General features: G+C 40.7%; 2 protein-coding genes and 1 long non-coding RNA gene across 3 annotated transcripts; 1 reads left to right on the top strand and 2 right to left on the bottom strand.

Moving 5' to 3' along the window:
- Window positions 1–674: 674 nt before the first annotated feature.
- Window positions 675–11,000, bottom strand: LOC128807300 (uncharacterized). Its single transcript, XR_008437110.1, has 3 exons — window positions 10,939–11,000; window positions 1,176–1,309; window positions 675–938 (listed from the first exon to the last, which is right to left on the bottom strand). It is a non-coding gene; the product is annotated as an uncharacterized LOC128807300 (long non-coding RNA).
- Window positions 9,231–147,324, top strand: ANO2 (anoctamin 2). The gene is made up of 24 exons (XM_053977572.1): window positions 9,231–9,312; window positions 10,828–11,235; window positions 32,736–32,834; window positions 36,500–36,651; window positions 37,781–37,835; window positions 38,391–38,439; window positions 41,343–41,398; window positions 41,657–41,698; window positions 44,510–44,574; window positions 59,094–59,228; window positions 62,104–62,264; window positions 65,986–66,068; window positions 77,239–77,322; window positions 109,490–109,555; window positions 115,435–115,636; window positions 119,356–119,467; window positions 120,667–120,724; window positions 121,597–121,697; window positions 129,042–129,190; window positions 136,910–137,062; window positions 137,170–137,222; window positions 139,170–139,351; window positions 144,475–144,580; window positions 146,003–147,324. Exons 1-24 carry the CDS (start codon window positions 9,283–9,285, stop codon window positions 146,282–146,284), a joined length of 2,883 nt encoding a protein of 960 aa, XP_053833547.1. The 5' UTR covers window positions 9,231–9,282; the 3' UTR covers window positions 146,285–147,324.
- A 39,706-nt stretch (window positions 147,325–187,030) lies between these two features.
- Window positions 187,031–233,898, bottom strand: NTF3 (neurotrophin 3). Its single transcript, XM_053978949.1, has 2 exons — window positions 233,692–233,898; window positions 187,031–188,187 (listed from the first exon to the last, which is right to left on the bottom strand). Exons 1-2 carry the CDS (start codon window positions 233,707–233,709, stop codon window positions 187,393–187,395), a joined length of 813 nt encoding a protein of 270 aa, XP_053834924.1. The 5' UTR covers window positions 233,710–233,898; the 3' UTR covers window positions 187,031–187,392.
- Between the last annotated feature and the right edge of the window lie 7,753 nt (window positions 233,899–241,651).

The following is a 241,651-nucleotide window of genomic DNA, read 5'->3' as shown; positions in this document are numbered from 1 at the left end:
TAGGATGCAGGTCCTCAGGGCATGTGTACAGGTTTAAGGACAGCCCTTACTTCAGCTCTTGCCCAGACCAACTCAAGGAGAAACTCAGTGGTTGTCTCACTTATTTCCAGGTGCCTGGACTTCACCTGTGGCATTTGTTCCAAAAGTTGGAATTAATTTAGATGCAGAATTTGCTGTGGTAGGTTTAATTTAGTTACTACTGCCAGGCATATATTTACAAGGATTTAAATTCTACTTTGTCTAGTTGGGCCATGGAACACAAAAGATCTTCCAGAGTGGTGTTGGTCCTGGAGGAGTCTTGTGTCAGTGAAGCAGTTTCACTGGGAAGTATTAATTTCTCAAAAGTATGAGAGAGGGAGGACTGTTATTGCCATGCATGTTTTTGAAAGACAAAAATTATTCAAGCTTCTTGTTTATCTAACAATTTTAAAATAATGAATGGCACTTGGACATGATCAAATGGGTCAAAGCCTCTCCCAGTCTGCAAGGAAAGCTCCCTTTGGGAACAAACAAAAACTCCTGTGCTTTCAACTAACAAGGTAAGTTGTATTCCTTTTTTAGAGGGACCAGGCAGATCCCTGCTGCTTCTCTCTTGCCAGTCATTTGTGGATTTAACACACTCTGAATTGTGAGCCCTTTTTGTTTTTATTATTCTTTCAAGACACCCTTTATTGCTGCACAGTGATAGAAGTGCAGACCTTCCATGCATCTGTGTCTTCTGCTACAGGCCACAGTAACACCAGAGAGAGAAACCCAGTTTTAATTGGCACCAGCCCCACTTGCTGCAGTAGATTTCTCACCAATTTACCTCCACCCACACACCAGTTCCTTCCTGTAGCTGCGTCTAGATATTAAGCTCCCTGACAGATGGATTTGGGTCACCCAGGTAGTCAACAGTTCATCTGAAGCTGAAGATCAGCAATTCCTGGAATAGCAACCTGCAACATCAGAGAGGAGCAGAAAGAAGGGAGTAAAAGGCAAATGTTATTCTCTTCCACTTACCATGGCTGGGATGTCCCTTTGTTTCAACCTGTGCCCTCACCCAGACTGACCCTTCTTAGCTCGTGAAAGCTGATGGGATTGCAGCCTAAGGCTTCGTGGCTGCAGACAGGTCTTCTAATTAGATAATTAATTGTATGAGTCAGTGCAATGCAGCCCATGAGAAGAGCACTTACTGGCTTTACTTTCTGGGGACTTTGGTGTGGTCTAGATGTTGTAACTCAGGCCTGGCTACTACCTGTGTATTCCAAACCCCCGTCATGAGCACGGCCAGAAGGATCTTCCTTGAAAATCCTGTTGTGGAAACAGACTGGCAGGGAAGAAAGAGCAGAAGGGAATGTTATACCATCTTCTTTCATAGGCTGAGGAGGTAAATACATTTCTGACTTTGACTTGCTGGCACGAGAATCAAACTTTTTCAGGGAGTCTGCCCCAAAAGAGCTGTCTGACTTTTGCCTGAGGAGCCAGTGGGCTTGGACCTGCTCTGTGCAGGTTTCATTGCCTTTCACACAGGCAGCTGCAATTCGTGCAATTCCAATACTTTCAGCAGCATTCCTCCCTGGCAGGAGTGAAGAGCACAGTCCTGCCTACGATCAAGTGTGCCAGCACATCACACAGTACTCTACATCCGGCTGCTCCTTTGGCATTCTCCAGCAGAAGCCAGACTTTGAGGAATGTTGTTTCACGAGTCATACATATTGTTTGTGAGCCTTGATGGGTTTGAACTACCTTGGCCTTTACCTTTCCACCAATGATTAGGAGCACATCCCATCACTTCAGAGCACCAGCTGGATTGTTGAGTGTGCCATAGGATAGATTTACAGGAATGCTGAATGGATTTGGGGAGGAGTCTTATATAACTCCTTAATAATTCAAAACATCTAATCTCTCTGCTAAATTTTCAGACTTGCAAGCACCACTTCTCTACAGCAGGTGAAACACGATCAGGTATATTGGGATTATTTGTCACAGCTCTGCATTATCAATTAACACCATACCCAGGTACCTCAGGAAAGACAGTGATGCCCAAGATATGATTTTCTCTGTTGGAAAGTCTTAAAAATAGACTACTTCCATTCTAAGCAGTTGGATGTTGCTTCCTCTCATATTGCTGTGTATATTATTTATTACCTGAGCTAAGTGTATTACCTGTAACACACCCATCCTTATGGCTTATGGAAGCTGGTAATTGGAACCTGCACAGGCAGAGCTGTAAGTCCACAGGGATCCCAGCAGGACCTGGCTCTACATTCCTATACTATTCCAGAATTTGCCAGGATTTGCCTTCCTGGTTTTGAGCTTAGTTGGAGCAGCACAGATTGTGGATGGAAAACAGCAAAACTTTCAGAAAATTTTCATTTCCCTCTCCCTGTGATAGGTGTAGAAAGCAGGAGATTTGTTCCCTGTCTAGGAAACAGAATAATTGTTTTTAAAACTTCTGAAAGAAGTTCTGAAAGTAACAAAAGATATTAGCAGGGTAAAAAGGACAAGGTATTTGATACCTGTTGATATATTGGTTAGAAGATAAGAAATGCCATTTCAAAGTAGGGACCAAGAAGACTGGGGGGATTTAATGAATTTAAAACCCCATATAAATTTCTTAGTCTTGCTGGGAAAATTTTACATCAACCTGCCCAAATTTTGGGAAACAACAGCTGCATTGCTCCCTTGATGTACTCAGCAGGTTTGATAGCACAACCAGGGTGCATCAGCACATCTCTCTGTGATAGAGACAACTTCTACCCTTGCCAGCCATGACACAGTGCACGATCCTGATTCACAAGCTCATAGACCCACTGGACCTTATTCAGGTATTGAATAAATCCATTTGTCCCTGTTACACTAGAGAAACCATCATAGTGTCATAAACAGGCTTAAAGAAAAAAAGATTTGGACTTGAATTAGTTACATCTCTCTCCAGTTATCAATAGCAAATAAGAGTCCTTTCTCAGATAGCATTGGTCGTCAACAACTTTTCTTCCCTAAACGTTGCTTAAATTGCAAGGTTGAAGGCTAAGCAGGATCCATCACCTGTTCTGATTAGACAGTTGATTACAAGATAATCCCCTGAATATTTCATGCAGAAATGACAGTGCATCCAGGCACTGAAGTAACTTGAGTACTTGAAACAGAGCCTTATAAAAAGCTTTCTGCACTTACCTCCTACCTGGAAGCACTGTGAAGCTCTGTAGATATAAAGACACTCTTCCCCACAGAAACCACTTCCGAGACAATCTGATCCTCGAATGCTGATTCTTTGGACAGAGCTGGCTCTGCTGTAGAGCCCTGGTTCTGCATTAGCCTTTTTCCTTCTCCACTGCCTTCAGGACAAAATATGCCTGTTGATACCTTGTTTCTTGAGGCGTTATGGAGCAAGAAGACAAGGTGCTGAAGTTCTAGCAGAAAATTGCCACGGCCTCTCAGGTCATGGGAGTTTGGTCTTTCTCCTTCTCTTCCCTCCATGATGGTAATCACCAAACCAGAAGGTCTCGCTAATTAGCTTCAGTTTGTGGTTTGCTTAAAGCAGGATCAAGGCAGGATGGAAATAGCCGCTGGTGCTGCTCCCTCCTTAAGCCAGTGCAGAAGCAGATTGTGCACGGCATAGCCACATCCTATTTTAGCACTGACGCAATTTCCAGCCAAACCTCCAGGCAGCATGGAAACACACATGCCTGGTAAGTTTATTCTCTGTTTCATTCTTATTGCTGCCTATGAAGAATGATAGGCCAAGATGGGGTGGAGAACAAAGAAATGAGTACTTTGGAAGGACTTCTCTGTCTTTTTTTAGGGAAAAAAAAAAAAAAAGAGAAATCTGCAGCCCAGTTACAGAGAGCTCAGAGATAAAACACACAGAGTTCACTTCTCCTGAAGCCTCAGAAGTGCAGCTGTGGGTCAGCGTTGTGATCCATATGGAAAAGATGATCACTAGGCAAATGCCTTGTGCTGGTCTTCTGTTTCTCCCTGCATTTGCCTTATTGCAGTGCAACTGTGGGGAGTGAGCAATATCCTTTTCTAAGAGAAAATGGGCAGCCCTGAGCTCTCAATTCCCATACAAAAGGAGCAAATCTGCTCAGTGCATAAAACCTTCATTCTGGAGTTCCCAGTGTACGAGTTTAGAATAACTTTCAGCGCTGATGTTGAGTCACTGTTCTTTTGCTGTCACAGTCAAAAGCTCTGTGGTTATTTCCATGTTATCTCATTGTTTCTGGGGCTGTATCTCTGCTGTGACCTTCAAACTCCTTATTTGAATAATAGGATAGAATCTGACCTTTAAATTTTAGCTATCTGGTATTTCTCTCTTTGGAATGGTTCAAGAACTATTTACGTATTTAGTCCCCTGCTGCTTAACTGCTTCTATTAATATCAGTCCCGTAACTAAACTCAGAATCGGATGGTTCTCTTTATAAAGAGTATTTCTTCTCTAATCATATTTGGAGGTGGGAAGGCAAAAGATGTCTGTGATATGTACAGCCAAATGTAGAGAAATACAACTGAGATACTGAGTCCTACCCAAGACATTCTTCTGCTGGGTGTCCTGGAGGCTCAGGATATTTCAAACTGAGTGTTGGCATGGGGTTCAGACGGGCAGATGCACCCAGGCTGTCTGGATTAGTTCAGCATTAGTCAAGGTTTGTTTTTTTGCCCTTTTCACCTGCAGTCCAAGAGGTACTGTGTGAGCCCTGAACACACAGGCTGCAAATTAGATGGCATTAGAGACAACCCAAATAGCCTTGTCTGTCTAATTCCTATATATTCTTAAAAGGCACTGAAATGGTGCTTTTGAAGACACAGTGGAGGAAATCATGCTTTGCTATAGTTGAGTTTGGTGGAAATGTGCACAAGAAGTAATTTTGGCACGAGCTGAGCTTCTTCATCTACATTCAGAGCTGAAAAGTCATTATTTACTGAGAACCTAAAGAGCACATGTACAACCATGCTACATCTTTCCATATCTATATGTCCTTTGAAAAAGATGTTTGAGTAAAGCTACAAGGAAACAGTAAGTTCAAGTAGGTTTTTTTCATCCCTACTTGGGGGTTGGAGTTTACCAAACAATGCTCCTAAATTGCAGACGTTTTGAACAGCATTGCAGAGGAGCATTCTTCTAACTGTGGTGTCTTTCAGAAATGCAGATCCTTTCTGATACTTATCTGAAAAGAGAGGAAGATAAATGAAAACAGTTCCCTGTCTGTGCCCTGGATGACCAAACCACTTGCAGCATATTCTGCAAGTAGCTGTGCTGTGATAATCTGATCATCTGGACCACTCAGCTCAGTTAATTGGCTGTTTAATACAGAGCTCCTAATTAGGCAGACTCCTTTACTGCCTCTTTCACAAGCAGTGGTCCTTCAACACTCCCTCTCAGTCCTTCCACTTTTGGCAGTCTGTGCAATTTCTTCATGGTGGCACTTTGGACAAGGACCTCGGAACAGAAATAGTGGATGAATTGCTGCACATGTGGTCAACCCTTAAGTTTGTAAAAAGGTGAGGCAAAGGAGTGTAGAGAGGCTGAGTGAGCAGGTGGTGACTGCTGTGAATTGGAACTGGAGCTGGTCACTGATCTCTGTCCTGGGGGTGCCTTGTTCTTGGAAGCTGTTTACAACCTGATGGGGTTTGACTGGAGGGATGGCTCCCCAGCCGTTTTTGTAGAATAAGTGTAGTTCCTGAACATTTGCTTTCCAAGTTGAAGTCAAGATTCCCTGTACTGCTGTTCTGTGAAGATACATATAAATATATGTAAATATACACTAAAGCTACTCATGTGTGCATATTTAAAATTTTTATATATATTCACATACATACACACACGCACACAGCTTGTTTCTATTGATACTAATTCCTCCAGAATATTTACAGAATGAGAACATGTAAGGCCAGATGTCATAAAGGCTTACAGGGTGGAATGAGGTCAGGCTGCATCTGAAGCAGAAGCCCCTGAGGCACTACTGTACCAGGCAGGAACTGTCAAATGTGGAATGCATGCAAAACAAAACATTTTGGTTCAATCGGTCTAAATTGGGAAGTTGAAAAGCTTTTGGGAGAACAAAAGTCCTCCAGATACAGATATGGCAATTGCATTTCCATCAAAAAACTTGTTCTGACTGGGAGTCCCTGACTACCTCACCAGTTTACCAGTGTTAATCTCAGGTTCGTGACAGTTTCTGGAGGTTGGGAAGCATAATGGAGATGAAATCATGTTATAAATGAACTGCAGCTTTTTCCCTAGGCCTAGTTAAAAGGACTGGAAAGAAAAAGAGGTCTTTAATTGACTGTGTAAAGGTCTTGTGAGATATCCCAGACTCGGTCTGAAAATACTGGAGAAACATTGTGTGTGGTCTTTGGGAATGAAACCTTCCCTTATTAATTATTTTTCTTGGAGTTTCCCTCATGGCATCATTATGTGCTTCATTAAAGTGAACCAAGCATGAGTATGTTCAGGAGATCAGACAGGGAAGACTGGTGAGTCAATCTGCTGGACTGTTCAAGTGCTGCTGGACCCTAATCTGGTATTGACAGGAAATATAAGAATAATTATAACATTTAGGGTTCAGACCCCCTCCTTCTTTAGCATTCTACTGTCTCCTCTCTGAGAACGTGGTGGTGGGGAGGCAGTTTCAGTCTGAATATAGGGGATAGAAGAGTCTCAGCTAAATGAGGGGGAAATACAAGCTCCAGACTTTAGCAGTAGACAATGGATGTGGTGTCTCCCTGGACAGATGGGAGCTGTTATTTCTTCTACCTGGAGAAAAGTCCTGACTTGACAGAGGTAGTGGTGCATTTTCTCTGTAGTGGTGATGGTGCTGACCATGTGGGCAGATGTGTACAGGATGTCTTCTCCTGAGTATAAAACACTAATGCTGGAAGGACCAAGACATGGTTTTTCCCTCTAAGAGCTTCTCCAAGAGAATGAGAGTATGGTCAGTCAACCCTGTTTCAGCTGTGGCACCACTAGAGGGGGAAAGAGTATGAAACATTTGTGTGTCGAAACAGTTTCTGTATCCACTGGTTTTTATCAGCATTTTTCACCGTGCTACTGCCTGTATGGAATTGACCTGTTGGAGCGAGGAGGCCTCCAAGAGGATCAGAGGGATGGAGCAGCTCTGCTGTGAAGAAAGACTGAGATAATTGGGATTGTTCAGCCTGGAAAAGAAAAGGCTGACCTCATTGTGGCCTTGCAGTGCCTGAAGGGAGCCCACAGGAAAGATGGAAAGAGACTCTTGACAAGGGCCTGGAGTGACAGGACAAGGGGGAATGGCTTCACACTGACAGACAGCAGGTTTAGATTGGATATTGGGAAGAAATTCTTCCCTGTGAGGGTGGAGAAGCCCTGGCATAGGTTGCCCAGAGAAGCTGGGGCTGCCTCATCCCTGGCAGTGTCCAAGGCCAGGTTGGATGTGGCTCTGAGCAGCCTGGGCTAGTGGAAGGTGTTCCTGCCTATGGCAGTGGGAATAGAAATGAGATTATCTTTCAGGTCTCTTCCAACCCAGGGCAGTTTGTGATTCTGTGATGATTTCCATCCCCTCCAGACCCTCCATTATTCTGCACTGTGACTATGTAATTTGTCAAACACAAGAGATAGGAAGCATGTCTAAAAATTCCAGACATTACCCCCTAAGACCAGAGCATGTAGGTATAATCTTAGATACACTTGATGAGCATTTCATGTGTAAAGCTTTCTTTATGGAGAATGACCATGATCCACAAGCTTGTACCTCTGCCTGATGCCACTGGATCTGTTCACACCAGTAGAAATGAATAGTGTCTACTGACTGCAGTCTTCCCCATTCCATTAGGGAACCACCTGTACAAAACCTGCTTTATGTATTTATCTCTCCTTCTCAGACTTTGCTCTACCCTCCTCACACCCAACTCTCAATGGACGGAAGACAGCAAAATCAGCAAGGGACTCTTTTTCAGCCTACAACAGCAAGTACCTCACTGTTCCTCAGAACCGGACTTCCTGGCACAGAAGTGGGACCAATGGAGCTCTTGAGGCATCAGTGGTGTCCTACAGAAGTTCTGTAAGTAGGGTTTCATGTTCATTAACCTAGCTCAAGTGCATTTAAGATTATGAAGAGGCTTGAAGCAGAGTGAGAAGAGCAGGGTGCACTCTCCTGTGTGTTGGTTAAATCAGAACAGGGAGAAGAATCTTTATGAGGAAAGTGATACCACAGCCTCAGGTGGTTCAGTTGTCTCTGTGTACAGCAATAATTAATTTCTGCAGTAGTAATCTCACCAAAATTTCTGGATTGTTTACTTTAGCTAAAATCCTTCAGAGCAGGAATGGAGGGAGTTGCTATTAACCCCAGTGGCAGAAAAAATCTGCAGGTTGATCACTAAATTGGGTGTGCCTGTGTCAACCCTAAGCCAGCTGTGACAAGGTGTTAGTGGGATTGGATTGATTCCCAGTGGAAGTGTGGTGTGGCTGTAGTGTTCAGAGGAGAGCTGTCATTAGAGGACGCACATTTGGGATGTATTTGTAGTGATATATTTGCTATCAGACCACTAGAACAAAATCATTGTGAAATGCTGATCCTACCTTCCCATTTTCTTATTCCTTGGTGTGATGGTTTCTTGCCTTGGAAACATCAAGAAGCAGTGAAAGCAGGACCTAAGCTGGTAATTTACATCACTGTTTCTGACTTTTACAGTGGCTGTGAGAGAGGAGGAAAGATCTTGATAGTTCCTTCAGAGGCATTTTTGAAATTGTGACTTTTTGTGTTCTTCCCTAAAAAGTCTTCTTGTGCCAGAATGTCACATGGTAAGGCAAGCAGTGCAAATTTAGGGGCAGGAAATATCTTTAGTGAAATCTGTGGGAATTTTGATTAGTTTTCTGTGAATTGGACACTCATAATTATGGGGATGGCACCTCGCTGCCAAGAGTGAGGAAAAGAGTCCACGGAGAGGGAGTCACTGTTGACTCTCCTCATCTCCTGTGTAACTCCAGCAACCCCAAGTGTTGCTATGGTGCCCTCTCAGGTGGCTGGGACGTGGCAGGTGGCTCCACACAGTAACAAACAGGAAAACCTTGGAGTGAATTTCACATTCTACGACCTCCTCGTTCCCTCTCCTGCTTCTTGTTTGTGCTTCTATTTTCTGCCCCACACTCTCCAGTAAGGGAGGAGAGGATGCTCAGAGCTCATCTTCTCTAGAGCCAGCAAATGCATTTCCTTGTGCCAGTGACCTGCTGTGGTGACATCATTCCTTCTGGGCTGTATAGCCTGAAACTCTCTAGGAGGGACACTAGAAATCTGCCACAGGTTTTCCCTTGCTGGGGCAGAGATGGATCTGGAGAGTTTGCATGGGCTGCCTGTGAGTAATACATGAAAATGTATCTAATTGGGTAATGGGGAATTGCAATAAAATGATGTCTCAAAAGCAGTTTTATATTCTGCCAGGATGTAGTGCTGAGTGTAATTTTGGATGTGCCTAAAGGGACTGTATATATGCTTTAGACTTGAAGAGTGTGCTAAGTGTGATGTGCAGAACAGATTACTCAGTGGTAATTTTGTGAAAGGATGAAGGATGTAGCATACATATAAACCCAAGATTTATTTAGTGACATGACGACTGAAAGCTACTTTGTGGGAGAGTAAGTGAAGCAAAACAATGAAAAAGAAGAATCTGGTGGTGTTGATGAATATAATAGTAAGCACATTCATAAATTTGTGTTGTTTTAACAAACAAGATAATTGTCATACAGCAAGTGGTTAACTTTGCATTCAGCACTACCAGCACATGTAAGGAAGGGGAGAAAAAGAGAGAAACCTTTGACTGGTACCTGTCAAGATTTTACTTGTACAGTCACCTATGGGAACCATAAATATTTGGAATTAGGTTATAGGATGATTTCTTTGGATCAGGTTGACCCTTGCTTTTATATTTCCCCCCATCACTGGAGGGCTGGTGTCACTCCAGTGAATAACACTCTAGAGATTTCTCTAAAGGGTTTTACACTGCAGCATTGTGCTGGAAATGGTGGCTGCAAACAGTTTGGAAAAGTCATGGGCTGCCTTTAATGAGTGCGAAGTACAATTGAATGCCTCAGTGTCAGGCTTCCACATGAATGCTACAGAATTCCCATCCAGGCTGGGGAGTGATGGCAGGATTACTGCTGGAGCTGCATCCCAGAAGGGTTGTGAGAGGGTGATGATGAAGCACGGATGGTCTGAGGGGCTGACTGGATGCAACATGGATGGTTTGAAGGATTTTAGCCATGGATTCCCTTTTGCAGTGTTACTGGTTAGTCACACAATCTTTTCATATGTTAAAACAAAAGCTAGCATGGCTAGCCATTCATGGGACATATCCTTTCTAATCCCTGGTATTTTCGAAAGTGTTTCTGTCCAGACTAGCCCTTCTGGACCTTGAGCCACATTAAAGATATTTCTCTTATTCTGGCTAAGATTGATTTCTTCCCTTCCAACACTGTTTTTGCTTCCCTTCCCTGCCTGCTTTGCTCCACAGCACATGGCACATGGCCTGTAATGTGGTGGTCCTTATTCTGACTTCTCTGTCCCCTTTCAAAAGAGGGGTGTCCTCTCCCCTTGGTGTGTGCACGTGCACAACAGGGCGACAGAGCTGGGGTGTGCCTCGGTACCTGCTCTTCCGCAGGAATCCCACGTGCTGAGATAAACTAAATTAATCTATGTTTAGTTTATGGTCAGAGGAGGAATGAAGTGAGGCTGGTGTGCAAAATTAGTATTTGTAGGTCATACCTGGGTTCTTAGTGGCTTCATGTGCTCGTGTGCAGCTAGACCCCCCCCCCACACCTACTTGGGCTTTTTGGCTTTCTTGTCTGTGTGACCCCCCATGTTTCTCTCCCAGATTATCAACAACTACGTGGAAGGGACCCAGGCAGGGGTGAGGGACAAGGCCTCCCTGAGTGGCCTGCACTTCAGGGACAGCAAGAGGAAGGTCGACTACGTCTTGGCCTACCACTACCGCAGACGCCTGGCCCAGCACGTGCCCGGTGCAGCCTCCCCGGAGCCGAGGTGCAGATCCGCCTCCGTGGCCCTGGTTTCAAATGGAGACACCGGGAAGGGCCGTGCTGAGCCCCAGCAGCAGCAGCAGGACGATGGCCAGCGTGCCCTGCAGGAGTGGCCGGGGCTGCCCGGCCTGGAGGTGGTGGAGCTCAGCCCGCTGGACACCCTGGAGGAGGAGAGGCGGCTGCAGCGGGAGGAGTACGAACACAACCTGCTGGAAGCGGGGCTGGAGATCGAGAAAGACCCTGAGGTAAGAGGGGGAGACTTGCACCTCATACATGGCATCAGGTGTCCCGATGGATAATGGGCACTTTGGATGCCCAAAATACGGTGTGAAGCTAAGAAGGTGGCCAGGGGGTGTTTGTGTTGCTTGGTTCTTTCTGCCTGAGAAAGACATGGTGGTTGCTGTTTAACGTAGTGTTGAGTAGCAATTTCAATCTTACTTCAGGTGAAAACGTATTTCTTTATCAAAATGTTCTTATGGCATACAGCAGACACTTTTCTTACCAAAAAAACCCTCAACAACTTAAACATTGATAAAACTAAGAAAGTATCTCTTAAGTAATTTGCTGGAACACTGCTAAGGCATTTCGTATTTCCTCACAATATTTTCAGTGTGACTCGCAGCTTTCTTCTCAGCCATATGTAAGTTTTGTGTCCATTCCACCCCCAAAATGAGTAGCTCCTATGCTTTGACAGGAGAAGGTCCCAGCCTATGATGTTTTTATTCTCCCATGTGTGTGATGCTATGCTCACATCAGCTGGGAGCTGTGGTTATTTTACTTGGCTGTTGCCAGTCAGTCATGAGCACAGGTATTCTAAATCTCATGTTGCTGCACTGAGATCTGTGCTATCCCTCTGTGCCCCTTTGAAAGCACATTATATATGTATATATATTTATATACAATAAAGGAAAATCCCTGCTGGGTTCTGGTTTTAGGTACTCTGTTGTTCTTGACACCAAATTTGAGAGATTTAGAGCACCTTTTTGTATGTGCTGAGAACTCAGAGCTCGTGCTGCTTCCAGTGCAACCAGTCAACACTTTCAAAACATGGAGCAAATCACAGACTGAATCAGAAATTTTGAGACTGACTGGCTTGGCATAGTGTATGCATATTAAATCATCAGCAGGAGTGGAAAGAAATAGAAAAGTCTTTTGACTCTTAACATTTTCCTTGCTTAATTTTCTGAGTTGCAGGTGGCTCTGGGTTGTATTTCACTGCACAACCTGGCTGAGTCATCCTTGCACTGAGCAGAAAAAAGCGATCTCAGATCCTGATTCTTTTATGCTGTGCACTGGGGTTATGGTTCAGTACATGACCATCTTACTGCTATGATTTTTATAACCAAATTGCATAAATCCCAGGAGAACAGCTGTTTTTGGAGACCCCTTTCAGTTCTGAATTTCATCAGAACCCAAAAAGTCAAGGAGGAGATTTGGATTTGATTATTTGACTCATTATTTACCCTAAGTCCAGCTGGATAAAAATTCTGTTTTGGCCTCCTTCCAAGTGATGACACATGCTCTTAAATAATATACAAAGTGATAAATGATGCCATAAAGTGTTGATCAAAAAACACCTTTTTGTCACAGTCTTCACTATGAAGAGAAAAATGTTTTTGTAAATGAATTGGGACGTTCACAGGAAATTGTTCATCAGTTCTTTTATGGAAAAAATGAATTGATTTTGAAAATTACAAAAAAAGCTATTCCATCACTTCTCTAACTGTGCATGTATGGAGTTACTCCTGTCCCCCACCCCTCCTCCTGTCCTTCCCCAACACACAACCTGTCTAGTCAAAAGAGGAAAGAGTTTTCCCTTTCAGAATCTCCTGGGAAACTGGAAGAGGCTGGAAGGACTACGCCTTATCTTTTTCTTCCCTGCCCATGACCTGTGACTTTTACTTCCTTTTCCTCACTTAACTGATTTTTTTCTTCTGTTAGTTAACTCCTGCAGGAACATGCTGAAGGTTCTGTCATTTTTCCTGCTGTGGATTTCCTAGAAAATGCTGAGTAGGCACATGTGAAAAGCACAGCTGTCCTTATATGTGGATTATATGTGTCCTTATATGTGTGTTGAGCTGATATGGCAAAAACTTCTGCTTTTAGTCCTGGGAAAAAATATATGTCTATAAATTCATTAAACTGAGAACAGCCTTCAAGCAGCATTTGTATTTTTGTATATCACAGTGGACTTTCAACTGCTACATTTCCAGTGGATTATGCTGAACTGAATGTTTGTTTGGTGGAGGTTTTTTCGTTTGTTGTTGATTGTTTCAGTGCTAATATAAGAAACGGATTTTTTTAATATAATACTATTGCAAGTTGAGATATATTCTCTAATATTACTCTGGACCAGGTTTTGAGATAAGTCTGATCTGGCTGCAAAGGTAAATATTAGAGGGATTCCACTTTTGGACCCTTGGTTTAGAGCATGCCTGGTTTCTCTGTGTTACATCATCTTCCTATGGTTTTGCAAGAAAATCCACCAATTTAAGAAAGATGGGATGTCCTGAATCAAAGAATTGTGGAATGGTTTGAGTCTACCAACCTCACATGGGAGTAGGGACATGAGAGTTCTTCCAGAAGCTGGTTTTGTTGGCTGAAACCTTTTAAACATCAGGAAGTTCATCTCTAGGAACGCAAGACAGAGTTGCAACAATTTAAAAATCTTTATTCCTGCAGCTATCTTTTTTTGGAAAAGTGGGAATTTCCCTGATGTTAATATGTTTGCTAACATATGGCATGATTGTGATTGTTAAATATTTGATAACTAGGGATAAATACCTTTCTCACTTATATTGTCAAATGTGTAAAAGAGGAGGACAAGAAAAACATGAAGATGTATAATAGAGAGAGGCATATTGCTGTTTTTGAATTTGTGGAAAATAGGCAAGACTATGGACTATCTCAATTCACCCAGTTATTATTTGTGAATTAAGGAATTTTGGACTACATTTTCAACTTCCAAATAACTTTCTATAATTTTTTATTGCTGTCTTCCAGAGAAGACATTTCTCTTAATACAATCTTCCTGGTTTGTTTTCTTTTTTCTTTTTTTAAAATTTCCCTTTACCTTGATTGTTGCTTTGTTTTTCTTTGTTTTGTTTTGTTTCTGTTTGTTTGTTATTTGTTCCTGGGGAAACTGATAATTGTGTTTCACCTAATGTGAAACCAGTCATTCCCTTAAATTTGAATTTTACTGTTGCTTTAATGACTGCAAATGCAACACACACCATTTTCAATTAGTATTCTGTATGGTAAGGCATAATAGGTATGGAATAAGAAGACATTGGAAATGTGCCTTGGCATTCTGACAAAGCTGGTTCATTTTTGAGCACATTGGAAGTGAAATGTACTTTGCTAAGTAGCAGTTGGGAGAGGAAATATTATTTCAAGGGGAAGATGGTGACAATTCTAAAACAAAGTGTAAATTATCCTCCAAGAAGCTCATCTGACCTCAATTTTTGAGCTAGTATTGTTTCCAAAATGTCTCACTAAACTCCCTTGATTACATTACACTTGAGGGGAAAGGAAGTCCTTAAGGTCCTCAATGCTGATATTAATATTACTAATGATGGAGGCTGTGATTGGATTTTTCTGCTTGATATTGCAAGGCATATTTTTGAATTTTTGTGAAGAAAAATCCACGTAAACTTAAAAACCCAACCAGCCAAACAAACCTCCCAACACCTCCTCAGCCCGAGTCAAATAAAAGCTTATAATGCTGCCATAGATTTTATTCATAGGGTTAAAATGCACTGTTTTGTTGCACTCAGGTGCTTCCTATTTGTCAGTGGGAGAAGGCCTCTCTCCTGTCCGCTGCTAATGTCAAAGCATAGCCAAAATGATGTCATGTATATTGCTCAGTTCATTAGCATTTAAAAGCAAGAAAAAAGAAAAAAAATATGTTTTTTTTCCCCAAAATCTATCAATGTGCTCTGTGGATACTCCCAGGAAAACATCTCATGCCCTTAGTACATGTGAAACACCTTGCAGGCGCTCAGTAGGGACATTTAATTGCCTCAAAATATTCATTTATCCAAAGTGCATAGGAAAGCCTAATAGTAGCTAACATTAATTTTAAAAGGATATGGAAATTTAATATGAGTCCTAGACCTTTATCCTGTTAATGAATTTTATGTTAATGAATGCCTCCTGAAGCCAAGGAGGATAGAGAGTAATGGAGCATTGGAAAAAGACTGGGGTCTTTTGTGCTCTAGGTCTTTGGACTTTGTATTTCAGTCTCTCAGCACTCAGAACGAGGCATTACTTCTTTAGGGAGCCAATTATATAAATATTTGATGCATATTTTTCAGCGACTCTGGTTACAGAAGCATTAATTAGCTAAAACATGTTCTGCTCCTGTATGTTACTTATATGGGGCTGAAATGTAATACACAGCTCTTATAAAATTAGAGTTGAACAGGCAAGGCAAGGTTTGCAGTGGTAGTGAAGTGAACATAATGAAAATATTGACAAGTTGATTAACTATTTAAGAGGAAATTATGTCTCTGTTTTAGACAGGGTTTTGAAGTAACCCCATAGGATTTAGGTGTGATTAAATCAGCAGTAAAATAATGATCTGTAATAAAAGGTGGCTAAGTAGAATGGCTGTGCTGTCAAAGCTCAAAATCCATATTATGAATCCTGGGTTTTTTTTAATGACTGTGTTGTGGCGTGAATAAATGAATGGGCAGACAGACTCTGTGTATTTTAATTACCATCCAGATTCTTGGTGCTCAGCTACGAGGTACCTTAGTCAAAAAGGCTTCCAAGAGATGTAGAGAAAATTGAAAAGGTGTACAAAAATCATCTATGTTTTCTCAATAACATTTATAAAGCTCTTGGGTAAGCAGTGGTAAATGTAAAATGGTAAATTGTCTGCAGATTGGGAAATGGAGTCATCCATATCCTGAATTTTAGATGAAGATAGAATAGGGCTGTATATGTTGGTGATATTTACAATGGATTTGGGCCAATAGCCTCATGAATTTCTGTTTTCTTTTCTCTGTGTCCTGTGCCGAGTTCTGTCACCTTCTGGGAGAACTACTTCAATTCCTACAAACTGCCTGGCAGATGTGAAGCCCACAGGGAATGGCTCATACATCTCTGCTGGGGGATGGACACTTGCAGGATAGGGCATGCATAGTAACAAAATCAGCTGCTTGACCTGTTCACAGACGAGTCCCTGAAAACATATTTTAATTATCAGCGCTCTCGTTTGCAGCAGAAGTTTTAATGTGTAAATTAAATCCCTGGGGAGGGTTTGAAGGGTGACACATAAAGCCCTGAGGGATGTGATGCTGCCACGGTGCCTGCAGAGGAGACTTGGAGGCTGCATAGTGATAATTTCTCCAAGGCATTTAGGCCAGTGCAGCTTGAATAGAAGCTTCATGAAAATGAAGTAGTAAAATATGAGACAGTTTGGGGAATTTGGCCCTGGGATTTGTTGCTTTTCTGAGCTATTAAATGACAGTGGTCATGCTGCTGTTATTGGGGTGAGGTGCTGGGTGAGGACTGCCCCACCTGCAATGCCTAATGCACCCTGACCTATTCTTTGTCACAGCAAAACAAAAATCCTGAATTTCAGGGTTTCTTTTGTAAGGAAAATAGGACTTTCTTTGCTTTTCTGTCCCCAGGCCACTGCTTACTTTGTCTCTAGCAGCAAGCAGTCCTGCAGGTATCTCCGGTGCCAAAGGAGTGTTCACTACTGAATTTCTGCTGGTAATTGTTCTGTGATATCACTATTTTTTTTAGAGGCATTGCTGGTTAGCCATGAATTCACACCTCATGAAAAATCATTTGCCTAAATCAGAGCCACTGAGAATAATTCTGCTTTGGAGCAGATGTAGCACTGTAGATAAGTGTTCCCTGTTTTCAATATGTTGCTTTTATACATATATATATTCATTTATGTACTGGTTTATGTTGTAGATATAAAGGATCTGAGCTGAGACAGTGCCCCTCTTTCTCTTCTTTTCTTTTCTCTCTTTTTTTTTTTTTCCTTCTGCAATGAGACAAATGAAAAGGCATTCCATAAGGTGTCATTCTGCCTTCTCAGATTCAGAAATGGATTCTAGCAGGGAATATCTGCAGGCTGGGGGATATCTGACAGTGGAAATTAGTCCTTGCAGGACGGGACTATCTTATGGGAAAATAAAACCTCAACTGTTTGTATGTGTGGGGAGTGAGGGGGTGGAATTTGCTATCTTTTGGCACATCCAGGGAAAGGTAATGCAAATAATGACTCAGGGTTGTGGGATTCTTGTACATTTTGAGCTCATCTTGCTTTACTGGTTACTCTAATGGCTGTGTGTGTCATTCTGCCCAAATCTGAGTTGCTATAATGTCATGTTTATCATGACATTATGCTCAGACAGGCAAGTAATATTCTTCCAGGAAGTGAGACACTGTAGGAAAGGAATGATCCCATGTAAGGAAGAAATGTCCCAAGACATTTTACATTGTGTACACTTTCAAATGTTATATTGCACTTGACAGGGAGGCATTTTGGAGTGCAAACTGGATTCAAGATTTTCAACATGAACAGTGGAGGGCTTTTTTCAAGAAAAAACAAAGTAATTTCCCCTTAGTAATCAGAACACCCTCTTCAGCTCAAACTGTTTCTTAAATCCTTTGCAAACCTAAGTTCTAGGTGGTAGGAGCAGAGTTCCAACAACTTAGTGCTAGTTCCTGTGGATGAGCACAGATTTAGTGGGGGGAAGCTGTCACAGAGGGAAAGATACATTAACTTGGCTACATCCTGAAAAAAAAAGAGGGAATTGTGATGTACAAACCACCAGTTGTTATCAGATTGTATTCAAAGTGTCTTTCCTAGTCATTGCAAGGTCTACTAAGTCATAGGACAAGGCAAATCAGTCAAAACTGTATCACAGAGTTGCTTCTGTCATTCAGTGGTTCCAGGTCAGCCATTATTTCGTCCTAAATTGAACTACAAGGAAAAAAAAAAATAGCAGAGTGGCATTGGGCTGCATGGCTCTCATTAGCATTAATGAGAGTTTGGTGGCTAAATCCCCATGCACAGCATGGAAAATTTACCCTTCTGGGTGGGTTTTCTCCTTGGTACACAGTGCTGATAAATGTGTGCCCTCTATTCAACCTCTTTTGTGTACAGGTATGTGCTCACAGTAACAGGCCAAAGAAAAAGTCATGTTAGATCTTGGTTTATGTAATACTGTGCTGCATTCTGTAATATTCTGCAATTTCTGTCTGGTTATTCCAAGTCAGCATTAATGTAATGATTTCATCCCTGAAACCAAATGTTTGGACAAAATTATTTCTTTTGAACAGGTGCATGGATTTTTATTTGTTGTTTCTTTGGGGGGCTTTTTCTGTTTGTTTGTATATGTTGATAATGGATATGTTTTCTTTAAGCTCTGCCATCTAGGAATTAACTAATTGGTTCTCTGCTGGCTTCTCCCTTCAATTCCTGGATTCTGTAATAATTTTAAAGCATTATAAAATCACTAAAAGGATTGACACCCATACACTGTACTTTTAAGGAAATCCTAGAGGTGGAGTTTGGTAGATGATCTTGGAGTTTCATAAGATGTCTCCTGGTAAAATAAATACACAAAATATATTTGGGAGAGAATGAGTTACTTGTAGCTAGAGTGGGAAAATTACTGAACAGCTATGTGGACTAATTTTTTTTTTTTTTTTTGGTGGCAACAGCAACCTTTTCAGGAAAAAAAAAAAAAAAATAAAAGCACCATTAGGAGCATTTTCCCGGAAATGTAGAGGTGGTGATTGCTTTCCACAGGCTGGAGCTAACGCAGTACTCTGGAAAAATACCAGCATCCTTCTCTTCCAGAGGAGCCCACTTGCACTTGCCTTAGTCATGTCCCAGTTGGGAGATGGAGAATTTCTTTCCAGCCTTTGTCTACATGTTCACTAAGCTCAGTAATACAATAAAAAATTAACGTTTCAGAGATATATAATATATATATTTAAGATCTTGCAAATACTTAAGTGGAACTCCATGCTGGCACCTCCAAAGTGTTAGTTCAAACTACTGTAATTTTTCCTTAATCACTTCAAAATGGGGAAGGATATCGCTGCCCATCCTCTACTTAGGACTTTTTCCTCAAGTCACTCAAAGTCCTGAATGTGTTCCTGTTGAAACTGGTTACAGAGTGTGAAAGATGACTTGGGTTTCCTAATGCTTTGAAAGTTTCAACTCCATGCATGTCCTCTAAGTCACGGGGTTTTCAAGTTTTAATTTTTCTGGATTTAATGTCATTGTTTCTATCCGTTGCTTGCCTCATTCCCATTATCCTCACTCATTTGTAAGTTTGCCCGTCTTAGAAACCACTGGTGTTCCTGTACTTTTTCCAACTCTCATATTCCATACTTCATTTTGCAGGCTTTGACTGATCATTCTTTGCTTGTCTCTGAAGATGTGCAGATGTTCAGCCGCCACTGAGCCCTGTTAGGTCATCAAGACAAAAGTAATGTCCTAAAGATTATGTCTCTAAGGAAGGTCACTGGAAGGCTCTTCCACCCTTTCAATATACACATTTTGGTTAGTGGGATCTAGGAAATTTCATACCATGCTTTTTTGTTAAATTAGGGGTACTTTCAGGCTCTTACAGTGCAGCCAACCCACTGTGGTTCCTCACAGCCCTGGCAAGCCTCCCTGCTTGTCGCAGGTCCCTGTGAGTTCACTGGATCATGTTTACTCTCTGCCTGCAGTGGCACTGCTCAGCTTTCACAGGTCAATGAGTGGTACCTGCTTCACCTCACCAGTGCTTGACCTGCTCACCTGCCTCTGGCTTCTGCATATTTCCCTCTGTCCCTTCACTCCAGTCTCCTGCAGGGCTGCTTGCCTGGCCACCACAGGCTGCTCCATTTCTGTCCACGAAGCTCTTTCTCCTTATCCTGTATGCTGTGACCTGTTCTGATTACTAAGGGGAAATTACTTTGTGTTTTCTTGAAAAGACCCCTCCACTATTCACGTTCAAAATCTTGGAAATCCTGCCACTTCTTGGTGCCACTGTGTCTTTCTTTGGTTGGTGTGAAGTCAGCCCTTCACCCTTCCCTGCTGCTCATCAGCTGCCATCGTTTGCAGGTCCACATGAAGTCACAACATCCAAGACATTTTGATGACTCCTGTAAGTCCCTTTCAACTTAGATTATTCCCATGGTCTGTGATCTTCTCAACTGAGAAAATCCACACCTGGGACAGCTGGACATGCAGATTTCATACTTCACAACTACTTCTCTCTCAACAACTTCTGTGCAAAATTTCCTTCCTCTCCTATTCTCTCCTTTATTTCAAAGCTGTCCTTAGGAAACTGCTCACCCAAAGCTGGCCAAGTTCAGCTTCAGTGAGGCACCAAAGTTTGCTCATTAAGTTTGCTCATTGCTTTACTTTTCAGCTGATGTGTTGCAGGAGGCACCTGAGAGCACCACAATGACGACCTAAGACACAGCTTGCACCACAAGGGACCCCGGGTTGTTTCACCTGGGAGCCACAGTTCACAAGTGACTCTCCTGGAAAGTATTTGTTGGTTTAGGGATGTTTTGTCACATCTGGCAACCAGCTGGCAAGTCTCTTCACACAAAAGTCAGCACAAACAATACTTTTACCAAGATCCAGCAGTAAATTCTTCTTAATTTCCATCTCTTCATAATGCTCAGACTCTCTATCAGAACAAACCCCCCATATCAGGTGACTTGCTAGATGATGTTACTAAAGACAGCTCCTTTTAGTATTTAAAAGTAGCTGTAGTTTTATTATATAGTGATTGGTAACCCTCCTGATACCAGTATAGCAATTCTGTAGTCATGTACTGTGGTTCTAGCAATTCTCCCTTCCATTATTTTATAAAAATATTCAAAAATCACCAGAATGTAAAACAAATTCTGTTAATGTTGTAGAACTTTAAGTACCATGAAAGACTAATAGGTAGCTCTAAAATGTATTCCTTCACTTGTACATGTCAGTGCTAATTATCAAAGATAATAATTGGCATATAATTACAGAACACTCCAGTGTAATTAAAACCACAATAAAAAGCGTAGCCACGGGATTATACATCAAAAGCTGTAAGCTGAATCCAGGAATTGAGGCAGTGGGCATCCTCCTGCTACCTGGACCCCTGAAACCAGATGGGAAAGTGGAAGAAATGAAAGAGGCAGAATCAGAATCCCAGGATGGCTCAGGCTGGGAGGGACCACAGTGGGTCACCAGTCCCATCTCCCTGCTCCAGCAGGGCCATCCCAGAGCACAGGAGACGGGATTGTGTCCAGAGGGGTCTGGGATATCCCCAGTGAGGAGACTCCACACCCTCTCTGGACAATCTGTTCAGTGCCTGGTCACTGCCCAGGGAAGAAGTTCTGCCTCCTGCCCAGGTGGAACCTCCTGGGATCAGTCCCTGCCCGTTCCTCTGGTGCCATTGCTGGGCCCCCGGAGCAGAGCCTGGGCCCTGCTCGGAGCCCTCCCTGCACACAGGGACACCCAGGCCTGAGGGCCCCTCTCAGCTGGGGCTCCTCTCGAGGCTGGACAGCCCCAGCTCCCTCAGCCTTTCCCTGCCAGAGATGCTCCAGGCCCTAAATCATCTCCGCAGCCTCCGCTGGCCCCGCTCCAGGAGCTCCATGGCCCTGCTGTGCTGAGGAGCCCAGAGCTGGACACAGCTCTGCAGATGTGCCCAGGGCTGGGCAGAGGGGCAGGATCACCCCTGACCTGCTGGCATTCTCTTAGTACAGACCTAAGGGCTCTTTCAAGTTCTAGCAGGACAAGGTAAACACCTATTGCCTGATACTCTCCATATCCAGGTGCCTGTATTCAGATATGTTTTTGTATAATCAGTATAAAGGGGTAGGTGCCTTTGAAGAGCAAATTTCATCCTGACTCTCAGCTGCCTGTTCAAAGGAATGACAGGAGCTTGAGGAGCTGCTGTTACCTCCTGCAGTTCCTGGAGTGAAGTCTGACCTGACTCATACCTGTGTCTTTCTCCGTGTCAATGCCAAAACTGCTGTGAAATGCCTTTTAGAAGGAGTAACTGTTTATAAATTTAGAATAATGTTAAATAGATGAGGGCAGAGACAGGAATCAAGCTTAACTAGCCAAAAACTATCATGAGACTGAAGGTATTTTTGGGCACAGGACACAGTTCCTGTGTTCCCTGGCATCCTATCTGGGTTTCTTTCACTTCTGTTTTCCTGTTTTCATCTCCTTTGTTGTTGAACAGAACAGAGCTGAAAAGTAGAGGTGACAACTCTGTGAATGCTAAGTTGTTTCACTGGAAAATGGGTTTTCAAATCCTACAATCCCAGGATGGTTTGGGTTGGAAGGGACCTTCAATACCACCTCATTCAACCCCCCCTGCCATGGGCAGGGACACCTTTCACTATCCCAGGTCGCTCAGAGCCCCATCCAACCTGGCTTGGAAAACTTCCAGGGATGGCACAGCCACAGCTGCTGTGGACAACAAATGTGTGAAAGTGTTTGTCTGAAGGGGAATGAGAATGAAAAATTGAAAGTTTTCCCTTGGCAGAATGTCTGGCACAGCTTCTGTTCTAAAAATGTTTTTCTTTTACCTGCACACAGTTGAAGTAAATCTTCAGCTTTCCTTCCTTCCAAGAAATTTGTGTCGTTATTCTGCCACTTGCCCGTAACATTGACAGCTGTATTTATTATAGATCACTTTTTTAGAAAGTATAAAACTTTTAATTACATATAAATGCCTATTAAATGATGTAGAATTTCTTAGTTATTAAATATTGCTTAACAACCTGTTTTGTTCAGTCGGTGGCAAGAGGTGCATTACCACCATGAATTTGGTATTATTTTTCTCCAGAAGCCTGGGTTGGACAAATGAATCATGATTAGATGTTGATATATTGATATATTAATTCCAGGCAGGCAAAGAGTGCTGGAGTGGAAATGGAAATGTAAAAAGCCCAAATTGTGTTTATTCTTTGGTGGGGGCAGGAGGAGAAGCTTTGAACACCAGAGCAGTTTCCCTGGAAGGGCAATGTTCAAGCAGGGGTTTCTAATTTGATTATAAATAATTGTGTGTATATAGATATAGATAGCTATATAGATAGCTATATATCTATATAGATATATATATAGATATATATATATATATAGCTATCTATATCTATACTAACATGTGGATTTAAGACATTTTTTAGACTTCCAGAGTTATACAAACCTGTGTGTGTTTGTGCTTTTAGTCCAGAAGGAACATTGCAAATAGCTGCATTTTTTTTTGTAAACCATCGCTATAAATATTTGAAAAGAGCTAACACATGTTGCAAATATTTAGTTAACAGTCTTTGTTAAAGCAAAATTTGAGGAAGCTCTAAAATCATAATATCAGTTTTAAAGGTCATTTTGTATATGTGTGAATGTCCGAGTTGAAGCCTGCTTCAGTCAAAACATCTGTTCAGTTATCTGCGACTGATGTGTGAATTTCTTGGCAAAAGCCCCACTCAATATTTTTAATAGTGAATGCTAAATTTAAAGTTATATTTTTAATGTTTTCCCATCACGTGCACAAGTTATATAACCAGATCTGGATCTGTGTGGTTACTGCTATTTATACAACTGTTGGGGTGTACAACAGATGAGGATCCAGCTCAGTTATTCAGTGATCCAGTTATTCAGTTCTGAATAAACACAGGGAAAAAAAAAAAACTGATTCTGTATTACCAAAATTTTAATTTGTTTATAAGAAAATAGAACAGAGTAGCCAAGATAAATTGAAGTAGGAATATAAGGTGATATGTGCTGTCCTCTCAAACTTGTGCAAATGAGACTTTGATCTGACTGAAGAACTTTATGGTCAGGGTATCACAATACATTTAAATGATCCTTGACCCCAAGTGCAATATTTGTGTAATAGAAGTGCCAGGATGGATATGTAGTAATGAAAGGCAAAGGCACTATTTTCTGTATTGTTTCTTTAGCGAGCTAAAATATGCATCTAACTTTTCATGCCTTAGTCTCCTCCTCTCTTTTTGTTTGCCAGTTACTGCTTAAATCTGCTAATTCTTGCTTGTTTTTCTTGCTCCCAGTTTTGCAGATTGAATCTCCCGTCTCTGAATACTCTCCTTACTGCATGCCAAGAACCAAAAGCACTTTTTGATCAGTATTAAACTGATACTGATAGACAGAGTTGGTCATGCCCTCTGCAAATGGAGCCAAGTTTTGCTTGAGACATCTTTGTTTACTGATGACTGACAAAACAAGTGTGGGGGGGAAATAAAAAGGCAAACCCCTCCCACTTTTTCCTTTTGGTCTCAGTCCTGATATGTCCTTTGTTGTAAACTTAATGATGTCACTTGAAGTGTGATCACACTGAATGGCTCATGTAGGCAACAGTTCTCAGGCTAGAGACAGTGAATGCTGTGGCAGTCTGTTACGAGAACATGTCCTGAGGTTCTTTCTCAAGCAAAGAGTCTCTTAAGTCCTCAGAAGAACACCCTCCTGAGGCACTCCTGAGCCTGCAAACACCCAGCAGAGCTCCTCAGCTCCACATTTCAGCTGGAGCAGGCTTGTGCCTCGCTGGCTGGGAGCTGCTTCTCCAGGTATTGGCAATACTACCATGAAATGATCCTGTGGTGGGAGAGATTCCCTCAGTGCAGTGCGGGGTCTCCAACAGCTGCAGTGGTTAAAATGTTTAGGAAACAGCAGGAATGGTGCAAATTTTTGTGATGCTTTTACTCTGATTTTCTGCTGGTGACAGCTATGTCCAACTCAGCTGCTTTCCCCCATGAGATGTTGTTTGCCCACCTAGGAACCTTCTGGGAATCTCTATCCCAAAGTCTGGCACAGTTTCTTCTTAAAATGCTATTCAGTTTTTGCACCTACAAGGCAGAGGTACTTCCCTGCTGCATTAGTGTTTATGTCCTTTTGTTGATTTTTAATTTGGCTTTGTCTGAGGCCCTGTAGTGCTTGCTCTGAAAGAGACTCCAGGCAGTCCATCCACACCCCATCTCCTTATCATGCAGGATTTTATAGACTTCCACAATAACTTCCTCAAGTTTCTAGAACAAAAGGTCTCAGTCTTTTCAGTGATTCCTATGTAGATACCATAACAAGGCTTTTGTGGGTCCTCTGAACCCATTTTTGGTCTAACTTATCTCTTTGGAGGTGAGGAGGCAGAGAGTGCACACTGAGTTCAAGATGTGGATACTATTATGTTTGAATGGGTTTTTTTCCTTAGTCTTTGTACCTTTCCTAATAAAATGTAAGCTTTACTTTACTTCTTGGCTCTTAGAAAATACTGAGCTACTATTTTTCAAAGGATTTTCTCGAGTGTCATTACTGACCAGTATAGGTGAAATCAGAGCCCAGCATCTTATTGTGTGAATCTAGATTTAACCCACAGGTATTGCTTTATATTTATTTTCACTGAGAGCTCTTTGCCATTGTTCAGGCTTTTACAGAGATTTTCTACAATTTTTCAGAGTCTTCCCTTATCCTTGCTTCCCTGAAAAACTTCATCTGTTTTATCTTTCTCCAGGCCACTTAAGCTGATGTTGGGTACTACTAACACTGCAAAATCTCCTTAGTGACTTCTTATTTTTTTCCAGCAGTGCAGGTTCTCCTCCTACCCAGTTTCTTGTTGTTTCACTGATTATTTCTCCGCCCCAGGACCTGTTGCCTTATCCAAAATGAGTCATGTGATGATTCTCTATGACTGCCCCTGACTCTCCCCCATCTCTCCCTGTCTGCAGTGAGGCTGTGGCTGTCCAGGGAGGTTTTGGATTTCCTGCCAGCAAAAAAGCCAGCCCAGATACTTTGATTATTTTCATCTTAATCCTCTCCCAGTCAAGCCCCTGCAAATACAGCCAACCTTCCTTTTACTGCTACTGATCTTTGGAGAGGGAGACCTCGAAGGGCCACACCATCCTGGAAAAGCTTGTAGCCTCCGATTAGGAGAGCCCTCTTATTAAACTGAGTGCATTTGTACCATCTGTTAACACTTTCCAATTACAGAACACCCCTAAAGTATATTTGCTAGGAACAAATTGAACTTTAAAATCTTTCAACACAAAATTGAATCGTCCCTTCATATGATTGTTGATCAACCATGGAGTGATGAAGCAATATTTTAAGGTACCTTCCCTCTGTTTTTTCAGGCTGGTGTCCTAAGTATTTTGATTTTTTTCGTTTTTCTCCAAATACCTTTTTTTGCTTAAAATTGAGTTTGCTAGAATGAGGGTTCAGTCTCTGTTTCATTAATCCCCTCACTGAGTACATGCCTGTTATCTGGTCTAAAGATTGACTGCCATAATCTTGCTGCTTCATCTGGAAAATTGTTTAGGCCATAAATCTCTGTGCAGATTAGTGAGTCTCGTTCCCTCAAGAGGAATTACATAATGCCCTTTTTTAACTCTTTGGCCTCAAGAAGGTTGTTGATTTTATTATTGATGATAAAGTTTGATATGATGTATTCCACAGAATATTGTCTTAATTTTTAGCTAATTTGGCACTGAGGGTAGCCAGGCCAGCTGATTACATGATTTTCAGTTGACACTGCCAAAATACAGGAGGTGGTAGAGAAGACACAGTCCTCCCTTCCTCTGTGAGGCAGTTTGATTTGGGTGAGGAGGCTCTCAATTTTAAATTTTATTATTATTATTTACAGTATTCAATCTCAGAATATGTGTTGAAATTGTGCCAGACTTTCATAGCAAGAAATTTGTGTCATTGACACAGGAAAATTTTGCTGATAAAGTTATTCTAAATAATTAGAGATGATTTTGCTTTATGTTTGAAAGTCATACTTTTCATGCTGTAGTGACTAGAGGACAAAGATAAACATTTGGAAAATATTGATGCAAGTGCAGTAATTTTTAATCCAAAATGCGTATTTACAAAGAATTAAAATGAATGACAATCCTTGCATATTTGTTGCTCACTTGCATATGGATCCTGCTTTGAACACTGCAATAATGCACAGGTCTGTGCTCTAGTTTTTTCTTTTGTTTTATTTGGCAGATTTATCAATCTATTCTACATTTGTGCTTGAGTTTCTGGCAGCTCATTTTCATTCTGTTCCTTGCCATTACAAATTTCCATTTTCTTTGGTGAAGCACACCTGTGTTTTTAGGCTTCCTGTATCATCTTCCATTCAGAGACACTTCCTGTCTGTACATGAGTGGGAAGATTTTGGTTGGAGAGGTTGCAATGCCATGAGGAAACATTGCAAAGGATGAGCAAAGCCAACTGTTTCATTCCACAGTGCTTTACCTAAGAACTTGAGATTTTATAGGGTTCTTTTAGGTGTTTTGGCCAGATCTTTCATGACCAGGTGTTCTGTTCTATGCTCATACACACTATTATATTTTATTATATACTTTAACTGTTTATGTTCACAGGCGGGAGTAAGAGCACAAAATAAACAGGATATTGACATCATCACTGTTGGTAGAAATTAAGAAAGAGAAAAGTAAGCTGTCAAAATGTGTACATTATTGCAGCTTTACTTAAGGTCTTGAGCATGTCTGTGTTCCCATGCACTGAGGTGAATCTACACCCTGGAAAAGTAATCGAAATAGAAAAGGGAAACTTTGGCAAGGGTAAAAGGGTTACGTGAAGGAAAATATAAAAACTATAAGATTCATGTTGCCCTGTTCTTTTAAAAGTTTTAAAGTTCTTTTAAAAGTTTTCTATGCCTTCTGATGTTTACATATTTCTACTGGAGTTTCTCAGGCAGTGTCATGTAAATAATGATTGTTCTGCATTCTTCTTTGTGGGAGGAGAGAATTGATGGACTGTTGGTTTGACCAGTGTGGTTGGAGAGGTGACAATTTCATCCTCCAATCCACTGCCACTTTTGGAATTCTATATATTACGAGGTCAGAAATAAAGTTTGCTCCTTTTGCTTCCTTTTGCTCTTTCGATCTTAGTGTGTGTGCATGAGTTATTTTGTGTCATAGTGTGACAGATGCATAATATATAGCCATACTGTCTTATTAGTTTATTGCCTTATTTGAGCACTTCTCAATCTGGAACATATTTATCTTCACATAAGTCTTTTGATAGAGGTAAGTTCCATTGTCTTCATAGACTAAGAGGCAGAATTAAATTACCAGCCTACAATTATAGGATACAGCCTCTACTATAAGCTAGCATGAGCAGGGAGTTGCTCTGGACTGAGATGTCCATGTCAGGGCATTCTGGATGTTGTCTCACCTGGACCAGTGCCCTGCACTTCCTTTTCCTAGTGGAACTGGCCCACACTATCATTGGTGATGGACTGATTTTGTATCTTGGACACAAAGCTCTAGGGACAGAAACACACTGTTTCACAGATAGAAATTCAATCTCTTTGGCAGAAAACAGCCACTTTTACAGTCTCTGCCTGAATCTGGCTGTGCTGTGTCATGCAATCCAGCGCTACCTGTGCTGGGGGCCAACAGCTCAGCACTTGGCTCTGCTCTTGTGAAATGAAGGTGACCACAGTTCTGGGATAATAACAAGGAATTGCTTTTTATTTGCACTATCACATCACTCTGGTATTTGCCTCGATTTCCAGGGCTGGTATCAGGAGAGCAGACATTAATTTTGAACAATTGCCTTTGCAGACATGATGGATCCATTTGGTGATGGAATTAATGGGAAGATGATTACTTTTACTGAGCTAATAGGACCTGTCTTTTCTTTTCCTCATTGCAAACTGTTTCATTGTTGCTTTCCCAGTGTTGTCTCATTATATTAACTGGAGCCATTAAAATATTGCTCCCACGTATTTTTCTGTCCATTTCATAATCACTGAAGGATAAAATGTTTAAAGTTCAGTTATTTGTTTTTTTTTTTTCCTAAGAAGTTTACATGCTTCAGGTTTTATGCCTTCTCCATTTCCTATGCACATTTTTAAAAAAATCATTAGAAAGATTGGCAGTTCCCTGGACTCCCTTAGACATTAGTTAATAACTTATTTTCAGCTTCTTTCTACCCTTTGGTGTTACTTTTTCCTCCTGTTAAGATACACAGCAGATTTTTTTTTCTTTGGAGTAGTATTTAAAAATAACTATTTATTTAATATGTAAGTTATTTATAAACTGTATTCCTTAAATATGGAGTGATTAGTGATTTCATGATGAGGAAATGATGATAAATACTAAGCTGTAGCATTCAGCAATGAATTCTGTATTTGCAAAGTTCCTAGGAACAGTGTGCTCACCATAAAAAAAAATTAGCCTGGGGCTCTTCCAAAATAAAATCATTTGTTTTGCCCTTTCTTGGCTTGATAGTGACTGACAAACCTGATGCCTTTAGTACCGTATGATTTAGCTCATGTTAGAGGTGCCTAAACAAATTTAGTTTTGCTTAGTTATGCTTGTCTAGTCATGTTTCAGAACGTTCAGCTTCCAATAAAAAGAATAATCCCTTTATATATATGAGAATACCTGTAGTTATCATACATTTTTTTCTGCTGTGGCCTTGATGGTGATACGTTTGCAATAAATCTTAGACTTGCAGCTGATTCAGGTACTCATGTGTTTTACTGTTAAGGCAGGACAGGTAGAAAAAGCCTCCTTTGGAGAAACTTGAATTTTATTCAGCCTATATGTTTCCAGTCCAAGACTGAAAAAATGCAATATAGGCTGCTGTTAAAGCCCTGCTATAGACTGCTAAGAATCATGATAAACTGAAAGAAATACCCAATACTTTTTTTTTTTTTCAAGTGCTGATTGAAAAGCAAAGCAGACCTTCCAGATTTTCTTCCATTTGACTTTAATGGTGAGCTTTCCGATTGGAATGGGAAAACCAAATTCAACTCCAGAAAACAGAGAAGCAGCCAAGATATAAATATATCTTGAATAATTCTGAATGAATTTATTGAAAAACTTCCACTCTTGAAACTTACTGGAAGAAGTTTGTAATATGGAATATAGATTTGACAGGGAAAAAAAGGCATCATGAAAGCAACAAATCTGTTTGTCATCTGCCTAGGAATCCTTCGTAATTTAAATAATATAATCAGGGAGTGCAGTGATAGAGACATGGAACAATGCAGGGCCAAGGATAAAATCCTGTGGGACATCAGCTGCAAGTGAAAAAGGACTCGATTAAGGATGGCTGTATTAAATAACAAGTGAACAGTCTAACAAAACCAGTGTTTGCCAACACTACTTGTTGGCTTTAGTGACACATCCAGAGTACAATGAATCAGCAGGAGTGATTTCTGAGCATTCAAAATAGAAGACTGACAGCATTTCATTAGATCAAAATGATGAGCATGTGCACAATTATCATTTCAGGTGATTAACAGCAGTTAGGGGGTGTCTCCAGTATGCAGTTATAAATCCACTCTGGCAAGGAGAAAAGCAAGTTCTAACTTTTGGAGATGTTTGCAATACAGGAAGCCCTCTGGGAAGAAGCTAATTGAGCAGATCCTTGCCAGACGTCATAAGGAAAAAAGGGCATTTAAAGACACCTGGAACTGCTGCAGGTGAAGCCTGGAAAAGTGGGGAAAGGAATCTTACCAAAGGAGTAGTCCTATAGGTTTTCATTTTGGTGAGCCCATAGAAAATGAGCTAGATGGCTCATCTCTTGAGCTATGATATTAAATTGATGGTTTCAAATTTATTTTAAAATTCTTTCATTAATTTGTATATTAGGAAGATGTAGGAGATGTGGTTCTAGGAATCCCAAGGTGAACATCCAGCAGCCCATTGTTCATCTTCTGACTATCATTCAGCAGGAGCCACCTAGTCCCGTTTTCCCTGCTTTATTTACTTTGCATTAGTGTTTGTTAAAATTACCTTAATTTCCCATCATGGGGTGATTTTTAAGCTTTTTAAAGATTTTTAATGGTCTGATTCCTCATCATCTGATATCACTTCATGAACAGCACAACATTCCAATTTATTTTTATTCAAATATACAAGGGTCACATTCTTCATCTGGTCTTTTCAATCAAATTATTTGCCTAATTTTATTTGCAATCTGTGTAGTCATATGAGCCTGAGGTGGAAGCAACCAATTAGATCACACTGGCCTTCCTCTTGCCAGCATGGAATATAATCCCCCAGACAGGGACACGTGCTTGATTTTAGCCAAAAACTCAGAAGAAACTCCTGATCTTCACCCACTGAAATTTAACCTCTCATCTGTTATTAATCTATTTTCAGCACATGATTACCAGAACATCTGCTCATGCCCAGTAAATTTTTCCTTCCATCTCTTAAAGCTGACTTCCCCAGTGGACTGATGGAAGAGAGATTCTGCAGCTCATTCTGCTCTTTAAAATAGCATTGGTCCACTGAAGAAGTGTTAGCTGAAGGTGAGGGAGTGATTTTTATCATTCATGTTGCACCTGTAGGGGAAAAAAAGAGCAAAATGACTGCACTAATAGTAGGATTTCCATCTAACTTTTTATTTTTGATTTTTAATCAGGAAGCATATGAAAGACACATTCAGCAAACACATGTTTGGGGTTTACATAAAGATGGAAGCAGCCACACAAAGATCATTAATCTTGGCCTTAATGAAGCCTTTGAATAACAGGATCACGGAGGTTGGATAAGACCTCCCAAGATCTTTGAGTCCAACCTTTGACCAGTTACCATTTTGTCATCCAGCCCAGAGCACTGCCACATCCAGTCATTCCTTGGACACCTCCCTGGGCAGCCCCTTCCAATGCCTGACCACCCTTTCAGTGAAGAAATTCCTCCTGAAAGTCTTCTTGTGTCCACTTCCATGTCTTTCCCTAAAGGATATCATCTGACAGTCTGTGTTCAGGAGGGTGATGGCAGAGGAGAGTTTTCAGGAGGGCTTTGAAATCTGAGAAGGCAGGAGCTGTTTGGATTTTTGTCAAGGAAATCCCCTCCAAGAGGAGGTGCAGTATGGGAGATGGTGTGACAGCTGGTCATTGCCTTGATTTCTCTGATGTTCACCTTCTAATCTCCCTCCCAACTTTTCTTCCCTACATTTCCACAGCAAACATTTACCCCTGTGATTTACTGGTACAATTTCTTTGTGTGCCTTGAGGAAAACACTGTCTTCATTTAATTTTCATGTTCTTCTCAGGGGTGCTGCTTTCTGCTCTCAGGATTCCTTTCTGTAGCTCAGATGTGCTACCAGGACATCTTTTGCAAGGCTTGCAAAAAACTGGCTGTGCCAAAGCTCTTTTGGGTATTTTATGCTTCTGACCAGCATAACCAATCATTTACATAAACATGAGGTTCATATCTCTGTTCAGAAGTTAAATTTTTATGTTTTCCTTAGGTTTGCTATTCCAACTGCACATATTTAGGGCAACAAATGTTGGGCCAGATTCCCTGTAAGGAACCACTAATCTGATGAAGTGTCTGGAAAATAGTTGGACAAAACTGAAAATGAGAACTAAAGTAAAGCCCAACGAGAGCAGGAGAATTTTTTTTTTTAATCTTGTTGGTTCAGGTGGACACAAAGGCCCACTAAAGAAATCAGATCCCTTCTAAAATATCAATGTACAAAAAAAAGCAGATCTTGGGTGTTTCTCATTCACATAATTCCAAAGTCTGGACCTCTAGCTTTCTGTCATCCTGGTGCACACACAGCTACACTGCAGGCAGTAGCTTAATGGATTTTAGAGCATAAAAGATTCAGCTTTTAAGGAAAATATCACTTTGTTGTAGCAGAAGTTGTTTATTCCCTGTGTTTGCTGCCTACTGATGAATGATTTAGTTGGAGCTGACAGCTTGAGATATTAGCACTACATTGTGTTCAAGAATATTTAAATACATTGTTTCCTCTTTTTTTGTGTTTCAGAACAAGAGCCAAGGACTGAGTTTTGTCCGTATACACGCGCCTTGGCAAGTCCTCAGTCGAGAAGCAGAACTCCTTAAAATAAAAATGCCCACTAAAAAGGTAAATATCTCTCATTTTCTATCAATATGTTTTATGATTGAAGAAGCAGGGATCAGGATCATCATTAAATGTATAGAAGCCCATGGAGTTACTTTGTTTCAAAAATCAGAGAAAATGAACTGTCAGACTTATTTTTCACATTTCCAAATCTTTTGAGATGATTTACTGTTCAGAGCTATATTTAAGATGGGATTTCCAAAGGGGTTTCTAAAGGCCACAGAGGCAGCTGGCTGATGGACTGCATGCAGGAGGGTGATGACAGAGGTGAGTGTTAAGGAGGGCTTTGAAAGCTGAGAAGGCAGGAGCTGTCTGGATTTTTGTCAAGGAGATTCTCTCAAAGGTGAGGGGTAATGTGAAAGATAGTATGAAACTGGTCACTGTCTTAAGACTTCTCCAAAGAGAGAGAAGCTCTCCCCAGAGAATCTGTTTTGATGGTATCAATGACTTAGTGAATTCAGACCTGCCTGTTGTCACTAAAACTTCAGCTCACTCCCTTCTTTTCTGTCTGTTTTCAGCAGAGTTGCTGGCAAACCTTGTAAATTCTGAGTAGCAAATTCCCCAGTCTGTGTTCCTGAAATTATTTAGTCCATTGGTTAACAACTCCACTGGAGTCAGGGGAACTGCCTGGTGCTTTTAGTTAGTGATACTCATCAACTGCACTAAAGAACAATTATTTCTTTGCATTGGCATTAGAAATAAAGGAAAAATTGATTTTGTTTTCTCCGACTGCGTTGTTTGATCTTTGTTTGAGTTTTTCATCTTGTTTTCACCCACCAAAATCTTCATTCTGGTTCACATTTCATGCTGTTACAACCTGTCATTATCAGAAGACTGGCCAAATCAATCTTGCATACTCTCAATGTGTTTGCATCCCAGGGAAAAAAAAAAAAAAGGATATTTCTAATCTATCTTTGAAAATGAGTAGGTTTTAGACAGCTACAGTACCCCTAGAAACTTTCTACATATTCAACTCCTCTCTTTGATCTCTTCCAAAATTAATTCCTTTTATGCATTTTTAGTGCCTGTTTATTTCTCCCTCCTTCTGCTCTCATGGGAATTTTCTCCTCCAAGTTTTTTGCAGATGCACCAAAGTAAATTTTACACTATTTTAATTGATGAGTATTGCCATCATTTTGGCCTGGGTTAAGGTCTGTCCAGGAGCTGATAATCTCTGATGGCACCCTCCTCATTCACAACAGTTCTGCATCCTCCCTCTCTCCTCTGATTTGGAGAAAAAAATTTTCTCTTATCTCTAGCTGTAGAAAGGGCAACATTACCAGAAACAAGCTTGATTCATATCCTAGAGTTTAGGTGTTTTTTTGAAATTAAAAACAGTTGAAAGAGGAATTTCCTTTGAAAGGAAAAAAAAAATCCACTTTGACAAAACTGAAATCTTGCATTTTGGGGATTTGGCAATATAAAATAAAAAATTCATCCAGTAACCACTAAAAGGAAAATTCCGATTTTATTCAACGATACAAAATATTGCTCTCAAGACACCTTAGGTATTTTCTGTGATGCTATTTTTATTTATTCAAGGATCATATTAAACCATTAAAAAAAAGGCATTTTCAGGGGAAAGTATTAATCCACCTCTAAACACAAATTGGTTACAAATCTCAAACATTCAGTTTTAAATAATCTTTCAGAATATAAGACATGCTGGGAAAAGATACCCTCTGGGCCCTTTTAACTATGTACAAACTTCTGGATACGATGACAGAGCTATTTTGGTGAGTGAGACTGTGCCAGGCTCAACCATGAGTATGGGAAACAAACAGGAACAACTGGGAGGGCTGCTCTGTGGCCAGAGCTGTGATGTCTCTGGCTTTAGTGAGTTTTGGGGGATTGAATCCTGTGACTGGAGTGCTAGGATAGGGAAGTAAAGGCTGTTCAGGAGGGACAGGCAGAGATGGAGAGGTGGAGGAGTTGTCCTGTATGGAAGGGCAGTATTCCTATATGGAATAGCTGCATTTAAGGGATTATAAGGCTGACATCTTCTGAGTGAGGGTTAGGGGGATGCAAAACAAGGCAGATGTCATTGAGTGTTTTGTAGGACTCATGAATCATTCCATAGGCAAGCAGGAGAAATTTTTTGTGCTTGTGGGAAATGGCCACTTCCCAAACATTAATTGGGAATGCTGCACTGCTGTGACAAGCAAGTCTGAGAAATTCCTGAAGGGTGTTGCAGATAATACTTTGCCACAAGGATTCAGTGAGCCAGTTAGGGAAGATGCCCTTCCAGACTGGATATTTTTGAAGAGAGAAGGGCGTGTGGGATATGTGATAGTAGAAGGCTACAGCAACCACAACCACAACCACCTTAGCTGCAGCAACCACAAAACGGCTGAATTTAAAATATTCAGTCTAATGAGAACAAAAAAGGTCAGCAGAATTGTTGCTCTAGGTTTCAAGAGAGTAAACTCTAAACCACTCAGGGAGCTACTCAGCACTGCTCCCTGGGAATCTGCTTTTGAGTGCTCCATGAGTGCTTGGTTGAACAGGGAATTCCTCGTGGAGCTTGAGACGAAAAAACAATTTTCTATCTCTAGCAGCAAGACCAGGCCTCACAGGAAGTTTACAAAGCTGTGGTTCGCATATTCAGGGAGAAAACACAAAAGGCCAAAACTCATCTAGAGCTCAAACTGGCCAGTGTTGTGCCACACAACTAAAAGACTTCTAAAATGATGTTAATAACAAGAAAAGGTGTGAGGAAAATACCGGACCAATCCTTGTTGGAAATGGTCACCTGACAAACAGGGATGATGGAAAAATAAGGTCTTCAATGCTTTTTTTTTTTGTCTCAGCCTTTAATATTAATTATTTTGGACTGCCTGGTCCTGAGGCAGAAGACTGCAGCTGTGGGAACAGTTTGTGACTTTCCATTTGTGGCCACTGAATTTTTAAGGGAGCATCAGTATCCACTAAATGTCCAGAAGTCCACAGGGCCCTGTGAATTGATCCCAAAGTACTGAAGGAATTAGCAGGACCCATTCAATCCGCTCCCAAAGGACTTGGTACTTGCTGAATGGGAGCTACTCGGTGTTATTACAACTTACAAGAGGGAAGAGCCAGGAAATGACATCCCTAATATTCCAACCTCAGGACTTGGAATAATTATGGAGAAAATCATATCATCTGCAGCAGAAAGGCATTTAAAGGACAAAGCATTCCTCAGGCACAGACAATAAGGTTTCACAAAGGATAAGTCCTGGCTAACTAATTATATATCCTTCTACTCTAAGGTTCCCTGCCTAGTGGATGAGAGGCAGGTAGTAGATGTAGCTGTTTTTTCCCTGGATTTTAGTAAAGTTTTTAATATTATTATATTTTAATAGTATCCTTCTGGACAGGTGGTTTAACTGTGAGATGACCAGGTACCTGGAGTTCCAGGTGAAGAACTGGTTTTCTTTTTTCTTGTAATAATAATTCTGCACTGAGGTTTTGTCGGTTTTTTTCTGGAATTAGCCTGTGAGGGACAAGAACTTTTTGGAACTGCAACCCATATGGATTCAGCTGCTTACAGTTATATGGGAATATGTCTTCAGAGAAGACACTTATTTTAATTACAGGTTTAAACATATGTGTACAGAAAATTATTTCTTTTCCTTTATTTTAGTGTAATTTTGAAAGGGACATACTAATGTACAGTTTTATTTCCTCAGATGTATGAAATCACAGAAGAAAAGGGAATACTCAAAACGTTAAATGAAATATGGTGTAAATTGACTGAACCTCTGCAACCCCAGGTGCCACAGCAAGAAGATACCAAGATGAAAACCTTGTCCTACCCATTTTCCAGAGAGAAAATATATTTGTGAGTACTTTAAAATGTGATGGACAGTGAAGAAAGCTGGAATGCATTGTTTTAGAGTTGTAATTTCTTTTTCCCACATTTCAGTCAAAATTCAGAAGTTCATCAAGCATATCTGGAAATTCTGAGGGAACATCCAAAATTGTCCTTTTTTCAGTGGATTAAGAGAAATACAAGCTGCAGAGACTTTCTTCTGGTGTTCCTCTTCTGTAGGATAAGGCCCTGGAAGCAGTGCATCAAATCAATTTTAGTATATTTAGCTTGAAATGTAGAAATCCTCCCACCAAACTCCTATTATTTGGTTAAGGATATTACTGCCTGTTTAGAAAAAAGCAAGAGCTAGTAGAAATACAGTGGTATTTTCCATCTTGATAGATTTATTGTAGCAATTAAAACTCAGCTAATAATATGCAGATAAGGAATTCTTGACACCTGCTCTTTCACTCAGAATAATATTTCTGGGCCCAGTTTGACACGAAACAGTCTTTTTTCCTCCTGGGTGTCTCCTTGTATTTATGTCCAATAAATAAAATTCAGTAATAAATACAGTGACCCACCATTTCATTTATTGCCCTCTGACAATTTTAATTAATTCTGAATATGAGTCAAATTGATGGAGGAGAATAAACTGGGAAGCTAATTTCACATATGATGATTTTGAGCTTTAAGGGAAGGCATAATTCTGGTGGAATGGTTATTTGAAATCAAGTGAATTGCTGACTGTTGAGTGGCCAGGAAAAGAGTAATGAACATCTGCATTGGGCTGGTTGAAATCTACTAACACAATCTCAGCATGTTATTATGTTGAGGGGATGCTATAAGAAAAATATTAAAAGGTCATCTTCTGTAAAAAATAGAGAGGTTCTTCTTGCCAAAAGGCATTTTATATTAACTAATAATTTTGCATTTTTATGCCCACCATCAGTGCAATCCTGGTGGAGCTCTGAATGACTGGGTCTTACACAGCACATTCTGTTATGCTGTACTATGTCATCTATATTCCCTTTAAACATCTGCTTTTCTGATTAGCTGTGGTTTCTGAGTGACTTCTAAATAGAATTTTATATGTTGTCTTACGTGTTGCTTCCACGTCTTAAAACAGAGCTGATTTTCTTTTTCCTCAATGTTTTAGGTATAACATCAAAGACAAAGACACCTTTTTTGACAATGCAACCCGCAGCCGAATAGTAAGTTAATAAAAATAATATATCCTTGTCTTTTTCTGCTGAGTGGAATTTGCTAGTGGGGTTTAGAATGGGATTTGCAGGGAGTGTTTTAGTTTCAACTTTGCTGATTTCATTAATTTATGCATTTGTGTGTTCTTGCAGAACATGAATTCCTGACATATATGTATGTAAGGAATTCGTTTTGGGAGCTGCACGGTGGTTCAGGAGTGGGAAATGCCCTGCAGGGAAGCTATTGACTCCTCTTCAGTGTTCAAAGCTCTTTTCAGCTCTGCTCCTAATCTTTAACTAGATTTCCTGCATATAGTTCTTATACTTCAAATAAGGACATAACTTCTATAAGGACATATATATCTATAAGGACACAACACAGCAGGCTTTAGCCCACAAATGTTAGGGCAGATAATCCATTAATAAAACCTGCTAAATGATTGAAATATTTATGCAAACAAACACTGCAGAAGCCACCTGTTTTAGAACTTTGTTTTATTGCTAATTCCATGATGAAATTCATGCTAAAAGAGGATCTGTGTGTTATCCCACTGTTCTTTTTTGCAGGTGAGGGAAATTTTGAAGCGCACATCTACAAAGGCCAGAAACAGCATGGGTAAGGTGGAAGAAAGAGAATTAGAGGTGTTCTTTTGAAAGGAATTTTTTAGGTATCTCGCAGAATATTGATTTTTCTGACAGGACACAAAATATGCTGGCACATCTTCCCAAAAGAAAAAAAAAAAAATAGAGATTGAACTAAATGTTTTTTTTCTGAGGCATAAAATCATAATTTCTAGTCCATGGTTTAGATGGTAATGGGAGCTGGCTTTTCATTTCTACAGGTGCAGTATCTGGCACATAACTCACATTTCATGAATTGTTATAAAATTGGATTTGATTACTGTATGATCTGCTTTGGAAAATTCAGATGTCAACTGCAATATGTTGTATTATTTCTTGCGGGACTATATTTTTCTTGCCATTTCAATTGAATAATTCACCATTCCAGATTATTTTTATTGCTTCAGCTTTAAAAATTACCTCCCTGAGCTGTCTAGTGAAATATATGATTTAAATATGACTGTTTTGAAGGTACTTTTGGGATAATGCTGAAATACTTGGAGCTTGAGGTTCAGAATTTATTTAATTTTCTTGAGGTTCAGAATTTATGCAGGTGTACATATTCTCTTTTCTCTACTCTTTTCTATATACTCTTTTTTCTACTCTTTTTCTTTCACCATGTGAGATCATGTCACATATGGAAAAAAAGTGTTGGATGGTGTTCCCTAACATATTTTGTGGAAATCTTTCTGTAAGCTCAACCACCTATGGACAGATCACAGTGTCCAAGGGTAACATTCCTGGCAAATAATGTGCTGCAGCGAGATTCTGCACAGTCCTGGTGTGATATTGGGCAGTGAAGCTCCAATAACATGTGTTTTTGGTACAGGAAAATAGATTAATTTAGGTTTTCTTGGACAGGAGATAGATTTTTTTTTTTTTTAAATTACATGAAAAGCATCGTGAAATGAAAGCCAAACCAAATGCTTTTTCTTTTTCAACCAAAACCGCTTGCCTTTTTCCAGTATAAACTTTCAAATTTATGACTGCCACACTGTTTCCTTTAAAAAAAATGAAAATATGGTTTTAGAAATGTCAGGCATTCTCAATTTCTAAAACATTGTTTGGCAGTTGCTGCTTTTTAAACTGTTTACTTGGTGTTGTTCTATGTTTTGATCTGCTCAAAAGTCTCCAGTGGGGCAATAGAGGGGAATGCTGCCTTATTTTTCTGGAGTGCTGGGAACTCTCCTGGAGACTTTGGAATTTGCTGTGGAGAAAACTGGAAAGAAGCTCAAGGACAGAGTAGGAAGGTACAGAGCACTTTGCCAATGGAGATACTTGCCTCTTACTTAAGGTTTTCTTTACTTTAATAGCTTATTCTGGTCTATAGTGGAATAAAAGCCATCATTAGAGATCAAAGGACTAGTAATAACTTCTCAGGAATTTTTTAACTCCAGCATGAAAATACAGCCTGATGCACTTCAAGCTCAGGTCAGCTCAAGAACTCATTTGACATGGAATAACTATTTTAGCATTTCTGTCCTTTCCATCTTTCTGGTCTGTAGCCAGAACAGGATTGTGCATCATGTTTGACCTAAATTCACTTATTCCTTTGATCATCTGAGATCTTCCCCCCAAAAGACCTCTGTTTCATATGTCACCAAGGCTTTCCCATCTCACTGGTCTTAAGCTTAAAACCACTCATCAGGAGAGGTTTAAAAGATTTTTTAAATTTTTTTCTTTTGTTATTAGAGTTCATTGTTCATTTTGCACACGAGGCAGGACAGTGATGATGGAAGTGCTTATAGCAGTCTTTGGTTTTATAGACCTGTTTTATGAAAATAACAACACTTCAAACGCATTTGCTTATGGATTTTTTTTACATCTTTTTAAGGCTGAACCTGGTTCCGCTCCTACGATATTATACAAGGAAGTCTTATTTTCTTCTAGCATAACTCTGAGCCACTGTAAACTTCCAAACACTGAATGTTTTCAGGAGCAGGCATGACAGTATCCAAGAATAATTTCCTGATTCTGTGAATGCATGTAGTTGTACTTGTCCTATCAGAGAAGACATTTATTGGTACTGCCTGCCTAGCATCTCTGACTAGAAGGTTTCTCCCAAATATTTCAGGACAGTGTGTAATTTGACTATGGAATGTTTTTCATAACTAAAGACATGATAGCTGGTTATTGTTTTTCTGGGCATTGAAAGCAGAGAGGCCTGGAATAAATTTATACATCTATCTTTATTTATTTATATAACTAATAATTAGAAATTACTCATCTTTGGTTGCCTTTTTATGGAACAATTGTTTTCACCTCTAGAGACTGAAGATGGAATTGCTGTAAGGGTTGCAGGTCTTGAAAGCCAGTAGGGATCTTATGTCTATCTACAGGTGCTGCAGTCACTGCTGGGAATTCCCGTGCAAAACTAAACTCCCAGGAAATGCCCAAGGCCAGGTTGGATGGGGCTTTAAGCAACCTGGGATAAAGGAAGGTGTGCCTAGAGGGTAGGGACTGGCTGATCTTTAGGGTCCTGCCAACCCAATCCATTCTATGATTTCATAACCACAAACTCCTGTGGAAGTTTCTGTGGGGGTTGTTTTTAATTGTTGGCCAGTGGGATCTGTAGTTCTGACCATTGTAAAGATTCAAGAAAGACTTCTGGATGCTTTGCTCCTCAGTCACGTGGCTCTTTGCTATTAGGGTGAGTAAATGGTCAGAAGAGTCTTTGCACTGTGCTGTTCACCGAAGAAAAGGCACTTTATGGAAGTGAGTTTCTCTGAAAAAAAAACATTTTCCACAGCCAGGAACACCTATGTGGCTCGATTCTCATTCTGAATATTGTCAGTTACACAGCTCTGTCCCCTCTGGAATGTCATGAAATGAAATCTGCAATAATGTTTTCTGTTCAATTGTGCCTGTTGACCACCTGAATTTTTCTTTTTCTTTTAGGCATTGGCACATTAATAGCAAACAATGTTTATGATGCAGCCTACCCACTTCACGATGTACGTATGCACTATGAAAAAATCCAGTTCTCTGCTGGTGTCACTCAGGATACATCCATTCACAGACATTCTTATTTGCTGGCTGTGATATTGAAAATCTCTTCTAAGTGTGATTCTAGTATGAAAACTCTTATATAAGAGTTTGTTGTGTTGTTGTGACCTAAAAGTAAAATTAACAATGTAGGAACAGGTAACCAAACTTTTCTTTAGTTTTTTTTCTGCTTTTATGTCAGTTATTAAATTATTTTCTTTCTCCAGGGTGAATATGAAGGCCAAAATGATGACATGAATGAAAGAAAGGTAAAATGCAAAATTTATTTCATGTTATATTTAATGTAATAAATAATGTTCTAAATCTCATTGTAAAGCCTTAGCCATTGTACAAACAAGTAGATGTTTTAACAAATGCATATGCTTTTTTAATTACAAATTTTACTCTATTTCTGCATTTAAAAATGTTTCTCCAAGATTTTTATAATGTCTTCTTACAAAGCATGTCAGTTAATTTAATTTGAAATTTACATCTTGAAATGCTTCCAGATTCCCTCTGCATGCATATACAAGATTTTCAACGTGTCAGGAAGCTAAAATTATTAAATAACTCATATAATATTTTTATTTTCCTAACCAAATGCTCCTAGAGAGCTGTGGTTACTAAAATAAAATATAGTTGTACTTTTCATTTGATTGTGCATTCAACTAAATTGCATGCAATTTCTAAAAATCTGCTTCTAATTATTTTGTAAATAAAGTTTTTAGCTATCAAAAGACATTCAAAAATAGATCAATCCTCAAGAGAAAATGTGAATTCAAACTGTGTTTAATATATATGCTTACTTTTAGAAATGGGAAAAAGACATTTAATTACTATTAAATAATCAATTTAGTTTTATAGATTACTAATAAGTAATCTATTAAAATCCTTTCCATATCATTCTCTAATGTTTGTTCATTTTATTTTCCTTGATATGCAAACATGGGATAGGAAATGCAGAGGGAAAATAATAGGGAGAGAAAGGGGAAGAGGGCAGAATCAAGAAAAAGGGAATGTTTGGAAACCTCCAGTATTTACTATACTATGAACACTGATTTCATACAAATAAATCTGATTTCTTCAATGCTGAATTAGTAAAATTTGAAAACATAATCTTTGTAGTTTTTGGTAAATAATGTTGCCATTCAGCCACTAGATGTCTTCATGTGCCGTATACAATTTAATTTAATGTATGAACCTTGGTAAGCAAAACAAAGTTAGAAAACAAACTATAAAAGAAGCTCTTTTATTTGTGTCTGTTACTTTGAACTTTTTGTTCATGAAGGCATTGTCTCCTCTGGACTTGCAGAATTTTCTCTGAGAGGCAGCTCCACAGATTACTGACTTGGAAAACAAATATTTTAGACAAAAAAAACTGAATTAACATTAGTCAATGGAGGAAAATTGGGTACTATGGAATGGGGGAGAAGAGGGCCTAGAAGGACCAGTGTCTGGAAAAATATTCCCCCTACTAGTTGCATCTTGTGCTGCCCTCTTTTTATTCTGCTTATTAGGCTCAGTTATGAAGTGTTAAGTATTAAAAACATAAAAGCTTCTTTCCAGAAATACTTCATTGATTATTCACATATGTCCCTGCTGCCTAGGCCTTGAATCTTCTGTAGTATTCCTATGCATAACATCATCTGTTTTCTATCTGAATCTAATAGTCTCAGTGTTTAATTTCCTGAAGAACCCTGATCAGGTTTAGAAGAAAGGGGGGCATTTTTAAGCTTTTTTTTTTTTTTTTTCTTCTGCCCCCTTTTATTTTGCCCATTTTAATGTCTCTGTATCTTTGAATTCAGTTTTCTCTTGTAAAAACCCCAAATATGAACTCAGTCCTTATGGGGTACTTAAACCAATAGGGCAGCACAAGTAATTAAGGTTTATGTACCAGTTTATAACATAAAAAGTTAATCCTTATGAGCCTTCTTCAGGATTTCCTTGGAGAAAATGCACAGTGATGCAACACTTTTGTCCCATCCTACAAAAATTAGAAATATGCAATGAAAACCTGAGACTGATGGGGTTTCGGTTTTTCCTAAGACTAAAGGGATTTCCCAGTTTCAGTGTGATTTCTGCTTTAAAAAAAAAAAAAAAAAAAAGAAAAGAAAATATTTTTAAGAAAGGTATTGAGCAGCAGAATGGTGATAACTCACCATGAGTATAAACACTGGTTTAGTCTTTAGGTTTCTGGCCCACTGGTAACTTGAAACCCTTCATTGCTATCTCTATGTTTGACATTAAAAAATGCATGAGGGTTTTGTAACCCATCTGGGAAATCCACTGTTATCATATACTAGAACAGCATCCCTATTATTAGAAGCAGATTAGAAAATTCCTATAAACTTACAGAAAGTACCTGTTCCTAAATGGAATGCTATTTTAGACAGAACTTTCTTTTTGCTCTTCAAATTCCATTCTGTAGCTGTGTTCAAAGCAGCCTTTGGGGAGTTTTAGGAACGTAATAGTTTTAACTTTCTTCTTCTGTATATGTTAGTGAATGCATTTATTAGTAGTATTATTTATGGAAATAAATAAAATTTTGTAGGTAATGCTTGGGGAGTAATGGCAAGGGGTGATTTTGAATAGGCAAGAACAAGTATTCATATGAAAATATCTTTATGGCAGCCAGGACAATCCTCTTCAGTGAGGTTGTGTCACATAAATCATGGGAATGAAAGAGGGAATAAGCAAGACTATCCCAAATTCTTTGCCTCTTGCAGTTGAGTATGTCATGGTCAACCTACCCCAGCCCCTTCAAGGTTTCCTTTTATCCCTGCTCCTGTTCCAGTTGGATTCCTCCCACTGCAAGAAGCTTCCATAGAATCTGGTCTTTCCTTTGAGCTCTCTGTAAGCTGTGGGGGAATCTGCATTTCCAACACCAGATGTGGCCTTGTGTGATGTCCCCAGCATGGGGACACAAGTGGCTTTTCTATGGGTGCTGGTGGGTTTAGCAGCCCCAAGAGTGCAGCAAGTATTTTTAACTCTTAGAAGATGTTTGTGAAAACATAAGGGATAACTTGTTTCAAGTTAATTTTCAGGTTTTTGTTTTAGTGGTTTTTTTTTTCTTTCTTTAGTTGCTCTATCAAGAATGGGCAAGATATGGAGCGTTTTACAAGTTTCAGCCTATCGACCTCATAAGGTAATGTGCACTTGTAAAAAACACCAAGGGACCTTGTTCTGAGGTGATGCAGATTAATTCATTTTCACTTACTTCAGCAAATGAAATCTTGGATTGATCAGAACATTGAAAATAATGTCCTCTCTGCTTTTTTTTTGTGGCTCTGATAATAATTTACTATAACAAAAATCCATTCAACCATTGTTACATATACTTTTGGATAATGCTTATTTCTGGAAGAATGTCATACTTGTTTTTGGGGTCTTTCAGGTATTGATTTGTTCAAAGGAGAGGAATTGCCATTTACATTGGTGAATTTTTATTGGAGGGTATGATCACAAAATCTGGCAAATAATCAGAAGCTGGTGTTCACATCATGAATCAGTGTGAAAGTATTTGACAGTTTTTAGATGGATTTGATTTTTTTACTCCTGGTTTTACAAGTTTTATTTGTCTGAACACATCCATATGTGTTCCCAGTAGGGTTTTTTTTTGTATATTTATAAACTTTTTCTTTACAAACATGGAAGAAGTTGGCTCTAAAATAAGACAAAACAAACCAGTCATAATTTTTAAGGATTTCCCACAATAACTAAAAGAAGCCAAAACAAAACAATTTTTGTTTTATCGTATTTTGTTTCTACTATAAATACCGAGTGAAGAAAAAAAAATTGAGTAAACAGCTGACTAGAAATATTCTTTTATAAGATGTCTACCTAGAAAGAAATGAACTAAGATATTAAGAAATAGAAAAAAAAATCATCAAATATCTGTTTTTAAATCATTTGTATATGCAAAAAAGATGACAATTGTTACCATTTGTCTTTTGAATAACCAAACCCCAACCATTTTTTATTATATGATCTGCCCCTATGTGATTGCCTGCAAAAGCTGCTGTTGGTAATATGGATAACCAATAAGCTTTGTAAAATATTTTGTTATATTTGGAGCTAAAGCTGAAGTACTCCATGTAGTTTTTCAGAGAGTTAAGCACTAACTTTTAATGTGAAAGGAATTGCTCCTTACTGGGAGCAAGATGTTGCAAACTGGCAAATGGAACTGAGAGCATCAAACCCTACTAAGGTTCTGTGAGGCTTGGAAATTTCCACCTTGTTTTGTTTCAAAGATTTGGTGCAAAATTTATGTACCTTTTGTATGGCAGTTACTGTGGGACAAGCTCCTGTACGGAACAGGTAAACTCAGAATGAGATTACAGCACCTGCTGTGTTGTTAGTAAATATTACCAGTGTTAAATGGAACTGTGACTGGCTAGAGGAACTCTCAAGTTTTAGCAGACCTGACAGCTCAGCTGAGTTAAAAATAGAGGTACATATGCTTGCACTCCATCTTCATTTGTATTTTGCTGTCTCCATTATAATGTTTCACTGTGCTGATATGATTTCATAGAAATCCTGTGGTTTAAACTTCTGTGAGAAACAAAAAGAAGACCAGACATGTGCAATTGATTGTCTGTTCTCAGAGATGACTTTTCTTGCTTTTATCTTCCATATTTTGCTTGACTGCAAGTTTGACTGTTACCACTAAAATAAATGTGGTTTTTATTTCCTGGGTAATGTTAGAGCTTTAGTGTAGATGTACCTGGAGAATGGCCACCCCTTTCTTCCTGCTGGTATACTTTTGTGCCATGGGGGTATCTGAGCTCAGCCTTGATGTGGATACTTATTCCCTTGGCAGACATCAGTCACACTTTGTGCTTTTCAGTAATTTACTGTGACCCTCCTTTCTTAGACTGCTTAGATTATACTCAGCTTTTTTTCTGAATTTTTTTTTTTTCTGGTGTAACTTAAGTTTAAATTCAGGCTTTGATGGACAGATGAAGCAGCATTTATCTTCCTTTTTACTCAAAGCGTTTTCTGCCTCCTGTTTTCAAATGCATTAACTCTGTTGAATTTTCAAATCCAGCTTGCAACATATATTTAACTATTACTGTTTCACTCTTATTCAAACTGAAAGTCATTCTTTAACTCAAGTGTCTATGCTGGAAGATTAGATGTGGCACTGTAGAATTTTTCTGGTGCTTCTGACCATACAGTTGTGCCAGTTCCCAGTTGATTGTACACCAAAGACAGGAACCATATTTTTGTTATGCTCACTCTCGGTACAGCCTGGGGATTCTCTTCTAATGTCTGTAATCCTCAGGGAATTTAACTACACAGTCAGGCTTGGAAAATTTTAAAGTTCTTAATAACAAAAGGAAATAAAGGACCATTATAATATTCACCAACAATTCCATTCAATCCTGTCTCTTAATCGGTAAAAATATCCTTTTCTGGCTTTGTGGACTGCTTTGGGCTATAAGAAAGAGCAAATTTTTTTTGTCAAGGAAATGCAGCTGCGAATAAGGAAGGTTTCACCAAATAAGAACACAGTGCGTGTTACATATTTCTATTCTACAGCAGAACAATTTCAGTTAAAGACTTCAAGGAAATATATAGTGCATATTGTGCAAGTAATAGTGTGAATTGAAGTTTGATTTGTAAGATGTTACAACACCTCATCTCTCAGTGCACATCCAGATATAAAAACACATTGAAACACAGTCTACCTAATGCAGTGCTTTATTTTCAAAAGTGTATGAAAGTCCAAGAATGAATTTCAATTTTTTTTTTTGTTTGAGTCTTTTGAACTCAAATGAAGAGGATTATAAACAGTTATTTGAGAGAGAAATCATGAATTATTTGCTAGCAGATATCTTATGCTAAAAGTACTGAAAATGATGAATGAAAAGTACTGGACCTTAGTCATCTCAGGAAGGCCTGAGGGATATATTAAAAAGTAGAAAATGAGAGCTGCAATTTTAGAATGTGCAGCGCTCTGGAGGTCTGTCTGTTTTAAGGCACCTTTTCTGACATCCTAATTTAAGTATTGATTTTCACTAGAGAGGAGTTTCTCTTGTGTGACTTTTTTATAGGAATGCACTTATCAACAGTAATTCCTCTCAATCCTTGCACTGTAATATAAAAAATGCTATAAAAACATCTGTGGCTCAGTGATTTTCTTCTATTTTTGATGATTTTCTTTTCTCAGATGAAGATGAGTTCAAACTCAGTTTTTAGCAAGTTCTGAAGTGATGCTACTGTTGATCCAGAGACAGGGAAGATGCTTTATGACCTTGCATAAAGAAAACAGGTTTTGTATTTTTACATACTATTGAATATTAATCAAAGTTTTAACAACATGATTTTAGAATTAATAGGTTGTCCTTAGACCTCCTCTCTGCACAAAGCAGGGCTGGCTTGAAAGCCAGATCAAATTGCTCATGCATTTTGAATTCTCCTGGGATGGCGATCACACAGCTCCGCCTCTTCCAACACTGCACCACTTTCAGGAATTTTTCCTCCCTCTTTGGACCAAGTATTCCTTGATCTTATTTGCAGTCATTGTTTTTGTCTTTTAGCAGTACACCTCTGATGACTTTTATCAAGTCAAGAAAATACACAGAAGTGCAAGAAGTGCAGTAGAAATTTATGAATAAATTTTATTTGTGCTTGTAATGCAACATTTATCACTTTGGAGCTCTAAATGACAGACAAAGGGAGTAATCTAAGGTTACGAGGTCACAAAGATGTGGTTTTCCTTCCGAGACAAAACCTTAACTCATGGAAAACTGGCACATCTTCCTCTTAATGAGCATCTTGAAGCACCTGCAGCTGGAAAGCCAAGTAGGAACTGAAATTCTAGGAGCAGACCATCCTTATAGAGCGGATGTCACCTTTTAATCTCTTGATCTATTAATATAAGATTACGTTACCCCAGGAAAATGAAGCAGAGTTGGCTCATTTCTAATCGAGGTGGAGCTTATTTTAATATCACTGCTTCTACAGGCCCCAGCTCATTTTCTAATGGTTTTCCATATTTTAATTTCTATTTCCCATTTCTAGAACTTCACCAAATTTTTTAGTAGCTAACCAGCTACATAATCTATAACAAGATTACTTTCAAAGCTCCAAATGCCTCTTGCTGTAAAGCCTGAAACTGGGAAGACATGTGAAATTGAGACTACGTATACAATAACTCTTTTTGCAGGAGCAGGTAGGGAAAGCGTGTTAACTAAAATATTATTTATAGTGCACAGAACATAAGTCAAAACTCTGGAGTTTCTGTTGGTCAAACTGTCTAGCTAATATATTCCCTCTTTCCTATCTTTAACTCTGTTTTCCTTTGGTATGGAAAATTGTTTCACCTCGGTGTGTAATGAATTCTGGCCTTTCATTGTGGTGTACCCATGTTGAACCTGCTCTTGACTGAGCATCCTCAGTTCCCCCGCTGTTCCTGCCATGAATGCTGTGTTTCTAAAGGAGCTTGCTTCTCCTGGCAGTTTTTAAAGCTGTGACAGACCTGTGATCCAAAGTTTGACCATCTCAGCTCTGGAAACTGTTGCCTTCTCTTTGAGTGCCTTGGGGCCTGCATAGGACAGCACTCAATGTAAGCAATCAGGCACCCAAATTGTCAGTGCTGGTTTGCCTTCTGACCTTTTGCTTCTTTCATTATCTTCACCATAAAAACCCCAAACCTGGAGGTATCTGCTTACCCTACTTAGGGTAGTTTTAAAATAGAGATTAAATAAGAATAGGGGACTTCTGCTAAAATGTTGTTTTTATTGTCTTTAAAGATTGGTGTTTCTTCCTTTGCAAAAATGTGGTTAAGATCAATTTGTTGTGCAGCTTGCCCCAACTGAGCCCTTCTATGCTGCCTAATGCCTGAACAAATTACTTCTTTGTTCACCACCATGATTTGCAGTCACATCTTCAAGTCTTTTTTGCTCCACATAATGTCTAGAATTCTCAGGACTTGAAAATAAAGTCTGGGATGCCCAGTCCCAGAGGAAATGTTATTCAGTCACTACTTATTATAACTATGGGGTTATTGATCCTCAAAGTAGCGATTCTTTTGTATGCTTTTTTTTTCCAGCTCAGCTTCTCTGTCCCTCCTCTGTTATTATGGTGAACTAATCTCACCAAATATTCCTTTTTTTTTTTTTTTTTTTTTTTTTTTTTTTTTTTTTTTTGTGAAATGGAGCCACTTTGGCAGAAACACCCCTGTAGCATCTGGTTATCTCTCAGGGGCTGAAAAACTCTCTCTAATGCACTGTGTGCCTGCAACTCTTTCCTGACTGTCTTCAGCAGGCAAATCTTCAACGTTCACGGAGATACTGAGGCTGCCTGCAAGGAATTGTGTGTTAGGAAAAAGAAAGAACAGCTTTAAGCCTGGAAAAGTGCAGAAATCGAGCAAACACAGCACTAAGTAGGAAAATGCCCATGAGCTCTACCAGTATCTTTGGCACTTGTCCATCCAGCTCCTTTCCAATGCTCTGCCAAGCACAGGCCTGAGCCAATAATCTGAGCATATCTTCTGCTGTAACCCTACTGCACTTTGAGGCCAACATCTTTTTATAGTTCCAAGAATCTCTACAGTAAAGATTCCTACCCAGTCAGATCCGTTCAGCTTGCAGTTCATCATCATTAAAGCTCTAGGTGCAGGGGAAGTGCTGTGCCAGCATCCACTCATCCTTGATGTCCCTCCTGCCAGAAGCAGAGAGCTTCCTGGAGGGGGCCAGAAGCATCTGGGACTCTGGAGCAGAGTCTGAGCTGATGAAAAATCAACATTTTCCCCATAATTATATCTCTTTTCCTTTTGCATGATCTCATTACAGCCCACAACCCCAGTTTATTTATGAATGGCCTTTATTATCATGCCATACATCCATGGTCTCCATTTTAGGAGTTTGATGCTAGGGCAGCACTTTTCAGCTGAGTTGTAGAGACTTTTCCCTCCCCTCACTGGGACTTCTCATCACAGGCCTTACCCAAGTGCTCCAGCCATTGTTTATTGCAAAGCAGAGGGGTTTTGCTTGTGGTGCATAAATCACCAAGGAATTTGTGTTGAATTATTCTGCTGGATGCAGGCCTGTGACTGGAGTGAGATGATTTACTTACAGCTCTGCATTTCACAGACTTTGCCAGTCCTGTAGGAAGTGCTTCTCTCTGTCTCTCTTGGCAAGGGCTTGGTCTTATTTATCGTTGCTTGTATGAGAGATGGAATTTTAAACCAGTAGGGTTGGATTGTAGTGGTGAGAAAAAACAGATCCCTGCTTTCTGATAAACATAATTCCCAGGCTTCAGACCACTGTCCGAGCACTAGGATCCTCATTACCACCCAGATTCCTCCTGCAGTGGGATTTTCAAAAGCTAGATCCAGCAGAAGATGTGTATATCTACATCAGGACTGCAAAGTCAAGTCTCTGATGATTGAGGGTGCTGCACAACTTCCTAGGGTGTCCCGCTTTGACTGTGGAGTTTTGTAGGCAGTTAGAATTCAGTTTTCTTTGTGTTAAGAGCTGTCTCAGGCTAAGTTCAATAGTGCCTGAATGTTACCTAAATTTCACAGCCAAAACTTATATTTTTGAATGGACATGACTGACAGGTCCCACCCAAAAGAGGTGATGTCTTTGGAGGTGACATGAGTGTATTTTGATAGGAAATGGAAATTTGTTCTTTCAAACTGGAGGGAAAAAAAAGACAGAGGTGAGAGGCCACATGTGGAAACAGAAGTTGTGCACATTTAACTATTTACCTGCATATGAATATTTGTAGGAATCTACAGGTGTGTGTGGCTGGGAACTGCAGGGAGTAGAAAACAGCTGGTGTATTTGGTGGCTACAGGTCTGCTTATCTTTCTTGTAGAGCTGCTTTTAATGTCTTAGTCTCTGTAGAAGGTTCTGACTGTGGCTTACTGGGTTGAGAGAAAGTTCTTTTCTGGCTCCTGAGTGCTGACCAGGGGTCAGGACCAACCCATTTATGGTTATTCCCCCATGCTAAGATCTTTTGTATGAGGATCCTCTCTGTCCATAAGTTATATTAGGACAGGCCATGGCTTTGTCTGATCCAGTAACTTGTCTCTAGCGTTGGACAAAACCAGGTTCACAAGGGAAGAGATTAAGAACTGGGCACCACATAAAAATTATGCCCAGAAAAAACAAGCTTAAGGAAAGCTTTCAATATGGCAAATCTGTGAACTTCCACAGTCAGTACAGAGAGCAGAAAAATTAAGATTTTGATGCTGTATTGAGCAGGGGGTAAGAAAAGGATGGAACCAGGCTCTTCTCAGCTGTGTCCTGTGACAAGAGGTGATGGGCACAAATGAGAGTGAGGTAGATTAGCCTGTAGTTCCATAGGTCCTTCTTCTTGCCCTTCCTGAAAATGGGGGTCACATTTGTTTTCCTCCAGCTTTTGGGCACTTCTCCCAGTTGCCACCATCAATCAAAGTTTACCAAGAGCTGCCTTGCAATGACATCTGCCAGCTCCCTCAGCCCTCGTTGGTGCATCCCATCAGGACCTGTGGACATATGGATGTCCAGTTTGCTTCAGTATTCCCTGACCCAATCCCCTTCCACCAAGGTGACTGAAAGATAATTTTTTATACTTGTTTTTAATTGGAAATGATACATCTGTTTATTAGCCACCAGATGGTATCTATCTGACAGCAGTAACACTGTGCAAGCACTAACAAGGACCTACTTATTAAAATAAAAACATGAAATGAATTTAGGCTCTGCAGTATGGGTTAGCTATATTAACTTGAAAAGCAAAAAAACTCTCATGAAATATTAGTTATTATAAATGAAAGATATTTAGGAAAAGATGCCAGTATTTGAGGTTCAAACTCTTGTTAAATGAGATGAATAAAATCATGCAAATTATCTTGTGGAAACTGGAGATTAGGGAAATGATGAGATGCAATGACCTCACATTTGTTCAAGTACAAAAAGGCAGAAAAACAAGTTGCAATAGGTACTAAAAAAATAGGAAATAAAAGACTAAGTAACCTCCTTTCCTAAAAGAAAGTCCAAAAGAAAGGCTGATTCATATGATATAGGTTACTCCTTATTTGTATTTGTTTCTTATAGAGAAAATATTGTCTGTATAACTGAATGAATTGCTTCTTATATAGAGTGTCACTTGGTGCCCTGAGTTGTTTATAAAATGAAACTTCCTTCTTCACAGGTAAGCTCTGATCGACTTTCATTAGCTTTGAATTAGCCTCAGGTAGCCATGGATTTTTAATTTTCCAGGTTGGGAAGGTTGCTGACTTTTTTAAAAAATGCTAAATAAAGAGAACAAACTAAAGAAAGGTGAGGAGAGGCAGAGTGTCCATGGGTTGTCTTATGCATGAATTCTTGGATGTGACAGGCAAAGCACTGCATTGCTCCTGTTGAAAATGCCTTCCCTGAGCAAGGTGTGCCATAGCTTCTGCAGCTCAGGGACATTTAGAACTTTTTTACACTAAGCACATGACAGGAAACATCAACAGAATAATGTAATCAGGCACTTAATCCTTTCAAAGCTGTTCTGACGTTTTGTATTGTCCCAGAACAGAGAGGAGAATGCAATTACAGTGCCTCTGACTCCAGCATTGTGATGTTTGCTTATCCATTTGGCAGTTGTCAGCCTTAATTTCTGTCTCAGTCACATTACATGTCTACTTATTATGCTTCTATTGTTCTTTCTCCTACAGTCAGTAAACAAAGGCTTTTTTTTCAGTTTATAATCCATCACCACCATGTCTGCACTTTCAGCTGTATTCTGACAATTTCTTGGAATGGAAGCCTAAGGTTCGTGAATCTGTGAGGCTTAGAGAGTGGTTTGTTCTAGTTTTATTTCTTTTCAAGATAAAATTTGGCCTTTTGCTATTTTAAATTGCATTTAATACACAAATCCTGACTATTATTATTAATTATTATCATAAATTATTAATATTATTATTAATAATAATATTTCCCCAGGGTTTTTGAATACACTAGAATTTGAAAATTTTAATATCCCCTTCCTCTACAACATCAGATTCTCCCTGTTCCTCTGCTGAAGAGTAATTTTTCTTAAGAGCCAAAAATACTGGGGAAAAACACAGTTTTACCTCTAAATAAAATTCGCAATATCTTTTCTTCATGGAGTTGCAATATTTTGATAGTGGACTTTTTTTTCTCCTATAAGGAATCACAATTAAAATTCCACAGTGCCTTGAAAGAAATATATCTGTAATTTAGGTAGGTTTGACTCCAAACTTTTGTACCATTGGAGGACACAGCAAATATTTGTTAGGTAATGTTTTCAAACAAGAACTTTAATGACAGGGGCTTGATTAAATGGCTGTGGTGGCACATTTCTTCATTCTGTTTTCAGGGGAAAAGGGTCAGGTTCTAAACTCCATTCAAAACCACATTTTTAATCACTCTCTACTGGACATGCTTGATTTTTATGCCCAGTATAGGGGGAAAAAAAGTGCTTTTACCTTGGACAAAGTCTCCTTTCTTTGTTTTCTGTATGCAGAACCAGCTGGCCTTTCTAAAGGACATTTTCTTTCCTACCTCAAACTCGGATGCATTGCAATTTATCTGAGCTTCTGTAGTTGTTATTTTTTCCCCCTCTTAAAATTTTAATAAAAAAAGCTTTTCAGTCCCTTGGCACGTTGTTCCAAGTGGGATTGTCTTCTGCCAGGATCTTTTCTTGGCTTCCATATTGCTCCATTTGGTGCACTCTCTGTGTATCTGGATTTAGCAATGATATGTTCCTTCCTGAGACTGCCTGGATGGAATATGTGCTGTCAGGCACAACCCTGGTGGAAATCTCCAAGATCTCTGGATGCACAGCAGCCTCAATGCTGCTGCTGAGCAGTAATTCCACCCAGGTGTCCCAGATGGTTGTAATAAATGCTTGAATCTTGCCCTGAGAAAATTTTCAAGCAAAGAAAGAATGGCAAATCCAGAAAAGTTTGGACATAGGCAGCTCTACTTGGGGTGAAATCTTGGGGTGTTCAGTAATGTTCCTGATCATCTTGTAGTGACTGGGGCTTTCTCTATACTCCAGCACTCTTTCTGAAAGAAGTCTGCAGTTTTGAGATGGAAACTTTCTATGGTGGGAACTATTATCTCAGAATCAAAGGAAATATCTGTGTTCTGAACTTACCATGTGCTAGAATTTTCTTCTCACTTTCTAAGGGTAGTCACAGTTCTACCTGCAGTGTAATGGTAGATTTTCTTCTGGTTGCAGAAGCTCTGAAAGAATAAATTGTGTTCTGGGGGCTGTTGCTGAGTGTCAGAGAGGGAATGTGCACCTGGACAGGGAAAGAAAACTTTTAAACTAGCCTTGGCAGTAAAGATGTTCTGATATGAAACTAAACTGCTTGTCCTTCTCCCCAACAGCTGAAACACCAGAATTTCACCTCCAAACCATGCAAATAAGTTTATTTTGAAGGCATCAGTAATATGTGTGACTTGGTTGACCATTTGCACAGGGGAAACCTACCCTAGAGGCAGCTGTAAATCAGTTTCATTTTGCATAGAGACTATTGAATCTGAACGACTCCTCCACCAAAGGGATGGTGGAATGAAATGGAGACATGAAGTGACAGCTGGCCTAGAGTGGGCTATGGAAATTTAAAAACTGAAGGATTCTTCACAGATTTCCCAGTTAGGTGACTCAGTGTCCACAGCGCCTTTTTCTCGCTTTTTTAGCTTTGTTCCTGAACATCTCCAGAGTTCTTTCCAGTGTGTGTCACGCACCACATGCTTTATTCACATTCCAGGTACCCGCACTTGTTTTCACAGAGTCAAAACTGAAGGGTTTTTTCCTTTTCTCTTTCTCCCTCCTTCTCCAAACCTTAGTCTATTTATAAATTGCACAACTTGGCATGGCAGCACTGTGACCAACGTGCGAGCAGAGGGTTTAATAATCAGTTATTCTGTTTGATGTTGGTTTTGCAACCCGACAGACCAAAGTACATTGCAGATGTCTGGTTGAAGTGTTATATGGGCGAAGGAGAGGGAACTGAGCCAACATTTCTGCTGTGGCCTTCTCAACACTTCTAATTCTGGGAGGGAATACACTTTCTACAGGTGGTTGTTGTTGGTGCTGCTGTTGGGAGTTTTTTTAATGCTGTTTCTGATAATCTGCTGGAAGAGCAGCACTTGTTCAGCTTGTTCAGGAGTTATGGGTAATTTGACCAAATCTTTCCTTAAAGACGTGATTCTTGTTCAGGAGAACTCAGTACTTGGTAGGTGGCCATTTAATCAGGCTTTACAAAGTCCTCTAAAATGAAAGACACAAAATTTCACCGTATAATGTATCAACACACAGAACAAAAGCCTTGGGTGCTGCTCCTGATAGGAGCAGTACACCTTCTTTATCAAAACCATTTGCCCTTTAGTTTGGGAATAAACCCTGCCTCCATGGAATGTGTATATATAAAGGGGCATTTCCCTAATGCAGAAATAAAGCTCACACAATGCCGGGGCACACTTTTTTTGTGACATTCTGCAGTATCCATGAGCACACTTTGGAAAGGATTAGTCCTTAGCTTTGCCTGGGTATATGTGAGGCAGATGTGGATTAGCTACTGAGGTAGGTCAAGACTCTGGTCTCAATTCTCCTCTTCTGCCATGCCAGCATAAATCATGGATAATTCCTATAGGATAATAAAATCAGACTGGTTTTACCCCAAAGTAAATGAGAGAACATGCCAAGTTCTTGTTGAAAAAATATAAAAATGTGTAAAAATACATTTTCTTGACTTATGTCTTCCTCTACCCTTGAAGCATACATTTTTTTCCCCTCTGTTCATTTACTACTAAATCCAGCAGCAGCGGCAGTAGATGTTGGTACAGGGGGTCACAGGTGTCTGCAGAGCCTTGACTGCTATTCAGAGGAACCAGAGAAGAGTTCTTGGGGTGTGTCAAAGAAAGGACATGGCTATGTCCTGTGTTCTTCTGACTTGATTAACTCATGTCTAAATTGTTCATTATGTTTCCAAGCTCTGTCATTGCTTCTCCTTAGATTATTTCACTTTCTGGGACATCGGTGGACTGAGCTTGGGCACAGCATGTTAATTGTTTTCGTTTTTCAAAATAGTTAAGACACAAAACACAGTGCAGTTTTCTTCCTGACAACTGCATTTTTTCCATACTGCCAGGACATTGTTGAGCTCTTCTCACTTTCTTTTGGCATGGGTACAAATAGCAACCCTTCCCTTTATAGGTTACAGGTCACATTTATCACTAGAAGGCTTAAAAATTTGAGGGGAAGCCTCTTGAGCCATAAACTTCCCTGACCTTGATCAGCTACTCTTTAGTGCTGCTAGCATTTGAACTCTTTCTGTGCGAATCTGTGGTCCTTTGTCAAAAGAGCAGAGAGTTTTGATCAGCTTAGATTGTGGACAGTTTTTTTTGTGCCTGCTCTGACCTATTTGAAACACTTTACTAGCTGTGCCCATTGCCCACCTCTACAAACAAGGGAGCAGAAAGAAAATATTAGCAGGATAATCTCTGGTTCTCCTTTTCCTGCTTTAGTATCAAATTTAAGGTTGTCACTCCCCAGTCAGAAGGAAACTTGAGAGCAAATGGATTTTCCCTCTATCCTCTGCTGTTCAGCACCATTTCTGCTGTTTGTTGACTCACACAAAAGGCTTGAAGAAAAGCTTTAGGCCTTCTGGTTAGTTCTGTATTTCAATCAAGTATTCCTTCTTTCACTTCATGTTTTAAAAAGTGCATTAAAGTGTGTGTATTAAACAAATTATACTAAAAACATAGTATATTAACAAACAGGTATATTAAAAATATATCTTTATTTTCAAATGTGAAAATAAAGGAAAACTTCTTCTTATAATTATCACCAAAATTACCTGGCATGTGCCAGGTCAGAGGGCAGTCCCACAGTATATGGCTTGTATTTGCAACACAAATATTTATATTTATCATTTCATAAAATATGCTATATCAAATAATGCCATATTGCCTTGTATTTTCTGCAAATCCATTATCCCAAGGTACTTCAAATCTTAACTTATTGCCATTCAAGCCACGCTGTGATGATTTCACTTGTGCTGTTTGGTAACTCATACAGTTTGTGGCTCCGCGTACCTTGCAGCATCAGGTGTAGGGGCTGTACTCTTTTCCTTGAAGATTCCTGAAATTTCCCAGCTTCTGGGTGCCATTCCCTCATACTGAAGATAACGTTGTCTGTGTATCTCCTCTAAATGCTTCTGTTCTGCTTTTCCCTTTAGGATTGCATGCATCCTTTCTAAAGCATAAGCAAATTTGGTTAGACATGAGAAAATAGAAGCACTCATGGAAGGCAAAACTAAAATAGGCAGGATTGCACTGCCAGTTTTCCATGGGAGAGCCTGGAAGTGCGGAGTTAGCTGCAGCTGTGATGGTGTGAGAACAACAGCAGGATCTGTGGTAATAAAAATCCCTCACTGTTGCTTCCCTTATCCACTTCATCTGAGCTGGAAGTGACTGTGGAGGCTTGTCTTGCTATCCCTTGGTTCTTTGCCATGGTTGCACTCCTGCCCTGTCTCTCCTGTGGTATGTCTGGCCCCTAGACCCAGCTTCTGGAGTAGAAAATTTCAGTTTGGGCCTCCAAAAGTCTCGTTTAAGCATTTTCAGTAGGAATGATATAAATCTGGGGTGCTGAACTTGGATAAAACTTTCCTAAGGTAAATGGGATCAGAATAAATCTCAAACTGGGATTGTGCTCAACCTTTATGAGGACATTGTCTTTCTTTTATTAGACGTGACATCATGCATTTATTTTAATTTTTGCTGCTATCAAATTTTTGCTGCTGACTCACACTCCATGTCATGCCCCGAGTGCTCTCTTTGTAGCTGCTTTCTGTCCAACACTGCTCCATCTTCTTTGGCTTGTGAAATGTTTTTAACCTTGTTGGTTTTTATCTAAATTTTGGTGAATTCTTGAGTTCTCTGAAGCTCTTTGGGTTTTGCAATATTTGTAATCACTCCTAACTGTCCTTTGGAATGATCAGTGAGGTTCATCCATGCTTAGTTTACTTCTTGCAGTGTGATTCATGAAGATGCTGGGCTGAGTTCTACCACTTATTTATCAACATCTGCAGTGGGCTGTTCCTCAGAGCAGACACTGTTTTTTCTAACCAGCTGTCCAGGGGCTGTTAACCTGACAAAATTATTCTTTCTGAAAAGACGGTGCTAAGTGTGCAAGTAAACTTTGCTCCTTTAGCAGCAGTTCCAGATTAGTCATCTTTTAAGATACTAGAGGATGTTGTCAGTATGGTCCCATAGATGTTATTTCTATGACTCTCACTAACTGAATCCAGGAGTACAGCAGAGGCAAAAATTAATGTGCTCCTCTGAGGCGCCAAGTATTTTCCAATGTTCCCTCCTATTTCACTGACTTCTTTTAAGAGATGCAAAGACCACAGTTTTCTCTGAAAAGATATTATGTATTGCAATGATACCTGCTTATTTCAGCTCAGGAGAATGATCCAGGACTGTCTTTAACTTCGCAGAACAGAGAAGCCCAAACTGACAAATGCCTAAATCATCCCCTTCATTTGTTCCTATTGTCTTCAAGATCCTCAGGGTTTTCATTCATGTCTTTCACAATTTGAATTTTAACTTTCTGGTACTCTTTAGTAGCTGTAAAACACATTTTAAGCTTATATCCTTGACATGTGGCTTTTCTTTTTTTTTTTTTTTTCCTCTTTTTCAGGAAGTATTTTGGAGAAAAGATAGGACTTTATTTTGCATGGCTGGGTTTATACACAGAATTCCTCATTCCATCTTCAGTAGTTGGGATTATTGTATTTCTATATGGATGTATAACCATTGAAAGTGACATTCCTAGGTAAGCTTATCTGTGATCCATGGTTTGTTGTTTGAAAATTATGAGACTGTGCTTTTTCTTATTAATCTGTGTGAGAATAACCGTTTTAGCTTGTCTGAAGAGCAGTGATGTATAATTACCAACCCTGTGATCATTACAAACACAGAGGTATTGAAGAGGTATTTGAAGGGCACACATTTATTTGACTGGTTAGTGTCTCACTTCCTGAAACAGAAATGTGAAGTGAGTCCAGAGTATTGAGTTTGTTTTCTGAGATATTAATTTGCTTTTTATGATTGCACATGGCTCACTGCTCAATCAGAAAGTCATTACGTAAACTTCACTGAAATTAATGCAAACACTGTCCACAACTCTTGGAACACTTGATTCCCATTAAAATTAGGCCATTTGTACAAGTAAGATGAACAATAGTTACAAGACTTAGCAAATGTCAGCAGATCAAGGGATGGGATTCTGCCCCTCTGCCCTGCTCTGCTCAGCCCCCCCTGCAGGGCTGCCTCCAGCCCTGGGATCCCAGCACAGGAAGGACAGGGAGCTGCTGGAGCCAGGCCAGAGCAGGGACACCAATGGGATCAGAGGGATGGAGCAGCTCTGCTGGGAGGAAAGGCTAAGGGACCTGGGATTGTTCAGCCTGGAGAAGAGAAGGCTTTGGGGTGACCTCATTGTGGCCTTGCAGTGCCTGAAGGGAGTCCACAGGAAAGATAGAGAGAGACTCTGGACAAGGGCCTGGAGTGACAGGACAAGGGGGAATGGCTTCACACTGACAGAGAGCAGGTTTAGAATGGATGTCAGGAAGGAATTCTTCCCTGTGAGGGTGCTGAGGCCCTGGCACAGGTTTTCCAGGGAAGCTGTGGCTGCCCTATCCCTGGCAGTGTCCAAGGCCAGGCTGGATGTGGCTCTGAGCAACCTGGGATAGTGGCAGGTGTCCCTGCCCATGGTGGGAGATGGAACTGGATGATCTTTAAGGTCCCTTCCAACGCAACCCATTCTATGATTCTATATTTAGTCTTCACAGTGTTCCCCTTCTAGACAAAAATAATGTTGAGTTTTGTGTATCCTGAGGGGAATATGCTACACAAAAACTGCCAAAGTGACATTGTGGTGTTAATGTCTACTTCCCAGTGGGGGAAAAAAAAAAAATCATTCCTGTGAGTTGTCTGTGTCTGATTTCTGCTGGATACTGCAGTACTCGTATGCTGATCACACTCATGCCAGTCCCTGAACTGACAGCTTTTAAAATCACTGCAGTAGGACAAGGTTACTGATAAGTAAATGATGAACAGCACCACATCTGAGGCAGGGTCTGTTTTCTTAGCTTGATCTGAATAAATCTTGGTGCTTGTCGGGGTGAAAGCTTGTGCTAACATTTAAACTCTAGTGAGATTTATGGATGATATGTATCTGCAGCACCCTCTGCTGCCTTTTGAAATAGAGAATTACTGTAACAACGTGAGAGCTGGAAACAGCTGCATGCTTTTCAAACCATATAATATAAACATATTCATAATACAGCTTGATTTGTCCTTTTTTTTTTTCATTTGAAGTCGTAAGGAAAAACCTATTTCAGGATGGTCCATATAGGAGCAATCATAATCACCATATGCCAGCTATCATTGAAATAATGTGGCAACTCAGCTCATGATCCTGGCAAGGACATTTGAGATTTACACTACTCAGTTCACCTAAGTGAGACTGTGCAGGTACAAAAGGCTTTCACATCCAAACCTCATGGAAAATACTGAAAGCATTCTCAGCCCTGACAAGAAGTGTTTGGCCTGTTAAAGTGATACTGATAATGTTTTTTTTCAAAGATTTTTAGAATCTGAATACATACATAGCAAATAAAACTGAGAATCAAAATAACAACCTTACAGTAAAGATCTTAAAATCTGTAAAATATCTTTTTTCTCATATTTTTGTAACACCATATTAAAAATGTGTATTTTGACAACAGTGCTGAATTTCCTCTGAGACCATTTCAGTCTTTTTTTTTCAGTGATTTAAATCTGATCTGTATCAAATCATGTAACTGACTGCAGAGATGCAAACTCCACTTTTGTGTTTGAATTTTGTTTTTTTAGTGTGGTTAACCTCAATCTTCAGTGATGTTGTCTTCTTTAACTCCCTAATACAATGCAGTGATCAGTATGGTTGAGTGTTGCATCATTTTCCTGTTGGCAAGGTGGCTATAAGGGTTTCAAAAATTACTATCCATGAATAGGCAAAATTACTATCCATGAAAAGGCAATGAACCTTGAGGTATTCTGGTTTGAAAACAAAACCAGTGAGAGACTCCAAGTCAGAAATACAATTTTTTAGGAAAAGTGAAAAAGAAAACAAAATACATGCAATAATGCAAAAGAAAAACCACTGACAGAGTCAGAATACAACCTGACACCCTTTTTGGTCAGGGTGTTGGTAGCAGTCCAGATTGGAATGGCTGCAGTCCTCCTGGAAATCCAGCAAAAAAGCCTGAGGCTGGTGTCCCAAATACCCAGATTATATCCAGGTAGGTATGCTTGGCTCCTCCCTCTGGGCGGAGCATCTAACAATGAGATGTTACTGTTTTTATCAGTGACATTCAATGGCCCATTATCAGCTGATGTCTCTTGGGAGGGAGAATTGGTTGTGAAAGAGATAAGAAACAACTGCCCACTTAACAGGAGACAACTGCCATACAGATGGCAAATGGAATACATCTTGCCTTTCAATCTGGGACATGAGAAAACACACAGCTCCTGCTCTCTGCAAGTACAGGCCACAGATATTGCAGACAGCTTGTAATAGCTGTGATGTGCTGCTCAATATCAGTACTGCAGATCCACAGTTTTTGAGCTGGGATACTCAGACGACCCTGTGCCCTTGTCTGTCACAGCAAAGAGATGTGTGACCAGCGCAATGCCTTCACCATGTGCCCCCTGTGTGACAAGTTCTGTGATTACTGGAACCTCAGCTCTGCCTGTGCCACCGCTCGAGCAAGTCACTTGTTTGACAACCCTGCCACGGTTTTCTTCTCCATCTTTATGGCTCTCTGGGGTGAGTATTGCTTTGCAAGCTAACAGTGCCGTTTGATGTTTGGACTCTTCACAGCATAGCAAAGTGCTGTTTGATTGAATGTGATCCCTATGGCTTTTGGAAGCTGGCAATCATTAGAAGGCCAGGGAGAACTGTTTGTGTTGAGACTGGGGAAAGCAATATCACTGTCAACAGCAAGCTCTGGAATAAATGGAGTTGTGTAGTTCAGGGAAGAAAAAAATGTTTTTTCTTCCTCTACTGCTGTGTTTAGAATCACAGAGTTGTCAAGTCTGGAAAAGATCTACAAGATCATCGAGTCCAGCCTTTGACTGATCTCCACTTGTCAACTAAACCAGAGCACTGAGTGCCATGTTCAGGTGTTTATTAAACATCTCCAATGATGGTGACTCCACCACCTCCCAATACCAATGGGAAGAAATTCTTCCTGATGTCTAACTTGAACCTCCCCTGGCACATCTTGAGGCCATTTTCTCCACAGAGGAAATTATGCCATTAAAGGCACTTCTAAACTTTGCCATGTTTTTGCTAATTTATCTTTATTTTCCATCAACATGTCACACCCTTTTAACACCTTCTGCATTTGGAGCCAGAATGTATTTGAGAATTGGTACAGAGCAGACAACTGAAAGGGTCTAATTTAAGCATAGTCCCACTACCTTGTGGGACAATTCAGTCACATAATTTTATCAAAACTTTATGGGATTCCAAGAGCAATGGGACTATTTTAATTTTAATTATAATATATTTTAGAATATCCCATTTAAACAAGCTTGCTTTTCTTTAATGGTAAATATCCCTGTCTCCATGAGGATATCAAACCACTTCATAAACATAAATTAATGCATTGCAGTATTACTCTTATTGTTTCTGGCCTCACCTCTGCTCTGTGTGTGTACTGTGCCTGCATGAATTATTGCTGGTATTATGCTCTCCTTTACTCTAGAGCTTGTTTATTGTGAAAGTTAAATGTGTTATTGCTACTGTAAAATGATTTTTTTATTTCCCTATTCATTGTTCCCAAAATGAAATTATCATTCTTAATATGAAACTGAGCAAATATGTTATTCCATTATAGCCATCCCTCAGCAACCAGTGTGTTATTCTTTGCAAGCCTATTAAGATTTTACAGCTTGTTTTAGAAAGGACTGATTGGTGGCTTGGCATTGGGTGAGGACAGCAGAAAGTTTTTAAGGAACTTGCAGACAGAACAGATAATGGAAGCAAGAAGCATTTATTTACCAGTTCCTGGAAGCCCTAGAGCAAACGTTAGAGATAATTATGACTGAGAAATAGAAAAAAGAGGATTAATTTATAGACTATCAGAAGAATTCATTTTACCACTTCAGATTACAGGGTAGACTGGCAGATTGTCACCTGCTGCTGTGAAGCTTAAGATAAATAAAATACCATTTTCCTGACAAAGAAACTCTACTGTAAACTGGCATCTATGCAAATGAGAATTGCCACTGAACCTCATCCAGAACAATTGTATTTTAGTATCAGCAATGCAACGTGCAAAAGAAAATGTTGATATATCCTTGCACTAAGACAAATTAGTAGAATCTGTTATGGAACAGAACAGGACAAAAAGTTCCATATGCACTGCTTTTAAAAAAAGGCATGTAAGAATAACAAAATTCTTTCAGATCTGTAGCCCTCCTCCAAAAAAATGTTTCCCACAGATTAGAAAAGTCTGTTCTTGGGACCATGATAACTGAGCTTGTCAGTTCAAGAAAATGCAGCCGGCACACACAAAGAGCAGCAAAGCGAAATAATGGAGCCTTTACTAACTCTGCCCAGCTTTCCTATTAAGTATTAGATTACACCAGATTTTGCTGCCCTACTACTAGAGGCTGTGCTGGTTATATCTAGAGCTCAGTCTGTTGAATGGCAGAGCTCACACACGCACACACCTATTCCAGGTGTATATTTAAAAGAGCAAACTAAGGTGATCTGGGCCAGCTTCATTTCATGAGGGTGTTGTGCACAGAAACTATTTTGTCTTGCTTATCTTCTCCCATTCTTCAGAAAGCAGAAGGCTTTCTATGGTAAATATCTCCAAAGGAATCATGCTTTTAGTAGCTGATCCTGATTCCTCATGAAGTGTCTTTGTGATTCCAGCAGTCCTGCTGCAAGTGTCCATATTCACAGTAATGCCTGGCTGACTGGGCTTGGTGTTCTGGTGATACTGGTGTTCTGGTGATGAATTTCAGTGTCAGATGCCTTTATTAGAAGTTTTACAGAATCACAGAATGATTTAGGTTGGAAGGGATCTTAAAGCTCATTCAGTTCCAATTGTCCTGTCATTGGCAGGGACACCTGCCACTATCCCAGGTTGCTCAGAGCCACATCCAACCTGGCCTTGGACATTTCCAGGGATGGGGCAGCCACAGCTTCTCTGAAAAATCTGTGCTAGGGCCTCACCACCCTCACGAAGAAGAATTTCTCCCTAATATCCAATCCAAACCTCCTCTCTGTCAGTTTAGTTTTTCTGCTGGTGTAAGTCAGTGCAGACGTGCTGATTTCAGAGCAGCTGCTGCATCAAGCCAAGTAGGTTCTCTTAGAGCTAAATGTGGAACTGAGTTTTTTTATAACAGGAAAGAATGGAATGAGTAATAGCACCCTATAAAATAACCAAATGTTTTTGTATTTAGGATATCTAAAAACCCTTGAATTTTCAAACCATGCTAAATATAGCTTTTATATGTCCTCTCTTCTATAAGGGAGGAACACAGATACCAACCTTGTTGCTAATATCTGGATTTGCTTTCAGTGTGCTGCCAGTCCTATCTTTAACTTATATTTATTTCTTATATGAGGAGATTATACCTGTGAAGAAAATATTTGCAGCTAACTGTTGGGATAGATTATGATTTGTAAGAGGCAGGTTATTTTCACAGAGTTCCCACTTTTCTCAGTGTTATCTGACAGTTTAGATGCAGTCAAGGGAAGCTGATCTGATTCTCCACTGCTATCTGTCTTGTGGGGCTATGCGCAAGATGTTCAAAGTGATCGAACAGTATTTTTCACCCACTGAAAAAGTGAGGTGAAGCATAAGAAAATGGAAAACAGTGCCCCCAGTTGTTTATAGGTATAGCTTTTAATTATGAGCAACTAGGGAAAGGGCTATACTGAGGAAACAGTAATTATGAGAGGACAGCCAGGAGACTGTAAATATGGGACAACAGTAAAATATCTGTTCCTTCTTATTAGTAAAAAAGGAGAGGCAGGAGGCTGAACAAGGGACCAGTCCTTTAGGGCAAAATCACCATGTCTATAAGGGTAAAAAGCATTTAACTACACCATTGTAATATATTTCAAAATATCTTTTTCTACATCTTGCTGTGGATCCTAGTTATCTCAGTAGCTGGCTAAACCTACCTCAGAATGCTTCATGGTGAATTAAGAAAGATGATGTCTTCCATGGATACCCGCAGTTATGGATTCAGTTCCATTCCACAAGAACTTAACATTGGCTCTGGACAACCCATGTTCCATCTTTCTGTATTTTATTTTTAAAAGACAGTGATTATTGTCCCAGTGTTTTGCTTGCATTCTTTCTTTAAAACAGGGCCTGAGGCTGTTTTTTAGTTCTTAATTTTAAAGGGTCAAGCATGATGGGATTCAAATATCAATTGAAGCTTACAAGTAACACGAACATTTGCTACAATGATTTGGACTCATTTTTTAAATTTTTAAATTTGTTTAATTCCTTTTAAAGCGACCATGTTCCTTGAACAATGGAAGCGTTTGCAGATGAGATTGAGTTACTTCTGGGATCTAACTGGACTGGAAGAAGAAGAGGTAAGTCTCCTTTCCCTGGGCTAATTTACTGTGTTAATTGTTCTATATATGCAGATCATATAAGCACTGATGTATAGATGTCTCACTAGCGTTCTCCAGCCCAATGCAGTTTGTGGCTGTGTTTAGATAAAGGACTATAACTGATACAGTCTTGAATATCAATGTTTATTTAGGAAATCCTCACCTATATCATACTGTTCAGCTGTTAATAATGTTAACTTATTAACTTCAGTTAATAATGTTAAATTATAAACTCCAGTTCTGAAGTTAATAACGAATGTTGAAAAGGATTATAAGGTAAGAGAAGATCATGTTTTGCTGAGAATGCCTGTATGCCATCGTACAGTGTGCAATAACACAATGACAATGAATAAATACTTTGTCATGTTACTTCATTATGTATAACAAGAATTCTTTGTGATGATGACAGCCACAGGTCACAGTACCATCAGCAATTTTTGCATCGAGGTCTGGGTCACATCTATGATGCCTTAGGTACTCCATCCTGACCTCAAGGTGCTCACCAACAGAGCTGTTTCAAAACAATAAATGGTGTGTGTTTCTACAAAAAGAGCTTTCCAATGAGCCATGGGGTCTCCAGCCATAACCTGAAGTAACTGAAAATGAGGCATACTTTTTTATTGGTATTTATAATGCCCCTAATTTTGTTCTTAGTTCCATCCTTTGGTTTGCTCTAATGACTCTCTCATCCAAGGATTCATTTCTAACCCTGACTAAAGAGAGTGCAGTTACTAAAATTATAAATAAATATCATACGAAGAACAGGTAGACTTTGGACTTTCTCCTGGCATTAGATGCTGAGATGTCTGTAGAACAGGGTCATATTCTGTAATTCAGAACCGTCTTGGTTTGCCGGGAGGATTTGAATCCATTTCTTCTCTTCATGTTCCAGCATTGTTCCTTAAACAACAGGCCACCTACAAGTCTTTAGCCCTGCTATGTGAGCTCAATTCAAACAGGAGATTTATAATAGGAGCAAATACCATAGGGGAAAAACAAGCTGACATATGGACTTCATGATAGGATGGTAGTGATGTTATTCCTCTATTTCCTATTTCCCAGATCAAAATATTTGGATAAAACAAAAAGATAACCCTGAGAACAGAGAGCACGGTCCAGTATTCCTTTTCTTCCATCACTATCCCGTAATGCAGAAAAATTCCTTCACTGCTGATTTGGCAACAACCTCCTCTCTTTTGTATCTGTTCCTCAGCTTTTTCATGACTCTCTCTCCTGTTATGATGTGGATGATGCTCACAGACCAACCTGCTCTCCTTTTATGACCAGTGACCCATCTGGTGGATGCAGGAAAAGCTGTGGATGTGTCTATTTGAACTCCAGCAAGGCCTTTGACACTGTCACCCACATCACACTCCTGGAAAGGCTGCAGCCCACGGCTGGGACAGGAGCACTCTCTGCTGGGTTAGGAACTGGCTGGATGGCTGGCCCAGAGAGTTGTGGTGAACGGTGCTGTATCCAGCTGGGGACAGTCACCAGTGGTGTCCCTCAGGGGTCTGTACTGGGACCAGTTCTGTTTAATATCTTTATTGACAACATGGATGAAGGGATTGCGTCTTTCATTAGTGAGTTTGTGGACGACACTTAAGCTAGGATTGTGTGTCAATCTGTTGGAGGGTAGGAGGGCTCTGCAGGGAGACTTGGAATGGTTGAATGGATGGGCTGAGTCTAACAGGATGAAGTTTATTAAGTCCAAGTGCCGAGTCCTGCATTTTGGCCACAATAACCCCCTGCATCGCCACAGGCTGGGGATGGTGTGGCTGGCAGTGCCCAGGCAGAAAGGGACCTGGGGGTGCTGGTTGACAGCCAGCTGAACATGAGCCAGCAGTGTGCCCTGGTGGCCAAGAAAGCCAATGGCTCCTGGCCTGGATCAGGAATGGTGTGGCCAGCAGGAGCAGGGAGGTCATTCTCCCCCTGTACTCAGCACTGGTGAGGCCACACCTGGAGTGCTGTGTCCAGTTCTGGCCCCTCGGTTTGGGAAGGACATCGAGACACTTGAGCACGTCCAGAGGAGGCAACGAGGCTGGTGAGGGGCTGGGAACACAAACCCTGTGAGGAATGGCTGAGGGAGCTGGGGCTGTTTAGCCTGGAGAAAAGGAGACTCAGAAGTGACCTTATTACCCTCTACAACTTCCTGAAAGGTGGCTGTGGTCAGGTGAGGGTTGGTCTCTTTCTCCAGGCAGCAACTGACAGAACAAGAGGACACAGTCTTAAGCTACGCCAGGGGAAATATAGGTTGGATATTAGGAAAAAAAATATTTTTTACAAAAAGAGTGATAAAGTACTGGAATGGTCTGCCCGGGGAGGTGGTGGAGTCACCATCCCTGGATGTGTTTTAAAAAAGACTGGATATGGCACTCAGTGCCATGGTCTAGGTGTCAGGGCATGGGCTGAACTTCATGATCTTGGCAGTCTCTTCCAACTTAGTGATTCTGTGATTTTTGTAATTCAAGTTCATCACTCACAGTACAAAATCCTCATGTTTAGCTTAATATTTGCAAAGTGCTGTGAAAGAATCTATAGGTTTGTGAGGTCCTGTGATGAAGAGGCCTGAAGTGGTAGAAGTCTGTGGACAGGAACTATGGGATCAGCAAGAATCCTTTGTTTATGACAAGTGAAGGAGTGCCAGATAAATCTCAGCACAAGCTGAAGAATTAGGAATTCGGAATCATAAAATAAGACTGGAATGGACCTTGAGAGGCCATCCCTTGTGCCTTGAAGGATCAACTCTACTTAAATCATTAAGAAGAGATATTTGTCTAATTTGTTCTTAAATAAATCCAGCAGTGGAGATTTAAATTCCTACCTAGGTAATCTACTCTAATACTTCTTTATCTGTACTGCTAACAAGCTTTTCCTACCGGTTTTCAAATCTCCTTGCTACATGGTAATTTTTTTCTCTCTTTTTTTTTTTTTTCTCATTTTATCTTTCAAAGATCAAGAGAAGGATTACTTCTGTCCTCTTTTCAGCATAATTCAACATAATATCATCTTTCTGTCACCCTTGTTTGTTTAAGATGAACAAGCATCTGCTCTTTCAGTCTTAGTTCCTAAATATTTCCAGAGACTCATAGAACCACAGAATGCTTTGCATTAGAAAGGACTTTAAATATCATCTTGTTCCAACCTCCTGCCATGGGCAGGGACACCTTCCACTATCCCAGGTTGCTCAGAGCCCCATCCAGCCTGGCCTTAGACACTTTCAGGGATGGGGCAGCCACAGCTTCTCTGGAAAACCTCTGGAAACCCTGCCAGAGCCACACCACCCTCACAGGAAAGAATTTCTTCTTAATACCCAATCTAAACCTGTTCTCTGTCAGTGTGAAGCCATTCCCCCTTGTCCTGTCACTCCAGGCCCTTGTCCAGAGTCTCTTTCTCCATCTTTCTTGTGGGGTCCCTTCTGGTACTGGAAGGATTTTCTATGTATCTCTTTATTCTTGTTCCTTTCCAGCCATTTTCTGGTATATCCAGAAATAGAATAATGGACAAGAATAATGGACAAGTCTCATGACATGACATGCAGAAAATCACACACTGTGTTATCTCGTGTCACTTGGTGCTTCAACCAAACCCCAAAAGTCAGATCAGGTTTTGTTCACATTTATCCATAAGATTCATAAAGATGAAGATGAATTTGTCTGTAGAAAGTTACTGGCATCAGGTTTCAGTGACAGTGAAGTCTTTACAAGTGTTGAAAGTTATGTTGGAAAAGGGAGAATTGTGTCTGATCAGGTTAGGCCAGAAAGAACCAGAAGTGGGATCACTTAAAAGAGCAAGAAAGGGGCAAGGAAGAAGCTCAGGAGGTTTACGAGTTTTAAGACTAGATGGAGTTAAGCTATTGATTGTCAATTTCTTTAGGAAGGGAAGTTACAGAACCAAAGCAGGGAGAAAAACAACCATAAATTTGAAGAGCTGGCAAGTACTTTGTGAGAATTATATTGAAATAAATGCCTTCAGTGTAATTTTTGTGGACATTGACTATAAACCTTTCAGTAAATTGCTTTCTTTAAACACACTAAGCCAAATCTCTTGCTTCAAAAGAGTCACACGAGATATTAATTTAGTTCTATTTATTTGTAAATGTCTTGGTAATGGCAGTCTGAGAAAGCAGACTGCCAAAGGCTTCTATGCATCTTTGCAGCTAGCAACTGTAGAGACTTAGAGAATTTGTGTTTGGACACCCGAAATCCACAGAAAGAATGGCAAGCATTGGATACCAAGTGGAAAACAGATAACTGTGTTGAAAAACAATAGAGCATCCAATAAACAGATGGGAGAGGGAAAGAAAAGAAACAAACTGACCAGAACCATGAGAGCAGACAAATCCTTGGGAACACTGTGCATAAACACACAGAGAACCACAGAATCATTTAGGTTGGAAAGGACCTCCAAGGTCATCCAGTCCAGCCTTTGACCAATCCTCACCTTGTCACCTAGACCAGAGCACTGAGTGCCATGTCCAGTCATTCCTTGGACATGTTCTGGGGTGGTGACTCTGCACCTCCCTGAGCAGTTCATTCCAGTGCTTTAAAAACCCTTCCAGGGAAGAAATTCTTCCTGAAATTCCTCCACTCAATGTGCCTTGCCACACAGGTGTGACTGTGTAACCCAATGAAAGAGGTCGTGCATATCATTCTTGTTCAGAGTGTGTAATAAGGAACATCACCATCAATAAACCAGGAATAGAGGAGAATCCATACCCTCTTCTGCTTGGTGAAGAAGTACAGATGGACTCCAGTTAATGATGTGGGCAGTAGAAGCTCTTGCCTTCCCATAAATCTTCAGAAATTGTATTTTCAGGATGTTTCTGCTTTCATTTTTTTGGGTGGAAGAAATTTTCCCACATTTTGCCAATGATCCCGTGCAAACTGAAATAGAAATACAATTAGAAAAGATGAAATTTTTAGTATTTGGGCAAGAACTTGGAAGTCAAATGGACAGAGAGTCTGCATTAACTGAAATGCCAAGGAGTCTCCACTCATGGGTCTTGGTATTGTTCAAATAGTCCAGCTGTTATAGTGTTTTGTTAAAACAGGGAGGAACTTGGATGTCTCTCTTCCTTAGGAACATTTAATTTCAACTTAAAATCCTGTGCTCTGTAAAATGTTTGCCAACCACTTTAGTTTATTTGAGATCTAATTCCCCAAGTCTGGTTCTTCCTTTTGCTATTTGATGAGTTTAAAAAAACCCCATAATTATTGAACCCTTAAGGGAAGTCTTTGAGGTCACTGTGGATTACTGCTGAGTTAAGACAAATTAATAAGGAAGGTAGATTGAGTAAAAGAGAATGAAACAAAATTAAAAAGCAAGCTGACTTGGTGACATTAAATATGTTTACAGGTACATTCCATTCTCACCTAACTTGATCTTGATTTATTTTCTCTACCATGGTTTCAAAATTAATTTTGATCCGATCAATTTGATGGCTTCACTTTGTCTTCCACCTTGCAAATGATAGGAGCAGACTCCTTTTTCTGAAGTTTTAACAGTATCTACTAAGTCACAAAGCAAAAGATAGCTTTGTTTGATAAAATCCTCAAAGAGGAGGCTCCAATAAAATAACTTGGGAAAAAGTGTCCAGTATTGGTAAAAGGGGAATTTGTAGCTACACTATTTTGTCTTGTTTCAAATCTCTCCTTTCTGCATCCTCAAGTTTCTTGTGCCAATGAGATCTTTAGTTTGGATTGTTTTCTCTAGATGCATTATCTTACATTTTCCCCATAACTATTCTAATTTTCCTGTTGGGTCCATGTTTCCAAATATTTTTAAAATTCTTTGCATGCTTTTTTATTAACCTTTTTGGGGTTTCATTACTCTTTCCTGTGAATCTTCCCTGGCCTTCATGAAATTCTTACTAACACTAATTAGTTAATGATCCTTGGTTAACCCTTTTCTTCTAAACAAATCCTTTCAATGTTATATTTAAGTCCTGTGTTTAAGGAGGATGAGAGTTTCATTAGGATAGTCGGGGAAGGAATGCTGAAGAATGAATGTTATCCCTCAGCTCTTTGGGGAAACTGTTTAGTACCAGTTATTCCTCCACTAAATGATTACACATGAAGGCACACTTTAAACATGCTTAAAGTTGTAAACTGTAAGGACAAAGTCAGATGAAAATTCCTTTGCTTTCCAAGAAGTTGGTAAAGGTGTGTGGTTACATTTTTTCACTCTCAGTGATGTGTGTGATCCAGTGATGTGCCAGAATATCCTGGGCCTTCAGTACATTTTCCTCTTTTATTTCTCTTCAGCCAGACATATCAACCTGCTCTCATTTACTTTCATTGATTCCTTTTCTGTTGTAATGGCCTACTCTGTCCTTTCTAGAACTGAATTTTCTCCAAGACTCATAACTGTTTGATTTTTTTAATTGGTAACTTGATTCCTTGGGGTGTTGGGATGGGGCCACTCAAAGGCTGAGTCACTTGGGGTGGCACAAGTTCTTCCCTCCCCTGGGTTCAGGGAGGTTAAATCTGGCTTTATCCAGCACTACTCCACTAGGAACAGGGACCACCTCGAGGTCTTTCTTTGTTCCTCTCCTCCTTTCAAGTGACACAGGAGATCCAGGTAGGTAAGCAGGGTTCCCCAGGGATGTGCTCCTTGGAGAACACACAAGATATGGAATCAGGTGCTGTTTACAGGGGCCTGGAGTGACAGGACAAGGGGGAATGGCTTCACGCTGACAGAGAGCAGGTTAAGATTGGATAACAGAAGAAATTCCTCCCTGTGAGGGTGCTGAGGCCCTGGCACAGGTTTTCCAGAGAAGCTGTGGCTGCCCCTTCCCTGGAAAGTCAGGTTGGATGGGGCAGCCTAGTCCAGTAGAAAGTGTCCCTGCCTGTGGCAAGGGGTTGGAATGGGATGATCTTAAAGGTTGTTTCCAATCGAGATCATTCTGTGATTCTACAATTTACACAAATCCACTCATCAGTATAGGAGTATTTAAATGGGTTGGATTTGAATTGTGTAATGCGCAAGCATAAATGATGCTATATTCTGCTACAGTTACCCACCAAATATGTTATTTGCCATTGAAATGGAGCATTTGGTTGTTTGGTCCTAGGTTAAGGGAGCTTCAAAATATGAGGCCAAATTTCAAAATTTAGTTTTACAGGTATTTACCCAAAGCATTACCACTGTTCTTGCTCAGTGAAAGCAAACAAAGGCATAAAATCTCTCTCTCTATCTGGCAAATACAATCCCATAATAGAACCTTCTCATTTTTCTTGATGAATTCTGTTTTATGTTGCTCTAGAATATCTTTAATAAGTGAGTTTCTGTATACTTGCTCAGTAGTTTTTAACACCCCTAAACTTGTGTTCATGCTACATGACTTATTCAAACTTTTGCTTTAATTTTTCATTTATCAGAGTTATTTTGAAAGTGATCTGGACTAAAAAGATTGTGATCGTCTACCAGTGTCCTGTCATATGAAACTATTTTTCCTTGACAAACATCCCATTAATAGGGAAGTCTAAACAGATCCTTGGTATGAAAGACAATCTCTTCCCTAGACTTCTCATCCCTGCATCTTATGTCACCATCATAAGAAATGGAGGGTTTAAGTCCTTGATTTTTAATAATTAACTCTTTTGCAGCAGAGAGCAGCTGGGCTCTCTGTTCTGCTCATTCCACATTTCCATCTTGCTTTGGGGCAGCAGCTGGGTCATTCCAATTTTTATTTGTGGAAACCTTACTTCCCATCAGTGTGAACTGCTTAGCTGCTCTGCTTGTGTTCAGGATGTTAGCATAAGGATGTTCAAGGAATTTGCAGTGGGTCTTTGCCTTTACTTAGAGTATATAGCTTATTTTTTTTGATAACTCCTTTGATCTGTCAAATCTGGGATAGTTGCTACGGTTCTAATTTTTTGTTAAAATACATTCCATGTGTTTGTCATGCATGTTTGTAAAATTTAATTATCACGTTCTTTCTAAATCAAAGGGAAATGAAGGAGAGATGGGTTCACATTATTTATTCTTATCAAACTGGATCATTATCTACAGAGGCTTAATTTGATGGATAGTGGATACACATGTGTATGTTTGAGGCAAACCCTGGAGACTACTCTCAGGGAAAATTCCCACTGTCAATATGAGTTTTGCCTGAGTAGAAATTTCATGTTTTGGCTCCTTGTTTTCAGAATGGGAATTATCGTTTTCTACTCAGAACACTCATTTGGCCTCGCAGTACCTTGGCTCACACGGTTTTCAATAAGTGTCTGGCAGCTGTACTGGCAAACTTCCAGCATCCTGGGATTCAGATCTATCCCTACATGGACATTTGGCCTTTGTGAAGTCATCACAACTATTTCTAGCTTGTTGTCCTAAGTGTAGAACTCTTCCCATTTCAGACAAAGAATTGATTCTGAACCACACTCTTTTTACAGCCGAGTGAAATTGTCCCTTCACATGGGTCAAATATCCCTAAGTCTGGACTGTAAAGAAATATTTTGTGCAAAATACTCATAAAAAGAATATATACAAAATGCATTCCAGGAGCTCTGTGGTCTGTTCAGGCAAGGGTAAGATGACTTGCAAATTCAACAAAGACAGATCAACTACTATTCCAGTCCAGGTGTAGGTGTATGAAAGGCAGTTTAAAGGATACTGGAATGTCTTACTAGGGAAGTTAAAGATAACTTGGCCAAATTTGAACAGAATATGCACTCAGAGCAAAATTGTCAATAGCAAAAATTAATTTAGCATCCAATGTTTTGCTTGGCATTTATTTTCTTTATTTCACCTAGTTCTCATTCAAATCACTTTTCAAAAGTTGCTCTGACCTCTGGAGACTGCCCCTCATGTCCCAGAATGCTTTGCTTAGCAGAAAGTAAGAGTAAAAAAGGAAGAGAACGAATTCAGGTCTGCAGTAGCATAGTTTATCTAGATCTCCTCAGTTTCTTACAACTTCATTTATCTCCTTTCCCTGCTTTGATCAAGCTGTCTCCTCTCATGTAGCCATCCATGCCAGATATCTTCATTCTTTCTTCATTTAAGTCTAAAGATATTTGTCACATCCAGTCTCTGAATCTTTATGTAAGGAAGAATGGTAGCAAATAATGCAAATCAACAGAAGCCAGTAAAAATTTAAGAAGCATCAGGACACAGGTGTTGACTCCAGCAACTTTAAATGCTTATTGTTGTATTTTTCTCTGTCCTTTTCTCATCCTGCTTACCACCATTTTTGCTACTGATCAGCTTTATTAATGTTAGAGTTTACCTGTGCCTCACTATTTCTTAGAGTTCCACATGTTGTCCAGAGGAGGGACACAAAGATGATCAGAGGGATGGAGAACCTCTCTTACAAGAAAAGGCTGGGAAGAATTGGGATTGTTCAGCCTGGAGAAGAGAAGGCTTTGGGGTGACCTCATTGTGGCTTTGCAGTGCTTGAAGAGAGCCCACAGGAAAGATGGAGAGAGACTCTGGACAAGGGCCTGGAGTGACAGGACAAGGGGGAATGGCTTCACACTGACAGAGAGCAGGGTTAGATTGGATATTGGGAAGACATCCTGTGAGGGTGGAGAGGCCCTGGCACAGGATTTCCAGAGCAGCTGTGGTTGCCCCATCCCTGAAAATGTTCCAGGCCAGGTTGGATGTGGCTCTGAGCAACCTTGTGTAGTACCCGGAAGGGAAGTGTCTACTGAGTGTGTCTCAAACACTGATACTGGAATAGCCATGGAGCCAACCAAGAATTGTTGGTAGACACAGGCAAGGGTTGTTGGTACCAGCATGCCAGGAGGAAGAACAAAACGTGACTGGTGAAGGGGCACATGTGGAGGTAGTGCAGCACTTTTCTGGGGCAAACATCTTGGTCAAGTCCACAGAGGCACAACAAAAAAAGTGTGGGAACGAGGCCAAGAAGTGGGCATGGACTGTAGAGGGGATCAAGACCATCCAAGACCCGTGAAAGCTCCTGGCCCATTTCCAGAAAGGTCTGAAAGGATGGAGGGTTCAAGATACCTATTTGTGTGCAAAACAAGAAACTTATCTTCAGGGGAGAAACCCATCCCTGAAAGGGAAACCCCCAGCACGCCTAGGTGGCACCCCTCAGGATCCTGAACATCCCATCACCCCATCAGGGATCCACACTGGAATTAGGGCTGCTCATCTCTTTCTCTCTCTTATTAATCTCCTTTCCTCTCTTCCCTTTCATCTCATTCTTTTATCCAAAGCCCACTGCCATGTTCTTTTATAGTAGGTTAGAGACTACACACCAATTTCCATGCCAAGTGTGCAATTAATAATTAAATCTCTCCGATTGTTTGCAAGACCCTGTGACTTTTGCCATTCCTTACAACCAAAAACATTTACATATCACAGTGGAAGGTGTCCCTGCCCATGGCAGGGGGGTTGGAACAAGGTGTAAGGACCCTTCCAACCCAAACTATTCCAAGAATCCATGATTTAAATAATACTTTATCACATACCTTTTGAATGTGTTAGGAAAACCTCACTATCAGGATAAAAAAATAGTTTGGAGGTCTCACTGCATTTATATTCTCACATGCAACAGAGAATGGTGAGGTTTGTGTCTGCTGTGGTGAAAATGTCACAGGTACAGAAAATGAATATCACCTGTATCTCTCAAGGAATTCTGGTGAAGTTCCCATTCTATTGCTGACGTGTATTAATTTAAAATAGTTTTTTGTTCTTTTAATGACTATCAGATTAATTAAAAAATGTTAATAACCCATTATTTTGGATGGGGCTGATATGCAAAGGTTCTAATTATAGCAAAGAGAGATTATATGATCAATGCTGTAGGAATAGGCTTTTTTTTGTGGGAGATGTCAATCCAAATTCCAGCTCTGAATGAATTCAGAACTTGGTGGGAATGAGGAGATGCATGATATTTTTCTCTTTTGTGAACTGTTCACTTGAAAAGCCTGGTAAATTTTTGTCACCTAGTTTAATTTATGCTCTGATTTGGGAAAGAAAAATATATTTTGCAAGGGCACATGGAAAAGTTATTGATTAGGGGAGCTCGGCCAGATCTGACAGCCTAGTCCAAAAGATGTGTGGAGTGGAATAATTTTGATGGCTTTGTTTGTGAATGTGGCCAAAAATTTTGGGGATTTTCTCTTAATCATAATCACATTTGTTTGTTTGTTTGTTTGTTTGTTTTTGTCTTTTTCAGGAGCATCCCAGGCCAGAGTATGAAACCAAACTGCTGCAGAAAAAGCTGAAAAATAAGAACATCACAACAGAAAGTACAGACAAGGTGAGATGCAGCTTCCTCTTTTCATTTATGTGGGATTTGTGTTTTGTTATGTTGTGATTATATTTTTGTCTGTGTCTCAGCGGTTGCAAAAGGCATGTTTTGGTGTTCTAAATTAGTCTTTTGAGCTGGTCGGTGGTAGTGTGGTGAAATGCAGGCCTGCAGTGCCATTGCAGGGCTTTGAAGACATGTCTTTCAAAGTAAAGCAATTTGCATAGAAATGGGGTTGACAGGTGGTTCAGGATCTAATCTGTAGAGTAGTGCCTGATTCCCCAGATAATCATCACAGAATTCTTATAGCAATCCCTCATCCCTCAGAATGACAGTACTTTCTGCATAATGAAGAAAGCAGCTTTTATTATGGTGATTTCATTTCCAAAGGTAGCCTTGGTGTCTTTAGTGCTGCTGCAGTTACACAATTGTGAAGTTTTAATGGCATTTCCAGGAAAATGGAAAAATAGTCAGTAGATCATTTTCAGACTGAAACGGGTTCAGGATTTTTATGGCTATTTCAAACTTTTTTGAACAAAGCCTTTTTTATCAATCTCCTCTTGTAAATTGTTGACTGAGGTCTCTTTTCTAAACATTCACAAATTATGTAGTCCTGGTCCATTAGGCTTGGTTAACAATTGCTCATTCCCTGCATTCCACGTGTGCCAGCAAAGTCAACGCATTCCAATACCATATTCAGCTTCCAGGGAGAAAAAAAACAGTTTAATTTGCTTACAGGTTGAGAATCAGTATCCAAAGGAGAGAATTTTCAAGTTTTCAGGTTTGGTCCAAGAAATTTAGCTTGTGGAAGAACTTTATTATCCCTTTCTTCTGCTGACCACTGCTGTAAAGTGTTTCCAGGGAATCTTCCATTTCAATGAGTGTGCCTGTTACCTGTTGTGCCCAACCAAACTCCACAGAAGATCATGGAAAGATTCTCAATTATTTTAGTGTGCTCTTGATCTTGCCCAATAAGCAGAGACTCACAGAGCACTGTGGAGTCTTACACATTGTACAGCTCTCTTGGCCTTCCAAGTGAGGAATCAAGGACTGTAAAAGTCCAATAATATAGTTGCTCTTCAGCTTTTTTTTTTGGCTTAAAGTAGATGGGAACTGGAAACAAGTCAGCCATTGATGCTGTAGAATAGTATGATTATCTTGCTTATCTGAGATACAGAATTAATTATAAATTAGACATTAATTTAAGGTAAAACAAAAAAGAAATAGAAAAAAGTCCCAAACAAAAATCCCCCAAAACACCAACCAAATGAGAAAACCCCACACCAAAACCCCAAAAATAACCCAAGAAGAAATGTTCAGTGAATAGGTGGAAAACAAGGAACAATGTAAAGATCCTGCACTACAAAAGTAGGAAAAGCTCCTTTCAGACATCAAGAATGAAATGGCTAACATGGAATATTTTTTGTCAAATTGCTTTATGTGCCAATGTGGATGGAAAAATTACTGAATTTCTTAATTAGTGTTCCCCAAATTACTGAAATATATTCCAAGCAACTGAGCAATTTTCCATTAGTGAACATTCTGGCTTACTAATTTTGTCCAGCAAATGGCACATTAGTCTGGGTTTGGAAGATGTGATGCTCACGCCTTTGTACATCAGTGTCTTATGAAATGATGAGATCAATAGATGTTGATGTGAGAACTGCAGAAGAGGAAAAAACCTAAACATAACCGTTCGATTAAACTGTCCTAATTGTGGAAATGCACTATCACAGGTTGCTTTGGAAGACCCTTAGAAGTTAGACATTGAAAGTGATGAGTATTTAAGATTGTAATAATTATTTAACCTTATTTTTAGAGATTTCAACCTTTTCTTTTTGCAAGACCATAAGCTCAGGAGATTTTGTGTGGCAGGTTAATATTAGGGCACAGGTTTCTGTGAGGTCTCCGGCTCAGTATTTGTCTTATTGGGTGGAAGCCAGGGTGCAGAACTTTGTCATATTATTAGGGGAGATCTAGTGGCTGGACAGGCATCAAAGCAGAGATGTCTCTGTAGTTAAAGATTCAATCCTCCTAATTTCTTGGTTTTGTGTGAATACACAGATGTCTGTGAGGTCTCTATCTCTTCATGTTTTGGTTGACGGTCTAATGTCATGGCAGAAGTCTCTGTGAAGTTTTCTCCTGAATATTTTTAGCTAACTAGTGCAAATTAAAGGCATATCTTTTTTGGTGTGGCTGGTCAACAACTGTAGTGTGCTGCATTAATATCAAAGGACTGGCTCTGGTGCTGCTGCCTAAAATTTCTCATTACTTATTTAACATGAAGTCAGAAGTCTTCAATTCAGCAGCTGTGGCTTGTTGGGATAGAAATGATGCCAAAGGGTGGCTATTGTGAGAATACTGGTCTGGAGCTTACTTAAAGGCATATATTTCTATAAAATTACTGGCTTGTTGCCAGTATGTTAATTCCTCTGTTCCAGTGAGGAAGTGACTGGTTTTATGGCAAGAAGTGGCTTTTATGTGCAAAGCTCTGTGTACAGTGCATTTTTTTTCCCTTGCCTTACTCCAACAAGGAGTTCTTGTGAAGCTAATTGGGTTATTTTTGCAATGAAGGGACAGGGGTTTGTTTAGGGGCTGCTTTTGTGATTGTACAAGAAAGGTGACACCACTTACATCCTCTCTTAAATGATAACTTGGGAATACAAATTCAGAGGAAACCAGCACACAGTTTTCCCTCTCTGCTGTTCAAGTCATTAACTTTAATGAGTGTGGAAGATGCCCAGCACCTGTCAGGGCCAGTAAACATATGAGTCACTCTACCCAGGCAGCAAATTCCAAATCAGCCTGATGAGCCTGGCAAGACAAAGTATGACACATCTAGTGTATTACTTGCCCAGTGGGGTTTGTGTTCTAGAATACAGCTCTCATACAAAACACCACTTGGGTGTGTTTCCACGACTCAAATAAGCAAAGAACAAAATTTCACCCTCCACCACCCTGTTCAGGCTGCTCAAATAAATATTTTATTGGTTATTTGGAAAGTGAGGAAGAAACTGTGAGGACCTAGAGAGCTTCACAAAAGATTGGTGAACAATAACACCCCAAGGTTCTATTATTTCAGGAGAGAATTCATTTACAGCTAAAGGAGTTGAAACATTTGTGCGAAATGCCTGAGGTTAAGTAGCATAAGATAAACAGACAGTCCTTATGAATTACAACATTAATTTTAGAAAATGACAAGTTCTAAGGGAGTGATTTGGGAAATCTGGAATGACCTGTCTTGTAGTACTGACTACTATTTAATTCTTTATGGTCACATGCTATTTGCAAGGGTGTGCAGTGATAGCACAAGGGGGAATGACTTACACCTGACAGAGACCAGGTTTAAATTAAATATTAGGATGAAATTCTTCCCTGTGAGGGTGGTGAGGCCCTGGCACAGATTGCCCAGAGAAGCTGTGGCTGCCTCATCCCTGGAAGTGTCCAGGGCCAGGTTGGATGGGGCTCTGAGCAACCTGGGCTAGTGGAAGGTGTCCCTGCCCATGGCAGGGGTTTGGAACTGACTGATCTTCAAGGTCCCTTCCATTCTATGATTCTCTGATATAAAAGCTTGCCATGTATAGCTCCATTCATATACATCAAAAGCCATTTTTGTCCTTGCAGCAGAGATGAAGGATTACACACATGTGTATGAATGCATGTGTCTGATAACACATTCATGCAAACACAGCAGATGCAAGCTTTGTAATGAAGCAATTAATGGTATATTTTGCTTTTCTTAAATGAACTATAACACAGAAGATGAGGATAGAAATATTTAATGTTTACTGTATGTGCAGAATGTTAACTGAAAATGTGGTGGATATTTGCAATCTTCTGAGAAGTTCTTCTCTCTCTGCAGTAGTGGAATCCTCAATGGAATTACACAGAGGTCAGGAAATGAAAATTGGTCTTGTGCCTGAAAACATGCAGATGGGGCTAGATCCAACTCTCACTGGAGCTGATGGAAAGCCTTCCAGTCATTTCTGTGAGAGATGGATCAGGCCGTGACTCTTTTTCATTAAATGTTCAGCTGATCTGGCACACATGATTCAATATGATATGTAGATGTGTGTGTATATATATATATATATATATATATATATATAAGTGTGTGTTTGTTCTTATCTTTCGTATTTGGCAGGAAGGTGAATAACTCATTCTACATATTTCTCAAGGAAAATTTTCTTTATAGAAAAAAAAGGGCTTGTCTCTTGGCTTGTGTCCTGACTGGGAGCAAACCCTAGCAGTAATAGATTCCAGCATTCTGTCTTTCCTTTAATTCATTTTAAATATGATATTGGCAGAATCAATTATTCAAACAGTTAATTCAGCTGGTAATTGAAACAAAAAAGAAATATTTCTTTCTGAACCATCATTTCAGTTAACAACTGAATTAAAGCAAGCTGGTTTGAAGAGGAGAGTCTCTGGTGTAAAGGATGATGCAGATAAATATGAAGTAGAATTGTACACTGCTAATACTTTGCATATATTTTTTTTAAAATTTCAGCATTGCAAAACATGAAATAAAAACTCTTGCTAGAATTTGATTTCTTACCAGTCTTCCATAAGAAAATCTCCCTAAGATTTGCTTATGGAAGGACTAAAAACCATTTCAGATACTGGAGCCCATCTCTTCATTAAGCAAGTCCTTGATAAGATTAACTAAAGAAAAAAAAAACCTCTTATTGTATATATTAGCTGAAACTGTGTAGAAGAAACCAAGATAATTGGTCATAAATACCAGTTTGAACAATCAGAATTATAAAATAACTTTAAATATAATCAGAGTTCTTTAACCGCTAATATTTTAGCATTTATTGAACCATATTATTAGTATGATAAACCCATCAATTTGATACAATATTTCTTAAACTGGCCAATGTCTTCCTGGCCTCTTTCATGTCTTTACTTTGAGAAATCTTTGTAAGCATATGCGATACTATGATGAATATATAATGAATTAATTTTTTTCCTTTTCAACTTATTTCTTGCATCATTAACTTTTGAGAATAAAAAATGACTGAATGAAAATAAAAGAACAGCTGAAGATGAATGAGGACACATGATTATAATCTTACACAGAGATTTCATCCTCTTTTTTGTACCTGTATTTGTTATAATTCTGCTTCTTTTAATGTTTATTTGAATTCTAGGTTATGGAAGTTTCATACCAGAGTATTCACAATCAGAATTTATGAAGGCTTTCAGGATTTTATGTAGTCCAAATAACTACTCCTGTTGAAAGGTGTGATCTCAAACCATGTTACTCAGGGTAGTACCCAGTCAGGTTATGGAAATCTCCAAGGATGGAGATGGCAACGTCTTTCTGGACATGCTGACTGTCCTCATTGTGTGAAAGCTTCTCATTATATCCAGCCTGAACCTCTCTGCTTTCAGTTTTAGCCCATTGTCTCTTATACTTCCAGCATGAAACATGGTGAAGAGCCTGGCCCTGTTTTTTGATGGGCTCCTTAATTGTGCTGAGCAAGCCTTGTTCCTCAGTTTCTCTTCCTTGGACACATTCTCTGCCCTTGACTTACATAAGTAGTGCCATTAATGTTTTCTACTGGAAGGCCCAAAACAATATTTTAGTTACAGGCGAATGAGTGCTGAAAAACTGAGGTAATCACTTCCCTGGACCCATTCATTGGCACAGCCCAGTTGCTGTTGGACTTCGCTGCCAGGGCACACTCCTGGCTCTTGTTCATCTTGTTTTCTGCAGACACCAAAGGGTTTTTTCACTAGAGTCAGTTCTCCTCCAAGGAGTTTTCTGTTTCAAAAGCATTTGCTCTTGATGAAGTTCAGGAGGTTATTAGAGACCTGTTCCTTCAGTCAGTCCAGTTCTCTCTGGATGGCAGCTGCATGCTTAAGAAAACTGACCATCTCTTGATCCCACCCCAGCTTGAAGTCATCGTGCAGGAACAAGCATTCTATCACCTTCTCCTGGTCCCTTCTGTAAAGCAGGGTGGTTTTAGAATGACCACAGCAGTACTCCAGCTGTTGCAGGTTTCCAGGAACACTTATTGACTAACACCCTCTGAGCAAACCATGGAACTCACCTTTTGCTGAAGTCAAGGCAAATGGCATGGACAAGTCTCCTCTTGCCCACAGGTCCAGTCATTTTCCTCACAGAAAGCAGCCAGGTTGGTGCAAGAAATGATTCACCCTTGGTAAATCCAGAATGACTCTTCACAAATACCAACTTCTCTTTATGTGTTTAGAGTGAGTTTCTTCACTTTTCAAGATACCAAAGTGAGACTTATTATGATTCCTTAACTATTCCTATGTCCTTTCTGTGAGGATGGATACAAGATTGTTCTTTCTCCTGTTGTCAAGGCCCTTCCCTCATCTTGGTGTCCTTACAGAGATGACAGAAATCAACTTGCAATGACATCAGCCTGTTCACCTATCTTCCATTCTTTTTCTTCAAAGTTATAAGTAAATTAAATCACTGCTTGTCTTTCCCAAAGGAATAATTGTGTTTTTTTTTTTTTTTTTTTTTTTTTTTTTTTTTTTTTTTTTTTTTTGCCTAGGCAGCTAAAAGATGTCAAATTAGGAATACTGGATACTTTTTCATTCAGCTGTTGGAGGCTGAACAGTGCAGATGCGAGCAAGGATTTTAAGAAAATGGCTAAAAAATAATTATAAACAAAAGTAGTGGTCTTTGTTGGAAGAGTATTTTGAACCTAGAAACAAGAGGAGGCAGGGCTGGCATTTACTGCTCTTATTTGTGTAACTTGTTAAGATTTTGGCTGAAGGAAGCATTCTCTCTCAATGCTATAGCTTGCATTGTTTAATCATGGAACTCCAACCCAAACATATGATTAAAGTTAAGCACAGGCTTCAGCATCTTGGATGTGGATACAATTAAGTGCTTTTTCTGAATCGTGGCCTAAGCTACTTATTGACAGCATTCAAGATGATGCAGGTCACTTTCCTATTAAACAGGATGGAAAGACTAATTTCTACGGGTTGTATTCATCAGTACTTGAAATTAAGGGGAGTTCTGCCTGAGTAAGTGATAAAGTCCTTAAGTCTGCACTTACTGACTTGCATTGTACCCTGTCAAAGACTGTCATAACAGGTTAAAGGGCCACAGCAAATTTTCAGGCTGAAAAATAAATCTCCAGAAGTCTGCTGGGTTTTGATTTAATGTACTAGAAAAACTAGTAAGAAAAAAACTACAGTATTCTCCCTCTTCTGTGAGCTGGTGACAAACCCCTGTATCTTGGAGTATATTTTTTACCTTCTGTTGAGCACATTTATAGGGTAAATTTCATGCTATTTATCTCCTACAGAAGCCCAGATTTGGGACAAAATTTACAGAAATTGGCTGTGGAAACAACAGTCAGTTGAGTTAGTTGCCAAGAATTTTTTATTTGATGCATACTGAAATCCTGTCTGCAATTTTACAGAAATAAACTGCATTTACATTCAGTTCCTTTGGGCGTCCATCCCACAAAGATTGAAATTCCACAAACTCCAAGCTTAAAGAGCTAAGGAACTCAATTTGAACTGCTCAGTTTTTGATTGAGAAACACTTGCCTGCTGATCTGCTGATTTTTGTGTTTCACTTGATTTAGGGATATGATGGCATTGTTTTTAAAAGTGCTTAGACACTGTGATATTTCATGTAGTAAATAAACTTGACACCAAGGGGATCAGAGGGATGGAGCAGCTCTGTTGTGAGGAAAGGCTGGGAGAGCAGAAATTGTTCAGCCTGGAGAAGAGAAGGCTTTGAGGCCACCCCAAAGAGAGAGACCCTGGACAAGGGCCTGGAGTGACAGGACAAGGGGGAATGGCTTCACACTGACAGAGAGCAGGGTTAGATTGGATATTGGGAAGGAATTTTTCTCTGTGAGGGTGGAGAGGCCTGACACAGGACTTCCAGAGAAGCTGTGGCTGCCCCGTCCCTGGCAGTGTTCCAGGCCAGGTTGGATGGGGCTCTGAGCAACCTGGGCTAGTGGAAGGTGTCCCTACCCATGGCAGGGGTTTGGAATGAGACTGAGATTTAAGGACCCTTCCAACTCAAACCATTCTATGATTGTAATTTGTGATTAATCCTGTGATTGTAATTTGCCCCGATATTTTGTGGAATCTCCAGAGGCCTGAGAAACCTGCTCTCAGTGACCCTGCTCTAAGCAGGAGAGTGAAATAAGATGGTCTCCAGAGGTCCTTTCAACTCCACTTGTGCAATTCTGTGAAATGCAGGAAAGAAATGATTCAAACAAGTGCAGACAAATTGGTTTGACCACAATAGGCATATTTTGAAAGAAAATATAATTTGAGCCTTACTAGAAGTACTTGAGCAACGGGATGAAATGTAACTTGGGTTTACTAAAGGCAGATTAATAACCATGCCATCTTAAACTTGTGTGTTTGATTAATGATATAATAGATTCCCTATGGAAGGGAAATGTAGTGTACTTCAGTAAACCACTTCTTAAACTTGGCTTGATTCGAATGTGTGAAAGTAGTGTTAGTTCTTACACCAAATTTATTTATATTGTTTATGTAAATGGTATTATTTGTTTTATCTAGAAATGCCAGCAATATTTTGTTATGTTTTTCTTATGTCTGGAACGAAGTTAATTTTGTGAAAGGTAATACTGGACTTTAAACTAGGCTTTAGGGTTTTTACTAGCTAACACAGTCTCTTAAGGCACTTAAAATATATTTCTACTTACTTAAAACTCAGACTAAAACTTACACTTTTATTTCATGTCTGTGTGGCTTAATATATTTTAATTTTTCTGAAGGTTCTAATTCAATCCCTGTATTCTTTTCTCTCTCTGAGGGACTCAGAGAAGTTTCTATTTTATGTATTCCAATATCAGCTTAAGAGGTGGTACGTTCCTCCTGCAGTCTCAGAGGGTCTGTGTTTGGCCTGCTTTTAGGGTGGAATGTTGCTTGCTGATTCACAGGCTTGAGGTACAACACCAATTACAGGTGTCAGGAATGCAGACTGGGGCATAAATTGAATTAAATTCATTTTAATTTTATATATGGCTAAGCTTTTGAAAGAACTTAAGCATCTTTGCAAAACGTGAACAAAGAGCTGAGGCTTATGTATGCCTTCATAAGTACAGACAGGATCAGGAAAGAGATAGTCTAATGCTTTGAAAAAGACACAGAAACAATGTCATATCAGGCACCTATTGCACACTGGTTTCTTTGTCACAACACGACAATATTACATAAAGCTGATTAAGTGGGAAAAGTATTGTATCAACCACTTACTGTCTGTAATAAACCAGTAGCTAGTAATCCTCATTTTCATTTAAAATTATTCAAGTTGCAGCATTTTACATTTTTATTTAACTTAGCTTTATTTATTGGATCGTTGCTATTGCTCACCTGGTTAACTTTCTTCTGCTTATCTGTTAAGGCAAAAGTACCTCTAGTTCTTTTGTGTCCCTCTGTCTCTGAGCCTCAAACAGGAACCTCATACACTGAAGTGTCTGTCCACAGTTGACAATAAGATAATTCTAATTGTCTATGTCAGTTGTAGGAAATCTTTTAAAAATCCTTTAAAGCAACAAGTTGATAAAGTCATAGAGATGAGAGTTGTTTCAAATAAAATTATATTGAATAGTAGGCTAAAGTTCCTTCAGGCTATAGCTGAAGTTTTTAATTTTAGTAACAATACTGAGAACTTAAGGCAAGTTATTTTCAAAATGAACAAATCTGATCGGGGTCTAAATGCAGGCAAGGCTTCAGTTCTCTTGAACTTCTGCTTATAAAAAAACACTGAAAGTGCTCATATTGAAGGATTTAATATGAATTAACGAATTAGATCACTGAGCTCATGTAGTGATAATTTCCTTTAAGGAGGATTTTAAAAGCAATCAAAATACTAAAATGCAGTGGATAAAAAAAAAAATGTTCAGCAAAGAAAACTATACCTTGGGAGAAAGAATGAGAGCAGGAGTAAGCAATAAAAGTTAAAAGTCCAGTCTGAATTAAATTTTGCAAAGGAAATTTTTTAAAACGTGAAAAAAATAATGAACAAAAGCCAAACCAAAGAATCCCAAAGAAATTGTAGATGCACGTATACAGAGAAGCAAAAAGGAATGGAGAAGTGTGGGCACTGTTCAGTAAAACTGCTTTTAAAGGTAATCCAGTTACAGTATTAAAATTAATCAAAGCTGTAGGATGATATAGATTAGGCAGGATCTCTTGAAACCTTCCAGTCCACTCCCCTGATCAAAGCAAGGCCAACTTTGGAACAGTTGGCTTAAGGCCTTGTTCACTCACATTTTCACAGTTCCCAAGGATGGAGATTCCCAGCCTTTCTGTGGAACATGCTGCAATGTTGGACTGACCTCATTGTGAGGAGTTTCTCTGATCTCTGGAACCTGACTGGAATTTTCCCTGTTGCAACTTGTGTCTGCTGCTTCTCAACTCATCACTCTGCACTTCCAAGAGGGTTCTGGCTCTGTCTTCCCTACACCCTCCTCCTAGGCAGTTTTCTACAGCAATTGCATCTTCAGCCTCTGCTTTTTTAAGGCTGAACAAGTTCATTTCTTTAAGCCTTTCCTTCTAGGTAGAGCTATAGCCCCATAACTAACCATCCTGGGGACTTTATGCTTAACTTGTCCTTGGATATAAATGTCTTTCTTCTACTTTTAAAGGTCTTTAGATGCAGTCTCAGAAGAGCTCAATTCAGTCCCCCAAACCAGGCTGTTAATTAATGTTTTCAAATGTATTTTTCTGAGTATCAGCCTTTGGAAGACAACAAGCTGTCATCCCAAGCAGGGATGTTGTGCTCTGAAATGTGCTGTATACATCTATGCTGGTAATGTTTAATGCATAGTTCTGTGGTTGACACAATTAAAACGTCTTGCATTGAAAGAAGCAATTGAAACAAAGATCAGCAAGAAAAAAAATAGTTGACTCTATAACAACACAAAATGCAAGATGACAAGGAAGCATAGTATGTGTTTTTACTCTTTAGTATCATAGAGGAAAATTTCCAAACAGGCAGAAATACATTTACCACTTGAGGGAAGTACTGTACCAGCAAATGTGATAAGAAAGATTCTACTTTTAGAAACTGGAGTATCACAATATCACCATGGTTTTCACAACCTGACTACTAACATGATTGAAAGCTGCTTAAAAGTTCTTAAGCCAATTAGCATTATCTTTTCATTATTAAATCAGCCACAGCTTGTACATTTAATTGCCCCATTTTCATTTCTAGGGCTTGTACTTCATACTGACAGACGGCAATGCATGCACTAAGTTTTATGTGGTGAGGAGGAAAGTGTTTTATAGGGAATGTAAAAAGCTCTTATGGAACGGAGAGGTATTCCTTAACTGGGTTGTATATCATCAGGGTTTTAATAAATTTGATTAAGGACCTGATTATGCAATTCCTTTCTTCAGAGCCCTAACTGAAATCAAAGGGAGAGCTACAAATGGAAAGCTTGCAAGACAAAGTCCTGGCATGAGAGAGCATTAAGGAAAGTTTTATCCTGGAAAGCAGACTCATAGCATCTTTATTTATCACAGCATTAAAAGTAGATAATTATAAAGAGTTCTCAACATCTCAAACCCATCATTATCCATATATTAGAAGTTACTGGCTTTGCCTTAATTATTTGATGGAAATTACTTTGTGGCCAAAGTCCACCAAAGTGAAGGGTTGTTGGTTTATTTCACCTGATTTAGAGACAGGCTATTAGAGATGGTGATTGTGCAGCTGGTAGAACCTTTGGAGGTTTTGATAAAAAAAAGATAATGAACAAAGGATGTTAAAACATGAAGTTTTTCATAAGCTTTTGCATGTACATGATTTTACCACCAGTACTAATCTTGCTAACTGGGGCCAGTCACAGCAGTAAAATTGACAGGATATGGAAGGAATAAGATCTGTGAGTCATAAGGATTGTGTCAAGCTTTGAGAGCTTTGTGTAATTTACTGAGACAGTTTATTTTTGACGAGGAAACTGGCACAATCAATATGCATTTGATTTCAAGTATATTGATTCCAGATTTTCCTTTAAAAGTTAGTTAAGTAGGCTTTTTATTCAATAGCCTTCCTTTATAGTACTGTTTATGAGAATGTGGAGCTTCTCAGAAGAAGAGGGGTAGAAATAGTTCTCCTTATTAATATTGTATGTCTATATTTTAAAAGATTTTATGTGAAAAGTAAATTGGCAGTGAATTATCTTGAAGTGCATAATTAGTTTTTTCTGTGCCTGGACATTAATGAACGAGTTGTGAGGATCATCCTCTATTTAGATCACAGTAGTGAGCACTAAAAGAAGACAAGGAATGTCTGATATCATGAGCCTTGTTTTCCATTTGTTTTGAAATCTCCTTTAGGTGATTGTACACTTGGAAAGGTTAGGCAGTGTTAATACAAGGGTTTGTAGCATTGATGTTTTCTCACTGAATTACTGCACATTCCAGGCTTAAAAACTCTGTCAGGGATTCAGAAATTTAAAGTAATCTTGATTTACACTGCATTCTAAGTCTGACTATTTAAACTTGCATTTAGTATTCAGTAAAGCTGAATATACAGCTTTGCAGCATAGAAAAATATTACTGATGGGTATTTATTATTTTCTGAAACATCCAGTGAATCTTCTTTGTATCTCAATGCAGAATAAATGCCATATCTTTATGGGCTCCTAGGAATCTGGTTTGCACATTTGTATGCTGCAAAAGTCTATGTTGTCTCATAATAACCGCACAAGTAAAAATTGGAATGTTTTCTTCTTAACTGTGCTCTTCCAGTACCTGAAGGGTACCCACAAGAATGATAGAGAGAACAAGGGCCTAGAGTGACATGAAAAGGGGGAATAGCTTCACTCTGACAGAGAGCAGGTTTAGACTGGATATTGGGAAGAAATTCTTCACTGTGAGGGTGGTGAGGCCCTGGAATAGGTTTCCCAGAGAAGTTGTGGCATGTGTAGGTTGCAGTTGGGGCTGCTGTATTTGAAATCTTCGCAGATGAACCTATCTTATAAAAAACCCCTTTATTTTCCCATGTACCCTGCTGGCTTCCATTATCAATATTAATGATACCTGGGGGGATTTAAGCAGTGCTGATCTTCCCCTTGTTATTGGAGGCAGAGGAGAAGGGCTCATGTCCTTCTACATACATGTAATTCTTCTTAGGGCTGAAGAAACTTGTTCATCTTGTTGAGTCTGAAGTTCTGCATGAGCTTGTAGTTTGTGATGGTGACCTGCAAGAGTTGCTCCATGACTCTGCTGCTAAGATTTGGCCAGCACACCCCTCCTTAGTCAGATTTTCTTTACGAAGAGGTAATTACTTTTTCTTCATTACTCTGCAGCCAGTAATGATTGGTAAATAGAGATAAATCTCTTTTTCTTGTATGTAACTGTAGGGAAATCTTGTGCAGCACAAGTGATCAGTCTCTACTTTTGGGAAGGTCATAAGACCCTTATAAAGTTTTATAAAGAACTGTTATTGTGTTGTGGGCTGGAAGAGAAGGGCAAACTTGTGGACAAATTTGGGGTGTTGGGGCTGAAACTATCCAAGGTGCTACCAAAAAGTCAGGGATCTGTAGGATATAGCACAGTGCTGCTTGATTATGGGGAACTGCAGAGACGTTCCCAGGTTCTGCATGAGCGGTGAACGCAGGAATTCCATTGAGCAACACCACTGGAGAGCCTTTGCTTGGTAGATTTGTACCAGTTCATATGTCCCTGTCTGTTTGGAGAGATGTCTGATAATGACTTTTTGGATTTGTTTATAATTTAAAGAAGATGGACTTGAGGAGGTTATAGCCATGGGAATCATTAAACTTAGAATGAGAAGTGGAGATTTATGTAATAACTGTAGCAGAAGCAAAGACAAGAAGAATTTGGCTTAGAGGTAGGAGTGATGAAAAGAAGATTGAAAGACAAGGTATAAATGAGCCAAAACATGACAAATCTGTAGTCAGGTGCAACTTCAAGATGTTTTGTTTTCAGAAACAACAGTGTGCTTTCATACAACTCTTAATTTCCTGGTGTTATTGTGAATTTAACAGCAGAAAAAATATGATGTAAATAGGAGGAATTTCACCCATGACTTAATCTGCCTCTTGCTTTCTGTAAGTAAGAAGTTTTTATTTAATATTGGGGGAAACACTTCCTTTAATCTCCTTTAAGTCTATGGATGATTTCAGTGTGAACTGAGCTTCAGGTGAAACGTATTCAAGACTGTTTTGCACAACCTCATGCCTGGTAGTAGAGTAAACTTATTTATTTTAGAAGGGATACAGAGAGATCCTGTTTTTAGCTACTAATTTGTTTCCCTGAGGTTGAGACCATTCCTGCTGTTGTATCAGACCTACATGTGCTGGTCTGAATGTTGATGTTGCCTCCAGATCACTGCTTCTGGCAAATGGAGTTTATATTTTACACATACTCCAACACATACTTCGTACATTTCTGCTTAAGCATTTTGTCTTTAGCCTCACTCTGCTTGTCAAAACCATGATCACTTCACACAGAGCTCTGTGCTCCGTTAGGAATGAAGATTGGAATTATGTGAGGAATACAGTGGCTTTACTGAACTTACTCCTATCACCATAGACAACTTAAGTGCACCCAATCTGGAATTGTCCCAATATTTCTAATGGTCCCAGCCTGTTCCTGATTTATGTGAGCCACCACTTCTGAACAAGACCTTGATTTCCACAGTGTAAATCTGGAGTAATTCACAAGGTCTAACTGAGGCTGAACAAAGCCAAGTGTTGGGTCCTGCCCTTGGGTGACAACAACCCCCTGCAGCAGTTTTCTCTATTAAAAAAGTCTAAACAAAATTTAAAGCCCAGTCCAGTGATTCTGGATTTAAAATTTAAAACCCAGTGATTCTGAATTTCCAGAGGTTTTTTTATGCATGTTAGAGAGAAGACTTTGAATTTTGATTTCTCACTAGTAGAATATTATAATAGCTTGTATTAAACATTTTTGTTTGTTTCTTAATTAAACTACTACTGCCCATATTAATCCTTTCACTGATAAAAGTCCAGTCAAGCAAGTCTTTCAGTCCCCAGTCCAAAGCTCCACAAAAGATGTTCCTGGTCCACATGGTGCATTTTAATGATGCATTTTATATTTGTGTCCAACTAGCAGGCATTTTCCAAATAGAGAGACATCAGTAATTCTCTATTCAGGGACAAGACTATTATACATAATCCTGGAAAGTTAGAAAACAACATCACTTTAATAATTGTTCCTAAATGCATTTAGGTAGAATGAGGGGTCTACAAAATTTAAATATTTGATTTGAACCTGTACTAATGTATCCTTTAGTGCATTTTTTTCTAGCTAATTTCTGTACTTATTTTGTATGTGGGTTGTTCTTTTCTTATAAAGTGAGCAAATATGTTAGGTTACTGGTACTTAGACTGAGACCTGTGGTCTCACTATCTGATTATGTGGTAACCCCTTGTGGTTTTTTGTACCAGGACCTGTTTCTTAGTAAATGTGGCTTTTGATCTATTCAGTCACATTAACTGCAGACAATACATACTTCAACAGATATTAGCATATGCCAACATTTCCAGAATATATTGAATCAGTCTCACAAAATATGATCAGTGACTGGCAGGTTTTTCTTATATTCACCAACAGTGACCATATCTATTATGAAATTGTGTCCTTTATTGCAAGGGAGGATCCAGTGTTTTATGAGGAACTTTATTTCTGCTGATCTTACGTGCATAGGAAAGTTTCACATTTCTGCTGTTTTTCTCCTGCTAATTGCTTTATGTGACTGCAGCATCAGATGGGATACTTAGATCTCCATAGGGGACCTGTACCTGGATCTGTACTCTGGGACCAGGAGGTTACCATTAAACAGCTCCTTGTGGTGACTGCTGCACTGAGATGTTTCTATTTTAGGTAACTGTTTTGATGGCCCATGCCTGTTATCCTAGAGGGTCTTGCCCTCCTTTTTCCACATGGCAACATTCTTGGGAGAGAATCATTGTTTCTTTCTCCTGATTTATAATCAATGGAATGGAGATTCAAGGGTCAGAGTGAGGTTTTGCCTTTAGAAGGAAATTGAGAAACACCATATCTGTCAGCATAAAAATATACATACTCGAGGTCTAGAGATTTATTTTTCCCAAGCAGGATAAAACAGTCTTAAACAAAAGCCAAGAACCTTCTTCCATTCTAATTATAATTATATATTTTCACTTTCACTACTGCTTTCAAACACTCAAGGAGAAATACAGACCAACTCTAACTCCATATTCCTCAACATTCAGCTGCAGTTTCAGCTCTTAGCCAAACCAAATTTATGATGAATTGGAACAACTGAAATTTCCTCCCAAAACCTGATGCATTTGAAATTCTTAAATCACATATTTTGGCATGGGAATGCCACAAAAAAACACCAAATACTTTTCTATTCTCTTTTGCTATATATTAACAAAGAAAATGTAAACCATCAGTAGGTGCTTTCCTTAGAATTGTTGGCTCCTGCAGTAACAAAGATAAGGATTTTGAAAGCACCTTTTGGCAAAATGGAAGAAAGATTTGGAGAACAGAGAATGGATGGCCCAGGTTTTTTTCAGCCTGAAAAAAATGTTAGAAAATAATTTGAATTTCTTGTATGCTACTTCCCTTTATTAAAGTAGAAAGGGTAAACATATTTAGAACAAATTCAGGTGTATTTAGAAGCATGGTATTGACTTTTGGCTTACATGTGGAAAAGTGTCAGAAGTCTTTTCCCACTGCGTGTAATTCAGAGGAGTATGTGGTTATGGGAGTATTGAAATTCAAGTCTAAGGAGCAGAAGTTCCATTGGTCTGTGAGCTGACTTCTGCTTTGTCCAAGTTTGTGAATGCAGGCTGACAGAAAGAAACTGGAATGAAAATTTTCCTGCTCTGCAACACTGATTTGAGGTGACAGCTGTATTTCCTTCACCTGTATTCCTAAAGCTCGAGGGACCTCCGTGTCTCCCAGCAGTTGATCTCATTGGGGGCCACCTCCTTAGGTCAGGCTGTCTTTTCTCAAAAAGCCCTTTAGAAGTATCATCTGAAACACACTCACACAAATCAAGTTGAAATGTAGAGCCTAGTAACACCAGTACAGCAATGAAACACGCTCACAAAGTGAGCTTTTTGTTCCAGACTTTGGGTTGAAGAGAAGAACTCCAGTGACCTGGCTCCATTCCCAGGATGCTGTAAGAGTCATAGCCGAGGTTCAGGTCTTGGAGGAAGAGAGGTGTGTATTGGGCATGACAGCACTAAGTCACCTGTACCATTCCTGTGACCCACACACTGTTAAAGATGGTGTGCTGGGTCAGCACCAACACTAGACCCAAAGCCTATTCTAAACTTTCCATGAACATTCAACATCTTCAAAATCCACCCATAAATTCCCAGTTTTATGACCCTTGAAGTTTTATTGTGGACCTCAGACAATCTAATACTTTTAAAAAACCCTATTTCTTGAGTTGTGTGAATAGATAAGAAACATCATGTTATTTCGTTAAATCATTGCTTTTAGATAACATGGAATCATAGAATGACCTGTGCTGGAAGGGACCTTAAAGATCAGCCAGTTCCAACCCCCCTGACAAGGGCAGGGACACCTTGTACCAGACCAGGTTGCTCAGAGCCCCATCCAGCCTGGCCTTGGACACTTCCAGGGATGTGGCAGCTGCATCTTCTCTGGGCAGCTGCCTTGGACTGGATGATCTCCCGAGGTCCCCTCCAACCCTAAGGATGTTGTGAGTCTGTGATCTCAAAGATGGCTGCCTGGCACTAGCTTCATTCTACTTATATTTCCTTGCTGTGCTCATGTTTTTATGAGGCCACACACCTCTTATCCCTGTCTATCCCTTCTCAGTTTTTCCTCAGGATGTGGTGTTGCTGTGGGTACTGTGCCTGAGCACTCTGTGTGTTTCTTTGCCTAAAGCAAACACTTCTGTGTTGGTGTTACCCAGCGCAAGGCTCTGGCTCGTGCCCTAGAGCTCAGCTTTTACACAGTTCTGTGTGGAAGAAGCAGAAACAAATGTATTACAGTTGAGAAGTGGAACGATTAGGCAGATTCATGTGCAACTACCTGATACTCTAAAAATTATTATTACTATTAAAATTAACATTTTGCTGACTCTACACCTTTCCTATGTCAAGCACTAGACACAGGGTACATTTCTTTATTAATACAAGTGTTATCAAACTATGAAGCATGGCCTAAAGCTTTGCTTCAGTTGAGGTATGACTTCATAGTTCACAGCACTCTTTTCCAAAGGTTAGGAAATGGATCAATTATTGTGATGCATAGGAGATCTGCAGCAGAGGTTCTTCAGAGGGTTAATTGTTACTTTAGGCTGCAGATTTTGCGAACTCTGAAAACATAAAAAATAAAAATTAAGGCCCTGTTTTCAGATGAGTAATATTATTCCATGGCTATCTGTCCATATAGTGGTGAGCCTCCTGTGTGGGGGAAACCCAGTAGGAGTTCAAAGCTCACAGGCAGTAGCAGAACAGGCTCTGATACCAAGGATCCAAGAAATCAAAAGAACCAGGCAGAGGAGTTGCTATGTCTTTGTGCTTTTCTGGATTGTAACACATGGGGAGGAATATGACAGCAACACAACAGAGTTTCCTGCAAATCCGCTTATGGAATAGCATGATGTATCCCTGCAGGTAAAGCATTAGTCCCAGTGGACCCATTTTGAGCTGAAACTGAAAATATCTTTATCTTAGGTGGGCTGCTGAATGTTCAGGACTCTCTTAGCTCTATTAGAGCTTGCATTAACATCTTGACTGTGAAATTATTAAATTGTGCATGAAGCAGCGATAAATTTAAAACAACTGGAGTTCAACACAGGAGCTGTCTCAAAACAGGGATATGGCTTGGAATTTAACTCTAATGACAGGCCACATCCCTGGAAGTGTCCAAGGCCAGGCTGGATGGTGCCAGAGCAACCTGGGATAGTGGAAAGTGTCCCTGCCTGTAGCAGGGGATTGGAACTGGCTGATCTTTAAGGTCCCTTCCAACCCCAACCATTCTGTGATTCCACAGCCCCTCTGTTCAAAAGGATAATGAATTTCAGCCATAGTGGAGTCTTTGCAGTAATATTTATAATAAAATATAGAATTTTGAGTCCACAGAACTTAAAGATCAGCTTTGTCACTGTATGTTTCCTCTCACTGTAATTACAAGCATATGACAAGATGTTTCTTAATACAGTTATGATAGAACCATAATTCTTAGTATTTTATTACTACTGCATGTAGTAGACTTTCTGCTGTTTTTCTCCCAAGCTTCTTTATACAAATATGGACAATACATTGTGGTGGTACAGAGACTAATTTTCTAGTCTGATAAAACTTAAAAAAAAAAATTTTGATGAAATATGTCTCTATTTGCAAATGCTGAATTTTTCTCAGTATTTTGCCCCCGTACATTCAAACTCTCCCCCACTAACATACTGTTTGATGCAGCTATTTTTTTTAGTAAAACATGTTTTGATTTTAATAAAATATCTAAGTTCAACTTTTATAGAGTGAGGAGTTTCCAACTGTTGTTTTTAAATTACTTCTTATTTCAAAATGGAATTTGTGTTGGAGAGGTTTTAAAAATAGAAGAAATGAAAACAAAATATTATAAGTTGTTGACGTAAAACATTTGGTTCACAGTAATTAAAAACTTTTTTTGAAAACAAGCACTTTAGCTTTCCATCCTAATTTGAGACATATCTCCTTTTCTTTTCTTTTCTTTTCTTTTCTTTTCTTTTCTTTTCTTTTCTTTTCTTTTCTTTTCTTTTCTTTTCTTTTCTTTTCTTTTCTTTTCTTTTCTTTTCTTTTCTCTTCTCTTCTCTTCTCTTCTCTTCTCTTCTCTTCTCTTCTCCTTTTTTTCATGGAATGCAGTGAAATTTTCATTGAAGAGAAAAAAAAAATCATTTATTGCCCTTCTTATCTTGCTTAAATGCCTATGAAGCCTAACTTTTTATTGCCACCTTTCGTAACAGACCTATTGACTCTTTTTTTAGAATGAGAAGGACTCTTTGGTCCATTTTCTTCATTTTACTTACACTTATGATCTCTCAGGTTATAAAAGGATAAAAGGAACAGATTTGCTACCAACAGTAAGAGTCACTCTAAGGGCATTTTGAAAATAAACAGAATATTTTACAGAACTTTATGCCAAAATACCATCTCCATCTGTGAGAGATTCCAGTCTGAGATGAAAGTTTGAACAGGGAGCACGTGAACAAAATAAACACATGAAGAGAAGCACTGAGACCAAAATAGGAGCAGAATGCCTCTGTATTGTAGTGGAACCAATGATTCTTGGTTATATGGGTAGAATTTGAAGACTGGGCAAAAGAAGGAGTAAAGACAGAGACCTTTGCCAAGAGAAACAGTGGCCAATGTCTTCAAAGCAAATAGGGTTTGATATGATTTAGTTCTGTGCTGGAGACTCTTTAAGGTAAAACCACATACTGTGTATGAAGAAATCATAGAATCTTTAAGATCTTAAGATCTTAAAGATCAACTTGTTCTAGCCCCCTGCAGGGACACCTTCCACTAGCCCAGCTTGCTCCAAGCCCTGTTCAAGCTGGCCAGCTGCTCTGGGAAACCTGTGCCAGGGCCTCACCACCTTCACAGGCAACAATTTCTTCCCAATATCCAATCTAACCCTGCTCTCTGTCAGTGTGAAGCCGTTCCCCCTTGTCCAGAGTCTCTCTCCATCTTTCCTGTGGGCTCCCTTCAGGCACTGCAGGCCACAATGAGGTCACCCCAAAGCCTTCTCTTCTCCAGGCTGAACAATCCCAATTCCCTCAGCCTTTCCTCCCAGCAGAGCTGCTCCATCCCTCTGATCCCCTGGGTGTCCCTGCTCTGGACACCCTTGAACAGGTCCATGTGGGACTCTAGAGGAGAAATGCTAAGAAAGGAATGATGTTGACAATATAATCCATAGATCTTCTGTGAGGCACCAATGGACAGATGCCTGTTCCTCACTCCAGAGAGGATTTCTGGTGGGAGGCAGCACAAAGGAAATATCTGTCTTGCAGAAGAATAAGGCAAGAACGGAAAAATGTGCACTCCAGAAGTTCTGTGACAAAGGGGCCTTATGATGTCTGGGTTATTTCTAGAGCAGAATAAATCCACAGGGCTAGAAATTGTGACAGAGCTTCTTTTGTGGTGGCTGGGGAAACATCCCACCCACTCCTTGTCCCTGAGGGCATTCTGGTTTCAAAGGCTGGCAATCCATATAAAATAGCATCTCTGAACAGCTTGTTTTCATGAAGAAAAGCCACCTGTCATCCCTGGGAGTACTGGCAATGGGATAATTCAGGAAAAGAGAAACAGGTGGATGTGGGTGGTATTTGTGTAATTTCTCTGAAGAGCATCTCCCCCAGATGTGCCAAGTTCCATATTATGGCTAGTAGTAAAGAAAATGGGAATTGCAATTCCTTGCTGGGACTTTGAAGGCCCCAAAGTGCAATGTTGGAGATTTGGACTTGGGAGTTTGAAGTGTTTGAGTGCACTGAGCTGGCAAGTCTCATTTGAACCTGCCAGTGTCGTATCACTTCCAGACCTTTGTAAACCAGATCTCAGGGTTCCCTTGACCAACCACACACCATGCCTGGCAGGACTGTCACAGTGTTAGTTTTCGCCTCCTTTAAAATACTGAGCAAATAGTTAATTTCTTGAGCAAATAAGCAAACTGTTTTCTTTTGGCTGTTCCTCCTGCTGCCTGAAGAAGCTCATCTGTGGGGAAATAAGTGTTAGACATAAATCCCAACAGAAAAAACACACATCTCTTCTTAATAACATTGCACATTTAGTGAAATTATTTCAAAGTTTCCAGATGCTTAATCTGTTGCTAATATGTTCAGTCTTATTTGGACATGAAATTGCTTTGTTTCTGATGGAATGATTCCATATTATTCCCATGAGTAGATAATCATAGTTCTGTTAAAAGCCAATAGGTTGTTGGGCACTTCTACAGACATGAAAATTGATGCATTTTAGGCAACGGGTGATGCAGGAGCTGATGTCTGAGACATCAGATATTTCCTTTATTCCCTCACCCATTGCCTGGTAACAACATTTTGTGAGCTGCTGATTTGGATGGGCTGTTGGGCCAACATCAGTAAGCCTGATCCTCTGGGTATTCAGGATTGTGTTTAGACCATGGAGCTCTGAGAGATCTGAGCAATCCTTTTGTAGGCTGCAAGACTTTGTAGGGTTAGCACCAATTTTGGCCCCCATACCAAGTGACATGGTGTCTTTGGTCACTGATTTAGGATTTTGGCTTATTGGAAGGCACATTTGCTTGTCTGCAAGGTCTGCAAGTCATCTCTTCTTGTTTTTTCTTTTTGTGGCAAGGATGACAGGTCTGTTGACTCAGGGTGTCACACTTCCCAGCTGCAGGTCAAGGATACAGGCCTCTGTTGGGTGTGCTGCTTTTGTCATGGGAAGACAGAATATTCCGACGGCAACGCAAGGCAGCTCTGTTGGATTGCCTTGCTTTGGACAAGTGAAAAATACCCTTGTAAGCTGTTGGCTCTTTAACTCCTTGACTTTGTGCCAAGGTGTTGGCTGCCATGAAGCCACTGGTCTGTCACATCCAAATTTCCTGGTTATATTCTGGGGAATGGATTTCTGTGAGGTGGCCAATGTATATTAAAATGCCTCTTTCATCTAATAAGGAACATGGTTTCAGTGGCCTCTGAAGCTCATCCCTTGCTAGAGGTGAATGCAGAGATTTTGGAATTTTGAATGTGTTAGAAGGCGATTTTGTGCATACTACTCTCCAATTCACTCCATACCATACACATAGACTTTACACCCATGCAGGCTGTGAATGTTTTAAAATATTCATCTCCTCACTACCTCTGAGGATGATTCAAGTATAAATTACAACCTTTTCTATCCTCTCCAGATCTGATTTTCTCACAGTAACTCACTGCTCTCCAAGAATATTTGATATTACTTTTTACTTTGCTGAGCATTATTGCTGTTTCAAATTATGCTCCTTGTTGGATCAGTCTTAATTTGTCCTCCTTGAGTCTCATTCTATTTCACACTTGTATTCTGCTTTCTCAGCAGCCTGGTGTTTAATCTCTGCTCCCTTCACTATTCACAACCTTTCCTAATTTAGTGTTCTTTGCAAACCAAATTGACATGGCCTGGAGAGTTGTTGCCATGTTAAATACAGAATAAACTGTGATCCCTGACTAGATACCACCCCACAGTTTCATGTACATGTTTCCACTACTTTCACCACTTATTTGGTTTGGGGTTACAGACATTTGTTTTTGTTTTGTTGATAGATCTACTCCATCTTTTTTTTTTTTTGTTAATCATAGGAAAAACACAGAGAAACATTTTCAAGAAAATTCAATGTGAAACTACTGTTTCCAATTTTGCTAACTTGCTTTATAATAAATTCAAATGAGGCTTTTCAAAGCATCTTTCAATAGATCTGCATTTTACTGCCAACTTCCAACACAACTGCTTCTTCAGAAATAAAGAAAAAGTGGTAAATAATCAGGGATGCTGGTAGGAAGTAGCCCCCTGGAGAGCTGTGTGTTTCCTACACAGTTTTAGCACATACGTGCAATTGAAATGAATATTACCTAACTCAGCCCAGTGTATGAGTAGGTATCATTTCTCTGTTTGGAAATTGGAAAGGACTTGCAATTAGATTGCTAAGGACCAGGGGAAGTTCAGGTTGGACATCAGGTTGGAAGAATTTCTTCACATAGAGGGTGATTAGACATTTGAAGGGGCTGCCCAGAGAGGCAGTGCAATCCCCATCCCTGGAGGTGTTTAAGGAAAGACGGGATGTGGCACTCATTGCTCTAGTTGACAAGATGGTCCAAGCTTGGACTTACTGATCTCAGGGTTCTTTTCCAACCTGATTGGTTCTGGAATTCATGAGGAAGTCACTTCCAATTCGATACCATCAGGAATGTATATATATATATATATATATATTTGTATATATGTCTAAAGATAATGCTCATAATACGAAAATGTATGTATTTCATTACTCTTCCAACTCCATTAATAGTTTGCCTCCTTGTCTTTGCCTGTCCTTGTTTTATTGACAGCTCTTAATTACTATTCCATACTCCCCCACTCTTGTTGGGTTTTGTGGGGAGGCTGGGTGTGTGTGAAGGTGCAGGGGTGCTCATTATGGACTTCTACTTGCTGTAGACTTTCTCTATGATTAGCCAAACAAAATATTTTCCCTGGCCATGGCATCAGAGCAAGGGGCAATGCCAATGACAATGACACAGAAAGCAGGGACAGGACTCTTCTAGCTCCAAAATATGTCTTTTTTGGAGCAAAACAGAGAGAGCTAGAGGCCTCTTGCTCTTGTATCCTTTCCCATCCTTCCAGTCTTCCATTTGCTGTTTATCCAGAGCTCTTTTCTGCACGTCATCTCTCTGCTATTGGCAAAAGTTTGCCTCTGTAGATTGTGTTCTGCAACTATGTTTCAAATTTTACAGCAAATTCAAATGTTAGAATACAAACTTAATTAATACTTTACAGCTGGTAATAAATGTTCTGGAGCCAGTGAAAGAATTTTGCATAGCCACATCCCCCTTTTAATCCTTTCTCTGCTCCTCAAGCTTTTCATTACCAGCCTAAAAAGGTTGCTAAAATTTACACCACTGTGCTCTCCTCTGGTGCTGGTGTGATCATTCACAGTTTGTGTAAGCTAAATTTGAAATTGCAACCCAAGGAAGCCGATAATGTGTTGCATGTCTTTGTCTCACGCTTTGTGTGGGGATAAGTGGCTTCACATGGCGTATGACAATGGAGAATCATGTTCTAAGTGTGCAATGCCAAAGCCTTACAGTGAGATTTTGCTTCACTAGGAGTTCTGTGATGATTTCACAGCAGCAAGATGTTCAGTCCAGATTCTTCCAGCTAGGACACCGACAAGGAATTAGGCCAGAAAAGCTTCAAGGGAACATGGAAAGGACATCTTTCCTCAGAGTCTAGCACTAAATGCATCTCTTCCAGAACTGAAATCATAAGCTCAGTTAAATTTAATTCAGAGAATTGTAATTTGTGCTTTGCAAATTGCAAACTGCATTGCCAACAGCATTACTTCCACTGCGCCCAAATTCCTAATATAAAAATGTATAATGAGATTAAACAAGTGATTTTAAAGATAAAGTTCAGATAAATTGTTATCTACCTGTAACAAATAAACTTGAAGTTACAAAAGATAACATAATTCTGCACATTTTTTTATTTTAAGAAGAGATACTGCAAGTAGTTGGGAATTGTGTAACCAATGGACTCACATAGGACTCACATAGAGTCTTATGCTTAAAAATTTACAGAGAGAAACTCTTAAATTGAATCCCTGACAGTAATTTAAATGGTGCTGAATTATGGGAACTACTAAAAGGTAATATTTTTTTTTTAATTTATACTTGATAAACTATTTTAAAATGGGTTGTGTTTATTTCTCCATTAGATGTTCGCATGTTATATGGCAAAGTGTGAAACCAGATTGACTATTACAATAGTGGTGCTCTGGATCTCAGGGTACAAAGTGGAGGTTGGAGATCCAGTGAACTCCAGGACAGTGAAATCAATTTTTTTTTTTCTAAAATCAGTCTTTGAAACTCATTTTGTTTTCCCTGATAGTTCCATGTCCAGTCAATATCAATGCATATTAAATTGATTTAATAATGCAAAGTAAAGTAGGCACATGTCTGGCTCAAAATCTGTCTTCCTCATGCTTGACTGTGTTTATTTAAGAGTATTTTAAAGTCACATGTGGTATTTCATTACATTCTTTGAGACTTTTCAGGAGATGCACTAGAAAACAAAAGCTGAGCAGATGACAGGCTATCCCTTTCATGTCGTGAGCTGAATTTGTGACATTCCAGTACCACCTTGTCTACTATGGCAGGCCTGGGTACCACTGTCAGTCAGGGGCTTTGGAAATCCCACCAGATGTATTTGTACAGCTGGCCCTTTGCCTTCTCAGGATCAGCCTCATTATGATTTATTAACCATCTACAAAGAGCATTGACAAACAATGAATATTTATGACTACAGATGTAACCCTATTGTTTGTGCAAATTACAGTGTTTTCCTGGTAATATTCTGAATGGCTTCAAGTTGACATAAATAATTCATGCTTGTAAAGCCATATGTTAAACTGTCATTGTAAAAGACTAAGTGCTGCCAGTTTTCACTTGAACCATATGTAAATATCAAGCACTTGATATTAAACAGTGATATAAAGTCTAAGCACCTTAATGCCACTTACACAATAAAGATTGCAATATGCCACAGTGCATTGAGTGCCAGTGTCAAAAGAAGTTTAACTGCAGCAAAGGAACCATTTTTATTCCTGAGTAAATTACAGCATATTAATTTAGCCAAGTCTGGCTTTACAGATTTAAATTTCAGTGAGAGCAGACCTCCAGCCTTTGTTATTATTATTGTGTGAAGGAAATAGCTTGAAATATTTCCACAAATGTACAGCAAGTCATTAGTTTTTATCAAGGTACTTGTTGCATGCATGTGACATATATTTACATACATTTAATGTGTATATATATATATGTGTGTGTGTGTTAAATGCTGTGCAAATGTCATAGAATCATGGAATAGCTTGGGTTGGAAGGCACCTTAAAAACCACCCAGTTCCAAGCACCTGCCATGGGCAAGGACACTTTCCACCATCCCAGGTTCTCCAAGCCCCATCCAAATTGGCTTTGGGCACTTCCAGGGATGGGGCAGCCACAGCTGCTCCGGGACTTTTTATTTTTCATTAGGAATTTCAGAATGTAGTGTTAAGACTCATAAGGAGTAGAAAGCTCTTGGATTCGTGGATTCTGCCCTCCATTCTGCAAGCATCTCCCCTGACAGAGATGAGGCTGGTATCCTCTTTCCTGCCAGGCTCCATGGCTGGAAGCACAACCCTCACCCATCACATGAGGTATTTCTGGTCCTGCGGGAGGGCTGAGTCTCCTGAGGCACAGAGACTTGGCTACTCACACACACTTCCATGAGCCCTGTTATGTGGAGGGTCAAGTCAGTTGCCCATGTCAGGGCTGTAGCCTGTGGGAGATTTACTTCCAACCCCATTACAGGGAGAAGAAATACAGCTGTGGGCTTGGCTGATGGTTCCCATTCTGAGGGAATGGTCTCAGCCAGCTTAAAAGCCAAGAGGTGGCATGATCATAGTTCAGAAGAACCCACAGCCAAACCCCAGAAGTCTGTCAGTAGATGCTCTTAACTGACAAATTTGCAGCTAAATGCCAAGGCTGAAGGATGCAGATAGGCAAATTCAGCTTGGAAATAAACCATACATTTTCAACAGCTAAGGTAATTAGCAATTGGAATGATCTAATAAGGCTTGTAACTGACTGTTCATCACAGAAATGCTCAAGCTGTAATTAGAGGTTTAAAAAAAAAAATAGTTAAATCACATTTATTATCCTTATAGCAAAAATCATCTCAAGGAAGTTGTGTGGTTACAAAGGAGACTAAGACAGGGTGGTTAAAAATAACATTGCTTAGCCTTAAAATCCATTAATTTCCATGATCCCAGTGTGTGCCTTGCACACACTTCTCAAAGCTCTCTATTCTGCATTGCTTCCACAGTTTAGATTTAGAGTGTGTCCACTAAGCTCCACTGAAAGCTAATGGCGTGTCTGTGCTACTCTGCATGTTTCAAGGACAGGAAAAAATTTTAATTAAAGGTTTTGCAGTTCTTCATCTGTCTCCAAATGAACCTTGGCAGTTTGTTTTCCATGTGCAGTCCTGAGACAGAACGTTGCTCACAAAACACAACCACATTTACAGTTAAAATGCCATTGCTGCTTGAGTGAGAAGAATAGAAATGAAGTTCTCTTTTAATGGGTTTTAAATCAAAAGTGCTTTCTTTTGCTTCAGTGGGAGACTGAAAATAGAACTTCTAGATTCAGACAGGGATAGACACAGGCATTGCAGATGCTCAGCATGGCAGCAGTTTTTTCTTTCCTCACAGAAGTCTGAGGGCTAATACAAGCCCTCAAAACATTTGAGTCCCAAATACAGGCTGAAAGAATCCCATGAACTTGGCTGAATTTTCTTAATTGTAATGACCACTGTGGCCACTGCATGATCCCAGAAATACTGATGGTCCTTGATTGTGCCTCTTTTTGTGTCATCACCCTGGAACTGATTGTTTTTCACAGCTGCCCATTCTGCAGGCCTTTTCTGGCTCATAGTTTCCAAATGGCTCTGAAGGATCCTTTACTCCTTTTGTTAAACTAATTTCAAGGCCAAAGTAAAACTATAGGGACCCCTTATTCCAGAAGCAGCTAGTTTCATGCCTTGTCTTGAGCCTGCAGTACACAGACAGTGCTTTAGGTGTCACACAAATACAAAAGAGCTGTATTTGATACCACAATTCATATTTCTAGATGCTCATTTGGACACTGCAGCTTTTACACAAATTAAAGCCTTTTATTGAAATAGAAATTAAAGCAGAAATCTACTAAGATATGTGCAGTTATAAAAATGCCAATTACTTATTTGGAGCTTCCCAGAGATGAATTTCTGGATTTTGTGACTGGAAATATAATTTTGTAGCTTATTTTTGTTGCTAGTAGTTTAAGACCTGAGAGAGGAGTCCTAGATTTTGTTCTTCTCTGAGCATCTTTTACTAAATTCCAGTCAATTATTACAGCTCTGTGCAAGTCCAGTGAAATCATTGGGATTGCCCAGGTGCAACCACAATGAAGACCCTGAATTTCAGCACTGGAGCTGCAAAGCAGGATGGAGAAGAAAGAAAATCTCTGGTTGTACTCCCCAAGTGCAGGTTGAGCTGGCACTGCTGATGGTTAGAAGCACCTGCTTGGAGGAGGTGTTGTCTTGAGGGAAAATATCAACTAATAACTGAAATACTTGTGATCTGAGCAAAGTGGCTGTGGTTTAATTCACAGAGATGCATAGAACTGTTTTCAAAAGCTGCCTGGTACTGTCCAAGTTCAGGATACTTCCAGGTTTCTACAGCCCAGAGGCCCATGCACCTGAAGATGCAGAGCTGGATCTTTGCCATGTTAGGTAACTCATATGGAAATAAACCGTCCAGAAAAATATAGAAGGGGTTTAATTTTATCTTTTTTAAATTTTTTTTTTATTTCATTTTTTATTTTTTTGATAGGAAAAGAGCTGTATCTCTTCAAGGAATACATTCCACACATGATTAAACATTAAAACAGGAACACATCACTGCACACAGACCAAAATCTGCTTTTTCCTCCACTAGAATTGCAAATCCATCATTGCATTGAAGGAAAACGAAAGTAAGATTTTTAAAGTAAATCTTTTCGTTTGCCTCTGGCACAAAACCAAACAATTTTTATCGTGAGGTTTTCTGTCTGCATATAAATATTCCCCTGCAACACAGTTTATCTTGGGGAATGTTCCTCAGTGTAACATATCTGTCACTGAGATTGTTCTGCAGATGATCCATTTTGTCTTGTTGTGTCAATAAATACTTACACTTTTGGGCTGCTCCAGATAGAGGATCATCCAGCCCAGCTCCTGGCCCTGCACAGGACCCCCCAACAATCCCACCCTGTGCGGGGCAGTGTTGTCCAAATGATCCTGGAGCTCTGGCAGCCTTGGGGCTGTGACAATTCCCTGGGGAAATGGGCATTGCCTGTTCAGTGCCCAACCACCCTCTGGGGGAAAAGCCTTTTCCTGCTATCCACCCTAAACCTCCCCCGACTCAGCTTCATCCCATTTCCAGGGTCCAGAGACCCTGTCTCTGGTCACAAGAACAGAAGGTAGCTTTCCACTGCCTGGATGGACTGGGAGTTCTGGGATGGACTAGGATGAACTTGGAAAAGCTGAGATGGACTAGGAGCTCTGGTAGGGACTAGGAGGAGCTGAAACTTCTGGGATGGACTGGGATAGACTAGGATGGACTGGGAGATCTGGGATATTGAGTTAAATTTCCAAATTTATTTTTGGCAGTGTATGCTAAGTAGCTCAGTTTCTTCATCCAACATTGCCTTTATTTTCACGTTGGCTTAGCAACTCCTCACGTTGTTCAGAGCTCCCTTTGGCTGAGTGCTACAGTCCATGGCAAACTCATGGGAAAATAAGGTTCAAGGAAGCACATACATGGAAGAGCGAGCTGAGAAGACGGCCTGCTGACCATCCTGGTGTAACCTCAGCCAGCAACCACTCATTCCCCAACAGCAGGATCAGGGAGAGAATGGGAAGGGTAAAAGGGGGAAAATCCCTGGTTGGGATAAAGGCAGCTTTATAGCAGAACAAAACAAAGAATTAATACCCTGCTTGCCATGTTTGGCAGGTGTTCAACCATCCCCAGGAGAGCAGAGCTCCATCACATGCAACAGACAGACAGACAGACATCATTACTCCAAACATCCCTCCCTTCCTCCTTCTTCTCCCCTCTTTATACACTGATCATGATGCCATAAGGTTTGGAATGTGCCTTTGGTCAGTTGGGGTCACCTGTCCTGGCTGTGTCTCCTCTTAAATTCTTTCAGCAGTGTAGCAGAGGAAAAGCAGGAAAGGCTTGGTTCAGTGTAAGCTCTGCTCCACAATAACAAACCCACCTCTGTATTATCAGCCCTCTGTTCAGCACAAGTACAAAGCACAGCCCCACACCAGCCACAGCCCCATACAGCCCCTAGTGAAACTAAAATGTGGCGTCCTTCAGGACTTCTGGGAATATAATCCCTCAGAACTTCTTATGTCCTGTAGAATTGCTGAGTGGTAACAGCCAAAATGCAATTAAATGCATGTGTGCATTCACAGGAATGGTTTTTCAAGTAGCCTTCCAGCTACGTGCTGGACTCTGTGTATGAACTGTAAAGAGTATTTTTGTGCTGTGTACACTGGACCAAATTATTGGTGCTTCTGGCTGGGTCTGCTGTGCCCCAGTGCTGCCAGGACTGTCCTGAAAAAGATGAGGTCACAAGAGGGGCTGCTGAGTAATGCTCCCTCCCACAGTCTCTGAGGCACCACCACCATGGCAGTGGATGTGTAGGCAGGGTTGTGTCCTAGGTCTAATTCCACATCCCGGCTAGAAAATCCACAGCTGCATTTCTGCACTTAAATGCTGCATTCCTAATGCTACTTTGGGAAAGCTTCTTACAAAGGCACAATGCTCCCAGATTTTTATGTTTATCCGTGGGCAATTGTGCCTTAGAAATGGTTTATAGGAAACCTTTGACCTGAGTTCTAATCTGATTTAAATTAATTTAAATTTGGAATCACTCTGGGCTAACTCCAGTGTAAGGGTAGTACTGGTCCATGGGGCAGCAGAGGTGCTTCACAGAAATACCAACAGCAGCTGGCTTTGTGTCCTGAGTTAATTTGATTATATAGTTTTAGTTTAACTTAAACAAAGAAGCGACCTTATTATTATTTTAAGAAACCTATTTTAAGATGAGGGAATCGTATTTCTCACATAAATCCATCTTCAAATGTCTTCTTTAGATGTACATGAAGCTGGGGCTGGAGCTGAGTTTGTGTGGGGAGGGGAAAAGCGTACTGGATTTCACTGATCACAGTTGCTTTAAATTATGCAGGGAAGAGGGAGATGCTGTTTATGCATGAAAAAAACAAGGTTGGCAGCAGGGATCAGAGGGGCCTTGCTTTTCTAGTTTCCCTCTGCTATAAAACAAGTACCAGGGGAAGGATTGGGGTGTCTTGCCAAGAATTATCTGAGGGGTCACATTTGGTGCTTGTGACCATCAGAAAAAAAAAAAAAAAATCTGGGTTCAGTGGTAGTCAGCCTTCTTAACATGGTTTCTGTCTCAAGCACTATTCTTCTGTAGTTTTACAAGAAGTAATTCAAAATAAATGCTTGAATCTTGCTTTGCCTAAATGTGAATTGAGGTCAATCTCAGGGATTTCTCCTGATATGAACTTTAGTGAGACTTGAATACATGTTTTCAAATACTTAAATCATAGTTGCATAGGATATTTTCTGAATTTTGCAGACATTTTCTACATGTCTTATTGACTCTTCCCCTCCTTTATCTCAAATTAAAATCTACTTTAAAATATCAGTGTTCTAAATCGCATAATATACTTCAAAATCACAGCAGGGGAATTGAGAATGGCTCTCAACAATAAATTCTATTAATTCTAATATTTCCTATTGTACAGTTCTGTTACATCTGTTATTTTGTTTATGTGTTTTGCTATAGAATGAAAAGGAGAAGCTGACATGGAGTGACCGCATGCCTGGATATGCAGCAAACTTTGGATTGATTCTATTTATGGTAACATCATTTGCATTTCTGCTCGTTTATTAGGGGTGAGAAACTTTGCCATGAGCATCTAGAAGGAAACCCTTGAATTGCTGTTCTCAAATATGTTAAAAATTTGTAAAGTAAGGTCAGTTTTGGAGAAATACTAGGATGGTTCATGGAGCTCAATGCCTGCCTCCAGCTTTATTCTCTTTTTCCAAAGGCTACTTGTGGAAGGTCTGATTTGCTGTAATGCCAGCAGTTCATTACACAAATTCTGCCTCTCCCCCAAGGTTTCTGCTCCATCTCTGTTATCCAATGAAGGGATAACATTGATATTTAGCTGTGAGCACAGTATTGCATATGCTGGTCACAGTGACGTTCAGAAAGGTTGAGCCTCTGAACAGGCGACATCCAGGTGAAATAAATCAGTTGCTGAGAAATATTTATCCAAGACACATTCAGGGATGGATTGTACAGTAGATCATGGTGTACAGTAGATCATGGTATACAGTAAGATCATGGCACACAGTCCTCCCTTGGGAACAAGAATCAGGTGTGCAGGGCAGCCTGTAAAGTGGGGACACCATTGTCCTAGTCAAAAGACAAATTTCCAGGAAAAAACCCGCATCATGAAGCTGCTGGACTTTGTAAACAGCAACAGGAAGGCCTGGCTAACAAACCCTAAATTACATGGTAAAGGATCCCATTATCCCTCTGGTTACAGTAATTACTGACTGAAAGCTTCTGTTCATATCTACAGCCACTATAAAATGGCAATGAAATGGCCTGTTTACACCATTGCAGCATGTAACTAGGGAAACTCACCTGGGGCCTAAATTATTTTAAGATACCTAAGTGTATTTCTAATTTACTCAAATTTGCATATACTGCACCAGATGTCCTGAGAAGATTTCATTTCTTTTTCTGACAATCAAATGCTCACATTGAAGTTAATATCTACACCCTTATAGATATGCTTATATATTTATGAAGATGTATGCATTGCATATTCAGAATATTTTCTGCACATTTTAGATGTGTCATAGATGCATGCACTTGTAGCATTTTGAGGGAGTTTACCATCCTGAGGCCATACTCACTATTTGCTTTTTAGACAGAGCCTCTCAAGTGGCGTGAGTCATGACTTAGAGCAGGCCACACTGAGTCTGACTAAGCACACAGCCCTGACTGAGCTTTTACAAGTCATTCTTTTGCAAACAAGGTGCTTACATGTGCTCTTGACTTTCACCACATGTTTAAATTTCCCCTAAGCATGAGCTTAAAGTGCTTTCCTGACTCATAGCCTAGGTATTACCCTCCCTGCTTACTGTAACATCTCAGAAAGATTTATAAAGGGTTATTACCTACAGTTTGTGAGATGTAAAATGCAGAACTCCATTTCTTCAACTTCTGTTTGTGACTAGTGGAACTAGACTGACTTGCACCATCTGGCAAAGTGGACACAATGATCTTGTTTTTGCAATATTTTGAGCATTATTTATATGTAAGTACCTTCAGGAGACAACTTGCAATCCATGCATGAAATTCAAGCCAACTCTTGATGAGGGAGAGCATGCTCTGCTATCCTACATGTATATTGCAATCTGCTCTTTACTCTATGGGATGTTTCCCTTTTTCCTGCTAGATTAGTTAAAGAGGAATTGGAAAGATCAGACTGAAGTTTTGTTGTCAGTCTGAGAAATAGAATTGTACTGAGAAACATAATTGGTCTTGTTAACCTCTATATTATTATTCACACAAATTAATTATTTTAACTGTAAGGCCTATGTACAAAATAAATAATAAAATCTTGAGTTTACATGTGTGTGCAGGGGTACAAGAGTCAGACACAGACCTGCACACAAGTGCATAGCAATTCCTAGTGCTGCAGAATTGATTGTTGAATTTTAATGCTACCTTTTCCAGGCCAAAAGGGTCTGGTGTTCCAAATCTATAGGTGTTTTCCATGAAGATTTCTATGTTGTTATAGAGTGATACTGTTTTGTTCTGTCCCTCCTTCCCCGAGCTTTACATCCCACACTTTCCATGGGGATTCTTGAACCTGGTAATGGTTTTCTTAGTGTAAAATCTTTCCTCTTTGCTTTTTTTTCCCCTTTATTTCCATACTTCTGTTGTGTACTTCACTTTTGTGAATCCTCTTTCAAGAATTTGTCGTGGTCTTTTCTTTCTGGCTTTTTCTCTGTCTGTATTAAGCTAGGCATGCTGTTTGTTTTTTTCAAAATGCAGGTTAAAAAAAAACCATTGTGTTTGCTGCTCTTGTCTAATCTTACATCACCAAACAATTCCAAGGATTAATTCACACATGTGTGGATGCTTTAAAATCTGATCACAGTTCTTTTGTTGTACACAAAGTCTCAATGGACTGCAGAGGGGGCAGAAGATCCAAATCTGATTTAAGCTATGCGTTTTGCAGGGATTGTAGGACAGAAGTTCACAAGTCTTATTTTTGCAGACTGAGATCAATGGTAGAAGGAGATCAGGGCTCAGCTGGGCATCTAAAAGTTTTTCTTGAGTGTGATTAACAATAACATGTCACAATTTATAAACCCCATATTTAGAAGGCACATATTGTGGCAGAGATTTCTGAGTTGGTGATACAAGTGCCAGTAGTGTTGGAAGAGAGCAGGGTGGCATGGAGCAATGCATCACTGGGGCTTTTCTTTGTTTGGCTCAGCCAGAGGAAGGAAGAAAATCAATTTGTGTCATGGCAGAAGTGTTCAGCCGCTTCCACCCTATTCTCACTCACATGGTGTAATAATTGACTCTAGAATAGCCCTACTGGGGAGCCAGAGAACTATCTGGACATTAAATTGTTATCCTACTTGGATGGAGGTAGCAGCCTAGCCCATGGGGTTTTATAACTTCCTTCTCAGATCTAGTTTGCTTTCCTGTTTGTCTTCATTCATACCAGGCTCAGTAGGTGACCTTTTCTGCAGCCAATTTTCACATCTGTTTCTAAGCATTTCAGTCCTGGATGGACTAGTTCAGCTATTCAGGGAAGAAACTGCCATAATGGGGGGGAAGGATGGCCAGAGGGAATGTTGGCAGTGACAACAAACCCCAAAGTGGGCACCTGAACAAATGGTGGCCTGCCTGATCAGGAATTTGGGCAGAAGAGGTATTTTCAGGAATGAGACAAATCCTGTGAAGATACAGGAACCATTCCCCCTCAGCGACTGTCTGGGGAGTGAGAACTGTGCTCACAGTAACTGTGCAGTCCTACAGGCCCTCCTCAATTTTCTCTTTTTTGCTGGATGTACAGATAATGAAGACTCCTAAAGGAGTGTTTTTCCATCTGTGTCTAAGCAGATGTTTAAAAACAGCTGAGCAACTGAGAGTTTCTGAAGCCCTGGTGCTTTTGCAAAGCAAATATTTTTGTTCTTTAAACAAATAAAACATTTTTTTTTCAGTAACTTTGTACACCTTGCTATGGCACTGCATGGATTGAAAAGGTTGCTACTCTCATCCTCCAGTAACATTCCTCAGGGCAAGGGATCCCTAAAATCCTTTGGTCAGGTTCAAGAGTTTCCTATTGAACTTTCATGATCTGAAATTTCCTCTTTTTCTGTTTAGTGTGGACTGTTCTCAACTCTTCTTCCTGTACTGTTAAGGTACCATTCCTAAGTGGGAATTCGTGATGGAGAGAGGTGTGTGTGGAAGGATCTCATCTGCTCCAGAATGAGGCATTCAATTGCTGATTTTCCTTGTCCACCACCATAGTGAAAAAATTGCAAAGAAATCCACAGGGAAAAGAAACAGGAAGAGAGTATCAGGAAGTTGATTAAGAAGGAGGATTCTGTGACTCAGATTAAGAAAAAGAAAGGAGCTTAAGGTGTCTGTAGAGGTGGAAGGTGAAGTAAATTAATACCAGGTGTTGCTGTTTTGTTTTCTTCCTTTGTTGGGGATTTTACTCTCTACTCTAGTGATTATAATGGGGAAGCAAGGAAAAGTTATGTGTTCCTGCATCCCTTCTGTCACAGCAAGGTAGTTCATCATGAATGTGATTTTTTTGTCTGTTCATTTGGTAGGTAAGTCAAAAGAAAAATAGATATAAAAACCAGAAATATTTCCTTGACACAATGAAAACCACAAAACCAAAGGAAATAATATTTAATATCATTTGAAAAGTTCTCATTTAAACTGTTTCAGGTTCAGGCTTTTATCATTCACCAACATTTCATTTAAAATTAATGAAACAGTTCTTTAAAAAGTAAAATTAGATGTTTTACTAGGTCTAACTATTACTATTTGCTGACAAAACATATTTGACAATTTCATCTGAAATGTCCAGGAGTTTCTCCAAATAATTAATTCTTAGTATGTTTACTAGTTCTTCATAAAAACAAAATGTGCCCAGTTTTCACCTTCAACCTTTAATAATTTAACTCTGATTCTTGTTGTGGTTCTTTTGCAATAGTTCCTTTTAATGCAACAACCTTCCTCTGCATACAGGAATTCAATAAACTATTGCTGGATCATTAAAATGAACTGTTAAATTTCCTTAACCCATGTTTTGAATCTGGGCCCCTAGGCCCATTTTAATAATTGCAGTCATCTAATCTTTCACATTGAGGTAGTCTCTTTCATCTGAGGATCTCAAGATGTTTTACCTAAAATAATGAATGTACACTGGAATTCTTGCTAAAGGCAAAAATGAAGGGGAAAAATGTACCTTCTCCCCCTTTTGTGCTGCGATGATGAAAACTTGCTATTTTTTATTATTGTTTTAATGATTTCTTTTTCATTGTGGATTGGTTTAGATTTTTTTTTTTTTTTTTAACAGAATACCACAACCCAACGAAATTCAAATTCTTCTTGTGGGAACTTGACCTTAAGTAGCGGGGCCAACTTTCCTCATCTCATGGGTGAAAGCCAGCCCACAAAGGATGCCAGGGATACCAAGTGATTTCTGGGACACAAATGTAAAGTAATGCCCTAATAACCCTGCTTAGGTCAGCCTTAAAGGAATAATAACAGGGGAAGCTTTTTATTTTTAAATTTGTAAGTTTACACTTCTGCTGTGCACAGGTGAAGCTGTTTGAGCCAGTAAAGCCCATTTACCTGTCTGCACCATAAATATAGGCCCTTCAGCTCAAGCCATCTGAATCTATTGCCAGATAAAAGACCTTGCTTAATTCCTGCTTTTGAACCCAAAATGCCCAAATTTCCCTGCATGAATGATGTGTGTAGCTTTAATCAGAATGGACGTGCCCATCTGCAGGAATCCATGGAATTGATATAAAAGAATCACAGATTGGTTTGGGTTGAAAGGAACCTTAAAGGTTATCTAATTCTAATTCCCTGCCAGGGGCAGGGACGCCACTCACTGGATCAGGACACTCAGGCCCTGTCCAGCCTGGCCTTGGTCTCTTCCAGAGATGGGGCAGCCACAGTTTCTCTGGGCAACCTGTGCCAGGGCCTTACTACCCTCACAGAGAAGAATTTTTTCCTAATATCTAACAAAAAATGTCCTCTTTTGGTTTAAAACCATCCTCCCTTTTCCTACCGCTACCTGCCCATGTGAAAAGTCACTTTCTCTCTTTTTTGTAAGCCTCCCTTAGATACTGAAAGGTGGTATAAGATCTTCCTGGAGCCTTCTCTTTTCCAGGCTGGACAATCCCAACTTTCCCAGGCTGTTTTCACAGGAGAGGTGCTGTGAAGCATCTTGTGTCAGTTGAATTGTTGTGCCAGTTTGGAGCCGTGCATCCACTTCCTTATTTCTTATTTACATCCCTGTTTGTTGGAGAACCTTTTAATTCGATCACCTGCATGCTGTCACCACGCACTAAGAAACAACCCTGCGATGCCAATTCATAGAACACACCCAACCTCCCAGCCACAGCTTCTGTTTCCAGGCTGAACTAATCTGTGTGCTCATTTGTTTGCAGATCATGCTGGCATTTTCAGCAGTGTTTGGTGTCATCGTGTACCGAATCACCACAGCAGCAGCCTTGTCCTTCAGTGCAAACGAGACAACCAGGTCCAACGTTCGAGTGACCGTGACTGCCACTGCTGTCATCATTAACCTCGTGGTGGTCCTCATCCTCGATGAAATTTATGGAGCTGTGGCCAAATGGCTGACAGAAATTGGTAAAACTGCCTCACCACATTCCTCATTAATCCATGTATTGACACCAGGGGGTGCAAGGAGGGTCCAGGAGGAGAATTTCCTCCCGGACAGGGCCAGTGAAAACATTCAGGCCTGTGAAGGTTCCTCTTTAAGCTAAGAGCTGCAGAAAGTCAGTGGGTTGTTTAAAAAATGTTGATGGCTCTGACGAAGTTACACTGATGTTGTTTCCCTGATGGAAGTTTTAACCATTTCCTTACTGCTCAAACGATTTTTTGTTCCATTTTAGGGGCATGTCTGGGCTGGACTGTTTATTAATGATTTGTACTGCAGTTAGTGGTTGGACTTTCAAAATTTATCTTAAACATCAAAATATTGTTGCAAGCCTGGCTATTTATTTCTTTTGAAGGGAAGTCATTCCTTTGACTCCTATAGAGGTTTAGGCCTAAAGTATTGATTTGTTATATACATTAGGCTAAAGATGTTTACTAATAGGGGTATAGGCTGGGGCTTTGTTTTATTATATAAATTAGACCAAGAATGTTGACTGATAGTGCCTTTACATGAGATTACTTTTAGGACTTCTGTTTCTTCTCAATTTCTCAAAACACTTTTAACATCACAAATGAAAACATCTCTTTCAGTCCTATTTTTGGAAGAACATTACAAACTACAGTTTTGCAGTTGTTAGAGGTCCAATCCTAAATTTTGGAAGTATGGTCCTGTTATTTTAAATTAAATACCTAAAGTATTTGAAAGAAATGAAGACAAAGCAATTAATTTTCATAAATTGCCACTTTAGGGGGTTCATTTGTTTGTTTATTTCTGTTTTGCACCAGGCTTTGGGCAGGTTATAGCAGGGTTACACAAATGCCACTCTGTTCTAGTGGCATAAATGAGCTCAGGCTCACTGTTCAGACCAAAATTGTACCCGGATTTTCAGCTTTCATGTAAGTGACAGGCTGCTAACTGTGTGTGACCTGATCAATTCTGTTCACTGTGCCTGCCCAGGTAAGAAAGAGCACAAATGTTAAGGAACCACACAGCTGTGTGGAAAGAGTAGGAAAAGATGAAGAGACTTCTCTGGGAGCTGGGAAGTGCCAGGTCCTGCCACGGCCTCTGTTTGGGAAGTACAGGAGGAAAATCTCTCCCTTTGAAATGTGCACCAGGCTGAACTGTGAAAAAAAAAGCAATTTCTTACTTGCTGATTATTGCCCTCCTGTCACTTTGCATCTAATTCCAATCCTATATTTATTAGGGCAGCATTCCTAATCAACCATCAGATGTTTTGTTTATGAAGGATCCAGTCAGAATAATCTCTAATGCTACAAATTACATGAGTTAGAAAGTTCACTCAGGCAGCTTTCTCCTGCGCTAGGCTCAGATGCCAAATGCAATCAAAATGTTTAAAAAAATTACAATTCATGCATGCTGATAAATGTTGCTTAACTTGTGAACTCTCATTTTGCTGGGAGGAGAAAAACATTCTCAATTCTCATTTCACTCTGCACTTAACCCACAAGCTGAAGAACACACTTGTTGGGCTGAAGGAGTAGCTCTTGACAGCATAAGTTTGTATTCCTGCCCCAAGTACACTTGAATCTCTGCTCAGGTGAAAAATTACATCTGTAAGCACAAGAATAGCAGTGATAGCAATTGTGTTAATCATGGGATCAGAGTCATGCATATACCTCAATACCTCAGTCAGGAGGAACAGAGTAGGAGTTTTGTTGTTATCAATACAGAGAGCTCGTACAGGATGGAGCAGGACCCCTGTGGGCCCAGTAGAGTGAGGCACTGATGCCCTTCATCACAGATGAGACCAGCCAAAGTGCAGATGGTATCCTGCTATTCCCAGGGAGAATAGATCATCTTCAGTAATCAGGTGGTGCCAGACAAGATTTACAGCTCACCTGTAACTCAGAGTCACAGAATGGTTTGGGTTGGGAGGGACCTTAAAGCTCACCTCATTCCAAGCCCCTGCCATGGGCAGGGAACACCTTCCACTATCCCAGGTTCTCTGAGTTGCTCCCCAGCCAACCTGGCTTTCCAGGGATGGAGCAGCCACAGCTGCTCTTGGAAACCTGTGCAAGGGCTTCCTCACCCTCAACCCTTCCTTGAGGCCAAGGGAGAACCAGTGAAATGGGGGCAAAATCAAAATTACTCGTGTTTGTCCCTTGCAAAGGCAGCAGCTCCTTCAGAGAGCTAAGGCCCATTCCACCCATAGCTCAACTCATCCTCCACCTGCAAAGTTCCAGCTGCCTAATTTTGGCATAACAACCCACCACTGAGTGTTTCATTTTTTGGGGATGAGGGAGTTTTCTCTGTTACTAACACACCTATTCTGGCTGAACACATTTCTCATGCAACACACCCGAGGGGCTGGAGGACAAATTCTATACATGCCATTAAAGCTATGGTATAGGATGTCTGAGGGAGCCTCTGGGACCATATATGGTGTGCAATTGTTCATCCAGAGGCTGAGCTCATCCATGGGGGGATTCTCTGTAAGGCAGAGTTTAGGATTTTTCTCTCTGAAATGAAAAGTTACCCTGCTGTTATTTGATATTCCTGCTGCCCTGAGCTTTTCTCTTGCAGATCTATTCAGGGTGTGGGATCACCTACAAATTGTTTGAATGTTTAATTAAGCTTTTTTTATACTTATAGGTGGGTTATGCATTAAGGCTCATCAGGTTGTGCACTGATCTTTTACGAAAATGTGGTTGAAAGTATCACAAAGAAAGTCAGGCAGTGAGGGTTTATTAGGCTTTTCTATTCCTTTAATGCTAAAATAATCATGCAGCTTTTTTAAGAAAAAACACCCCAAAACAACAGCAAAGCAAACAGAACACACAAACTGTGCCTGAAACAAAACTGTACAAGTACAACAGTATTTTTAATGCAGTCCTTAAGCCAGAGCTCTGGATCTCCTTATTATTCCACACTTTCTTTGTGCCTCAGAAGTTCAGCCAAGAATGATAAATTTAATCATAAATTGATCTTCTCTTACATTAGATACAGCTCAGGATGAGCAGAGAAACACAAGGGTTTCACCCATATAAAATCTTTAAAAAAGGATCCTACCATGAGTTTGAAAAGCCTCTGTCTTATACCTTGCTTTCTGCTGCCATAAAATTTCCACAGAAACTGAAAATAAATCTGGGAACAGAGTAATGAATACTGAAAATATTTAAACCAAGAAATCTTGAAAAACAGAACACATATAGTGAATTGTTAACAAAAATCTGCCTTTATTTTGCACTTAATTTATTTAATACCTTATTCAGAAATGTATTTAGTCTTGTATTTAGCATCAAACATATCAACAATCTCACCACAGAAAAGAAGGCTTGTGGACTACAAGTTAAGGATGCTTTTAAGGTGTTTTTTTGTTTTGTTTTTTTTTTCTGGTTGAAAGTCTTTGTACTTTGCTTTCAGCATTCCTCAATTGAGAATATGAATGTTTTGTTATTTTAGTTGTGTAACAGATATAGTCGTGTATGTTAATATCCATATATTCAGCAGAGTAATTTATACTGCTTTTGCTTTGTGGAATGGAATATCTCTGGAAATTAGGACTCAGTGACAGACCTAGTGGCTTTGGTACAAATTAAAGGTACAAAAGAAAAATTAATATAAGCCCAAAGTTTGAAGTCTGGGGGGTTTTTGTACGTGTTTGGCGATTCAGGGATTTGTATATTACTTACCGATTCAGTTCTCTGATTTGTTTTTTTTCTTCCAGAAATACCAAAAACAGAGAAAATTTTTGAGGAAAGACTGATTTTGAAGGCATTCCTACTGAAGTTTGTGAATTCTTATGCATCAATTTTTTATGTTGCCTTTTTTAAAGGAAGGTAGGATAAATATCCTTTACATATATATATTTCTGCATATGCATTTTTATATGTGTGTCTTCATTAGTGGATCTGTGTATAAAAATGGGCACAAAGGCCTGAGACTGGTCATCTTTGCCAGCTCTTAAAAAATATCTTTGACAGGGTTATCTAAAGTTAATAATTCATTTTGCTTTTTTAAAAAAGTGTTGTTTTTATAATGAATGGTGGTGATTACAGGCTTTAACTTTCCACAGTTTAGCAAATTTTCCTTGAAGCATCATTTAGCAAAGAAAGCTCTTCCTGCTTCATTTAAAATCATGAAGCTCTTTTTTCTATTACTTTCACATTATTTTGCATTATTCTTGTGTATCAAATTAAGAAATAGCTACAGTCAACTGGCAAATGAAGTGATTGACCAAAAAGCTAATTCAGCTGTCCTGCTAAATAAGTGTGACTTCCTATGGGCTCAGAATCCTTTTCTTTTGGGACACAGTCATCCACATGCTTTTGAATGGGAAGCTTAAAATTATTCTTTGCTAAAACTTTGGCCAAAAAAAATGTTTAAAACATCCTCTGGATTCTATTTCCTACCATTTTACTCTTCCTTTTGGGGTCTGTGAAGTTTGTTAATCTCTGCTCTTCACTAATCCTATCCGGTACCTTTCATTTGAGGGTTAATGATGCATTTTGCCAGCAGTTGCAAATATTGTAAGACACCAATGAAAAAAAGTCACCAAATTCTCTCTTCTTTTGACCATCTTTTTGTGTTGTATGGTTCGAATATAGTCAATATCATTGTTTCTCCTGGTGTAGCCAGAAGAGTCTTGGTTGCATATAGATGTGTAAATAATTCCATTCAGGGCATTATTCACATGTAAGAGAATGAGAACTAGGATATGTGTCCCCAGGTTTATTTGCCATTCTAATCAAGTGAGGGGTTTTAGCACTGAAAAATATTTTATTGAAATTATTTTATCCAGATATAGTAGAAAAACAGTTGTACAGGTCTATTTCTTTGGAATAATTGAAGCTGAATAGATGCTGAGCCCTTGAAAATTCATGTTTAAGAAGGAACTTCTGAAATATTTTTACTAATACAAATGAACAGTCTTGATTTCAAAGTTAACTTATTTTTATGTTTTTATATTAAATCATGGTGTCAAAATTAGCTTATTTTTCTGTTTTTATGCTAGTTTATGTATTATTATTGCTTTCAGGTTTGTTGGCCGTCCTGGTCGTTATGTGTATGTGTTTGAAGGTTATAGGATGGAAGAGGTAAGTACATTTGAAATTCAAATTACAAATAAAATCCTTTACACAAAGAAATATGTGTACAGTGTTCAGTGGACTAAAGACAACAGAGGAAAAATAGAAAACACATAGAAAACAAGATGTTAAATCTTCAACTTGAACAGGAAAAACTCAGGGTTTCCATCTAAGGCAACTTTATATTCTTTCTTTCTGCAGTTTTGACTATTCCATGGTCTTTCTTAGGTGAAGCTTCACCATCTCTGGGCTTTACAGCTGGGTACTAAGGCACAAACATTCCATGATTTGGTTGAGGCCCTCGGGAAGTATGAACCTGGCTTCCCATTCTGCAGATTGCTGGAAGCTGGCAATTTTAATAGCTTAAAGACCTGGAGCCATTTTGTGCTAAACCTATAAACTTTTTTTTTTTTTTTTTTTTTTTTTTTTTTTTTTTTTAATCCTCTCACGAAGGGGATTGCTGTGGGTATTCCCTTGAAAGCTGAGAGATGTACTCAAGGTTTGACAATAAAGCTGACAAAAAAGTCTTTGCAAGATTGAATGTTTTCTTTCCCCCATGGGAGAGATCAGCTTGGAAGAGTATTGGTGATCCTGCATTATGTTTATTACATTGATTATATAGTAAATATTTTTAAAGGAAATATAGGAACCCCAGGGCACCATGAGTTGTTTCAGAGCTCTGCATATTTTCCATAATGCAGTTTTATGAGTGGAGATGAAATACCTTGTCAAACGCAGATTTGAAGTAATCTACGAGCTCCATGATCCCACAAAAATTGGTGGCAGGGACAGTGGGCTCCCGGTGGGGAGCTTTCCCAAGTGGGTATTTTTAAATTAATTCTCTTAATCCCTTCACACTCTCTGGTTTTGTTTAATTGCAGTGTGCTCCAGGAGGGTGTCTGATGGAACTCTGCATTCAGCTGAGCATCATCATGCTTGGAAAGCAACTGATTCAAAACAATCTCTTTGAAATTGGAATCCCGTATGTATTCTGGCCTTTTCCATTATGTGCTATTCCTATGGCACAGTAAATCAAAGCCTTGATCCTTATTCAGCTAAATGGGACTTTTGCCACTGCCTTCAGTAGGTTCTAATTGAATGTGATGATAAATCACATTTTCTGTTGTGGTGAAATGATCTGGTTGTATTTTATGTTGAATAATTGGCTATATCTTCACTAAATGGCTTAAAGAAAATGATGGAATATATGAAATAATTGATTCAAATTAATTTTAGAAACCAGGGAAAACAGGCAAGGTATGATAGATCTCCTGGGAAGTTTCAGAGAAGCTTTCAGGACAGCAGCATTGAATACAGATTAGCACAAATTGGAGGGGAGATAGCATGGGGGAAAGCAATAGCCCATAAAAGATGTTAAAATCTATTACTAGATCTATGACTATTTTATGGGTTTGGGGATGAAATCCACACGTTTCCAAGGTGCCTTTATGTCATTCTGGGATGATGCAGGAGCAAGCAGAGACATTGACAGCTCAGTGCCTTTCTGCATGGACTGCTTCACTGCTCAGTTCCCTGCTCCAAATACAGCAGGAAAAATCTCCCTGTCTCTCACCAGTGCCAAGGGGATCTTCAGGTGCTGGGAATCCACTGAGAAAGTCCTGCTCCTGCCTCTTGGGAGGTTTGCTTCGTGGTGGCAGTGGCCTGTGAAATGTTGGAGATGAAGAGTGAGGTTTAGACAACTCAGCTCTGCTGAAATGAGGCAGAATCTTCCAACTGTGGTGTCAGCAGCTTTTAGGTCACATCCATAAGGCCGTGGTGATAGTAACTAGAAATCAAGAGGAGTGATTCTTAAAAGATATGAAATATATTTCAAATGAGCCCTTTTCCTCCCTTTTCTCAGCAAGAACTTTTTTTTTTTTTTTTCTTGCAAGGAATTTAAATAGAGAGAGAAAAAATTCCCAAACAAATCAAATGTAGATTATGGATGGTTTCATTATTCTTGTGTCAAAGTTCAATAGGGAGGCCTGTTTTCTGTCTGCATCTCATTGAATTTACATTTTATTTTGAGAAAAGGGTGGTAAATCATTCCCAAAATATCTGACATGTTGAAGGCTTAAAGCTTTCTCAATGTAAACCTGCTGTAATTTGTTTCTCGTCTTCCAAAAACTTACTGCTACTGGACTTTTTTAATGGGAATTTTATAATACAAATACTGTATTTATTATTTTTGACTCATGAAAGCATGGGCTGATCCAGTCCAAACAGAAAGTCATGTCCAATTATTTTTCATTTCCCTCCCTTCGGTGCAAGAATGCAATAATTTAATCTCATTTTCCCCTCTCAGATCTGCTCCCCCACTCTTCATTTAACAAACTGTGGTGGCCTCAATTTTTAAAACTGTTTAAAAACAATCATCCTTTCATCCTCCCCTTCCAAATAAATACCTCATTTCAGTCACAATGCTATCTTGTCATCTTGGAGTAAACATATCTGCTTTTCCTTTGCTTGTCTGCATTCCCAAGAAAATTGTGTGTGTGTCTGTAGGGCTGGGCCCTTCCCCCTGGACCTGTTTGCACCAGAAGAATCACTGAGCACTTAATTAAATCAGAATTAGCCTCCTATTCCTGCATGGACCACTGTACTGGTTTGGGCTGGTTCCTCAAGGGTACCAGCAGCTGCATTTTTCATCCCCCCTTGCCTTGTGCCTCTTTGGAGGGGACTGAGAGTCGGGGTGGATACACAGATTCTTCCATTGGCTCCCCATATTTTCACTGTGGGCAGAGTCCAGGTGCTACCACCAACCTTCTCCATGTGGAGAGACAGAAGGGGATATCATAAATGGTGATTTGGTCCTCAGAATCTGGTGCTGTCCCCCACACATCTGTAACATGGAAGCACCTCTCTGCTGAGGTATCTGATGGCACTCATCAAAAACATTTTTTCCCTCACTGAAATCAAGGTTGTTTTTTTTTTTTTTGTTTTTAGGAAATCTTTCAATTTCATTCACCAGAAAACCCAAGATGTTTTAGTTGATGTGCAGAAATCACAAACCCCATTTTCTTCTCTTTCTCCTCAAAAAATACTGCTGAGTAGATGATAGAGTAAGTTTGCAAGCAACAGTCATCCTTTTTGTTCCTAGAACCCCAAACTGGAAAGAACTGGAAAGCATCTTTCCATGTCTTCATTCTGCTTTATCCATGGTTAGTACTGGGTGAGGAGAGAAACTTCAGGTGGCAGCCCTGCATTTTTGGGGGACACATCCTTGCTTTTCCTTCAACGTTCCTGTAGAAACTGCTGCCACAGCTATGATGTAATTGCTGGTCTCCTAAACCTTGCGTGATTTCTTTTTTTTTAATTTCTGCATCCAGCAATAGCAAACCAGCTAGGTAAATTCAACAATATTTGAATTATAAAATTATAGAAAACTAAGCCCTCTTGAACTGAAATGTGTGTTCTGTGAGTCTGGAATTCACAAGTTTAACAGATGTAAATATGCCAAAGTTCACTCAGATGTGTCACATACCATCATTCTTTTACTGTTGCCACAGGAATTGACCCTAAAATGCTGCAGGGCTTGAAAGCCTTAACCCAGACTTCTTTTAAGACCCTTTTTATTCAGTCCTGTTTTTTTCTGAACTTATTGAAAAAAAAAAACATCCATGTGGTTATTTTATTACTCTCTGTCTTTGACCTTGGTGCTAAACCCTTAGGGTGAAATCCTGGCCCTATTGAAGCAAACAGCAAAACTATTGAATTTAGTGAGGCCATGGTTGTGGCCCTTCTATTCAGCATCAATTTCCATCACTTCCTTCAAAATATACTTAAATATGCAGGATGAAAATACCAAGAGTTAATAAAATCCATTTAAAGATGCCCCTTCATAGCTGTTATCTCTTATGTTGTTTTTCACCTTTACTAAATTATTCTTAATTAAAGGTTTGGGTGGGGTTTTTTTGCCTTTTTATTCTTTTTCTGTTTTTTATTGTTGTTTTCCTCTGATTGAGAAACCAATAAACCCCAAACACAACTGAAACTCTTGTAGAATCCAGGATATCTGAATGTGCCAAGGAAGCATGGCTGTACCAAAAATTTGTGGGAGAACAAGAAATTTACTTTTGTTCTTCCCCTGCCTCCGTCCTGTGCCTGTGAATGTGAGAAGGTGTTTCTTTATGTGAACAGATTGTAGGAATATGACTGAAGGAAGGCCTGGATCTTCAGTGTTCCTTCCCAAAAGCAGGAAAAAAAAATTACAGGCAAGGACACAAGAGTCTGGGTCACTGCTCTTCCTTTTGTCCAGACACAAGCTACTCAACCTAAGAATCTTTTCTGTTTAGCTTTCTCTCTGCACCTTTTTCCATTATCCTACAGATCAAAAAGCATAAACTGGAAGGAGAGCCTTAAAATTCCACCTGTTATACATAATCATTTGTTCCTGGCAGCTGGATTCTAGGGGCTTTCTGTCTTTTCATGTAAAACCTCCACATGCATCTCTGTTCTAGCAAGTATTCATAGAATCATGGAATCACAGAATGGTTTGGTCTAGAAGGAACCTTAAAGACCTCCCAGTTCCAAGCCATGGGCAGGGACATCTTCCACTATCCCAGGCTGCTCAGAGCCCCATCCAGCCTGGCCTTGGGGCAGCCACAGCTGCTCTGGGCACCCTGTGCCAGGGCCTCTCCACCCTCACAGAAAGGAATTTCTTCCCAATATCCCATGTAAGCCTGCTCTCTGTCAGTGTGAAGCCATTCCCTCTTTGCCTGCACTCCATCCCTTGTCAAGAGTCTCTCTCCATCTTTCCCATAGGTTCCCTTCAGGCATTGCAAGGCTCAATTAAGTCCCCTTGGAGCCTTCTTTATTCCAGGCTGAACAATCCCAATTGTACAACCACTGAAGACACAAACACTTGTGCCAACAAAGTGATTTTCCTGCATCTGTTCTCTTTCAACCTGCCCTCCAGATGCCCCACCTCTATCTATTCCACTCTCACTCACTCCACAAATTTCTCGTTTTTCCCAAGTCATCACCATTCTTTCCCCTAGATCCCCCAAATCCAGCTGCTCCTTCTTACTGTATCAATAGAGAAACTATTGAATCATCTCTCTGATTTTTGAAAAGGAGCCTTCATCTAATCACCATGAGCTTACAGCCCAGCCAGGATCACTTGGAGCTTGATTTCTCTCTTTTCATCATTTTTTTTCTCAAAATCTCGAGGGTTATTGACAGGTGGGGCTGTAGTGATTTTATGCTCACTTCAGATGCTTGTTAACGTGCATAATGCAGTGCTTATTGGTTATACTGGGAATTACAATCAGCATAATTCAACCATGTTCCCACCTCTTACCTAATACAATAATTTGGTGCCAATCCCCTGTGAGAAGCTGCAGTGTCGTTTTTATCTGCTCTAGATACAGCCTGACAAAAACCTGGTAATTTTCTTCCCTCCTCATCCTGCATTCATTCCTCTCACATGCTGTTCAGGATGTCTCCTTAAGGATGCACCTTGCTTTTTGACATTCCCTGGCAAAAGGACCAGAAATAATGGCTATTCTACAGCTCTACAGTTTTCCCTCTTTGCCCAGACCTGTGTGGAATCATGAATCTTTGATGCATGAGCCTCTTCAGCACAAAGCTTCTGGGACACCCATCCTGAATGGGCAAACCTACCTCTTCCTCACTGTGGGGGCTGCCTGGCAGGAACAAATCAGAAGCTAAAAGAACTCATTTTCTGTCAATTTTCTTTAAAAATGTTGATCTGGGTAATTAAGGAACAGACTTCAAACAAAGGCATTTAAAAAGCATACTCAATTTTAGCTCCACAATCATAACTACAGATAAAGGGTTCTGCAAAACTCATTTTGATTGCCCTATTGCTGTGTAGCTGGAGAATAACACCCTACAAATCCCTCTTCTCTGTTCCTTTATCTTTCTGACACATTTCTGCTTGGTCTCAAACTTCACATGCTTGGATATGACACAAAGGTACTTTTTGGTTTTTGTGGAAAATTTGAAATAATTGGTTTGGCTTGCTTTCAGACAGTTGATCTTTCAAAAAAAAAAAATGCATAAAAAGAAGCATACAGACACTCTTCAAAGCTGAACTCCAAATGGTTAAAGGTGCTGTTCATCATGCCTGGCTTAGAGATAACCAGATGAAAAATTAAAAATTATTCTGAGCAACTGAGCCCTGGATTTGGTGTATTCCCAAATAAACATTAAAAACAACAACAATTGCTTTAGTTACTGGATTCTCGTGGGAGGTGTGTGTATGCATTAAACAGCACAGAACTCGATTCTGTGCTGCTGTAGCTGAAGGATTAGGTCACACGTGCACAGCTTTCACATCTAAACACACCCAAATTTTATCTCAGCTGCTGCTGTGCCATGACAACGAGATCATCTTCACTCTCATCTGCCCATAGAAGTGTGAGGGACATTTATAGCTTGTATTATTTCATTGGAACAGAAATTAGTATTGTCTTGGACCTAGTGTTCACCATCCTCTGAGAGTCCCTCACATTAGGAAATTAATTGGGATATGTTGGAAAAGCATCCTGGGAATTCTTTGTTTTAAATCCTGCCCCAGCCTCCTACTCTCTGAATGCTACATCACCTCTGTTGCAGGCAAGTTCCCTTGGCTGCCAAAAAGGCAGAGGGGGAGAAAGGGAATTTAGTGTCTTGAAATGGCTGAGTTTGCATGATGTAGGAGGTAAATGTCTTTGAAAGGATTCATCTAATTCTGTCTCGTGAAGCATTTTAAATTTACCCCCACCCTTTCATTGGAACTGTGCAGTCTGAGTGTCCTGGTTATCAGCAATGCAAAAGCACTGATGAAGTTACCATCAGACTTGGGAGTTACATCTTCCTTCCACCTCAAACAAAAGCAGTTGTTGTCCTGTTGATTTCTGAAAGTTTATGATCCAGGATCTGAGAGGGCTTGATGCAATCCAGACCTGTTTAAAGAGTGTCTTCCAATCCCAAATTCCTCCATACTGGTGATGAAATGGAATGGGTCCTTTAAACACTGGTAGGTGCAGAAATTTCTCAGTCACTGTGGGAACACAGTGATCCCATGGCTCAGTGTAAATTTGGGAATGAAGCAATAAACCCACACAGCAAAGCCTTTATTGTGTTTGCCAACTTTTGCTCCTCAGCCTTGCCCTGCTACTGCAGCCAGGGTCCGGGAAAGTGGTTCTGCTTCCTTGGAGGTCCAAAGGAAAACCCCTTCTCCCAAATATTCCTGTATCCAGGCCACACACCTACAGTTCAAAGGGTTTATCACAAGCTGTGGGGAAAGATTTTGTGGGAGAGCCCTGCTTACACTATTGGCAAAACATCATTGGAATTAGTCTGGATTTCCACTCATGGCACATATTTGAAGAACTAAATAGTGCCGTATGTTTCTGTGGAAGATAAATATCATCTGCAAAAGAAAGATATTCAATAAGTATAAATCTGGCTATTTTATACTAATTTGACTGTATTTTGCTGCCTTGATTATGAAGAAATACCTCATTCTACTGTGGTTTTCCATGGCAATTTCTCAGTATGTAAAATAGCATGAAGTTGCTGATGCATATGAATTTAAAGTATCATTGGAGGCAGAGGGACATTGGGAAAACTTTATTCTTCATTTAGAAATTATTCATTTTACTCTAATTTATTTGTCACTGTCATTAAACTTGTATCCCCATTTCAGTGGGACAGTGTTTGATATTGCTTTTTCTGCTGTCAGTACATTCTTCCACCCTCTTTGTTTGGAAATATCCCATAATCACAGAATGGCCTGGGCTGGAAGGGACTTTGAAGCTTATCCAGTTCCAACCCCCTGCCATGGACAGGGACACCTTCCACTAGCCCAGGTTGCTCAGAGCCCCATCCAACCTGGCACTGAACACTTCCAGGGATGGGGCAGCTGCAGCTTTTCTGGGTAACCCATGAACATCTGGTAATTTTTTTGCACTAAAATTTTATTATACTGGAAGTTCCCAATTTTTATATTGAGATAAAAGTGTGCCTGTAGTAAAAATGTGGAATGAAACCATTACATTTTGTATTTTGTTAAAAGAGAGGTACTCACTATGTTGTTCTTGAGAGTACTAATTACTAATATTATTTAGGTTCCAGGATCTTCAGGAAGATCCCCTTTGAATATGCATCTAGAGAGAAATAATATTATAAAGTACTGGGTTCAACTCCAGTAGCTTGTCAATAAACAACATCTGAACTTTCCCAGGGTGATGTAAACTCCCCCTGTGATGCACCAAAGTAACACAGGATTAATTTTGTGTTGCTGTGCAAAAACTTGGGCCAAATTTTTTAGGGGAAAAAAAAAAAACTTGGTTCAATCTGAACTTTTGTTCCTCAGGAAGCTTAAGAAGCTCTTTAGGAAGCTGAAGGATGAAAGAACTGAGGTAAAGGAAATGGACACCAACCAATCCAAGGACCCTCAGCAGTGGGATCTCGACTACATCTTGGAGCCTTTCACTGGGCTGACTCCGGAATACATGGAAATGAGTAAGTTTTCAGAATTTCCTTTCCCTTTCTGCAATAACCATGACTTTACATAGGACTGCTTGTCAGAAGTGGTCATGAGAGAGAGGGAAAAATACCCCAGCACTTGTAGTTTGCAGAAATTGAGCCAGCAGGGCTATGAGACTACCACAGTGCCAATAGAGGAATAATGAATCCCAGTATCTGTTAATACTTCTGCTGCCATATTCCAGTGTTCCCAGCTGAGGGAAGTGAATCGAAACCATTTGGCCACAGAAACAACAGCTATGGTGAGGAGGGAATCTGGAGATCAGCTGGTCCAACCTCCTGCTCAAGGCAGGGTCAGCTCTGTTGCTCAGAGACTTGTCCAGCTGGGTTTTGACTATCTCCAGGGATGGAGACTCAACAACTTTTCCTGTATTTGATCACCCTTACACCATGGACTTTTTAATGTTTAAGTTGCACTCCCTACATTTCCATTGGTGCCCTGTGCCTCTTGTCCTTTCACTGGGTGCCCTTGAAAAGGTTTTTGCTCTGTGTCCTCCAACTGGCCACATGGGTAAGATCCCCGAGCCTTTTTTTCCTGTGGTACAGCAATCCCAGTGCTCTCAGCTTCTCCTTGTTCATCAGGTCCTCTCATCCCTTAATCATCTTAATGGCTCTCCAGTGGATTCACTGCAGTGTATCCATGTTTTTCTTCTACTGGGGAGCATGGCCCTATACCTGCCCCATGAGTAGACCCTGCAGAGGCAGGGAAGGAGAAAGCAGGAGTGCTGTGAGTAGGAGAGTAGAAAGGAGAGAAATAATCCAAGCAAACCCAAGCTTTAGGTCACACAAGAATTCAGGGAGAAGCACAATGGGCATCTGGAAAACCAGACATCTGTTAAATATTGAATGTGGCAACTCCTGTTTTAACACAAGTCACTATTGTGAAAATATATAAAGGGGAACATATTTTATGGCAAAAATATTAAATACCACATATGGTTTATCTCTCTGTACAGAATCAATCTTGGTTTGTAGATATAATTTATAATTGAATTAAATATGAATACATTAAAATTTATAGAATGGTGGATTTATGTAAATCTATAAATGTCTAAGTGTATATGAGGTATTTTGTGTGATGACAGATTTGGGGATGTCCTATTAATGTGTTTAGGATCCCAGCCTTGCCCTCTGTAGTGCCATCAAGAATCCCTCACCTCTCATTATCTCCCTCTCAATTGTTCCAACTCACCTTAGGATCTTGTCTGTGTTGTCACTTCTTACCTTATCCCCTCCTGCACATAATCATACTTTGTTGAAAAGTTATCCTTTAGGACAGATTTTTTTCCATGAGTTACTTCAGCCCAAGATGATTTTTGTTCTTGTAAACTTTAAACAAGCCTCTTGGCAATTTTTGAAGTTGAACAATGGTATAAAACTCCACAGACATTATTCCTGTAAATTATTTTTTTTTTTTTTTTTTTTTTTTAGGCTCAGGAATAACTCAGAAATATTTATTTTTAACAACCCAAATTTCTTGGTTAGCTAGATCTAAGGACAAGGAGGACTAAAGTCTAAGGACTTTAGCTACCAGTAACAAATATATGCTGGTGTGGTGTTTGTCAGCATTGCTAGGTTTTGCTGTCAGTGGCCTTGATTCTGCTGTGTGAAAAGTGATGCTCCAATGCTGTGAGTTTCCAAATATAATACATAATTTCCAAAATGCCAGATTTGTTTTAAGGGTTCATTTAAGGCCACCTACTCAGAAAGGAAGCAGGTCAGTAGTCTGTCCTTCAGTGAAAAAAGTGGAATTTTCCTTATCTGTGTTTTGACTTCAAAGTACATCTTGGAGCTCCCATGTTTAGCCATTTGTTATGCTGTCCCTTAGGGAACTATTTGGGTTTTTTTAATTTTAGGAGCAAGTTCTAGAAATTGTCAAGATGAGTCAAATCATGGCCACTGAAATAAGTAGGTTAATGTGGTTTTTTTTTTTTTTTTTTTTTTTTAAAGAAAGAAATGCAGAAGTACCACCACAGTATGTTGTGGTCTGGGGGTTCCTGTTCCAGGGAAGTGGCCCCAGCCCCAAGCCTGCCAGAACTTGGACAATGCTCTCAGGAATATGGTGGGATTCTTGGGCTGTCCTGTGCAGAGCCAGGAGCTGGACTTTGATGGTTCCCTTCCAACTTGGGATATTTGATGGTTCCCTTTGATGGTTCCCTTCCAACTCAGGATATTCTGTGATTCTATTCCATGGCTCTGACTTGTAGTATCAAGGTTTAGGCTACTGATGTTATAAATCACTAAGACTGTCATTTAGAGGAGTCCCTTGTGCCGGGTTCATAAACCGTGGTGAGCTCCTCAGCCTGCAGCCACTCAGGGATGATTCAGGGAAAATGAACAGATGTATTATTGATCTAAACATTTGTTTACAACAGGAGGATGAGCTTCCCAAGTGGAGAAGCCTCACAGTCTGCCAAGCTGTGCCCTGCCTGTGGGATTTGCAGACAAGTGTGCAGCAGATGAAAGCCAAGCTGCACCTCCCCAGCCCCGGTTGCTGCCCTGGGTCCATGTCCCTGCTCTCAGCTGTCAGATCCACTGCTCAGACCACCCACGCTGGCAGGAAGCACTTGGTGCAGCTCAGCACTGAACCTGTCAGCTGGGAATGTTGTCAAGGGCATCACGCTGCAAGAGGCAGCTCAGCAGATTATTTATCTATTTCTCTAATTTTGAGCTGGGGACAGTGGGAAGAGAAGCAATGCAGAAGGCCAGAGGAAGATTTTTTTTTTTCTCCTGAATTGCTTAAAAAGGCAGGGTTACTGGAATGCAAGAAGAGGTATGATATTAAGGAAAAGAGAGAAATCTGGCTGCTGTTTCAGAACTTCTTTCTTAGTTTTCACACTGATTTACTCAGGCAACCTCCCTCAGGCATCAGTGGCAATCTGGAATGAAGCAGCTGAAGGAGGAATTGCAGATGGGGCTTGCTGCAGCCTTTGGGGTTTCCCCATGCAGATGGTGATGGGGTTTCATGCAGGAGCAGGAAGATTATGTATGCAAGTGTGAGTAGTCACTACATTCAGGTTTGTCCTGCCAGGATGCTCCCACTTTTAAGGACGGGTGACATCCTTAGCTAAGACTCTTGCCTCCAAGTCTATCATTCACTAGGCTGTACCCTAATCACAGGCAGTTCTTGCCTTTTTTATCCATGTATCCAATCTCTTTTACTGATTTCTGTCAAAACCTGGAATCTGGCCCACTGCCCACATGGCAAATCACACATTCTCTTTGCACTTTGTTATGAAGAAAATTATTCCCATTAAGGCAGCATTTCTGTGAGGGACAGTGCTTGGAGCAGTCTCAGGATGTGTTTTGCAGCATGATGTGCCACAGGTAAAGGAGTTTTTGATGATAACTACCCCACTTAAATTTTGGGATGCCCATTTCCAATCGGCTTTCATTTTTGTTCTTATTTCTTTTTCTAACAATCCTGCAGCCTTAGAGAGACTTCTACTTTCTCACTCTTCTACCCCTCCCCTCATTTAAATCATGGCAGGTTCATAGAAATAGCAAGATTTACTGGTTATTTTTTAACCTCCTCTATTTTCCCATTTGGGAAAGGTGACTGTTCACTGAAATTGGTTTCTGCAAAATATCAGTCATTCAAGTCCATGCCAACAAATTATATTAGCTCTAAGAAAGATTTTTTTTTACAATGAGAATGGTAAAACACTGGCCTAGGTTGCCCAGAGAGGTGGTGCATGCTCCATCTCTGGAAACATTCCAGGTCAGGTTGGATGAAGCTCTGAGCAACAGGATCTAGTTGAAAATCCCTGCTCATTGCACGGGTTTGGACTAGATGACATTTAAATGTCCCTTCCAGCCCAAATAATTCTATGGATAACAAGATTAATTGTTTAGGGTGAAAGTCTTTGATTTCACCAGCAGACTCTGCTGAGCTATTTTGTTCTGCAGGCTTGACTGTCAATAGCACATCTGCACAAAGATTTGACATGCACCAGTGACATTTCTGATGACTGTTTTGATATTATTAACTGACAGATTCCTGCATTTCTTAGTGGAGACACTCATAAAATGCTTGAGCGATCAGAAAATTTTGCTCAGTAATCCTGAAGCATAAATTGTCACTGTCAACATGTGTCAAATTTGTCCTTAGCATTTCCTGCTTCCAAAACTGTGGAAAGACTTTTGACCCAGGCCAATATACCATACCATGTGCATTCCCAAAGTAGGTAGCATGTACAGTAATTTTCTCTTCCACATGGCAGCAAGTTTGCAACGTGTGCAACTGGCCTGCAATGATAGAAGTTGGCAAGAAATCGATGTTTAGAGTAGCAATAAATATTGCTAATGAAAGAAATTTTATTAAATTGGTTCCAAGAGCAAAATTATGCACATGAATGTCTGAAATTTATACCACTCATGTTTCCTTGAGAAGAAACTGAAATCAGCAATGATTTTCAGATTCCTGTTACATTTGGTCTTCCCTTCTCTAGCCTAACCCCTCTAGGAGTCCAAGCTTCATGTGGCAATTGATTAAAAACATTTTTCCTCAAGAAGTAATAATAAAAGGTTTCATCATCCAACTTTGTTCAAAAACAATGGCACAAGGAGAAAATTACCAGATCCATGTCTGTAGCTACTGACTACTATAAGGATCAATCTGAGAGGTTTGGAAGGATTTCCCCTAAAGCAGGAAAAGCCATCAAAAAGGCAATGTGTGAGGCAGAAAAAGAAAAAAAAAATCACTGAAGAGAAACCTGCATTTTTCTATAATCTCTATAATGAGGATGGTTTTGAAAATACCATTGGTGGTTGTGTGTAGGCTTGTTGCATACATTTATTACAGAAGAGTTATAAACTACACCTTTTCCTTAGTTTTTCAGCCTGGCTGTATATTGAAAATTTTCTTCCTAGGATTTGGAAAGCTGCTTAGCACAGAAGTGATTTTTCCACTGTTTACTTCCAGTAACACATGATCGTATGACAGATATTTTTGATAAAGAAGAGAGGGAAAAAAAAAAAAGCAACAGAATTGTAAATAAATAAATACCTTGTTTTAGGTGAGGCTTTGAGGTAAAAGATACTTGGGTTACTCACACTATTGAGTGTGCAAATCTTGTAGAACAAGTGATCCACACCACAGAAGGTTTTGTGCTGGGGACTGATTCTGCATCTCTTACACAAGAACAGCAGCCACCACCCTCCAGATCCATAATTTAAAAGCTTTGATTTGAGCTCTTAGTCATAACTTAGAGGCCAGACTTGGAGGAACAGGGTGCTGGGGTTCTGCTCAGACCCTGCACAGCTTCTGTGAAGAGTGGACTTCTGAGAAGGGCTGTGACCTGAAACATTTCTTTGGATGCTGTTTGTCCTTCAGAGTTTTTGTCTCAGGCCCGAGGCTGGATGAGGTGCTGCAGATGTGGCATCAGGTGTTATGAAACTCAAGGGCTGGCTCTGAGCCCTTGGCCTCTTGCCTGCTCAACTCAGACAGTAAAGGCACCACCAGTGTGTGCTTTGAGCTTTTTCCCTCATCAGAAGGATGAAGGCTCTGTGTCAGTGACAGCACATCCAGGGTCCTGCTTGGATACCCCAGGAGAAGCTGTTTCCCATGTTCCTGACTTTCCACTATACCCAGCCTTCAACTGTTTAATTTCCCAGCTCGTGCCATGAGCCTGTGCAATGTTCATCTCTCACGTCTCCAGGCTGGCCTACCAGGGGTAGGAAAACAATGAAACAGGATGGATGGCCAGAAGTCCAGCTCCTGGCACAGGTCTCTTTAGCCTTTTCCCTGTACATGGACATGTAAAGAGCTTTGTATGGAGAGCTTGTGGCATAAATGTGAACATAAAAAGGGTATTTAAGGGTTACTATCGAGTTTTTCAGGCAAAAAAAGGACATCTTGGTGTCAACTGTCCTTGATGGAAGAGTGTGTCCTAAAAGTATTGTATTTCCAGTGTGACCAGACAGACATCCACAGAACTCCAGGATGCTGAGATGAGATTCCTTCTGGGATCTGGACAGAGATTCTTCTCTTTGTAATCTGTTCAGGTTTGATTCTAGAAACACTGATCACACTCAACAAATACCTGTGAATTGCTTAGGCTGTTCAAAGACTCCCCCATTTAATGATTGTTTGCTAGTTTGTTGCACAAGGCCATCTAAATTCTGGGCTTGGCTTTGGGATTGCTTTTCTTGCCTGCTTTTTGCATCATTTACACTTGCATAAGAAGGAGTTGAGAAGGTTGAAGAGATTTCAAGATGGCCACACAAACACTTCTGAGGCAGAGTTTTCTATGAAGAGATATTTACACAATTATCCAGAAGTCCTTTGCATACCTTGAACATTTTTTCATGAACTTGAAAAAAAATTAAACTGCATTTTCCCAGACAATGAATGAAGGGGCTACAAACAACATCAAAGCAAATGCGTGTGTGGTTTATTCTTAAAGCATTGCAAATCCTTCTTTTTTTTTTTTCCTTTTAATTTTATCTTTTTACAGTATCCTCCCAGCTGTGTTCCTGCTAAATTCACTTAGAACCAAATAAGGCATATTTTGGGTATATGTATTTTTCTAAGCATTTCACAGTTTTTGGGGACATTACTTTAACATCTGGTTTTATTTCCTTGTTAATTCCTTTTCCTGACTCTGAATATAAAATAGTCAGGAAAGTATGATTTCAAGGGTAGGATGTTTGTAAGCTTTGAAAAAGCTCCATCTTAGTGTATACACTTAATCTCAGAACAAAACAATGAGAATGAAACTTTAAAGGCCATATAATTGATATACAGAGATTTTACTTTTGTGTGCAAACATATTGTTCCTGACATTAGAAAGGGGAAATATCTGAGGACTTGTATTCAAAAAAAAGGTGTATGTGAGAGAAGGTCCTAGGGGAATCTGTTTCAAGAGTTAATTGTAGGTTGTGACAACAATGCTGAAGGAAACTATTTTAAAGTATAATATTGTGCTATGTGCACAGAATATTGGGCTATTTTCTCAGAAAAGTGCAACTCCTCCCTCAATGGAGAGAGAACTTATACAGGGATTTGCCAAAAAAGAAGCCACAGTAAATAGGGCATTGAAATGCACCAATACTTTTTCTATGCTAATATTTTTTTAACTCTGAGATGTAGATCACAGTCAGATTTATTAGTTTAATATATTTTTGATATATATTTATATAAAATTCACCTTTGTTTAGGTTTAAAGAGGAGTATTTCTGAACTTGGAGGATATCAGTGACAAAAAGAGGGATGAAAGTGCTGCACAACACCACTGGCTCCTGCATCCACAGAGACACTTCTGTTCTTGCTTTTCACAGGCTGCCACCAAGTTTTTCAAAGGAAGCTGGGAAGAAATAGTGGCACCTTGTAGATTTCCTCCTTTTACTTGATTGTGTATCATTTTCCTTACAGGAAAAAGGACAGGAAAGAAACAGCATGGACTAATCTGTTAATTTGTATAAATGCAGAAAATAGACTCTGAACCCTTTGTCCTTTATTAAATTTATTGTTTCCTTTGGTTTATGCTTGTGCTAGCAGCTTGAAGCTTTATTGGAAACGTTCATAAAGCATAGTGACAAACTTTTGTCTCTTCATAGCCCTGCTCTGGGATATTTATTCCTGGGACCAAGCTGGGAAGTAGAATTTTATGGGGTTGTTAATGCACAAAGCTCCTCAACAATTTGCTGCTCCCTTCAGAAGCTATCAAAAAACATTATTTTTTTTTCCCCCAGTTATCCAGTTTGGGTTTGTCACACTCTTTGTTGCCTCCTTCCCTCTGGCCCCTGTCTTTGCGCTTCTGAACAACGTCATCGAGGTTCGTCTTGATGCAAAAAAATTTGTTACTGAGCTGAGGAGGCCAGACACAGTGAGAGAAAAAGATATAGGTGAGTAATGAAAGAGCACTGCAGTGAAGATAAGACCAAAAATACAATTAAACAAAGAATAAAATTTATAATGAACCCATTAATAAGTTTTTTTCTTTCACTTACAGGTATTTGGTATAACATCTTGAGTGGTATTGGAAAGCTTTCAGTGATTATTAATGTAAGTGTTTGATTACACTAGTTTCTAACCATGATCTTGGGACCTTCTGCTGTTTCTTCAATGTAATTTAAAATTCTTTATAATTTATTGTTTATAATTGTTCATATTTCATAGTCCCTTCAACATAATTTAAAAGTGGCATCTAATTTTCTCAATTGCTCCAATACAACAGAATACAGATCTATAATGTTTATTGTGCTGGATGTACTCTCTAAGTAAAATTTTCCTCTATATGCTTTAAGATAAAAAAAATCTCATGCCCTAGGACTTTAATCCTAATAGTGGGTTTTTAGCCTACAGATCAGAATCTCATTGAATCATTTACGTTGGAAAATATCTTTAAGGTCATGCAATAATACCAGAGATATTAAAAGTATCAAAGCCATTTAGAAAGGGAGGTGATTTTCACTACTGAAGGGAGAACTTGTGGAGAGGTGTTATGTAATTTCTTTAATAAAATAGCTCCCAGCACAACAGCACAGCCTAATGTCTCCACACTCTAATGCCTCCAGAGGGGCAGTGTTGTTTCACTTGTGGCTCAGTGTTGGTTCACTCATGGCTCTCCAGTTTCCAGGAATTAAGGTCGGAATTCTGTGGAACTCTGCACATCCCCATAATCTCACTGTCAGGCACAGACTTCAGCTGTCCAGCACTGAACTGTGCTAGAGGAGAAAAACTCTGCAGCCTCTTGTTTTTCTCTGAATACACTTTGCAGATTTATGATCCTTGATTGTTTGCTACTCTGGAAATGTTTATTTCCTGGGGATTCCAGTAAAGTATGATTAGATACCCTTTCTTGAAAGAAATGTAAATATGTGCATACCTGTTTCAGAAAAAAGTACTGAATGCCCAATTCTGCTTCTCCAACTGGATAATATTGACACAAGAAATTATTATGTAGCAAAATATAGTTTTCAATCATCATAGTAGAATGGTTAGGGTTGGATGGGACATTAAAGATCCACTCATTCCAAGGCCCCTGCCATGGGCAGGGACACCTTCCACTATCCCAGGTTGCTCCCAGCCCCATCCAGCCTGGCCTGGAACACTTCCAGGGATGGGGCAGCCACAGCTTCTCTGGGCAACCTGTGCCAGGAACTCAGCACCCTCACAGGGAAGAATTCCTTCCCGATATCCAATCTAACCCTGCTCTCTGTCACTGTGAAGCCATTCCCCCTTGTCCTGTCACTCCAGGCCCCTGTCAAAAGTCCCCTCTCCAGGTCTCTTAGAGTCTCTTCATGCATTGGAAGGGGCTCTTAAATCTCCTCCCAAATCCTTCTCTTTTCCAGGATGAACAATCCCAATTCTCTTGGCCTGTCTCCATAGCACAGGGGCTTTAGCCCTCTGACCATCTTCATGGCCTCCTCTGGACCTGCTCCAAGAGGAGAATTCAGAGCAGAAACCAAGGAGATTGTTATTGATATGATCTAGAGATTTCTGTGACTGATTGCCCCCACAATCACACCAGTTTTATGGGATACCAGTCTCACGAGGTTTAATACCAGCATGAGATCCCCCTGTGTGAATCCTGATGCTGAGGGGAAAATGGACATTTACACTCAACAGGTTTGGTGTAACTACACCAAAATACAGCCCAAATTATACCAACTGGCTATTAGGTCTTGTTGTAGGTTTTTTTTTTTTTTTTTTAACTAGTGATAAACCTCCTAATGGCTCCAGAGATCAAAACAATTGGAGCAATGTACAGTCATTAATTTGTTTTGCTACTTCCCTAGCTGAGTCTTCCCTTGGAGGGACAGAGCAGGTTACTGTGCAAATATTCTGTACCAATTCTGACCATATAACTCTCCCTTCACCACCACTCTAAATTTACCCGAAAATTGAATTTTCCCCCTGAATTACTTAACCTGGCAACACAGATTCACAATGCTGTTGTTTGCTTGTTTGGGTTTTTTTTTGTTGTTTGCTTGTTTTTCCATCTCTCAGGCTTTTGTCATTGCTGTCACCTCCGATTTCATCCCACGCCTTATGTATCAATATGCATACAGCCAGAATGGAACCATGCATGGCTTCATCAATCACACCCTCTCATACTTCAATGTCAGCCAGCTCAAGGCTGGGACACAGCCAGAAAACTCCCTGTTTGCACAGGAGGTTTCATTCTGCAGGTAAAGTACTTGTAAGGGCAGTTTGCACAGTTGAGGGAATTTCCTTGGCTCTTATGTCATTTTTCAAAGTGGGAATTGATAAAATTCACTTATTTGGCCACATATTCAGCAATATTCATGTGCCTTTGAAAATGTGGTTTTGCAAGGGGTTTTTTCAGGGCATTAAAAGGCAAAATAAAAAATTTAGACTGACTTAATCCACAGAAAAAAAGCAAACACTTTCTTTGCTGAAAGATACAGCTTTAATTAAAAATAATGATTTTTTAAACTGGACACCCAGTAATTAGAACCAGGCTTTCTCTGTCTTTACTAAATTCAGTCCTTACTTGCTGAGATATTATACCCATCTTTAGAACCTGCACCAGTCGCCATGTACTTGTCTTCTATTTCAGATACATCTTTTCTGATTGGGGAAACAAGGCTCAGCTTCATTTAAAATATGTTCCAAATACCAGATACCTATAGAGTAGTTCCAGTTTCCATGAGAAATCATTAATGTGGCTCTAGTTTTCAAAGTAACTTGGTATTTTTATAATAATATGCAGAAATTCAAAGAGCTGCTTTAAGGCATTACAACCCCCAGCTGTTCAAAACTGAGTTGCTTTGGGTCAGTGTTATACTCAACAGCCTGTCTCCCCTTCCTTCTTGACTCCCTTGAAATCCCCCTGTGCTTGGTCTCTGCAATGGCACAAAATAATTATAAAAGATCCTCTTCCGTTTATTTAAGGATAGCCTGAATATAGAGTGGTTTTCCCTTGCTTTGATTTACAATATATTTCATACTGATTTCAAGTGGGGTATATATCTTGCCCAACTATAACCCACAAAATGACACCCCCCAGTTTCTTCACTGGAAGCAGGGTAAAGAGGGAGAGAAATCTGTCCCTGTCACTCTGGCAGTGCTGTTGGGATTGCCTTTGGGGGGAACCTACCTTCTCACCTTGACTACAGCACAGGATAGATTGATGCACTCCTAACTTTTGAGCAACTTATAATAAGCATGTGAGCTCTGCAATTCCCCATTTCTGCTGCTGGGACTTGTTTGTTAGCAAAGTATTCCCTGTTAGAGTATGCAGCATCTCTGGACTTTCAGATTTGTAAGTCTGTGAAATGCTTTTCCACTCTCACTCTAGCACATTTTAATTTTTCATCCCTAAATTCACATGTGTTTTCCTTCAACAAGCATCTTGATCCACTTCACTGTGATTTTGCTACTTTCACTATGCTGCTTTTTACCTTGTTCCATCCAGTGGCCTCTGTTTATAGATGTTTAAGTGCTGGTGTGTTTGGAAAATGTGCATTAACAACAGGGTAAAACTCACATTAGTTTGGTCATACACAGCCAAATACTCAACAGAGGCCAAATACAGGGAGGAGGGAATCATCTACACTGCGTTCAAAAGTGGTCCCTTCCTGATGACACCTCTAAGAGACTGAGAAGAAGAAAAAAATTAATGTTTGCCCATGTGTTAGTCTGAGTGAGACAGAACTATGGGAATATTTCTCTTATCAGGAAACAATTGGGAAAATATGTCAGCATCCACAAACACTGTTTCTCATTATCATCTGCCTCATTTGAATCTTATCAAAATCTCAGCTTTGGACAGAACTCTCACTGTGATAAAGTACGGGGTCTCTAACTTGCGTCCCAAGAGACAGGCAACCACACACTGCCCCTCGAGCTGGAAATAAAATCTGTATTTCTGTTTCTGGCAAATGCATTGGGAACAAGCTGACCTCTCTTATTCTTAGATTTCTGTGACCTCTGGAGATAAATGTGGTTGTAATGAGGCTGCATTTTTCTCCTTACGGGCATTGCCAGAGATTAAGGTATCTTAAAAATAACCGTAACAAGCCAGAAACAACTCTGAACATACAGAATACATTCTTCAAATATTTAGAGCAGCATTTTCTGCAGTGCTGTGAACTCTTTGGCACTGCTTCTAAATAAAGGTTGCAGTAAAGCTGTTCTGATGCACAGTATTAGTTGTAATTTTACTTTTTTTTTCTTTCAGGGAAAAATGGCATTTGAATAGCTGAAGGCAAATTAGAAGCAAATCTTGCTAAGATATAGGATATTTTTATTGGTTTTTCCCTTTTAATCCTTGTAGCCTTGTATGATGATGGAGTACACACAAACCTACTGGTCACACTGAAAAAAGGAAGCAGCAGATATGGAGTCATTCAAGGGACTTTTCCTTTAGCATAGGTCTGCTCCAACATTCAGCAATTTTATAAAGTGTCTTTGAATTTATTTTCTTAATGTCATGGGATTCATCTCATCTATTCCTAATGATCAGTAGTGGATGCTAACATTTTTCCCTGACTAATTTTTTTGTACTCCTGCACTGCTGCTTCTGTGATTATGGATGTTTTCTCCAATTTCTTCTCAAGGCCAGCTTATTGAACTTATTTGGACTGATTTAAAATTCCACCTATATACAAAGTTAGAATTTTTTTTTTACCAGTCTTTTTTTTCCCCACATGATAAACTTCTGAAATACATTAACATCTTTGTCTTAACTCTGGCTTCAATTCTCTCCACCCAGCTTCCCTCTACTTTCAGTACACATTTTTCTATTCTTCCTTATAACTTTTTTGTGCTCTATTCTTCAACCATGTTAACCACTTCATATTCCTGTCCTTTTTCACTGTAATTACAGTTGCTTGCTATTTTTGGAAACACAATAGTCTTTGCAGCACTGGTTGATTGCTGTTCCTACCATGCCTGCTGAATCAAATATTTTACGAGTGAAGCATTGAAGAGGTGAGGGAATCAGAGAGTCATAGAATATCTTGAGATGGAAGGTCATCAAATCCTGACCCTGTACAGAAGATCCCAAAAATCACACCTGAGGATATTGTCCAAATGCTTCTTTAGCTGAAAAGATGGTCTTTGTAAAAAAGTCCTAAGTGTAGAATCTAGGGGTTAGAAAAGGCCATTTGGAGTCCCATGTGCCAGAGAATAATTTAAAAAAGGAGGTGGAGAGGAGGCCCAGCTCCCTCATCTATAGCTCTGGCAACATTTTCCTTCACCATAAATCATTTACTAGTGTTCTGTTGAGTGTATGTTCAGGCATCACAAGCAGTGTGATTCCCAGCTGAGCCAGGTGAAATTTCCAAGGGGTCTGATGTCCTGCAACGCTTACATAGTTTGTGAAGCTCAGAATGCATTAAATGGAATACCCACCACAGTTGGTGACCCTTCCAGGTGAACCTGGGCTCCATTTCAAGACTGAGATTGATTTATAGTGGTCAGCAAAGTCCACAAGAAACTCAATGGCTTTCTTTGGCTTTGATGTTCAAGCAGATTAAGTTCAAGGGAACTGACTTTGGCCCTTGATGCAGCACTCGTACAGATTTGAGCAACATGTGGGAGTCCACAAGGTCCAGAAAAGTACCAGAGGGGGATCTGGCAGTGCAGGAACAGCGCAGGAATCCTAAGATGGGACCTGTGCATGCACTGCTGAGCAAAACCATCCAGGGGCTAACACAGCCCAGGGAGTTCTTCCCTAAATTAACACAGCCTCCAGTTTAAAGCAGTTTTCTCCTCCCTGTGGGCTGTACATCTTGTCCTTTGTGTCCAGAAGCTGCAGCACAGAATGACATCCAGCATTCCAGACTCAGTTTCTTGGGGGTAGGGAGCGGCAGGATGTAGGGGATGCGTGGACTGCAAATGTGTAGTTTAACATGCAAAACCATGTGGGTAGAACCTGAAGGTAATTTTGGCAAGAGCACCTGCAAACTGAAGCTGACAGATTTTATATATGAACCTTCTCCATTATCCCCCAATGGAGGCTTTTGCACAATCTAATGAATCTTACTGTCAGGACGGGTTTTGTGGTATTCAAAACAGATTTCCCCTTTCTTAATTTCATCCCATTACTCCTAGTCAAACACTGGGAACAGCACTAAATTATCCTTTGCAGTCCTAAGGGCACAATTTGCACATGGTTATCATGTCCAACTGTGGCTGTTACTTACCAAAGTGGAGCAATACATGTGCTGCTCTTTAATCTTCCCGATAAGTCAATCTCCTCAGCCCTTGTACTGTTCTTCTGAACTACCTTCAATTTGTCACTATCTTTTTCTTTGGTTTCCTTTTTTTTTTTTTTTCTTTTTTTTTTTTTTTCCCTTCCCCCCTCTCTGGAATCTGTGCAGCTGAATGGCTGAATGCAACGATCCAGGTGTGGATTTAGCTGGGCTGTTCAGAGGAAGGCTAATTTCCCACCCCAGCACCATTGTGACTTTTACTGATACACCCACAAGTCATACACTGTCCTACTGCAATATTTAAACTTGTGCTAACGTGCTAGCCTCTGCAAGCTCCAGGCTATTTCCACTTTCAAACGCCATCCCTTCAAAGATGCTTCAAGTGTTTTATTTTTAATTATTTTCCATTTCCCCATATTATTCTCATTGTGTTTCCTGTCTCCATTTCTTTTTGCTTTCTGTGTTTCCTGCTATTTGCAAAACTTTCCAATTTAGGAGCATCTGTGATTTTTATTAGCCTGTTGTTTATTTCCAAATGATTGATGATAATACTAAAAGCAACAGTCTTTACACCAAAGCACTAAGGCTCTGTTTTATCCTGTCCAAGGCTAGACAGTTAATTTAGGAAGTGCCTTCCCCATGGCTCCCTCTTTCGTTAATGCAAAGACAGGAATCACCAAAGCATGAGTCACATTTTATGTGGGCTGAATTATTCCCTAAATTAATTAAGTTTTAGGTAAAATGGATGCAGGTTTATCTCCTTCAGTCTGAAAATGCCTTGGACTAACTTTCTGCTTTCATTTCAGCATTTTATTCCCTGTACGTTGATGTCAATTTACATTAAAAAATAAAGGGGACTTCTGTCAATCCTCTAAAATCTGGACATTTCCAACATTAAAACAAATGTTCTGATTTTGGTTACAACTGTGAAAACCAGACTAAGTGTGTTAAATTCAGTGGAGGTAGTCCAGCTCTAATTCTGAAGATGTATTTCATAATAAGGGTTGAAGTAAGAACATCTGGAGGATTTGATTCTTTGGGTTTTGTGATTGGAAAATCACATTAAGCACAGCAATTGATGCTGGAGGAAATTACTGGAACTGTGATAACTGAGCTGTCTCCATCTCCAGGTTCAAAGACTACAGAGAACCACCTTGGTCCCCACACCAGTACGAGTTTTCTAAGCAGTACTGGGCGGTCTTGTCTGCTCGCTTGGCTTTTGTGATTCTATTTCAGGTAAGTCTGCTGACACTTTCAGACACAGAAATATCATCATACATGGATCCAAATGTGTGTTCCAAAGCAGCCCATGTCCAATAGACATGGAAAGCAAGACCCACAGCTTCTTTTAGCCCTTGGCGTTAGCACTGATCCCCAAAATACCCCAGGCTTTTGAATGTTTAAGTGGACTTTGCCTACTTTTATACTCTCAGTGGCACCACTTGTAAAAAGCACATAAATGCTATGTAAGCTTGTTAACTGCTGTTCTTTACCCAAAGCAAGAAATAAACAAGTAATAAATACTCCAAGGTTTTTTGCTACTTTCTTGAATGGACAACAGTAAATTGTCCCCAGTGTGAGGATTTCATTAGCAAGGGATTTGCTATCATGGCTTGCCTTTCCAATGGCTTCCTTTTGCCCTCCTCCATGATCTGGGATCCTTCCACAACCAAATTGGGCCTATTCCTCTTTTTCAAATCTGCCTTTATTTTGTCCCCACCTGCCAATTGTTCCCAAGAGTTTCCGTGAATCTTGCCTGGTTTGTATTGCCCTCTTTTGATTCTTTGCCATGCCTTCAGTAATTTTCCACCACTGGCTGCAAAGCACTTGAAAGCAACTGGCTCTGCTGGGCTTCAAACCCTCTGCCTGCTCTGCCAGAGAACATTCCCTGGTTAATTAGCTCCATTGTCTTGGATGGGGACAGAGAGTTCATGCTAGCAGCCCTGTCAGCAAACTGCTCTCACACATTTCCAGGCATTACACAACACAACAGTCTCAAAGCATTATTGTGGCAATACAAACCCCCAAAGCATTGATTATCTATAGATTTCACAAGCAAGAAAAACTTTTTGCCCAGTCTGCTTCCTGCTTGATGTTATGAGCAGCACCTGTAATCACCTTGACACTTGAGGTTTGGGGTTTTGTCTTGCACATTGTGGTAGTGTAAAAAACAATCCTGCTTGTCAACAGACAGAAGGATTTGAGGACAGAATGGCCATGAAAGTTCTCTGCTGTGTGTTCAGGCCACACTGGAAACACACAGGTATCTTTGCTTTGTGTTTCAGTATTGGAGGATGTCCTTATATTAATGGATTCTGAACCCAGCATCAAGGAATTGGATATTGAGAACTGGGCACCTTTGGATGCCTGTAAAGAATAATGCTGAATTATCTACTAAGGCTGTGGATTATTTGATGATTCCATGTCCTTTCCTATTTCAAACCTAACTGTTTAATTCAGCCTCTACACTGAGGGGTAGTTGTGCACAAACCTGAGCTCTTTCTTGAAATAAAGCCTTAATCAACTGCTTACTACTACATACCACCAGCAAAATGTGTTTGACATCTGTCTCATAGCTGTAACAAGGGTTTGGTTTTGCTCCAGTGTGAGTATTTTGGATTTTTCATGCTTGCTTCACGTCTGTTGCTGTGCTTGCAGAACCTGGTGATGTTCCTCAGTGTTCTGGTTGACTGGATGATTCCTGACATTCCCAAGGACATCAGTGAACAGATCAAAAAGGAGAAGACCGTGCTTGTTGACTTCTTCCTGAAGGAAGAGCATGAGAAGCTGAAGCTGCTCGAAAGCTTTATGGCCCGCGACAAGCAGAAACGCAGGAGCGGGAGCAAAAGCAGAAGGAGCAGGGCTGCCAGCTTCTCCCAGTGTCACCGCAGCCCCAAGGGCAGCTTCACCTCCTTCAGCTCCCAGCACACCGTGGTGTGACTCCTGAGGGAAGGGGACAGCCTGTGCTTGCCTCTGCTTACCGTGTGATGTGATTCTGAGCCTGGAGCAAGGGAGGGAGAGAAGGGACAGGGAGAAAAGGAGGCTCTTTGCTTCCTTAGGGTCTCCAGATGTGAGAGGCTCTGTTACAATTTAAATGCCCTCTGGGCTGCAGCATTTCCAGATTTCATCAGCGCGAGATAAGGGCTATACTGGGGCTGTAGCTGGCTCCTGTGGTGACAGTGCATGCAAGCTGGGGAGGCATGCAGGAATTCTCCTGGCAGGAATTCTCCTGGCAGCCATCCCTCCTCCTGCAGATGCCCAGTGAGGCATGGGGCACTCCTGCTTTAGTCTCTATCCTTGGGCAGGTTGGACTGACTGTGGAGAAGGACTGACCATGGAGAAGTGCACACACCTCATGGTCTCATTGGCTGTAGCTGCCAGTGGAGGGTTTGCAAACATGTGGAGTCTCAAGGAGTCTTTGTGCCTTCCTAACCTATTCTGCCACAGGGTGCCACCTCTGGAGGGCATGCAGGGCTCCGGGAGATGTGGGAACAGAAGGAATTTAAATCACTGGGCACTTGCATTTATGGATATATTGTGCTTTGCTTAGCAGGAGCTGGAAGGCATGTGCTGGTGAGCAGGGAGGCCATCAGAATGGCTGAAGCTGCCAGAACCAGGGAAGCTCCTTGGCACCCATTGTCCTGAACAAAAAGCTAAAACCAAACCTTGCATGTTTGATTCTTCTCTCACTTAGTCTTGGAATTCAGCCAGTGTCAAGAAGAATCATAACACTGAACCACCAGTGCAAAGCTGAGGAGTGAGAATGGAATCAAGCCCTGGAAATCATGTGGCATCTCCATGTACACAGCATGTAAAGTAACAAAAATCGCTGCTGTTGTGATTTACTGTAAAGTAAAATATTTTGCAGAACTGCATTTCACTGGAAGATATACATATTCACTAACCAAGCTTTCACCTACAAGCATTTAAGGAATAACTTTACTCGGTCATGAATGAAAATTAAACTTTCTTAAAAAATCTGTTTCTTTTCCTATTGATTTTGTCTCTAACTCAGCTTGAAATTCAGACTCTGGACAAAAGGTTTTCTTCTCATTTTGTCTTCTCAACAATACTTTCAAAACCAGAAAAAATACAAACCAAAAGAAATACTTCAGCTTCAGCCATTCTACAAAAGAAATACTTCAGCTTCAGCTATTCTATTCAGGATTGCTCTTTAACATAATAATCTTATTTATATATTTCTGAAGCCTAAGATTTTACTAGTCTTAGATGAAAAGATTTTTCTCTGTGGCAACTTTTGGTACATAATGGGAAGTGCAAAAATAATTTCTTCTTTCATTCAGTGCCCAAACTAAGGCACATCAAAATGGGAGAACTGTTTCAGGATGGCTGAAATGGAAAAAAAAAAATTTTCTTCGATTTTCATTTTAAAAATTTACTTTTGGGTTATTTATTCCTTCAACATAGAAATGGAATTTGAAACTATAATGTCGTCTGGAATAAAATTGCAAATGTTTAACTTTGTTGAAAAAAAAGTCCTCTCCAAATATTTTCCTCTTTTTTCCTGTCAAAACTCCTTGTTTTATTTTGTTTTAATTTTGTTAGGTGATTGAATGATTTTTTTTTGTTTGTTTGTTTGTTTGTTTTTTAAGTCTTTGGCTCCCTCATGGAAACCTGTGACACGGCTGAGACATAACTTTTGATTTCCCCCTCTAAGATCAACATTTAAATGAGGGAACAGTATCTCCTCCAAAACAAATTGTCTCATTTTACTTTCAAAAGGCCAACAAAGCCCTGTTGGGGATTCCATGGTCTAATGTATTAAGATAGTCAATATTAATAATATCTATTCCCTCTTTAACACTAAGGGGATGCTCTGCTGGTGGACCTGGGGATTTGAAACTGTTGGGGCTTTGGAATTATCTGTGTTTGTTTTTTGCAACCCTAGTTTTTTGAAATTCAATCAATTCTCTTCACTCCAAAAAGCCTCTGTTTCTAAACAGTAGAAATATCAGTCTTGTTTGTCATAATTCTTCCTTTCCTTTTTCCAGGAATTTGGGAGGGTGTGCAGAAATGGATTTAGAAAGGGGCTGCACACAGGTTGCACGGCGATGAAGGATATTCAGAATTAAGGGTTTCCTTAAAATAGCACCATTTTGTACATTTTGTACACCCTCCCTCCACCCAGGAAATACCTTTTTAAAAGCTGTGAGTCACTCCAAAGCAGTCAGAAAAATGTTATCCCAAAGTCAAGTGCATTAGGCTGTTGTTACACAGGATTTCCATAACAAGCAACCAAAATGCTTGCTGTGGTCCAAAAATGATAAAGTTTTTCTAGATTTCCTGGCACAAGGAACCAGAGAAGCCAGCAGATGTACACTGATGCTCTGCAAGTTCTCATGAGGTCACCCAAACAAGGCTGGGAAAGAGGCATGGCAGCAATCCCGGCTGATGTCCAGATGGGATCTCCCCTGATATCACAAACAGGACCGGCAGCTCAATTATCTTTATCTCTGATACGCTCGCTGTTTAAACTTGAGAGTTTCATTCACTGAGGATTCCTGCACGTTTGGTACCTGACTCAGGTGCACTCCCTGAGGACTGCACCCTTTGTTGCATTTCTATGGCAACCTCTGGATTCTCCTGACACCGCTTCCCATCAGCTGCTGTAATTGTAGATCACTGATCAGGTATTCGGTCATTCTCAGGTTCCAGCTTATCTTTTTTGGACAAAGCCAGACTTTATCTGCCCCTTCTTTATCAGCAGGATAATTGTAAGTCTACCCACAGAGCTCCCCCTTGCCATAAGTTGTGCTTCAGAAGCAGAGAATGGCTGTTCCAAGACATGTGCATGGGGAGCTCTCCATGGGGACCAAGGGGATAGGGATGCAAGTAGAAGCACAAAGGTAACAAAACCTGTGGGCTATTGTCACTCCTTGCTTTAGCAATGTAAACCAGCTAAAATCTCTGCAGGGAAAAGGGGAAAAAATAAGTGGAGAAGGAATTGCATACAAATTCAGTGCAAAATTTCATACCCATTTTGGACCACTCCAGATATTAAGTGGAAACCCCAATTAAACAGGCAAATAAATGAAAAGCAGTATGTCTGTGTATGTGAGTAGCTAACACCACACTGGGTGCTACAGCTAGTTCCAAACCTCCAGCTCCACACTCTAGTATGCATGGAGCCTCATCAATAGGAACATTTGAACCTGCACATCTAATTAGAGCAGTGCAAATAGGAAGCAACAAAAAGGAGGAATGGAATGGTTTGTATAAAGCTTTACCAGCTCCAGCTGGATGTGACCCTGTCAGGCAATGTGAGGTGTGTTTACCTGCCCAGCAGAAACTCCAGAGTTTGCTGCTCCGTTTACCACAACTTCTCCCTGGGACTGCTGGTGCAGGGTAGTTTCAAACAGCTTTCAGGAGTTATTCAGGAGAAGAAATGGATCCAGATGAAAGGAGCTCCCTGCTCCAGAGTCACTCCTTACTCAAATGCCATCGGTTAGAGCATCTGTCTGATCCACACAGCCACGTGAACCCTCTCACTGTGCTTATCTTTAGTTTTAAAGGGGGTTTTCAGGAACTGAGTGAAGCTGTGGGAATGTTGGCCTTTTCTGTCATGTCTTCTTCATGCAGACCTGCCCACTTTTTTAATCATCAGCCTTAGATACCTTTTTTTTTTGTGATGGGTATCACTGGCTTTTCAGTCCTCATCTCAGGATATAAAAAACTTTGCTATCTACACCATTCCTACAACTCCAACATTCATGACACACAAACCTTTCCTTTTTCCAAGAAGAAAAGGGTGACCTCTCTGGAAGTCTGCCTGTTAAATAATTGCTTGGAAATACCCAGTCCACCATGCACAATATTCACCACTGTTGGCAATAAACTCCTCTGACTACAGCAATATAACATCTGTTGCTGCTCTGCAGTCTCGCCCTTTAATTAACCACAGGTGGTCTCTCTGTTCCCCGTCTGGTCTAATTATTTTGCTTTTGAAAAGAAAATATAAGCCAGTTTTTTTTTTTTGTTTTTTTTTTTTGTGACCTGTTCTTTGTAGGTAAATTCCTGCACACCTTGTACTGGATAAGATGTCCTGTGTGTCCAGGAACACAAAATTTCAGATACAACAGTAGAATTGCATTTAAAGGTAGGAGAGGAGGAGAATTTACACCTGAACTCCCAATTCTTACCTTGCAAGGGCCACCACTCCATGATTCACCTGAAAGGCCTGCAGACAATGGAGCTGAAGAGTATTTTTAGCAAAAAAATGAGTACAGAGTCTGTATGCACCACATGCATCTTTTTCAAGGAAAGGTCTGCCTGAGTTTTTTACTAAATGTGTTTTAATCTGTCCTAAATCCCCCAGTACTACCAAAACTCTGAATGTTCCCTGCAGTTCCCATCCTTTACCCATCATCTGCAAATGTATTCAATTATTAATTGTGTATTCAATTATTAATGGCTGCATTAATTAACAGGATGCCTTGCTGCCTCTTTCCCACCCCCAGAAGAATTGTTAAAATCAACCAGATTCCATAAGAGCTGCCGAGAGAGACTCATAATTCTCTTTATTTGTGCATAATGATCTAATGAAATATTTTTATTTTTGTGCATTTTCAGTTGCTTGTTGACACAATCCTGCAGCTTTATTTTTCTGGATTCTTAGGACTCTCACTAAAAACAAGTCCTCTATTGACAGTGTTTCCAAGCCACTCCTGGTTCCACAGATATAGCTTCAATGAGCAAAGTGATCACTATCAAAGGATTATATGTGTCTCTAATGCAGCCACCTGAGGCAAGGCAGAATCAAACCTCACTGGAATCAGTGAAAGTCTTTCTTTTGGCTTCAGTATCCCCTTGAGCTGAGGGTTTTTTTTTCTCTATTCAATTCTGTGTGCAGCTTTTAACCAGATAGGTAGAGAAATTGGGATAGCAGTGGAAAAATGTGCATCCCCAGCAAACTTCCATTGCTGTGGCCTTCAGTGAGTCCCACTGTGGAAAATGTGCACTGCCAGCAGTTTGGGATTTGACCCTGCATTTTCCAGAGATGGGATCACCCTCCAAAACTGGCTGGCCAATTTCATCTGCATTCATCCTGATGTTAGGGCTGGCTTTAGTGAACTTGATTTTCAGAACTGTGCTTCCATGTGGGAAGGGCTTAAGGCAGACACAACTGTGAGTCACTTTTGAAAGCTTATCATCTTTGAATTTAAATATATAAGGAATGTTGATCCACCATCTGGTTAAATCTGTGCAGTTTATGTCACAGATATCAATCCTTATATCAGGCTCCCTGTTATCTGACATTGTAGTGTCTGATTTCAGTAACTTCAGGGATGCAATTAAGAGGGAAGCAATGTGATCCATCAGGTTGGAAAGGCTACTGCAGCCCTCCAACTGAGCCATGCATTTTTGGGAAAGACAGTGGAAGTTGTGCCTTTAGGACCAGAAGGAAACTAGGTAGGAAGGTGGAAATGGGCAAGGAGAGGAGATCCCTGAAGCTGTGGGGATAATGAGGGGCTCTGCACAATTTTTGCTGGTATGTCAGAGCCTCCCAGTGTCTTATTCCAGTCCACAGCCTCATTCTTTGCTGGAGGAAGCTGTTCTCTGCTTAAAGGGAAATCACAGGAAGAAATCACAGCCCTACAGCAATCTGCCCCACAAGGTAAAGTCCATTTCTGGAGTGACTCTTGACTTTCCTGATGCAAAAGGCAGCAGAAATTCAAGCAAAAACCTTGCACAAATATACAGAGGTCTTCTGACATTTTCTGCCCAGCATTTAAACAGAGAGTCCTCTCCTAATGAGTTAATTCTTAAGAGGATTATTTTCCCAGGGCTTTCCCAGTAGCCACTTTAAATAAGGGACAAACAAACATGCCAATAGTCTTATATTCAATCTTACAGGTGTGGTTTAAGCTTTCCTCTGGCATCTAGTTTTTAGTTTTTCTCCCATCTATTACAAAGCTTTTTTCAAATTATTATTATTTTAACACGACAGCTATATATGACTTGTACAACTCAAATCTCAACTAAATTCAACAAAACATCCTCTGTTGATGCTAGGAAAGAGTTTTGACTTGTTTTTGTTGTTGTTTTGCTACATCTAATCTTTTGAGATACAACAACATATTTTCATAAGAGTTTGGAAACACAGAAGGTCAGTAAGAACCCTGTGAGGATATTTAGATCTAGAATTGTATTCTTACTGCCAGGACTGATTAAGAACCTGAAAAAGGGGAAGATTTAGTTTACAAAATGTGGACTTAGCTATAAAACCAAAATAAATCAACAGTAAAGACTGGATTAAGGAGTTGTGGTTTTTTTTTTGTCTTTTTTTTTTTTTTCTTTGTCTTTTTTTTTGTTTTCTGACAAGAATAAATAAATATGCCCCTGACATACTTTGTTTATTCCAATGACATGTAGACCTGGTTCCAGTAGATGGAGCAAGAAAGCAGAAGGAAAGCAATGCCACACACCCAGGGCACTCAATCAGAGGAGATAGATATGGAGCCACAGCATCGTTTAGGGTGGAAAGGACCTTTAAAATCATCACATCCAACGTGTTCATGGGGCAGGACATGAACTGCACACAGGTTCACAGAACAAGCTACAAAGAATCAGAGGAGAAAGCACTCTGAAAGCTACTCCATGGCTTCAAGTTCAGTCAGGAACATTCTTCACCTAACTGACTCTGACAGGAGTTTTTCCTTGGAATTGGCTTAGTAGCTGAAGAAAAATAACTTGGGATTTTCTCCAAAGCCAAGAAAATAGATTAATTATAACTGGCTTGTTATTCTCTTGGCTTTAGTGGAGATTACAGCAGCTTAATCCTTCAGCAAAAGCTAATGCTGTGAAGAAGTATTAAAAGAGACAAGCTTTACATCTCCCATATGATCTCCAGCCTCTCATTTCTCACTGCCTTTCTCCTCTGACTCTGCGTGCGCTGAATGTTTTATTGTTTATTATCAGTTTGTGTGTCATGACAGGGATCACGTGCCCTGCACAGGCACAAACCAGCTGAGCCCCAGCTCCTGGGGGACACCACAGCATTTCAGGAGCCAAAATAAGGCCAAGCTCTTCATTTGGGATGAAACAACTTTTTTATTATTGTTACTATAATTTTTTATTTTCTCTTCTGCCCAAGTTAATATCTTCTAAAGAAGTTAACATCTTCTAAAAAACCAAATAAAACCCACCACCAAAACAAGCCCCCCCTTGTTTTGGTGGAAATGAATGAGAAGAGGTCACGCTGAAATCAGTGATTTTTTTTTTTTTTCACTGGACCTATTTATCACAGAAACCTCCGGCAGACAAGCAGCAACATCCGCGAGGTCTGCGTCCTGTCATCGTCTCAGGAAATCTGTGACACCCAGCTGAAGGGAAAAGGGAACATCTGGGAGCACTGCTCCTTCCTTGCTCACACTTCCAGGTTCAGGGGAAGTCAGATATTTTTCTTCTTGCTCCTTCCCTAACTCCCAAAGCTGAGACTCAACCCTGTGGGACCATCTCCAAGCCCTGTGTGGTCACCCCCACTGGCAGGTATTTTACAGGCAATTTGCACAGGAGTTTTTTGACAGCAATGATCTGCTTGGCTTCACTTCCCAACTTCATCTCTCTGTGATTTCCTGAGTCCCCTTGCCAAAACTGGGCTGACCAAGTTGTACTGAAAATATGTGGTCAATTTCCTTTAAAAATCATATAGAAAAAAACCACCCAAGTCCCAAGAAAACTGTAGCAAAGATGCTAAATTCCTTTAAAAGTGCCTGCTTTCTGAAAGGCATTTTTGACAGAGACTCTGTGTCTGTGTTTCCCATGTGTAGGACCTGGCTGGGATGAGATGCTGGTGCTGGCACCTGCCTGCCAGGCTGCCTTCAAACTGTGGCTGGGCAGACTCGGATGGGGCACACACATCATGGAATCATGGAATCATGGAATGGTTTGGGTTGCAGGGGACCTTAAAGATAATCTCAACCCAACCCCTGCTGTGGTGTAACTGAGGCCTTCCAGTGCCTGAAGGGAGCCCACAGGAAAGATGGAGAAAGACTCTGGACATGGGCCTGGAGTGACAGGACAAGGGGGAATGGCTTCACACTGACAGAGAGCAGGGTTAGATTGGATATTGGGAAGAAATTCTTCCCTGTGAGGGTGCTGAGGCCCTGGCACAGGTTGCCCAGAGAAGCTGTGGCTGCCCCATCCCTGGCAGTGTCCAAGGCCAGGCTGGATGGGGCTCTGAGCAGCCTGGGCTAGTGGAAGGTATAGGTGGTTCCTGTGCTGAGGTTCCCATCCCAGGGCCAGCAGCAAATCCATGTTGGTGCCGTGGTCGTTCTTTTATTCCCCTCCTTTCTGTGACATGTTTCTGGGGCTGCTTCAGCTTCAGAGTGCCCAACTGTGGTTCGTAATGTCACGTCAGCCTTGCAGCAGCATGGGAGCATCTGTGCCTGTAGTGCATTATAGACTGCAGTGGTTCTTCCTGCTGCAGGTAACCTCAGCAGGTTTGTATGGTTCCCTAGTTTCTCTCTCTTTTGATTAAAAAAAATCAAACAAAAAACCAAGACAAATAAAAATCTGCCAGTTTTTCTACCAATTAATTCTCCCTTATCAGGTTCAAAAGCAATGACACTCGTGTCCAACAAAAGAAGCCTTTTCTCAGATGTTCCCTGGAGGTCTGCTGTTCCCTGGTGGTCCTGCAGCAGGTCAGCCAGGAGCAGAGAGGGAGCTGAGGCGTGTCTGGAGCAGGGGGTACAGGGCAGCCAAGGGAAAGGACAGGGATGCTCCCCCCTCACTGCAGGTGTGTGCTCAGGCACACACCACTCATACGCTGCAGGGGCAAGAGGAGGAGGAGGGTGGGCACCTGACGGGAAGAGGTAAACCCAGCTCTCCTCTCCACTTTCTCTCCCTCCAGTAAGAGGACAAGAGATGAGAGTGAAGAGAGCTGGAGGCAGGGAAGGAAGGGAGCCAGGGAGAAGGAGGCTGTGCTCACACAGCATTTCACAGCTGTCCCCTGCCACTGCTCGGACAAACAACTGCACGGACAAACAACCACACAGAGCCCTTCCCAAGCTGCACAGGACCAGGCCCTCTGCCCGGGCCTGGGGAAGCACAACAGTGAGGGAACTTAGTGCAGAGAGATATCTGGCACTGTTAATTAGTCGATATTTGCAGAGAATCTCTGTCTGGACATAAACATTTTCCATTCCAAGCTGTCACAGAGTTGCCCATATCAGCCACTCAGGCATCACTGCCCCACATGGCACATCCTTGCAGAGATGGTGCACCTCAAAGAAGCACAAGGGCAAAGAATTCTGCTCTGAATGTCTGTAAATAATTTTTAATTAACACCAACTTGGGGAAAAAAAAAAAGAAGTGTTTTGCTTGTAGATGCTTTATGATGGGAAAGGATGAGATTTGTTAAATAAATAATTCCTTTTGAATTAGTCACCATGTCCAATTAAGTGATACCAAAGGGACAAGGAATCAGAAGAGCAAGTTCGTAGGAATATCTAGCTGAAACATAAGATAAAATAGTATTTGAAAATATCAAAATAAACAGCGTGTGCGAATGTTTTTCTTGGGATGAGCCAAGGGAAATATTTTCCTGGGGTTTGGCCCATACAATATGCAACAGATGAAACCAATCTGGTTGTTCTTTTGAATGAATTGCACAATTAGTGGATAAAGGGAGATCTAGTGGATGCTCAAGCAAAGCCTGTGTGTCATTTGAGCAGCATTACCCTCTAAATCCTGATGTTTGGGTCCTGCCTTATCCTACAATTGACTTTCTTTGTTGGTGGTGTGACTCCTTTGACTCCAAGGGACCGATTTCACCTGTTGGAAAGAGGAAACATCTCTTTGATTCCTGGCGAAAATTTTAGATTTTTCAGCTCTACTGGCAAGAAGTCCACACTTGCTGGGGGATTTTTCTGCTCCTTTTAAACAGAGATACAATTAACATCTCTAACGTGATGCCGGGAAAATCTATTAGTCACAGCCAAACCATCCAGGCAGCCCAGGGGATCCTCTGCCCTTGCAGTGCTGCTGCCAAGGGTTTCCTAAAGCCTGCTGGGTTTTCATTCCAGCAGCTACATGTGGCTTCTCAGCACAGCCGTGGATGTGGAGACCAGACATCCCCCTTGGAGTGGCCACCTGCTCTGCCCTCTCACACTCTGGCACCAATCACCAAAGCAGAGGTGAGATCCTTTAAGATCCAGTAAGAAATTCCAGATGCTGTGCTGTCACTGCTGAGGCACACTCCCCATCTGCTCCTGCTCCCTTCCTGTGTAAGACCCAGGGGAACTTCAGGGAGCTCTGACGGACAACTCCAGCTCTGGAAATGAGACAAGACAACACACAAAAGGTGAGATTTAAATGCCTGTTGTGGCACATGGTGAGCATTAAATGCAGAAGAGGCTCTGACATGACACTGTGCACAAATTTCTATTAAAACACAAAATTTGTCTCTATCCACAGTACAATTTGCTAGTAACAGTAAACCCGAATTTCCCAGCAGTATTCAGGAAGGATGTTTTTTTTTAGTGTATGCTTGTGTGTATCCCTGGTTTGTGAGATTTCCAGACTCAAAGCTATGTGAAGCTGGGAGGAGCTTTGGGAGCTTGTATCAGCAAGACGTGAACAAAAGTGGTCATAAACCTACTGTAACAATCAAAAAAAAAAAAAAAAAAAAAAGAAGAAGATGAAACCCAAATAATAAACCAGCAATAAAATACTACTTACACAAGAGCTTTGTTTCTGCCTCTGCCAAGGGACAAAAAGCTCAAAGGATAATTTGTGTCCAGCTGAGGCACAAACAGAGCTATCCTGCATTACTGAGATGAAGGAAGTGCAAAAAGGCACACAAGGATTTTTTTACTTCCCCTTTGCACATCTGCCTTGTATTATTCCTGGAATCCTGATGTGAGTGCATCTGAGGGAAGGATTTGGAGAGTGTTACCTGCTCAGCAGAACTGGGTGTTTGCAGGTGGACTGGCAGGGCTGTTGGAGGTGGCTCTGGGGAACAGCTCAATTTGTTGAATTCTTCCATCTCCAACACTAAATAGAGATTATCAGAGAGAAATATTAAAGGTTGATTGTTTCCTTCTCTGCCTTAGAAGTGTTGGTATGCGTTGGGTATCCCCTACCAAAATTGATTCAGAAATGGTGCTGAGCATTGTAGTGAGGGAAGGAAGTGTTATTCAAGCTAGTCCTTGTGCTGGCCTGGGATCACCTTTCAATAATAATGCATCTTGTTGCAGAAATTGGGACAAACTCTCCCTTTGCCATGGGAGATTTTACTCAAATGAGTGAAAAATGAATCTACATTAATCTCAGCTTTCAGGAGTAGGCCTTTTAATAATGACTAAATGCATGGCAGATATGTGATAGAACATGGTAAGAAGTCAGAGAAAAATGGGGTACCTCTAAAGGGATGGGATAAGTTATTTATTTGTTTATTTATTTAATTTGTTTTTTACATACCACGGTTACCAGATTCATTCAAAACTTTTTATGTTCTTTTTACATTTCCCATCCCTATTCCCTTCAGAATGGTTCTCCCAGGATTTTAACTAAATAGATAAGAGAAAGAGGTTAAGCTTTTGCACTGGTGGTATAAACCCTTCTTCACCTGCTAATTGCTCCAGGGACATTATTTATGGCCATAATTGATATTATTGAAATTAAATAGCAGGAGACCTTGTGTCTGGCTGCTGGAGTATGACAGGTAGCTCACTTTCCACCTTTTCATTTTAAAAACAGGCTCTCCTTGGCCCACATGTCTGTCCCACAGAAATATGGCAGTGCTGAATTCCCAGATGTAAGTGTGCTGCCTCCATCCTGTCCCTGCTGACATCCAGCACTGGTTATCCAAGCTTTCATCCCTTCGTCTTTAAAACACTGCCATCTGTTGTTTCCAGACGGTTCAGTCTTCTGTTTATCCAAAACCTTGTTCCAGGCCATATGGAAAAAATATCTATTTTCAATTAACCATCACATTTTCTTAAAATATACTACAGCAATGAGAAAAAAATAGGCCTTGCTTACGCAGAGCTGCTCGGGAAGGGGGTGACATTTTATTACGCACTGGAGCTTCAAGAGTTTGACCATGTGGCCATTCAGAACATTCAGATACCACAGAAGCCGCCAATTTTGCAATAACACAAACATGCTTAAAGCATTTGAAAGCTGTTATCATATATATATATATATATATATATTTTGCTGATATTAACACATTTATCAAGTGATTTCCATAGAACACTTTTCTAAATAGGCCATTTTCAGCATTTTCCTTCTGCAGTCAGAAACTCCTCATAGAATCATTAAATGGGTTGGGTTGGAGGGGACCTTGAAGATCATCTCGTTCCAAACCCCTGCCATGGGAAGGGATACCTTTCACATTTCGGGTTGCTCAGGATTCCATCCTGGCTCTTCCAGGTTAGTTTCCTCCCAAAATTCTCCTGTACTTATGCTGTGAAACCCCATCTTCACCACGAACCAGAGGGCAGTGAAAAAAAGAGACAATGAGGACATTGCCTTCAATTCAGAGCAGAAATGAAGGAGGTAAAAAAATGTCAGTAGAGGTATTCATCCAGCAATTCATCTCGATGAGATTGATTCCATCTTTTCTTTCCCGAACCTGAGTTTCTGATAAAAGAATTTTCAATGCTAAAAAGCGAAGGAGATACCAGGCTCGGGTAGAAATAAATTTCTTCAGGACTAAAAAAGAAATAAATATAAAAGGATGTTATTTTTAGGAACAGACTATGCTTGTCATTCCTCAGTTCAAAGGAATATTTAGAATGAGAAGTTGAGTTTCCATTCAAAGCCATCCTCTTTGAAGCAGGATAAAGGCCTGGCCTTCCATCCTTCAAACAACTGCAAGGTTTTGCCCTCCTGAGTTACAGTCTTGTCCTCCCAGCCACCCACAAGCAGCAGCCTCCCCCAGATACAGGCAGATTATTGCTCTGTAAAGTGACCCAAGTTGAAACTAAGGAGGGAAACAGGTGCCAGGTGGCCAGCAGAGACTGGTACAAAACTGCCTGGGTCTCTCGAGCTGTTCCTCACCTCTTATTTACCAGCTCTCAGCGTAGCCAGGGACAAAAAGGAAACAAAAGGCAATGGTGCAGATGTGGGAAATCCTGCAGGCAAGATCAAAATCTACCTGCATGCTAAGTGGACAGACAATATTAATGTGTGTTACATTTAATTAATCAGAGAATTAGCTAGTCCTAGCTAAACACTGGTTCCTTTCTGGTGGATAATTACAGGCTGCTTCTCAGCTTGAAAAAGAGCCAGATATATTTTTTTGCCCATTACTTGTAGTGCTTCATCCAATTTTCATCCACTTGAGAGTGCTTAACTGCAGATCCACCAGAGTTCCGGAAAGGAAAATTGTGTGAGTGCTCTGCAAAATGTGCTTTCTTAGATGTAAGGCATGGACAATGCAGTATCTTTTGCTGCTATTTTATATTATTTTATCTTTTTTGAATGATCAAAAGAATACCTGGCCAGGTGGACAGTTAGAATGATCTTAGATTTTGGATTTTCCAGAAGCTGGTAAACTTAATACTCTTCTATAAAACTCATCTCTGTGGGACATTGTGCTTTTTATCAGCCCATTGTACCTGTCAGGAGCTCATTCAGCCTTTCCCAAAACTACTTGTTTTAAAAGTCTTCAGTATTTATATCTTAGTGCCAGTGAAGTGGAGGTCCCCAAGTGATACTCCCACTTTTGGATAAATTTTTCACTTTTTCTCTGGCAGCAGTGATCTTTATCTAGGAGTGTGTTGTGCTCATGAGCAAAGAAGGTCCTTGCATGAATTTACAACCAAGAAGCTTTTGGGATTACTGAAAAAGAAAATAGGATTGTGTTTTTTCCCCCATAGGAAATTGTAGGTACAATAATACATTGCAGTCCTGGGTGCAAGAATCCCAGCCAGCTCTGAATGGAAGCACACAGATATTGGGAACAACAAATGATTTCAGCTCAGTGTTGATTTGGAAACACCAGAAGGATAGAGGCAGAGGCACACACTATGTTAGGAAAGCAGTCCTCTAGTGTCAGTCCTATTTTGCACTGGAGCACAAGCAGTGTGCTTCTTTAATGCAATAAGAATATATTTCCCCTAGCTCCAGTGACTAGAAAGAAGCATGACAGAATCAGCCTGTGATCTGACTTCCCTGTTTTCCCTCTGGTAAAGTGAAAAATGGCATATTGTGCTTGGGCTGCTCTGTGATTTTTGGATGGTCTCCCTCTGGAGGGGAGAATTATTCTCCAAAATGATCATAGAGCCCCAGAGTGATCACTGCCCATTGAGGGGTCTGTGGATGGATACGTTTTCCTCATGGCTCTGAGATGACAGAGAACATCCAGCTCCCTGAAGACACTCCTGCTGTTCTTGAGCATCAGCACTGATGTCATTGATGTCCCAGGTGCCTCTAGATGGGTAGTGGGGGTCTCCAGAGGTTTCACAGGTAGGAAAGTTGAAAACACGGGAGGCTGAAACCCTGTCAGGGTGCATGCTCACATTCAGGGAAGCCTTGTAAGAGAGATTCTAGCTGTGTCTGCAGCTGAGCAGGGCTGCCATCAGGCAGAACTTCTGATTCTGAAAACGTGTTGCCCTGGAGGCCAGGAAACACAGTGAGGACTGTGTCACCTTCAGTCCTCTGGAGACTTACTGCATTAAATATTTGCCAGTCTCTTGCTACAGACAGCTCATGAACACATGCAGGACTGCTGAAAGAGCTGCACTGCCCCTGGGTTCTGTTCCTATTCCAATACATAAATTATTAATTCCCCCTTTGTCCTCACATACTCTTTCATGTACTTTCATGACACAGCTTTGGTGACTACTACCAATTTTTACGTTGGCCCATCCCTGTTGGTGGTTGAGTCACTAAATTTCCATTATCTGTGTGACACAAATAAACAAAGAATCTCTTCTAAAGGACTCTTTCTCCAGGGCTCCTCTTGTGCTCTGTGGTTTATATCTGAGACATTGGCATGGCAAGCACAGGCTCACACCTTGCTGTTATGAGAAGTGAGGAGAATCACCTGAGGATCATTTCACTCATCCCCATACAAACAAGTCCTGCTGCCCAGAGATGTTCTGGGCTGTTGGAAAGATCCTCATGGGTCTGTCTGATTTGTCAAAAGTCCTGTGGGAGACCTGTGCCTTTCTGTGGGGGACAGCTGGCAGTGAGCTCAGCTCTGCTTGGCGAGCACAAATGGACCAAGATAAGTACATAAGGCAACAGAATTGAGTTGTTGATCTCTCCTTTTTGCCCAACAGTGCTTTAAATGACATTTTCCAGTTTGAGTCAGCTGAGAGCTTCTTGGCAATGCTGCCCCAAGCTGAATTTTACTACCTTGCAGGCTAGAAGTTACAGAATGCTTCTGCCACAGGAAGAGAGAGAAAGGAAGATGAGGGAGGTGGGAGAAAGCAAAATGGAGAAAAGCCCTGGAAGATTGGGGATTTGAGACCTAACACAACAGGGGATGTAAAATATATGGGAATGGTGAGCACTGTTTCTCTGTGAGGCTGATTCTCTTGCAGCAAATCTGGCTTCACAGCAGAGATGGAAGGAGAAATTTTAATGATTGCTCAAAAATCTCCTTAGAAATCAGCCTAGGTATCTAAATATTTTTATACACTTATCAGTCATTATGTCTAGGTGCTACTGTGGTCACAAAGTGACTGGACAAATATGACATCTATTTGCTCCACAGATGCTTTAACCCAAGAGGTAAAAACTGAGCTTTGGCAGACCCAAAGTAACAGAGTCTCAGTGTCTTCATGGCTGTGGGAGGCCACATGGGCAAAGGAAAGAAAAAAAAAAAGTTGAGATTTGGGGAAATTTGAGAACCTGGCAATGAGAACTGGCACTTCTGAAGATGGAACTGGTCCTGATCTTCTGCCTGTCTTGAGAGAAGTATCAAAGCTGAGGTGTTGAAATGTCAATCCCATTCTGCTACTGGCAACATAAAAATCATTCCTGGACATGTTTTAGACCTTTGTTGCTGTTAATTGTGTGCTGAAACACTGGTGAGTAAAGTCCCTTCACATGAAGTACTTAATGTCCTGTACTAATTTAATATACCCTTTTTCCTATTTGAATGTGTATGACAAGTGGAATTCATTGATCAAGGATGTTGCTGAGGGAAAAAAAATGTTAGGGGAAGACAGAGAAGCACCACATTGAACTGAATGAGGTTTTTTCTGATTGGTGCATCTTTGGTAGAATTTTTAGCTTAGCTGTAGGACAAACCATAACCATTTTTCATGGCAGTTTGAATGATGCTGCATCAGACATTGCAAAAAGCCAGTGTGAGGAGAAAAGTCAGCAAACATGAAAGTCTGTTCTTTCCTTTCAAGGTAAAACTCATCCAAGTATCTCAGATGCCAAAATTTGAATAGGTTTATGTTTCATAATCTGAAATGTAACAAGGGAAAACCAAGGGAAAACCAAGGGAAAAACAAGGGTCATGGTAATATCCATGTCCTCTCTCAGCTGCCACCTCAACATGGTTAGTTATATTTTACCTAACTATATGAATTTGTGCTGAGGGTGATAAGCTGTTTGGAAATAAAATCCACAAGCAGGGCTGGAAGTTAGGTAGAACCTACTTTTTTACTGTAAATGCAATACATATCTGTGTGTGAGACAGAGGGATTGGCTGGGACTCAGAGACAGGCAGTGATCTCAGAATACAGGAGCACTATTCAGCAGAATGAGCCATTCCTCTGAAGCCTTTTTCTGTGTCCTGTGACAAAAGGGTGCATTTGGGCATGGTCACTTCACAATGCTACCCCCAAAGAGGCAGAACCTTGTCTGCAGCAGGATCAGCCCAGTGCTAGCAGGAGACACGGGCAGCCTTGTTCATCACCACTCTGCTGAGTAACCTTGTGGCCTCATCCTCATCACCCCGTGTCATTCCCCTACCCTGCCTTGTGCTTTATCCCCTGGCCCTTTGTTCTGGCTGCAATTAGGGTGTCAGCCTCTCAGGGCACTGACCACATCCCCTTAGCTCTGTGGAGGCTTTTGTAACCTTAGCAGAGATGAATGGGAGACAATGACCTCTCTCATATCATGGCTTTGGGTGATTTTGGTGATGGCTCCCTGCTCATCTAGAGCACGTTTAATCATGTAATGCATAGACTTCCATCTGGTTTGCATATCCTGACAAAGCTGCTGAAATGGAATGGTTTTATACTCAGCTGCATTCCATGCAAAGGTTTTGCAAACTTTGGTAAACTGATTAAACTGGGTTTTGCAAACTTTGGTAAACTGATTAAACTGGATCTCTCCCCTCTCCCTGCCTCCATTATGGTGAGATCCAGTGGAATTTGCCTTGATTGAAACCACAAAACTTCAACACTGGCTTCTTTATACTAAAGAAAAGTTGAGTCCAGCAGAGAGGTGTGGGAGGTGAAGGTTTTATTCCTGGTCTGATCTCCTCTGTGACCTTGAGGAAGTTGCCTCACTGCAGCAGCTCCCATCCTATCTACACGTTTTGTATCCTGGCTGTTGAGGCTGGGTTTCTGGGGGAAGGATTGTTTCTGCATGCCTATGAAGTGGCTCACCAGCCATCATCCTGATGGACATCTTAAAGCTCTTCTGTGACATCCCTAAAACAAGATTTCCTGACAGGAGGTACAGCTTCTACTGACAAGAGAAGTAAGGTCTGTTATCGTTGTGGAAGTGAAGGAAGAAGCAGAAAAGCAGCAAAGCTGAGAGGCAGAACCTACTGGTTGCCATAAGTGGTCATTTGGCAAAAGTTATACAAGTTTCACCGTCTCTGCACAAGCAATTCAATTCAGCCTGTAATTAGACTGCATCAAAACCAAAAAAATCCCTAAACACACACACAAAACCTCAAACCAAAATGCCCTCTTTTTTTGGTAAACATCTTCCTTTTACTCTTTTACTGCACTGGTGGAATGAATGTATTGGTCAATGCCACTAAGAAATCAAACTAAATATTGGCAAATTTTATTTTTTCAGACATTTGTGTCACACACAGCAGCTATAGCTGGGATGGAGGAGGTGAAAATTCTCAGAAGACTGCATTAATTGATCAGATTTCTCAGGGTGTTTTTAATGCCTGTATTTTGCAAATGATACAAAGGCATATCCTCGCATATGATTGCAAAGGCAAAAATTAGTAGGGATCTGCACTCCTAAGAGGTTCTGCATTAGTTGCAAGCCTGGGGCCTCAGGGCAGAGCCATCAGCCAAGCCTGCTTAAACAGAGGTGGAGATCCCACTGCCTAACAGCCATGCAGCCAGAAAACATCTGTATTTTCAACTGAGCATTGAAAGCTGGTTGCCTGCCTTTTCAGAAACAGCCCCTAATCCTATTTATGACCCTGTGACTGACAGGCATATGCATTCCAGACAAAGTACAGAAGAGTTCTCAATTACAGGAAATATGTAGAAAGTTGCAGCAGGTTATTTGCTCATTAGACTTCCCCCTCAGTGACTGTGGGAGTGCAAGGCATGTTGGTAAACCCTCCTGCTGCCCATCATTTGTCTGTCATAATGTGATCATCCATTAATTCCTAATGAAAAGCTAATGCCTCGAGAGAATCCAAAGGTTGGAGTTCAGAGTGGCTTCTTAGGAAGATAAAAGGGGCAGAGCTAATTCTGAACGGATGTCATTTGTGTTTCCATGTGGCTGTTCCTGCTTTCATCTTTTTTTTTTTAAACCTGTTCAGAGCTGCAGCCCTTCTCAGTGTTAAAGGATTTTTATTGTCACTGAATTGCCTGATAAAGGGAAGCAGAAGTTTCTCATCTCTCTTGATATCTTCTTCTGGAAAGGGTGAGAATTGGCTTCCAAAGGATCAGCTGATGCTTGTCCCAGGCCCTGTCCTCAGCAGCCACGTAGCCATGGCCAGATCTACCACAGCTCTTCTCAATTGTACATCATCCTCTTCCCACATCATTCCTTCCCACTCCCTCTTCATGGGTGGGAAACTGAGCTAGGAGGTAAAACATGACTGGGAAAAGTTCATCCGTCTTGTCACTGCTCTATCAGAAATTCACTCCCACTTTGCTGCTCCCATTACTGCTGCTTTTCACCTGCTGAAGGCATGAGCTAAAAGTAGTAATCTGGGGAGTTTTCACTACCATTTCTAGGGGTAAAATAATGACATTTATTTCCCTGTGCTGGGAAGAATGAGGCAGGCATGTCCCCCTTGCCTCAATGCACTGCCTTGGCCAGGATTTCAAGAGGATTCATTATTGTCTCTTCCAGGTGGTCAGAGATTCATATTCAGCCTTTACAAGAAATTGCAGTTTGATTGCCTTTACTTTTTCTATGCCACACCAGCTCATGCCAGGGACAATTCTGTGATCCTGGTGATTGTCCCAGGGTTCCACTGAGGTGACCATTATTATATTTAAAGTGTGCTGTTCTGGAAGTTCGATGTAGATGGATCTGTGTGCATCCTCAGGCAGGAGTCTGCTCTGACTGCTTGATGCTGCAGCAAAAATACAGCACATTTCTAATCCCTAGACAAATCCAGGAGGTTGGATAGTTCACATGTGGGAGCAATGGATAGTTCCCAAGAACAACCTGCAAGATGCAGAGAATTCAGGACAAATTGGAGAACATCCCAGCCAATGGTGGGATCCTCCATATTTACACATGGTTGACAGCTCAGTGATGTTTTCAGCCCAAGTTATTTGCCCACCCCAAAGCCTCATGTCCAAAGGATCTGCATTAATTCCAGGAAAATGTGTGCCCATTTCAGACATGAAAGACTGAAGGGAAGCATGACAGAGAGGAGCTGTGTGAGTGCACGTGCAAATAATAAGTGTCCCTTTCTCTGCCCCCCTCCCAGCACCCACTGCTCTGGAAGACTCTGGGCACCTTGACAAAATTTAACTCAAACAATCTTTTCTAACTTGTCAGCATGTCCTTAAGTAAACCTTAAAACCACCACAGAGTTAGGCAAGAGAGGAAATGGCAAATCCTGACATCTCCTACACATGCAATGCCCGGAGCAACACTCGGAGGAGAATTAGGAAGAAACGAAAATATCTTGAATTTCTCTTCAAAAGTGTTTGCCACTCTTGGGCCTTGGCATGTGATAGAGGAAGTTATCAGCATCACAGGTCACTGTAGATGAAACTATTGCTTCATTGGCTAACTGAATATCGTTGACCTTAGCAAACAATACAATAATAATACAATTAACTTTTAATAGAAGTCTCCAAATGATGCAATTCCATAATCCCTGAAATTCCAGCAGATTCAGATGCAGACCACCAAACTCAACATCAGAAAGTCTCAAAAAAACTTGTCTTGAAAAGCAGGACAGGTAAAGGATGAGAGGAAAAATTCAAAAGCATTTTGCTGTTGGGAAGCTGCCATGGTGTGTTTAGCACCTGGGGCATTTGACTTAAAAAAAATCTTAAGATTCTCTGCTTCAGGAGATATTCCCCACCTGTATCCCTCAGGTGTCCTGTGCAGGGCCAAGACTTGAGATTCAAGGATCCTTGTTAGTCCCTTCCAACACAGTGCATTCTATGATGCTGTGAAAAATGTAGTCGCTCTCTGTGGCTCACTACATTGTTTTATTAATTACTGTTTAATAAATAATTGTTCTTCTGAATATTTATAGAGAATTAAGAAGAGTAACACCATTTTCCCTTCACTGCCTCCTCTCCTCATTGCTCTGACCCTATTGCATGTGGCCCTTACAGTGGGATACTTTTGGTGTGGGAAGAGGAGTAAGGAACAGGAGAGGAGTGAGGAACCTCTATTTTCACATCCTGGTTGAAACCTGTATGTAGGTTCATGAGTTACTGAATGGAAACAAAAGCCCCCATGAATAGTTTTATTATCTGAATACATTCGATTTTTGCCTCAGTGATGTCTTACACAATGAGTTTCATAATTCAATAAAATGGTGTGGAAATGTTTAATTACTTTGCTGCCATCTTGAGTCTTTTCTATTTAATAAATCAAAGTTTTATGTTTGTGGAGTGCCTCATACCCTGGGCTTTAGTTTGGACTCTGAGGTTTAAGGTGCTAGTACTGGACAGAAGAGAAGCATTGTGTACTCCAAGAGTTTACAGCCTGTCTGGCTGTCCCTGTGATGCCTTTCCTAACAGAGAATCAACAACTTATGAGGCTGTACCCAGCTCATTTGAGATGTGGAATTGCAAAGGTTTTCCCTCAGAGTGCCTGGGGCTATTTGATGACAAATGATGTGACCATGGCAAATCAGATGTGCCCAAAAGTACTCTAGGGACACACATATTAAAATGACTCACGGAGTACAACTGCTTCTCCATGGTCAGTTAAAACAGCTCAATGTGGCATGAAACCTAAGGAAAATTAAATTACTTCTTGTCTCTTGACCTGAACATATCAGAGCTTCAGATAACTATATATAGGTGATGGAAAAAATTCATTGCCTATAACAAACATTGTTTACAAAATTCTCTAAATAGGGCTATTTTCCATTGCCAAATATAGACTCCTAAATGAAGCAGGAAAGCCAAAAGCCCTGCAGAACTGCCTGTACCATCTCTGAAGGCAGGAATTGTCATGGCAGTCCTTTGTGCTCTTCCTTGGCTTGCAGCTTCACCTCTACCTTACCAAAGCCAGGGGGAGTTTTTCCATTGCCTTCCAAGCTGTCTGGAGCTGTCCTGGTCATCAAAGATTTGCACACTCATTTTTTGCTTCTCAGCCCAAAATATTTGTTTTGACTCCCCAAAGGCAGAAAGCAAAGGATATTAAGCAGAATTCTGATTGAAAGCTTTGACAGAGTAACTTCACCTTAAAACTGAAGCATCTATGGATGCTTAGGCCCTCTGTTATTTTTGGAACAGTTTTGGCAGTTCTGAGCACGATCAGAAGGAGCTGAACATTCACTCTCTGTGCTGAACAAATAAACCTGTCCACAATTATGTTACAGGGAGTCAGTCCAATTCCACTGTTAATATTCACCAAAACCATGTCATGCCTTGGAAACAGAGGTATCCAAAAGCAAAGGTCATGTGTGATTATGGTCATGGTTGTTTTATAAATCCCCTGGGGAATGGGGAAAAAGATTCAAACCAGAGTGCTGGGAGTTGGAATAGGCAAAGTGGGAATGCATCTTCTGTTCTGATCAGTGTGCACATGGTAGGGAGGCAGAAAAGTGGCCTTTCTGAGGGGTGGGGATCCTGAGCTGGTTCACTGGCCTGTCTGACAGGGAAACCACCAGCCCTTGCTCATGAAATGCCAGGCATATCTAAATTTATAGAAATAAATAAATTCCAGGTGAACTCCTAAACCCCCCCCCCCTTACAATAAATATCAAGCTTCCATGGATTTCCATCCTTAAAGAAAGAATAAATCCTTTTGTCTCATATTTGAAAAAAATTAAATCCTTATCATACAGATGAACAAGACAAAGACAAAAGAGGGGAAATAAAAGAGACACTAAATGATAACTTACAAAAAAGTAGAACTAACACATCTCCATTTCATAGAAAGGTATAATACTTGTGAAAATAAAGAAATTGCTATTTATTTGCCATCTTTTATGAGAAAACTTCTTGCACTCATTATGGGGCTGTAGGATTCCTCCCAAAGTTATGTAATTTTGGAGAGGGACTATTGACAAAGGCCTGGAGTGACAGAACACAGGGGAATGGTTTCAAACTGACAAATAGTGGGGTGGAATTATATAATAGCAAGAAAATATTCCCTGTGAGGGTGGTGAGACCCTGGAACAGATTGCCAGAGCAGCTGTGGCTGCTCCATCCCTGGCAGTGTCCAAGGCCAGGGTGGATGGGGCTCTGAGCAACCTGGGCTAGTGGAAGGAGTCCCTGCCCATGGCAGGAGGTGGAACAAGATGATCTTTAAGGTCCCATCCAATCCAAACCGTTCTGTGACTCTATGATGATTCTGTATGATTTTTATGGGTCAACATGTGAAGCCCTTTTTCAGAAATTCCATTTCAAGTAAAAAATGAGGGCTTGTACTCTACCAGATCTCCAGATATCATTTCAAACCCATGAACAGTGTTGTCACACATTGGTTTTGCACTGTGAGAAGCTAAACACTTGCCTAAGTCTTCCTATAAGCACAGCCTTAGAATTTTAGTTCAAATGACTCTTGTTTTTTTCCACCTCTGTTCTTGAAATCATACCTTAGGGTTGGATTAAATAGAATACGTGACTCTGACCCCAGTCCATTTAGGAAATGAAACTATTCTGGTATATTTTTTGTTCTTGTTGCACGTGCCTTTCCTAATTTATTTAAAACATATGAGAGATAAAATGTTTGAGTCACTCCAAAACTGGGACTATTTGTCAACTAAGACCTGACAGCAGGGAGGCTGGTGCCAAATTGGCAAACCCATGTCCAGGCCTCAACTGGACTTGAATTTTCCTAATTGCATGTGTGGCTGGCAGCTGACAAACAAGAACAGATCCAGCAGTGTATAAGCTCTGTGCAGTTCATTAATTTACTCTCATGAGCCAGTGTGTGCCCCCAGAGACTTCTCCCTTCTATCAGATCATTGTAAGGGATGGATTTAAAATGCAGCTATCTGGGAACTTTGATGTATGCCCTTGAAGGAAAACTCTTTCTTGTGGAATGAAACTCTAGATACTGATGTTTTCTTGTTCCTCAGCCTCTTCCCTCTTCCCACCAAACATCAGGTGCAGCATGCACGTGGGCAAACTGCTTGTGGGGAACTGCTGCTTCTTCACCTGGTGCTTTCTTCCTTTTTCCCAGCATTCGTAGACGTGGGGCTCTGAGGTCAGCCCTGCAGATCTGAGAGCAGGACTTTCCCTTTGGGCTCTGCAGCTGAGCTGAGCTCTTGCTAAACCACTTGGGCTGTGGGTAAGCAGCCAATCCATGATGCCCTGCCGTGCAGGAGGCAGCCAGGAGTTTCTCCTGCGCAGAGCTTGGAATGACCAAGTTTGTCAGAACAAGTGGCCGGGCCGGAATGGACGCTGCCTTATCTAACTGATTGCACTTGGAATGGCTTCATGCCTCACAGTGCTTTACAGATGCTTTTTTGAGGGAGGTTAAGCAAAAGACAGCTACCAGAGGATAAGCTGTTTCTGAAGACATTTGGCTCTTGCAGCAAATTCACTTGCCAAAGAAAACTCTGTGTCCCATTTCTATGAGAACCCCTGGAAACATTTCTCCTGCTGTTGTCTGCTCGTCTCTGCTTTCTCAAGCAAGTGACTGTTGTCTTCACTAGACAGGAAATCTCTTTTTCCTCCATCAGGGATGCTTCTTTTGCTTCCTTGCTTTTTCTTTCACAAATACTACAGGTTTCTGCTGCCAGCTACTTTATCTCCTTCCTTATCTTTCTGCTTTTCAGCCAACGGCCTTTACAGAAACCTATTTACCTCTGTAAATCAGTGAAGAGGCAATTTCACATATCTAAACTAGACAACTGTATGCTAAAGTGCACTTCTATTGTGTGCAAAGCCTTGCTGTACACATCTCTGGCTGCAGGAAGTTGCACAGCAGGGATCATTGTTGTGTGGGGGGTACATCACCTAATGTGGCATATAACAGCATTCGATACAGAAAAAAGATGAATTTTTAAGCTCCAATACAGTAAAAAATCCAAATTGTCTACACATATTGAAGGGAGCAAAAATCCAGATTTTACACAATTAAGCCAAATTTTAAAGCAGGTTATAAAGGGATTTGTTCTATCAAAGCATGGAATAATCTTAATCTGCCCTCATGTCCAGGGACACACACACACTGTGAGTTGATTCATGTTAAAGCAATGAAGAAAACTATTTTAAAACCTTTTCCCTTTCCAACCAATAAATCTTTTGGTACCTAATTTTTTAAGGAGTATGTCTGTGGAAGGGGCAGACTGGCTCAGAAAGCAAAAGGTTTCAAACTCTCAGAAGTTCCATAGCCCTGTTTATCTGCTACCTCACCCAGAGATATTTAAAACAATCATTGGAACATTTCCTGTCTGGTTTTCTTATCCCCGTATGGTAATTTCTTCCCACCTGCACTAAGGAACATTTGTTTTAATGGCAGGATATAAAGAAGTCCTCTTAAGTGATTGCCTTCGAATTTCTATTATTAAGTCTTGAGATGATAAACTTAGCCCCATTATTGATTGAACAATCCATGAATGCTTTCCCTCTTAGTAAAGTTTGAAATACATAATATTAAATGCAAAATTTGGGTTCCAGCTGCCATATGTTCAACATCCATCACTCCACTTGATTTTCCTCATGGTTGTTCTTGGTTGTAGTATTCAGCCCATAGATCCCTTCTAATCTCACTCAGACGTTGCTGCTGCTCCAGTGTGAACATGGTATAAGAAAAATCAGATTCAGGCCCAGATATTCATTAAGAATCCAATGTTAAGTTGCTCCTGGCAAGCTTCCATGGCATGTCAATAGCATGTAATCAGTCATGATTACATTAACATATACATAATTACATATTAACACTGTAAAAATATACATATACAATAAAAATATAAAATATACATACACATAATTACACATTAACACTGTTATAAAGCTACAACCCACACAAAACATAGAGTGAGAACTACTTCAACTAAGCAAGGGGAACTGAGGTCTGATGTCACCCTCACTGAGATGACTGGCACAGAACAAATTAGTGCTTACAGCAGGAGCAGAATGAGTCTCATGACATTTTCAGGACACTTCAATTAGTGGGAAAAAAAAACAAAACAAAACACCATGTTTCCTGAAACATCCTGCAGCAGTTGAAACCTGCAGGGCAATTCCTCTGGTGCTAAGATGTTTGAGAGGGTCACAGCCTCCTGTGTCTGGAGGCAATCAAAGATGAGTGGTTTATGGGTTGTGTTCAAGTCTGAGTTATTGCATACACAGGGGTTTATTTGGTGATATGAATTTAATGAAGTTTTACAAAGTAGAATATCTCCAATATTGACCCTAATGTTGATTTCATATTTGTGGAAACACGATCAGGGCATAGAGTAAACTCAGTGTCAGGAGAAAAATGATGGCATTGTTAGAACAGCTAAGATTAGTTTCTAATCACAGGGGAAAATATGAAAAAAAAACCCAGGGTTTCAATTCTTTCAGCATTTAACTAGTTATATGATCCAATATGAACAAATAAATCCCATCAACAACACCATGTCTTTATTTTTTTCCAGGAAGGTTGGAACAAGATGATCTTTAAGGTCCCTTCCAACCCAAACCACTCCATGATTTATGATTCTATGGGTCTATGACTCCGTGATTCTATGGTTCTATGATGCAGAAGATGCAGAAGAGCTGCTTCAGACCAAGCCTGAGCCCAAATGTGTTGCCTATTCATATCCCATAACTGCAGAAATCCCCTCCTGACTGTCCCAAAGTCACGATGCCACCTCCATCATGAAAAAGGTTCATCATATGTGTTGTTTTGGGGACCATTGTGGTGTGCAAAGGTCTGGGGACACCATGGAGGATCCAGTTGTCCTGTGCAGCCATGCTGTGACAATCTTGGGCAGCAAAGCTAAGGGGAAACTCTCTTTTGAATCCTGCTGATATTGATTTGGTGTCTTCACAATCTCCTGTGCCCTGTCATTGGGGTGTTTCTGCTCTCACTGTAAAATATTTGACACAGCAATTCAGCCATAGAGAAGAGGGGAGCTGTAAATTCGTAATTGGGATTATTTTCACTTGTTTTGAGCAGTTCAAAGTGCTTTGGAAATGTTTCAATTCGATGGGCAGCTATTGTGTGTATCATGCTGAAAAAACAAACTAGAAATATCAGGGTGAATACATGAGCAACGTTTGTTGCAATGACTTGAGATTTTTTTAGGGCACATTTTGATTATTTTATTTTCTTTCCTTTCTGGACTTCTGGAATGTGTCTTAGCACTCTTCAGAGTAACTCAGCAGTGATGGCACCTCACTCCTTCTGTGACAGAGCTGTAACAAGCACTCTGCTGGAGCATCCCCTCCCTGGGTAACTTTGTGCACATCAGTAAATCGAGTCCTGCAGGCTCGTGCAGGGCTGCACAGACTGAAGTCCACAGCCGTTCTCACGTGCTTAAAGACATGCTTCAATATTTCCAGGACAGGGGCCTGCCTTCCCCCAGTGGGGAATTGTGCTCTTCCAGAGGCTTTTGCCCCAGTGTGCTTGTGGAAATCTGTCCCTTTAAGTCTTGCAGAGCTGAACTGCTCCAGTCTTCCCGTAGCCATTTTGCAAGTGCTGACTGCTGGGTGCATGTTCTGGTTAGTCCCTGTCCTGCTTTTCCACATGCCTCTCCTTCCACCTCTGCAGCTCACACATGTGATGATCCAAAAAGCCTCACCCAGAGGTAAGTCTGGCTTTTCTTTTGTGTTTGATGACGGTGAAAATGCTGTAACACATTGTTTGTGGTATGAATGTCCATAGCTTTGAAAAATTGTCTCTGTTCTCTACTACTGAAGAGCAGGGTCCGTTCCAGGAATGTAATCTTTGCCAGATTACACTGATTAAGCAAACTTCTGAAGGCGCTTTCTTTTGCAATCTGAAGGGATATTTTTGTTTTTCTCTGTAGCCCAGGCAGCTTCACTGTCAGTGGTAAATGCTTAAAACAGGTTCCAGACAGGTGCTCTGTTTATTGCATAAATAAAGTTCATTTTGCAGTAGTCTTGGATTTGAAAATACAAGGCAGAGGCTGCAGCTGAAGGTAGCAAGAGGCACGGTAGCTGAAGGAAATGTGATGTGTCAAATGTCAATTCTCAGACCACTGTCATGCACTGAGTTGCTAAACAGCAGCACTGAATGTTGCCACCTTTGATGCATCCCATATTATATCAGTTAAAAATCTGGATGCCACTGAATGGTTTAAAACTAGCTCCTGAAGAGTAATATGTAATGATACTGTGATAATGAGTGTACTGGAATAATAACTTTGAAATAATAAAGAGTAGTATTTGCAAGAAAAGGAAGTGAATTTGGAAGCCTGTTTTCCAACAGAAAACAAAAGTTTTAATTGAAAGAGCTGACAGGCTTGCCTACAAAATAATATAACAGCAGGGGATCTACAGAGTCTTTTTCTATCAATGTGGTTAGCCTGCAGGAAATTCATAAGTAAGCTCAGGAATCTACCCTTTTCTTCTGGAATGCCAACAGCTTATCCCAGAGAAAAATGTGAGTAGTGGCTATTACATCATAAAGCAACCAGTTACACTGCAAGATGACAGTAATTTTCTGCTTTGTGCCTCTTCAAGCTTTGCAGGGGATTAGGAAGAGCTGTTAAGACTGTAAGACAGAAAACTGCAGAAGCTGTCCCTGTTCTTCATTTGTCATGCACCACAGTCTTAAAAAAAAAACAAAAAAAAACAAAAAAAAACCAAAAAACTAAAAGGTGCCTTTCTGCCGACCTGGCAGAAAGGAGAGTGCAGGGATGCAGACAGAATCAGTTGCCTGTGTCCTATGCTGCTACAAAATGTGATGCTTGGGAGGTGCTGAGAGTGTTTTCAGCTCTTGAGCCTGGATCTTCTGACCTGTGATTCTTCTGTGGTGGTTTGAGTGTTTGCAGAGCTCACTCTCAAGCAGAGGTGCTGCTGAGAGATGTGTATTTAACCCCTTGCAACAGCCGTGGCTACATCATGCCTGCCTTGTGTAGGTTGTTCTTCTGAACTGACATGGAGGAGAGCTCTGCAATCCTGAATTGTTGCACACTTCAGTCTGTGCTCCGCCTTGGGCCAGCCACTACCCACACAGAATCTCAGAATCCCAGGATGGCTCAGGCTGGAAGGGACCACAGTGGGTCACCAGTCCCACCTCCCTGCTCCAGCTGGGCCATCCCAGAACACAGGGCACAGGAGTGTGTCCAGAGAGGTCTGGGATATCCCCAGTGAGGAGACTCCACACCCACTCTGGACAATCTGTTCAGTGCTCGGGCACTGCCCAGGGAAGAAGTTCTGCCTCCTGCCCAGGTGGAACCTCCTGGGATCAGTCCCTGCCCGTTCCTCTGGTGCCACTGCTGGGCCCCCGGAGCAGAGCCTGGGCCCTGCTCGGAGCCCTCCCTGCACACAGGGACACCCAGGCCTGAGGGCCCCTCTCAGCTGGGGCTCCTCTCGAGGCTGGACAGCCCCAGCTCCCTCAGCCTTTCCCTGCCAGAGATGCTCCAGCCCCTAAATCATCTCCGCAGCCTCCGCTGGCCCCGCTCCAGGAGCTCCATGGCCCTGCTGTGCTGAGGAGTCCAGAGCTGGACACAGCTCTGCAGATGTGCCCAGGGCTGGGCAGAGGGGCAGGATCACCCCTGACCTGCTGGCACTGCTCTTCCCAATGCACCCCAGGACACCACCGACCTTCTTGGCCCCAGGGCACTGCTGGCTCATGGACAGTCACAGCAATCCTAAATGCTGGGGCCAGGTTTTGTCCTTGGAGCCGTGGAAATGGTTCAGCTGGACACTGGGGCAGAATGGGAGTGCTCATCCTTGCAGGATCTGCCATGCCCGTGGGTTTTGTGAATCACTTCAAACACCATCAGCAATGAAGGCTACTTTCTCAGCCGCATGCTTTTGGTGCAGGTGCCATAGGAAGGTTTTTCCATGTACTTGCAACCCAAATGTTGCCTTTACAGGCAGTAGAAAGCATTGTTTGGTGCAGAAGAGATGCCTGTTCCCAAGTGCGTGCAAACGTGTTTTGATGTGCTGCCTTCCTACTCCTTGGCTTGTGTTATGGGAACAACATCAATTTAGTGGGAAATCCTTTTAAAGCATCTAATATTTCATTGTTACTTTGAAGACTGCTGCTCTGGCATGTGGGAAAGGTGCTGTGCTGCCATCTCAGAGGCCCTGCCTTTCTCCACACGTAGCCATCCTGGCTGAAGGCCTGTTCTGATCAAGCCGACGGAGCCTTTCCATTCATCCACCTTTCACTCAAGCACCGAGGAGAACTTTGTTCTGCCTTTCTGTCCAGCTGTTATTTTACAGCTCTGTGTTCCCAGATTAAGGAACTGGTTATATTTTTAACTCCCAAAATGTCTTTCCCATTAGTGCTTTCCCACTTGATCTGCGTGGGTGGCCTGCAGCTCCTTGGCCCCAGCTAACACTTAACCTTGGTCAGTCTTCCAGAGCTGGTTGATCCTGTCACCTGCCCAGCCCAGCAATGGCTCCTTGTCTTGCACCCAATTCATCATCTCTGTTGTAAACTGCACATTTGAGGATTGGCATTTTGTCCCCACTGCCAAAAGTCCAAAGGAGTTGTCTCTTCCCCCCTCCTTGCTCTCTCCCCTCCCTCATTTGAAGCCATTTGTCCTGGGATTTCCATGTCTGTCCTATGAACCCTTTGATTTTTGGTCAGTGTTGACAGCTTTAACTTCATTTTCAGAGCTCACACTTGTGCTGAAAGCACTTGGGACTTCCTCTTGACAGAATATCTTAATTTGAAATGCTGGGATTTGTAGGTAACCCATACTAAGGACAAGTCTTCCAGCCCACTGGAGGCTTCTGGAATTACAGAGTAGGTCCATTAAAAAAAAAAATTAAAACTCACATGGGGTAAAAGGGAATCAATAACTATGTAAATGTACATTTACCTGTGAAGAGAAATTATATTTTTTATTATTTTAAGGGAAAACTAATTCCATTAAGCACTGGATTAATGTTTTCTGGGCACTTCACTCCATCAGTCCCAAAAATCCCTCTCAGTCAGCCCAGCCTCCTTTCTCCTCATCAGTAGTTCCTGCTTTTAGCCTGTCAGTGCATGTTGGACCAGGAGAAAAACAAAGTGGTCTGCAAATAAGGTTGTGATCCTGCCAGAAAATGAGTCTATATCCTTATTTTGCCCTTCTTTTTAAGTCTTTGATGGAATCCACCACTCCCTAAGACAGGGGTGCCCATCTTTCAGCATACATGCTGTTTCCAGCTGGCCAAAAAATTCATCTCACAGTCTGGTTTTGGCCACCTTTCTGTAGAGTGCCCCACATTTGAGTGACAAACTAATAAATTCATCTGGAGAACTAACTAATAAGGATAGAACAAGAAGTTAGCTGGGAGGGAAGAGAGATGTGAAGGCAAGTGTTAGTGCTGTCCTGACAGCAGTTTGCCAGCTGCAGTGACAGATGTTGGTCCTTTTCTTTTAATACCTCTGGACCTCCACAGTGAAGGATCTCACCTACCATGACATCGAGGATGACATTAAACAGCATTTAAGTCTGTGTGTTTGCTCTAAATCTTCCATAAATTTTTGGAGCTGTCTAGCAAGGACTTGGAAAAGCGTAGGACTTTATTGTAGCAACTTGCCTAAGTCTTGGATGGAGTATATGGATGGTAGGAGGGATAAATTCAGAGAAATACTTTCTTTGGGCATGCCACTAGAATATTCACCTGCAGTTGTAGCAGCCTTCAAGCAGGTATTGGAATAATAAGGCAAGGAGAAAGTAATATCTCATCATTACCTAAAAGGTTTTCTGTTTCCTCAGCACCTTTTAGAAAGTGCTGCTGTCCAGCCCCTCATTTGAATGGAAGTATCCCATTTGCCTTCAGACATTGAAGTGAGCACCTCAGTCACTGAGGTGGCCTCAATAACTTCACCCCAGGTCTGAAGCTATTCCCACAGTTATCCACAGAGTGACCTTTCCCCCTGGCATTCCCAGTTATCTCTGCGTGCAACTGCCTTCCCTTTCCCCAGCACCCCATGCAGGCAATTGCATTCACATCTAAGTCCATTTGAATGACCTTTTCAAGGAAGAATTTGTGAAGTGCTGCCAAACACTTTACTGCTAATTTTGTGCTTTGATTTCTAAAAGCAATGTATGATCAGTTTTATTTGGTGTGTTCTTTTCATTGCCCTATAAATCCATGGTGTTTTATTGACCATGGTTCAATTATCAAGCACATAACTCAGGACCCACTAGAAATTTTTTGAAGCTTTTTGCAAACTTCCATGGTTTTTGGATCAAGACTTAAATGCTTACAGATTATCTTTTGTACTTCTTTTACCCTAGGAGTTTAAAGCAAAATTTGTAGGATGGGAACTAAAAGGCTTGATCATATTATTGTTCCATTTGGGGTTTTCTTAGTGAACAACTATAAGTTCCAGGAATAAAAACACTAATGAACCTTATTATTACCCTGATCCCTAAAAACATTTGAGAATGTGCTCAGCTTTAAGGACAGGGTTAATCTTACCAGCTTCTTGACAGCTCTTTTTCCTTTAAAACTGAACATGAACTTAAGGGTTATTTTGGATCAAAACTTATGCAAGCAGTTAGAGTGAATTAAATCCACTTTAATGCAGACCAAGCTATGGAACTGGCTCTCAGCAAATCCTGATTGTGGTTATGGTTTTTTATTTTGTTTGTTTGTTCGTTTTTTTGGGTTTTGTTTTTTTTTTTTGAGAATGAATCTATAAACCACTCCTACAGACATATTAGCAGAGACCCACTAAATGCTTTAAGCACGAAAATCTCCCTGACAGCAGAATTTCAGCTCAAGCTATTATATTTTATTTTGTTGGGAAATGAATGGATTTTGCAAGGCAGAGGGGGATGAACCATCTGGGGGGAAAAAAATCCCAATTACTATAATTGCTATTATCAAAGGTCAGCTTATTTTTTTCCCTAAGTTTGCAAACTTCTGGATTTTGTTTTTCCTCATTTTCTGCTTTTCTCTGCTAAAGTTGTTTTTTGGTTTGTTTTTTTTTTTTTTTTTGTTTTTTTAAGCTCCAGTTCTGGCTTTTCAGTGAATTCCTTGATATCAGCTTTTGTGTTATTATCTGAATTCACACCTCCTGAACTGTAGCTATTCACTCATGGAGCCTGCACTGTTCCCACTGAGCAAACCATTGCTTGTGGCAGTGGAATATTTAGTAAACACTTCATGGGAGAATGGATGACCTCAGAGCTGACAGAAGTGGACACTTCAGATTATGCTTAGGCACTGTAAAATCTCTGGTATTTATGAAGATTTTATGGAAAAGCAGATGAAGAGAAAAATCTCAAGGAAATTTTCTTAGCCACAAAATCAAGCTGTATTTGCAAACTGAGCCATTATCTGATGCTTAACCATGATCAATCATTTCAGTTTATTTCATGTTGTATTTCTGGAATGTTTCTAATGTAGTAAAAGTTATCATGCTGATTATGCTCAATAATACCTACTGAAAAATGCCTGGGAAAGCCAAAAACATTAAGTCTCTGGTGAACTAAAAAGAAACACACTTGGGCACCACTGTTCAGCAGGACTGGGATCTTTGTCTTTGCTCCAAATAAACTGCTGTTGCCTAAAACAGTTTTGTTTCTCAACAAGAGCATCTTCACTGAGCCTGCAGAGTGCACATGCTACCTTCCTCTCCCAGTTTTCTTGTGCTGGCAGTAGTTATGGATTTCAGAATTTAATTCTGAATGCCAGTACCTGCACATCTAACTTTGATTTCTCATCATTTCTTCCAACAAAAACAAGCCACTGAAGTTCCATCTGAAGCAAGAATCAGAGTTGATGCTGAATTCTCTGCATTGTGGTTCTCAGGGAAGATTGCTTAGCTGATGGCATGGAAAACCCCCAGGATTTGCCTGGGGAGCTGCATTGAATCAGTCTGAGAGCTGTCAACAATATCCCTCCGAGCAGGGCAGAGGTAATTTAAAGCATGGAAGTGTAGGTCCCTATAATCTATCCCATTAAATAATTCCATCGGCATCCATCACGGAGCTTCACGGGGCAGCAGTGACATGCCACACAGAAACTGAGAGTCTGCGCTCGCACGGAGCCCACCACCTGCTTTCAAATGTCACAGATGTAATTCCAAGCTTTATTGTATCAGTAAAAACTGGGACTAATCCCACTGAAGTCAGACATTAAACCTGCGTGAGATCAGAATAAAGCTGAGTATTTATTAGTTCTATATGTGACTTAGACACTTTCTACTATTCACATAATTTTTTCCTGTACATTCTGGATTCAAATAAACTGTTCAACAGCAAATACTGCTAAAAAATCCTACCAGATTTTGCCTTTCATTTTGTGTGGACCAGGTCCAGACCATTGCAGCATTGCCTTGATATTTCTTAAAGCTGGTTTATGAAATGGCATTACGGATCCTTCTCTTTGAGATCCTGTGGATGGAGATGAAGGGCATGCCCTGGATCAGCCTCTGCAATGATGGAGTTGTCCTTGTGCTGCCTTTGCCTGACTGTTGTGAATGGAGAAGTCTGTTCTGGAGCCGTTCTGTCACTGATCTCCCCTTTTGTGCCACTGTCACTCTCGAATCTCCCTGGGAATTCAGGAAAAGAGAGGAAGGAGCCATAGGGATTTCTGAGCTCCTCTCCTCAATCCAGTCTCGGTACTGAGGTGCTTTTCATTGTCAATCACATGCAAATTCTGCCTGCATCAGGGTCTCTGTCAGGAAACTTCACCACATAATTTTGTAGTGAAGGGAAAATAGATCACTGAAAAACTCTGTTTAATGAGAATTTTCCTCTTTCTGCCTAAGTTCTATTCTCCAGCGCCCTCATATCCCTCTGAGAAAACTACAGGCAGCAGGCCCTTTCTCAGAAACCCATATCTTCCATTTCTGCAGAGAAAAAAAAAATAAAAAGCCATGGGAGTTTGGGACAAAACTGTTCCCATGAGAACTCCCTCTTGCATAATTGCTGTTATCTGATTATGGTGGGAGAAGGGTTTTTTTTCACCTTTACCCCCGCCTAGGACAAGTACCATGTCCCGACGCCAAGTCTCAGGAATCCAAGATTATTGACCTAGGGAATAAATGCCTCTGAGTCAGATCCTGAGATCAGGAGGATCCTGAGGGCTGCATTTTATGTCTTTGAGGGATCTAGTTTTCAAGGAGACTTTGTAATGATTATTGCCCCATCCATCTCCCACTTCTTTTTCCCATCAACTCTTCAGCTGACCAGATTCTTTCTCCTAAAGTCTTAAAACATGTGATAGCATGGCATAGGCACTGTGAGTGTGGCAGCTGAGCTCTCACTCTCTGCAGAAAAAAAAAAATCCTTCCTGGTAGTTTTATCCTTAGGACATAACTGAGGGATCATGCTCTGACCTGAGATTTGGCTCATCCATTGGGGTTATTCTGAATGCTCTGTCAGCAGTGTGGAAATGAGCAAATTTCTGTTTTCTGAACTTAATGGGAATCACATTGAGTAGATTTGTGCAATAACAAAGATTACAAAAATTATGCTCCATGTGAGCAGTGGGCTGTGTCACATACAAATCTGACTCCAGATATTTGTAATAACTTGAAAAAAGCTGTCATTCGATATTTTAAAACATATTTAATCTCTGAGCCTGAGAAACCGATTCTGTCCTTTTCACACATTTGTTTTCACTCTCTACTGTACAAGTGTGGGACTTGCAACTCTTACATCGCTCAGCAGCTTTAAGCCATGTTTCTGCTTCATTATCCACAAAGATTGCCCACCACAAACCTCTACAAGCAGTAAGCTGAGGTGGTTATTTGACAAAATATGGTGCATAAAACAAAACCAAGATTTGTATTAAAATTCCTCTCTGAGACACTGAGAACATAAATAAAAATCAACAGAGGTTATTTGCAGTGCTAGACACAGTATTTTGCAGCATACTTCCATATACAGGGTTCTTTTCTTTTGTAAATTGCTGCTAAATAATGTGTACTGGTCATACCAGGCAGTTCAAAACTTATTTTAAAACCTAAATCCCTGGAACTAGACAAAGTAATGAGAAATTTTTATGAACTTAGGTTAAGAACTTGTCCTGTTTTGTGTGGTGGATAATTCCAACGTGGGCTCCCCCTCCTGCCTTCAATGCATATTTAGTACTTTCTCAGCCAAATTTTGCCCTCACTTAGCAGCTTCGTAGTCCTGAGTGCTGAAAACAGGGGCTGCACAGGGTAACTGAGAGCAAGGCTTCATCATTTGTGCTCAGCAAGCGTGGTTAACTCCTCATCAACACAGGGGGATTAACCCCAATTAATAGAGGTTCATTTTGCTTTTGAATTACTGCTACAGATGATCTGGTGGTATTTATTTAACCCTTATCATAGCAGGAAAGAGCCTTTCATCTGATGTTACAGTTGAACAGCTGAATTCTCCCTCGCTTTCCGAAATCTCTGCAAGATGTTTGCCACCCAACAGCTCCAACTCCCTGCGTGTTTCAGCACTTCCTTTGCTTTCCTCACACTCTCCATGGGAATATTTTTGTTTAGAGGAAAGGACCATGCTACCTGCCTCCTTATCAGCCTGTCCTGGATGAATTAGCTGGTCTGTCAATGACTCTGTCTGCTGCCTGTGACACAGGTGAAGAGTGACAATGTGCTGTGCTTTGGAGAGGGCCAATGCTGCAACCTTTTACAGAAGATATACCCAGATTCTCACAAGGCATGTTTATGTGAACTGAGAAATTGTTCTCCTGCCAAAAATCACCCCTGGAAGTGCTCAAGGACAGGTTGGATGTGGCTCTGAGAAAACTGGTCTAGTGGAAGGTGGGGTGTTGGAATGAGATCATCTTTAAGGTCATTCCCAAATCCAACCATTACAGGATATTCTGGGCATCTGAACCCTTGGACATGCAAAAAGCAAACCTTGATCACCAGCCCTTGATCATGCAACTCAACACTGAAATCAGAGCAGGAGATGTGTGAAGGTGGATGCAAAGATGGCACAGGGATGCCTCACTCTCTCTTTGCTCCTTGGTTGTTGTGTACACAGCACTTCTCAATCAGCCTGGTCATGATCTCACCTATTGTGTGGGTAAGAGCTCCAAAATAGGACCCTGTGATCAAAATGTCCGGAAACATGAGGTCATGACATCAAAAGGCCAGTTCTGTGATGACAGTATGGCTTTCAGGTGCCGCTGGCTTCAAAGCTCAGCCCTAAAACAAAGGAGAAATCTATATTTGGGGACATTCATGCAAAGCATTATCGCTTGTTGTTTATCAGAGGTGCTAAAGCAGCTAGAGATTACCAAAAACAAACAAACAAACAAACAAACTCAAAGGGACAAGAAGAAAAAGGAAAAGAAAGAAAGTTATCCAGGTCATGAATGTAACGTGCTGCAAGAAAAAAAAGTACTTTTTTTTTTTTCTTGTTTTCCATAGAGATTAGCTAAATCTTTAAACTAGGGATGTCATTGCTGAACTCTGTGATCACCTGCCCAGAACTGCAGGGACTCACAGTGGTAGTGAGTGGCCAACTTTCCCGGGAAAGTTTTTTGTCATCCTCATATTGCTTGGTTTTTTTACACCACATCTGTGCTTGCTTCGTCATTCTGCCATCTGCTGTAACAAAATACAGACAAAGCCTTTCAGAGAACAACCCCTCCACACTTTAAAATGCTCCAAGCCAGAGCACAGCCTTTTACTTCTCACAAGCTGTAGTGCTTATTATCTGATCCTGCTCCTCCTCCTCTTCCTCCCCCTCCTGCCCCACATCCATGGTGAACTACACTCGCTTAGCAAGCATGGAGAGCACAGAATCCCATTGCTTTTGCCACAATGTTTCTATTAAATGAAACAAATGTTCCTGCGCTTGACTTCACTGCGCAAATGCATTCGCTGAGAGGTCAGAGATAGCAGGTCGTTATAATGCAATTTTTAATTTTGAAACTCCTGATCAGGCTCGTTTCCTGTTTGGTATTGTCTGCAGATACACAATGCAAAAGCCTTGGGTTACTAAAGAATTGAAATAACAGAGTATGAGCAGAGTGGTTTTGAGCACACACTCTGTAAAGTCCAGTCAAAGTTTCTTCCTGGTGCAGCCGCACAAATCTCTTGGTAGCAGTAAACTCCCTGCACAGACTTCATTCCTGAACACATGTTCAAAGGTGATAAAATAAATGCAGATGGTTTTCCAAAACCTCAATGGAGCATTTTTTGCTGTTACTAAATGGACTGGAAAAAAACTAGGGGGAAAAATGGAGAAAATACAGTTTGACACAGACAGGCAATTTCAGAATAGCATTTGGTCATTTGGGAGAAAATCTAAATAAAATGTGTGTTTATAATGATCTATTGGCAAAACAATATTGACAGAGCATCTGAGCTGCCTAATGGAAGTGATTTTTAGAATGCTTAAACTGGCGTTGAGAGCTGAATATTTTGTTTAATTACTTAACACGAACAAAAAAAAGAGTTGGATAGGAATTTTGAATTCATTGTGCCATGACCAAAGTTGACAATAAAACCATCCCTGGCTACAGTGAAAAGAGAATTAGACCTTAACAAATTTATTACAGGCTTTGTTTACAAACTCGTTACAAAATAATACAGCATCTTATGCGTACACAGGATTTACAGGAACGTGTTACTGATGTGTGAGATTGCTTTGCTCTCTGGTCAAGATCTGCAGGTTTTTCTTCACTTGGGGCCTGATCCAACTTCCACCAGAGAAGGTGAGATTTTATTTTGTTTCCCCCATTGACTTTAGTGGAAGCTGGATCAGATCCAGGGGGTAACACTTCCGCTCATTGTTTTCCTGGGGTGGGAAAGAGGCAGCCGGTCTAATAACCGTACACACCACGCTCCGTTCTCATCTCATGTGTTTCAGATGACAGGCATATTTACTCTGAGACATTTTTGCTGGCTGCTTGTAAAATAATTGTTAAAGTCAAAAGTCAAAGACCAGTTCCTGTTACTGGATTTACAGTGGAAAATGACAAATGGCTTTCTTTGAACCTTTAAAAAATTAACCTCCCTTGATTTTCAGTGAGCAGAAATAAAGGCATTAGAATCAACTCCAATGTTGCCTACATTGTTACAAAGCTACATTTTATTCCATCTTCAACAGATTTTCTCTGGATTTACAGTGACAAAATCCGGAGAAATGGATTTATGTAAACAAAAGTGACATCCACACTGCAGGAACAAGGTAGTTTCTAATTAATGGGATTCCACCAACCTAATTTGGTCTTCTTACCTCCTCTTCTCACATGGAGATAGACCTATGTGGCACAGTGAAACAAAGAGATCTCTAAAGTTAGTGATCCATAACTATATCAGCTCTCAGTTGCTCCCAGCATCTGCAAATGATCTTTATTTGGGAACTCAGGGTGTAAAATCAAGCTTTTAATTTACAAAACAATCCAGTGTGGCAGAACTCTCAAAAATATGCTTATTCTCCCAAGCCAAAACGATTAGTTAAAACTTAAACTTTCCTACTAGGAAAAGTAGCAAAAGCTCTGTGGGGTTGGGATTTTTTCCTTTTTAAAATTTTTTGCCAAGAAATGAGAAATATTCTAATCAGATCTATCAGATATTGAGTTCCTTGTTATATTACATCCTCTCATTTTAATGACTGCCTTGGTATTGAACCTCTGAAGCTGTTATTGCTTGAAGCAAAGCTAGAATTTAGTGCTGAAGGTGATGATATTTCCTGTGAGGTAAATACCCTGGCCTTATGCTGAAAATTGAGATAGTTCTCAAAAGCTTTGGTTCTGGCCTTCCCTGAAGAAAATACCACGTGCTCCAACCTGGCTTTCCAAGACAGGACTGTTCCAGTGCTTGGCCTCAAGGCAACTTGTCCAGCTCCCTGGTGGTTTTATGGTGTGCAGCACTCTCTGTAAGGGATTAGGGAAGACCCCACAGTTTGCTGCTTTTCATGGCCTGTCGCATATTTGAAGCTGGTTTTTCAGGAGTGAAAGCTGTATGAGCAAAGGCATCCTGCAACCTCGTGTTTGAGGGCTCTGATCTCATTTCCATTTGTGATGCTGAACATGCTACGGCAGCAAAAGCTGTAGCTGTAAAACCCTCAGAAAAAAACATGAGGGCAAAACTTTCTGAATAACTGGTATTTCCCAGCCCTGGTTGTGGGTTGGATCTATCAGGACACGATAACGTGCAGCCCAATCTGAATTCTGTTCCTAGACATGAGCTTTCATTTGCTTCCTGGGACTGGGATGCCATCCAGGGCATTGTACAGCTAATGTGTAATGGGACATCTCTTCAAGTAGTGTCATTATTCCTGTCCCCAGTGGAGCTACATGGCAATCCACAGAAGAGTCTGAGGTAAATACATACTAGCACATTTGTCTCTCCTAAGCAATAACTCATATGTTTAATTGGGGAACTTCAGTATAACTACAGACTTCATGGATTTTAACCACCATCCATTTCATGTTCCTGTGAAAGGTACCAGGCTTCTCGAGCAGTTCAACACATTTTTCCCCCTGTGAAAGATGGAGAATGGATTGCTGAGGAGAAGGAAACCTTCGTATGGGCGTGTGGCTTTGCTATCCACATCAGGATATCAAAGCTTTCTTTACTGCGATTTGCAAGCCAAGGGCTCTTTTAAGGTTAAGACACCACCAGCTTTGTTTCTAATTTAAAAACTCAGACAGAGAGGAATGATCCAACAATGCAAGCAGAAGATAATTGATTCATGTGAGGAGGAAGAGGCTGATCACAACAAACCATCTTTCATGTATTATATTAATGATCCATTTAGATCAGTTCTTGGCTTCAGCAAGTTTCAGCTACAAATATTTCAGATTTTCTTCATATTTTTTCAATGATGCACTGGCAGCATTAGAAACAGTTGCAAAACAAATGTGCTTCCAAAACACAAATGGATGCTCCTGGATTACTAACAGCCATTCTGAATTGCTAACAGAGGGAAAATGGTCATTTCACTGGCAAAACTGGCGTAATACACAGAAACTTTATTTTAGGGCTACCTGATGCCTGAAAATTTGACATCATCTGCAGGCTACAACACATACTTTGGTCCTATTTTTTTTTTTTTTTTTTTTTGGTGGTGAGGAGTCAACACTGCAGATCCAATTAAATACGAATGTATAGAGCAGGGAATATAAATATGTACACAACTCTTGGCATTGATCTGATTTTTAACAAGTTTACTAAATGACAGTCACTGGTTTGACAATACTGAATGAAAAATACTGATTTTACAGATTTTACAGGAAGGTTATGGTATGCTGCTGACAAGCAGTGTCACAAACATAGTCTAAAAAAACCCCGGAGTTGGCCACGGCAGAGGCACACACCCTTTGCTCTTGTTTATTGAGAGAGAAAGCTTATATACTGTAGATTTGCTGAAGTTTAATAAATAAGGTCAACTTATAATATATATAAAACAATATAAACATTTATATGCTACATGCATATCATATAATTTAAAGTAATAATTTATATAGCAAAGAGATGCAGATCTATGTTCTTCCTATTTTCCTGGACAAGGCGCACACGCAGGAGGTGTCTATCCTTATCCACCTCCAGCCCACCAGTTTGTTGTTTTCTGAAGTCAGTGCTCTGACATAAGTTTGGGATGTCTTGCATTGGGAGTTCCAGTGCTTGTCATCAATGCCGCGGCAGCCGTTTTTTACAGGCTTGGCCTCTTTACACCTTGTTTCGTAAAAGTATTGCTTAACCGGAGAGTTGCCCGTTTTAATTTCTCCCAGAACAGTCACCTGGTGTCCCCTGATGTCGATGGCAGAGGATTTGTCCGTGACCCACAAACTTTCACTGTCGCAAACGGAGTATTCCCCCCGGTGGCCCCTGTGCTCCGCGTACCTTTTCCGCCGGGAGGTTCTGTTCACCACCACAGAATTCCCAATGTAATCCTCCATGAGGTACAGTGGTGGCGGCTCCAGCGGCGTGTTGTCACTCAGGAGGACTCGGGGTGAGTTGTAGCGTCTCTGCTGCCTCAAGAGATCTGTATCCACTGAGATAACTGGCTGGAAGTCTGATTTCACATTTTCCTCTCCGTCCATGTCTTGCTGAGTGTCTGTTTTCTGCACCGTGTTTTGATAGTTTTCCTTAATGTCTACCATCTGCTTAGAAAGCTTGTTTTTTAAAATGTCTGCCTGAATGAGTTTAATAATAAGAGAATTTATCGAATCTTCTGGCAAACTCCTTTGATCCATGTTGGAAGACTGGATGCCACGAAGGTAAGCAAGAAATATCACATAAAACAAGATGGACATCACCTTGTTCACCTGTAAGATCTGCAAAGAAACAGAGAGTCAGTGATAAAACAGTCCAAGAGGGAGGTTTGCTGGAGGCTGTAAAAGATGAAAATTGGGATTTTTTTTTAGTAACATCTATGTCTTTAAAGATACATAGATAGAGGCATACAAACAGGCTGTGTGATTCTTTGAAGATGCTATTTGTTATACTTTATAATGAGTGCAACTCTCTTCTGAATTTTTTTTTTCAATATTTCATCTATATTTTAGGCCTTGCTTTTCCCCTTTCCATTCATAGTGGCATATATATCAGTTAAGCCCTTTCTCTGCAGAGGTAGGTGGTTCTTGGGATAGCATGGCCAGGGCTTGGCAGCAGAGAGAGACCAAGTTACTTCCACAGAGTTTATTCCACAGAGAAATTTAGTTTCAAAATTGGAGGATCATGCAGAGTAGAAAGCTGTCTCACTGTGTAAAATGAAAAAGTTCTGACTTTGCTAACTGTTGTCAGGTTTTGTGTGCTGAGATCTCTCAGAGCCATCTAATTCATATTTATCAAGTGGCTTCTGTTTAATGTTACCATAAGAAAGAAATAAATCCTGTGTTTCAATAGTGCTTTCATTCTCTTTCTCTCTCTTGTAAGGGAAAGTGTTCTTGAAGGAAAATGATGCAGCCAAATCAGAAAGTGGTTATTAGGCCTCTATAATACAAGTGTGGAATTCAGATGGACTCACTGACCATTTTGTGGGTGTAGTTTCCAGGATTGGGGATGTCTTTTTGATGATTTTTAAAGAAGTTGCTTCATTACATTTATATAAGGTGAAACAAAATTGACATCAATTATTCAAGGACAGATTGAAGACATCCCTCTCCCTACCATCTCCTAAAATGCAAAAATCTTGTTCAAAGATTCAGTATTTTGAAAACCATTCCTATAAGTGTGCTGCTTCTTAGTACTTTGCCATGCACTCCTCTACATGGTTTCCTGTGGTCCCCTTCTAATTCTACCTTCTGTCCATATTCTAGAAGCTCATTTGTCAATTCTTTTTAAGCCTTTTTGTCATCTTGATTGTGTAGTTGAGAGCCAGGAGCTCTCAGCTCCTGGGAGGTAGTTTTTCTCCTTGTATATTTGGACACCTGTATATTTGGTATTTGCATTAATATTTTAAACTAAATCAATTTTTAACATAAAATCCTAAGTCACGGATGTGAACCATTCACTTCAGAGCACACCTGTTTATAAATTTGCTGCACAAGTAGTGAATTTAAGGAGAAAATACAAAACCCATCTTAGACCACCCTCACAGTCTGTGATAAACCCTGACTGTAGTACTGCTTCAAGTGACTCAGGAAAGCCTTGAATTTGATTTTCCTGCTCTTCAAACACATCCACCATGTGTCAGAGACCTCTGGCACTCTGGGATGAAGGCACAGAGTCACAGACTGTGACTCTGGGAGGATCCTCAAGACATCATCCTGGCCAATCTCACTGCTCACAGGAGTATCAGCTGGAGCAGCTTGCAGAGTGCTGTACCTACTGAGGTTTAGAATATCTCCATGGATGGAGACTCCACAACCCTCTAGATAGCCCTTTCCAGTGTTTCACCACCCTTAAACTTAAAAAAAAATACATTTCATGGGTCAGCAGTGTTTCCTATACCTCAATTTTTTCCCATTGTCTCCTGTCCTTTCATGGACACACCTGAGTAGAGCCTGGCTCCATCTTTATTAATACCTCCCGTGAGGTATTTCTACACTTCAGTAAAATCCCCCCAGGACTTCTCTTCTGCAGCATGAACAGCCCTAGCTCTCTCAGCCTCTCCTCTTGGTACAGTTGTCCTAATCCTTAATAATTTTCGGATTTGCTTCTGTACTAAGGAGCCCAGAACTGGACACAGCACTCCAGGTGTGCCTCTCCAGCGCTGAGATACGGGAAGGATTCCCTCCCTCCTGAACAGAAAATTTTCCACTTAAAAAAAAATTCACCATTTTCTGCTTAAGACAATGAGCCATCTTCTGTTTCAGAAGGCAAAGGGAAAAAAATAAAGAAGAAAAAACCTTTAACTGAAGAACCTTCTATCCACTCTAAACAAAACTCCTTTTTGCAAGATTGAGTCCCCACTGCACAGTTTGGAACAGCAGCAAAATCAGAGCTACCCTCTGTGGATGTGTGAGCTGTCCTTTTATGGACAAGAAATGTGTTTTCTCCATTCTTAGTTTGTCACAGTATGAGTTCACCTAAATCTAGACTGTTGCTTGCAGCAATGTTTTGCTTTTGGGGGTGGGGGGAAATCGAAGATGTTCAGTTACCATACAATTACTGTCATACTTGAATAAATACTAACTTAATGTAGATGGATCTCAGAGCTCAGACCTTTCTGGATACAAAATTGCTGTGCAATTTCACCTTCCCTCAGCATAGGATTTGCTTTTAAAAACAGTAAAAATATTATTAAACAGATGTCATTGGGCAGATTTCTCGTGGCACCCGGAATCCACACATGGGGCAACACATGAGCCCACAGGATGGTGAGCAAAGCTCTGACAAGACTCAGCTCAAAAGCCAGAAATATTATTCATGCCAACATGCAGCTGCATGCAATCCCTGCTCTGCTCAATCTCAAAACTAAGTGGCACTAGCAAAACACACAAGTTGGAGCAGGTGATGAGGGGGGAAAAGTAAGGCTGGAGTTCCTGCAGGCTCTTTAATGTCATGCTGCTCACAGAAAGGAAGGGCTGGGGACCTGAGAGCTGGAGAAGCTAAAATGAGCTGGTTTTCTTCTCCGTGGAAGAGCCCCACTAATGAGAAAAATATTGAAATGTATTTTCCTGAACTTCATGTGAAATGTCATATGGATTTGGTGGGAAAGATGTTAACTTTGAAATTCAGCCTACAGTTTGATTTATGCTTCGCAGATTATTTGCTGCAAATGTAAAAAGGTTTCAGAACAAATCTTTGTATTTTTCTGGGTGCAAAACTTTGACAGAAAACATAAAGATTGGTGAGATTACAGTTTTCAGAGAATCCCTCCAACCTAGGAGGTTCAAAGTGCTGTTCAAAAGTTCCAGTCCATGACTAAAAATTATCAGGCTGTCCATGAAGTCCAGCACCTCGGAGTATGTCTAAAGCACTATTCTAGATAGGAGAAATGGGTGTGCTTGGAAAACTGCAGCTGGTTTATGGCCTTGGCTGTGATATGGTTATAAGACACATTAAAAGTATGTTTGTTTGCAGGTCTGGGGAGTATTGCATTTGATGAATGGCTCTTTGCCCAAAATGGAACGTTGTGCCTGTCTGAACTGCAGATAATTTGAGATTTATTTGGCATGGGTGTTGTTAAACCCGTAAAAAGGAGAGGAAAATGTAAAACATTAAAATGTTTATCTTTTCATATTTTCAAAGCAAGTAATTCTGGTGTTTCTGGCCCTGCCTCCAGAAGTTCCACAATGCAATTCACAAAGCAGAACAAGTGCTTACTCAGTGCAGCCCAGTGAGTAAATTATCTATAGGGGGGACTTAGATTGGAGGCATGATTTCAGCATATGTGTCCTGTCTGAGAGAATACTGACTCAAATTCCAGGTTCCTGGGGGGCACAGGATTCTGTGGACCTCAGCAGAAGCTACTTCAGCATAAGCAGCTCTTTCTTTGGCCTTTGGGAGAATGATATAAAAATCTCCCAAGAATTCAATCCTTCACATGACTTTTTCTGATCTTTTGTTGGGTTGGGGTTTCTTTTTTGTTGTTGGGGTTTGTTTGTTTGTTTGTTTGTTTGTTTTAATTCAAATTATTCATTTCAAGTGGAAAGATTTTGCCCAAGCTAAATTATTTTCCTTGGTTAGGTGATGCTAGTGAAATATTTTTGTTGTTCACGGTTCTTAGAATTTTCCACATGTAAATTCCTGACAAAAGTTCATTTTGGCTGTGTTTGTGGCTGGTTTGGACTAAGCAAATTTGACTTGGAGATTGCTGACATTTGTGGCTCAGAGGGGAAAAGCAAAGAGCACAGGAAAAAAAAAAGCTTATGCATTGCAAATCTGATTGATCTCCCAACTGTGGCTTAGCTTTACTCTATTTTAATGGTTTGTATTTCTGCCTATCACTGCAGTTTTAGCAGGGTATTAATTCTGTCTGAGCTAGGTGGCTCAGGGAGGCTCTACATTTAGGAGAAGTAAATAAGCTTATCTCTTCCTTCCATTGATAAATTTAATCCCTAATAAACTCTGGCAAACCATTTGCTGCTCTTTTCAGACTCGCCGCTTTATGTAGTAGTGAAAAAATTTAGTTTAGTTTTGTTTGTGGCGATTTAAAAAATATGTGTATAGCTTTATTTTAGTCAGTTTTTGAACATTCCACACAGGGAAAGAACGAAACATCATTTAAAATGTTCTGCAGAAAGCATGAAATCCTAGCACTGTGAGAGACTGCCCAAGTATTTACTTGTAAGTCATTGCTAAGAGGAACTGGAATAGAAGGAAAAGTGACTGGTGAGTTTTACATTCAGCATTGTAATACCCCACATGATTTATGTACGCCAGCTTGAACTGTTTGGCACTTTCTAAAAAAAATTAGGAGCAGCTTCTGTTCTTCAGACCAAGCAACTAATGATCCTTTGTGGTGGCTGACAGCTTTTCCAGGCTTTTACCAAAGAGGAAAGTGTAATTATTGTCACTGTTTGCTGAACACTGCTTCCACAACCTCCCAAGTCATGGATTGCCCTGTTGATTCCCTCTTCCTAGTAACTATGTTGGGAAGAAATGCAGCCCTCTTCCTCTGTGCTTTGGGGGACACAGGGAAGGCACAGAACAAGAAAAGAATTCTGAATGTTCAAAAAGGTGGGAATGTGACATAACTGTGTCTGAAAATCTGTAGTGTTCCAGAATAGTGACCAACTGTTTGTACAAGATGGATTTATGAAGGTAGGTTGCTGCAGAGCGCTGAATGTCCCTGCAGACGCTCTCCTGAATGCTTCCACTTCTCAGGATACAGAAATTCCAACACAGACAGATTGAAGCTAAAGCTTTCACAAGAGCCAGGCCCTCTGAGGAGCTGAAGAATTCAGAGACGAAATTAAGTGATGGCAGCCTGAAGTGTTAACCCTCCCATCCTGAGGGGCAACCAAACTGGAAGTTAGAGTGAGGGGATTTGAAACAAATCCATTCCTGTGGCACACGGGCAGGGGAGTGCAGCTACACATCTGAGGAGGAACCCACCAAGGTTTCTTCATCTCTGCAGCAACTCAGAGGTGTATTCATTAATTTACTCAAGGCCATTTATAAAAGAGATGACACATCTGAGCACTGAACCCCAGTAGCCTCCAGTGAAAGGTGTATACCTAATTTCTTATGGAAATGGAGTTCAGCCCTCAGAGTCACTGACATTTCCTCTTCAAATAACTGGTTGAGCAAAACACAGCAGGATAGTTGCTCACCTGAGCATGTAAAACTCCTTTGCACTTGGAACCAACCCACAACATTGTGGGGGTGACCACGACCCTACTGGTCACTGGGGAAAGCTTTCCCAACCCAATCATCCTGAGGGCCAGTTTGTGATAACACCTCTGCTGCAAGGAGCAGTCTGTGCTCTGAACTTTCAAATGAGCTGTGTGGAGTCACACAGGTGATTGCAATGGCAGGTCTGTGTCTACATTTGATCCTTCCACAGAAATATCTGTATTTTTTTGGAGTTGAAGAAGAGGCTGCTGGACACATACCTGCCTGATTCCAAGAGAAAGGTCAGGAGCAGTTCCTCTGTGCTTACCCCACTCTTTGGAACAGCTGCTGCTTCTCACACCTTGTGCACAGTTAATTCTCCTCAGGTTTTAGCCCTGAACCTCCCTTCCCCACCACCAACACCAGGGCACTTGAGAGCTCCCTGGAGGCATCTGGCAGTCCCCAGTACCCTCTCACAATCTCACCGGGGCACTGCACTGTTAATAATGTCCTGTACGATATCACCAGTCCCAGCTGCATCCCCAGGTCTATGATCAGCTGTAGGAGTGGGCAGCCTTTTCTCAGTCACAACGAGGTCCTTTTCCATTCCAGTTCCATCCCTCACTGACACGTCTGTGACATATTTACATTTTTACATGTTTACATATTTACATGTTTACACCTGTCTGTCTATGATCCACTGCCATGGTTTCATTCTGCATTAAGCAGCTGACTGATTAATCTGTGTACTGAGGAGGTCAGAATGAGGGGCTTGAAGGCTGGGATCCCAATTTGCCTGGTGTGTTGGAAGAGTTTTGTCAAGTCTAAATGTCTGTTTGTTACTTTTTATATCTGCAAAGGAAGGAGCTCTATTGAATGATTGTGGTGTTTTATTACTCTAGGTATATACCCTGACATCCTTTGCGTTCTCCCTCAAAGAGCTGGCTGATTTTCCCCTACTGAGAGGGCAAAGGCTGGGAGAATTGGGATTGTTCATCCTGGAAAAGAACACGTTTTGAGGCGACCTCATTGTGGCCTTCCAGTGCCTGTACAGGAAAGATGGAGAGAGACTCTGGACAAGGGCCTGGAGTGACAGGACAAGGGGGAATGGCTTCACATTGACAGAAAGCAGGGTTAGATTGGATATTAGGAAGAAATTCTTCCCTGTGAGGGTGCTGAGGCCCTGGCACAGGTTGCCCAGAGAAGTTGTGGCTGTCCCATCCCTGGAAATGTCCAAGGCCAGGTTGGATGGGGCTTGGAGCAACCTGGGCTAGTGGAAGGTGTCCCTGCCCATGGCAGGGGGTGGGACAAAGTGACCTTTAAGGTCTCTTCCAACCTAGGCCATTCTGTGATTCTCACATCACTGATATTGGAGCAATCTCTAAGTGTTTCTCTTGGTTATTACTGACAAAGTAGGAGTACTGCCATTGTTCCCTTTTTAAAAGAGCAGAAACAGGAATACACAGAAATCAGCTGATATTTGCAAGGTCAGACAGGTTGGTGTTTTTGTGTTGCACTGGCTGGATCAGGGAAGGCCACCTGTAATGTTGTTTCAGAGTTTTATCTATCAATGAAAAGCATGAATTACGGGGAAATAATACCTTCATAGAGATAAAGCTGTAGTGGGGTAAATAATTTCCGCAAAAGCTGAAGTATTTCTTCATATTATTCACTGTGTAACTCTGAAAACTGCCCAAAGTACAAAGAAATCTAAAGGTCATGTCCGTAGCTGAATAAATAGTTTGTCTTGACTGGACCTGTGCTTAATTCTACAAAAAGCAGAATATTTGCCCAGATCTTTGCACTTGCATATTTTTTTTTCCTCAGAAGCAATTTGCAAACAGAAGAATAGGAAACTCCAGAAGTAAAACATCGTGGATAGTTTAAACTGATAAACTGTGAGTTAGTTCATCTTTTCATTACTGTTTGTTAATAGCAGTAGGGCTAAGCAGCAAACAAATTAAATTTGCAACTGAATTTGGAGGGGATGCAAACAGCAGTGAGCAAAGAGAAATACAATCTCTGCTGGGGAGATGGAGAAATAAAACATTGGCAGAAAATTACAAAATGAAACCTGAAGTAGGAATTAAAAGCTCATGTGATGGGGAAATATTTAATGTTAAGCAGTGACATACAGAGGCAAAAAGAAACTTAGAAAGGAGCAATACGTGATCAGACCCAGGAATGATCTAAAACTTTGAAAAATCACAGAATTTAATAAATACAAATACCAGGGCATTTCATTGCAGAGCTGGAAGGGAATTTCTGTTTCTTGTGTCACAGCAGTAAAATTGGGAAAGCTGCTTGAAAGATGGAAGGTATTGTCATACAAAAAGAAAATCAGGAAGGAGAAGCAAAAATTACTGAAAGCGTTGTAAAACTGACCTTTGAGGAAGCTGCCTTGAAGGTGCAAGAATTTGCCTTGAGCTGGCAGAAAGGGCATGACAAAAAACCCAGGACAGAAAACGCAAGATCTGGAAAGTGTAAGCATTGGGGAAAGGGAACATTTGCTTTAGGGAGGGGCAAAGGAGTGCAATCAGGAAAAATGGGATTAAGCTGAGGAAAGGGAAGTTAGGCCCATCATCAAACACAGTTTTCAAGCTCTGCAAGATGTTTGTAACAAACCCAAAGCCACACCAAAGAGGCCTGGGTTTCGTGTTTCCTCACAGCACTGAAACTCCATTTAAGTCTTTTCTTGAAACAGTTTGAAGATCCATTAACCTTTCAAGTCAACCTGGACCTACTTTGGCTCAACCAGGGCTGATTAATTCTTTTGTATTAAAGTCAGGCAATAGTTGCAATTCCTCTTATTTTTGTCAGAGAGATGCTTTGAGGGCTTAAGTTGTCCATAATTAAAGCTAAGAACAGCCTTCCAGATGAAGCTCCTTTCACCTCCCCACAATTCTGGGGGCTTCAAGCCTGGTCTTGTAACAGATTGTCCTGATTGTTCTATTTAAAAATGCGAGAGGTGGATTTTTTTTTAACTTGGTAACAGGAGGAGAAAGGGAAGCACCTCTCGGATTATCTGGATTTTGTCCCTCTCCTGCTAGGCTATGAAAAAGCAGCCTCCTGGAGACCCTGTGATGCTGGATGGTCTGACATGTTTTTGCATTTACATTGCCACAGGACAACCCATTTTTTAGGAAAAAAAAAAAAAAAAAACAAAACAAAAAAAGCAGAAAAACCTCTATTTGTTTGTTTTTCTGCTATTAGGAAACTCAAAGGGAAAACTGTTTTCAGCTTTGACTTTCAATATATCATTATTTTGCAGGATTTTACATTGAAAGCAAAAGAGTTTCTGGGTTTTTTGTTTCAGAAGCTAGAAACAACTTCTGTTATTTTTAACATCTTCTGATTTCCTTTTTCTTTTGTGAAGTAAGGAAAACAGTGAAATGAAGCAAACAAACAGAATAAAGCGAGGGCTGCAAATTCAGAAGTGTAGAGTCTCATTATGAAAAGTCTTGGATTCCTAAGCCTGATTCATGAGTACAGACAGGGCTTGCACCCACAAGGAAAAAGAAACTCAGGGAATAGAGAATGCTAGTTAGAAATGAAGTGAGCTTTTGTTTGGTTAGAATTAAAATAGATCCTGAAGTTAATCTGAGATATTTCTGTCATTAAAATTTAAAATAAGGGCATTTGATTTTCTGAGAGCTCTGCTGTGACCCTTGAACACAGATGTTTGCACTGAGGGTATAGAATCACTGAATCACAAAATCATTAAGGTTGGAAAAGACCTTTAAGAGCATCGGGTCCAACTGGTGACTGTCAACCAGTTTGTCACCCAGCCCAGAGCACCGAGTGCCACACCCAGTCATTCCTTGGACACCTCCAGGAATGGGGACTCCAAACCTCCCTGGGTAGCCCCTTCCAGTGTTAAGATGGTTTAGAAGGGACAACGTTGCTGCTCTGGAGTTTGTCCCAAGCACTGAGACTTGCTGGGGAAGAGCTGCTCCATTTCCCCCAGAATCGCACCAGTGTTTGCTTTTCCAAAGGCCGTGACTCTGTGTTTCCCTGAATCCACGCACAAATAAATCCATGGCCACGCTGTGAATCAAAGGCTGCTCTCTGAATTGCCTCTCCCTATTCCTCAAAGGTTCACAACCCCCCAGATATAAAAAGTCTTGTTAGGCTTGCAGGTGCAATGTATCTGATGCAGCGTTCTTAGGAAAAGGATCCCAGACCTGATCCAATTATTTTAAAACCACCACAGGAACTCAGTGAGGTCAGCATTAATTGGACAAAGCTTTTGTACAATAAGAGAGGCAGGGGATGACAATGTAACTAAATACAGCTGATGTTTGAACTTCATTTTAACATACAGCATGCAACTGAATTGCTTCCATCAGAACTGTGGTGTGAAATTAGCATTACTGTGTATGGTTAACATCTTTTCCATGCCCTTTGCACAGGTGTAGTAACTCACTCACAACCAGATAAAATGACGTTTTTAAATTCATTCTCAGAGAAAAAGGAGTCTTGTATTTCTGATAAAGCAGAAGTGTTATGGTGGGGGGAAAGGTTAGAAGTTTGCTTCTTTGCAAAAGATGTCAGACTTTAAAAAGAGCTTTGTACAGAAAGAACTTGTTTGTTCTGACCAGTTAAATAAGATGGTTAATAGGAGACATCACCTGTACCAACAACTTCTCTCAGTGAAATAATGAGGGCTCTCCTGGAGCTGCTCCCAGATGCAGAGTGAAGCCCTTGAGCCCCTCTTATGGAGAAGAGCTCACAAATTCAATGTGTGCCCATGACAGGCTTGTGTTTTTTTCCCACTGCATCTGAATCTTTCAAAAACCCATTTCCCATTCAGAGCAAAAAAGTCATCCTGCTAATTTGCCTTAGTTTATAGCAAATAGTTTATACATAGGCCTGTCCTGAGGGTAAGGACTGTTCTGGCAAATCCAGCTTCTCTGCATTTTTTTCCTGGTAGAAATCTGATTGAAAAGGAATTTTGCTTGGGAGTCCCCCAGTTCATCAATGTGCATGTGGACAAAATTTCCTGTATGCAATTCTCCTTGAGATGGGGAAGTGTTCCAGTTTCAGCTCTCAGGTCACACTTTGTCATGAGTTTGACTATATTTGGGATTTAATGCTCAAGGGTGACAAGAGTATTCTGGTCCCAGTCTAGTAGAATATCTGATTTTTGAGTTGCTCCGCTACAGTGCAGACTGCTCACACATTCAGCTCATGGTTGAATGCTCTTCTAATTTCCATCCAAAATGTCCAATAATTTGCAAATCAGGATCTCTAGAAGCCTTTCCAAAGTCAAAGCATGATTTCTGTGTTCTCCCACTGTACTAATGCTAGCTCTGCACCTCTGCCAGGTCCAAAACTCATCTGAAAACAGCCTTGGGTTTTGGAAACCATGGAGGTTTTTCTTATCTTTCAATCCAGATGCCATTTTGCTGTTGATACACAATGCATTCCCTGCTCCCTCTTGCCAAAAATCCTTGAAAGGGGAATTTTAGAGCTGGGAGTACTTTAACACATGTTGTCTCTCACCCAGCATACGATCTCCAGATCTTTGACAGAAAAGCAAAGTCTTAAACTGGGCATGTGAAGGAGGCAAATGAGATGTACCACAGCTGGTGTTACCTCTCCTTACACAGTCAGTAACTTATATGGCTTTTTAGAAAATCCCTTCTTACTGAAGAAATTCTGGTTGTGAAAAAAATTATAGAAGGGCAGGATTGAAGTAATTTTCAGGGTATGAGAACCAGGAATGGAAAGAACAATTTTTTAGCAGACTTCTGGTCACCTCTTTTCAGATGCACACTTTATACATTTCACAAAAGGATCCTACTCCCATCTAACCACCCTAAAATTCACAGAATCACAGAGTCATGGAATGGTTTGGGTTGGAAGGGACCTCAGGGATCATCTAGTTCCAACTCCCCTGCTAACAGAAGGTAAGAGAGGGCTGCTGTTGTTTTACAGTTTGGAAAGTGAAACACAGGTCGGTTGTACGACTTTTCCTAAGTTATGCAAGCTAAAGCTTACATGGGAAGAAAATGGGAGAGTGGGCCTTCAGACCTTCCTCTCATGAGGTCTGGGCTGGTTAGGTTAGTTCTACACAGTGGATTGGCCTTTTCCTTCAGCTTCTTCTCCACACTCTGCTGGCCTTAACCAGAGCTGGCCAAAATCCGAAATAATTCCATGGCATAGTTCTTCTACTGAAGTGGTAGTAAAGGGAAACAGTCCTTACTCAAGTGAAGTCAGAAGCAACTGGGAAGCAAGCAGAGGGAAGGAAAAAGATGTGGAAAGCATTGCCAAAGGTGTCTGTGGCTGGCTCATGCACAACATCTCAGGTGCCTTGAGGAATTAAGAATAACTTTGAATGAGCTTTAAAAAAGGATCAGGCCAATGTAAATCGGCTGTAACAGTTCAGTAGTTTTCCCCAGGAACTGACAAAACAATCAAGTGAAGAATTTTTAATTCTGCACATAGGAAAAGCCTGGTCCTAGACTTCAATTTGCACAGTAGAAATCCCTGATTAAAAAGGAGCCAAACACTGTTGTGCTTCAGGAAGTGGGAGAATTAGGGATGCTTACTTTGGACGATGGTGTAACTTTACAGCCTATACGAGGGGAGATGCACAGCTGCATCTCCCCAGGAGCGGGGAACTGAATATATTGTGAGTCAGTCACAGTTCCTCCCTATCTTCCCTCCACCACCACTTGCACTCCCTTTGCTCTGCTACAAAAGTCAATTACTTCATCCTCATTTTTTTCCTTTCCTTTCCTTTTTTTTTTTTTTTTTTTCATGGAGCAGTTTACTCTCCCATGCTCCCAGCCAGCTCTTTTGGCGAGCGAGGAAGCAGAGTGGGGTGAAGCTTGGGCTCTCTGCACTTCTGTCATCTCAGCATCCCCTCTCCACCCACTTCCTCTCAGCAGGGAGTATTGGGTGAGCAGTCCCTGCTCCTCTGGCTGCAGGAAGAGCTGTTCTGAGCAAGCTGAGCTTGAACAGCCATGGGAGCAAAGCTGGGGAAGAAGGGGGGACAATCCTCCCTTCCTTTTATATTCCTGACTAGGTACGAGCTCTGGCAAAGTGTGGTGAGTAGCAAGAGCATCCTGTTCAAATTCTGAGGTAAAGGCCTGTGTTCAAATGAGATGGGATATTATAATGCTGGAAAAGTGGGGAGCATACTCCCTGAGTCCTCTGAAGGACCTTCCTAACCTGCTTGCAGTCTGTTACCAGAAAATATGGAAAGGAGCCCACTGCAAAAACAAAACAAAGCAATCACATCCTTAGGAACTTCAGGGAGGCAAACATATGGGGGAACTTTTACAAAAGGTGAGAGGTCAGTCAATATCTTGGGATAACTGCATGTAAAGGGGATAAAAAGTTCTCAGGCCTTTTTGACAGTGAGAACACATTGCTGAGCTGCATGCAGGAGTAATGGGCTTTTTCAATGGAAAGCAGCTTTTCCTATGGCTGGAGCTGATGGGAAGCCTACACATATTCAGGAGATATCTCCTGTGCCCTCCTAGGAAAAGAGAAAACCACACACATGCCTCTTTTCTGTCCTGTGCTCCCATCATCTCACCTGAAACCAAAATCTCTGGGCTGAGAATACCTCAAGCCTCAGAGATGTCTTCCTTGACAGTGCCATGAAGGCCTCTTTCTTGTCTGCATTTATCTGAAGGCACAGTTTGGGATGTCAAACCTCCAGTAGGGCTTTGAGTGAGATATAGGTGAGTGGAAAACAGAAGAGAACCTGGCAGGTCAAGCCTGGGGGTTTCAGACTGTCTGGACCATTGAACTCAAGGGCATGGGCAGGAGTTACAAGAAAATACTTTGCTAGAGTTATCCAGCAAAGATAAGGCACATCTTTTTAGACTGCTAGAAATTAGGGAAAATTAAAAAGGATATTTATTCTCATTTTAAATTATTAAATGGTATTATGCTTGGAGACAGTTGTGTATATACAACTCTTAAAAATTAAAGCTTGAGGCCAAACTCTGCTTTTGGTCACGCAGAAAGCAGGCGACTGTGGACTGAGTTGCATAAAACTGAGGTCATAATCTGGCATAAAGTCTGAGCTGGCTTGGTTTTCTCTTCAACTAATGTCAGTACTGGTAAGCTGTTATGAGGAAACCCAATAGGGAATGGGTCAGGTGTTAATGCTCACAATCAGCATGATTCCAAATAAACTGGAGGAACTTAAGAAACAATGATATGTCTTCTGCTTAAAAATTGCTTGCACAGACTTAAAATACTTTTTAGACTTAAAATATCTCTGCAGACTTGTGTGGTACTGCTTCTGATTCACCTGGATGAAGAAAGTGTGACTGTTTTTGGAAGATCTTTCAGTGGCAGATCTCTAACAATATTGAAAAATGGAATATACAAATATCTGAACAACCAGCTGGTAAAACAAAATAATCTTCTTGTCAACTTTTCTGTGCTCTGTCACCAAGTTGAAACTAAGATGAGCAGTTCACCAAATTATTTCCTTTTCCTTAAATTTGGGAATAATACTGAGCTTAGACTGAGGCTGGTTGTGCTGGTCTACAGCTATGTGGAAGAAAAAACCAGCATTACTGCAAGAAAGGAGACTAGTTCATCTACATTCTAACAGAAGAAATGCCTTTAATGCAGGTATCACTCCACAAAAATGAATTGTAACTTCATTGCCTTCCTCCTAACCTGCAATTTTTGCCAGTGAAAATGAGAGTTTTATACACCATGTAAAGACAATGAATGATCTCTCCGTTTTCTTTAATTTGTTTCTATCTGAAGAGGAATTTTCAGACTACAATAAGGTTTCAGGTTCAAGATTTGAAACTAAAGTCCTGGATTAGTGTTCAATATTTTCCTTCAGGTGATATAATCTGAAATACCTAGCAGGGAGGCTGAGGAACAACTTGTTCAAGGACTGTTTTGTACTGAAGTCTTCACTTATAAAACTCCCTATGAAAGCAGAACAGAATACAAAAAAAGAAGGCTTTTAAGCCATTACTATTGAACCTAAAGAACATAGCCCTTAAAATGTTAGTAGCTCTTGTCCTTTGTGTTCTGGGAAGGCAAAATTGCCCAATGAAAATGGAACAAACCAAACCCCACAAACACCATCGTTAGGAAGGTGGAAAGAAGAATAAAAGATGCTTATCCTTTGGAGCACAGGCAGTGTTTGACTCCCCTAAACAAATACACAAATAAATAGGAATTGTATTCCTTTTGAAGCTTCCATGGTTGTAAATTTCCTTATGGAGTGCCCTGTCATTTTCTTTCCTGAAAACATTCATGCTCCCTGCTTGAGCTGTAACGTGTTCCATATGCTACATTGCCTTTGTATGAAACAGTTCAGACTCAGCTCTCCTTTCATCCCCCTGACCTAATTTTAAGGTCTTACTGCTGTGGAGGACTAATCTGGATCAGTTTGATCAGACCCTTCTATTTTATAAATGCCATTTAACACACCACAACTTTTTTCCCCCTTTTCCATAACAATAACCAAGTTGTTCTTTGTTAAGTGTTGCTCTTATAAACTCCCTTAAATTCAACATCTAATTGAACAGTGCTCTCTGTCTCAGTTCATTATTGTACTGCTTGCTTTCATTCAAGTGAATTTTTAAAGTAATGCAAAACAGAAGCTTAATTATCCCCTTGTTTTCCTGGAGTGAATGCCAAGGAGAATTTGTTTTTGCTAAATTTTTTTTTGTTTGTTTTTTTTCTTTTTTTTTTTTCTTTGCATACAACATAATTTTTTTCCTGCTCAAACACTTCTTTTGATCTTATTTCTTGGAATAAATTGCATTTAGCATCTTCACAAACATTTTTTTTATTTATGCCTTCCCATCATTCTTCTGTGTATGAAATGTATGTGCTTAAATATGGTCCAGATTGTTCAGTTTACTACTTAAAAAATTCTCACTCTTGGTGTTCCCTGTGCCTCACCTCTTTCTCTAACACTGGTTTAGACTGGGAGAAACTCCACTGCAGCTGATAAAATGAAACTTGTGCAAACTAAGCACAAGTGACAAAAGAAGGGCCACCTCTCTTTCTGATTTGGTTCTATCAATATTCACATTCTTCAAATATTCCAAACCATAACCCTGACACAATGTCTTTTCAGTGGGTTAATCTGCTTGATATCAGTTCTGTTTGTTCTCCTGCTGGGGAAAAAAAAAAAAAAATCAAACCATTTTAAAAAGGATCACCAGCTCAACCATGAAATTCTAACCGAGCCTGTATCAAAGAGGCACTGGTGTAAAGCAGAATCAGTCGGGGACTGCAGTATTAGGAAAAAAATCTCCACAAAAAGGGTTGTAAAGCATTGGAACAGATTACCCAGCACCATCCCCAGAAGTGTCCAAAATACATGTGGATATGACATTTGAGGACACAGTTCAGTGGTGGCCATGGAGGTGCTGGGTTACCAAATGGATTTGGTGACCTCAGAGGCCTTTTCCAACTTTATCAACTCTACGATTCTGTGATTCCCTGCTTCCCCTTGCCTCTGACACAGCCACATGGGCAGAAGACTCTCTGAATCTGTCTGTCAGGGCTGGATCTTCACTCTCAGTGTCTCTGCTTATGGAAGGCAGCTCTTTCTACGTGGACCTACCTGATTGTGCCTCTGGTTGTTTTCAGGGGGATTCAACCAGGCAAACACGCTGTAGGCCCAGGCTAGATCTATACTAGTGTTTTTAATTTTGTTTTTTAATCCAAAATCTCTGTCAGACGGAGGTTTACCTGTACACCATGGACACAGATGTACTGCTGCAAAGTCCTTGTGTTGTACAGCTTTTTTTTTTTTTTTTTTTTTTTTTTTTTTTTTTTTTTTCTTTTTTTTTTTTCTTTTTTTTGGCATGTCCTGTCATCCCATTAGAACGTTTTAGGCAGTGGCTAAATGAATTGTGAATTGTGGCTCTAGACAAGCCCTTTTGTTCTCCTCAGTTTCAGGAAACTTGTGATTTGGTATTTTTAGAGTATTTACTGTCATGGTATTCCCACCAGGCTGAGTGGTGCTCCAGTGATTCCTGTTTTGTAGGTGAAAATCCTTCTGCCAAAGAGAGGAGCTGACCTGCCTGAGGTACACAGGAGGCCCGTGGTGTGACAGGGATGGACTGGAAGAACTCAGTGCCAGCAGAGGCCAGAGAAGTTTCTGGATTTGGACCTGCTGGTTCCTGCAGCAGCACACTTCATTGTGTAGTACCAAAAATGAATTTTGTTTTGTGTTGTGATCTGCGGTTAGGTTCTTTGGTTTCCTAAAAAATCAAACTGCAGCCAAAACTTCTGCAGCAGTTTGGATGTTCTTAAATTTTTCTGCTGTGTGGATTACCTGATACCGATGGCTCCAAGATTCTCTCCCTTGGCTGGACTTCCCTCAGGGAGAATAGCACTTCCATCCTTTCTCTCTGGCCATCTGATGAAAGTTAAACGCCTTGAGATCCTCTCTCAACAGTGGCCAAGTTAAAAGTTAGTTAGGAGGGACTTGGAGAACGATACACGGGCTGCATCACCACATCAGACTCATGTATTACAGAAATTCCTGGGAACTGGGTGAGATGGGCTATGGACAATGGAGAAACACTCCTGGATTTTGCCCCATTAACTCTGTTGGAGCCTTTTGGTCTGTGCAGCCCACAACAGTTGTTTCATTCCCTCTGCCACAGCCCCAGTTTCCCCTGGTGTCTCCTACAACAAGAGCAGCTATACAGAAATGTTCCTTCCTCTCTGCCATCTCTGCAGAACAGCTGACAGAAGAAAGAAGAGCTGAAAGAGCCCCTTCATGTGTTGTTTAGCAGGTACTTTCTTACTCCAGAGAAGTCCCTGAACACTTTAGCTCAGGGAAAAGTGGGCAAAGCAGGACAGGCTTTGAATGCAGAACATTGAGCCAACTTATCAGAGAGCAATTGAGGTTTACATCTCTACTACAAATTTTTCACTTAGAGCCCTGCAAAGTTGAGGTGGTGTTATTTGAAATGCACAGAACAAATTGGTGTTACTTGTACTAGAAATTTTTAAAAATGCTTTAAATCACTAGAGCTTGTCTCAGGAACCAAGAACCTAACTGGGGTTTGAACCACTATTTAAAATTGAGAAGAGGCACTCAGAAGCCAAGGGAGTCTCAAAGAGATAAAAGTCATGAATCTGGCAAGAAAAAGCATGAGCCAATGTCAAAACGTTTGCAAGTTGACCATCTGAAAATACTTTGGGTTCAGTTCAACAGATCAAAACAGCTTATTTGATTTGAACTTTAAAACAAATAAACAAACAAAAATATGTTTAGAAGCACAAATTGTTTAATTGTTTGAAGTGAACAGGCCTTCCTTCCACATGGTTTAAATTTAATTGATTTGATTTTTCTGATTCAAAACCTTTTCAGGAATTTGAGAAGACTGGGATATACGGTGTGTTTATTACAAAGTGAGAATTTCATATGATTTGTCTAGGAAGTCTATGACTTGAAGGATAATATCATTACAGTGGAATTGTAAGATCTAACAATATTAACTACAGGATCTGAGGAAAAGGATTTAAAGGCCTTGAAAGTCTATTTTCTCTGATGATCCAGGCCTCTGAATTTTGTCTAGAAGGCCACATCTTCTGTAGTTTAGCAGCACTGAGTCATCCCACTGGTTTGTATCACCGTGAGGCTCTGGCCCTAACCTGAAAATACTCCAATGCTTTGTGAAATGATCTCATTCAGTGAAAAAACAACCAACCTTGACTGTCAGCATGTGTCATTCAGGAGCTGACTTTTGGTTTGATGCCAGTACGCTTTTTCACCAGTTCTGAAATTGGCAACTTTATTTCTTCACGAGAAATTAAAAGAAAAAGTCTCTCTTCTCCTCCCTCCTACCCATCTTTGCTCTTCTCCCAGCTGTCATCACTATTTACAGTTTGAGAAAGTGAAAATATATATTTACAAGTACAGCTTACTGCTGTGTTTGCTGGTATAGACTGCCCCAGGGCATTTCTGGGAATCGAGCTCCCATCTCCATCCAGAAATACTCCCCCTCCTCTCCTCAGCCTTGCCCCTCCCCAGCCCTGTCTTCTTAAGCTGGGTGTTCAGTCTTTTCTCTTGGATTGTGATCTTTTTGGGAGGGAGGCTGGTGCCTTCCTTCGTGCCGGGACGCGGGCGCTGTCGGATGTCGAGCACTAAGTGACGCTCCCATCTCTCCCTGTCAGGCAAGGCCAGCTCTCCTGCCCTTATCCAGCACCTCCTGCTTGGAGAACCTGCAGGCTGGAGGAACTGAGGCCATGGAGCAGGAGAAGCATCATGTGCCTGCCCTGCAGCTGGCTGGCTTCACCTCACGGGGCCGTGTGTGAAAGCAGACGTGGGAGAAGGTTTTGTTTTTAGCCCTTCTCCCGGCTGGACACGCGCCCATCGGACAATCCCACCCCATCCTGCTTGCCTGCCAGCCCCAGATGCCAGAAGCACGTCCCCATTTCCTCTCCCCTTACACGAGGAATTCTGCGGGGTCTCGTTCACTGCAACGCAGAAAAGTTGCATCTCACACAGTTTAGGGGCAGCGAGGCCAGGTCCTGACTGAGGCCTCCAGATGTTATTGCAATAGTAATTAAAAATATACCATAACTAAGTGAATGAGGTACAATGCATTTAAAATTGTGCTTTTCAAATGCACTTATAAAAATGCTGCCGATACCCATGGTCTTATCATAACTAGGCTTCAGCATCGTGCAGATTGTGTTTGTGGCATTCCAAGTGCTCAAGGACTTCGAGTCCTGCTGAGACCAAGGAAAAGCTGATGGTTCTTGGAAATTTTGCAGGATACCTCCTCAGAGGTCAGCTAGTCAGAAAGGAGTGTCTGGTGGTTAAGTCTCTGACCTGTGTTCAGCTCCTCACTCCCCTGGGAATTGCCTTTATAAGTTTGGGAAAGACATTAAGGACTTGTTTATGCTGCTAAAATTAGCTTAATTTTTTTTTTTTTTTTTTTTTTTTTGTCCTACAGCATTGCTGATGAACATGTAGCTGCTACTTGTTGCACCAGTAAAGACAAAACATGTTCGTTTTAGTCTGAGGTGTGTTTGCTGAAGTTGATTCAGTAGCACAGGTGAAAGATTTGTTTATTTTGTAACTAGAATGCATTTAGTGGTTCTGAGGTAAAAGAAGAATGCAGCTTTTTAAAGCTACTTTTCTTACCTGTGAAATGGGAATGAAAGTAATTAATCCCAATGATACTATTGAGATACTGTAAATACTGTAGAAAGTGAGAGGTTATATTTGTGGTGGGAGCTGCTGTGGGAGATGAAGATAGCTCTGTATCCACGGTTCCCTAGATATATTCAAGTATGGGCAAAAATATATTTAGATATTTGTGTCAACTGCACATTTCACTCATCTGTGTCACAACAACTAAAAATAAAAACTAGAGAAAACTAGGTTTTTGCTGGCCATTATTTCCCTAGCTGCAGAATATCTGTAATAAAGGTTTGCATGACCATAGCTGCAAGTGGTGCTATGAGACACAGACCAGGGGGAGTCATGATTGATGCAGACAGTGATCAGTGGTCTGTGGGTAGCATGAACAGTACTAGAGAAAGGTGTGCACCCACTCAGCCCTCACCTCCAGGAGGATGAGGATATTAACAGTGGGTTTTGCTGATGTTTTAGTAGATCATAAGATCACAGAACCAGAGAACTGTCTGGGTTGGAAGGCACCTCAAAGATCCTCTCATTCCAACCCCCTGCCATGGGCAGGGACATCTTCCACCATCCCAGGTTTCTCAGAGCTATATCTAACCTGGCTTTCACATATTTTGGTTTGTCTATGAAAACCATAATACTAATTTTGCTAATAAAATTTATCCAGACACTAATTTTTGATCCCAACTCCTTATTTGTTTTTACATAAGGCCACGCAGAAGCAATTTCAGTTAAAAAAAAAAAAAAAAAAAGTGACCCTTTTAACACCCTGGAAGTGTTTACATGGCCATGTGTAACCATAGAAACCTTGTGTGCTGACTCCCTTTGTTATCAGTGTGAAAACAGTTCGGGATGATCACAGTAATGAAGTTTTCTTGTGGATCTGCCCCTCCTACATGTAAAACCTCACAGTGATGGCTCAGACCAGATCTTAGGTCAAGAAAGAACATAAATATGTTCAGTTCCTTTCAGTGAATCATCCCCTCCAGAAAAAAAGGGGGAAACATTATGATGGGAAGGATTTCTGAACTCTGATAGAAGTGCTCACCCCCTCAGTTGACAAAGATGTTTTTCTGCCTTTGCAGCTTTCAGGATGAATAACCAAAGAACTCTATAACACTCTGGGAAGTGACAATGACTTTAAAGCCCCCGTCCTTTGATGGCTTTAGAAAATGGTTCAACATTTTTAGACAGGACAGGTATTTGGGGAGAATTAATGGGATGAGTGCATCTACCAGCTGGAAAAGTCCTGCTCCTACGTAGTCTGTCAAAGACGCAGCTTCCCTGGAATGTGGAATTGATAAATAAGAGAATCTGGCTTTTTATTCCCTACAGAGATAAATTGGAACACTAAAGGGTTTAGCACATGCAGTCTATGTAGAATTACCTTTTGCTGATAATTTTGTTCTGCAAAAAAAAAATATGTCCCTTGGTTAGGGATGGAATCACTGCAATGTTTCAGCAAGTGCTCTCCTCCCACTTTCACAAAAACTCACACAGGAAAGCATGAGTTAGTTTAGTTCCTAAAGTTTGTCAGTGAAAAAAAAAAAAAAATTATCACCCTAAAAATGGACATACAGAAGTAAATTATAAGTATGAATAGTGTTAAGTAGTCATAGTTTCACAGATCCCAAAAGCAGACTGTCCTTGTTTTCTTGTCACACAGGTTACATGAAATAATCAGAGCTTGTGATCCTGTGTTTTTCTCAATCTTTTATGACTTTCTATTCATCATTGGTTTGTAATATGACAGCCAGAAACATGAACCATCAAATGAATACTACTCAAACAAAAGTAATTCCAATTAATGAGTCTCCATGCACTTTCTCAATATGATTTTAGCTATTTTCATGCTTCTAAGCCAACAGCTGTCTATCCTACATGAAACACATTTAAGGACCTGTCCAGCTCCACAAGAAGTTAGTGGGAGTCTGTCTGTCTGTCTCCTTTTGGAGAGATGGAATTGGACTGATAAAGCTGTGAGATACACTGGGGAAGCCTTTGGGAATGCTTACTCAGAGTTACTTAATGAGTCAGGATGAAAATACACAATCACTCTGGTATTCCCTAATCCTTCATGTTTTCAGTAATACCAAATGTTAAGATACTGGAGACTGGAATTTATCCCCCAAACCCACCAAACCCACAGCGAGACCAAGCAGGAGGGGCTCTCATTCATCTCAACGCCGTGTCAAGGACACCTAAATTCTGGGAGGTGAGGAGTGAGATTACTTGTGCCTCCTCCACCTTTTGCTCCCCAATACTCCCAGGCGTGGCACCCAAGGTGGCACAGATCACCAGTTTATGAACCTGAACTGTCCAGTGTGAATGGTCTTCTGCACCCTCCGGCTAAACTCTAACTTCTGGTACTTTCAAATACGCAACCTCAAGTCATTCCTGCTTTGAAAGCCTGGGAATGAGTATGAATCCAAAATCTTGACAGTCTATAGATATATGAACACACTTTCAACATTTTTTCCTTTCCTCTTTAAATCACCTCTTTTTTTTTCCTCCAGGGTTAATGTACTCGGATCGTAATTTTTAATTTTTTTTTTTTTAACCAGAATTCTCCCATGAAAATGGCAACTTTATGACTGTCTGTCACTCCTATTGGAGCTTGACTGTCTGCTGCAGTGTCTGACTGGTGGCTGACCCACTTGGCACCCTTAAATTGTGCAGCAGGGACTTCTGAAATAACAGATCAGGGTCCCATTTGCTTGACAGCCCTCGGTTTTGACTGAACCATCACAGTGTGGCACGGCAAGAAAAATGCTACTTTATATTTGAACCATCTGGAAGCAAGGACTCCAACAGACATGAATTAAAGTTTTCTTTAAAAGGAAACACGTGAGTTGCTCCACACAGTTGATCTTTCAAAATACTGCCCTGAGTAGGAAATCACAACCACTATGCTTTGCAAAGCTCAAAGAAAGTAAGAAGAGCTAAGAAAAAATGAAGTTAATTCAGGATGAGTAATGAAGGAACCCAATAAAAATATGTATGTAATTCTGCCTTTATTGTTAAATATGAGTATTATACATAGGTAATTCTAATTATCTATGTATAATATTTATATTTAACAATAAAGGACATTCATCCATGTGCAAGCAGTCATAAAAACTAGTAACATTTTCATTAAAACCAGACTAAGCTTGTCTTCATATCAAGCCCATTACACTGCATAAGTGTAATTAAATTAATTTCAGCAACTTTATACCTCCTAATATTTTCTTTGGTCTGGGACTGTTTAGTAAACCAGCATCATTGCAACTGTTTCTTGTTCTTATAAACACAAAGCCAAATCCCTAGAGCAGAAACTCTTAATTAAAAACAATTTTCCAGTATTAATTTTTACCTGAAAATTCAGTTTTCCAGGATTTACTCTGTGTGGAGGGGTGAGTGGGCTCCTTTTTGTTGTTGCTGTTATACAGTGCACGGAAGAAGAGACACGGAGCTTCAAACTTATGCTACACTCAGAAAGAAGAGAGGTGGAACAGATTTAATTGCCTGGATGCTATGTTTTCAAAGGGTCCCTCGTATTTCTAAAGATTTGCATTATCAACAATGATTATCAATCTTTTATTTTATTTCCTGCTAGAAGTGCTTGCAGGAGGCTGGGTGAAATAAACCAAGGATCCTGTTCCCACATCCCAGCTCTGGGATCAAACGGGTATTTCACCTTCTAAAGTGATGCCACCTTGCAGTTGGAAGCTGAACTGTCTGGGAAGACCACAGGCCATGGTGTGGTCTGTAGAAGTTTCTCTCTACGTTGGCAAATCTTCAGGTTTCCCATTCAGTTTTGGGAAACTTTGTTATTGTTTTTTTCACCTTGCCTTCATTTGACTCCAGCTGGCACACCAATAAATTGGAGGCATCCCGTTTCGCCTCACAAGCCCTAATAGCCATAAGGACTGTATTTAATGGAGTGACTCCCACCTCAGCAGAACGAGACTGCTTTGACTACATTACCATGATAAACAACAATTAAGTTGTCATTTGCCAGCCATAACCACAGATGTCTTCTTTGAAGTGTGGGAGAAACAGCACTAATGTCAAATACCACACTGTGGGAACACTTGGCATGCAAGACCAGCACAAGGAAATGAAGCACTTGGCCATGCTCCTGGAAGATACTGTGATGGAAGTGACATAAATATATAATTAGGAGAATCCATCCATACATCAACAAGCTCTGTATTAATCAGCAGAGATAAATCTGCTGATTAATGCATAATCCATACATCAACAAGATCTGCACCTGCTTTGCTGTAAAGGTGTTGGGGAAATCACAAGCACTTTTCGTTGTTCTTCAGCTCTTCTGCTGTGGAGGTATCTGAGACAAACATATCCCTGACTCTGATTTTAAGAAGGCTGCTGAAAGGCCCTGCTTTGACTTTGATCTCTACATGTACAATAAGCAGAGCTGCCCCAGCAATGCCTTTGAGCAAAGAACCACCTTTAAATCACAGTCCAGTAGTAGCGCTCATATTTGGCTTGTGCACATCTTGCTCAGTTCCAGTACAGTAAGTTCAGTAGGCCTGGAGCTGAACTGCAGCACAGCCATTAATCAAAAACCCTATAAAATTGAGTTCCAGGAATTTATAAATACATAATACAAATATGAGCTGTGGGATTTTTTTCTGTAAACACTCCATCTCAGTGATGTTTCTTGTCTCCCCAAGCACTAGCCAGCATAGCTTGTTCTTGATTCCTATCTGCCTCAACATTTTACCTTGCTTTGAGCCTGCCTGCCAGTTAACAGGCCTTGGAAAGGGGAGAGAGCAAGAAAAGTGTCAGCATCTCAAAAGCCTAGCTATTTTTTTTGACATGACCTGTTTTTTTGACCCCTAGGTCTGTGATCAACTGTTTGCCTAATTTCTGGAATAAGACGGACAGGACCTGATCCCTCCAACCCACATGCCAGCAGCCTGTCCATGAAACATCAGAAGTTCAGTATAACCCCAAGATCCACCAAAATACTTGGGAATCTCTTCACTAACTTCATCTGAATTGATCTATAGATTTCTGGTGTCTTTGCTTTCAGAGTGGTCAGAAAAGAAATAGTACTTTTTGCTTTCTCTGAAGGCAGGTTCTCTCTGTTTGTGCTTTCCTTTTGTACAAAAACTCTCCACTCCTCTCCTTCAGTCTTATCATGTGTTAAATCACCAGTTTGAGCTGTCACAGATGAAAGTCTCACACTGGAAAGTTCTTCCATTGGTTCCACCTCCTTCTGAGACCACTTGACCTTCTGAAATGCTGCTGGGTGATTATTTTGGAGAAGGCTGAACATGGAGATCACTTACTTTGCCTTCCAGGAGTGACCTGCAAAGGACTTTCCTAGTGAATTAATTGGTTTTCATGTACTTTGCAATGTGTGCCTTCATTTTTTCTGTCGTGCTTTATCCAGACTGTGATGGCATAAGCACATGTTGGTCTGTGACTCAAAAAGTCTTGTCAAGTGGAGAGAGGAGTTTTCTTGTAGGTCTTTGCTGGTTTTTTTTTTTTTTTAGTTTGCTTTTAGTTTGGCACATAAGCACACCTCAGTAATTCATAAAGCTCTGAAGATATTCATTGTAGCCCAAGTAAATGGAGCCGATGTTTAATTTTTCATTTTTTAAGTGCTGATGCAGAGCACAATACTGCACATGCAGCTTACAAGGCTCCCACCACTAGCATTTGGACTCCATTTTAAGCCTATAAATCACATGCTAAGTATAGTGCTTGTTTGGGTCTGTTAAATATTTCCTTCTCGTTTGTTCTTATCAACATCCAGTAATGATATATACATATGTCATGCAAGACAGTAAATATGCAGACATTTCAAGGAAAGGTTCAGTGCCATATCTCTGCTGATTAATGCATAAATGTTTGAAACTAGCATAAAAGCTAGGGCAGTGATAACCTTTAGCAGAGCCCAGAGGAAAGAACACAGCAGATAAATGTGCTCCTATGAAAAGCAGCAAAACTCATGTGACACCCAGCCTCCATTTCAAGGACTCCAGACAATTATGTTCCCTAGTCCTGTTCACTCCCAGGTGTATTTCACTCAGTCTGAGAGGCAGGAAATTGCATTTTCATCTTTATTCTTCCGCCAGCTGTAAGCTAAACCCATACTTGAAGGCTATAGCAACAAATGCATTAAGTACAGGAATCTCCTGCCACTTTGCTCATCAGTCATTTGAACTCTATCCTTCTATTTCTCATGGCTGTACCAGATGGAGGAGGAACCTTGCCTACATGGTGCAGTTGTGAGAAGCAGCAGGTGAGGCTTTGCACGGTGCTGTTGGTTCCAGCACTACCAAAAATGTTAAAATGGAGAGGGACCTCAAGTGCTTCAACCCAAGGACGAAGCTGAATGGTGCAATTGAAAGTAAGAGATCCTAAGATTCAGGAATCCATCAAAGACCTGTTCAGCAAACATATCTTAATTTTCCAGTAAAATCCTGTTACTAATATAGCCTTGCTACAGAATGGGACCTGCACTTGTCCCTTTCTTTCTAAGTGATGGTTTGATGAGGTGAAAATTAAGATATGAGCCAAAACCCCATGAGCTCAAGTGGCCAGAACAGATTTTTGTCCCTCTTAACATGACAGTGCAGCAAGATGAGAACTGCTTGGCTGAAGGACCAGGCAGGCAGCGGGTGTCCTTCTAACAGAAACAGGTTGCTTAGAAAACATGCAGTTTTCATCACTGGAGGCTGCTGAGAACAGGATAAACAGACATTTATTTACAGGGAATAGCTGGTGAATAAGAAAATGGTGATCTCTTTATTTTCATTTATGATTCTATGCAATTTTCTTGACTGAATCTTTTACTCTATGAGATTCCCAGTGCTGCTGCAGGAGAAGAGGGAGGTGTGCTTCATGTACAAAAATGTACTTGCAAATTTATGGTCAATAGATGACAAAACTTGCACAGAAACACTGTGACTTGTTATTTCAAGTTTTACATTAATGCCTATTTCTGAATTCATTGTCTTTGCAAACTCACTGGACAGCAAAAGATAACAGATCTTAAAAAGTCCCCAAAACCTACCACCAAAACAACTGGCTTACGTTTTTCCTAAACTATTTTTTTCTTCGTTTGCTTATTTATGACTCATTGTGTAAGAAAACCTCAGAATATGACACTGATTCTGTAGCCATGCTGTGTATGGATAGAAATCTAGGTTTGCCTGGGAATGCATTTAGCCTAAAATAATTATTGAGATCTGGTAAACAAAATATGCAATGATGGTTTCCGAGCTTCCATGAATAATTCTACACAACCGCGTATAATTACGATTATCATAAATATCCTCTGTTTACATAACACCTCAGTGGAGCTGCTGAATTCTCTGCAGCCTCTATACATACAGTGCCATGAAATGCAAACACTGCCTCTGCCTAAGCACTCCTTAACAAGCACACTGTGAAAGCTGCCTGTGGAGGGAGATACCAGGCAGGAATAGCCAAGCCTGGGTTTATAAGGGAAGAGCACGGAATCTTCTATGTCTGTATGAGATACGTTGGTGTAAGAATGGCAAAAAATCTGGTAAGAATCTCAGCAATACTTCAAAATTCATAGGAAACTGGAGTTGTCTTGGAAAAGTAAAACTGGGAAGAGAATTGAGCACATTTTAAAAGCACTCACAGGTAAAAACACTAACTGGAAGCTCCCCCTCTTTGCAGAGAGCCAGCTAAGCACTCTCATAGAAGTCTAGCACATAGCAGGTGTTGAAAATGGAAATGCAATTTCCCAGCTAGGCAGACATCCAATATTTATGAGCCAAGTCTGTGGAAATAGCAAACTGCCAATAGGGACAGAATAATTTAGCGGAAAATCAAGCAAGTTTTCCACTTCAAGAGAGTTTGTCATTCACCTTGTGTCCGATCCTACTCCTGCCACTGTCTGAATGCATTGTCTGGTGCTGAAGCAATCCTACAAGACACTAAAACAAAAGAGATGAACATCCTCATGGCTAGAGCTGATCACAGCTACGTAGGTATTTGGCAGAGCCAAATATGTATGTGGCTGAGAAAAAGGAAAAAACCCACACACACCTGACAGGGAAACCAACCCGCTGACTTGCAGCAGCACCTCTCACATTTCCTAGACAAGGTTTTAAGCACAGATTAAATGTTGCATTCACATTTTGACAATGCCATAGTTTTGTCAGACATGCTTAGAAACTTCTACAATGTTTGGGTGGAAATCTTTCATAAGAAACAGGAGCTGCTCTGAGATCTTTGGAGCAGGGAAATGTAACCCTTGCACTTTTAGACTGAGGGCAGAACCAGAACTGCAGAAATAGAATGGCTCTGGAGGAGCAGGTCTTGGACACACCTCCTGCTCAGTCAAAATTCGAGGTACTTGGATTTTCCCTGTAGTTAGGAGAGGAATAATTGATAATTGCCAGACAGAGGGATCTGCGCCTGTCAACACTCCTAACTCAAAAGCCAACTCCCAAATTTGCTCGAGAATTTCCTGTCTCCTTCTGATAAGGCTCCTGTCTCCTTTTGGCAGACTCTCTACACTGAACTGCCAAGCTATGCATAACAAGCCATGTTTCATGGGTATTTGCACAAATTTGGAAATTGCTGGCTCCACCACACATGGCCCAGATATCACTGGATCAATGCAGAGCATTAAGGTGTGGGGAACTGAATGAATATGTCAAAAATATTAAAATATTCAGTGAATTCCCTTTTTTCCTTCTGTCTGAAGCTCACTCTGTTACAAGACTGGGGAGGAGGCTGGACTAAGGCTGAGCTCTTGGAAAAATAGGCCCTAAGAGGAAGAAGAGCTCGAAGCTGGGTCTCTGTAAGGGTGAAATTCAGCTTTGAGAACTAGTTTTAAGTGAATTATGACAGCCCTGCCACCACCCCAGTGTGTTTGTTATTCAGGCAGACATGCCAAATAACCTCCACGAAGCGACTGCTTTTTTTGAGCTGGAACTTACTCCTGGATGGTTTGTTGTAAGCACTTGGTCAGAGTCACAGCAAGACACTTTGGAGCCTGTTTGGCAACACTTCAGCCTCCTTTCCCTCTTCTTTGAGTTCCTACCAGCTGCTGCCAGCAAAGATTCCTGCATCTTCAAAGATCTGCAGGGTGCCCTCTCAGAAAAGGGGAGCGGTTTTACCACATGCCTCTTTTGGTGCTTGGTCCTGGTCACCTTGTTCCTTGCTTGGCTGGATATTCCAAAATGTCAGGCTGTACTGCTAAATGGATGGAATGGGTTTGTCACATCCTCTCCAAGACCCTCCACTTCCAAGAAGTCCCCATACAGAGACTTATTTTTACAAATTTACAATAACCACCCTCAGATCGAAGTCCAAAATTCCCTTAAAAGTTCATGAGTTTGAAGGAGTGATTATGGCAAGCAAACAAAAAAGGGGGACTGACCACTGGCAAAATTATTTTCTTTTTTTTTTCTGTTAATGAAAAAATGCTTCTGTTCTCTCAAATTGTACTTAATATATATATATATTTTTTTAAAGCAGATGCATCACCTATAGGCTGAAACTACATAGGTCAATATAAAAGGATTTTTTATGTGTAAATAGAAAAGTGGTTTATATAAATGTGTCCACAAAATTTATATTGTGGTGCTTTGGAGACAGAGGCCAAAACAGCTTTGCACCTGACCCATGAAAAATGAAGTTTATTTCAACTGAAATCCCTCAGAAATGTTCTGTTCATCTGAGGAAATCAGCTTATACCCCAAGAGCTGAGTGTATAACTGAAAAAAATATAAAGAAATCTACTTGCTCCCCAAAACAAAAGAAACAGTGAATGAATGAGTGAGTGAATAAACAACTGAATGGATGTCAGAGGGCTGTGCTGGGGTTTAGCAATGTGTTACTAATAAGAGCCAGTGGAGGAGTATTTAAATGTGCAGTACCTGGGTTCTAGCAATGCATTACTAATTACAGCTCAAGGAATTTTCCTTAGAGCATTCATTCAAACTGGTTTGGGTGTGAATTCATTGTGACATGGGCAGACCACTGCCTGACAAATTCCCACCCCGAGATATTTGCAGAGCAAGGGTTCAAAATAAAAAAAAAAAACACATATCCTGGTGAGTTGATCCTAGTAAAACCTGGTAATTCAAACACACTTGCTAAAGCTGGTCCAATTGTTTTTAAAGAATCTAAAGGGATTTTTCTGTGGTGAGCACTAGCTGTCTGTCACCTGGTATCTTCTGTGCATTAGTGGAAAATTCTCACCTGATAAAAAGGCAGGACCTTTTTTTGGGGGGGAAAAAGCCCCACATACCCCTGCCTAGTGAGAAGGGCTGCATTTTTCAGATGCACACCCTTCTACAACCAGGTGAGGAAAGGAATTTACTCACTTAAAGCTCCATGCGAGTGCAAGTTCCAGCTTGTTGGGGGTGAAAAAGCCTAAAAGCTTTGGTCCTACTCTTCTCCAATAGCATGATTTTAACTCTGAGGGACTGCTGATCCCTCTGAAACAGCTGGACTGATCAGCAACTCAGATAATTCCATTTATTTTCCAGTATCAGGCCTTCACTATAAACCTTTGAGTTTGCTGTACTTACAGAGGCACTGAATAGAAGGACTGTACAAACTGGGCTGTCAGCGCTGAAGATCACAGGTTTACACTGTGAACAAGTGCTTCCCTCAGTGCAACATGCAATAAATAAAATTAAAGTGGACAAGGGTTTGATCTTCATTCTGAACTAGAAAGGAAAGTAGTCTTCAAATTATGTCAGGGCAAGTAACCATCAGAAGACACAAAAAAGAAAAGAAATAAGATGTGACTGTTCTTCCAGAATTCCCCAACATAGAGTCAGTCTGGTCTGGCTCCCGGTTGCTTCTAAATAATTGTTAAAAATTGTATAATTTTGTTAAATAACAAAATAGATATGAAAATGTATATTGGAACAGAAATATTATTTAGCCATGCAGTTATTACTTTAGAATTGGGGGTTGTTCAGCCTGGAGAAGTGACATCATTGTGACCTTCCCTGGAAGGAGCTGCAGGAGCCCACAAGAAAGATGGAGAGAGACTCTGGAGAAGGGCCTGGAGTGACAGGACAAGGGGGAATGGCTTCACACTGACAGAGAGCAGGGTTAGATTGGATATTAGGAAGAAATTCTTCCCTGTGAGGGTGCTGAGGCCCTGGCACAGGTTGTCCAGAGAAGCTGTGGCTGCTCCATCCCTGGCAGTGTCCAAGCCTGGATGGGGCTCAGAGCAACCTGGGCTAGTGGAAGGTGTCCCTGCCCATGGCAGGGGGTTGGAACTGGATGATCTTTAAGGTCCCTTCCTTTTAACTTGCTTTAAATTCACATTTTAGGTTGTAGATTAAAGTTTGGGATTTCTTCATTGTTGCAGGGGATTTTTTTATAATTATTTTTTACATGAAGAAAAACTTTTATTGCAAGGAAATTAGATATGGTCAAGAGCAAAAGAAGGAAGACTGAAGAAATGTTGACACAATTTTGATTGCAAAGAAGGAATTCTGAGGTGAAGACACAACCATTGTACTAAATCTGTACAAACATCTAGGAGGGAAAATATCAAGGGAGAAAGGTACTAAAAGTCTTTCATGAAATGGGAAGGCAAGTACATAAAATTGTTAAATCATCATCCAATTAAGTAGATGGAGATGCAGTGCAGAAGTCTGATAAAACAATTCTTTTTCTGTGCCTCTAAAGAACTTTGAAAAAAAACCAATCCAACCTTGACTTTAACCATTAAAGATGGTTTCAATTTCAGTCTTTTTGAAAGAGGAATGCAGGGAAGCCTTTTCCCTTAATTCCTTTTTTTTTCCTTAGTTCTGTCTAACCCTCACCAAGGCACAGTGCATTGTAGAAGGAGAAAAATGAGAAAAAGATCATATGTAAAGCATGAAGAGAAGAAAGATGATGAGAAAATAGAGATGCCAAAGGTCCTCAAAGAGCCCAACCTTTCCTGAAGTCAAACAGAAGGGATTTGAACAAGAATTTGCCTTCTCACAAAGATAAGGAATGCATTTTAAAATGACATAAGCAGCAATAATTGTGTCTTTTTTGTTTTGGGGTCTTGGGCAGAGGTCATAGATTTATTTCATTATCATGGTATCACGAGAAGAAGAGAAAGACAGTGGTAAAGAAATTTTGAAAGGTATAAGCATCATATAGAGATGAGACAAAAATTGGGAGAAACCTTTTTTTACACAACATATTTGACTCTTTTTCAGGCAATTTCAGGGGAGCTTGTGGACCTCATCTACTCTAATGATGCTGGGGCACTGAGACATCAAACTGAAGGACAAAAAAAAAGAATACTACAAATTCCTGATTTATGTTTAAAGAGAGAAAAAAAAAAAAAAGGAAAAATTGCCAGGTTGCACAGCAGAAACAAAACAAATTGCATGTTTTGGAGGAAAAACAAGACAACCACAGGTGACTGGGTTACTAAACCACAAACCCATAGGAATATGCAGACACAGGAGATAATTGAAGACTACAGGCAAAATTTGACAAAAGGCAATCAGAACCAACTTGTAAAAGAAGCATTAAGGATTACATTATGCATAGAAAAACAGTACCAGTTTATGCAGCTACAGTTTTTGGAAGGATTTGTTTTGCAAAAGAGAAGTAAAATTGTTCTGCAAAAGATGGCAAAAGAAGGCTGAGGGTATTTACCAAGAAACTCAGTGTGTGTGCATGTCGGAAGAAAAGAAATATTGATTGGAAATGTTGGATAACTTTTTATCTATATCTACATATGTACATATGAGAGTCACAGAAGAATTTGGGTTGGAAGGGAATTTGAAAATCATATCATTCCACTCCCCTGCCATGGACAGGGACACCTTCCACCAGACCAGGTTCTCCAAGCCCCATCCAACCTGACCTTGGACACTGCCAGTGCTGGGGCAGCCACAGTTTCTCTGGGCCACCTGTGCCAGGGCATCACCACCCTCATAGAGAACAATTTCTTCCTAATATCTAACCTAAATTTTCTTTTTCAATGTGAAGCCATTCTCCCTTGTCCTCTCATTCCAGCTTCCTTATTTTTAATTTTTGGGTGCTGTATTATCAGTCTCAGTGGTATGCAGATGGGAAATTATTTGCTCAAATGTCCCTAAATTGAAAGCTTAAAGCAGGAATAGGCACTTACATAATCATAAGATTAAAACCAAAGGTGCTGTGAAATCTCATAAATGAAATGTAAATAAAACATGATTAAAAAAAGAAAATCTACTCAGATAAAGAGCAAGACTTCTTAAGTCTTGTTCTGTGTACAGTTAGTGCACAAATATATATATATATACACATATATAATATGTATACATATATATAATACATATACATATATTTAAAATAATACTTACACACAAAATTTCCAATATTTAAAGCAAAAATTCAGTGATTCAGACACTCTCCAGAGACTGAACAGCACTATAATGATTTTTTTGCTTCAGATTTCCCACTCAAAGGTGCTACAGTTCCATTTCAAACTGTTATGAGAACAAGGTCCAAATTACCTATATATAAATTCAATTTAGCATAATTTTAAAAGGTTATGACAGAGTTAATCGACTTTAAGTGGAATCCAGACTGCAGTGTTCAATGGAAGGTAGGAAGGACCAAGGGAGACAATTTCTGGTCACATAAGAAGTAAAACTTCAAATTAATCTCTTTCCTTTTTCTGTTCAGAACAGGACTTTTCAAGATAGCTGAACAATTAGGTGACAAAAAGATACAGAAAAAAATGGCTTTGCAAAATCATTTATCCTTAGTGTAATTCAGCCCTTGTTGAGATAAGGTTTTGATGTTGATAATTGACAAAGCTGGGCTGGTGATGAACAAACTTGACACCTGGCTCTTTTCATACTGATCCTTCAGTCTTTCCAGATGGCAGAGTTTACTTCTGTTCCCATCTGTTCCTTTTCAGTAAGGAGAAGGGAGGAAAACCCAAAATTGCTAAAACATTTTATGGCTTTTAGAAGTATCTTTGAGGTTCTTTTCAAGTCCTTTGCTCTGGACTGCATTCCTGCAGAAGGCTGGCAATGGCACCTATGATTATTTGCCTCAGATCAAAGGTAGGACATCGGGTTTCATTTTTCAGATTTGGTCTGACATAATTCATCTGGATGAGAATTTCATGGATGGAAAAACTGAAAGAGCTGGAGTCACCACACCAACACCTTCTTGCAAAAAGAGAGGAGAAAACAAGCGAGGAAGCAAATAAACAAGCAAGAGCAGTATCAGACTGTGATTAGATAATTTTTGACAGGTCAGAGCAGAATTTTGGAGAAAGCTTTGCTAGTTTGGATTTGGAAAACTGTTTCTACATTAAGAATTTTTTTTTTTTTTTTTTTTTTTTTTTAATGCAGAAACAACCACTCTTATTTGCCTGGCTATTGGCAATAGTTTCTCTGTTGAGTTCTCAGGTCTTGACTCTGGTCTAAATTTTCACTGCCTCAAGATGAACTTATTCCCTGCGGGGCCATTAGGTTTCTTCCATGTAAGTGGGGTCAGAATTAGGCCTCTGTTAAGTTAGTTATCTCCAGAGCTAGCAACTGGCTGTTCAGGAATATTCAGCAAGAGGAAAATAGAAGCTGATGGATGGGAAAAGATGGAAAAAAACCCAAAGTGAAATCCATCAACAGAAATATGCCAGGTAACCAGAAAATAATTTTGGATGCTTCTTGTAGTCTATAAGTTTCCACGTATTGCTAAAAAATTAGTTAATCAGGAGAAAATTCAGAAAGCAATTACAATAAACAAATCTCCCTAAATATCCATAAATATTTAGGGAGTTTATGAATAAAAATGGAAATAATTTAATTTATGGACCTGGCTGAAGGGAGGTTGTGGTGCCCATGTGTACTCTGCTCTGATAAGACCCCACCTGGAATATTGCATCCAGTTCTGATCCCCCAACAGAAGAAGGACATGGAAGTGTTGGAGCAAGTCCAGAGGAGGCCACAAAGTTGATCAGAGGACTGGAGCACCTCGCTATGGAGACAGGCTGGGAAAGCTGGGGCTGCTCTCCTGGGAGGAGAAGGGTGTGGAGACCTCACAGAACCTTCCAGTATCTGAAGGGGATACAGGCAAGCTGGAGAGGGGCTTTTCATCAGGAGCTGTAGTGACAGGACAAGGGAGAATGGCTTCAAACTGTAAAGGGAAATTTAGGTTAGACATCAGGATGAAATTCTTCCCTGTGAGGGTGGTGATGCCCTGGCACGGGCTGCCCAGAGCAGCTGTGGCTGCCCCATCCCTGGCAGTGTTCCAGGCCAAGTTGGTTGGGGCTCTGAGCAACCTGGGCTAGTGGAAGGTGTCCCTGCCCATGGCAGGGGTTTGGAACTGGTTGATTTTTAAGGTCCCTCCCAACCTAAGCCATTCTGTGATTCCTGTAAAGGACCAGGAAGATTTCTGATTCCAGTCATCCTAAAGTATCATATTGCCCTAAAAGGAGCTGGGAAAAGGCTGCAGCTTGGTTCATGTGCCTCACCAAGCAGTCTGGACGCCTGAGAGGAGCCTCAGGGTGTTTGCATCAACCTGGCAGAGCAAGGGACTGTCCTCTGTGCTCACCCTGCAGGGTGCTGGCTCATACACTGCTGTCTCTGCCGCTCCACCAGAGCTGCTTTACACAGCAGCCTGCAGAGAGTCTTTGGGCAATTTGTCCCTGGAGAGCTTTGCACTGCCATCCAAGCAGAAATAAGGTTGGTTATCCTGGTGCAGTCTTGCTAATAGGTTGGAGGATCTGGAGACTCTCCATGAGGGAAGGTGCAGGCCTGGTAATTTGTATGGAGTTACCTCCTGGAACACTGTCCAGGTTGCTGCCAGGCTACAGACACACCCACCATCTTGAGGAGATGGTACGGAGCTTTTCACAGAACCACAGAATTATTGAGGTTGGAAAAAACCTCCCAGATCATTGAGTTCAGCCTGTGACCAATCTACAGCTTCTCACCCAGCCCAGAGCACCAAGTGAGAGGTTCAGTAGTCCCTTGGAGACCTCCAGGGATGGGGATTCACCACCTCTCTGGGCAGCCCCTTCCAATGCCTGAGCACCCTTTCCATGAAGAAATTCCTCCTGATATCCAACCTGAACCTCCTTTGGCACAGCTTGAGGCCGTTTCCTCTCCTCCTGGCCCTGTTCCCTGGGAGCAGAGCCCGATCCCCCCAGCTGTCCCCTGCTGTCAGGAGTTGTGCAGAGCCACAAGGTCCCTCCTGAGCCTCCTTTTCTCCAGGCTGAGCCCCCCCCAGCTCCCTCAGCCCCTCCTGGTGCTCCAGCCCCTTCCCCAGCTCCGTTCCCTTCCCCGGACATGCTCCAGCCCCTCTGTGTCTTTCTTGTAGTGAGGGCCCCAAAACTGAGCCCAGGACTCAGGTGTGGCTTCACCAGTGCAACCTTTCTTTTGAGAAAGAGCTGTTCTCCAAGAACAGGCTATTCATTAAAAATATTTCTGGTACTTTCAACAATGACACATTTTATTTTCACTTTTTCCTCAAAGAATGTCATCACAAAAAGGTAACCAGTAGAATTTAGCTAAAGAAAAAATAAAATTGAAGCCAAACGACTCATCTAAAATGGTCTCTTGCCAGCTGTCCTACTGCCACCCAGGACTGTGTTGTTGCTAACAACTTGCCCATGGGAAAGCACTCAATCCTGTAGTAATGAATGGCACTCAAGCTGGATGGGGGATGGTATGAAAATTTTAAGTGGAGTGGTGGAAGCCCAGTCACTTGATGAATTTAAAATTAGACATGACAGAGCTTTGAAGAATATTCTATCTGGCTGACTGGGATCTTAGAGAGACAGACCGTATTAGGAGATATTAGACTGTACTAGAGAGAGATTTTGTTGGGTTTAATTCTCCAGTGCTGAGGAATTTCTCTTTGCCTCCTAAGCCCAAGAGTCCCCTGTGAGGCAGAAGCACCATGCCCTTGTTTTCTCTAGGTTCATGTGTTTCACTAGCTTTGTCCTTGTAGCTCCACATACCAATTCCCTGGTCTGTGGATGGCTGGTGGATGAGTCAACAAGGACACAGGGTTTTGAGCAAGGGAGAAGTCTGAAAGGTTTTTAAACTTTGGTGCCCAAGGAGACTTAGTTGAGATTTATTAGAACAAGTGGGGAATGCTTGGTTTCTGAGGAACTGACAAATTCCAACAAAAAAAAAAAAAGTATTTGTTGCAATTTTTGCAAAAATACACTTATCTAATATAGGCATATTTCTCTGATTTCTATGTCTCAACATACTAAATGCTTTGGATGTGCATTCATGGTTTAAAAAAATCCCCAAAAACACACCCCAAGACACAAATTCAAAGTTACAGCCTCACAAATATTTGTAGGATTGCCTGGGTGCAACTGAGAGCAGAATTTGACCTGCAGTCACGTGGGTTTCCATGTTTGCCCTGATCCTGTGTTAATCAGAAATTCATTGGAATCAGTGGAAGTGCTGGTGTCAAACCAGAGTCAGGAAAGGCACAGTCTGAACCAGAGGTGCAAAGAAAGATTGAGGTAAACAAATGCACTCACCAAAGGACAACTAAATCAATAAGATTTGATAATGGTGGCTCAAAACCCAGATGATGCTGAAAATTAATCAGCTTTTATTTCAGAGGAATAAGGCAAATAAGAACCTCTGTCAAAAAAAAAAAAAAAAATCACTGGACCTTAAACCATTTCTGTTTCCCCAAAACTCAAACTTTTCCAAGGGAGACCACTCCCTTTGCTAACACATGTGAAAAGCAGCTTTAGCTTCTCAGAGCAACATTTAACTTCATGAAGCTTTTGTTTATTTTCATTTTATTTTAGTAAAACAACAACAATAACTCCTCCCCAAACTCATCTTGTGATACTATTTAGATTGTTTCTCTTTCTCAGAGCTTGTGATGGTTTGTCTTTAAACATATTTCCTGAGTGTTTCAGACTTAAAAAAGCAGTCTGAACAGCATGGGAACACAGAAAGGCAGTTTGAACACAGATATTTTCTCTGAGCAGAAAAAAAAAAGTCTCTGCCCAGATTAATTAATTAATACATTTATATAAATAAATTAATCCTTTGTTCTAAGTACATCTAGAGCACATCTAGGAAGAAAGACATATTGAGGCAGTATTTCCTAAAGATGCCCCTATATGATGAGATGGTTTTCATCTCTCTCATAAAGAGTTTTACTCTGTAAAAATCATAGAAACACAGAATGGTTTGGGTTGGAAGTGACCTCAAAAATCATCTCAATCTGAAAGTGTTAAAGAGTAGAGCTGAAGAAAAATGAAATGGGAGAAGGAATGGGCTGCAAATGGATAGAAAGAATGGAAAGGATAGAAAAAAAAATGCTACATAGAAGGACAGAGATTTGTTAGAATCATGCAGAAAATAAGAGATTCAGAGGAGAACGGCCTAAGATAATATGTCTAGGAAAATCAATTCAGAGCAACTGTATTAAATGTTAGGGAGGAAGTTGGAAAGGTATAATACTGAAAATTAACTAGCTATGATTTAAACAAGGAATTAGTGCTGGATTTATTAGATAGAAGTTATTTTGCAGTAGAAGGGAGACACAAAAGAGAAAAATAATGAGTGCAAAAAGTCAGTGTGACTGCAGAAGGCAGGCAAATAGAGGAATGTTTTGGAACATCACTTTTATTCCTGAATGCTCTAGTGCCACAAAGTTTTGGATGAAATGGAGGGAAGTCAGAAAACTGAAAAAACATAATTAATAAATTGAAGGATATGCTTAGAGGAAAAAATTATATTAACTCTGTAAGAAAAGAATGAGCTTAAACAAAGGGCAGCTTAAGTCAAATATATGAGGGATATCTTTAGCAAACAGTAAAAGAAGGAAAGTTGGTGAAGATGTTCGGGGATCTAAGTGGGATAACTGGCAAATGTGGATAAACAGCAAAGAAAAAACACCTTTTCAGGAATTTTTTTTTAATGTTATGGAGTTATCTGCAACATCCATTTGGAAAGCCAGTCATGTAAAATCTGACTGTGCAAATTGTTTGAGAAATGAGTGGAGGAAATAGTTTTACCTCTCACAGGAGCTGAAAACACTGAAGTAGGTAAGTATTTTCTAACTTTTAAATTTACAAATCCAGGAAAGACCCCTCAGCACATGAAATGATGTCTCCCTCTTAACAACTCTGTGGTTTGGTCTCCATCAGATTTATGAGGTCTATATTGCACCTAAAAGCCAAAATATCTCATCTTGGTTTGGAGCAGAACCCAAATACTGCCCAAATCCCTTCTCTGGAGGAGTCAGAAGCTGATTTTGTCTTGCAACTGTGTCCATCTCCTGAGTGAGGCAGAATTCACCAGAGAGGATGTTGTATTCAAACTTATCTAACCACAAAGCTTTTCAAAATAAGTGGTTCGGCTTAAATTTCACACTCATAATCTGAATTCATGTAGAGTACAAAATACTTCTTCCTTCTGCAGCTCTACAGTTCCCTGTGAGTTACCTCTGACTCTGTCGATTCAGGCTTTTGGCAAATGTGGTTGAATTTTTTCTAAGGCAATGCCTAGAAATATATATATTTTTGAATTAACTAGATTCTCGCATGCCAACTCAGCTTATGTAAGATGAAACATGTAAAATCTATAGCAAGATCAGACTCAAAATACTCAAAGACTCAAAGGAATTTATTGCTGGAAGGTGTGAAAGATCAACTGAGAAGAAGCACGTTTATTGCTGTGGTTCCATTATGGGCAACATGCACACTGGAAATGTTGGAGGAGTGCTGCAAATCTTACCCTGCGGGTTGCAATCCTTCCAGAGTGTTTTCATCACCTCTGGTGCAGTTTTTTTAACAGCTAACACAGATAAGTTATTTAACAGATAAGTGGACTTTGCTCTGCAGAATGTGGGCATTTTCACGGCTACGCAAGCAGCGACTCCCGCTCTGCCAGATGGAAATGTGGAACAGCCTGCCATCCTTCCTGTGTGCCTTGAAATGCAACCAGCAGGCTCCTTCTCTGAGCCTGAGATGACAACCAGCAAACTCTGCTTTGACATGCTCAGACACACAGCCTTCCCCGACGCGGCAGCTCCGTCACGCGTTCCCTCAGGTGGGAATTCCACACGCAGACCCAGAAAGACCCTTCCTCACGTGTGTGAAGAGGTGGAGAGGAGACGGAGGCAGGGAAAGATCAGAGAGGGAGGTGTAGATGGTCCTGCTGTGATCTTTCAAGTGCTTGCTGCCCTGAAGGAAAGGGCCACCTTTGCTGGCTTGCTTGTACCGTGTGAAGGAGAGGAGACTCGGAAGTGAACTGCATGCTTGAGTGAGGTTTTCTTAGTTCCTTGGGAAGTGTAATCTCCCTTGAGGCATCCTGCAGAGGACTCCCTTTCCCCTATGGACTTAAGGCTCATGATTCAATCAGGAGCATAGCTGTAGATGTTCCTCCTAGCACTCATTTCACAACCTTGAAACTACTCCATAACCACGCTTAGCGCTTCTCTCTTCACACGCACATCCCATCTGTGCCCTCAGAAAGTGACTGATCCCCGCATCCCCCACTGACAGATGCACGAAGAGTCTCCCACACAGCAACAGCTGCCATCCCCCTCCACCAGCCCTTCCCACTGGCTGCCCCTGGATGCACACACATGGCCCGGCAAACATCTGCATGGACACCCAGATGTTCCGGCCCCTTGCAAGCAGATTTCTCTGGCTGTGTCATGGCTGCAAAGGCTTCAGGCAGGTACAAATGCCCCATGTTCTCCACACTGAGCACAGCTCATTCGCTCTTGCTTTTTTCCCGTTCCTGCAACAACCCATTGATCCCTTTCTCTTGTCTCAGCCAGCTGACAGGTTGATGCCACTGTTTGATTTTTATTTTCCTAGTGGAGGGAGCAGAGTGGTCAGAGGCCAGGGGAGCACTGAGGGCTGAGCAGGCTGTGGTGTGTGGTTTCAGCCCATCTGAATCCCAGTGTCTGAGACTGCATCTCCCCCTCATGGACAACTACTTCACCATTCCCTCCACCTACAGCCTGCCATGGTGGGAAGTTCACTCCCAGCAGAGAAGAAAGGTCCTTTCCACAGACTGCAGCCAGCTGCAAGAATTGCCAGGAGAAATTATCCTGCTGGAGAGCTTGACCTGGACTCTGCAGTGGGAAACCAGTGTAAAATATGGGACAATGGGTTCCCAACACAACCTATAGCTGCATGAACACTAATTGCTTATCATTTTACAGGCTGCTTGCTTTTATTTTAGCAGGAATTTGTCCTTGCAATGAACAGAAAAGGGATCTACGAACCATGGTCCATAGGACTGATATTATTTAAGGTCTGGGCTCAGAGGCTTCAACCTTTAGGTTTAGAGGTTCTGTGTGATCAGACTGACTTCTTCCAGTGCAAGTTCCACAGGATTACTCACAATCTTCTCGCCAGCTACACCAGCTATGGGTAGAAGCAAGCACTTTCCTACTCCGTGCAGAAGAACCCAAAGTCCTAGGTGAGCCACACAATTTGAAGGTGTTTTTAGATCAGATTTGAAGAACAGCTGTTGTCAATAAATGCAATTGTGTTGAAGGGAAATAAGTTCCTAGTGCTTCTCTCTGACACCCAAGATGTATCCTATGTTTTCAACCCTCAGCCAACTGCACATTACTCCAGCACTGCTTCAAGCCATGGAGAAAGCCAGTGCTTTCCTCTTTCCCTTGACTGACATCTGTAGTCCTTCTTTGTGCTTCAGCCCAATAGTTGTTCATCCAAGAGCCCTGTTAACTTGTCCCAGAGAAACCTCTCTGCCCTTTGTCCCAGCAGCAGTATTCAGAGGTTTTAACGTGTGAAAATAAGGTGCGTTGGTACGCTTCTGAATTAAGCTGGTTTAAATATTGTAGTTAAATCTACTGGGATTTTCTAAGGGTTATTCAGCACTTCTTCATAAAAGGTCTACAAAAGACCTCTAGAGGAGAGCCTGCCTGCTGTGCAAGTCATGCAGAAGGCAGGTACATCTAGAGCACGTCGGGTCCTATCGCTACCCACGCACCAAACCATTTTCCCGGTTAGTCATCCTTTCCTACCCTCCTTCTCAATGCAAACATTGCTTTCCTAGCACTCACGAAACTCACCCCTGGTGCTGGCCTTACGTAAGTGATTTCGACATGGAGAGCTGTGCCATGAATGCAGTGGACACGTGATGCTCCACACAGTCTCTGGTAGCCACCCTGCTTGTCAGTATGGCCTCCTGGGTGGCTCTCTGGGACTTCCACACAGGCCTTCATCCCTTACAGCAACCCAGGGCTCTTACTCACCATTCAAGGGTTTCAGTTTCTTCCTGGATTGCCCTCATCTCCTGCAACTCTGCCAGTCTCACAAGCACAGCACCCATTGAACATATTCACCCCTGGCCCTCGCACATTCCATGTATCCATGTGCCTATCATCAAGGTCTGTATGGATTTACCTGTGCCCTTGCACCGAAATCCCAATCTGCTCTCCTGGTGCACTGCATGCACCTAGGGCCCCTTGCACACTTAGCCTCCCTCACAGCAAGAGGCAGATAACAAGAGATGTTTTAAGCCTTCAAAAAGTTTTTCTCACCCCTCATCACTCTTCTTTCTCCCAGACCCCACACCCAGGTCTGCAGTCCTCACCTGTACTTCCCTCATTTCCTTCGAGCATGCTGTGTGCACAAATCTCTCTTATCAGACACAACTTTTCCCTCCCTTCACCTTCCCTTGCACAGCCCTTGCAAGCAGGCACAGCCTGACAGGTCCCTTCCTCGCTCCCACACCGCTGCGTGTCAACCCGTGCTGAGCTCCTCGCCCTTTGTAACAGGAACTGTCATTCCCATCCACTTCCACCTCATGCCCTACAGCTCCCAACCCCACTTGCCTCCCCACACACTTCACACTTTACTTTTAACCTCAGCACAGCCATGTGGCTTATACGGCCCTCCAGGTAGTTTTTCCTCCCATTCCTTCTCCTCCCACCCCTTTATATCTTTGGCCATTTCTCCACCAGCACATTTGTTCCATTCCCTCTTGCTGTTTCACTCAGTCAGTACCTACCACAGATATGCAAACACATTTGTTATGTCTGTTGCAACAGAAAATTGCTCCTTTTTGTTTGTGTATGTTCTCCTCCTCCCAGAGTCTTCCCATTATTCCTTGCTTGCTGTTCCTTGCCCCAGCTGCTTTCCCTGTAATTTATTGCCTGTTTTTCCCCGTGTTGCTCCTACTCCCCAGCAAAGAGGCATCCCCAGTTCTGCTGAGCAAACCACTGCACATTTGCACCACACCCTCTCTTTGCCTGCTAAGAAACAAACCCCCAAATTTCCCTTCACTCTCTGCTCTCACCCTGTATCTCCTGTAAACCACCTCTTTCCTAGGCATTGCAGAAAACCTAGCTCTTCATTTCATCCTCATTCATGCCTCCTACATTCCTTAATTTTTCCTCATTCTCGTGCTCCTCAACACCTGCCATGGCTTTATATCCTTGCCACAGTTCATCCTGTCCCTGTGACTTCCACTCTCTTGAATTTCCTCACACTACTTCCCCATGGCTTTTTCCCCAGTTCTGTCTCTCCCTTGCAGGTAGGCAGCACACTCCAGCAGGTTTCCAGCCTGCTCTGAAATATCTCTAATTAGTTACCCCTTCACATACTTACAGGACCCTTTTTCCCTCACCACACCCTATCTCCATCCAGCTCATTTTCCCCTCTGTGTTCCTGTTCTCGGCACATGTTTCCATCACCATGCAAGCCTTGCCTTTCATACTCTGATACCTTCCTTGTAAATACATCCTCATATCTATTTCTTGACACAATCAAAGGTGCCTCCTTTTGACGCCCCCCTCAAGCATCATGTAGCTGATTGTTTTCCATACCTTTCTCCAAATAGCTAATACTTCACATTTTAACTCCTCCTCCAAACATCCTTTGTGCTTTCACCTTTCTCCCTCCACTCCCACTCCATACCCAACCTCCCCCTTGCAGACCCCACCATCCTTGTATGTCCCTTTCATATCCTCACCCAGCCTCCAGCCTGTACCTTTTCCCATCTCTCTCGAGTGTTACTTCCTCTTGTGAGCTCCTAAACTTTCTGCCACCCACAAGGATCTTCTTTTTCCAGTTGATGTGCAGCAGTTTCCCTTTCAAGCTGACCACCTTTGCATGTCTCACCTGCCATTATTACCCCAGTGCACAGCAGTGAACATGTAGCACTTTATTTCTGCTGTATAACACCCTCCCTCCAGTTTTTATATACCTTTATATGCACCATTTCATTTTTTGTTCCCTGAAGAGAAAAACACCCCAACCCACAGCAGAACAATACGAACAAAACCCCTTAAACCTATGTGTTCTGCATACCTCAACATGTAGCACCCTTCTACACAAAGCACCCCCCTGCTGGCTCTGCTGGTACCTCCACTTCTCCCCGTGTTTTGGCTCCACCACCTGCAATCATGCCTGGATTTTGTCCCCCCACCGTGCTCACACACAGAGCCCCTGGTATTTACATGTGTATCTCAGAGCAGCCTTTTTACTACCAGCAGCTGGGACCATGCTGAACTCTTCCATTCTCTGCTGCTTTTGTCTGGCAAGGCTTTTTTTTCCTTTTTTTTTTTTTTTTTTTTTTTTTTTTTTTTTTTTTTTTTTCTTTTTTATTACTATTAGATTTTCCTTTTCCTTGAATCCCATTTATAGGTGCTTCTTCTCCCACTTCTCCACTTGCAAGCTTGCACATATCAGGTATTTCTGCACCTGAAAGTGCCTCTCCTACTTGTCTGGATATTTTCCTGAAGGCACAATGCAAAGGCAAAACTTTACATACCATTTGCACTCCTCATGCAACAAATCACACAAGCCTGAGAGCAAAGAGTGTTTTCTGAAAAATTGTAGCTCACAACAATCCTCTGGACCATATAACACACATCCCTGTCTATTTAAAAAGGGGGGAGGGGGAGAAGCAACCCCCCTCACACACACACACACACACACACACACACACACAGAGTCATCTCTAAATAACTGGTTTTGCAATATAGGAACCAGAGAATGTGCACATAGCAGCCCTATTCAATCCAAAATATCCATCTCTCCAGATACTGCATATTTATAGTTATAGCTTTTATATAGCTTTCCCGTTTATTTTAATGAAGGATTAAGAACTGATCAGAAAACTATCTAAACCATTCAAGGACTTTTTCCCCTCTTGGCTAAGAGCAGTTTGGTGTCTCCATAAGGACTCGCCAGTAACTGACGCTTTAAGCTGCATTTCAGCTGTTTAGATGAGAAACAGCTTTCTATTTTGCTCTCTAGATGTGCATCTCTGTTGATTAGTTGTGTACTGCATTCCTAGAAGGTACTCACCAAACGCTGGGAGCTGCAATGTAAGAACAGTTTCCCTGCCATTCCAGCACAGAGCGAGTGTATCTTTTTCACCTAGACACAGATGTGCAGGGAATCTTTTGATCTCCAGCTCTTCCCAGAGAATTTAGTGTTTGGGTTTGAGGAGAATGAGGATTGATTCAAAGGTCATGAGCAGGGTTTCCAGTGTCTGGCACACACAAAAAGTATGAAAGCTCCAGTGAAGCTGGTTACCTGTGGCAGGCGAGGTCTAGAAATTGGGAATTTTGGCTTTGCTTGTCATGGGCTCTAACTTTGCCGGAGGGCGAGCATGCTACGTGTGCTGAGGCTGGTTCTTGCAATGCACGGTCAAGATTTTCAACCCCTTTTGTTATATCTGAACTTGCTGGTTTCCCTCTTAAGACAAAACCAAAAGCCTCCTTTGCTTTTGCCTCTTAAATCAGATTTCCTGTAGCACCTCGCATTTCTCTTCCACTGCTTTCTTTCCAGGGACCCGAACAACAGTGTGAGGAGCGGGAGGAGAGGGGAACCTCAGGACTGAAGCAAACTATAGGGCAAATAGGGGTGAGGGAAGGAGGAGGCACAATAGGAAAGGCAACATTTGGGACACATCTACCGCTTACAAGACCCCCACCTCCTCCCCATTAAACTTCTTTAAAGGACCCCTCTCCCCCCCTTTCCCTCCCCGCCCTCTTAGGACCCTATTAGAAAACGTCAAATTTCCCTTACCGTGGTAGGAGTAACCATGGCATCCGTGTGAATGTTTCCAGAAAAGTCGACATGAAGAGAAAGGTGGATGTAAATACGTTCATTCAAAGTCCCAAAGTTGGTCTGCTTGGGTTGTGCAGAGTTGCTCTATGGGAGAGGAGCCTTAAACTCTGAGTCCCGTGAACATAATCTGCTCGATTATAACAAACCAGCTCAGCCAGATGGCTCTGTGCTCCGTGGATTAACCCCTTTATTGCCACACTCTGCTTTCCCTACCTACCATTTATAACAACCTTGCCTGGCTGGGGAAATTCAGAGAATGAGGCATTTTTTTGAAAATGGCAAAACCGTCATAAAGGTCATTTTCCCCCCTTGTGTGTTCTAAAAAAAACTTTCCTGTGCCTATTTTCTTTTTTTTTTTTTTTTTCAAGTCCAATTGATGGTTTTATTCCTCTTCCTGGCAAAACCTCTTCATATTATTAAGAACAGTATTAGCACCAGGGAACATTTTAGAGAATTCTTTTGTTAAATCACCACCATCCCTTCCAGACTGCGATTCTCAGCAGACGAGTATTTTATTGCAGGAATGTCTCTGTGTTTGCACTCTAATGGTCCATCCACTCCCCCCTTCCCGCCCCTCTGTCCTCCACGCTCCCTCTGTCTCCCACATGCACACACATGCACACACTTTACTCACACTGCCAGCATGTGCTGCTATTCCTACCCGTGTTCACAAGTCACTGTAGGACACGTCAAGCAGGTGAAATAGAGACACAGAGCAACAGTGCCATAATCTCCCCCTCTCTCGCTCTGACTTCCCTTTTAATTTTTTTTTTTCCAGTTATTTGCAAATCTTTGACAAATTTATTTCTTCGGTCAGTATTTCTGTCAAGGAAGTCACCCGCCATGATACAAAAATAAGTGCTGGGAGAAACACCCATAGTTAAGAACAGACCTTAGGATGGATTTGTGTACAGTTCCTCCTGTTTTGACTTGCAGATTCATCCATTAAGGATGGCAAGTGCCAAAAACATGGAAAGTTCATCAGCAACCAGCAGCGACTGGTTCCCAAACTTTTTATTTAGAGAGATCACTCACAGAGATGGCTGATAAATTTAGCTGCATGCCTCTAAGTCTCCCTCTAAATTTACATGCTTAAGTCATCTTTCTTTTCTGTTTGATTTGAGCTTAATTGAGCAAGTCATAACCATAAGAACATGGTCATATAAGATACGAGGTGACACTTTAAATCATAAGGGTCACCAGATTGTTTCCTTAAAGAATACTTTTACTAGCTCAATAAGTTTTTTTCTGTTCCTGTTTAACCATGGATTTTTTTCTCTTTCCCTTCCCTATGTAAAGACAATTAGCCCTCTCCTGCTGTCAAAGCTTTGTACCATCTCCTTTAAGATATTTTAATCTACCTGGAAAGTTGTCACAGTTTAATTGAAATATTTACCACCATAGATTAAAATACAGATGGTGTCGTTAGTTGCAGTTGTCCTTTCTCTGGATCTTTTCAAGCATAAAATGGTCCCATTTAGGGGTTATGCAATTTAAATGATCCTGTTGAGGGATTCCACAATTTGTATCTCTCTCACAAGTTCTGCCTTTCTCACCCAGATGGACAACAAAAGTCATTTTCCACCACTGCCTCCTAAGAATTCTGTACTTGCTGCTGTGCCAATAAAAAAAAACTCAAAACAAAACAAACAAACAAAAAACCCCACCAAAAACCATCAACAAACAAAAAAACCAAAGCTCCTCAAACTCGCATAACTCTAGTTCCAATGTTTTTTGTCTCACCCTGTTCCTGAATGCTGTTTCCATCCAATTTAGAGCTTTTTCAGCTAAGATGAGGGAACTCGAATTAAATCCTGTGTGTCCCCCACCCAGCCCAGGCACTGGAGTCAGATCTGAGAAATGCCTAAAATGTGACTCAGCTTTTAATCTCCTGAAGTAGACAAACAGTGCTAGGAATAGAAAACTTTCCTGTGGCTGGTGAACGAATGATCCTCTGAAGGTAGGCAAAGGGTTAAGCCCGGGAACTTCACATTTGCAGTAGAGGAAAAAAAAAAAAAAAACCAAAAAAAAAGGAAGAAAGAAAGAAAAAAAAAAAAAAAGCAGCAAAAGAAGAAGTCTAGAAGCAAAAGACCTGGGCAGAAGGGCTGCCTACCTCTGATGGGAGGTAAACCTCCCAGAGCTTGCACGAGTGCAGGGGTTTTGCCCTGTGTCTGGGTCTGTGGGCAATCAGACGCCTTGTAATTTGAGATGTGACACCTTAATCTCGCCAAATATGTGTGCACTGCAAAAAGCATTGTAGACAGCCTGTTTTCACAGCCAGGGAAAATGGAGACGTGTTTGGTCCTTGCCGTTTTCCAACCTTTCCCCTACAGATGTTTCTGTTGTTCTGAAGCTGCTTCTTTCTAGGTATTTCTACATCTTCAGCTGTTATTCTGGGGCTGGGGTGGTTTTTTCTCTCATTCTAACCCTTAGCATAGGTGAGTTTCCTTCACACTTTAAGCAGGTTTCTGAATTTTTAATAGGAAGCAATCCAGCTCCCAAATGGTCACCTTATTTTATCTGTTGCCCTTGGATGTGAGGTTCAGACATGGCAAAAAAATGTAAAAAAAAAAAAAAAATTACTTTGAACAAGTCCCTGTTCTGTCTTGAAGAATCTGAAACATTGCTCAAAGCAGGCTGGAGAAAGTCATCTTTGAATTCTGGGATTTTAATTGGGATAATTACAAGACATTGATCTGATTAATTAGGCACTTGACCAGACTTCAAAACATGTGATATTTTATATACTTTGAAGACATGTATTTTTCTCTACATTTTAACAAATACCACTGTGATTTCGTTTGATGATAAAAAATTGAATATTTATGGGGAAGATATGCGTGTGAGTATGCAAATGCATTAACATTTTCTTGGGTTTAATGCATGCCTTGGGCCATTCTAAAAGCAGGGAGCATGTTCTATAATGGTTAGCTTTTGCAACAGCACCACTTTGTGGTTGAATTCCCAAACAGATCCCAAAAAGGGGCTGAAGGGACATCACATGTGCCTCAGCAAATCTGAGCAGTTCCCAGGGTGGTTGGTTTTAATATCCACTGACAAATGCACTTACCTGGGATGGAAATGTGTTCCAGCCACATGGTCTCTCTTTTTTAAGATGGTGGGTTTGAAGTAGAGGCAAGGAAGAAGAAGTGGGAGCAGAAGATTAGCTCTGAGCTTTTTGACCAACTGATATCTTCAGCTGAGGAGGCTGTTCACCTTTCAAATGCCAAAATCACTTTTGTTCTAATTTTCAGAATTTTATAATTTTACAACATCTCTAGAAATTATTTTTCATACTTGAAATGTGCTGCAAATGTTTTGTTGGAAATAAAAAAGGAATCCAACTATCTTTTTATTTGGTAGCAATGGTGGTGGGAAAGAATAGAAATTATTTACTTAAACATTATTTAAATATTGCTTTAAGAATACCAATGGTGCCATTTCAGAGCTGGAGGAATTTCTGAAACTTCATTGGCATCTTCACTTGCACCCAGGCTAGGCAAACAAGAAGTATTAGAAAGAATTTCCAAGCATGATTCACAAAGAACTTCATGCTTAGTTTTGTTACACATTTCTTGGAAAGTTGTCTTCTGCAGCATTCCCTCTTTCTTAAAAATAATTAGGACAACTCATAACAATTAACATTGTAGGTCAAAGATGCCACAGTGTAAAATGTGTACCCAGAGCTGTAGGCATGCCAGGAGGGAGGATGGGAATAATGCATGTAAATAAGCAGGAATTCTGGGCACACCCTGAAAACCATTATTCTTCAGAGCTTTTCCTAAAAGAAAGGCATTTTACAGAGTCAGCTGTTACGCAGTTCACCTTCAAACCTATTTCCTTGGCAGAGAGTTAGCAAAGTGAAGTTAAATGAGACTATAATAATAGTATTAATTAAAATAACATCCAGATGCATTAAAATGCACCTAGCAAGTACAACTACAATAACTTTCTTGCATGAAAGATTTTACACACACACAGCATTGCAGTACTCAGATCAAAATTTTAATTGTTTTACAAATATTTTTCATTTCAAAGGAAAAGTATTGATCTGTGCTCCTATATCAAAGCTATATATTAAGTGACATACAAAAGGGGATTTGCACTCTCCAATATGTAGCTGTGCTTTGGCAGTACAGTTATGGATGATTACAAATCTCTCCAATGTACTAATGTGTTACATCACTTACCGGCTTAGCTCATATTTTGGATTTACATAATATTTGTCTTTTTCTGATTATATCCTTTTTTTTTTTCAGAGGTGGTCTTTGTTGCAGAAACAAGGTTAGTTGATGATAGGCAACATTTTGGGAAAAAAATACATTTCTTGTAATTATAAGCATACTTTGAACCCCTACTCATTTTTTATAATTCCAAGTTAGCTGAAGAGAACTTGCATGACTATCAGTAAGAAAAATGCTGAGGGAAAAAAATCAAATTAAAACCATATGAAGAGGTTTGGTTCCATTACTTATGCTAGGACTGGGAAAAGGTGCCTGCAGTTTTTAATGATGGAGGAAGAGGAGATTTGGAGTCACAGCACCATTCTTTTGTGAGGAAGATAGATTCCACACTGGGACATATAAGGAGATACATAAAGTGCTTGGTAAGATGTCAGCTGGGATGCTGGGACTCAGTTCTGACCATGTTCAAGTCAGAGAAGATCTGGATAAATGACAGAAGAAATTATTAAACGTGTCATGTAGTTTAAAATATGCTGAAAAACCCCAGCAGAGTAAAGAAATCAGTGAGGGCTCACAAGGCTGTAATGGACCCTGGCCAGGGCAAGGGCAGGTCTAGGTGTTCTCTCTGCTGTGACTATATGACTTAAACCACCACAGAAAGCAAATGTGTTCAGGAACATCTTGTACTCAGGAATCTGGCATAGCTTTTGAAGAAAACTTCTCAGTGTAAGCCTTCAGGAAGTTTCCACTACATATTCATATCCATACATATTCACTTGGTTTGGGGTACTTAATGTCTTTATCATGGGGAAATTTTCCCACAGAGAGGTCCCCTCCTGGACTGGTGCTTCTGCACCTTGTAGGTGCAGTGGAACTGTAATAGATGGAGCAAGTTGAAAGAGGATGAAAGAAAGGACAACAAATGTATGTCTTTCAAAATAAAGATAAAAATAAATACAAGTTAAGCAGTTCCAAATGGAAAGGGGCCCAGAGCATTGCTGGTCTGGCATCTGTTAGATCCAAGCTGGCTGCCCATCACTGAAATGAAAGGCTCAGTTCCACACCACCCATCCAGGAAATGTGTCCTGACCTGTGTGTTTATTCCTACTCTTAGTGTCAAATACAGGTGCTCTTCTCACCGGTCACTACCAGAAGAAATAGAAAATAGAGCAAAGCAAAGCAAAGAAAGGTTGAATAGTGAAACACGCTGTGAAAAAAGAAGCTCATTCATTTGCAAGCAGCTACAAAAGTTGGTGTAGCAATGGGCAATTCTTTTTGTCTGCTGGAATAGAAAAAGTTTTGGTTCAAAGCAGAGCTGACAAAGTATATTTAACAGCAGAAATCAGCTTGTTGAAGCCAGTGGGACATTTCTCAGTGCTGGCTTGCATCTTCTGTAGTTAATATTTGTGTGTTGTATCCTTACAAGGCTATTTTATTTGAATTAAAACAACTTATATTCAGACTTTTTATCTGATGGATGCTGATGCCCATTTGGCTGAGCTTCTACATTTTAATTCCCTAAAACCTTAGTGTGAAATCACATCTACTGGAGGAGGGGCAAAGCAGCCAACGTGATATGGATCAACTGTCAGGCAGCCGAAAACTGAAAGTCCCATTTGAGCCAATGCAGATGTACAGGCAGGGGGTTTGAAACAATTCTGGGCCAAAGTGTGCTCTCTGTCCATCCTGGACTATCTTTATATATATATATATATATATATATATATGTATTTTTTTCTTCTTCTTCTTATATAAGGCATTTCCCAAGCCTAGTACACACATGTAACTAAGTACTCTTTGAGGGCCTATAGGTAAAACATTTAATGCATCTTTCTATAGTATTAAGTTTGAGCTGACTGGGGTTGTCTGTGAGCTAATTAGGAAGTCCCTGGACTGATTTGGGACTGTTTCAAATGATGGTGTCCCCAGCAGCTTCCAGGCAGCCTGGCAGCTGGACCATTCCAGCCCCATCCCCAGCGGGGTGTTCCTTCCCTCCTGCGGGCAAGGGATGTGCTGATGCATCCAGCACAAGACATGGATCAAGGGATCAAGGATGCACAACAGAATCAAAATCACTCCTTAGGAGCTGTGTGAGCAAGCAATGGAGTCTTTTGCATGCTCAGAGCCTTTTTTTAACCTCAATTCAAAGAAAGAGATTACCTTTTTCTTTCATTGCCATGCATACCAGTTTTAAAACCAAGTAAACAGACAAATGTTTTTCAACCACATTCCATTCTTACACAGTTTTATTTGGAAGAACAAATTCATCCTGTTGGGAATCAAGCGGGATAAGGAAAAAAGCAAAGGCATGGAGGCTTTTAAAATTATCATTTCTTTCTAGTCCAAAGACTTTATGGCTTTTGACCCCATTTCTCATCATGGGAGTAGTGGGTAAAAAAAAGAGGCTGGATGGAAAAATCCAGCACGTTCTTTTGATTGAATCGCACTACTGACACTTGGGGCTGGTTGTGCTTCAGACTGTCCATGCCTGGAGCTAAGATTAGGCTAAGTTCTTAGTTTATAAGGAACTCTTTTCCCCTCTGAGGAAGCCCATGCCAAATTCTGTTCTGCTACATGCTCGTGGCAAATCTCTCTCTTCCCAAATATCATCGACATTGAACCCACGCCTGTGGTTGTGTAAAAGGTTCCTACTCACATGCTTTGCTGCCTGTCCTGTGTCTCATTCCAGTTCTGCAGCTGAGCCATTCCTTTATCAAGGACCAGAATAGCAACTGAGGTTTCTGCCCTGCAAGGGAGGAGAATGAAGAAATCACGCGTTGAGCAGAGGACACAGAAAGTGTTTATTGCAGGAAGATGGGGATGGTCACACAATCATCCCTGACTGGCACAGCCTAATCTGTGAGTCATACAAGCTTGGTCACACAAGCAACAATAGGAAAATTTATGGGGCTTTAGGACTGCTATGAAGTTATGGCATGTATGTTCTCTCCAGTCCACATGCTGGGTTTGATTTTTATCTTTCCTTTAGTGGTTAATTCGATGCCTGTTCCCCTTGCTGAGAAGTTCCTGCTGGAGGCAATTCCCCAGTGTGGCTTGTCTCAGTAGCCAGCAGTGTTTGTTAAACACAGCCTTTGTCCCTGCAAGCTCTGCCTTTGATATAAAGCAAGACATCATTATGCTGTAGACTTGCTTGAAATGTCTGTAAGGAGTTGAATCTAAAGGTATTAAGGACTGTTTTTATGGCACTGTTTATAGTCTAAAGAAGCATCTTGGCTTTCCCTTAATTATCATGGTCTCTGCCTAAGTATTATGACGTGAATGAGATGAAATTTTTATCCTGAGAGTGAATAAAACTCATTTGCATGGCTACATCTCCTGAAATTAGAGATTATTCTTGCATCAAGGCAGAGTCAGTGTTACAGTCAGACCTCAGCTGATAAAGACGGATATTTTGGCTCTCATCAATCCCAAATCAAGCAAAACTCCAGGAATCCCTGATTTCTTTATGGAAATATGATACTGAGCTAGGCCCAGAATGTTCAACAAATAATCACTCCTTTAAATCTGTCCATACCAATCTCCATATCCTCAGAGATTAGTTCACTTTCTTCATTGTACTTTGATACCTGCCCTGTATCTTCCCTTAATTTTTGCAAAATTTCCCTTTCTTTTATGTGTGATTTCTATTTTTTTAAATACCTCAAAAAGAATGGATCTTGCACTGTATCTAATAAGGTAACAGATCTGAGCCAATAAAGTGAGAAAATATCACA

The sequence above is a fragment of the Vidua macroura genome, chromosome 5 (assembly GCF_024509145.1).
Source record: "Vidua macroura isolate BioBank_ID:100142 chromosome 5, ASM2450914v1, whole genome shotgun sequence".
NCBI classification, from domain to species: domain Eukaryota; kingdom Metazoa; phylum Chordata; class Aves; order Passeriformes; family Viduidae; genus Vidua; species Vidua macroura.
This window is presented reverse-complemented; position numbering and strand designations above follow the sequence as displayed.

Bases quoted from the DNA above. Each gene is read 5' to 3' on its own strand.
- ANO2 (XM_053977572.1), top strand. From the start codon at position 9,283: ATGGATCTGGAGAGTTTGCATGGGCTGCCT. The intron at 119,468-120,666 runs GTAGGATAAATA...TATTGCTTTCAG, and splicing joins GTTGCCTTTTTTAAAGGAAG to GTTTGTTGGCCGTCCTGGTC. The intron at 137,223-139,169 runs GTAAGTGTTTGA...TCCATCTCTCAG, and splicing joins AGCTTTCAGTGATTATTAAT to GCTTTTGTCATTGCTGTCAC.